The following is a 220,596-nucleotide window of genomic DNA, read 5'->3' on the forward strand; positions in this document are numbered from 1 at the left end:
TCATGAGTACATTGGAGCACATTTCAAATATACTTGCAAACCCTCTTGATTTAGGCAGAAGATTCACACTTTTGTACGCAACACATAAAACAATGTTACTTTTTGTCGGCGTTAAGCTTTCTACAGCCATAGTGCTTTAAAAGAAATAGTGATATTTAAATTATTACAACGCCTCCTCAAGGGTAATAAGCGTATATAAATGCAATTTATTTTGTGCAAATACTGGGAAAGATCAACACATCTGACGTTCTAACAGTGCATGCAAATCTCCTAAGAACCTGAACAAAGTGAAAAGCTGCCTCCTTTAAGTGTGTGCAGTGCTAACTTGGGGGCCGATTAGAATCACGGTTTTCCCGCATCCTCCGGGCCGGCAGAAGCCACCGCCGGCCCGGAGGATGCGGGAAAACCACTGGGGAGGCACAAAAGACCCACCGCCAAATTAGGATGGCGGTGGGTCTCAAAATCGGTCTGCAGCTTTTCCGCCGCGGTCGCCTTCCGACCGCGGCGGAAAAGCTCTAACATGGCTGGCGGTGTCTATCAGACACCGCCAGCCATATTAGGATGGGGGTCACCAGATGCCTCTCCGCGGCGGATTCTCCGCCGTGGAAAGGCATACGGTGATTTCTTTGGGGGCCCGTTGCGGGCCCCCAGGTTGAGTGGGGGGTGGTGGGTGCACATGGGGGGTACCTATGGTACCCCCCGGCATATGCGTGCACGAAGCGGCAGGCACCGCGCGGTGCCTGCCGCTTTGTGCATGCAAATGCACTGTTGTCATTTTTTACATTGCGGCGGGTGCTGCTTCAAGCAGCACCCACGGCAATGTAAACAATACAGGATGTGACCGCCAGGGTGGTGGTCACATCCTAATTGCCATGGAGGGACCGCCGCTGCCCATGCGGACGGTCCCTCATACTCAGTGGTGGCGGACGGACGCAAGTCTGTCCGCCATCAAAATCGACCCCAAGGTGCGAGCCTTTGTTTCCCCTCTGCTGCATTTGCATCAGGTGTGAGGCTCCTGACTGCTGCCAGCCGGGAAACTCCAACAAAAGGAGGGCTGATGAGGACCCCTGTGACTTGGCCTTTGTTATGGCCGAGTACCCCAGCAGGAGTTAGAAATAAGAGAGCCCCGTCCCCGCCTGCACATTGTTGTGATCCAAAGCAGACAACATGCAGGTGCTGCTGAATGACGGGACGGATTCAGCATCTTTTTTTAGTGGTGCCCACCTTCTTGGCAGGGTGGACGGCGTCCATCCTGTGAAAGAAGTGGGGGATGCCGTCCACCCGCGTGGACCCCGTCTCCTGCCCTGGCTTTGTACAGGGCAATGCACTCACATGTCTACCTAGAGTTAAGCCTGTCACCACCAGCTGCCATTAAACACTGTGTAGTGTAATGTATTATGAAGCGTCGAAGTGCATTAAAAAAAGTAACAGAACTGTGATGCTGTGCACAGTGGGAGCGGGGCAAATAAGTGTGGGGGCAGGGTCAAAGCTGTGGCTAAAAAACAAAATATTCTGTAACTTTTTTGCGTCTTTCAGCTTCAGGTATGTACATATAAAATAACACACAGCTTACATGTAAAATAAAAGCAAGTTAAGTTAATCAGTGGGAAATGTACTATTGTACTTTATGAACCATTTATTAGAGGTCTGTGTGTAACCAGAGAGCCACAGAATTGAATCCTGGTTGGAGCAGTGGAGAATAAATAGGAATGTAACACAAGCCTCTGCAGCACTGGGGCCTGTGTTATGCCCTTTTAAAAAGCACACACTTCACAGCTCAGCTTGTAACTCCTTTACAAAATAACTCAAAAATATTAGATCTGCGTCACCAGGAAGTGTCAAGTGATTCCATTAATTAAACCCAATACTGGTATCTGAGCTCCCTTTACATTTGCAGATCGACCCATTGTGAGCAGGCACCCTGCCAAAAAGGCTTGTTAATCTGTGTGCCCGCCTTCGCTTTCACAGCACAGAAGACTCCTTGCCTTACACTGCAGCTGAAGCATTTAATCTCTCAGAATTAACCGTCCAGGGACGGTTATCTTTTCACAGAAAGTAGAGGAAATGTTTCCCTTCAATTAAAAAAGTATGGGCACGTCGTGCCCCGCTGAACATGTCCACTGGACCACTGGTATTATGGTATTTATACAGTGCATCATAAGTGGCATACTGTAAAACAGTGCCCCTCTCCCCTGAAGAATGAGGAGAGGGGCCCTGAGTCTCCAACATCTCACAAATATTCATTGACCTTGGGTGGAATGGAGCCTCTCTGAAGGGATTGGGAGCCCCTGAATGTTTGCTCCCCAACTCTGAGCCGTATGGGCTTCAGGGGCCTGTGTTGTTTTCAGCACATCATACTCTATTGTGGGGCGTTGGTGCATGACTGGAAGAGTGTTGTCGCCCTCTGCTTTAAGCCCTAGTGTGTAGCCAACCCAAGGTCCTCTGAAATGACTGGGGTCCCTGTAAAGGTAAAGATCTCCTAGGCTAGAAGGTGGCAAATGTGTCCACCCATATTCACAGGTCACACAAAAGTGTATTTTACTGCTTCAGCAAAGCTCTTGTTGGAAATCGTCCACAAGACCTTTCGATGGCACATTCAGCCATGTACCCTTGTTTGAAGGGCACTGTTGGCCCTCAACATTTTGAACAGGTGCAGCTGCGAGGCTGGGATTTGCATAGCGGCTTGTTCGGTCTTATTCAAAACCTTTTAGAAGAGGTTGGCACCTATGGGCCTGAATAAAGCATAGTTGCTTAGGCTGAGGGTGGGTTACTCAAAGCAACAGCCATATACTAGCTAATGGCTACTTCTAAATATCTGGAAAACCAAAGAATCGAAGCAAACTCCAGTAATTTATACATGGCACCAAACTTTTATATTGCTCAAAGTTCTCAACTAAGCATCCATGTTTCATCTCAATATCATCACTGCGTTGAGTTAAGTCTACCACCCTTCATAGGATTTTCTCTTTAGACCTTTACAACAAGTCCTCCAAGACTGTATTGAAAACTATGAACATACAGATTTCTTTTCACCAATGTAATTTTCAAAAATGCTCATTCAGCATTCAAGCTGGTGATATGAACCACAACCAGAGCCACCCTTGAGTGCATACATCTGTGCTGGCCTTAATTGGTTCAGACGTAGATTGAAGTATTAGAGACAATTTACAAAGAGAGGGGATATGCGAGAGAAAGAGGGGCGAGAGAGTGAGCAAATTAAGACTAGTGTCACAGAAGTGTAAATAATAGATTAAGTTAGCATTGAAGAGGGCAAGAGGGGGCATGTGTATGAAGAGTGTGAGAGCGCTGAGAATAAGAGAAAAGTGCCCTGATTAAAAGTCAATGTGCCAATTGTCAGAAATAATAATGTTCATTAGACAGCTCACCCTGCAACTGCAAATTTTACAATGTGGCCTAATACTGCCACAACATTAAAAGCTGGCCACAAAAACAAGGTGCTCAATTTTCAACAACTTTTTTGTCCAGTCTTAAACTATATCTGGCCCTAATGTGCTATCTGAAAATCGTTGGTCACAGCATTCTTCAGTCTTTTCCCCCTTTCTTTGGTCTGTATCTTCTAACTTTATTTTCTAATTTGGTTATCTTCTTGTCAGCTACCTGCTTGTGCATCTCTTTCCTCAGGCAATTATATTTTGCTTGTCCCTAGTCCCATACCAGAGTTGTCCTTGTTTCTATTGTGCAACTTAACACAGTTTGTATTACTTCTATTAGGTGATGTGCTACAACTTTCCATGTCTTTAGTCTGCAACTTGTTTAATACCTTGTCCCCTATCTACACATTAGGGTTTACCTGATCTCAGGTATACTGCTAATTTTAACAATAATGCATTAATATGGCACTCCGTACGGACATTCTAACATTTCTAAGAGCAGTAGACTCCAGGTGGTACAATTGCTCAATTTAATGGTAGTCTGTGGTCCTACCTTGGAAGGCTGAGTTTGCTGAAATCCGAGCCTGTGACGTGCAGCTCATAGCATGACACGCATTTAACTCAATGAGCCCCCCACCTGCAATATATGCTGCCCCTACATTACAGGTGGCTACATTTTGCCTCGTATCTAGTCTACAGTTTGCTATGCTTTGTAATTTTTCTGTTCTATAGCATCAGGCGATTTCCTTGTCGCTGCACTGCAGCGTGCTTCAGTTTTCATTGTTTCTAGTCACTAGCGTGCTACAGTTCACTCAGTGTTTAGGTCTCACCTAGAGCGCAGAGCGCATGCGCTAGTCTAGGAGAGGGCCTCTTGGCATCGCTACAGCTTTTCTCAGCTTTTCTTGAAGCTTGTGCGTGTGGTGCTCAAAAGCTATTGGGCTTTGCGTGCGTCTTTATAAAAAGACAGCACACAATTGGACAAAGGCGGGTGCATGTCCCACCTTTGTATCTAGCCACGGCATACGGCTTGCGAGCAGCAGCACCATCAGTTTCCAACTATCATGCCCGCGTCTTGAGCCAGCATTAAATGTAAACAGATGGCGGTCGGACTGGCCCTCACCATTCACTGGACGCTGCCCGGCAAGCAGGCTCAAACCTACAACCTTCAGACTGCACATGTATGCATGTCATTCGTCTGGTGCGTTATTTTAAAGATCTGTCATTTGCGCCTTGTCGTGTCTCTGTTTTACCACCTCTCTCTCGCCGTTTCCATTCTGCTAAATTAATCGTGTCTGCTATGTTTCATATGCCCGCCGCATGCATCACAGTTCTCTCTATAAGTATTCCTGACAAGTCTTACTAGTGCCCCCTCCAATACCTGACCCCCTATTTGGCACCTCACCACACCCCACCACAAGCCCTTCCCACTCTCCATGGTGTGATGATTCCAGTCCAAACGCAAGCTTGGTTTCTGGAAACGACAAAGTCTCACGGGCTTGTTTGTGTTAGTTGCCACCCGCAGAAACATTTACAGCTACCTGACAGATGTATAATACGTTGGAACACGTCTATCATAGCTCTGTCTTTGGGTAGGAAAATACCACAGATAAACTGCAATGTTTTAATCCACAAGCATCCTGTTACCCTCTTCCCCAGATCATGCACTTAGCCCCAAAAATCTTATCTCTTCGCGAATGCCGCTTGTGTCCTGGCCAAAGGGGTTCCCCTCTCGAGCAGGGAGAGATTGCAATCATGGGGAGCTCTGGGAAATACCACAGCTCACGTCATCTCACCCAGCAGAAGCTGTTGTCCCACTTCCCCTCGAAGCCACCAAGCCGAAGAAAAAAGTAAACAGTCTGCATGTCTCATCAACCAAAATATAATTGTTTGCACTGGAGCAAACCAAATGCTGTGGAACTTTACCATTTTACCATTGACCTGATGCCAGATTACCTTGCACCAAAGGCATGCATTTGTTTATTGGTAATATCGCACCCACAACGTGATATTTTGGTTCAGTCCGCTCCCTTAACCTGGACTGGGCCTCAAATTGCTACCGGTCTGCATGGATTGAAAAATGTAAAACATTAATCAGTACTACTGGGTTGCACGCAGATTGCTTCAAGCAGATTCGGGTTTGAATTCGTTATACTTGTGTTCAGTATGCTCCCGCCCCCCTTCCCCCCGTGTTCACCATGCTCCCGTCCCCCTCCCGTTGTCTGCATTTCCTTTGCTCTATCAGCTGTCCCACACCGTGACTCTGATCACTATTTCTGCACAGCGCAGAGCACCCAGGATAATGTGCAGCATGACCAACCACTTATACGGTCCCAAAGGCGAGATATATTGGCTATGCCAATGCTTGTTTTCTAGAGCTTTGACTTATAGGTTGTTTTTTTATTCTGCATAGGCTACCAGATAAATACGCAGGTTGACCATTAACGTATATTTTGCATTGCACTAACACTCCAGCTTATTTTCTAATTGGTAATGGCGTCTCAACATGCACTTATTTTCATTCATGTGCAAAGCGACTGGGTCCAGGATTTCCAGTTTTGTATTTTTTCCACAGGGCCTTCTGTTTTGAGCAAGTACTGAATGCTGTTTTTATAGGAAAGATTCACAACCCATTTTTAGCTAGACCTATGGAGGTTTGTCTTGCTTTGCCTAATGGTCGAGCCCCAATCCACTCATCAGGGATACTTTCATTAGGGCTGGACTGGGAAACCAAAAGAAGCAGTGGCAAAAATGCTTAAATTAACCCTGCACCCTTTATCTCCTCATACCAAATCTCTCTTTCCATTTATCTTCTCTCCTCCTTCTTTCTCTATTCTCTCTCTCTGGTCACCTTCAGACTACCTTTCCCCATTCCCCTCTCTTTCTTTCTCTTGAAGCCTCCCAATGCCTGCTCTAGTTTACGTAGGGGGGAAAGTGACTGAGACACCAGGAGCAGCCCTCTGCTTTCAAACCCGACCTCCAGGGGCTCCTGCCCACGAGGAAATTGCCCAGTGGAATACAATCCCTTTTCGGCCTGACTTTCATGGGCTTGAAGTGTAGATATGTGTTAGAGGAACTAGCAAAGAAGTATCACACTCCCCTAGGGCCTTCCGAACCCATATCCTTTGTACAGCTCTAGTCAGAACACAAAATGTTATATTGAGAGCAAACTATTCATTTCTTCCTGGTTGTTTTCCAGTCACTGTGCTCATGTCCTGCCCTTCCTGGTAGCAGCTCATCGCTTCTTGTCCACCAACATAATATTTCCCCCTTGCTTGTCCTTCTGTTTCAGCTTCACAAAGTTAGATGTTGTGGTGTAACAGCGAGGCGGCTCAAGGGGGGGGGAGAGGGGAAGCAGGTGGAAGGGTAAATTTGAGATGTTAAAAATAAGTGAGAAAGGAATGACAGTCCACCTGAATCATACTGTGCTGTGCTGTCTTGTGTATATCAGCTACTGTGCAAAATGCTGCTACATTTTATTTTCTTCCATTTTTTCCAGAGTCATTTTTTTTGCAGTTAAAATAGAACAAACTCGGCACAAGACCACTGGAGTGCTTTAGAAGAGCTGTAGATTATATTACAAAAGGTCAGATTCATGTTTTGTTTTAGGCACGAGGCAATTACATTATTTTCCCAGAATCACAGGATCTTTAGCTGACGTTGGTACTCGAACCTGGTTACTCATTTCCAAAGTTGGCAGTTCTGGCCATTACGCCACATCCTCCCAATGCTGTAGACATGGATGTAGATATACTTCCATAACTCTGAATTAATTTCAGAGTTTTAGACATGGAATTATAGGACTTCCTCTCCAAAAAAGTGCTGAGTGGCAAATTCATCATTGCTCCTCCCAGGGTTTTGTTACATAACTATTTAAATGTGCCTGAATAGAACGGGAAACAGTCGGAACAAAGCGGGCAGAGCCACGCATTTTCCAACAATGCAAGTGCTACCATGCTTGTCTTAACGACGGATATGCCTTAACCACGCATGCGTGGTTAATGAATTGTGCTCCTGGATGCACGTATTGGCGGGGAGAGGAACAGGAAGTGTTGGGACAGAAGGCTCGATGCACACAGGTAAGAGAGGCAGGGGCTGGGTTTGGGGAGGTGAGTAGTTTTTATGGGGGGTGGTTTTAGGGCTCAGGGTGGGGGGTTGTCGGGGTTGGTGTTAAGAGTAAGGTTTGGTGTGGGCTAGGGTTGCCGGAGTCTAGGGCTCAGATCCCATTTTAGTTTAGTTAGAGGTTCCCCTGAACCCTTGGAACGCACATTTTTGGCCAAGTGGATTGGGTTCTCCCCTACCTCTTCAGGCAAGAGTCTAGGGGTGATCATCAATAGTGACCTCACTATGAAATCCCAGATAGAAGCAGTAACCTCCACCTGTTTCTTTCAGCTCAGAAAGATAAGAAAGATCAGAAGATTACTTACTCGGGAAGCTCTGATCCAGGTGGTGCTAGCCATGGTGATTTCACACCTGGACTCTTCCAACTCTTTATATTTCGGCATCCCTTTATATCTTACTAAAAGATTGCAGTTGGTGCAGAATCAAGCAGCCAGGCTGATATTTCAGCAACCCAGATGTGAACATGTTTCACCTATCATGGAAAAATTACATTGGCTTCCTATCCCACAAAGATGTGCATTTAAAGTTGGCAGACTCAAAAGTCCCTGCATGGTGCTAGCCCAAAATTCATATCCCGGCTTGTTCAAAAATACATACCTTCCTGGAGCTTGCGCTCCACTCCTAAGAACCTCCTAGTCATTCCTTTATACAAACGGAAATGACTAGGTGGTTGTTGGTTCGCAGTATTGGCACCCAGCTTCTGGAATACTCTTCCCTTGGACATCAGAGCCTGCAATGAATTCTCTAGATTCATTAGGCTTCTCCAGACTTGGTTATATATCCAAGCTTATACCTAAAACCCAGTAGATGATCAAACACATGGGGCTCCAGCAATAGCCTAGGTTAGCGCCAAGAAACCAATCGGTGTATGTGCGCTATATAAGAAATTAAAATAACAGAGTTTCATGCATATTGGAGTTGGCAAGGTTTGGCTGGGATTTATGGTGTTTTTGACTTGTTTTCACTGACTTTTTCTTGTTTTTCAATGGGTGGTGATGAGGGGGTCGTTGGGTCAAAAGTCCAGTGATTCGATCAAGATGCAGCTTAGTGAGGTACTTGGGAATAAGTAGGATTAGTGTCCCTCCAGGTTGATTGATGTAGTGGAAGGGGTCGAAACACAATTGTTTGTGAAGGTCCAGTTTGCAATGTTATCCAATGGGCCAGTTTTTGGGGTTGTCAAGAAATGCTTTTCGGGGGTTCCAGTTGCTCCAGATCAAAACAGCTTCTGTTACAGATGGCTAGGGATGTCTACTGTGCCTGTGATTTTTTGGAAGGAAATCGATCCATGGGAAAGGTGGTTTTGGGCTTAGTTTTTAAATGGGAAATCACCTACATTGGGGCCTATGGAAAGAAGCGGTTTTGCCATTTTCAGGGTGCAATTAGAGGGTGTTTCAGGTGCTCCCAAGCAGATCTGCTTGGCTGGGCAAGTAGCCGAGATCCTCTAGTTTTGATTTTGCCACACATATTCCTTTAGCGCGAAAGCCTTTACAATGAATATCATTGTAAATACATGCGTGGTAAAGATATGCATGATAAATGAATGCGTGGTTAAGACATATTCATGGTTGGGACCGCTTTGCAGAGGCACGCATGGTTCAGCCACATGTGCGTCTGTCATACAGCCAAGTAGTAAGAAATGAGACGTCATCCCGTCCCCAGTAAACGCACAGCGCGTTATGCCACTTTGGCAGTACGTCATTCTCTCAAAACCAACATTTTTAACCTTGTATCCTCGTAATCCAAATTCATTATTCCATATTTTTTCTCCTTATGAAACGAGACCACACGTTCCGTGTAACGCTATTTTCAAATTTCTACTGTTCAATGGTGTCTGTCTGACTTTTTCCAAGAACATGATTGAGGCATAAATTCATTCCAGGCAGTAATTTATTCAATAAAAACCCAATGCATTTCGGGCTGTTATGCCCTTCTTCGGGGGTCATGTTCTTGGAAAAAGTCAGACAGACACCATTGAACAGTAGAAATTTGAAAATAGCGTTACACGGAACGTGTGGTCTCGTTTCATAAGGAGAAAAAATATGGAATAATGAATTTGGATTACGAGGATACAAGGTTAAAAATGTTGGTTTTGAGAGAATGACGTACTGCCAAAGTGGCATAACGCGCTGTGCGTTTACTGGGGACGGGATGACGTCTCATTTCTTTTGACTTTAGTACCTTAGTGCGATTGGGCACGGCACTACAGCAAACTGCACGCAATCAAGGACAAATATTGGATAAACTTGTTAAAAATGGATAAAAGAGGAGTGCATCCTGTTACCATAATGATACAGCCAAGTAGAACACTTATAAGGCGTGTTTAAGATACCAGCATCTGGGCAGTGATCAATACAAGCACATGTTTGAATATTATTCTACCTTGCTGCCACCAAGTGTGATTCAAGCCTGGTCTTCGACAGTATTGAGAGGAGCCAGGCTACATCATCTCCAGTTGCCTTAAATGATGAATAGTGTGGCTACCACACTAGTAAAACAAGCTTTGGCAAAGCCAATGGGTCTTGCCTATGCAAGAGCTGTTGGATTTGGCAATGTGCTTTAGCCATGTTCAACACCAGCGCGGCTGCTGTTTAGCATGACTAAAAGTTAGTGGCGTAAAGCAGCATGGCATGGAGAGACACAGAGTACTGTGGAGTGGTGTAGAATGGAGGATTGTGGACTGACAGAGTGGAGAGGAGTGTTGTGGAGTAGAGTGTTAGGGAGTAGAGTATTGTGAAGTAGACTGAAGGGGTGTAGAGTGTAGTGGTGTAGAGTAGAGTGGAGGGATATAGAGTAGAGGACAGTGGAGCAGAGTGTCATGGAGTAGAGTGTCATGTAGAGTGTAGTTGTGTGGAGTGTAATGGTGTGGTATGGAGTAGAGTGGAGGGGTGTACAGTGGAGTTACAGTGAAGTAGTGTGTCGTAGAATGCTGTGGCGTAGATTGGAGTCAAGTGGCATGGAGTGGCATAGAGGGAGTTCTGTGGAAAGTCGTAGAATGGAGTGACATAGAGTGGAGTAGAGTGCTCTAGATTGGAGTAGAAGGGTGTAGAGTAAAGTGTTGTGGAGTGTCAGAGTGGAGTGAAGGGTCGTAGAGTGGATAGTCCTAGCGTGTCATGAAGTGGAGTGGAGTAGAGTGACATAGATTGGAGTGGTGTAGAGAGGAGTGGTGTGGCATAGAGTGGAGTGGGATAGAGTGGAATGGGATAGAGAGTAATAAAGGGTCATAGAGTGGAACTGAATGGAGTGGCATAGAGTGGAATTTTGTATACTGGATTAGAGAAGCTTAGAGTGGTGTAGAGTGAAGTGGTGTGGAGTGGCATAGAGTGGAGTGGTAGAGAGAGAAGATAGAGAGGAGCGGCATAGAGTGAAGTGGAGTAGATTAGTGTGGAGTGGAGTGGCATGGAGTGGAATACCATGGCGTAGAGTCAATTGATGTAGAGTGGCATGGAGTAGAATAGAGTTGCATAAAGTGGAATATCAAAGGGTGGGGGTGCGTAGAGTGGCATAGAATAGACTAGATAATGCAGTGGTAGTGCACTGCCATTACAGACAACACATTTTCAATTGAAATGACCATTACATTTGCACAGACATAGTTTTACTGATAAAAAATTAAGCGCACAAATGATCATCTGTGGAAATGGCATCACCTAGTGGATTGATTTGTTTGGAGTGCATTAAAATATTTGTTTACAACACACTTCAGAATTACTAAAACGTTTGCTTAGTGTGTGTATTCCAAATTCTGAAATATTTGCACAGTTCATTTACAGACATTAGAATTTTGTTGTGTGATAGAAAAAAGCCCTTCTTTCACACCCCAGATTGTCAAATACATCCTCTCACTTTGAAGTCAGAGAAAGAAATGTAAACACCATGCTTCCTTGGAAGGCAACGCCTGACATTTGACCTCGGTATTTGAATGCACAGCAAATGTGACAAGACAAGAATACTATTTAAAGGCCTGTTTACAGAAATTGAGCACTCATTGAAGAATGCAGTAAACTGGCTATCCTCCATGTGAGGGACTAACCAAAGCTGGACAGCCTAAAACAATTAAAGCCAGCAAATAAAAAGAAAACAACTGGGCACTAGAAAACACAAAGCTAATTATAAGCAGTTGTTGGAATGCATTCCTAAGGAAACTTTCAAAATATCCCCAAGATGTCTATACGAAACCAGACAGATGTACTGTCTAGTAGGCTTCAAACTGAAAAGGGCACCTTAGCAGCACCCCCACATCACATTTTCGAAGACATTAGCTATCTGTTTAAAAAACTGAAATGACTTTGTGTTTGGCCCCTGTCCTAAATATTTTGTGGAACAGTTCACATTTCTGGAATAATTTTCCATTTTCTGGTACTCAAAGGTTTCCACCAATTGAGCTAGCAGAGGCTCCGCTGTCAGAAACATGGAGGTTACATGACTTTGAAAATAGCATGGAAACCACAAGTTTGGCGAGTAGAGTTCTCTGCCAAGTGTGGCAGAGTATCCTCTACACCAAACTCTAAATACAGCACTTTGTTCCCATCTGTGGTGGCCATCCGATGCATTTATGTCTGGGATATACTGTGCTATGAGTATTTTTTCAATAATGATGCTCTCAAATAGGGCTTCATTTAAAAATAATAATACATGAATAAATAATAAGTGTTGGGCCCAAAGTTTTTCTTAGGAACTAGCTGCTGATGCTGCTTAATGCCAACAGTGCTAAATATCAAGGCTGCATATTCTTGATTTCACTGCATGCCTCTTTCTTCCACCTTCCTACACTTCCTGTCTTTTTTAGGTCTCGCCTAGCGTTGCAGCGCGCATGCGCTGCACGCTCCGCCAGACATATTTGTTAGAGAGGAGATTTCAGAAGCGGGCTTGAAGCCCTGCCCCTCATTTTCATTGGATGGCGTAATCGTTTATGGTAAATGGTGGCTTCTGATTGAAAATTAGGCTTCTTTGTTACTGCCCTTTCTCCTTTTGGGACGGCCCATCTGGACTGGATCGTTTGCTTCACGGTTGTTGTGAAGCAATTTCTTATCTAAAGGAGGCGTCTTATATAAACAAGCCGTGAAGCAAAGGATCCAGTCCAGATGGGCCGTCCCAAAAGAAGACAGGGCAGTAGCAAAGAATCACTGGCAGTGACCATAGGCATATTGCTCTGTGTTTCCCTCATATTAAACAGTCTTCCACGAAAGCGCTGATGAAAGATGATAACCAGAGTTTGGGTAGAACAGTCCTGTAAAGATGCTGGTTTGGACAGTGACGTCAGAGATCTTATTACAACATTACTGTATTTTGATGTGGAAATTATAAATTATCGCGTACGTCCCAATACAAAATACTCCATATTCTTAATCGCCCTCGGCATTCTAACAATATTCGGCCCTCTTCACTCAGCCCCGTGGCGTATTTCTTACCTCCTCCAATGCATCTCCGGACAGATTCAGTCTACCGTCGACTTGATGGACAGGTAGAGTCTACAAGCCTCTCATTACACACATTGTCCCCAGAATCAGGCATCGCTCTAAAACTCACTCCCACGCTCTATGGTTCCTGTTAACTTTCCATGTAGTCCATTCACTCGATTGCGCTACCGGAAGTGTCTTTCTGACAGTAGGTTGGAGTCTCATCGGAAATACAGAAGCTCTTCTTCTGGCTTTGCTTTCCCCTGTTCAGACTGCAGCCGGCTCCAGTGGTATAAAGGAGGTGCAAGCGCAAGACTGCAGCCGGCTCCAGTGGTATAAAGGAGGTGCAAGCGCAAGACTGCAGCCGGCTCCAATGGTCAAAAGGAGATGCAAGCGCAGATGAAATGACGGTGAAGAGAAAAGCAGAGGTGATGATCCCTGCCGAGGAGAGCGATTGGCTGCTCATCAGGCCGCTCTGAGTGAGGCACCAACAGGGGGATGTCAGCAGCTGAAGGGGCATTAAAAACAGTAGCTGATAAGAGGCTCATTAGCAGCTCATAATTGCATGCCTGTAACCAGAGGCTTTGTGCATAATTTGACGTATTGAAGCCTGTGTATGTACCATTTTCTTAAAACATAAACAACAAGGCTCTGCAGTCACTCTTCTATCAGTTGTGAGTACAGCTACACTTGTTTCATTAGGCAGTCATATTTGCTTTTAGTTTAGTGGCCACCATCTATCTAGGTCTGTAAATATCAGAATTCTAATTGTATTTAAACTGCATTTACTACCCCTGACGAGTTCCAACCGGTATTTTGGTGTCTCTTTGAGCTTTCTGTTATTGTATCCAGATATATAACACAACAATTGACATACACCGAAAACCAGCCCAGACTATTGGGTTTCTTAATGTTTACTAGCTGTTTAAGATAAGAATAACAACAATGATTTTGTTGTAAATATTGAATATATTCTGAAATTGTGAGGCAGTAAATTAAAAATTACAGAGGCCTGTCGAAGGGGTAGTGATCTTCAGAGTTTCTGTCACTCCTGTTAAGTTTACTCTAGCTCTTTCCTCTTCGGCACCCTCTTTTCACTTTCTCCTGAATGTAATTTCTCGTTTCATCACCCCCCCCCCCCAAGCACTGCAGTGCGCACAGGAAGACAGGCTGTGCCTTGACAGGACTTTTGTCCTAGAGGCGGGCTCTGATGTTGTAAGGTAATACGCAGGCACTGGGCTATCTGGCTCAAGCTGTCTCTCTGCCATTCCCTCAGGTGATATATGATGAGAGGCCCTCTGTTGGACTCTGTTTACCCTGCCTGGTGATATTTCAAACTCCTGCCGAGTTACCTGACATTGGACGCTGAGAGGCTGGGATTGCACTGGGAAGTTCCTGACTGCGAGGAGCTAAAGCGGGCGCCCGGGACTGCGAGGACCAGCATTCTCCCTTCCATCCACAGCTGGTGCCTCTTCCCGGGCGTGCTCCGCCTTCATCCACCGCTTCATTACTGCTCGCGGCCCCCGCTTCGCGGGAGCCGCTCGCAGCAGTTGCCTGATTCTTGGACTCTGTTTACCCTGCCTGGTGATATTTCAAACTCCTGCCGAGTTACCTAACATTGGACGCCGAGAGGCTGGGAGAGCGGGCGCCCGGGACTGCGAGGACCAGCATTCTCCCTTCCATCCACAGCTGGTGCCTCTTCCCGGGCGTGCTCCACCTTCTCCTCTTTTTGTACTTAATTGAATTCCCAACGCGCATCGCGGGACGCGCGCGGGACTCAGCCGGGGCTAAGCCCGGGCAAAGGGCGGGCCGTTTGTGGCCGTTAGAGGCCGGGAGATTCCGGACCGGTCCACCCCCCTAAGTGTTTGCTCAGCAGGACACCCTAATTCTACAATTTGCCTGGTTCCCGCGAAGTACGGTGTTGTTGAATATGGCAACCAGGGAAACAAAAAGCAAAGCGGCCAATCTGGTAACAGGTACCCTGGACAGTTTCCTTGTTAAGGCAAATACTGTGGTAAATAAGGGTCTTACAGCCCTAGAAAAACAATTAGCAGAAGGGCTGGAAAGCTCGCACCTAGTTTCCCCAGGGTCATCTATGAATGTTAGATCCCTAGAGTTGCTGGATGCTACCCATTTATCTCTTATGGATAGCATCGATCAAACAATAGAGTCAGTGCTGCAGCAGTTGAGGACACCATCTATCTCACAAAGGGATCGAGACTCAGTCCATACCATCCATGAGTCGACGTCTCCCCCAATATCCCTTATAGTCTCAACTCGGGAAGAGGGGGATGTCTCTACTGCAGCACATCATAGGGGTCTTCGGGAGGGTGCGGTTCCGAAAAGGAAAAGACCGAGGCTGTCCAAAGGTGCTAAGAGGGCCAAAGTAGATTACATTGCAGACACCGTTGGTAACAGCACGGATGTCTCAGGAACATCTTCTGCCGTGATCGCCACCGAAACGGCGAGCCCTTTACACCCTGTCCATAACCACATACCTCCGCATACTGGCCCGTTCATTTTTGGAGGGGGACTCTCTAACACCTCGGATCACATTATTTGCTCTTTTACTGACATCATTAAAAATCTGTTGGACCCCCTGTCGGTTAAACTCGACTGTATTGAGGCTAGACTTTTAGTCATAGAAAAATTAAGTGGGGGTAGGGTGGACCAGCAAGGGTTGCGATCAAGTACTAATGGAGTAAATGGGACAAATAGTGGGATTTCCCTTCCGCCTAGTGCTTCTACTGCTGTGATTCCAACTCTGCCCACTTCCTCCCTCATGGCGAACGTCCCCATAGCTACCCCATCCCAATCCGTCCCATTACCTCTCCCTAGGCAACTCCCTCCGGTGCCTCTTGTTAGGAAGTCGAGAATGCCCACTCCGGCTACCACAAAGAGGCAGGAGAGAGTGCCCAATGTAACGTCTGACCGCCCTAACCGGATTAGCAATAGCCATAACCGGCAAATAGCAGTTAACTTGCCTCCAGAGGCGGCGGCTTATACTGTAATCCTGATTGGGGTACCTGAGCTCTCTAGCAACGTGGTGGAATCTTTTGACTCCCTACGTAACAAAGTTATCAGCCGGTTAAATGTCCACAGGCCCCTACCACCTAATCTGAGAGGAGAAGTATTGATGGTTAGGAGGGTCCCATGGGTTGGGTACACTGTTAAGAAAAAGGGGGGAGACTGTATCCTTGTAAGCTTTAGGAATTCCCAGATTGTGCCCCACATATGCAATTGGCTCGGGAGTTCAGGGAACACATCTATAGAATTGGTCCCGCTGTCGTTTTTTTATCCTAGTGGCGGAGATTCGACCTTGGGGGAAGACGACGGCTGGACCAGGGTGGGATTTGCCATTGATGAGTCAAGGTATAGGCCCCCTCGTCATGATACTTCTGCCTATAGCAATTATGTTCACTCTAATAGATACAGCTGCCTTGACCAGGTTGACTGACTCCCGATGGATGCATGTGATGGGGATATTGAAGGGGTAGTTTCCGATACTGCTTCGCTGGGAACAGGGACAGTTGCTATTGTTAACACCAATTATGACCCTGTCGCACCACTATTGGAGAGTACAACTACCACTAGTACCCAGGGTTATCCTGCCAATCTATCCCCGAGATCACTCCATTGTAACTTAACACCTCAAGCTCCAACTGATCTGGGAGCCCCTGTGGGGCGAGTATTACCGGATAGGTCTGCATTACCATCTATAGATAACGCTGCTGAGAGGACGAGGGGAATGGCATTTAATACACCCTTAGGATCCTTGAAGGTCCTTTCCTGGAATGTTGCAAGCATTGCCAACAAATTAGATTCTAATGATTGGGATTCTCTAGTAGGCAGCAATGATATCTGTCTCTTTCAAGAGACTTGGGCTAGGGAACCCTTTCCCAGGGCAGGTTACGCAACCTTCTACATCCATGCCAAGTGGAATGGTAGAGGGAGGCCTTCGGGTGGACTCGCTATCTGGGTGGCCAGTCATATTGGCTGTAGAGCGGAGATAATACCAACTTTCTCGGAGGACATTCAATGTGTTCTTCTTAAATGGCCAAACGCCTTCAACTTGGCGATTGTCAATGTGTACTCGCGCCCAGTTAGTGCGTCCATGGAATCACCCACCTTGGATGATTTATCTTCATTTTTGGGGACACTTCAACTGCCACTTCGAACCACTGAATGGTTTGAAGGAGGGTGCCCTAACTGCTGAAGACGATTATTGGGGGATTCCTCCCTGCCATTCCCCTAATCCAAAATCATGGTCCCCTCTAGCGGTGCAGATTATGTCCTTAACCTTGAATTTCGCCCTGAGGGCATGTAATGGGCGTACTCCATCTGATACCCCTTCGTTGTGTACCTTTAATAGGAAGGACCACGAATCGCGCCTGGACTACATTTTTGTAGATACAGGCATGTGGTCCAAGGTCCAGGACTTCAGGGTAATAGAAAGATCAGATAGTGACCATAATGCCCTCTGTTTAGATATGGTTCACCCTGCCCCCGAAGCCGGGTCGCCACCTACAGACTCAAGTGAAGACTCAGGGAATCTGGTCTAATGCAACAACAGACGTAGGGTAAGATGGGGGAAATTGGTAAGCTCAACAGAGCGCATTACAAAAATCTACCAACTGGCACTCCCAAAGTTAGTCGAAATGGACGGTTTAATTAACAAACCTATACCCACTGATTTTAATGAGAAATTAGCCCAAATTCATACAGATTTAGTGGGAATTTTAGGAGAGGTTTTTTACCCGGTGGTGGTGACCAGGAAGAAGAGGACTCCAACCTCAGCTTGGTACAACTCCACTTGCAAAAAGATAAAAACCGAGCTGATCTTTATGATAAAGTCCGGCACCAACAAGGACAAGGTAGTTGAGCTGAGACGTAAATATAGGGAAGCCATCGCCCAGGCAAAGTCGGAATGGGATTGGGAAAGATGGCAGGACCTATCTCTGGCACTGGAAACCAGGGACTCTAGAAAATTCTGGTCTCTGGTCCATACAGGTACAGGCGAACCAAAATCAGCAGTGGAGCATAACATCGCTGCCTCCGTATGGGAATCCCATTTCAGCAAATTGTATCAAGACATTCCTGAAACTGCCAATGAGGTGGCCCTTGACACTACATCTGAGTCCGCAGACAAATTAGAATTCACACTGGGTGAGGTAGTAAACGCCATGGAGAGATTGGCGCTGGGGAAGGCCCCGGGACTTGACAGACTCCCTGGAGATTTGTTTAGATACCATCCAGAGATCTGGGGCCCGTATTTCTTAATTATATTTAATTCTATCTTGGGAGGGATGGAGATCCCCTGTACTTGGCTGGGGGCAGAGATAGTACCGATTTTCAAAAAGGGCTCTCCTCTGCTCCCAGCCAACTACAGGCCGATCAGCCTTATAGATGTACCCCAAAAACTTTTTGCTCGCATTCTCCTGGACCATCTTCTTGACTGGATGGAGGACAATGCGATCCTTAGTCCCCTCCAGGCGGGCTTCAGGAAAAACACGTCCACCATGGATCAGATTTTCCGTCTCGTCCTTCTTTACTGGAAAACAGTGAGGATTGAGGGGGGGAGTCTGTACATGGTGTTTGTGGACCTGAGGTCCGCATTTGATTTGGTTCCCCGCAAGAAATTATGGAAGGTCCTTAAGGACTTGGGCGTTCCACCACAACTGCTACAGGCTATAATTAGGCTCCACAAAGGTAATTTTGCCCAGGTTAGGTGTGGGAGGGATGGAGCGTTGTCTTCTAGGTTTCCAGTTCTCAGAGGGGTAAGACAGGGTTGCGTTCTCGCGCCGACCCTGTTTTGCCTCTTCGTTAAGTGTCATATTCCATCTTGACAATGTCAGGGAAAACGACGCTCCTTGGTTGGCAGGCAGGAGGGTTCCGGCTATTATGTTTGCCGATGATACCCTCCTGCTCTCCAAATCCCCGATGGGGATCCAACGGATACTGGATGGGTTTGGGGATTTCTGCAGGGCGCATGGCCTGGAGATCAAGGCAGAAAAAAACTAATTCATGGTATTCAACCCCTCCACTACAACTAGGCCCAATCCAACCCTGGAATCCGAAAGGCTGGAAAGGGTAAGAACGTTTGAGTATCTGGGGGTAACTTTACACGAAAACTTATCATGGGGTCCACAGATAGCTAGATCCTTTTAAAGTTATCCCAAATGGTTGGGGCAATTCTGAAGGTCGCGAATTCGTTGACCTTTAAACCCATCAGTCCAGCCCTGGAGATGTACAAAACCCAAGCCAAAGCAGCCTCATCCTATGGTAGTGAGCTGTGGGGCCATAAGGCCAGGACATAACTTGTCAAGGTAGAAAATAATTTCCTTAGACGCCTCTTGGCTCTTCCCCAAGGCACACCCTTGCTACCTTTGAGATTAGACCTGGGGCTCCCTTCCATAGGGGATGAATTGGCATTAAAACCACTGAGGTTTTGGCACAGGCTCTGGTCTACTGGTGAACTTGCCCACTACAGGGAAGATCTCAAGCATGTTTTGAACCTTAACCATCGTGACAGAATTCCGTGGCTGGCTTACATCAAACGAGAATTCTATCGCTTGGGACTTCCTGAGTTGTGGGAGGTTCCTGAAAGAGGTTGTCAAGGGGTGGCACGCAAAAGGCTTGTTGAGATCTTTAAGGACAAAAGCCTAGTTTCGCTTGTGTGTGCGTCCAAAGTTGGCACCCTAACTGAACAATTTTTGAACACCAAAAATTATTTTTACTTTGAAGGTTTTGTGGACATTATATTTCCTATTTTAGCAAGGAAACTGTTCATTCAATGGAGGCTAGGCACCCTGCCCCTTAAAACTTTTACTAGCAAATGGACAGCATTGGACGATAAAATCTGTCCTGGGTGCAGTGAGAATGAGGAGGACGAACCACATGTGTTGTTTTTTTGCCCTGCCTACACTAGACCGAGGAAATATTGGCTAGTGCCACTGTGTAGGAACTTGGGCATTAGAAACTACTTACATTCATACAGAATTCTGAAGACAAGTACCCTGCACTATATAGTTTTTGCAGTTGCCAAGTATTTAATGGCCATGTGGCAGATAAGGGGAAAAATATTAAAAAATTGATCTTCTGTTAAAACGTGCTATGAAATGTAATGAAATAGTTAATTGCCTCCTCATGCCTAGATCCTACAGGGAATTGAACTAGCCGTGTAATGTGCCCTGCCTTGTTTTTATTGTATGCTTGATGTGTTTTAAATGTTTTTAATGAATCTTTTATGGTCTCAAATGGCCGAAATAAAGAATTTTTGGATTGGAAATGTCCTTTCCAGACTTGCTGGAAGATGTGCGTTTCTCTTCTGCACATGTTACGAACGTGCACCATCATCCTCTCCCAACATGCCTGGGTGGATGCGTTCACCCTTAACCCCTGGGTATGCTCATGGTGATAGATCATCGGTTGTGTATCTGTTATGCTGATTGGTTTGTGGGTGGTTCTTCTGCACATGCGCAGGGTATTTGAGCTGTGCATTCCTCACCTTTCCGTGTTAAGCGGTTGTGCATAATTTTGTGGGTATACTCATTGTGATGCAGATGTGTGTTTCTCCTACGGACAAGCTCATAGTGATGGACATGTCTCCCACACACATGACATGCTCACAGGTGAGTGTTTTCACCGTTTGGTCTGCCGATTGTGATGTGAAGTGTGTGTGTGTATATATATATATATATATATATTAAACACACAACAGGTAAGCCACACGAAGAGAAGCCTCAAGAAGTTGGTAAATGTTCGCATTTATTGTTTCCACAGCTAGCCAGCAGACAGTCAAAACCCTTGCAGTCTTCAGTAAATTAAATCAGCCTGACGCGTTTCAGGAACTCTGTCCTTTCATCAGAGGCATGTTCAGAAAGATTACGAAGCAGTTTGTGGGCGCGCACATTCATTGATTAATAGTACCTGCCTCAGTGGGCGTGGTTTTCCGCTAGGCCTTCTGGTCCTAGTAGTGCGTGTACCATATTCCCCAGGTGGGGCACTTGTAATCCCTCAGTTTTGGAACAGTTTTCATCCAAGTGGAAAAAGAACTTGCACTGGAAGCCGTCTGCCCTGCTTTGTAGCTGTGAAATCATGCCCAAGACAGCACCACCTGAATTGGCGCCGCACAGCTACAAAGCAGGGCAGACGGCTTCCAGTGCAAGTTCTTTTTCCACTTGGATGAAAACTGTTCCAAAACTGAGGGATTACAAGTGCCCCACCTGGGGAATATGGTACACGCACTACTAGGACCAGAAGGCCTAGCGGAAAACCACGCCCACTGAGGCAGGTACTATTAATCAATGAATGTGCGCGCCCACAAACTGCTTCGTTATCTTTCTGAACATGCCTCTGATGAAAGGACAGAGTTCCTGAAACGCGTCAGGCTGATTTAATTTACTGAAGACTGCAAGGGTTTTGACTGTCTGCTGGCTAGCTGTGGAAACAATAAATGCGAACATTTACCAACTTCTTGAGGCTTCTCTTCGTGTGGCTTACCTGTTGTGTGTTTAATATATATATATATATATATATATTATATATATATATATATGCTCCAGTGATGGATAGGCACGCGAGTCTTTGTAAATCCACTATCTTCCCGTAAAGCTCGGGGGAATCTGGGTGTCAGTGTTGTGACAAAAGTAGGTGATTTGTGTGCACGTGTCACATTCCGGCCTTCTCATAGTTATGTATAGGTGTTGTCTTGTCTGGTCATTTTTATGGTTTTGGGGATATATGTCCACTTTCCTGCCAATTTCAGTCTGTCAGGCAATCATGTTCTTTGACCAATCATGTCTAGGTAGTGGGAATTACGTATTTAAACCAGTCGATCTATAAATGGGAACACGCTGTCCTTTCTTATACTTATATCTTCAAATGTGTTGCCAAAATTCCCTTTTTACATAGATTCCAAGTGTGTGTATTTCTGCAAATCTGCTGAGCACGTGCACCTGACATGGGAATTGTGCGCCGTTCAGGGAAATCTGTTTGCAATATACCCGACGAACGCATTCAGAGTACATCATAAACTGAGAATGTGATATGAGAGCGTTGCAGACACAGGTTCATTTTACCTCACCTCGAACTGGTCAATGATAAACATAAACTCGCCGCAGCAACGTAACTCAAACATTGATTGCTCCTTTGATTGATGAATTTTGCATTGATTGCATTAGGGGTCTCTGGAAAGAGAGGATTGATTTGCGCTGTTAGGGCACTGTAACCCCATTAAAGGAAATACAGTTCTGTATGTGTCTCAAAATTTAAGTGGGGAATCCATTTAGGTTATTGGTCAGAATGCCTAAGACACCTGTACAGAAGTGCATCCTGCTCTCACAGACACCTGTACAGAAGTGCATCTTGCTCCCTCTGACACCTGTAAGAGGTGCATCTTGATACCACAGACCCCTTGTCAGAGAAGTGCATCTTGATCCTACAGACCCCTGTACAGGAGTGCATCTTGCTCCCACTAACGCCTGTAAGAGGTGCATCTTGCTCCCTCAACAGGGGGTAAAATTCTGTCATTTACAGCGCCATTTACTACGCCAATACCTCTAAATTAAGCAAATGCAAGACCTATTGCATTTCCAATGCTTGTTTTCTAACAGGTACCTTTTCATCAATCCTGTATCCCTCTGTTACTGTTTTCGTAGCTTTCTCTCCCTCCTTTTTCCGTTTTCTCTCGTCTGCTGGGTCAGACTGTTGATGAAAAGTATGTTCTACTTCCCAAAATTCAAGTTTCTGTCCCGGGTCCTCGTCCTCTGCAAACACTTGTCTCCATTTATATACGTTTTCCCATTAATTTTGTGTGATTCCGTAACACGTTATATTTTGCAACGCTGTCTTATGTTTCAGAACGTTATGCAAAAGGTTATGTCATCATGTGGGTTATGCCTACGACTTGGACCCGCACAACTTTGTTCATAATGTCGAGAGATATTGTAACAGAACACTATATAATTATTCTGACTCCCAGTGTGACATCTAGCTGACAAGAATCCAGCCGAAAATCTATCAGGTGAGGTGGCACAGAGAAACCATGTTTTATCGTTCTGCACGGGATGTCTCGGTTAGGAAGGGAGGTTGTTGTGGAGATAACAGTGCAGAACATTGTCCCTGCCACCCCCACTCTCCCCCCTCCACGGGAGAGGGAGTTGAACCCCTGTCTAGGGAAACCACCCCTCGCACTGGTCTCTAGTCAAACGACGATAACCGGCTCACATGTTCGACCCACGCCCCATCCAACCGAAGTTCTTAGACGCAGCATGTTTGAAAATCCCAGGAGGTCCTGTTTTCCGCTACAATGTTCTGCTATTTCTGACCCCTTTCTGGCATTCCACACAGACCCTGTATAAATAAGTGCATCACCAGCTCAGCGCCTGGAGACCAGCCAACAACGCCGGGTAATCGGAGCACGCGTCCGAGTTACCAATCGGAGCCAGTGGAGTGGGAAGATTTTTTGGGGGAGAGAGAGGAAAACTGCAGTTTTACGAATTGCTGGCTCGGCTGAGGAGAATTTCCGCCCCTCGCTCTCAGTGCACAGCTGGCCCGCCGCATCCAGCGCCACGCCTGAGCTCGCGAGCCGCGGGCCTCACGAGCGCTTGTTCCCGGCGTCTCGAACGTTCGAACGCACGCGCTACCTGGGCTCTCGAGATGCACGTCACCGGCGCGCTGGCGGTGCTGCTCCTCCTGCTGGAAGAAGGGTGTTTGAGTGAGTACCCCTGCACCTAGGGCCACAGCCCCTACGCTTCCCTGGCCTGGGTTTAGAAGCTAATGAAGTTCAGCGTTTATTACCTCGCATTCTGGTACTTGGAGGCCTGATGCTATGATAATACTATGAACAGGAGAATAAGACCTGGAATGGGTGAGCTTCTCACACATGCACCTGGTGCATCTGTAAACTCTGAGGTACTCGGTGGACGTTACAAAAATAGACCAGATTAAAGCAGCAAAAGTGTGCGTTAGTGTTAAATGCAGAAGGCATTTGAAAGGTGTGCACCTAATGTATTTATTGGGTTACCTTGAGGTTTTCGTAGGTTCGTGTGTTTGTGGCTAAATGTTCGTGTGTTTGTGGCTGGGAAAGACGTTGTGAGGTAGAAACAAACTCGTGGCAGATATCCCAAACTGTTCCATATCAGGCGTAGCTCATCCAGTCGTGTTTTACTACCAAATTTTCTCACGCAGGTAGTCTTGAATTTATGTGGAAAGCAAAAATGCAAGTACCAAAATGACAGATGGGCAGGGGAAGTCTGCAATAAAAGAGACAAACTGAATTACCTATATTGTACTTTAAAAGGGGCTATAATTGCAGTAGTTCCCAAACCCTCAGACCTTGAAACGGGCCCCTAACGGGCATTGTATTCATGTCCTTAGCTTTACAAGAAAAAACTGTGATCGATTGTGTAATTTCTTTTTCTACAGCATATGGTGATCTCAAGGTGTCTGTGTAAGTGCAGGTTGAGGGCGGTTGTTTATAATGGACCAGGGTTAAGATCTCTGGGGTTGAGGCTGAAGGCAGTGCAAGTTACTCATAGTGTCTTTCAGTGGGTCATAAAGGTGTTTAGAACACATGGAATGATTCTCAAAGGGCCTCCAAACTCGTGGTGGAGGTCCCGCAGTTGTGGGGGAGTCCCCGCACTCGGGGTGGAATCTCAGCAAAGTGAATTCTCATTGCGGGGATTCTGCCCTGAGTGCTAAGACTCCCCACAACTGCGGGACCTCCCCCACAAGCGTGGATGCCCTTTGTGAATCAGGCCTATGCTCATTCAATCCTTGGCCTCCTTGTTTAGCACACAGAGCAATAGCCACGTGTGGTAAATCTAATTGTGATTCCATGTGAAGGTGTCTTATTGATTGCAGTTACAGAGTGAGGAACATTGCCTCTGAACAGTGTGCAAACTGTGCCACCTGAGACTTTCTGCTGCATCAGCCTGCATGTGGTTTAAACAGTTAAGTTATCAGCATTTGCTCAGCAAAGTTCTTCCAATTGTATTTGTTCCACTTTAGCCTGGCACTTCAAATCAAAATGTGAGTGTGCTCATGTCAAATAAACAAATTGCCTTATGGCTCCCACGTTAGTTTTTTACTGGTGCCCTTCATTCAACCTTGGTTTTTTTCTGTAGTTATTGGGGTATGGTTTCATCACGTGTGATCTGTGTAGTGGCGCATGTGTTCAGTGTCCTATGTACTGATGATTTCTGCTCGGAGTATTTGCGGTGTAAACTTGTCTTATAATGAGCGAACTGTAGATTCATCTCGTTTCATGATGGTGAATTGTTGTCTATTCCCTGCTTCGATGGGTTGTGTAGTCAGGAGGCCTTTTTTGACACATATCTGGCTACATTGCTGTGTTGTGTGTGTGTGGGTGAAACAAATACATTCTATTGGTGCTCTGGGAGAAGATTGTGTGGAATGGGATATGCTTGATGGAGCGGTATCATTTTGATGGCTATATTGCTTTAGTGTACAATTTGGCTGTTGTTACAGTGGTTGTGACTATGTGTGACTACTGTGTTATACTGAATCTTTGTGTTTTCAACAATATGGCTCTGGTACTGAGCTGTGCGCCTCAGGAGATGAAAAGCCTGTGTACATACACTCTTTTCGTTGTGATTTATTTTTGTGCATCCACACTGCTGGAGCATATGGGGTTTTACAAGGTTGTTGCACTACATATAACATTGTTATATGTTCTAGTACATTTTTGCATTGCAATTTGCAATATATTTAAGTGGTACATAAACAAACAAACAAACATTATAATGTTTTCTATTATGTTATTGTCCTACACCTCGTTCATTGACAGCATGAGGGCTTTCTAAACAGGACTGTCTAAGAAGCGAATAGATGAACAGACAGACTCACTCGGAATCAAAGGAGAGGCATAAAAAACATTACTCAGACTTCTATTGTAAGCGGGACAACAGATATCTGACCACGTTGGCCACATGTAAATTGAGGGGTGTCAAAGAGCCACTCTAATCACTAATCTATATAAGACTACTACTCCAGTCTCAGGCCCTCCCTGAAAAGGAGGGAGTTTTTGGTTAAACCCTAGATCCTTTGTCAAGTTCACCCAAATGTGAAGATATCTGAGGATTATTCCTACCTGCAGCCCTAGTTAGATCATCTAGGTGAGAGTTTTTCTGAAGAGACATTCCATGATCTAGTCCATCCAAGTATTAGATTCAAGACACTCAGAAGGAGTCTGTCTAAAGATAGCATATCCGTTGCACCCAGGTGACTTTTACCCAGATGAGAAATCCCATAAATAGGGCTGTGAAAATTGAGATACAAGTACAACAGAAAATTATTTAGTCCACAAACCCTATGTTTTCTTACCCAGATTATCAGGGTGACGGTCAGCTGACTCTTCCTCTGGCCTCAGATTCCCTGATAATGCCCACCCAGATGAGAGATGCAGAGTCAGCTGAGATGTATTCATCTGAAGCAAGTACCAAATACAGACAACTTAGCAAAGTCAGACTTTCACATTTGTCATAATGAAACAGATGAGCAAATCCATTGCACAGAAGCTAACTTTTGGGGTCTACTTACAGGCCACAAACCTAACGAAGGGGAAGATTTTCACCCGACGTATGGCCAATAGAAATTGATTTTGTGATATCTATAAGGATGCAGACACATTGTCAAAAATTACTAGTGGTATAAGTTACATGCCCTGGGGGGTGGTGTCCAGGGCACCCGACCAAAAAGTAGGAAAAACTGAGACATAACACAGGTCCTGGAGCCCAGCTGGAGGAGGACTGGTACTTGCACTCTTGTGAGGTCCACCCAAGTGCTACGTATGTTTGCAGAGATAAATTCAGAAACCCATAGTCTGCATTGAGGGTGCGTTACTCCTGTAAGATGTACCTTGACGGCACAGTGGGGAACAGCAAGTGATGACTGCAGATGAAATTGGGAAGGCCTGCAAGGTGCATTGCAGTAATGGATGAGCTTGAACTGGTATAATGGGACAACAGGGAAGTTAAAGAAGACATCACACAAGAAGGAGAAGTGCAGAGATAGAACACTGGGAAGAGGATAACAGCAGGTCGAGGGCACAGGGTCTATTTAGGGAGGTAGCCAGTTTTTTTTTATTGCATGACCTCTATCACTAAACATTTGAAAAACCCTAAAATAAGTAAATGCAAAATATTTTTTACTGGCTTAAATACAGTGTTTATTAAAAAAAAAACACAACATCGTCAACAGCGAAGTCTGGTGGCATAATGGTGGCTAGCAAGAGGAGCACAGGGGGCAGAAGTGCAACACAAGACTTGAAATGAAAATTTAAAATGAGCTGCACTTCACAACGGTCAGTCAGCAGTTGAAGGACAGCCTAATTAAGCCAGGCACCTAATAGACTTTCCAGGTGTGAACACCAGCTGGAGAAATGGATTGACCAGATGGAGCTGGGAATCTTTTTCTTCTGGAGAACCTCTCTCAGGGAATTGGTATTACTTAAGAGTGCATCAGAGCACACAGTGACACAGAGCAATTCTGCATATGCTTCTGAGTACAATGCTCACTCAGTCTGCGGCCACTGCCTTTATATTCTGAATTCCATATGTGTATTTGTACATCAGTCTTTCATTTCCCTATTCCCTTCAGCTGCTCTTCCTATGTTTACTTCAGTCCTCCCCAACAACTCTTTTGTTCCTTGCAGCTTTACTTTATACTCTTTTCTCAGTCTCTAATCAATTGACAAGGCGCCCAGAAGCTACCATAAGCAGATATGATGACGCCATCCAAAACACCCAAACTAAATACTTTGAATTTGGGGTTAGCGCCTTAGGGTTACCGCCTCTCTGCAAGTGGCTGGAATGTAAAGTTTTCTATCCTGTGCTTTTCCTTTACACGTTGTTGCTCTGGATGCTCTAGTGCTTTAGGATTAGTGGAAGCAGAACAAGGATACAACTCCCACAATGTACTTGGCTAGCAAATGAGAGTCAAGGACTGGAAACGTGTTGCCTTGACAACACAGAATGAAAGTGGCAACTTTATTTACAATTTTCCATCTGCACCCTCCAACCTGTGCCCAGCCACTCCTTTCCCTGTGTTTCACCTGCTCTCTATTGACGGGCTAGTGACTAGTGGGCCCACTCCAGGAATCTCTGCTTGATGCCCCGGTCACAGGTTCAAATCCTGATAGGTTCACTCATCCTTTCATCTTTCAAAGTTGATAAAATGAGCACCATTGAGTTGGGTAAAAATAATCATCTGAAATTCATCACCAAGATCCACAGGAGCGAATGTGGGCTTTACAAATGCACAATATGGGTCTATTTTCCACCCCTGTCTGGCGTGATCGGCATCTATACTACCACCCACCCCGTGAGGATCTCATCTTCCCTTCTCTTCTCTCTCTTTCGTAATAAAGCGCTTTGAAGAGGCTAAATAGTGATATATGAGAAAACACCATACTGTGAAAACAAATAAACGTGTGCCTTGGATCTGAAGAGGTGGAGTGGCTCTGCCCCAGAATATTTCAGAAATCTAATATGTTTATGCAATTGTGATATATCATATTGGAGCGTCGAACAGTTCTTTATTTTATGGTTTTTATATCTACGGTACGTGTTCTGCCTTTAGTATGAACGTGCAGCACTTTCAGGGTTCAGGTACGTTCACACCTTGGGGTTCAGGATTCTATCACAGACCGTGGGTACAGACAACATGCTGCTTTTGTAGGTAATATTAGTTAGTAGGACATGGTGTGTTTAGCCAGAGGTCTTTATCAATTTGAATATATACAACTATTTTTTTGTCACGTTAAGTGTGTTTTATTGTTATAGAGAGTAGGGGGAGGCAGGAGAGAAGGAAAGGTGGGGTCAGTGCGAGGAAAGGACAAGATGGCAGAAATGAGGAAAAACTGCTGTGCTTGGAGTGCTCTTCTTCAAGTCATAAGTATCACATTGAACAGAGCAATATTACATGTAGGGTGGATGGCCTGAGGTATTTTAGCAGCAAGTAGGAAGGGCTGGAGCAGTGGAGATGTTGGGGAGAGCAAGGTGTCAAGGTGTCATAAGAGGTAAAAGTTAGACGTGGGGGTGCCTGGTCTGACTTCTTTTGATGATGACAAATAAGCTCCGGTCCCCACAAATAAGTATTTGTGCCCACCACTGTGAACCACCAGGACAAATCAGCGAGTGGCAGTAGCCGAAAGCCCACCTCCTCTTTCACACAGAGCCTGCTCACTTGGTACCAGCACCCACCCCCTTTCTCACGTTGCCCTTTGTGGCCGCCAGCCTCTCTCCAGTGATTGCCATGAGTGACTTGTGGCGTGCCAGTTGGATGTACGACGTTACAACGCGTACTTTTACAACGCGTGCCGTTACTACGCAACTTTTACAACGCAAGTCGTTACAACGATTTGCGTTGGGGGGCGCTGGATAGTAAATATTTTAATTTACTATTCCAACTCCAGTCCCCGTGGATAGTAGGGAAGGAGTTGGATAGTAAATTAAACTATTTACTATCCTGGAGCGCCCCCCCAGCGCAAGTCGTTGTAACGACTTGCGTTGTAAAAGTTGCGTGGTAACAGTACCGCGTTGTAAAATCTTCGTTGTAAAGGTTGTTCCCTGTGTCAGTTGGTTGATCTGGTGGGAATGAGATGTATCCAGGGTTGAACATGTGAATAAATACTTGTTGAATTGTCATTGATTTCCAGAGACCACTGTCTTAGCACCAGCGCATTCCATGCACTTCACCAGAGTCATTCGTTACTGACAAGCATGCATCTCTCACAAGTTCTGCTTGGACAAATGTTTGGATGCCTTAAAAGTTAGTGACTTAGAGAAGAGAACATTAGGTAAACATGCACTGAGGGATTTCAATCCCAAAACATGGTGGCCTTCCATACATCAATGGTAGGAGTGGGTGAGCCATGAAGGCTTGACGCAGGCTCAAGCTAGAAACATACCTCATGGACCACCTGAACCTCGAGTCAAAAAACGAGCTGTACCTTCATGTGGCTTGTACTGCTCAGACGCTTTCCTCTGTCACAACGATTCAGAAAAGGGGGTGGTGATGAACAGAGTGTCTGAATTAAGCAGACCACTCTTACCCAGTCCAACGATCAGGGCTTGATCCATCACCGTTATTTAGCTCACTGCCCCATCCCAGCTCAGAACCTGGCTATATGCAAATTAGTCTGTCCCTGGCCCAGTGCATCATGGGAACAGGGCAGACCAAACTACCAAGCCAATTCTTCACCAGAAAGGATACAAGCTACCGGGGACCGGTTTCTGGCATTTCAGCCTCGTCGGCCCGGCTTGCTTGAATCCTGATGGAGCAGTGAGCAAGGGACTCATGTCTGAGTATACCCTGCCACACCTATAGTGGCCAAAAACGATTCAGAAAAGGGGGTGGTGATGAACAGAGTGTCTGAATTAAGCAGACCACTCTTACCCAGTCCAACGATCAGGGCTTGATCCATCACCGTTATTTAGCTCACTGCCCCATCCCAGCTCAGAACCTGGCTATATGCAAATTAGTCTGTCCCTGGCCCAGTGCATCATGGGAACAGGGCAGACCAAACTACCAAGCCAATTCTTCACCAGAAAGGATACAAGCTACCGGGGACCGGTTTCTGGCATTTCAGCCTCGTCGGCCCGGCTTGCTTGAATCCTGATGGAGCAGTGAGCAAGGGACTCATGTCTGAGTATACCCTGCCAAATGGCAGAAACCGGTCCCCGGAAGCTTGTTTCCTTCCCAGTGTAAGAATTGGCTTTTGTAGTCTGGTCTGCCCTGTTCCCATGATGCACTGGGCCAGGGACAGACTAATTTGCATACAGCCAGGTTCTGAAACTGGGATGGTGCAATGAGCTAAAAAACGGTGTTGGATCTAGCCCTGATCTCTTGACTGGGTGAGAGTACTCTGCTTAATTCAGAGACTCTGTCCATCACCACCCCTTGTTGTAAATTATTTTGTCCACCCTAAGCGTGGAAGGGTATACTCAGATGTGAGTCCCTTGCTCATTGCACCATCAGGATTCAAGCAAGCCGGGCCGAAGACGCCTGAAATGGCAGAAACCGGTCCCCGGAAGCTTGTTTCCTTCGCAGTGTAAGAATTGGCTTTTGTAGTCTGGTCTGCCCTGTTCCCATGATGCACTGGGCCAGGGACAGACTAATTTGCATACAGCCAGGTTCTGAAACTGGGATGGTGCAATGAGCTAAAAAACGGTGTTGGAACTAGCCCTGATCTCTTGACTGGGTGAGAGTACTCTGCTTAATTCAGAGACTCTGTCCCTCACCACCCCTTGTTGTAAATTATTTTGTCCACCCTAAGCGTGGAAGGGTATACTCAGATGTGAGTCCCTTGCTCATTGCACCATCAGGATTCAAGCAAGCCGGGCCGAAGACGCCTGAAATGGCAGAAACCGGTCCCCGGAAGCTTGTTTCCTTCCCAGTGTAAGAATTGGCTTTTGTAGTCTGGTCTGCCCTGTTCCCATGATGCACTGGGCCAGGGACAGACTAATTTGCATACAGCCAGGTTCTGAAACTGGGATGGTGCAATGAGCTAAAAAACGGTGTTGGATCTAGCCCTGATCTCTTGACTGGGTGAGAGTACTCTGCTTAATTCAGAGACTCTGTCCATCACCACCCCTTGTTGTAAATTATTTTGTCCACCCTAAGCGTGGAAGGGTATACTCAGATGTGAGTCCCTTGCTCATTGCACCATCAGGATTCAAGCAAGCCGGGCCGAAGACGCCTGAAATGGCAGAAACCGGTCCCCGGAAGCTTGTTTCCTTCCCAGTGTAAGAATTGGCTTTTGTAGTCTGGTCTGCCCTGTTCCCATGATGCACTGGGCCAGGGACAGACTAATTTGCATACAGCCAGGTTCTGAAACTGGGATGGTGCAATGAGCTAAAAAACGGTGTTGGATCTAGCCCTGATCTCTTGACTGGGTGAGAGTACTCTGCTTAATTCAGAGACTCTGTCCATCACCACCCCTTGTTGTAAATTATTTATTTATTTATTTTTTTCCTCTGTCACAAGGCGGCCATATTTCCCCGTCCTTCCTGCAGCGGAGGAGATGCTGCCCCGCGTTGTGATGTGCACGTTTGCCAAATCCGATGGTAGTGTAAACACTGCAGAGTGTTGTGAAAGTGCTGAAGGAGGGATGTAACCTTAATGATTTTTTAAGCACTTTCACAGCCCTCTGCTGGCAATTGATTGTCATCCCATCTGGTGGAGAAGTGTGGCTCAGGGGTTAGAGGCGGCAGACCCGGAAACTGAGATCGGTCCTGGACCAGGGTTCAATTCCCCGCCTCGGCGGGTCTTGGGCTAAAAATTCCACAGACTCGATAATTCTCGCCCCGGTGCCTCCTCGACTCATGGGTTCACACTCTGCGACTCTGGGCAATAGCTTGCTTAATCTCCACAACGGCCCCTCGCGGCGGGATGCCTGACTTTCACCTTGTGGACACCCTGCCGGGGTTTCTCACAGGGGAATACCAGGACGAGTTCCCTAAGCAAGCGCCAGGATGCCCTTTGGGTGACAGGTTTGCGCTATATAAGTACACCTACATTTACATTTACATCTGAAATGCTTGCCTACTCCAGAGGGTTATGAAAGGTCGACCCCACAAGGTGCCGGCTCTGTGTGGAAGTATCCCTGAAGCCTGGCTCTGCACTCCACTCGTGTCATGTGAACTCTGTGGGCTCTTACAGACCTTATTTTGTTAAAACATGTAATTGCCTTACTAAAGGTATTGAGCCTCTCCTGAAAGAATATCTTTATTCAAAGTCAGGAGTAGCAGGAAAAATCAATATTTCTATAAGAGATCCCTGACTTAACTTTGTAATTGTTTCCAGAAAGACTTCTTGTTTGAACTTGATTTAACAAGGAAGACTTACACTTAATCAACAGTGCACTGATGCAGCCTTTCAAAGCATTGAAGACAAAGCATTAACTATATGCACAATGGGAGAAAAAATGAGAGACACATCCAGGGCCTCACTGTGCAAAGTGAAACCATGAAACTTGTGATCAGTCCCAGGTTCGCTGCTTGACCTAACAATGTATTGTAATGTGTTGTAGTGTAATTGCCCCTAAGCGCTTTTTATTACTTTATTTTACTGTGTTTTTTGCATTTATCATTACATGAATAATGTTGCTCCTTCTAGAACAACAGCCTATGCCACATATAGGGTACACAGACATCTGAATTACCACTTGGTTCAATAATGGTATTGTAGTGAGGCCCGGGGAGGGAGGAAAAGGCATGTTTCTAAATTCATATTTAGAAACTATCACTAAGGTGAAATGCTTTTACAGCTTAAAAAAATACACTTTTTTAAACTTTGGAAGATTCTATATTATATTTTTATACAACGTGTGTTGAACTATTTACATTCCAAATATATTGATGGCTCGGCTTGTATTATGGCTCTTAGTGCCTAGCAAGAACCTTGGCTAGGCTTTCCCTTCCCTCTCCCTGTTAGTTTTTTAGGGCTCGCCTAGCGACGCAGCACATGCGTTGCTCGCCTTGGCGAGACCTATTGTTGTCAGTTTCTCTGCCGAAGGAGGACAGGAGATGTGCACGCATACGGACAGGAGATGTGCACTCCCTAAGCGTGCACATCTCCTGTCCCCACGTAGGGCTGGCTCACGATGCCTAATGGTGGGTGTGCTGTAAGCTGAGCCCTGCAACCTCTTGTGCCCGGAGTCTCACGTAGGTTGTGTCCGGTGTCTGGGACTAGTTTAAACAGGATATAGTAGTTTTATTTTTAAAAGTGCCCTGTTTCCAGTTGTAAACATGTGTTTCAACATATCGAGCCAATATAGGCATTTAATTTGAGGACTGCCTTGTTTCTAAGCAGACCCTATTTTTGTGAAAGAATTATGGAAAGGGAAGATAGTGGTTTGGCCAGGATCACATACCTTATTTGTGTAATAGTGAAGCTGGGATTAGAGCTGGAATCTTGTAGTGCAGTCCCGAAGTGAAACATTATGGGTTCGGTTCTTCAAGCCATTACCAAGGTGAACTCACCTGGCTCTTCTATGGAGGTTAATCCATGGTGTAGGAATCAGAGTGTAGATTTATAACACTAGTAAAGAGATTTGCTTCCATTTATTGTGCGACCAAGAGGCGGGGCGTGGACGTTACGTGGTGGGAATGCTCTGGGACTGGAAGTTTCTCCCCGCCAAGCTTGCGTGTTTGTGGGTGTTCTCGCAATCTGTTCCCTCCTGTGACACAGTCCAAAATTTAATATTGTCCGGGCAGGAGTACGTCTTTAAGGAGGGTGGAAACGGAGAACAGATTCACCCAAAATTGTTTGCGATGCAGGGGAATGGGTTTCTGTAATTGAGAAGGATTTGCGCATGCGTAAATGTAAGTTACGTATATTTGTTTCCAAAAATATCCTTATACGCATGTGAGAACGTTGAGATTTACAAAAAGATCCACAACTGGCCACACGAAAGTGTGATTGTCATCATGGTTTCCCGGCGGTACTCCTACAATCCTCTGCCAATTCCAAAATGTCGGAAATTTACTCCTGGGTGACTTTTCTTCAGAATCGACCCTATATCTGTTTCAACCAGGTCAGCAGAGCCGTTGTAGAGCCACAGAACCAGGTCAGCAGAGCTGCTTTAAAGCCAGAGAACCAGGTCAGCAGAGCTGCTCTAGAGCCAGAGAACCAGGTCAGCAAAGCTGCCCTAGAGCCAGAGAACCAGGTCAACGGAGCAGCTTCAACGCCAGAGAACCAGGTCAGCAGAGCTGCTTTAGAGGGAGAGAACCAGGTCAGCATAGCTGGTCTAGAGCCAGAGAACCAGGTCAGCAGAGCTGCTTCAAAGCCAGAGAACCAGGTCAGCAGATCTGCTCTAGAGCCAGATAACAAGGTCAGTAGAGCTGCTCCAGAGCCAGAGGTCCAGGTCAGCAGAGCTGCTTGAGAGCCAGAGAACCAGGTCAGCAGAGCTGCTTTAGGGGTAGAGAACCAGGTCAGCACAGCTGGTCTAGAGCCAGAGAACCAGGTCAGCAGAGCTGCTTTAGAGCCAGAGAACCAGGTCAGCAGAGCTGCTTTAGAGGGAGAGAACCAGGTCAGCAGAGCTGCTCTAGAGCCAGAGAGCCAGGTCAGCAGAGCTGTTTCAAAGCCAGAGAACCAGGTCAGCAGAGCCGTTGTAGAGCCAGAGAACCAGGTCAGCAGAGCTGCTTTAGAGCCAGAGAACCAGGTCAGCAGAGCTGCTCTAGAGTCAGAGAACCAGGTCAGCAGAGCTGCTTCAAAGACAGAGAATCAGGTCATCAGAGCCGCTATAGAGCCAGAGAACCAGGTCAGCAGAGCTGCTTTAGAGCCAGAGAACCAGGTCAGCAGAGCTGCTTTAGAGGGAGAGAACCAGGTCAGCAGAGCTGCTCTAGAGCCAGAGAGCCAGGTCAGCAGAGCTGTTTCAAAGCCAGAGAACCAGGTCAGCAGAGCCGTTGTAGAGCCAGAGAACCAGGTCAGCAGAGCTGCTTTAGAGCCAGAGAACCAGGTCAGCAGAGCTGCTCTAGAGTCAGAGAACCAGGTCAGCAGAGCTGCTTCAAAGACAGAGAATCAGGTCAGCAGAGCCGCTATAGAGCCAGAGAACCAGGTCAGCAGAGCTGCTCTAAAGCCAGAGAAACAGGACAGCAGAGCTGCTTTAGAGGGAGAGAACCAGGTCAGCATAGCTGCTCAGAGCCAGAGAACCGGGTCAGCGGAGCTGCTTCAAAGCCAGAGAACCAGGTCAGCAGAGCTGCTTTAGAGCCAGAGAACCAAGTCAGCAGAGCTGCTCTAGAGCCAGAGAACCAGGTCAGCAGAGCTGCTTCAAAACCAGAGAACCAGGTCAGCAGAGCTGCTCTAGAGTCTAGGAACCAGCTCAGCAGAACTGCTCTAGAGCCAGAGAACCAGGTCAGCAGAGCTGCTCTAAAGCCTAAGAACCAGCTCAGCAGAGCTGCTCTAGAGCCAGAGAACCAGGTCAGCAGAGCTGCTTTAGGGGGAGAGAACCAGGTCAGCACAGGTGGTCTAGAGCCAGAGAACCAGGTCAGCAGAGCTGCTTTAGAGCCAGAGAACCAGGTCAGCAGAGCTGCTATAGAGCCTAGGAACCAGCTCAGCAGAGCTGCTCTAGAGCCAGAGAACCAGGTCAGCAGAGCTGCTCTAAAGCCTAAGAACCAGCTCAGCAGAGCTGCTCTAGAGCCAGAGAACCAGATCAGCAGAGCTGCTTCAAAGCCAGAGAACCAGGTTAGCAGAGCTGCTCTAGAGCCAGAGAACCAGGTCAGCAGAGCTGCTCTAGAGCCAGAGAACCAGGTCAGCAGAGCTGCTTCAAACCCAGAGAACCAGGTCAGCAGAGCTGCTTTAGAGCCAGAGAACCAGGTCAGCAGAGCTGCTCTAGAGCCAGAGAACCAGGTCAGCAGAGCTGCTTCAAAGCCAGAGAATCGGGTCAGCAGAGCCGCTATAGAGCCAGAGAACCAGGCCAGCAGAGCTGCTCTAGAGCCAGAGAACCAGGCCAGCAGAGCTGCTCTAGAGCCAGAGAACCAGGTCAGCAGAGCTGCTTTAGAGCCAGAGAACCAAGTCAGCAGAGCTGCTCTAGAGCCAGAGAACCAGGTCAGCAGAGCTGCTTCAAAACCAGAGAACCAGGTCAGCAGAGCTGCTCTAGAGTCTAGGAACCAGCTCAGCAGAACTGCTCTAGAGCCAGAGAACCAGGTCAGCAGAGCTGCTCTAAAGCCTAAGAACCAGCTCAGCAGAGCTGCTCTAGAGCCAGAGAACCAGGTCAGCAGAGCTGCTTTAGGGGGAGAGAACCAGGTCAGCACAGGTGGTCTAGAGCCAGAGAACCAGGTCAGCAGAGCTGCTTTAGAGCCAGAGAACCAGGTCAGCAGAGCTGCTATAGAGCCTAGGAACCAGCTCAGCAGAGCTGCTCTAGAGCCAGAGAACCAGGTCAGCAGAGCTGCTCTAAAGCCTAAGAACCAGCTCAGCAGAGCTGCTCTAGAGCCAGAGAACCAGATCAGCAGAGCTGCTTCAAAGCCAGAGAACCAGGTTAGCAGAGCTGCTCTAGAGCCAGAGAACCAGGTCAGCAGAGCTGCTCTAGAGCCAGAGAACCAGGTCAGCAGAGCTGCTTCAAAGCCAGAGAACCAGGTCAGCAGAGCTGCTTTAGAGCCAGAGAACCAGGTCAGCAGAGCTGCTCTAGAGCCAGAGAACCAGGTCAGCAGAGCTGCTTCAAAGCCAGAGAATCGGGTCAGCAGAGCCGCTATAGAGCCAGAGAACCAGGTCAGCAGAGCTGCTCTAAAGCCAGAGAAACAGGTCAGCAGAGTTGCTTTAGAGGGAGAGAACCATGTCAGCAGAGCTGCTCTAGAGCCAGAGAACCAGGTCAGCGGAGCTGCTTCAAAGCCAGAGAACCAGGTCAGCAGAGCTGCTCTAGAGTCAGAGAACCAGGTCAGCAGAGCTGCTTTAGAGCCAGAGAACCAGATCAGCAGAGCTGCTCTAGAGCCAGAGAACCAGGTCAGCAGAGCTGCTTCAAAGCCAGAGAACCAGGTCAGCAGAGCTGCTTCAAAGCCAGAGAACCAGGTCAGCAGAGCTGCTATAGAGCCTAGGAACCAGCTCAGCAGAGCTGCTCTAGAGCCAGAGAACCAGGTCAGCAGAGCTGCTCTAAAGCCTAAGAACCAGCTCAGCAGAGCTGCTCTAGAGCCAGAGAACCAGGTCAGCAGAGCTGCTCTAGAGCCAGAGAACCAGGCCAGCAGAGCTGCTCTAGAGCCATAGAACCAGGTCAGCAAAGCTGCTGTAGAGCCAGAGAACCAGGTCAGCAGAGCTGCTATAGAGCCATAGAACCAGGTCAGCAACGTTGCTGTAGAGCCAGAGAACCAGGTCAGTTAAGCTGCCTTAGAACCAGAGAAACAGGACATAGGGGCTTATTTACAAACCCCTTATGCCGCTGCTGAAGCACTTATTCCCACACAAAAAGTGAAGCACCAGCGGTGCAAGGGACTTGTAAATAAGCTCCATTGAGCACATTCTAACGAAATAAAACAGTTATGTAACCTTCACACCACGAACAAGGTGAAATAAAGCACCCGTTTCTAACGTTATTGCTCTTTCTACAGTTACTGGTAACTCAAGTCTCCTGCCTGAGGTCTACTACATGTATTGTAATTTAAAACTTCAGGTATCAAAATGCAAAGTTGTGTGAGCTATTAGCCTTACACTGGCTGAACAACTGCCTCCTACAATAGGACTGTTACAAGTGTCTACAAATCTAAGTTTGTATTTTGGGAAGTAGATGATGCACCTCATGCCTGCAACATAGAACAAGCATTTACGAATGCAATAGGGCTGGCATTAGTAAACGTTTGAGCTATTGGCATTGCAAATGATAATGTTTGTTAGTTTTTGTATGTTTTTGTTAAAAAATATTCCAGCAGTAGCATAAGTATTGAAATAAAATCCACGTAGACCACCAGTACCACCAATACTAACACCACCAGTACCACCACAAACAGTACCAATACCACCACCACTACCACCACCGCTACAACCACCACAAGTACCATAACCACCACTACAATTATTACTATTACTAGTCTGTGGTGATAGTAATAATAGTGGTAGTTATGGTACTGGTGGAAAATGACTATTATAAATTAAAATACCTGTACATTTTTCAAAATGCATTGCCATTTACAATACCAATAGCTCTAAAACTCGCAGTTGCGAGACCTATTGCATTGTAAATACTTGTTCTGGCTTTTCCACCGCTTAATAGCAGGGTGTCTACAATGTTGGGATGGGAGAAGATTTCTGGTAGCCTGTAAATTGTCTGTCTGTCTGCCGGAAAAGGACGATTCCATGCTATCCTAACTTGTGTCAGTCACCATGCCTGCACATTCAAGATGTGATTTTTTTGCTTTCGAAACATCTATAGATTTAATTGCGCCGTGGCGTGTTCCAGGCGGTCTGTTTACAATAGAACAGTCATAAAGAGATGATTGCTCCGGTTCCGCCAACATCAACTGCAGGATATTACACACTGCAGATACTATGCAAGCAACAATTCTGCTATTACACAGTGTTACAGTCCCACACAGAGGCCCTTGTCAGAGCAGGAAATTACACACTACGTATGAGCTCATTCGGGCAGTGGTCCGAGCCAACCTTGACTATTGCCAGCCCCTTTACACTGGCCTCCCGAAGAGTCAAGAGACGTGGCTGGCTGCGAGGGTGCCAGCCCTTTTGGGTCAATTCCAGTTTCAGATGATCAAAGTATTCTCAGGCAAGTAAAGAGATATAATCGCACCAAAGGAATGAGTACATTTACTTTAAAATTCTTAACGCATTCACTTCATAGGTATGAGTGCCCTGGGAAATAGGTTGGTATTTCCCCCCACGTAGGGTTACTGTGGGAATGGGGAAAGTCCGGGCCATAAGGAGTGGGACCCTGAGTTTCCACTAAGGAAAGAGCGATTACTTGGGAAATTGGTGACTCCTCATTCCTCCCCAGACTTTCAGCAGCCGAAACTTCTGAGTGAAAGTAAACAGATGTGCGATCGCATAATGCCTATGGGGCCAGTAACCGCCGTTGCCAGCCCTTTCAGAATATTGTGGCCACGCGTAATAGAGGTAGGCAAGCTAGAAATTTCATGTGAAGAGCCGAGCCAGAGCTTAACCAGGCAGTGCTTAATTTGTAGGAAAAAAAGTGCCAGGGCTCATGTCAGGAGCCACTGCGGCTTGCGCCACATGCCCCTGCCAGCGCTGCCAATGATGGTAACAACACAACGACTAACCATCACACTCCAAGTGTGACAATTCAGACTATTACGGGCCCCCAAAGCTTTAAAAATGGCTTCGATGGAGGCTAATAGTGATTCATAATGTATATTCAAATTAATAATTGACTGTTGTTGTGGTCATCTCTAAATTAGCCAGACAGCGCCACCTTGTGACAGACTGTTACAAGCACCAGTGTTGACAATTAAGTGCAGGTACCGAGCACCGGAAACCACTGGCTCAAATTTAGCACTGAAACCAGAGGTTCTATGCCACTGGATTCAAGCAAGCCGGGCTGAAGACGGCTGTAATGCCAGAAACCGGTCCTCGGAAGCTTGTTTCCGGTCCAGGCAAGGCATGGCTTGGCAGTTCGGGCTGGACTGTTCCCATGAGGCACAGGGTCAGACCGATTTGCATATAGCCATGTCTGAACTGGGGTGGCAGAGTGGGCTAAAGAATGGTGATGGATCAAACCCAGATCTTTTGACTGGGTGTGAGTGTTTGATTGGCTCAGATGCTCCGTCCATCACCACCCCCTTTTGTACCGCTTTGGCCGCCATAAGTGTGGCAGGGTATGATCAGACGTGAGTCCCTTGCTCACTTTGCCACTGGATTCAAGCAAGCCGGGCTGAAGAAGGCTGAAATGCCGAAAACCGGTCCTCGGTAGCTTGTTTCCGGTCCAGGGAAGGCATGGCTTGGCAGTTCGGGCTGGTTACGCTTTCCTTGCCCCTGCTCACAAACTACCAACACTTAACTAAAAACTTCAGCCAATCTTGGCCAACTTTCAACAACCCCGCCACCCAGGAAAAGGCGGGAGGGTAGGCAGAAACGCCGCATCCCATCTTCCTGCCCCCCCTGCCTCCTAGGTCTGACCCATTAGCGTTGTTGAACATTCAGCAACCTGGCCAGGACTTCCCTGATTTCAAGTAAGTACAAATCCATACCCAACTTGGATAAATGAACTCCATCTCCCCTGAAAAAACCCGGTGTATCATACTTAATGTCCCTAAGAGCTATCCTAGAAAAAAAAAAACGAATGCCGACAAAAACGCACCATTTCCGTGTTGAGTTTTCTCCTGGCCTTGTCTACCACTCCCGGATTAACCGCTCCTTTCCAGACGCTGCGAGGAACAAATTCTGTCCAAATGACAGCACAACCGGACCACTGCTCCTTTATCACAGACAAATCCCGCTTCATGCTCCTCATTGAAGCCAAACAAGTTTCCTTTACCATGTCGTTCTCCCCAAGCTGGATCACCAGAACGTCGGGGCATCTACTAGCCACCAAGGCGCCATTCAAAACCTGCAGCAACTCCTTCCATCGCATGCCCCCCTCTGCCCCTCCAGGAAACTTTAAACAAATCTTTATTAAATCCAAGATTTTCCCCAAAATAACTGGCGCGGGCCTGGACCTGTGCCCACTTCACAAAAGAATGTCCTACAATCCAGATAGACATCTCCCTGGCGAGGGGGCGACCCATCACCGAACCTGAAACGAGAAAAATGATTGAGCAGGAGAAGACAACAGAACCGTGCTACATCCCCCTCGATGCGCTGCGCATGTAGCGGTGGTAGCAATCAGAAGACCATCTACCCAACTTCATGATGTCCCCTCGCCCCCAACCCCTGTTGCTCGCTTCCGATGCTGCCCCGTTCCTGAATGAATGTGTTCCAAAACCCCTGCCCTCAATCCCCAGCACCGCAAGTGCTTTCCTCAAAAACCGCTAAAAGATGGGAAGCTTTCACACTCCTCCCACTTGCATGTACGAAAACGAAAACCACCTCGCTTCCCACCTACACAGGCAAGTCAGCTGTGGTTCGGCCGCCTGCAAGGACACCCATTTACCCCCTCATCTCCGATCTGTCTTAGATTTCCGCTGCCAAATTCAGATCCCATCCTTGAAAGGGGACACCTCACTCCATAAAAGCCCTTCCCCAGATTTCATTCCTAACATTTCTGAGACCCGAAAGGCCCCAAAAAAATCGACACCATCAGGGTGGAGAAAAGACACGCTTCATATTTGTCTGAATAACCCTCCCCAACAAATCCCAAGACAGGGGTTCCTAGCCCTGCTTGTATGGCCACATTCCCGGGCCCAACCTTCCAGCATCCGCATCCCGATTTCTCCTGCGGATGGCGCATAACCCCACAATACTTTTCCCATGAATGCAATCCCTGCCAGTTTGGCCGCAATGGTAACCGTAGAAAGTCCTCTATCAATCAGATCTAAGATGAACTGAATCACGTCCTCCCCTCGGAGCGCTGGTGAGTCCCGCCGCTTAGCACCTGAGTACAAAAATACCTCCTATGCTGTCCAGTACGCTGTCTTTGTGGATTGCGCAAGAGACCCTAAAACCAGCGGCAACATTCTGTGTTGCCTACGTACCACAAATGCTGTGGCATGCTGGTAGGGTCCTGTCTGCATCCTTAGCTAGCCCACGGAATCTCCCCCACTGTGAACGAGACAAAGCATCCGCTATGTCATTGTCCACTCCTGGCACATGCACTGCTCTAAAGGCAATATCATGACGTAAGCAGCCCAACACAAACACCCTCCGCAATTTCAAAACTTGTTCATCCCTGGCCGACTGGCAGTTCACAACTTCCACCACCGCCATGTAGTCAATTCTGAAAGTTACCTTTCTGTGTGCCAGTTGCTCTCCCCATAGTGTGACCGCCACCACCAGAGGAAAAAAATCCAAAAAGGCTATGCTCCTACCCCCCACCCACTCTGGTGGCCACTGCTCCACACACAATTTCCCTTGACAGTAGAGTCCAAAGCCTTTGCTCCCTGCTGCATCAGAAAAATTTGGACATACCAAACCATGCCACCCTCCCGCATCAAGGGAATGCCATTAAATTCTGCAAGAAAAACTGCCACATTCGCATGTCCTCCCTCACACCCGCAGACAGTCGCACATGATGATGTCCTGCTAGTGCCCTGCCCAGTCGCCTACAAAACGTCTGCCCTACTCTCACCACTCTATAAGCAAAGTCAAGGTGGCCCAACAGCACCTGAATCTCTTTCACAGTGACCTTGCTTTTCGACAACATTGTCGCCAGCAGCCCCAACATTTGATGCTTTTTGTACTCTGGAAGGCGTGCCTCCATCAATTGAGAGTCCAACTCAATGCCCAAAAAGGACGGAGCCGTGCAGGGCCCCATAGTTTTTTCCTGTGCCCCAAGTTCCCTCATGATCTCATTGAAACTGTCCAGCACCTTCTGGCAGTCCATGGAGTCTGAGGTGCCCTCAAAGAAAAAGTCATCCAGGTAGTGTTTTACTCCTTGGTGACCCGTCCGTTCCGAAAACAACCATTGAAAGAATGTGCTGAAGCATGCAAAAAGTGCTTAAGACATAGAACAACCCATCGGTATTGCTTTGTTCATGTACCATTTTCCATTGAAATGGATACCCAGAAGATCCCAATCATCCGGATGGACTGGAAGCAACCGACAAGCTGACTTTATGTCGCACTTTGCCATCCTCGCCGTTGCGCCCGCGGTCACTACCAGTGACATGGCCACATCAACTGATGAATAGGACACAGTAGTTTCACTTTTGTCGATGAAATCATTCACCGAGCCCCCTTCTGGCTACGACAAATGCTGTATTAAGCTGAAATGCCCTTGTTCCTTCTTCGGCACCACTCCTATGGGTGACATAATAAAATTTTGAAGAGGCCAATCCTCAAAGGGTCCCCCCATGCGGCCCTCATGCACCTCTTTATCCAATTTTTCATGCGCTATGTCCGGATGCTGGTTCACTGGCTTTAAATTGTCTGCCCACCTTCTTGTCCTAGGTCCTGCATACCCCAGTCGAAACCCCTCTTGAAATCCCGCCTGCAAGCGTTCTGCAGCATCTACGTTACTATAACTCTGCAGGGCTGCAATCAATTTGTCTGTCTTAACCGGAGTACTAGCCTTTTGGCCCAGGCCCCTTAGCCCCTCGCCTGCCTGATAGAGGCTGCTGCTTTCTGTCCCCCCATCCTAAAACCCCCTGACTGCCACTGCTGGTTCCCCTGTTGCTGCCCCTGCCCACCCCCAAGCAATAGACCATCGCATGTCTGCCTCCGCAACTCAAGCAGTCATGCCTGAACCTGCAGTATTCCAGAGTGCACAGTCCCTTGTTGAAGTCCCAGCAGGCCCCTTTTGTTCCCACCTGTCCTCTTCCTGTGCCACCCACCCCTCCCCAGGTGGGGCACCCCTGAAAGGGCCGACAAACTAGCGGGAGGTCACTGGCCATAAAAATAGTTTTTCCAGCTCCGGACAGCCCCATCTTAGGCTGCCATAAGTCTGTATCCAATTCACCCCATTTGGCCTCTGTGTCCCATGCCATGCGTGCTCTAAATTCTTCATCATATTGGGCCCATGCATAAGCACCCCCTGTAATCTGGGCCTTATTTATTTATTTATTTTATTTTATAGCATTTATAAGGCGCACAGCTACCCACAAAGGGTTTCCCGGCGCCGAATTAGCAAAACACAGGACACAGCTAGAGAGAGAACAAATCAGAAGGCAATTATTTGTCGAACAGCCAAGTTTTTACGCTTTTCCTGAAGCTTCTGTAATTTTCTTCTTTGCGTAAATGAATGGGCATTGTGTTCCAAAGAGTTGGACCCAGGTATGAAAAGGATCTCCCGCCCATTCTAGCCCGTTTATACCTAGGTACCGCAAAATTCGCTGATGTAGCTGAACGAAGATTGCGATTGGGAAGGTAAGGCTTGGCAAGGTCTTGAAGATACTTGGGAGCAGTCCCAGCTTTGATTTTAAACAGGTAGCTCAGGGTTTTAAAGCGAATCCGATTTTCAACCCTGAGCCAGTGCAGGTCCCTAAGATATTTAGTGATCCTGGCGTATCTGGGGATTCTGCAAAGCAGTCTGGCCGCAGCGTTTTGTACCAGTTGCAAGCGTCTTATTACTGCTTTGTTTGCACCCAGGTACAAGATGTTACCGTAGTCAAGCCGAGATGTCACTAAGGCATTGACTACGGTCTTCTGGGTGGTAGGTGGCAACATCCAGACAATTTTACGAAGCCATCTGAGGACAGTGAAGCATATGCCTGCCACTTTGTTGGCTTGCTGTGTCATGGATAGACTGTCATCTATGATGACCCCCAGGTTTCTGACCTGAGTGGCTGGTGGCGGGAGCTTGCCCAATGACATCGGCCAGTGGGGGTCGCTCCAGAGATCTTTACTGTTCCCTAGGAGGAGGATCTCTGTTTTCTCCCCATTTAATTTAAGTTGGTTAGCCGACATCCAACAAAATATTTCGTGAAGGCCTATTTTTAATGCAGATGGAGCAGACGGGTCAGATTTGGAGAGTGAAAACAGAATTTGAGAATCGTCTGCATAGGTCATTAAGACGAGACCGAAATTTTCTGCAAGGTTGGCTAGTGGTCGAAGGTACAAATTAAACAATAGGGGACTCAGGATAGATCCTTGTGGTACACCGTGGGGAGAGTAGAAGACATCAGAACATGCCTCAGAAGAGGTGATCTGGAAGGTGCGTAGGGATAAGTATGATCTAATCCATTCTAACGCCCTGCCTTTGACACCACTCTCCTCCAACCTGACAAGCAGTCTGGAGTGAGTGATGGTGTCGAAGGCCGCACTTAGGTCCAGCAAGACCAGTGCCACCGTTTGGCCATCATCTCTGAGCTCTCTGATCTTTTCCGTGATCCCGAGCAGGGCAGTCTCGGTGGAGTATCCACTCCTGAAGCCAGACTGGGACGGGTGAAGTAGGTCATTGTTTTCCACATATGTTGAAAGAGCCGCATGAATGTGCCTTTCCAACATTTTGGAAAAAGCAGGGAGTAACGATATTGGTCGATAATTGGCCAATATCGTAGGATCGGCGGCCGGCTTTTTTAGCAGAGGGCTGACTATGGCATGTTTCCATAGGGTAGGAACTGAGGCCTGCTCCATGGAAGCATTAAGTATCTCTGTAATGGGAGTCAAGGTAGAGTCATCCAGTTGGCTGATGATACTGATGGGAATGGGGTCGCGGGGGGAACCCGATTTGATAGATTTTAGAAGTTTCTTCAGTTGATCCAATGTAATGGGAGGCCAAGCTTCGAGGTGACAATTTCCTTTAGAGATTTGGGAGGTGTTCTCTTGGTTATGAGTGGTAATGCTATTTTTGTTGATATTGGAGACTATCTTCTCGATCTTTTCCGTGAAAAAGGACGCCAAATCCTGACACTGCTGAGTATTGAGAGGAGTAGCCTCCGCTCTAGAGTTTTCTCCAGCCAATTCTTTCACAGTGTTAAAGAGAGTCTGGGATTTGTTTGCGGCCGTGTTTATGGTAGTAGTAACATAGTATGCTTTGGCTTTCATGCATGCCGAGTGGTAGCTGTTTCTGGTCTTACGGTAGATCTCTTTTTGGTGCAGTTCATAGTTCTTACGCCACTGTCTCTCCAAGTTCTTACAGGTAGATTTTTCTTTCTTGAGGGCCTCAGTATACCAGGGGGCGGGGGGACGATGTACTTTCCCTTTGCAGCGGGATAGGGGCAGACAGGCATTCACTGCGTCATTTATCCATGTCTGTGTGGCCTCAGATATGCTTTCCATGTCTCCATCAAGACATGGATGGTCTTTCTTCAATGCGTTGCTGAGATCGTCCAGATTTAGAGTCTTCCAATTTCTCCTAAAAGATTCAGAGGGGGTAGTGGAAAGGCATTTGGTAGGTTTAAGAGAGATAGAGAAAAGTGTGAGAAAATGATCTGACCAGCAAATAGGGGTGGTGTTCAGCCATAATAGTTCTTTCATGTTAGATATGATAGGGTCTAGCAAGTGTCCAGCTCTGTGGGTGGGACCCTTATTGCGCAATGTCATATCTAACGCCATGAAGTCGTCAATAAGATTTTTACAGTACCTTCCTAATCACATCCATGTACTTGAACATGGCCACACACCTTTCCGGGTATTTCTTGCAGTACACACACGCATATATTAAGAATGCCGCCGTCCAATTCTCGATTGTGAGTGGTACTTTCGGCCTTTTGGCCAACTCGTACTCCTCCTCCTTGGACCCTTCTTTTGCCCTAACTTCTCTGTGCAGAAGTTTAAGCATCTCCACATATTCGCCCCTCCATATCCGTTCTTTAGTGGTCAGCATTAGATGCGCGCCCACTGGCTTAGTGACGCCCATGTAAGGCAACCATTTTATTTTTAACTCTTTACTTTCTAATTTAGTCTCGGGCTCCACTGTTGGTATTTCCACCATCCCTTTCTTGTCAGTCGCGCTGTCTCCTGTGCTCCCGGACGCCTTACCTGAGTTCTCTGCTGACCCCTTACCTGAGTTATCTGTCCTACTATCACATCCAGCACATACGTACCCTTCCGCAACCTAGCCCCTTTTCCCCTCTCCTTGTCACCCCCTCCCACACCCACTGACACCATTAAGGGTCGCAATGCCGCAGCCTGTTTACCTGGCGCTAATGATTCCGCCCGTTGTTGTTCTGGCCGTCTTGCCAAGGGGGCCGACCTCTCCTCCCAACGCGATGTGCGGTCCGTGGGCTCAGCCTGGCGTCGTGACACCTGCAAAACACTATGCACAACATTACTCGGCCACCCCTCTCCCTCGCCCTCCATGTCCCTTAACTCATCCTCCCTCATGCTATTCTCATTGTAATCTAGTTTAACCTCCCTGAAACCACAGGCCTTCTCAGTCGGAGGTGCAGACTGCACCCTCCTAACACCACTCAAAAGTTTGTCCTTGGAGCTCCTCCGTCTGCGGTGTCCCCCGGTCCGTAGAGGCCCAGTGGGTGTTAGGGCAGGCGAGTCTGCCTTGGGCCTACTTATGCCAGCCACGATGGGATCCTCTGCCGTTACTGGGTACGCTGCGTGAGGCTCCAGCCTCCCTTCTCCTTGGCGCCATCGAGCCGCTCCCAGTCCTGCCAAGTCTGGCGCCCCTCGCTGCTCCACCTCCTGCAAGAAAAAGGAATGGTCTGGTGTGCTGGGCCTAACCCTCTTCTCTCTCCCCTCCCAAATCCTCTTCCTACCTAACCCCATAGTGCTAGTCGCCCACCCCCCTCCCAACCGCACTAAAATCCACTGCCTCCCCTCCCTCACTTTGATCCCCCTCCCCTTCACTCCACTCCCAAACCCCGGCACCCCCTTTTCCCTCCAGCTCATATCAGCCCAAATGCCCCCATCCTCCTCTCCCAAGCCCCCGCCCCTACCCGAAAATGTCCATCTAACAGGCTCACCCCCTTTATCCCCCAAACTTCCACTGCCCACGAAGGGAAAATATCCAAGCCACCCCAATCCCTTTTGCTCCCTTCCCACTCCAACTCGCTAGGGGAGACCTCACCCTCCTCCCTGCTTTCCACCACAAGCCAAGGGCCACTCCCTCCCGCTTCCCCCACCACCTCCCCCTTCCCTGAGTGCACTCACAACCCCCCCACCCCCTACCGCCCACCCCCACACCACCGGAATGGCCTGCCGCAGCGCTCCCTGGTCTGGCATAAAAGCCCTCCCACTGGGCGTCTGACTTCCCTCTACCCCCAGGCCCAAGCCCCCCTCATCGACCTGGGGGCCTTCCTCAGAACCCTCCATAAGTCTGCCACACCCGACCTGCCCCTAGGCCCACTTCCCAGCTGCCCCGCAGCCCGAGCAGGTGCCAAGGACTCCTCTACCCTTGTAAAGGGCAGCCCTGCGACATCCCCGACACTCACGTGTGCGTCCTCCTGCCGACAAACGCTTCTGCCAACACAAACCGGAGCCTCTTCACATACCAGAGGCTCCAGTTCCGCATTCCCTTGTGGGGCTGCTCTCCTCCCATATGACTATCCCCTTGCCCCTCTCTGCACTCCCCCGCCACCCTCGAGAGGCACGGTGACATGGCCCTCGCATGGCCCCCAGCACTCACCGTCCCTTTCTGTGCTTTACGGGGGGGTGAGCAGGCCACCATGGCGGCCGCTACTCACACCGATGCGCGCCTCGGCGGGCGCGCGCCTCCCGAGGCCTCCGGCATAAGGAGATCCATGTGGCTGCCTCGCTCAATAGGCGCACGCCTCAAGCACCCTGTAATCTTCATCGGCCATCTCAGGAATCTCAAACACGCCGAACAACACCTGCACAGAAAAAGCATGAACCACTCTGCACTACCAGTCACAGACCACAAGGCCCAAAAAAAAAGCTAAACCCTACAGCGCTCCCAGCCACCAGGTCACCAAAGCTAACATGGTGGCTGGGGAAGCGCGAAAACTGCTCTTACAAGTGAAATTTGGCTACAATTGGGCTATTTCCTATGTAGCTCAAAACCCACAAAATGGTCGCTACTCGGCCAGCCCCTCCCCCTCCCAATCTGCCCGGGGGCAGACCTCACAGTGTTCGGCTGCCCCCCCAAACCCCCTGTCCGCTCAGATCGCCCCAACTTGTTGTGATTCACCCCTTCATACGGACTCTCTCGCAGCTGGCCACCACTTGGTTTCAGCCCTAGCCCCCTGGGGCTTTCTACTTCAGTTCCTTAACCATTTAGGCGCCTCACAGCCATAATATTCAGCTTGCTCACATATTCTGTGTCTTAAAGATGATCTCACGTAACTGAGATCAAAACGCCGTCAAGGCCCTACAACAAGAACTCCTTATACTCTGTACAAAATTACTGAGGAGTTCTATTAGATGTTGTCAATGCGATGTTTATGTTTTAAAGTCACCTTCACTTTTTCACTTCACGCTCTTTGTCACTTATTTATTTGAGCATCTGGTTCTTGAATATTCCTTACCAAATAAATAAGACTAGTTTAATTGATGTCTTTGTCCCTGTATATAATACCCTTTGCTCCCTAAGATATCAGTTATCTCTCTATTAACTGTGGTACCTTGTCCCCCCCTTAACGGAAACTACTTACCTTGGAACCCTCTGGGCCATTTTCTGAACCAATGTTTGTCTAAACATTATCTACCCCATGTTCACATATCGGGGTCCCCTTATTTCTTTAGTACATCGCACCCTGGGTGTAGCATCCTGCCCACTCTCTGGCTCATCATTGCTGTTGGTGGAGTCTTCTTATATCAAAACAAAGAGAGGAGTATCCCCCTTGAAGATAAAGAGCAGACGTATCTGGAGGGCAGGTTTTTTGGCAAGAAGGAGAGTATTCATCCTTTTGTTTAAAACCCCTCACTCACCAACCTAGTGGTGACATGCTTCATCATCGGGGTCCACCCTGGCGGCCTAACGCCACCGGGGTGTGCTACGACACCTGTAATACAGTGGAGCGGGTTGTGACTGTGGGTGTGAAAAATTAAATGTTAAAAATTGTCCTGGTTGTACTCAAAAATATAGTTTTTATTATAGAGCAACTGAACAATGTTAAAATTAAGTGAGTGAGATCCTGGTAGGGGAGTTACGGCCAAAGGATCTCTATATGTGTTTATGTTGAATGGTCAACATGTTTCTACCAATAGGGCGTTTGCCCGGTATTCATCAGGACCAAAAAACAGGTGGACAGGAGGTGTGTGCTCCCTAAAAAGCACACCCTACCCTGATCCCCTGTGTACCTCCTGGCAAAATGGCCAGTGGTATGTACTGCTCAGTAAAATAAGTGAGCAAGTGAAGAAGTGAAAAAGAGACTCAGTTGTGAGCTCTATGAGGCTTCAACGGGCAGGGCGTAGGTTAATTGCCGTAAGAGCAACATATTAGTTACTTGGCGGGAAGGACAGAGTCTGACCTACTCCTAACGGCCTCTGCACGGCTAGTGGAGAGGAGTCTTCTTCCCTGTCGATATCCGATGGATCCATGCTACAAGGACTTCTGTCCATAGGTCTGCTATAGGTCTAATCCGTACTACCCTAGCCTCTTCTCTGACATTTTGTGACGTCTTCCCTCCAGTGTTGCAGTCTCGGGCCCCTGGCTGCCTTCCATGTCATAGCTATTCGCCTCTTTGCTAATCATAGCGCAAGTTCTATAAACCGCGTGCCTACTTTTCGTGACCCGGTCTTGGGAATAACCCCAGAATACATGCTTCTAGGGTGCAGGCAAGGCGTTGTCCAAGTGCTTCCCTTAGGCTTCAACAACACTGTTGGACCTGGCCCTTTTTGGCAGGTTCACCCCGAAACTTTTTTTGCTTTTTCCTAGCCTGTTTCTGGAGCCTGGTGTTGGTGATTTTAGGCCTCTGCGCACTGTTTCACTGTGGTACAGTGTAAAGTGCTTGAGCTCTCTGTGTATGTGTGGCGAGTGACCTGCCCTCCCATAGGAATGAATGCGGAATATGTGTGCCCATGGTAGTTCCTGATGTGTGGGGAGTGCAGGGTCGAGTTTGGTATGTACGAACTCGTGAGATTAAATGCTGCGTAATGATCTATGTGGCATGAGTGTGTCTAGTGTGGAAGAGCCACTTCTAGACATGTGTGTGCATGTGTAGTGAGTCTGCTGGTACGTGATTGGCTGGCGCCTGGCTCCAGGAGTGCCTGGGCCTGCTTGTGGCTTGACTGTCTGGTTTGTGGGTGACAGGGGCTGGGGAGCCCCAGGAGGTTGTCTGAGTCAGCCCGTGGATGAAAGGCTGCATCTGCTGCCAGGGAAGTGGGAGGAGATAGCACCTGGGAGTGAACAGGGCTGTGCCTGCCTGGCCACAATGCTGGCTCCACCTCCCCGCTGGGCGACTGTCACCTCTATCCCGGATACTGAAAGGAATTCCCTATAACCAGTTCTAGCTGGTTCTCACACTGCCTGCACCCTTTAGACAAAGGATTTCTCTGTATCAAAAAGGGCTGTGTCCCCTTCCAAAATGTTCTTGTTTCTGACTTGAATCCTGCCAGGGGCGTGCTGCTGCTTGGGCCCAGGGGAATCCCTGGGCCCTGCCCAGCCCCTGGATACCGGGAGGACTTCTGGGGGATCCCCTCTGCCTTGCCTGGGCTGATTGGGGGACTTTGCTTTGCCCTGGGATCCTGTGGACCTTCTTCCTATCCCCTGAAGGACTTTGCTGGCCATTAGCGCTTGGGAGCGCTTTATCCTGCCCTTTAGCGCTGGGAGCGCTTTATTTGCTTTGCAGGTGCCCACCCTGCTTATGGTTGGCCTAGCGAGTGCCCACCTCGCTGATTTGCGATTACTTTGTCCCATGGCAGGTGCCCACCCTGCCAGGGACCTGGCCGCTATTTTTATATTTTAACTCGAGGGAGCCCACTCCTCGGTTAATTCAGCCCCAGCCTACGAGTGCCTGAAGCGGGCGGCCGCGCTGCCCGCGACGACCCGGAAGTGGTTGGCCAGCCAGCCAATGGTGGCGCGGCTGGCCGGAAGTCCCGCCCCGCAGCCTCGGGGCGAGAGGGAGTCTTCAGCAGCGTCGGGAGCCTAGCGAGGCTCCCCTGGGGAAGGAGCCCCGCCCGGGCCGCTTAGAGGGAGGGGGACGTCGGGGCACATTGCCGGTGCCCGCCCCCCCCTCCAGTGTGAAGCGCCAGTGGTGGCTCAGGGGCATAGCTTCGTTTCAGAGCCTGAGAGGCTCCGGGGGCCTTGCGGTGTTTTGTGAGCCCAAGAGGCTCCGGGGGCCATGCTGGTTGTTTGAGGGCCACAAGAGGCCTTGGGGGTCACGATGATTTAAGGAGCCTGTGCGCTCCACGATGGTGGTGCAGTTAAGGGCGGCCCCGGTTGGCAGCGGGTCGCCCCAACGTTGTAGAGCCCTGAGAAGGCTCCCTGGGGGCATGTTGTAGAGCCCCGAGAGGCTCTATGGGGCATTTTCGTAATTTTGGAGCCCAGAGAGGCTGCAGGGCCCCATTGTTGTTTTCAGAGCCCCGTGGCTCCAACGTTGGACACCCTTGTTTAGAGAAAGGCCAGTGAGAACCCAGGCCGCATGTTTGTGGCCAGAGCCTGAGAGCTCCAACGTTCGGGGCACAGTTGTTTTCAGAGCCTGAGGGCTCCATGGGGCATATTTGTTTTAGAGCCTGTGTGGCTCCAACGTTTGACTATGTGTAGTGTCAGAGCCTGTGTGGCTCCAACGTTCTGCGCAGGGTTGCCCAGAGCCTGTGTGGCTCCTACATTTTGGTGCAGTTCTGTCCTAGGGCCAGTGAGGGCCCTGTCGCAGTTTTGATGATTCTCAGCTGCCCAGCAATTAGTGGGCAGCTGCACCGTTTAGGTCTTGTGATTGTTCCCAGGTGCCCAGCAAGTAGTGGGCACCTGCACCGTTTAGGTTTTGCGCCAGTGGCGCACCCCTGACTGGTGCTGCATTGGCAGCGCGCCCTGGCATTCTGGACACAGGGCTCTTTTAGTCCCCTTTATTAGATGGGGGCTGGTATGTGATTTTATTTATGCGCAATGTGGTTATCTATGTGATGGTAATTGCCTAATGTGAGTTTTGCGCAATGTGATGTGGTGCTAGGAAATGTAATGTATTTAATATGATTACGCACCTTGATCTTACACCTCTGAATGTTTTTAGGCATCATGTGTTTGGGCGCTATTGAGTTATGTTCTGGCACCTCTGAATGTTTTTATGCATCATGTGTCTTCCTTGATTTTACACCTCTGAATGTGTTGGTTTATGCATCATGTGTTTTTCCTTCCCTGCACCTCTGAATGTGTTGTTGATGCATCATGTGCCTTGTTATTACCCCGCTGAATGTATGTTTTATGCATCATGTGTTTTTCCTTCCCTGCACCTCTGAATGTGTTTTTGATGCATCATGTGTAATGTGTTCTTGCTGATACCCCTAGATGTATTTTATTCTTAGGTGGTTGTCCTTTCCAGTACAGGTGGTCCTAGTGAGGTCCTGGTCCCCTGCGTGACATTCTCCTAAGGTGGTTAGGGTTGCGTAGGTGGTACTTACCTGTTCCCAGTAGTTACTGGATGTGATTTATAACTGTTATTTTGTGCTATACTTACTCTAAGTTCTAGAAGTGCTATTTCTAAAAGTGTTGATTCTGACAGTGCTCCATGTGGCCCTGTCTTGTAAATAATCCCTTGTGAATATTGCCTGTGCCAGTTGGCACAATGTACATGTGTGACTTCTATCTGATGTGTTTTTACAATACAGAAGTTATTTTTATATAACCTTGTGTGGAGTTCCTTTTGTGGTGTGCCTTGGATGTTGTTGCTGTTGTGTGCTGGCGCAAATGCTTTACACATTGCCTCCGAGTTTAGCCTTACTGCTCGTGCCAAGCTACCAAGGGGGTGAGCAGGGGTTATCTTGGCGTGTGACTCCCTTGCCCTGACTAGAATGGTGGTTTCTGCCTAGCTTTGGCGTCAGCCTTAGCCAACCAGAAATAGCCAGTTCCCTTAGGCTTCAACAACACTTTACCAGTAGGGTCTTAAAGTTGGACAGTACCGTACCATCTGTGTGAAGTCGGCTTCCGGGTGGTCACATCTAGGACATATTCTAGGTGCACCTCCATATACTACCTGGAGTCTGTGTGGTATCATGTAAGTCATGTGTACATGGTTGAATTGTACATATTTGAGTCGTGTGTTTCTAGAGATCTTTCGTATAGAGGCCTAGATCCTCCTCCACTCAGGGTCTATTAATTCTCGTTCCATTGTCTTTTCCCATTTTTCGCGCAGGGTCAACAATGGAGGGCGAACCATTGCCGCTAGGGCTTTGTATATCCATCTTATCAGGTGTCAGGTCGACCCAAGCGTAACCAAGAGCAGTAGAACTTCATGCATTACAGGTTCCTCTTTGTCCCCCACCCACAATTATCCAAATGTCTGCACTAGTGCTTTATAAGTAAGGAACTACCCTGGTGGGAGGCCGTATTGTTCCACTAAGTCTTACAATGGTATCAGGGCACCCTGTTGTTAGCAGTTGCCCACTGTACAAAGTCCAGCGTCATTTCACGGCCTCATCTGTCCTGTTGTGAAGTGTACAGATGGTCACCATGGGATAGACCAACCAGCGGTAGTGCAGGTGCATATAAAAGTAATTTAGATTTTCTTACGATTATTCATTGCTCTAGCTAGCTTGTGTGTTGTGTGCACCAATTAAGTGTGTACTCTTTTATTGTTTTATGCCTATTTATCTATTATGATTTTTATTGCTAACCTAGGGATGGCTTTAGCTGACTTGACAGCCTTATGTTTAAAAAAAAGTAATGATATGAAAATAGACATGTATTAATCCATATCTGGGCTTTTGTTCAGCCTTTTTCATCAATTGGGTTGTTAAAGTGTCATTCACATTTACTCTGCCCACCATAGCATACAGCAAGGGACAATGGGTCAACCCACATCATCCGTTGGTTGTCTTTTTGCCACGGCCAGACTGGGAACCGAAACCGGCCTTGGCAAACAGCTCATTGGAAGCACCACTCTTGTCTCACCACTGCTGCTTTTGTTACATGCTATGCTGCAAAACAGGCCTCCGGTATCAAAAACAGCCCCCCAGGGGTCAAAAACCGCCCCCACCCTGGTGGCCCACTGGAGAAACATCCGGTGTCTGCTATGGCCAGTCCGGCCCTGCTTTTTGCTCTTTCACATGTGCATATCCTCTTGAAAAGGTGTTCACTTTAGTGTCCAGGCTAGTGTGCCTGGTTGCAGAGCCACAGTTTTAGTTTTATCATTTTTATATGTTTGCCAAACTTTGTTTGCATATTGCAGATGTCTGCAAAAAATATTTTATAACAGCATTACATGCTTCTATGGTCAGACTGGTTACTTTTCTCAGTGCTTGTTGTTATGGTATGTCAGCCAGCTGGGTCTTTGGCCGAAATTTGATGTAATCTGAAGCGTGGCAAGAGCATCATTGTTTCCTCTGGGCTCATCCCATCCCATCTGTTATAATGAATGTAGAAAATGAAGAAAGCCGACTCATGTCAATAAAAGCAGCAGCAGAACAACATGTATAGTTGTATGTGTCAAAGGAAAAATACAGGCCTAAACTGTCTTTGGCAGCAGAATAAACAACCATTGGAAAAGCAATAGGTCTCGCACTTGATTAATTTAGAGCTATTGGCGTAGTAAATGGCATTGTAAAAGACAATCAGCCTGATTCATCAAGCTTAATTGCGCTCGCAAAGGGCCAGATTCTGAGAATCTGGCCCTTTGCGAGTGCAATTTTTGCATTTGGGATTCATCATCCCAAATGCAAAAATCGGTAATAGCGATTACATTTAAGGAATCTCTATTTGAGATTCCTTAAATGCAATTCATGAACCATTTTTAAATTGCGAATTCGCAATTTCGGGCCGCTATTTATCGCGAGGTCAAACCTCGTGGTAAATAGCGAAATCTTAGAAAAATGCTGTTTGCATGTTGCATGTTGCACACACACATGTCCTTCGGACATGTGTGTGCGCAACACCAATGTAAATTACATTTCAGGGGTGCTACAGGGTGTCCTTTGGACACCCCTAGCACCCTTGAAATCGCATCCTTATTTGCGATTAGCAAATTGCTAATCGCAAATAAGGATTGTGTAGGAATCGCTATTTATTTAGCAATTCCTACATGAATCCCGTTTTGCAAGTTCTTAATAGCGATTCCTTATGAATCGCTATTAGGGGCTCGTAAAACGGGAGATTGATGAATCAGGCTGAATGTCTTTTACCCCCTGTTTACCCCCACAAAGCTCATCAGCATGTGCCCGTCATAAAGAGGAATATCAAAATTTAGAATAGCGCAAAACTAAAGCTCTTATGCAAAATACATCATCAGCATTTGTTTTAAACAATTACGCCTGTGACAGTTTTACAAAGCTATTTTCATTTTTACCCTCACTACTGATAAAGTTAGAAAAATTCATGAAATTGTGAAGTTTCTTGAAGAATTGAATATGTGACTTTTTGTAATTTTGCACACCCATTCACATACCCCTGCAAAATTCCAGAATTGGGTATGAAGATGCTGCTGTCAGCCTGTACACCACACACCTATGGGGCAGGTGTGGCAGGGTACCGCCCCGGACTCAGTGCTTTGAAGGTGGGGTAGGTGAAGGAAGCATTTACAAGATAGATACAGTTAACTCCATTTCAGGACATTGTTAACGCTGTGAAGCTTTCCTCCCACCCTTCTCTCTCACCTTAGAGGCCCTCGTAGGCTCCTGCTCTGAATGTGAGACAAGCAGGTATGCAAGGTAATGTGGCACTTTAGTGCGTGTATGGTTTCAGTTTATCTTCTCTGCTGTGATAATAATTAGCTAGAAATAAAACGATATTTATCGCACAGCTGGGGAGCTCTGTTTACAGCCTTCAATTTGCACAACACCCAGAGTCCATCAAGCATTTAAAATCACCCCCAAACTAATGCTCGTTATTTGCACTTTCGACCAACGGCGGCCCCAGCACTCACAGCAGACAAATCACCCCCAGCAGTCCTTGGCCTATACCGGACCCTATGAACTACCATCACAAGGTCTAGTTCAGATGCACTGGAGAACCGGAACAGCGTTCGAGAGAGCCGAGAGCACCACAAGGGCACACTGATGGCATAAACACTGAAAACAACATGAGCAGGGACAGGAAGACATTAACAGGGCTAGACAGCATGTACCGAGAGAAAAAGCAGCCATTCACTGCACGCACGTCACTGGAGACCACCAGAGCAACACAGAACATGTGTGTACTGCTCCTAGTCAGTCAAAACACTTTCTTCGATTATTTAAAATCATAAAAGACAAAATTTCAAACATTTCATATGTATATATAATAAATATTGACAGTTAGTAAACAATGTACAATGAATACCCATAAAAACATTTTTAAAATGCTAATAGGATCAGACAGGGTTATTACGGGTGGCTAATCTTTTAGATTTATTCCGAGCAGCAGCCACCAAAAAACTAGCCACACAGAAAATATCGCGAATACTACTTAACATCTGTAAACAAATGAGAGCGGGCCTAACTTGTAAAAAACCTGCCTCTCTTAAAATTGGTACTAAAAACTTTCTCCGACTGTCAGAGTAGAACTCGCAAAACATAGTAAAATGCAAAGTATCCTGTGTAGAGAAATTATCACATTCACATGGTTTAGAATTTTCAGGTTTATCCCACATAGGAAAATCACCTAGGGTTAAGTGAATTAAATTAAATCGGAATCTAATCAAAAGCTGGCGGTGAAAAGGTCTTGTTACTGTTATTAAATATGGCTCAAGTGAGGGAGTAGTTAAAAGCACATCATTGGCTTTTACACACGGTTTCTTTAACTCCTGCTCTTTGCGTTCCATCATTAACATATTTAAAAAACTAGTCCTTATCCAACTTACAACCTCCCTTTTAATGCATTCTGGAGATGTGTAAATCTCAGGGCGCCCTAATCTTGTGAACATTGATCTTACATACATAAGCCAGGGAACCCTGTTAGCTCTATCCATGGATGCACAATCACCTAAGATCTGATGGTTCAGAGTAATTTCTTGATTTAACCAAGTCTTAGCCCAACAGATCAAAGGGGCAACTTTCAACTGATCCGTAACATATCCTAACCCTAGTTCAGTGTGTAGAGAAATTTTGGAGTAGACTGAGGGACAGCAAGAAGAGCTCTTAAAAACGTATTCTCGGCAACTTGAATCCTATCATGCTGTGTATAGCCCCATAAAGAGGAGCCATATGTAGCTATAGCCAGACATTTAGATTTATAGATTTTCAGAAGGGCCTCCATTGGTCTCGCCCCCAGCCGTTTAACAAAACCCATAAGTGCTGAGGTGGACAGCATTACTTTTTAGCTTCTGTTGTGGACCCCAAGTCCCTCTATCATCGAAGAGGACCCCTAAATATGTAAAAACGGGCACCCTTGTTACCTCTACTCCATTACAAAAAAAAGATTTTAGCTTGAGTTTCCTATGATGTTTCCCTACCACCATGACATGTGATTTCTTAATGTTCACTTTCAGATCCAAAGATCCCATAAAATACCCAAAGGCATCCAACAGCCTCTGGGGGCCAAGGCCAGTCAGGGCCAATAAAACAGCGTCATCCACGTATAGGAGAACTGGAATCACTGATTCTCCTATAAGTGGAACGTCCAGAGAGGCCCCCTCTAAGGACTTCTCCAGGGCATTAATATATAAAGTGAACAGGAGGGGGGCCAGAATGCAACCTTGCCTGACCCCCCTCTTAGAACTAAAGTGACTCGTGCATCTACCATCCTGTGTAACCCTGACTGACGCTAAAAGATCCCGATGTAAAACAGCTAAAAAGTTGACCAACGGTGGGTCAATTCCAATTTGCAATAAAATTGACCAAAGTTTAGCCTGGTTAACCAAATCAAAGGCCGAGGAAAGGTCCATAAAACCCATATAGAGGGACCCTTCCTTGGCTACAGTATATTTACTAATCAGAAGCTGTAAATTCAGACACTGGTCTAGGGTACTTCTCTAACCAATCCCTGAGTTTGTACAAGATCACTCTACCCAAGATCTTAACTGCTGAGTCTATCAGGGAAATTGGTCTATAGCACGAAGGGTCCCCTCTCTGCCCCTTTTTAAAAACCGGGATGTTAACAGATGTAGCCCAAGAGGCAGGAAACCCATTTAAACTTGAGGCATTATAAACGTTAGTTAACCCCTTCCATGCTCATGACAAGGTCCGCTCGTCATGAGGCACACTGGAGCTGTGCTAATGACGAGCTGACCTTGTCATGAACAATGGGAATTGGAAAATATCAGCACCCAGCGGGAATTGCCTTAGCACCAATGTGGTTAAAATCTTAGCCCAGAATTTAGGGAAAATTCCATAAAGGTCCGCAGGGACCCCGTCCGGGCCTGGGGCTTTATTTTTTGACATTTCCAGAATTGCTCTTTCTACTTCAGCCTCTTCAATGGTTATAGAGGCGGAGGGCTGATTAAGAATATTATCATCTTCCGGAGAAGCAAGGCTCTCATTTTCATAAATCCCCCTGAAATGTGCGAGCCATTGGTCATCTGGAATGACGCAATCCAGTGTTGTGTTCTCTTGCCCCGAAAAAAATGGATGATTAATAATTGCCCAAAATTTACTGCTATCATGCAGGACTTCAGTTGATAAGAGATTGTTCCATGCCTCATCTTTTATCTCTTGTTTGCGTTTATCAATGGCCATTTTATATGTCCTCCTCAAGATAGCAACAGACTCCCTATTTCTCGGTCTTTCTTTCAATGCTTTTAAGAGGGCACCATGAGGTTTAGAACAGTGACTATCAAACCATCTTTCTTGCTGAATAGATCTTATTTTAGTTTTAACTTTTAGGTCATTAGCAATCTGGCTGCAGATGGAAACATAAGCACCAATTATCTCCATACTCGGGGCAGAACTATCCAAAAATATGGCCAGATTCACCTCGGCCTTATCAAAGAAATCATCAAAAAAGGCTTCAGGGACCACCTTGGACCAATTAAGCCTCCTGCCTTGATCTTTTACAGACAGGTGGCTAACACCCAAGATCAAATTGTCCCTCACTCCAGTGGCTTCCCCTAAATCTACCTACAAAATAACCGGGTTATGCTCACTAAACACAGAGGTTACAGCTTTATATGATACGACCCTAGTTAGAACACAAGAAGACAAAAAAATATAATCAATTACCGTTCCTGACTCTATTCCTTTAAATGTAGGAACCCTCTCCTCCCCATCGCTAATACCAGACTCAAAGAGATTCTGGTTAGCTAGGAGGTCCTCCAGGGCTTCTCCCTGCCTAATATGTTCAAAGTGCGGCACCACGGACCCAGGGGGCCCCAGGTGATCCTCAATATGACAATCCCGGCTACACAGATGGATATTAAAATCGCCCATAAGGACGATACCGAATGCAGTGTTATGTTTTGATTTTATATTCCGACACAAAACAATCCAGGGAGGCCAAATGTTGGTTGATAAACTCACTCTCCCAACACACGTGGAGGTTTACTAAAAATGAGCTTTTGAAAACAGTCATTAATCAGTAGTTGTGCTATTCACAAGCACTGTGCACCAGAGGTCTTGGCTTTGCCAGTTTCGGAGTGCTCATGCTGCCTGGGAGCCGGGTTCGCCTTGCTGAATTCACACTTGTGACACACAAGACTCCGTCCGCAATGCACAATTAACTCAGTGCGCCACCATGCAGCTCCCGCAATTTAAGATGTCCGAATCAAGTTACTCTGACTTTTCGCCAACAAGAAGAAAAAGCAAAAAAAGGGTCTAGGAGACACAACCTAACCACAGACACAACAGGTGCACACAAACTAGCAAGACGTTTGCCAGGATTACCAGATACCGGGGGTATCAGAGTGCGGAGGAGACGGAGGGCTGGACGGGACTGACTGAAAAAACATAGTGCCTAATGACTAATGAAGTCCACTGTGTAATGCCGTAAGTGAAAGATCCAGTCCGGGTGGACGGGGCCAAAAGTGGACAGAGCGGTACAAAGGAGGGACTAAAAAGCCTCCTTTACAATAGAAAGATATCATTTACTCTGAACTATGGTTCAAGCCAATGAGAAGAAGGTTGTGGCTTAAAGTCCCCTTCGGAAAGTGTATTGATGACAATAAGCCCTCACAGAGCGAGGAGCGCATGCGCGCTCCACGCTAGGTCTGCGAGACCTAAAATTGAGCACAGATGGCATCAGCCCCTGGGAGGAGGAAAGTAGATAAGAGCTTTAGTAGAATAGAGGAATATAATTAGGCACATTAGAAAAGGAAGTTCACAGGCCCGCATTGCAAGAATATGTACCTGAGAGAATATGTAGATAAGGCAGCACAGAGGCGCAGAATAGGTGGGAGGTTAGGCTTTGCGAAGCAGCAGATGTGTAGGGAGTAAAGCATTGCTAGGCTTCAAGCATGAGGTGTGGAACCATAACTAATGATAACATGTGCACATGAGTCGCATTTAATAAACACATGACAAGCTGTTTGTGCAGAAGTATAAGCTTTTGATAATAATGTTGTGCTTTAGCAAATGTTCCTTTAATATTCAAATGTATGACGTATTCATGGTTACAAGAATATAAAATAAACTGTCCATCGTATTGTAAGTCAAAGCTCAGATTCCAGTTCCACGGAGCAGAATGACCTTCCGCACTTGTGCTTCCTTTTTAAATAAACGTTGCACTATATTGCCAACAGAAGTCATGTTGTCTTTTTCCTGTTGTCGGGCAACACCCCCAAAACTTTTGCCATGGTGTTCCTCCTCACTTCTGATACCTACAAATTACTGCACCAACACGGAGTGCCTAATGGTGTTGTCTTAGGATCAAGCTGTACACCAATCCAATTAGAGGAAAATCACTGTATATACTATTACTGGTATGGGCAAACCAAATATAATTTCCAGTATTCAAGAGGTTTGTTGGGTGATCGCCTAAAGAGTTGAGACGCCGTCTGTCATATCCACACAGAACAATGGAGATGAGGAAGCACTGACAACGCAGCACTTAAAGTTGAACTGACCAATCGAAACTGCCGTACGATTTGCTGCTGGAAGGATGCAAGCTCTGAGGGAGCGTTGAGTCTGGTTATGAGCTCACTCTCCCTGAATGTGGACCAACTGCCAAGGGGCCGCTAGCCGACCCCGTTTCATTATCACCCCAGGACAATATATGACCAATGCAGCAGAGATTGTAGGGCGGGACCTTTAGAACCTGGAAAAACAAGCCACATGAGAAATGGTGCCGCTACCACATATGTGGAAAGACGAATCCTTGCCAGATTTTCAGTTTAATCACCAAATATTCAATGTCGTGCTATTTAAATTAATTTTATTATGATAGGCTGAAAACCTGGTGTGGATCCTGACCACTTCAGCCTTCTGTCTAGCCTTGCAGTAGATATGCAGCACTGTTTCCTCCGGCCGTTGTCTCTTTTTTCTGTTCACAGGTCCGGCAGGAAACCTTGGTATCGCATCATGGCTCATGGGTCTAGATGGATCTGCCCCTGGTGTTTTGTGCACGGGCAGGCCCAATCTCTCACCTTGCATCCTAAGGGGTAGAAATTATTCTGACTGCCAACAGCACCATCACTACCTGCTAAGCAGTTTGCGCATGGGGTGGAGGTGGAAAGAGTGGGCCTGCCTCAATGTGTGCATCAGTGGTTGAGTGCATCAGTGTTGCTGTGGTGTATGGATTGTGTGTGTGCATGCCCCTGGACGTGTCTGTGTTTGAAAATTACTGTGTGTGTCTGTGTTGGTGTTTAGCTGTGCTTCACTCACTAAGACCATAAAGAAACCAGCCTAACAGAGTGTGCCTCCTATAATGGGGAAAAGTTATTATTGGCAGGGAAAGGATGCTTTACATAGTGGAGATATGCGGAAATCGGCATCATGCCAGTACCTAACCCCATTCATAGTTCTGTTTGTTGAGCTGTGGGCCTATAAAATGAGTAGGTAGAGCAGCATCAGCAACCTACACAAGCTCTGACATGCTAACGCAGGGTACTGGTACTAGGAGAAACTCCTGGCACCAACAGAATGCCTGGTCTATTTGAGCTCTGTCGATCTAAGTATATATTGGAAGTAGCCTGCAGTATAATTGCAGACAGTGGCATAAAACAGCTGCAATGCACGTGACATTAGATACACTATTAACTTGTGCAGGAAAATCCTGAGCATTACATCTTTGACTCCCTACTCGTTGTATAGTATTTACAACTGGAATCAGAAAATTACAAGCGATAGGCAAGATAAAGGGTGAAGAAACAGCCAATCAAATATATAAACTAAGGCAAAATTACAAAAAAGAAGTGTGGCTAGAAAAATCAAAATACCAAACTGGCATCTGGCAATCACTATTAGCATCCAGCAAATCCAACAATAATGGTAAATTTTGGGCAGAAATAAACAAAGTCGCAAATGGAGCTGCTCAGTTCCCCAATGCCAACATACTTGAGGGTGATTGGATACAGTATTTAGAACACACACAAAGTAACAATATGCTTGCATGGAGTTTAGTCCAGCACAACCCACATCAAACAAAAAACCGAGATGTAGACCGAACGCCCTGTTCAAACAAGATCACCAGTTCTGGGCGGCATATCTTGCCCCTCTATATAACATCGCCTTTCAGTCCGGAAGTATTCCCCAATCATGGAGAGGCAGCATTCTACATCCCATCTTCAAGGCAGGCTCAAGATCTGATCCAGCCAATTACCGCTTCATAGCGCTCATAGATGTCGAGGCCAAAATCTACGCCTCGAACCTGTTGACGGCCCTAGAAGATTGGGTCTGCGCGAAAAAAATTCTCCCGATCACGCAGACAGGTTTCAGGCCTGGAACGAACACCCTATGCAACCTGCTGGCGTTAAACCTCCTGGTCGACAAAGCAAGGGAGAAAAAAAACCAAGCTGTATATGTGTTTCGTTGACTTAAAAGCGGCGTTCGACACAGTCCCGAGGGAGGCACTATGGCAAAAAATGGCCACTTGGGAAATACCATCAAAGCTGTTGCAGGCCATTATCAACCTATACTCATCCACTTGGGTAAGAATAAAACTAGGTAATGGCGAAAGAATAACCAGAAAAATACCTACCCACGTCGGCCTTAAGCAGGGTTGCGTTTTGGCACCAACGCTTTTCAACATCCTCACTGCGGATCTGGACAAGAGCATCGCGGAGATAGAAAGCGACCCACCAAAGCTTGCCCAGCACAAAATCAGGAGCATACAATACGCAGACGACATTGTACTGTGCAGCCAGACCCCGATGGGCCTACAACGCTCCATCACGAAGCTCCATGACTACATTAGTGCACAGGGCTTGCAAATCAATTATAAAAAAACAAAGATCGTATGTTTTGCCTCGCAGCCAGGGAAGATATCCTTTAAATGGCACATTGCAGGCAACAAAATAGAGCAGACTGCCTCGTATAAATATCTGGGCATAATGGTCGACGCCAGATGGACTCTGAAAGCCCATCAATTGCTCAGAAAGGCTCAGGCAAACAAACTACGTTTTGCCTTAAATCTACTAAAAACAAAACTGAACTGCCCATCCAATTCGCACCTGCTGAAGGTAATAGCTGCCAAATTTTTACCATCTCTAACATACGGGTCGGAATTGTACAGGGGCAAGGACGCAAATTTCTTGAATATGCAACAGTCAGAGCTGTTCAAACATATTTTCCAAATCCCTAGGTGTGTATCCCAATCGCAGATCCGTCTGGAATTTGGCTTAATCAATCAGCACCAAGTCAGACAAGCGGCCATTCTAAAAACATGCTGGAAACTAAGAGCAGCTCAAGAGGACACGCTTATCGGACTCTGTTGGAAGGAGATGAAAAACCAGACAAAATCAAAAAACGACTGGAAAACAGTATGTGATAATGCCCTGTCAGACCTCAATCTGGAAAAGGCATGGAATACAAACCAAACCTTCGCGGCTTTCAAAAAAGTGACCAACGGGGCTGCAAAGCAAAGATCATGGTTATTAGATAAAGCTGCAACAGCAAAGAAAAAACACGGTTGGACGGTGTTGGCTACGTATGGGATAATGGAGCCGCAACCCTACTTAGTCAACCACATATCCATGGCCGCCCAAAAAACTCTTTTAAATCTACGGCTGGGCACTTCCATCTTAAAAGACCATACACCAGCATGGAAGCAAACATGGTCAACCCCCGACTGCATACTATGTGGACAAAAGGAAGAATCAATGATGCACATATTGTGCATCTGTCCCTCTTTGAAAAACTTGAGATGTTACTTTCTCCTTCACGCATTCCGTCTTTTCCAAATTAGAAAATGCCGCCCGGCTGTCATGCTTGCTCTGAACAGTCAACAATTGCAGACAGCTTGTAGAGCCGCAAGATTCTGTCAAAAGGCATTGCACCTAATACAAAACATTGAGAAACAGGAAACCAAAGGCCTGAAACCGGATGCGTGAAGCGTAACGAACAGATCTACCCAAATACCTCACAATCCCCACAATCATATCAAATACATGGACGTTTAGAAAGCTTCCCTTTTAACCACTTGAGAATTTGTACTTTTTAAAATATGTGTTTTATGTTACAATATTGTAAAGGTTTTAATTAACTATATACAATAAAAATTTCTATTCCCTATTCTACAACTGAAATTGTTCCTGAGGGGCACATTATGCCACATTGCGCTACCTACAGATGAGAATGGAAGTTGGTGCAGGTGTAACACACTGGAAGGTGCAAATGAAAATGAAAAAGCGAAAAGGGCCAGCAGCAATTTTCTGTTTGGTCCTCCCAAAATAAATTAAAAATAAATATGAGAGCCGGGGCAATAGAGGAGTGGTTCTGGATAGCAGGTGGCAGGGTAGTAAGGGATCAGAAGGGCACAAGTTATGTTATGTTATGTTAATATATTTGTAAAGCACATGGCTGCCCCAGCTACGGGGAGTCCCAGCGCTAGATCCAGAACAAACTTCGGTTTGAGAATAGAGGAGGTTGAGGGTTAGGCCGAAAATAGCCAGTTTTTCACAACTCTTGTAAATGACCAGTGAATCTGGATGCTCCTCATGGGCACCGGAAAGAGCGTTCCAGAGGGCTGGGGCTTTAGCGCGATAAGAGCGCCCTCCCGCTCTTGCTCTTCTGACACGCAGGACACATGCCAGACAAAGGTTAGCTGAGCGCAGCTTGCGTCGGAGGACATATGGATGAAGCAAGTTGGATAAGGTAGGTGGGGCCTGGGAGGCGAGGATTCTATGTTCAATGCATAGTGCCTTGAAATTAATTCTCGTATCCACCGGGAGCCAAAGCAACCTGTGGATTAAGCTGGAAACCGAGCGGGACTTAGGGAGTGTGAATAGTAATCTCACCGCGGTATTTTGGGTCATCTGAAGTCTTCTAATTACAGTCTTATTATCGCCCAGATACATTGTGTTGCAAAAGTCCAACCTGGAGAGTATAGTGGACTGGATAATAAGCTGGCATGTCTGTGAATAAAAAAACTCAAGCATGGGGTTGAGCCCTCGTAGAAGTCCAAAACAGACACCCACCACTGGGGGGGAGCCACAAGATGGGGGGAGGGGAGACACACATAAGGAAGAGAACAACCATGGGGGCAAAGCCAGAAACATATGGGTGAAGGCAATACAGAGAATGGGGGAGGAAAGAAACACACAGGTGAGAGGGATTCACGTAGATTGCAGGGTGGAGAGAAGCACACAAAGGACACAACTGGAAAACACCTACACTCTCATGGAGTGCTTAAGCAAAAAGAAAAAAATATTTTCCTAAAAGTGAGCAACAGAAAGACACTAGTAAAGGAGCAGCACTCCAGGGGAGGTACAAACGCAAGATGGAGAATTAAGTCATCAAACAAGAAGCAAGCAAATGAGAGAGACAATAAAGCGAACCAATGGGTGAGCATTACGCCCAATGTGAGAGGAACCAAAGAAACCCCAGACATTATTAACTGCAGTAACGCAAGTAATGCCCAGATGTCATCAAGAGCCCACTGTGCCATTAGGCTCAAGCGGCACAGAAGTGATGAGGCAAAAGTAGGCCGTCCTGTTTTAGGTTTAAACCTATAATAAGTGACAAAACCCCACTGAAAGAGAAATAACCCTCACCAATGAAAACATGTAAACACTGAAAAAACTCCTGCACAACCACAAACTAAATGCCATTCAAAGAAAGGAAAAAGAGAGTAAAAGAGTCATTTGTTTTATTCCTGAAGGGGCCAATACAATGTAGCTTTGTTATACAAGCTAGCAGTAAGAAAGTCTGTGCTAACATTATTCTGCTTGAGTTTTGTTGTTTAGGAATGCCACTAAAATATTGTTTCTTCTTCCTTTCGTTTTTTTCAGTTTTGTGGTCTTTGGTCTAAAGATGCAGGGATTATAAGCATGTTTTAGGTGCTGTTTGATTATTTTATAAACTGTAGAGAATCAGGAAATATCAAAATCATTTTTGATATTTTGGCAGCTTTTGATTCTTTCACTGATAAGTAAAATGGCTGGTTTCATAAGAATCTTTCCTAATATATGTCATCACATTTACCCACAGAGAGTGGGCAAACACCCTTAATACATCAGCCCCCAGTTTCTAGTGAGTCAGTATTGATAGTAGGCAAATTGCCAACTCCTCAGGCTTTAAACATTCAATGCAAGGTATAGTGACAAGTATATGTGAAAAGAGCGCTATCACCAAACATCTGGGATGGTAGTTGTTAGGCCTGGCATCTCTGGCGTGGGTTCCCCTGTCTTTTTGCCTCTACCTCCTGTATTTCTGATGCTGTGCTGGATTTTGTTTTTGCTGGTTTAGATGCTTTGGAAAACCCTGCCATTGCTGATCAGTGTCAAAGTGCAAGTGCTCCCTGTGTAAATTGTTATTGTAATTGGTTATCCATGATTGGCATATTTGTATCACCAAGAAGTCCCTAGTAAAGTGCACTGAGTGTGCCAGGGCTGGTGATTCAAATGCTACTAGTGGGCCTGCAACACTGATTGTGCCACCCACATAAGTAGCCCTAAAATGGTGTCTCAGGCCTGCCACCGCAGTGCCTGTGTGCAGTCTGTGAACTGCCATGTCCTCCTGGTCAGTGTCCCCACTGACCAGGCCTAACCCTTCCCTTTCTGTGCACATTGGTCACCCCTATGGAAGGCCCAAGGTACCCCTCGTGGGCAGGATGCAGTGTATGTGAAAGGTAGAGCATGTACTAGTGCAGGTGACATGCTCTGGTAGTGAATTACAGCCATTTCGTTTATCACTATTGTAAGGCTATCTTACCCCATAAGCTATCATAGGGAATGCTGGCTACAGTGGCTACAAGCATATCTTCCCATAGGAGCAAGATAGGGCATAACAGCCTGGGATCCCTGAACTTAGAATTTAATAACACATCAATAACACATCTTTTAGGAAAGGTTGTTTTTATATCCTGTGTTTGAGAACAGCACTTTTAGAAAGTTGCTGTTCTCTTGTCTGACCTTTCTGTGTGCCTTGGCCTGTTTGTTAATTGACTGTCTGGTTTGTGAGTGACAGGGGTTGGGTGGCTCCCAGAGGCTGAGTGGGCCATCGCTGGGCGGAAAAGCTCCATCTGCATCTAGAGTGGTGGGAGGGGGTAGCACCTTGGCCTGAATAGGGCTGTGCCTGCCTTCCACAATGCTGGCTCCACCTCCTGCTGGGCGGCTGACGACCCTGTCCCTCTCTCTGAAAGGAAAGGAAAGGCCAGGAAAACAAAGTGCTCAAGGAACACCCAGAACTGGTTCAGACCGGGCTCAGAGCCCTCCTGCACAAAGGGAACAAAGACTTTTAGGGGTATAAGTACAGGACCCCTGACTACAGAAATTTAGATCATCCTGGAATCAAGAAGGAACCTCTGCCAAGGAGAAAGCTGGAAGACTGAAGAAGGAAGACTGTCCTGCTGTTGCTTTGCTGGACTGACCTGCAGTTGCTTTGCTGCCAAGGAGAGGGGAAGGACTTTGCTTTGTGTTGTGTCCCCTTGCTTTAAGGAATCTCCAAGGGCCTGAGAAGAGCAGGCTCCCTGTTAAGAAGTCCCAGGAACAAAAGGACTTCACCCCCAGCTTCCCTGAACTCTGCTGGGATAGTTCTGTCCTTCCTAGAGTGCTTGGGCCAGTTGTGGTGCCTCTGGAAGTTGTACCTGTGTTGGGAACCTGGGAACCAAGATTTTAAAGACTTTCTGCAAGTTTTATCGCATCGCTCACTTGCGGAGCGCATCCCCGTCAGTGCGAGGAAATTCCCGCCGCTATGAAGGCAGCGATCATAACAGTGCCTGTTGCCGCTGCCAGAGTCATCGCATCCTTCGTTTGCGGGACTCACCAGTCCGGTGCGGGAAGATTACCATCACTGCGAGTATCGTCGCAGTGTCTGTCGTCACTGGGTGAGATCGTTGCACTGCTTGCTTGCGGACCGCATTACGTCGCTGCGAACATTGTCGCAGAGCCATCTCATCGAGGGGCCGCGAGAGTAGAAGATCGTCGCTGAGCCGCGCATCGCCACCGCACCGGAGATCGTCGCTGCCCCAAAGATTGTCGCATCGTCCCTTTTGCGAGCCGCCTCCACAAAACCTGTGCAACGGTATCCACGCAAAGTATCGCATCCCTCCCCATACAGACTGGAGTCATCGCAACACGCCCGCTACATCCAGCGGGGTTGTTGCATCGCCTCCCCAGGGTCTCAGGAGTGACGCATCGCTTGCTTTTCACCGCTACAGCTTTCACTTGGAACCTTTGTAGGATCTAGAGGTACTGTTGGCTAAAACGTGACGCAACTGTGGATTATTTTAACACAACCGTAAGAACTCATTTGAAACCACATTCTTGAACTGTGTATGTTGGATTTTTGTCGTTTTGGTCTTGTGTAGTTTAGATTAAAATACCTTTATTTTTCTAAACTGTTGTGGAGTCAGTTTGTGGTGTTTTCACTGTGTTACTGTGAGTGTTGGTACAAATACTTTACACATTGCCTGCGATAAGTCTTGACTGCTCGTGCCAAACTACCCAGGGGGTGAGCAGAGGTTATCTAAGAGTGTTTCCTCCTTACCCTGAATAGAAGCAAGGGTCCCTATTTGGACAGTGGTACCTACCTCTGCCAACTAGAGACCCCCAGTTCTAATAGTAGTTAAAACATGACACCAGACTTTTGGAAAACATGGAAATCAATGTTACTTGGAATGCACTGCAAAATAGGTTCTTTCCAAATTCAACAAAGATTGGAGTGATATTGTTTGTATTTGAAGTGATTCAGCTACGTATATGAAAAAGTTGTGTGATGACATGTCAAAATTGATAACTGAGCTGAAGTGCTTCCCTGTAAGAGATCCTTGTCACTTGCTAGATGGTATGCTGAAAGCATCTTTACAATCTTCAGAGTTAATGAAGAATGCCATTGACTTTGTAGTCCATTCTGGTGCACTGTTTCAGTATGCCTAGGAACTAAAATGCAAATATTTCTCATTTTGTGTGGCATCAAAGGAAGAGTGATCCTAACTGTCATTTAGCCGGTGGTTCTCAGTCCTAGAGGCTGTGAATGCTATATTTTCCAGGTGGCAACCGTTTACAGGATTTCTGGTTAGTAATGATGCCAAAGGCAAGAAATGTGATGATCTTTGGTCACATATTGATAGTGATGTGAAAAAAGTACAGTCTACTGCATGCTTAGGTTTTTACAGAAATTCATCACTGATTTAGTGGACATAATCAAAATACCAGAGTCTGAAAACACCCTTGTCTACCAAGTGTTCAGTGTAATTGGTGTAGATCTGAAACATCTCCTTGAAAGTAGGCTGGGCAACACTTTTAGTGAATTTGGCACTGCAACATGCTGCATGTTAGAATTCTTGGTAAGCAAAGAAATGCTGAGGAGCAATTAAGATGATTCAGAAAAGGGGGTGGTGATGAACAGAGTGCCTGAATTAAGCAGACCACTCTTACCCAGTCCAAAGATCAGGGCTTGATCCATCACCGTTTTTTAGCTCACTGCACCATCCCAGCTCAGAACTTGGCTATATGCAAATTAGTCTGTTCCTGTCCCAGTGCATGATGGGAACAGGGCAAACCAAACTACCAAGCCAATTCTTGTACTGGGAAGGAAACAAGCTTCCGGGGACCGGTTTCTGCCATTTCAGGCGTCTTCGGCCCGGCTTGCTTGAATCCTGATGGTGCAATGAGCAAGGGACTCACATCTGAGTATACCCTTCCACGCTTATGGTGGACAAAATGATTCAGAAAAGGGGGTGGTGATGAACAGAGTGCCTGAATTAAGCAGACCACTCTTACCCAGTCCAAAGATCAGGGCTTGATCCATCACCGTTTTTTAGCTCACTGCACCATCCCAGCTCAGAACTTGGCTATATGCAAATTAGTCTGTTCCTGTCCCAGTGCATGATGGGAACAGGGCAAACCAAACTACCAAGCCAATTCTTGTACTGGGAAGGAAACAAGCTTCCGGGGACCGGTTTCTGCCATTTCAGGCGTCTTCGGCCCGGCTTGCTTGAATCCTGATGGTGCAATGAGCAAGGGACTCACATCTGAGTATACCCTTCCACGCTTATGGTGGACAAAATGATTCAGAAAAGGGGGTGGTGATGAACAGAGTGCCTGAATTAAGCAGACCACTCTTACCCAGTCCAAAGATCAGGGCTTGATCCATCACCGTTTTTTAGCTCACTGCACCATCCCAGCTCAGAACTTGGCTATATGCAAATTAGTCTGTTCCTGTCCCAGTGCATGATGGGAACAGGGCAAACCAAACTACCAAGCCAATTCTTGTACTGGGAAGGAAACAAGCTTCCGGGGACCGGTTTCTGCCATTTCAGGCGTCTTCGGCCCGGCTTGCTTGAATCCTGATGGTGCAATGAGCAAGGGACTCACATCTGAGTATACCCTTCCACGCTTATGGTGGACAAAATGATTCAGAAAAGGGGGTGGTGATGAACAGAGTGCCTGAATTAAGCAGACCACTCTTACCCAGTCCAAAGATCAGGGCTTGATCCATCACCGTTTTTTAGCTCACTGCACCATCCCAGCTCAGAACTTGGCTATATGCAAATTAGTCTGTTCCTGTCCCAGTGCATGATGGGAACAGGGCAAACCAAACTACCAAGCCAATTCTTGTACTGGGAAGGAAACAAGCTTCCGGGGACCGGTTTCTGCCATTTCAGGCGTCTTCGGCCCGGCTTGCTTGAATCCTGATGGTGCAATGAGAAAGGGACTCACATCTGAGTATACCCTTCCACGCTTATGGTGGACAAAATGATTCAGAAAAGGGGGTGGTGATGAACAGAGTGCCTGAATTAAGCAGACCACTCTTACCCAGTCCAAAGATCAGGGCTTGATCCATCACCGTTTTTTAGCTCACTGCACCATCCCGCTCAGAACTTGGCTATATGCAAATTAGTCTGTTCCTGTCCCAGTGCATGATGGGAACAGGGCAAACCAAACTACCAAGCCAATTCTTGTACTGGGAAGGAAACAAGCTTCCGGGGACCGGTTTCTGCCATTTCAGGCGTCTTCGGCCCGGCTTGCTTGAATCCTGATGGTGCAATGAGCAAGGGACTCACATCTGAGTATACCCTTCCACGCTTATGGTGGACAAAATGATTCAGAAAAGGGGGTGGTGATGAACAGAGTGCCTGAATTAAGCAGACCACTCTTACCCAGTCCAAAGATCAGGGCTTGATCCATCACCGTTTTTTAGCTCACTGCACCATCCCAGCTCAGAACTTGGCTATATGCAAATTAGTCTGTTCCTGTCCCAGTGCATGATGGGAACAGGGCAAACCAAACTACCAAGCCAATTCTTGTACTGGGAAGGAAACAAGCTTCCGGGGACCGGTTTCTGCCATTTCAGGCGTCTTCGGCCCGGCTTGCTTGAATCCTGATGGTGCAATGAGCAAGGGACTCACATCTGAGTATACCCTTCCACGCTTATGGTGGACAAAATGATTCAGAAAAGGGGGTGGTGATGAACAGAGTGCCTGAATTAAGCAGACCACTCTTACCCAGTCCAAAGATCAGGGCTTGATCCATCACCGTTTTTTAGCTCACTGCACCATCCCAGCTCAGAACTTGGCTATATGCAAATTAGTCTGTTCCTGTCCCAGTGCATGATGGGAACAGGGCAAACCAAACTACCAAGCCAATTCTTGTACTGGGAAGGAAACAAGCTTCCGGGGACCGGTTTCTGCCATTTCAGGCGTCTTCGGCCCGGCTTGCTTGAATCCTGATGGTGCAATGAGCAAGGGACTCACATCTGAGTATACCCTTCCACGCTTATGGTGGACAAAATGATTCAGAAAAGGGGGTGGTGATGAACAGAGTGCCTGAATTAAGCAGACCACTCTTACCCAGTCCAAAGATCAGGGCTTGATCCATCACCGTTTTTTAGCTCACTGCACCATCCCAGCTCAGAACTTGGCTATATGCAAATTAGTCTGTTCCTGTCCCAGTGCATGATGGGAACAGGGCAAACCAAACTACCAAGCCAATTCTTGTACTGGGAAGGAAACAAGCTTCCGGGGACCGGTTTCTGCCATTTCAGGCGTCTTCGGCCCGGCTTGCTTGAATCCTGATGGTGCAATGAGCAAGGGACTCACATCTGAGTATACCCTTCCACGCTTATGGTGGACAAAATGATTCAGAAAAGGGGGTGGTGATGAACAGAGTGCCTGAATTAAGCAGACCACTCTTACCCAGTCCAAAGATCAGGGCTTGATCCATCACCGTTTTTTAGCTCACTGCACCATCCCAGCTCAGAACTTGGCTATATGCAAATTAGTCTGTTCCTGTCCCAGTGCATGATGGGAACAGGGCAAACCAAACTACCAAGCCAATTCTTGTACTGGGAAGGAAACAAGCTTCCGGGGACCGGTTTCTGCCATTTCAGGCGTCTTCGGCCCGGCTTGCTTGAATCCTGATGGTGCAATGAGCAAGGGACTCACATCTGAGTATACCCTTCCACGCTTATGGTGGACAAAATGATTCAGAAAAGGGGGTGGTGATGAACAGAGTGCCTGAATTAAGCAGACCACTCTTACCCAGTCCAAAGATCAGGGCTTGATCCATCACCGTTTTTTAGCTCACCACCCCCTTTTCTGAATCGTTTTTGGCCACTATAGGTGTGGCAGGGTATACTCAGACATGAGTCCCTTGCTCACTGCTCCATCCGGATTCAAGCAAGCCGGGCCGACGACGGCTGAAATGCCAGAAACCGGTCCCCGGAAGCTTGTCTCCTTTCTGGTGAAGAATTGGTTTGGTAGTTTGGTCTGCCCTGTTCCCATGATGCACTGGGCCAGGGACAGACTAATTTGCATATAGCCAGGTTCTGAGCTGGGATGGGGCAGTGAGCTAAATAACGGTGATGGATCAAGCCCTGATCTTTGGACTGGGTAAGAGTGGTCTGCTTAATTCAGACACTCTGTTCATCACCACCCCCTTTTCTGAATCGAGGAGCAATTAAGGACATTTTATTTTACAGTCTATGGGAAATGGCTTGCGATGATGCATATAAATGCCTCTTCCCCAAACATGGCATTTGAGGTTAATGAAGCCTGACTGAGATACTAGATCCCTTCAGAATTTTCTCCAGACTTTGAAAAGTACTGCTTCATTTTTGACTGCTTCAATAATTGAGGGCATATGCGCCCAATTCCACGCATATGTTGCAGAACATGTCCTAGAGAATCACAATCTTCAGGTGCACCAGTACTGGCATGGAAAGCTATGTCATTGGCCAGAGTTAGCAAATTGTTTACTGGCTGTTTGGTGTTGCCTGTCTCCAGTGCCAATGTTGAGCGAGCCTTTTCACAAATAAACATTTACATAGGAAGGAAAGAGCGAGCATGCATGACCACAGACTCAATAAAAAAGTATTGTATGGTGTACTACAATAAGTTTGATTAGTAAAAATGTATTTGGACCTCATATACCCTGTACACACGGGTCTATACACATGCACTATCAGTGCAGAAAGCAAGCAATACTTAAAAGCAAAACATTCCATAAACACAGGAAAAATACTTTCTATTGTTTTAATGGCACGAAAATGTGTAAACACTGATAACCTCTTTTTTTTAAGGTATTGAAAACACTGGAAAAAAAAACTCCAGAATTTACCAAAATTAGAAACTGAAAACAGGAAAGCCTGTGTATGGTGTACTTCAATAAGTTTAATTTGCAAACATCTATTTGGACCTCGTATACACTAAACTTACACCGTCTATATATAATGCACTATCAGTGCAGAAAGCAAGCAATAATAAAAGCAAAACTTACCATAAACACCTGAAAAACCCTGTTTCTGTAGTTTTTAATGGTGTGAAACCATGTAACCACTGATAACCACTGCTTTTTTAAGATATTGAAATCACTTAAAAACACAGAAAACCCCCCACCAGAATTTACCAAAAATAGAAACTGAAAACAGGAAAGCCTAGGCATATGTATGTCAAAACCAGTATGGGTCTGCTTGTGCTTCCATCTGGTGGGGACCTGACCTGGCAGTTCGTGACTGACTCTTCCCACAGCAGTAGTTCAAAAGACTGATTGGTATATGGCTGGTCTCCGTTAAAGTAGTAAAGTGGATGAAAAAAACAAACTGGAATACCGCCCAAAGTGAACACCAGTGACTGAGATTAATCTAATCGTTCATTCCATCACCTTGTTGATTGTTGCCCTGGATGGAACAATCACAATTTTTTGTGCTTTATTGGCCATCCTGATGGCTCAAAATGTTTTGCATTCTGCTAGTGAGATTGGCGGAAACATCCCGCTCCAGTGTCCTGCATCAAGGCAAACTGGAGTCCAACTACTCTTAGTGCAGCAGTTGCAGTGGCACCGGGGTGCACGATTGTGGGTTCCTATTGCCATGCAAATATAAACATTCAGCTGAGCCCATTTTCTTTGTTTGCTGTAGGGCTTATAGCATGGACGTCATTTAGGGATAGCCAGGGGGCCGCTATTGCGACCCCTGGCACGCCTCTTGTGACCCCTGGTACTGCCTTTGTGACCCCCAGTGTCAGCAATGGAAAAATCAGTGGCAGGAACACAGCAGCTTATGGACGTCAGTGGGGGCTTCACTCACCTCGTTCTTTTGCTATTTTTATTCTACTAATAGTGAATAATATTACATTATTCGCTATTAGTTCAATACAAAATGGAGTACAAATAGGTGGAATAGGACTTTCCCTGGCAGTTGTGGCAAGTAAAAAAAAATGTTTTTAAATGTATGTATATTATGTGCGTGCTTGCAGTCTTTAGTGTGTTTATGTTAGAGTGTGTGTGCATGTGTAGGCAGTGTGTGTGCGTTTGTGTGGGTGGGTGTGTGTGTGTGTGTGTGTGTGTATATATAAGCATATGTATGTGTGAATAAAAGTGAAGGTTGAGGGGCATGTGAAATCACTTCCGCTACCCCAGGCCTTTTGGAGAAATGACGTCTATGGCTTCCAGCAGCCACGTTAGTCGCAGAGATCAAACTTCAGAACTGGCACAGAGTCAGGTCTTACCTCTGAATATATGACGTTACTCCGCTAAAAATCACTCCGCATACCATCACCACGAAATTTTTACCACGCAAATACAATCACTCCGCAATTTATGACAATGCAAACTTTTACCACGACTATACTTTTGCAACGCAAAGGCATGTGTGGTAAAGGTATACTCCTAGTAAAAGTTTTAAAGGTAAGTGAGAGTACCCTGCAGAAAACACTAACCTACACTACACAAACCCTACCCAACACTACACCAACACGACAACACTATCCACTACCCTACACTACCTTACACTACACTAACACTACCCTAAACCCTAAAACACTACCTACACTACACAAACACAACCCTACACTACACTAACACTGCCCTAAACCCCTAAAACCACTACCCTACACTACACAAACACTACCCTACACTACAGCACTACCCTAAAACTCTACCCTACACTACACAAACACTACCCTACACTACACAAACACTACCCTAAACCCTAAAACACTTCCCTACACTACACAAACACCACCCTACACTACACCCATACCACAACCCGGCCCTAAACCCTAAAACACTACCCTACACTACACATACACTACCCTACACTACACAAACACTACCCTAAACCCTAAAACACTACCCTACACTACACAAACACTACCCTACACTACACCAATGTCGTATTCTGGTTAGGCCTACTGGACATACAATACAGAGACCACACGGTGTTGCATTTGGTGGTCAGTACAATGCCTGCCACGCCCAGGTCCCTGGGCTTTTTATTACTTCCAGAACGTGCCCTCCGTATCCACGTCGGGCGGAACCATTTCACTTACGCCTGGGGGGAAAACCCATTATTGCAACACTAACGGTGGGCCCTGGTGGTTGCGCCCACTTAGTACAACACTACATTCCTGCTTTACCTTAAAGTAAAGGCCAAACAAACATAACATTACATATCAACTTTTTCGCTCATAGTCTCTGAGGATTTCAAATGCAAAAAGGAACAGTCTTACTTGTGCGCCAGCAGGGGTGCAGCTCGTACTCCTTCAACGTCTGCAACAGGCCACAAAGTCTTGGTACTTCTGGGATGGCTTTGGGCAGGGGCGCAGATTGTACCTGCTCTGGCTGCGCTCGCCTGATTGGGTTGGAGCCAGCTCTTCGGAGTCATTAGCCACAGCAGTTCCGGGGTGGCTTTGGGCCACCTGCGATTCTTGTTCGCTCCTGGGTGGTGTGGATGAGTCTGCTTGCGGGACTCCCTCTTCACTGGGAGTGTCCTCCTCCTCTGTTTCTCGTGGGCCTTGGGTTGGTCGTGTGTATTGCTCTGCCGAGTCGGGAAACCCGTCGTCTTCTCTATTCGAGATCCTTTTAAAAAATGACACATTTCTGGTGACTGTCTCTCTCCCTCTCATTGCAGTGATCATGGTGCCGTTGACATTGGTGACAATCCACGGGTGCAACTCGAACGGGAGGCGGAACTTCCCTCCTGGGTGGCGATCTCTAACCAGCACCCGGTCGCTGACTTGGATGGGGCTGTCAGCAGCTCTCCTTCGCTTTGACGCGTCTTTGTTGGACTTTGTTCGCTGTTCCATGGACCGGTTGTTCGGAGGTGGAGCTGAGGCCCACATGGGGTGATGTGGGAGAGTGTCGACAACTGCTCTGTTGAAACATAGGCGGCTTTGAGGGATCCCGGTGGTGCAGTGAGGTGTCAGTCTGTATTCTCTCAAGAACTGGAAGAGGGCTAGCTCTAGGTTTTGGCCATCTGCCATGGCAATCTGGATAGTCTTGTTTAGAGTTCTCATCAGTCTCTCGACCTCGCCATTGGCTTGAGGCCACCTTGGGGTTATCTTCCGGTGCTTGATGCAATGTGATTGTAGATATTCCGACAGTTCACTGCCGTTGAAGGGGGGTCCGTTATCAGTGCGTAGTTCTCCTATGAGGCCATGGGTCGCTATGATTTTTTCCAGCTTTGGGATCACTTCGGAGGCTGCAGTGGAGGGCAGGATTTCAATTTCGGGGTACCTTGATAAGTCGTCAATCACAACAAACATGTACTTCCCCCCCGGGAGGCTGCCAAAGTCTGCGCTGGCCCGGGCCGACGGGGTGGTCGGTCCTTCCTCTGTGATTACAGGTGCCGGAGGGTTGGGCAGGCTGGTCGCTAAACACACTGGACATCGTTGGATGACTTCTTCGACTTTCTTGTCAAGCGCTGGGAACCAGAGTTTGGTTCGGATGCGATTCTTCGATTTCACTATTCCCTGGTGAGCGCCATGGGCCTGGAGGACCGCTTGCTGGGTGAGGCTGTCCGGTAGTACTAGGCGGGGGCCTCTCAGGAGGCATCCTTCCGGCGAGATGGATAGCTCACTCTGGACTTGGTAGAGTGCTCTTAGTGTGGCCTGGGCTTCTGGGGTGCGGAATGACGCCGGGCACTGTAGTGGTTTCCAATTTCCTGACCGGATGGCAATTTGCAGGCAGTCGTCGTCTTTGGTGGCTTGCGTCACGTCTTCAAGGGAGATTGGCAACGGCCTCGAACGCTCTACAATCATTCTGACATACTCTTCAGTGGCGTCAGCTTCCGCTGCTTCTGCTTCGGTGGCCGGGCGGGCATGTCGCGACAGGTAGTCAGCGGGGTTTCTGGAGTCTGGCTGATACACCACTGTGAACTGGTATTCTTGGAGCTGGAGCACCCATTTCTCGATGCAAGGGGGAGGTCTTGAGGAGGACCCTTGGAACAGAGGGAGAAGTGGCTTGTGGTCAGTGATCACTACGAATGGGTGTCCGTATAGGTAGATATGGAAGTGACGGCACCCCCACAGGATAGCGATGGCCTCCCTTTCAATTTGTGAATATCTTTGTTCTTTCGCAGTGAGAGTCCTACTTGCATACGCTACGGGTGCTAACTCTCCGAGGGCTGTTGTTGGGTCAGGACAGCGCCGAGGCCGGTCGGGCTGGCATCCACCACGAGTTGTGACTCATGTCGAGGGTTGAAATAGGCCAGGGTCGTGTCTGCTGAGAGTGCTGCTTTGGTCTTCTGGAAGGCTTCTTGCTGTTCCCGACCCCACTCCCAGGTAGTTGTTGACTTTGTGAGGTCACGAAGAGGGCCGGTGATGTCGGACAAGTCTTTAATGAAACACCCACAGTATGTCACCATCCCGAGAAAACTGCGGACAGCGATCACCGATGTCGGGGCGGGGGCATCATGGATGTCTTTGACTTTGTCCGGGTCCGGCCGCACGCCCTGGTCGGAGAATCTGTATCCGAAAAAGCTGATATCTTTTCGGAGGAACTCACACTTCTCCCTGTGATGGGTCAGACCTCTCTCTTGCAACCTGGCAAAGACAGCTTGGAGGCATCGGATGTGTTCGTCCAGCGTCGCCGCGTGGACCAGGATGTCGTCGCTCACGTTTAGTACGCCGTCTAGACCTTGCAGGACGTTTTGAATGATGTTCTGAAACACTTCGGCTGCACTGGAGATCCCGAAGTTGAGTCTGGTGTATCTCCACAGGCCTGTGTGGGTGGAGAAGGTCGTTATCGGGCGTGAGTCTGGGTGCAGAGGGATCTGGTGGTATCCGGACCTCAGGTCCATTTTCGAGAACCACTTTGAACCTGACAGCTCGCCAATGATGTCGTCTATGGTTGGTGTCAGATGGCGTTCTCTTTTGATCGCGAGGTTGGGAATGCGCATGTCCACGCAGATCCGCACGGCGTCTGGTTGCTTCGGTTTCTTGGCTACCACGATAGGCGACACCCATGGAGTGGGCCCGCTGACTCTTTCTATGATTCCGGCTCTCTCGAGCAGACGTAGTTCCGCTTCCACTTTGGGGCGCAGGTGGAACGCTATGCGCCGGTGTCTGAGGGCCACAGGAGCGACTGAGTGGTCTATGTGAAGGCGAACGGTGGGTCCTCTCAGGCAGCCGATCCCGTCGAACAGTGAAGTGTGTTTCAACACGAGATGGTCGAGGCTGTGGGCTTGGACTGTGAGGGCGAAGTGGATCAATCCTAGGTCTTGGGCGGTCCGGCAGCCGAGCAAGAATCCGGACCCTTCTTGTGACACGTAGATTTTGGTGTGTACGTGATGGGAGTCGTGTGATACTGTGGTCCGGAATACTCCACATAGGCGGAGGGGTCGACTGGTGCCGTAAGCATACACTTGTACCCTCGTGGGATGGAGCGCTGGTGGTGTGTCTAAAGTCCGGTATACGCTGACAGCCATTAGGTTGATCGTTGCCCCGGTGTCTATGAGGGCTGCCACGGCTTGATCCTGTACATTCACTGTGCACATAGGTTCTGCGGAGGGCGTTGCGGCTAGCGTGTTGAGCATTCGCACTACGTGGACGGACGCTCCGTCATCGTCCATGTCACTGTTGTCGGCGGTATCTGGCAGCGGTTCTATTTGTCTCACTCTTCGGGGCGGGCCGTTGGATTTCTTCCTCTGTGAAGACAAACACACACTCGCGAAGTGGTTGGCCTTTCCACAGGCGCTGCAGATTTTGCCATGTGCGGGGCATGCTCCGTTGTGGGGGGTCGCTCCTCCGCACCACATGCAGGGGCGGTCGTGAGATGAATGAGCTGGGCTTGGCCGAGGTCTTCGGGGTGGTTTCGTGCGCGTGTCTGCGGTGTTCGTCTTGATGGCGCACACAGGTTCAACCTTGACTGTGGCCGTTGGTTTGGGCTCCAAGTGTGCTGCTCGAGCTTTCGATAGTTCTTTAGATCGTCCGAGCGCTAGGATGTCGCGCATGGGCATGTTGTCTGTTTCTAGGACTCTTTCTCGCAGTTTCGAGGAGACGCAGCCTTGGATAAATTGAGCGCGAATCTCGTCGTCCACATCCGGAAGGGTGCATGTGCTGGCTAGCTTCTTGAGTCGTGCATAGAAAACGTCTACAGATTCTTCTGGGAGCTGGCGGGCTTGGCGGAGTAGGAACCGTTCGTAATCCGCGCTGGCGAAAGGTTCGAAGTATTCCGTTATGGCGTCGCGTAGCGTGGCGTAGTTTCAGAGCGGGCCTCCTTCCACCACGTCCTTTGAGATGTCGTGTATAGCTTCCCCTCCTAGGTGCAAAAGCATTGCCCGCCGCCGCTCGACCGCAATGTCTGCAGCTACAAAATAGTTCTCCAGGCGTTCTACCCATTTCCTCCACCGGGCAGCCTGAGATGGAGGCGTGCCTGTGACCGCAAAGGGCTCCAGCGGCGGAACGGCGGCCATTGCCATGAGGGAGGGCGGGAAATCCGAGAAGCGCTGGGTGCCCTGTCACCAGAGGGCCAGGAGTCTAGGAGCACGCTGGGGGCGCTTTCTGGCAAGTTCAGGCAGCTGCTGAGGGGTCTGGCAACGTTGCACGCGAGATGCGTGAGGGATGGTGGGGGCGTCTCACGCGAGATGTGCGGCAGATGGCACGGTTGTCGCGGTGCACGCGTGATGCGTGAAGAAAGGCCTGCCGGTGGTGCGCGGCAGGCACGCCGGGCTGGCGCGAAGGTGGGGGCCGGGCGCAGGCGAGTGCAGGAGCGCGGCTGGGCGCTGGGGCGGAGAGCACGCACCTGAGGCCGCGTGGCCGGATCTGCTGGATGTGGGCAGCAGGGCCGCACGTAGGCAGGCTCGAGTGACGGGGTCCACTCGCCCAGAGCGCCAGGAGGCAGCGGTGAGTTGCTGAGGCAAGGTGGTGGGCGGCGCGGCGCACAGGGCCGCCGCACGACGAGGCAGGCGTAGCTGGGCGGCCTGGGACACTCCGCCGGCGGGTCGAAGATCTGCTGATCGGGGCACACCGCAGGGGGGGGCACAGGAGCAGGCTTGCAGGAGCAGAGGCCGGAGCGCCGCACGCGATGGGGTGGCGAGACCACCTCGTCGCCAGTGTCGTATTCTGGTTAGGCCTACCGGACATACAATACAGAGACCACACGGTGTTGCATTTGGTGGTCAGTACAATGCCTTCCACGCCCAGGTCCCTGGGCTTTTTATTACTTCCAGAACGTGCCCTCCGTATCCACGTCGGGCGGAACCATTTCACTTACGCCTGGGGGGAAACCCATTATTGCAACACTAACGGTGGGCCCTGGTGGTTGCGCCCACTTAGTACAACACTACAACCAACACCACAACACTACCCTAAAACACTACTCTACACTACACAAACACTACTCTACACTACAAAAACACTACCCTACACTACACAAACATTACCCTAAACCCTTAAAAATTAACGCCCACCCCAGGCCCATTCCCCCTTACCCCTCTCTCTTCATGGTTTCTCTCTCCTTCTGCTTCCTCCATCACGTCCTCTTTCTGTCAGGGGCGGTGCATGTCGATGTGAGGAAGCGGAAAAGCCTGATTCCTCACAACGACGTGGATCGCCCAAATTCTTATTTTTTTACATCGTATGTGCATTTACCATACATACCTTTACAACGATTTTCGTTGTAAAGGCATGCGTGATAAATGTACATGCTGTGTAAAAAATGCGGAGTATTGGTATGCGGGGTAGGAGGACAATGCGGAAAAAAGGTATGCGGAGTCAAAGTCCACGTTATAAAAAATTCGTTAAAAACGATCTTTACCCTCACCTGGAGTGAGTGGCATTAGCTGGCAATGGCTTAACCTCAATTACGACTGCTTCACATTTTCACCCTTTGATTTGTGAGGAGTGTTTCACACTCGGCTTCTAATTGTTAGGTTTTACAACTGGAAATTTGTATATACATTTTCATGTTGATACCTTTACACTAAGGCGAAAATCCTAGCTGCAGTGATCTCTCATTGTATGTAAGAATTCAGAGAGATGAAATACCTATATTTTGACCTTTGAGCTAGAACACACAAAGTTATTCTTTCACTTCCTCCTTTGGCCATGAGTTAAACCAGACGGAGCAATAAAAACACAGACGCTCCAAAGACCGCTTTATCTTTATCAAGATTGTAAACGTATTCTTTGTAGTTGCAAAATGAAAACTTGAAAAGGAACCATGGCAAAGCCCCTTTAATCTGAGGCCAGGGAAATATGTGAACAAATCTCACATCTAGAAATAGTCCTGAGATGCAGTCCCTTAGGTTTCCCCCCCTTTGGACCTCTGCGTTTGGTTCACCCTTCAGCCTGGACGGTTAACTACACACTGCTTTCAAAAGTCACTTCCTTTTATTGTCACACGTAGATCTTGAATATCCCCCAGCTTACCATGGGGTTTTTAATCTTTGCTTCTATGGAATTCTAATGGGGCGCTCTAATTCATGAAGGACCGGACTCACAAAGCAGCTTTTTTTAATTGAAATACAATTGTATCTGGGCAATAGTAGGGTGCAATGGGAGTAACACTGTGCCTACAGGCTAACACTGTGCCCTAGAGTGGCATTTTCAAGACGTGGGACACCCTGGAAGAGTGACAATGGCTTTAGAGTGGCACTCTCCAGGAGGAGTGACAATGTGAACCAATAACACTATGCCTTAGAGTGGCATTCTTCATGGTGAGTTACACATGAGAGAGGGACACTGGCCTTTAGAGTGGCACTCTTGTTCAAGAGTGGTGCCATGGAGGAATGACACTGGGCCTTAGAGTGGCATTGTAGTGTAGTTCCTATATTCCCAATAGGCTCTGCGCATTGGAATAATAAATCCTGTAGTTTAGACGTAGGACTGAGGTCGACTAGGTCTCTACCGAATCTATTAGACTTAATTGTGAGTGCCAGCTAACTCAGAGGTCACTAGAAACTTTCTCGAATTCACAAGAAGGGATTTGTTTCTGACAACCGCATAAACATGACAACTTTGTTTCCCAAGAATAAGAAATCAATCTCTAGAGTCGCGGAAACAATAGATAGCTATTTTACTCAGTCATTCGTGCATGCTTCGTTCCACCAGAGGTGCTGAGAAAATAGAGAGACGGGCGTTTTCAATAAAAAGTATTTATTGAACAGACTTCTTTCTCAAGCATAAGAGATGTACTGCTACAATCATAATACTGGTAATAAAGTACAGAGTATATAATGCGAACAGTATTATAAAGTAGTACTGTAAAAGCATGATATGGTTTCTAAGCCATAAATTGCCTTAAAACGGATAAAATACATACAGTGTTAAAATGATGGCTAAAAGTACGCAACTGGTGCTTCTAAAATACGCCTAGCACAAGGGAAGAAGTAAGTGAGGAGTAGTTTAAGCTTAGTATTTTCTGCCAAGAATCTAATCAAGAATTCTCTAAGGGTCTAACCAGCTCCGTACCTTGGTTTAGAATGAAGGAGGTCTTGTATCTCTCTCTCAGGACTCGATTTCCCAGCAACCCGCAAGGGTAGCCTGGAATCACTGGAGCTGGATTTCTCGGCAGGAGAAAAGACAGAGTCTCTCAGTGCGTCAGCTGGAGGGTCGGCTTCCTTCGGGACTTGCTGCTGCAGGGCGTCGGGCAAGTAGTTAGTCGATCTGCTCCAAACCACCGTGTGTCTGCTTGGGCAAATCTAGGCATATTTATACTATGAAGGTGCCGAGTTTGACGTGTGATTGGACTTAATAACGTCATAGAAGACTTAGTTCTTCGAAAACTCCATTATTTCCTAGATAAACTAGTATTCAGGCAAGGGGATGTCCCTAGCTGCTGAAGGCGGGTTTCTCTAAGAAATCGTTGTTGATTCTTGGAACATAGTGGAAGTAGCCATGCCGTATTTGGGCTACATAGGCTCAGTCTAAATATGGTAATGATTTCTATGCCTATATAAGGATAGGATAATCCGTATCTATATAAGGGCATGAATCGGGCAAATTTACACTAGGGTCCTAGATTCATTTACAACAGCATGCTTCAGTAAGAGCGACACTCTGGAGGAGTACCACAGGGTCTTACAGTGGAATTCTGAGGATTGACACCACCATGGATAAATAACACTATGCCTTAGAGTAGCTCTATCAAGGATGAGCGATGCTGTGCTTTAGAGGGGCACTCACCAGGAGGAGTGACGATGTGGATGAATAACACTGTGCCTTAGAGTGGACTTTTCCAGGAGGAGTGACAGTGAGGTGGAATACCACTATGCCCTAGAGTGGCACTCTTTAAGATGAGTGGCCCGTGGAGGAGTGACATTGGGTCTTTGAGTGGCACTCTCCAGAATGAGCAACACCATGGAGCACTGACACTGGGCCTTAGAGTGGAATTCTTTTGGATTTATAACACTCTGCCATAGAGTGACAATCTCCATAGAAGCACACTTTGCAATCGGAATGACACTTTAACTGATGGTGACATGGTCCACTAGGAGCTGCTTGGTGCCTTGTATGACACAGTGTCTGAGTAGTGACACGATCTCCATTTCCTCATTACCCTACACACTGCATTGACGGAAAGAAAGAATGGGAAAAGACCACACAAAGAAAAGCCTTCAAGTTGCTAGCAGTAATTGTTAACACATCTGCTCCAAAATTCTGGTTTATAATGGGAAACCGCGCCTTGAATTTAGTTGAAACATACGGTTTCAAATTGGACTTTTCCTCATGTCTAAATCCAAATTTAAGTGAGTTGGCAACTCTTGGTTTTGATCAGTTGAGATTGCTTTCAAAGGATTTGCTCTTTCTTCCATCGATCAATAAAATTACCATAAGTATGGTCACTGAATCTTCTACACAGCAAAGTGCTAATTCTCTTTACAAGGAGATACCACCGCCTTTAGAGTCATACGCAGAGCCCCAGCTGCTTCTCATAATCAGTCACCCAAACGTTCATGCATTATTCTAATAATTCTTTTCGGCCTTGTAGACACGAAAGAAAACCATTATATAAAATAAATGCACAAATTGAAACTAAATTTGCTGGTATAGTAAATGTAAATGTAAATGTATGTATACTTGTAAAGCGCACTATCACCTTTCAGGCATCCTGGCGCTGTATACCGCTGTGGAACCCTTGCTGGCTTTCCCTGTGAGATGCCCCTTACTGGGCACCCCCAAGGTGAGGCCAGGCATCCTAGCGCTTTCGGGGCCATTGTGGAGATTAAGCAAGCTATTGCCCAGAGGTGCAGAGTGGGACCCATGATTAGAGTAGGCACCTAGGCGAGAATTATCGAGTCCGTGGACATTGAGCCCAAGACCCTGCCACGTCGGGAATTGAACCCTGGTCCCGGGCCAAACCTCTGCCTCAGGGTCTGCCGCTCTTATCGGTGAGCAACACTTCTCCTGTGATTTTATTGATTTTATTGATTTTCAGTATCAGCACTGTAAAGGAAAACAGACACTCGGGACAGTGCATAGAAGTCTAACACATTTATAATGAAACCATGGCTAGCAAGCATCAAATTAAGGAAAGGCAATAATTCAGATAAATGGACCACAGCTTCGCCACTTCATAAGTTGGAGCATGCTAAAATATATTCATTTTAGTGTTAGATTTAGAAACTTTTTTTCAATGCAGGTGAATGAAAGCTAGAACACTTGACAGACAGAAACATACAGATAAACGGTGCAGGTGTCAAACCTTTCTCTTGGAAAAAATGCAAGAAGAACCTGGGACTCTGATAGAGTTTTCACAAATAATAGGCTCACTTTGCAAATTTCTGCAACCCCCACCTTGTTGTTTAATCTTCAGAACAAGGCTAAGCAGGGTGAGCTCAAATGTGCAATGTACAACACGGGACAGCAAAACATGGGGGCATATTATCAAGCAGGGCGTTAAAAATTATCGCCGTTTTTGCGTCAGACAACTGCCGCTAAAGCGGCGATAATGGGCTTGACAATATGGACTTGTGAATTCCAATAGAAACCCATGTTCTGGTGTGAACATGGGCTTCTATTGGAATTCTCCAGGGCATATTATAAAGCCCATTAAACGGCGATAATTTTAACGCCCTGCTTGATAATATGCCTCATAGTGAATTTAAAATAAGTGCTAGAGACCAAGAATACTAACACTTTAGTATACTTTAAGCAGGCGTGCAAACGAATTAGCAATTGATTAATATAAAAAGTGTGACAGAACTTATTAAGGTATATTTGTGAATTTATGTCCTCAGGCATATTTCCTGCCCATCTCGAATTCAGGGCCTCAGAGCCAATCCTATTGGAGAGCAGCCATTAAAATGCCCTCCTGTCAAAACTAAACACAATGCAGAAAAACAAGCATCAGCAAAGCCAGAAGGCCTGGCTTTGGTAAACTGATGCAATAGCTATTTTTTAAAATGTTTTTTTATCGTAAACATATCCTACAGATTTAAAAAAGGAAGCCAAGAATATATACTGTCCCTTAAACTTGGCCATCATAGGTTTACAATAAAACTGTCTAATGAAAAATCATTCACCAATGCAACTCTTTAAATAGTGATGTTTTTAAACCACAAGCCTTTCAGTATTGCTATTTTTTATATATATGAAAGACACGAGAATACATTGCTGCTTAACACAACCCTCTAATTGCAAGAACATACAATAGTACAATGTAACCTAAACACTTCATAACATAAACTTTGTAAAGCAGTGCAGTTAAAATATGTAACTGGTATTTAAAGTCAATTTAAAAATATGAAAAATAGAAAAGCTCCCTTTTAGTTTGTCCCCGCTTTGCAGCTGAAGGGAAAGGAGCGGTTTTAGGCAGATGTGAATAATCTCCACAAGCTTAGTACAGTCACTTCAATTTAAGAAAACCAAGGGGTAAAGTGAGGGAAACCATTGCCCCTTGCTGCATGCAGTGGTGGGTGGAACCAACATGTGAATGAAATTTTAACAGACCAATCGATGAAGCCTGCTAAGAAAAGCCTGTAGAACTATGCAACTTATCTTAACAAGTTCTAAACTACTCCAATCTGCAAATGTGGGCCACCTTTGAGCGATCTGATTCGTTTATGGGGTGGGGGCACTTTTATTTTGGTTCCCGGGCCAATTTAATGTTCCAGTGTGTCTCTGAGTGGTGCACAGTAGAAACTCACCCCCGGTCCGTATTTCATTTACCCGCTCTTTCCACACACGCTCCTCACGTGCATGCCCCTGTGAGCAGTGTTGTCAGATTTTTTTAAGCTTTCTATAGCCCAAACCCAACTAAAAAGTAGCCCAAACTAGGCCAATATTGCTACTTTAGGGAAGGAGGGGCGGGGACAGCGTTAAGAAGGCGGTGAATGCATTGGAATTGATGTTGCATCAGTATGCCAATTAAATATTTGTCTAATAAAGCGCTTAAACATACTACTTTTGCTGGAGTGTTGTATATATATTTATAATCTGGCAACCAGCACAAACCAAAATTTTACCACACAACGGGAAAAATATAGCCCAATTGTGCGTGATCTAGCCCAATCTGGAAACACTGCCCATGAGCTTCTTAGTGAGATAAAAAAAAGACACGAATTACACATTTCTAAAAGATGACTCATAAGTGAAAACAGCCCCTCGTTATCTCTCTCTGCTAAATCTAATCTACTGGGTGGGTTCCTGGGCTCCGAGGGAGCAGCCTGTTCATTTTTTCATTTTTTGGAGCACAAAACAGCAACTTTTCAAAACTAAGGGGTTTTCTTGGCTGTTCGAAACCACTATAACGTAAAACTTCAACAATCAATTGTGTTTGTGTACATCGAGATACAAGGAAAGCAACAACCCCCGAAATATGTTTCCTGGAGAGGAAAGAGAATTTCTTGGTAATCAACACCTTTTGATTTAGTTTAACAGTTTTATTGCTCAATTTAAAAAAAGGGTGCTCCTAATATATGCAGATGTAGTGTACATATACGCTATATGCAGGGGCAGCTCCGTAATGGGGGAGGAACGTCGTCCCACTGCGCAGAGCCAGACAGTGATGAATAAAATTATAATAAAACCATGTTACTATCATTTTATTTATCACTGTTCGAGTGGTTCGCCAAGCCGATGTCGAGAGAAGCCAATGGAGTAGGGAGGGGCGGGCCGGACCATAGCAGGGAGGAGGAGTGGTGGGAACTTATAAGTGCACATAACACTTTGGCTGGCCGGCTTACGCCGGCCAAACAGACATTCGCACTTAGGTTCCTCCAAACCAGCTGTGTTGCACAGTCAAGTTTGAGAAACTCCACAGGCTCCCAAGCACTGTCTGAGTGTCAAAACAGGCCGCTCAGACTAATCTGGGTACTGCTCTCGTGCTAGGTATAGCATGAGAGCAGCTTCTGGATTGGGTGGGGGGCCTGTGCTTTGAGTCCCATCTGCTTCCAGGACGAGAGGAGTGACGAGGCAGCTGGCAGTGGGAACGGAGCGGCAGGTAGGTGATTTTACTTGTATTCAACCGCCGCCCTACCACTTTAAATTGGTGGCAGCCGCCTCTGTTACGTCACTGCCAGGTGTACATATGATAAGGAGCGTGCAGCTAAGTTTGCCCAAGAAATCCAACATAGGACTATGCAAATACTAAGGTAGGGAAGGGGTTAATCTTACTGTATTTATATACTGCTTCCACACAATTCTTTTTTTTTTCTCTTTTTTTAAGGATTTATATGAAACACTCTCCCAACTCACCCCAAAATTCCTTTCCCCCCTGAACAATGCCCAGACAGTTGTCACCATACCATGTACAGATGTACCAGACCCAGGTATCTAACTACATCACCCTCTGCCTCCATGGATATTCAAAATACAGGTTTCTGCGAAAATTCTTAGTGTCATTTTTTTCTGTGAAGAACCAGCTGATTGATAACCAAAAAACACGAGTATAGAGAGCCAATCAGAAAACTCGTGAGCACCCTGCACTAAAGTGGTAACTTCGTGTGTTGTGGGTCCCTTTCCCATATCTATGAGTCGCTTCTGCGATCTAAAGCGAATTCCAGACGGTCACATAGATGTCTCTTTCACCATAGGAGGAACCCTTCATTGGACGTAGAGTAAGAAGCCGCTGAGTTATCTGGGTGGCTGGTGGTGCTGGAACAGTCTTCTATGAGGGTGATTTACGCGTTGCTTTACGCACTAGACAAAGAGTTTGAAAGCTGGAGGGGTAGTGCTAGAGAGCAATGCAGACCTTCCAGTGTGGTAAATAAATAAATAATACCCTATTTTTGGATGTATAAATGAATAACAGATAGCTCAATAAATAAGAGTCAAGATTCGAGGTAGTAGGAGTTTCTGCAGGTTTATTACAGCATAAGGACAGGATCAGGACAACCTGCATAGGGTGACCCAGCAGCTGCTGGGGCTAGGTCTGGGATGAGCGCGCTAACATTTAATAACATAACATTGATTTATATACATAGCGCAAACACATAGCATTACATTGCAGTAGGCGTAACAGTGGGTGGAGCAGAAGGCGTGACGTGTAGCAGTCGCGAGAGATAACAGAAAAAAGAGGTGTAACTGGGAGTATACATAGACATGTGATGTAAAACGTAACAGAATATGTCATGGATGGGCGGACACATAGGAGGGGGCTACCTAAGGAGCCGGGACCTCTAACCTAATGGTGCGTAAAAACTGGCAATGACGTGTTACTAGGAGAAGCTGGGGCTACGAACTCTGTGCTAGGAGCAGAGACTAGAGTCTGGAAGGTCGGAGCGACATGTACCTAAACCCTATCTGGTATCTAATGTTTAGGGAACATGTTGATATAAACTAGAAGTTATGAGGGGAGAGGCTAACTTGACTCTAAGACTGGACCATGCATTATTCTACATGTAGTGCGTGAAGAAGAATATTAAATGACCATTAAATACAGTATTTCTCTAACGTGGAGCCGAGAAGGCTAGACAATGACGGAAACTATTGATGCAGTTCAGTAGCTTAGGAATGCAGAGGAGGAGGACTGAACTGATAGCTGGAACTATAACATACTGTTGGCAGACTCAGAGGCAGAGCCGGGGTGCACCGGGCACTGCAAGGCAGGAAGTAAGTGAAGGGTCGAGGATACAGGTGGGGGCTGTATCGCTCCTTAGCGAGGCTTTCGGGAGACAGGAGCTGAATCTGTGGTCCGGGCCCTTTTGAGGCCTAGAAACGGGGACTTTATAATGGAATAACGTGCACACTGAGAAACGTGGCAACATTACCTACATAGGCCTGATATTCGTAGTATTCACGAGGACTGGAAATTTAACATATTAGAGGTGGACACAACTGTAATTGCGTCTTTAATCAGAAATGGGGAATAACATATGCATATTGGTCATGCATACATAACATATGATGGATGGGGCGTAGGGACACAGAACATGGCAAAATTTACTTTTCCACATTCCCTCCTTGTCACTACGTTTCCATCAGGAAACATCAATATTCATGATACCATCTATCATTTCATACAGTACCATTTGCTCGTCTCGAATTGTCTTGGAACGGGATTTAGAACGGGGCTTGGGATTGGGAATACAAGAGGTAGCACACATGCTGCAAATCGCAGGGCCACATTGTATACAGAGGCAGCAACTAAATATGATCGCTACTGCAATACCTAGAAAGGACAGGACTTTCCATCCCCATGCGGAAATTATATTCCAGAACCAACCGGACCATGTCCAGGTGCCTGGATCTTGATGTAACAGATGGGCAATTTTATGGAGTCTGGTTATAGCTGAATAAACAGACGGCGCGTTATTTGGAATGAAAATGCAACAACTGGATCCGAGAATTCTACAGGCCCCGCCCCTATCGGCCAGTATGACGTCAAGGACGAGACGATTCTGTAAAACGACAATTCTCATAAAGGATTGCTCTTCAGTTAAGTTACCTAGAGCAGAGGCAGTCTCATCTACTACTGCTTCAAGGGTTCTTGTTAACCTACGGATTAGCTTACTATTTACAACTGTACCCAAATAAGGGAAAACACCTTTATCTATATCAATGAATTGCTCTGCAGCGGTTTCAGTATAATCGACAATCGGGAGATTTCTCTTGTGTCTAGTGTGTACTAAGAAAGAATTCCTATGATAATCAGGTGGGGCTAGAAAAACAGGTGGCAGTAGGAAGGCAATGTAACAGGTTCCCTCCCAATCGAGGGGCAGACGGACATATGCAGTTTGACCGCAAATAAAATAAGAATGACGTGAAGCTATAAAAATAGATTTCCCACTGTCACTATACTGGATAACAGTAGTACATTCACTATGACCTATATGTACAGAACCATAACTACGGACACATAATTCGCCTTTGACTGGTAATACTAAAATAGCGGGTGAGTCTGGAGTAGTATCAGACTGAACATTCAGGACCATGAAATTCGACGAATAATTTCCTAAATTATATACTTCATTTTCTAGATCTAAACCTGTTCTGTGGGGGAAACCTTGCTTGTCTGGGAAACATGTACTGTTAAGAAAAGACATATCTGTTGAGGATGACGTTAGCGTGGACCATGCTCCACACGAACCATTGTGTGAGAATGGATAAGGAAAGAGTGGCAGAACTCCCTTCGATGTCTGGAAAGGGGGGAGTCGACCACACACCCAACAATTAGTGGCATTGCTGGTCTGGTGTGAGTAATGTAACATACGGATGAATGTGTTATTACGCATGGCGAGGCGGTATGAATATTCGTGAGGAGGCAGATCACTAAACGTGTGCTCTACTGTAGCATGAGCAGACATATTTACATGAGGAACTGAAAAACTCAGATAGAAAGCATAACTGGTGCAAGAAATCATTATGCTGATGAATAATATGAAACTCAGAAAAACGATGCATTGAAGTGAACTTCGACTGACTCTCTCACTATGGGGGTCTATTTTATACATGTCAGAAACAATCTAACCGTTTCACCTAGGGGAGGACTTATACAATCAAACTGGCTGACTTATTAGACCTGAGCTTTAACTTATACTCCTGTTGCGGAGTTTTCTCTAACAAGGGAGGGGTTGTAATAAAGTCTGGTGCGGGACAGTCCTTTAAAACAATGTTCTGGCAATCCTTCGAATCCTGGGAAATGTTCTTGGCAATGTCTTTGAAGTCTGGCTTTGGTCCTTTGAAAAGTTTTACATGAGAAAGGTGGACCCACCCCTTCCTGCCTTCCAACTTGACGGCAGTTCGGGTGGTCAAGAGGACCTGACGTGGCTCCTTCCAACGTGGTTCCAGCGGACTTGATCTGTCAAAGTTGCGGACGAGGACCATCGATCCTGGAACGATCTCGTGCGGTGCCACCTCGGTATTATCTGGAAATGCGGCGGCAACCTGTGAACGACATGAGTTGAGGGCAGACATCAAGGAAGCTAGGTAATCTGTCAGCATATTACATGAAACATCGGTAATACTTCGGGGTCTAGGAGTACCCCACATGTTAGGGGGGCGGCCGAAAACGACCTCATACGGGGACAGACCTGATCTGGAATGTGCGACCATACGCATGTAGAACAGAGCGACTGGCAAAGCTACTAACCAGTCCACACCTTTGTCTTTACAGACTTTTGCTATACGGATTTTCAGAGTCTGATTATGCCTCTCGACTAGTCCAGCTGCTTCTGGATGGCGTACACAATGGAACTTCCACTGGTACCCTAACAACAGGGAAACATGTCTCATAAGTTCGGATGAGAATGGCTGGCCGTTGTCAGAATATACGACTCTAGGGAGTCCATATCTAGGGAAGAATTCACGAACCAACTGTTTGGCAGTGGTCGCGGCTGTGTAATCTGGGACTGGATATGCTTCTGTCCATCTGGACAAAGCGCATACTACTACAAGGACATACTTGAAACCTCGACATCGCTCCATTTGAATATAATCCATCTGGAGGACCTCAAAAGGGTGGTCAGGGGGCTGGAAACCACCTTGTTCCACCGGGACACTTTTACCTGGATTAAACTGACAACATATCATACAAGTACGGACTTTCTGCTTGGCTGCAGCTCGTAAATGTTTGTTGAACCAAATGTTCTGGATACTGTCTAACATAGCCTTTTCTCCTAAATGTGCTGGACTATGTGCGGTATTGATAATGACTTGAACCATAGAATCGGGGAGAAACCATGTGGCTCTACCCTTCGTTAACCATCCTTGATCTGTCTGGACCCCTCCTTGTACAGACCATTTCTTGATCTCATCGGGAGTAGCATGTAACTGGATATCTATGACATCTTGAGTAGGGTCCTTAACTGTCATGCATGTAATCGGATCTGGAATATGTGTCTGTGTCTGATTAACTGGAATGTCTGGAGTCTGTGCTGTAAGCTTGGCTGTGCGGTCTGCTAAATCATTACCTTGGGAAATAATGTCAGTAACTTTCGTATGTGCTTTGCACTTCATGATAGCAATAGATGTCGGTAAATGTATGGCATCTAACAGGGCTTGAATAAGGAGACCATGCTGAATCTTGGTTCCATGAGAAGTCATGAAACCTCTCTCCTGCCAGAGCACTCCGAAGTCGTGTACAACTCCGAATGCGTAACGTGAATCTGTGTAAACATTAACTTTCAGGTTCTTGGCGTGTACACAGGCTTGTGTCAGAGCAACTAGCTCTGCTGCTTGAGCGGACAGAGTATCAATACGGTGTGTTTCAATAACTTCAGTGTCAGTAGTCACTGCATACGCGGCGACTAGTTCTCCTGTACTAGTTCTCATACATGAACCGTCCACATAAAGTGTCAGGTCAGGATCTGATAACGGAATATCTGTCAGGTCTTGTCTTGGCTTAGTCGTAATATTAACTAATTCCACACAATCATGTGGGTCTGGATTTGAACTAACTGATGGTAACAGTGTAGCAGGATTCAGGACGTTGCAGCGTCTAATTTCTATGTGTGGCTGGAACAGTGTCAATTCATAACCTGTTAAACGTGCAATTGTCAAGTGCTGAGTTTGTGTTCGGTTTAAAAGAACTTCTACTGAATGTGGAACTTGTACTGTCAGGGAATGTCCTAAAACTATGGAATCACTTTGTCTGATAGCTAGTGCTGTGGCTGCGACTGACTTGAGGCACGCAGGCAACGCCTGGGCGACTGGATCTAACGTGCTCGAAAAATAAGCACAGGGCTTGTATTGACCTGCTTGATCTTGTGTGAGAACAGATAATGCTGTACCTTCGCGTTCTGTAACGAAAAGTATAAAAGGCTTACTGTAGTTCGGTGTAGCTAGAACTGGAGCTTGACATAGGGCTTTCTTTAACTCGTTGAAACTAAGTGTATGTTCAGATGTCCAAGGGAGGACAGTCGATACGGCTGCCTCCTGTGTCGTTAACTGTATCAGTGGCTTGGCTAGAAATGCATACTGGGGAATCCATTGTCTACAATAAGAAGTAAGGCCGATAAAAGCACGTACCTCCTTCTGGGTTCTGGGCTGGGGAAGACTCGCTATTAACTGGATACGGTCGGGTGTCAACTGCCTACCCCTCTTGGACAGCAAGTGTCCTAAGTATACCACTTGCTGGACACAGAATTGAAGCTTTGAAGGTGACACCTTGTGCCCCATCTCGGCTAGAAAATACAGAACTGTAAGTGATGCTCGCTCGCAGTCACGTTCAGAACGGGCTGTGATCAGTAGATCATCGACATACTGGAGCAGGGCAGTGTCAGTTGGCATGTGAATGTTGTCTAGTTGTCTCTTGAGTGCTTGACTGTAAATACTAGGGCTTTCTGTGAAACCTTGAGGAGCGCGTGTAAACATATAGCTCCTTCCATTTAAACAAAATCCGAAAAGAAACTGGCTGTCTGGATGAATTGGAACACTAAAAAATGCATTTTTAAGGTCAATAACAGTGAAAAACATGGCTTCGGAATCAATGGCTGTTAACAGGGAAGAAATGTCTGGGACAACTGGGTACTGAGGAATAATACATTTATTAAGCTCTCGTAAATCAATCACTAATCGATATACTGGGGGTGCATTTGGATCAGTACGTTTCATGACTGGAATGATTGGAGAATTGCATACATTGGAGTCAGTTTCTACAATTACTCCCTGAGCCATGAGCTCGTCAATAATTTTGGATAAGGCTGCTACAGCCTCAGGTGGCAATCTGTACTGTCTGATTCGTGGTAACACTACACCTGGCTTGAGAGTCACACGATAGGGTGTGATTTGCATGTAACCTACATCAGTTGGACCTTGCGCCCATAACTGTTGCGGAACATTAGACAATCTTGAATCAAAATCTCGTAATACATAGTGACCCTTAAAGTCACGTAGGAACAGACGTATTCCCTCTGGGGAACAGCAAATAACTGCACCTAACTCTTTCAATGTCTTAATGCCTAACAGATTTTCTGGACATGACTTAGTAAGTAACAGATCAGTAGTACGGGACAATGGACCTACTTCTAGAGTAACTGGCTTTGAAATCTCATTAACTATGGGTTTTCCTGAAAATCCAAGGGAAACATTTCTTGAGCCTGAGAGCGGAGCCCCTGGAACTTCGGCGTGACTAATTGTAGTCCTACTTGCCCCTGTATCGATCAAAAATTTTCTGTCTTTCCCTAATACTTGGCTGTGAACATAGGGACCTTCTTGGTCTACAGGTATCTCGATGAGAGGCAAGCCTACCTCCCTCTCTAGGCTGTTTCATGAATATGACTGATACTCTGGATACTCGGACTGTGCATACTGGTACATCTGCGATGTAACATGCTGTGTTGCAGCAATAGGCTGCGGTACTGTAACTGTCTGTTGTGCATTCTGTGACTGAGGAATCTGTGAAACTAGTTCTTGTCTCGGCGGACGTGGTCTTTCTTTAGTCTTACCAGTAGCTATATTGTGTTTCAGGACTGCACACTCGTTTATAAAATGACCTGGCTGTTTACAATAATTGCAGTTCCCTTTAACGGGAGCCGCAGGATGACTAGCTTGATTCGGACCCCTCTTCTGACTATCTTGAGGAATAGATTGTGCAACTAGCACTTTCATTTTCGTGTCTTTCATACGTTTTCTTTCGTGTTCTTGCTCTTCTCTGATTCTATTCTGGTGATACTGGAGCATCTGGAGCATCTGGGACGGAGTATTTGCTTGCCAGGTGCTTTCGACTTTCAAAACTCGATTTTTAATTTGTGGGCTTGAATTCTCGACTAATTTGGTAACGAAAAGATGAGGGTATGACTCACTACTTGTCCTGAGACCACTGTTAATACTGAAACATTTCTCGAATCTAGAATAAAAATCACTAATGTCTTCATCTTGTTTCTGTTTACAGGCTGAGATTGCATCCCAGTCTTCTTTCCTAGTTGTCAATAATCTGGGTAAAACTTGAATCAATAATTCTGGTAATTCTTTACATTTATCTCCAAGACCGGTACCTGGTACTCGTGCCTTGTCTTCAGCTTCTAGAGCTGCCCAATCGATCTTTTTCTCTCCCACCTCCCATTCTTTTTCCTTTAACTTTTCATACACCCCTGCGGGTAGCAGGACCTTTAACATTTTAATGATGTCTGGATAAGTGTATTCTCCCATACGGAGTATGTCTTTTAATTCTCTATGGAACCCTGCTGGATCTTTGTCATGACAGGGAATTAACTTTTTCATTTCGAGGAGTTCCATCTTTGTGATTGGAGTGTATACAAACACTCGTTGCATTTCGCCACCCGTTCCTCTGACTGGGTGGACTTCTCGTAACGGATTCTGTCTGTCTATGTAGAATGGTTTATTTTCTGGGGGTGAGACATGAACAAAATGCGGGTTCAGGAACGTTCTATACTTGTGGCGCTGTTCTAGAATGACACTAATTAAATCGGTACCTAGACCTCTCCATCTGTACTGGAGTAACTCGTTCAGAATATCGTGTAACGGGCCTGGATCAGAATGTTGACCCTCATACAGGGTAATGAGGTGCTGGATCATATACATACCCACCAGTCGTTGCTCGGCTGGGGGCAGTTTCAGAAACATTTGTGCCACTATTTCGTCTGGAAAAGTGGTAGAATCAGTAATCCATCGGACTGCTGATCGGGCTAGTTCTTGTTCATGCATGGTGCTTAACTCGTTATAACCGACTCGTGATTTCAGAAAGTGATCGGTAGCTTGAAATACTTGTTCTAGGGAACAAGGCTCCCGTTCTGGTGCTGGATGATGAAAAATAGACTTAGGTTCTGGACGTAAATGGCGATCTGGAAATCTGGATTTTCCTACATATGCTATTCTGGCCGGATTCTCGTCTTCCTCTTCAGGATCAGAGATACTTTCTTTCTCGCTTACTTGTGCTGCTTTACGCTGTTTGGTAACCTTACTATTTCTTTACGAATTTTCTTGTACATACTTTCCATGGCACTAATGGTCTTGTGCTTACCCTCGGCTATATTATCACTCCACCTTGTCAGGATTCTCATTTCGGCGGGATCTTTAGACGGGTAATCTTGTTCTCTTATTAGACAATTGATCAGGAACTTTAATATCATCAGCTGAATCTCGGCTTTCCTTTGAGACATAATCTCACCAATACTTTCTGGATCATCCCCTGTACGGATGAAACGATATATTCTGTCTAGATCTTCTTTCATATTTGGTAAGGTGACTAGATACTCGGTCACCCTTCTTACGCGTACGGAATATAAAACCATATTATATTCGCCTGGAACTGGATCATAAACACATTCGGCAAGGGCTTGTCTGATTTCTGTAACAGACTTATTACTTTTAGGAGTACGCTGTGATGCTTGAGCATGTAATTCGAGTGCTGATAAACGCTTGTGTGGCGGCGGGGTTTGAGGAGGACCTCCTCCTGCGGCCCCTAGACTAGAATCGTCGACTGACATTCTTCGTGCTTGCAGGGTCGGTAATTGTAACGTGGGCTGAACTTGTATGGCAGGCTGACCCGGGGGTACCGCAACAGGTACTCCGGTGTCTGGAGGAACGGGAAGTGCCTGATTTACAGGGACAGGTGGAGCGCGAACTGGATTTGCATATTCTGGAACTGTGTCGTCCAAATAGGACGAAATAAAAATATCAGCTGCGGTCGGTTTGTGACGTAGCTTGATCGGAACTAATGGTGGCGGGAAATTACTGGGTGCCTCTGGGGTCGCTTTTGGCAAGCCTTCGGCAAGGAGAGGATACATACCCTTAATAAGGGCATGCCTCTGTCTATCTGACTGTTCGACTTTGACTTGTTCACCTATCTCGATTAATTCTCTTTCTTGGGCTCGTTCTTGGGATTCTCTACTTAATTCTGACTTTCTGACTTCCTTTTCCGTTCTTCTATGCGCTTCCTTACGCCATAACTCGATGGCATCTTTCTGTGACTGTCTGGCTTTCTTTTTCCATAATGCTTCTTCTACTCGCATGATACATTCGGCATCCCATGTACCCGATACGGGCCATCTATACTTTTCTTCTAACTGTTTGGTATATTCTACCCATAAATCTAGATACAATATGGCGCTTATGCCATGTTTCTGATACATAAAGTGACCTGGACTGTCCCTCGGCGGAACAGGAACTGCTGCTTCCAGCAGACCCTTTCTAGTTCTTAACTGACGTAACTTGGAAAAGAGCGGCATTTTAAACTTGAATCGGAACACAATACAATACACGAAAAACAATAACAATTGGAAAACAATTCAGGCATACCACGACATTGAAAATACATTAAACAACATCATAAATAACAGTTCGAACAGAATACTACCCGAAAATACTGAAAACAGAAACAGAACAGAATTCTCGAGAACGGAACAGACTAGAATTACTGGATGCACTGCTATAACAGTACGGAACATACCGGTCCCATAAAGGAACACGTCAAGACCCGTATCCACCTAGGTGAATACTTCGTTTGTGAGCTTGGGTACCACCAACCCACGGACCAGGAGTCAATTTAGACTGACCCTGTCTAGACACTACCCCAGCAATGGTACTCACCGGGCAGCACGGAACGGAAGGCCTCGGACGGGACTGGACTACGACGACGAACTTCGGACTTCAGTTACGGGTGGACCTCCGGATACCTCGGACCTTGGACTCTCGGCTTGGGCTCTGGTCGGGACTCGCCGCGTTCCTCCACCGTCTCGTTCGGATGCTGGACCGCCTCCTCCGTCTCCTCCGTGGGCCTGAGGGATACTTGAAGCAGAAATATCTGCACTTGGCCAATATGGTTCCGTCACGACTGCAGAGGGTCAGGGGGTCGGCGTGGCTTCACCGACGCGTGGGGAAAGGGCAAGTCCCTATTCGGGCGCCATTATGTGGTAAATAAATAAATAATACCCTATTTTTGGATGTATAAATGAATAACAGATAGCTCAATAAATAAGAGTCAAGATTCGAGGTAGTAGGAGTTTCTGCAGGTTTATTACAGCATAAGGACAGGATCAGGACAACCTGCATAGGGTGACCCAGCAGCTGCTGGGGCTAGGTCTGGGATGAGCGCGCTAACATTTAATAACATAACATTGATTTATATACATAGCGCAAACACATAGCATTACATTGCAGTAGGCGTAACAGTGGGTGGAGCAGAAGGCGTGACGTGTAGCAGTCGCGAGAGATAACAGAAAAAAGAGGTGTAACTGGGAGTATACATAGACATGTGATGTAAAACGTAACAGAATATGTCATGGATGGGCGGACACATAGGAGGGGGCTACCTAAGGAGCCGGGACCTCTAACCTAATGGTGCGTAAAAACTGGCAATGACGTGTTACTAGGAGAAGCTGGGGCTACGAACTCTGTGCTAGGAGCAGAGACTAGAGTCTGGAAGGTCGGAGCGACATGTACCTAAACCCTATCTGGTATCTAATGTTTAGGGAACATGTTGATATAAACTAGAAGTTATGAGGGGAGAGGCTAACTTGACTCTAAGACTGGACCATGCATTATTCTACATGTAGTGCGTGAAGAAGAATATTAAATGACCATTAAATACAGTATTTCTCTAACGTGGAGCCGAGAAGGCTAGACAATGACGGAAACTATTGATGCAGTTCAGTAGCTTAGGAATGCAGAGGAGGAGGACTGAACTGATAGCTGGAACTATAACATACTGTTGGCAGACTCAGAGGCAGAGCCGGGGTGCACCGGGCACTGCAAGGCAGGAAGTAAGTGAAGGGTCGAGGATACAGGTGGGGGCTGTATCGCTCCTTAGCGAGGCTTTCGGGAGACAGGAGCTGAATCTGTGGTCCGGGCCCTTTTGAGGCCTAGAAACGGGGACTTTATAATGGAATAACGTGCACACTGAGAAACGTGGCAACATTACCTACATAGGCCTGATATTCGTAGTATTCACGAGGACTGGAAATTTAACATATTAGAGGTGGACACAACTGTAATTGCGTCTTTAATCAGAAATGGGGAATAACATATGCATATTGGTCATGCATACATAACATATGATGGATGGGGCGTAGGGACACAGAACATGGCAAAATTTACTTTTCCACACCAGGACAAGGTTAAGTCTGCATTATGGTATGCTATAGATTGTGAGAGGTAACGCCAAAACTTCTATTTTTTTCGAAAGTGGGTCTAAGTGCTTGGGATGGAGATGTCCAAGTAACTTATTTCACAACCTTACGACAGTGACCGGAAAATATTTCTATCCAGACCACGCCTTATTCGTAGTGTGACTTTGCACTAGAGATGCATTTAAGGATCTTATTTATTTTTTATTTATTTGTTTGATATTTCTATATAGCACATACATGGCCACGAGGGTCACACCTCTTTAGACAAAAAGGCATTGCATAAACCAAGAGTCATGTAAAACAAAAACAAAGCAATACAAGAGTTACTACAAACCTAAAACATTGAATAGCCAGCAATAAAAAATAATACTGTGAATAGCTAAAAACTGCACTGATGATGGGAGTACTTCCACACCCGGGGCCCAGACAGAATGGTAGTTCGAATCCAAGAAAGTCCTTTCGTTGTGAGTTGCTTAAGTGAGCAGAGATTTGCCATGATTTAAATCTTCTAGTGCTTAATTTGTAAAGGAATGAGTGTCAGGGCCCAAAGCCCTACTGAGAAGCAGGCAGAGGTGCAATTAAACGTGGCACGCTATATACCTGGATTGGTAATCTTAAATACACCTTGTGCCTCTTTAATTCACTACCAGACCCTTCCTACTCTTTTCCTTGTTCTTGCAAGTTCCTGCTTTCTCCCTTTGTGACGGTTTTGCCATTTTTCTCTTCATCTGTTTCTTTGAACTTTGTGTTCTTCCCCTCTTTTGCACTCGCTAAATAGCTGACAAGGAAAAAAATAAGTGCTCGTACCCAAATTATAAGTGGCGGTGGTACCCCCACCGGCAACCACGGGCTCAAATTAAGCACTGGTCATATATATTAGTTCCAAGCAGCCCCAGTCCATGCTTGGACAGTGCCTAGGGCGTAAAGATACCTGGTGTTCTCGCTGCTGCTGGTAAATAAAATGAGGTCGCAGGGAGGCCCTTTTGTGCTCACAGCTCATTTCCAGGCTAAATACAGCTGCAATTGGCCTCTGAACCCAAAAACTTTCACTCCCCTGCCCCCCCCCCCCCCAGTTTACCTGAATTTTCCACAGATTAATTTGGTCTTATTGATGCCAAGTTGTTTGATGTGGAGGGCTGTTGTGCACTGCCTAATTTGTTAAACCGCCAGGGCTCTTCTTACGACGCCACTAAAGCCTGTACTACATATTGCCTCTGCCAGTGATGCCAATAAAGGTACCAATACAACTACTAACCAACACACTCATACAGTGATAACTCAGTCTATTACAGGCCTCCAAAGCTATAAGAGTGGTGTTGAATAATCTGAATTGTCATTTTTAATGTACATTGAATTAATAAATACAGTTGTACTTATCTCAAAATTAGACAGTGTACTGGAAACCACTGGCTCAAATTAAGCACTGGTTGGGTTGTTGCTGTGTGAGGGCAGGGTTGAGAGGGAGATGGGAGGGCAATGAAGGGGACCGATGAAGTGTTAAAGCAGTGCAGGCACTATGTTAAAAATTATTGGAACTACTTTACACTGAAGTTAGCTCTTCCCCACATAACTACTATACTCAAATATAAATGTACAACATATCCCTACGTATATATAACCATTTATTTGGATTATATGTATGTATCTAGATATGGTTATATCCTTTGTATAAATGTGTATATTAATTATGTTTATAAATATATAGATATTTGTTAGGTTTGCTTAACAAATGTACATATTACATATGGTTATATTATTCTATGTTTAACTTGTATATAGGTCACTGCAAGAATAAGTATATTTTTATCATAAATATATATGTACAATTGCTTCACTATTGAATTATTTAAAAAATATTTTTTAAACAAATACATTAGATTGATGTACAGCAACACTTGAAATCCTGAGTTTATTATATACAACCTAAATCTACATATATTCCTTATTTATATATACCTTTCATGTACTTATGTATCTTTATATTTATTACTTTACTCCCAATTCAGCATCTCCAATGCACTACCCTATTTCTATCCCTATACCTCTCTCAATATATCCTCTCCCTCCACAGTCCTACTCATTTCAAACCCCATTCTACTACTATGAACACCAAAATAACACGTTCTAGGCTCTTCCCTCCTCTACCCCTCCTTGCATCATCTCATACCTCTTTTACTTTTCAGATCTCCCAAAAAAAACTTTCTAAAACCTTCGCTCCTGTATCCCTCGTTGACTCATCTGATGTCTCATCTCTCTCCCTAATTCACTTCTAGAGACTTTTCCCTCCTCCATCTCTCATTTACTCATCCCAGACCGCCTCCTACTGCTGTGATCTCCAAATAAACACTTTGTAGACCCTTCCTTCATCTATCTCTCCATTATCCTTTTCAATCCAACTAACAGACTCACATGTCCACTGCTCACATTTATTTCATATTTCCCTATACTAATTCACCACAAATCCTTTTTGGGTTCCGCAGTAGGGTGCTACTCACTGAAAAGAGCTTTGATGCCTTGTCAGTGGTATTAAGTGCTATATAAATGCAATTACAATTGCAGTCACTGGAGCCAAATAAGAGGGACGCTGCTGTTTACATGACCTTAATGCAGACTTCTCTGTCAACCCATCTGACAATTGGCTGTCTGGGCCCAGCATACCCATGTCAAAAGCTGGGCCTAGTTTTCAGGCAGGTGACCTTGCTGACAAGTGCTGACAAGTTTAATGTGATGTAAGTGAATAGAGCGAGAGAGTTACAGATGTTGTGCACATCCACCATTATAGTGAGCACCGGATGCAGAGGGCCAATGCCAGAAAACATAGCTAGTGTAAATAAGGCATTTAGCAGTTTGTTTCCAGATGAGCCTGGTGTCTGGGAGGAGTATCTTAAATAGTGATTGAGTTGAGAATGTTTAAGATCTTTTAGAAAGTAGACAATTAGCTAGTGGATCGAACAGCAGGGGGTTAAATTCCAGATTTTTGAGGAACGTCTGAAGAAAAGATGGGTAGATATAGGTTTTTGGGTGAAAACAGTTTCTAGAAGTAAGCAGTGGGATCTAGAGCGGCGTAGATGGGGTAGGCTTCCAGATGTTGTCAGATTCGTTGCCAGATAGAGCGAGTGATCTGAGAGAATCAGTTTATAAACCGTGCTAGCAATAATGTGAACTCTTCTCTGTACTTATCATTTCCTCCACAAATGAGCGAATTTTCCATTACACTGCCCCATATGCCATCATCTTAAACACGTACCTTCTACCAAGTGTGACAATGTAGAATTTAAGCATGTCTCACGTTTATTTTCTAATCTGTAGTATCAGAGTACGTTTTATACCCACATCTGTTCCCTATTGCATTTTCTAACCATAACATGAAATCTGTTTGGTATGATAGACTGCTATGGAATGTGTTTGAAATGCTGCAACCCTTGGCGTGAAGTATTGCCTGGTGGTGTGGAAAGTACCTCAGTAAACGTTTACCAGAAACTCGGCTCTGATCTCACTTTTTTGTTTGCTACATTTTATCGGATAGCGCTTTGCCTTTATAAAGGATTTGGGGTCAGTGGTCACCACTACATGTGGTCTTGGTTTGGTTTTGGGCATGTTGATTCTCCCTGCCCAAAGCTATTGGACCCTAATTTGAACAAGGCCACAAAACATGAAGTTTCAAAGCTTAGGGTGCCATGCAGGGATCCAGGAATGGATGCGAAGCGGGCAAAGAGCATTCCCTAAAAACACTGGGTGTAGCTTTGCTGCTAAAAAATTCAGTGCCCACAGCGGTCTGTGGTCTGTAGAAATATATACTGACCCAGGCATATGCGGTAATGTACACAGGATACAAACCACAGTGGGTGCACGAAAATTAACTGTTAAATTTAATATGATTTAAATGTGGTCAGTATGTTCGGAACCACAGTGACGTCTTCCTGGCTCCACACTCTGATTTTGCGGTGTTAGTGCTAGGAGTGGGCGAGCCAACAAATTAACTGCGGGCGCCGAGCCAAGGGTCTGTGTCCGATCTTAGAGCCCATGTATGAGCAGAGCCCTGAAAATATGAGTGAGGTAAATCATACAACAAACTACATCAAATATGATAAAGTGTCTTTATAGTTGAGGAAAAAAATGTATTTTTAACCCGTGGAAGCTTTGAGATTAATAGGGCACGTTACAGCACTGCACTGAGAAGTACTTATTAAAAGTGGTAGTTTTGTAGAACTGGTAGTCTGAACTCACATATCTGAAAGAGCTTTCATACGCGATAATGAAAAAAAAAAAGCATTTTGGTGAAATGCAATATTTGAGTAGGATCTCACAGTTTTAGCAGGGAAGCCACGATTTATCCAGGTGTTCTGCTTTCACTCTGTACAAACCAGCCAGAAAATGGGTATTTATTTGTCTTTCCCATTGAGGTTTTTTTAAATCTCTTAGGGGCATATTATCAAGGGATTTATCTCCGCTTTTTTGGCTTTAAAAGCCAAGAAAGCGGAGATAAAATTATAATCAGCAACAGGGTGCTAACACGCAAATTCGCATGTTAGCACCCTTTTTCTCTACGCTTCCCCTAGCATCTCTAATGAGATGCAAAGGGGGCGTTCCAGAGAAAAATAATAGGAGGAATGTTGTTAAGCGACATTTCTCCTATTATCAAGGATTTCGCTAACCCTGTTAGTGATAAAAAAAAGCAGCGCTAACCGCGGTTAGCGGTGCTTTTTTTACACCTGGTATTTTCCTGACTTAAAGAGTGAGAGTTGAGGAGCACTCAAAAATATAACCACAATGTAATCTGAATTTAATCCAAAGGTGCTACTCTACAGATTTGTGTTTGGCTGACACAACCTGGGGCTATACTCATAAGGGAAAGCAGGAAAACCTGCTTGTAGAGTGCACTGTTCCTAAAGGGGAAAGAAACCCTTTCCCAATGCTACAACAACATATTACTAGTAATCAGTACTATACACAAATGTTCACATACACATTTAGTGTTTTATTCTAGCATATCTGTATGACATATCTATATTCTTTCAAAATATCTTTTTGTACAAACAATAAATGAAAATTGGTCTTTTCACAGTTCATAAGTTGAAGACCATATGTTTTGCTGACTCGTCTCTTGGTCGGATGTGGAAACAGGATTATTAATCACTCATAAAACTGTTGATGCAATTTTCACACGACATGGTGCCCAATGCATTTCGGGACCAGGAGGTACCCTTCATCAGGGGAAAATCCTAAAATATATACAAACAGTCGATCAATGTCAGGTTAAGGTGCAGAATAATATCACAGAAGTTAACAATCAAATGGTAGTTCACTGACACTACAGGGGGAACAGAGAGGTAACCCAGTTCATAAATTCATGCAATAATGCATCTATATGTAGTGGTACATAGGATGGAACACGAGGTAAATGCGGAAAACATATCATTCATCAGTACATGTGATGATACCATGTTATTTAAACATACCAACATAGTGAATAAATGTGTCTCCCAAGTTTTTATCAATGTGCGCCTACTTATGATACATTGCTATAGAAACATAAACATCTTAAACGTACGGAAAAGTACCATACAATCAGAAGTAACTTTGGAAATAAATGAATAAATGACCCTGTACATAATACACAACTGAGCACTATTAATCTACCTCTAATATCAACCCATTACGATCATCATGACGTCACATACCTATGTGGTGATATATCGCTGAGGGACGATGTCCTATACTCTCAAGTGAAACCCTAGGTTAATCTAGGAGCCTGTAAGCTGTAAATCTATGGATTAAAAATGGACATAAGAGGTGCTGTTGTCATAGGAATATTACTAAAAGTTGTACACAATAACGTGTTGATAATTTTTAAATCACCTGAATAGTGATGATCCTCCTAATACTGGTAGGTTACTGGAAGGTGCCAACAATAATCCAATACAAGAAGGGAGGAAAATCTTTCAGGAACCAGCTACGTAAACGAAAACAGTGACGGGATTTAGATGAAAAATCGTGATTATAAGAAGGACCCTGTGCCCTACCATGTGCTAAAAGTTAACGAGAAATTGCATACCTTCGTAAGTTTCAAGGAGTCACCGATGACAATCTGAGGATACCAGTTAGCTTTAAGGAATAACTCGTCCAGACTACTAGTCTGTAAAAATAAATGCCAATATGTAACTTAAGTCCTGAGCATGAACGCCCAAACACGACTAGTGTAAATAGTAAAGAATGTACCTTAATGGTTGCTAGCTGGTAACGTGCAGAGAGTTTGCACGTAAATAGACAGTTGCAGTATGGGGTTATGTAATCGTGCCGTTGCCAAATCTATTGGGGACATAAAAGTAGACTTGACTTAGAGTTTACCAAACTACCGAAAAAAACTTGAAAAATAATCTAGTCATAACTAGAATAAAGTCAACAGGAGAATCTTTCTATTTATTCTCAAAATAATGTACCTGTATGCTTGGAGCGTAGCCCTGTCTGGAAATCTGCTTGTCTGGTGAAACCGTGTTACCGCGCAAGGTTACCATACAACTATTTAAAGAGTTCCTTAGAACCCGCCCTAGGGGAATGAACTCTGGGAAATGTAGTCACTACACCAGATGTAGTTTGAGGCATTGACTCAAATGTATGACTACAAGAGTATCATTTACAGATGTAACTTGTCTCTAAAACAGAACATATCGATTCAAATTTCGAAGCTGGTGCACAGGGAGATGAACTACGAATTGATAATATTATTAGGATACATCCTAATTTTTCAGAAGTTTGCCACGATATTTCTGAAAGGGGGCTCCTAACATTAAATAGTCTAATATTTTTACTAGACGGGGCAATCCATAGTTTAGTGACTCGCCTGGAAACATTTTGTAAAAAGAATTGTACAGTAGTGAAAACATCCTTAAAAAGAATTGAAACAGAAAAAATACAGTATATAGCAATGCATCATCCGAATGTCAAAGGGTAAGGCTAGCTGTGCATCAATAGGACATTAATACAATACAATGTTACTACGTATTCATAAAAAGCACCCTAGATCTAGCCTATCATTCAGACCAATAGGAATTCCTGTACATAAAAAATCTATCCAATATGTTTCTCGTTGTAATAGTTTGGCAGAGTTGTCTTGACCTTCTTTCTTGGGTACTAATTCTAAAATTTGTCCTCGTAATTGCGATATATTGTGATGGTTTTCATCCCAATGCGTGGCTAAACGTAAAAACATGACTTCTAGCAAAGTAAGTATCGCGACTGACCAGGATGTCTCAGCATCACGACAACCATTGTCAAAAACTAGTATACCGTCCACATCAGCACCTAGTTTTGCACAAGCAGGATCTTCCATGATGGCACAGCAGCTTGACAAAACTACACCAATTCCTTTTTTAGCACAGGCCATGACGCAAGGGCAACCACCTCCACCGAACATAGGAGTCTCGTCAGGACCAGCAAGCGTCCCACCAGGAGAGGCAGAGGGAAAAACATTACGCAGTGGGGAAAATCTTCCCTCATCATAAATATCTCTTCCTGTGAACTATCCAAAAAACAAATGATGACTCTGAACAAAGGTATGTCCTTTGTGCCAACCACCAACACTACATCTTTGGAAACCAATATTGCGTTTTTCAAATTTATGCGCAAACTTAGATTATGTCATTACCTCAAGAATGTCATGGAATGTCAATCCCAAACAGATCAATCACTGGAAGAGTCCAAATTTAAACCTAAAAGCAAATACATGGCTCCTACATCCCATAAGATTCTTGATTATTTTGAGGACACAGTCAAGAAAGACTTGTCTAAGATTCGGTATAAATCCATGAGACAAAAAAACTTCACGGTTCATGATTACCATACGGTTCAATCTATCACGCAACAGTCTCAACTTACCCTTAAACCAGCTGACAAGGGAGGCACTTTGGTGATTATGGACACCGAATATTACCACAAAAAAGTCAACGAGCATGTACAAGATCTGCAAACCTATCTACCACTGGCAAGTGACCCCACCATTTTGCTTCAAAATGTTTTATCTGAACTACTAAATTAAGCATGTCAAGAAGGGATCATTACTGAGACACAAAAAATGTTCCTCACTACACTTAATCCACGAAGACCATCTTTGTACATGACACCTAAGATACATAAACACCCCACAGATCCTCCATTTCGTCCAATTGTATCTGGGTGTAGCTCCAATTTCGATCCCATCGGGAAATATTTGGATTATTTCTTGCAACAATTTGTGCAATCGTGGTGCTCGTACATTAAGGATACGACACATTTTCTAACCAAACTAGAATCCATCCAAGAATACTGGCACAAGGATTGGATATTGTGCACGATCGACGTGATAGCGTTATACACATCCATCAATCATCATCAAGGGATGGAAGCAGCTGAATCGGCTTTACTGCAGATGAATCTTCCCCAAACCAAAAGTGTATTCATTCTAAAACTGTTATCCTTTTGTTTGCATAACAGCTACTTTCGGTGGCAAGATACATTTTTTGGACAGATGACAGGGACAAGCATGGGATTCTCAGGGGCTCCATCGTATGCTAATATTTTCATGTCCCATTTTGAGCACGAATATATTTTGATGAAACAACAATGGAATGAAGGACTAGTCATCTATGGGCGATACATTGATGACATCTTCCTGGTATGGTCCAAGAGTCAGTCAGAACTTGTAGATCTCATTGCTGATCTTAACACTAAAAACCCAAGAATTCAGTTTATCCAGTATTGGGGTATCTTTCATAGATTCACATGCCTGAATCATTCCCCGTCGACGAGGCGGGAGTCCCACGGTAAATAAAAAAGCAGTGCAAAAAGCACTTTATAGTAGTAGTAGGCCCTAGGAATAGGCCTGAGGCCTAAATTATAGTAGCCTATCTACCTCATTATGTAAAAAAAACCAAAGTCTTTGCTCCAACCAATCAGCTCACAGCACCCTCTAGAACCCTCTCTGCAGAGCCAGCTCTCCTCAGATTTTCACCGCACGTCGTGGGTGAAGGGAGTCTCCCTGAGCTCTGCTCAGTTTTTTCTTCAGTTTTACTTCTTTTTGGATTACATACTTCATTTCTCTGACCCAATTAAGGCGGTACTATGGCAGAATGGCAGTAACCAAGGTAATAGACTATGATTTATGTCTAACCTTTTCTTCAATCACTCTCACGTTCTGAGAGTTGAGGCCGTTTTGGGTCAGAGACTTTTACCTGCCACTTCTGAGGAGGATGAGGAAAGGTCGCAGGGAGAAGTCGCGCCAGGAGCCTACTGAGGGCGCGCATAAAAACCTGCCACTTCTGAGGAGGATGAGGTGAGGTCGAAGGGAGAAGTCGCGCCAGGAGCCTACTGAGGGCGCGCATTAAAGCCATAAGATTCACCTTGAGTCTTTATAGGCATTTCTAACTGAGGATACAACTCCCTTTTTCAACCCTGACACTACATCAGGGACGACCTTTTGACCGGACATTAGGAGTATATAACAAATATCTCCATGTTCTAATATTACTGCCTCACCAAACTGATCCTCATCTACGATGATCGTCGACGACGGCCTCTTCCTCGATGGTCGTCGATGATGGCCTCTTCTACGGGGGTTGTTGACGACCGCCTCATCTACGGTGGTCGTCGACGACAGCTTCGTCTACGACGGTCGTCGTCGACGGTCCTCGTCTACGACGGGCCTCGTCTACGACGGGCCTCGTCTACGACGGTAGTCGACGACGGGCCTCGTCTACGACGGTCGTCGACGACGGGCCTCGTCTACGACGGGCCTCGTCTACGACGGTCCTCGTCTACGACGGGCCTCGTCTACGACGGTAGTCGACGACGGGCCTCGTCTACGACGGTAGTCGACGACGGGCCTCGTCTACGACGGTAGTCGACGACGGGCCTCGTCTACGACGGTCGTCGACGACGGGCCTCATCTACGACGGGCCTCGTCTACGACGGTCGTCGACGACGGGCCTCGTCTACGATGGTCGTCGACGACGGCCGCACATTGATGACGGCCTCATCTCTATGACTGCTGATCTTTGATAGTGTCATCTACAATGGCAATGCCTAGCTTCGACGGACATCTATGACAGCCTTATCAAGGTAGCTTCATATACATATGGCCTCATTTGTGCATGGTCTACAATACACATGGCACCATCTATGCATGGTATCATCTATGGCTGACCATCATTCAATTGCCTCATCTATGAGTGCCTCATCTACGGAGGATATCACCTATTTTAACCTCATCTATGATGGTATTGCTATGACTGTCTTCTATGACAGCATCATTCTCTAACAATGGCCTCGTCTACCAATGGCCTCGTCTGCCAATGGCTTCCTCTGTAAAGGGCTTGCTTGAATGATGGCCTTGTATGCCAATGGCCGTGTCTAATAATGGCCTCGTCTACCTATGACCTAGTCTATCAATGGCTCTGTCTCAGTGGTTTTATCTACCACTGGCCTCATCTCCTGATGTTCTCATCTACCGATGGCCGCATCTACCGATGGCCGCATCTACCGATGGCCGCATCTACCGATGGCCGCATCTACCGATGGCCTCATCTACGAAGGGCAAATGGCCCCATTTGTTACCCTCATCTACGGATGCCCTCACTTATGAATGCTTAATCTTCAATGGCATTGTATATGGCTGTCGTCTGACAGCCTCGTTTAGAAGGGTTGCTCATGACGGTCATCTATGACGTCGTGCTAGTCTGCAATTACCCCGCTTACATAACCATGTCTACGACAAAGTCTATGATGAGATTGGCTGAGATGGCTTCAGCGGTAAGAGCATCATATATATTCTTAATGTAGTGGGCAGCAGCTAGATTATGACTGCCAGCTACAGGCAAACAGAATATATCCTTCATGGTTTCGAGGAGGTATGCGTCACGAGAGTGGTACGTGTAATAGACTAAGTCTATTCCAGCAGTGTTTCTGCGCATAGAATAGAAATTATGTATACCTACTAGCAGCCCCTCCGATCTGATAGGCCATCGTTCGACCAGATTAAGTAACTTCACAGACTGTTCATTAGCAATCTAAAATCCTGCAATACCTATCTCCACACCGCCTTACAAAGAAGGATGTCGTCTGAACCTTATTAAAAAAAAAAAAAAAAAAAAAAACTAATTTCTCTACTTTGGCAGTGGCCTCTAGTAGAGCTGACAATCTTTTATCCTTCATCGGTTTTTATGATCGTCCAATGTGGTTGGACATAGCGAATTTCAATGACCTAATTCCTGAGAACCGAAGGCGGGATGCAGGAAAGATTCTGTTGGAAGGTGCACGCCAGGAATGGCTTAAAGCCGCTACCTTCAGCCCTGAGCGAAGTTTCTAGGCATGGCCTATGATGAAGAGTTGTCGGTTTGCTAAACATTTGAATGAAGCCCCCTTAGTTATAAAACCGGGCACTGATAATGCACGATCATTAAGCACCCTTCAATATGGGCGCGGATCTTTCAGAGAAGCGGAATAAAGGGGTTTTCATCAAGAGAAACATACCAAACCCAATCGGATGAACAGTATCAATCTCAGTATAGTCTTGCAGCCAGGCATCTTTCCGTAGATAGTCTGTCTACTTTCTCCCGAAGGTTTCAGGTTTTTGTTTCCAAGCAACAAGGAACTATATCGGACCAATGTGTTCTAAACCTAGTAACCAATGGCCACTCCCTGGAATTCATCAATCAGCCATATCCTACTCCGCCCAGGGGTCCCCCTCCCCCTCGTTTTTCATAACACTTGTTATTTAAACAAAGGATATTTTATGGCTTCTCTGGATGGAGAGGGTGCGAATTTCCACATACTTGTCCATCCCAAACAGCACGAATATCTTCGCTTTCACGCGGCTGCCGCCCATTATAGGTGCGTAGTGCTCCCGTTTGGGCTGAGATCGTCACCAGGAGCCTTTCACGAAGTACTTGGTACTAGTGGCAGCAACATTGAGATCTTGAGGAATGCAAGTGTTCCCCTGTCTAGGCGATTGGCTGCTTACAGGTCCTTCTGAACATGAAATCAGGATTGTCACAGTAGATGTACCCATCTCATTTTTTCTCTGGGGCTGATTCTCAACGACAGCAAATTGCAGTTAGGTCCTCTCCAAGTAAATGTATTTTCTCGGAGCAGGTTTAGACACAATCCACAACAAAGCATTCTTGTCACACGACCAACAGTTGTGTTTTCAAAAATTGGCAAGGTTAACTTCATAAGGTCAGTTTCAGTTCAAATGTTTGTTTCGTTCCTGAAGATGTGCTCTTCAGCGATACATCTCATTTCATTAGCATGGTTCAAAATGACACCTTTTCAGATAGAACTACAGTTTCAAGATCAATAACCTATGGGTTCGTTCGACGATACCATCAAGGTTACGCCGTGCATGATCAATCCTGTACATTGCTGGTCGCAGACAGAGAATATAGCCCAGGGTCGCACGTTCCTGCAAACCATTCCAGGGTTAATTTTAACGATTGATGCCTCCATGGAAGGATGGGAAGGTCATCAGCAGGATTTGCAGAATTCGAGGAACATAGTCTCAAAGACGACAACAGCAGATCAACAGGCTTGAGCTCCACAACGCTGTTCTGTCCCCCCTAGCATTCCTCTTGAGGATTGAGGGTTCGTCTGTGCCAGGACAGACCGCAAACACCATCCGCATGTATTATATCAATACACAAGGAGAAACAAAATCTGCTATGCTCTCGCACGAGGTTCAGGATTTGTGCGAAGGAGTTGCATTGCACAAGATGTCTTGAGAGCCGCACATGTCAGGGCTCTCTACAATGCTCTGAGCATGTCTCAGTCGGACTGTCACGAGTGGACGCCGGGAAAGGGACAGGTGAACCCAGTTTTTCCAAGTTTTGGTTAATCTGGCACGGGATCCCTTTGCATTCAGAGAGAACAAGGACGGCCGATATTATGCCAGCAGGTTTCCTTAACAGGAATCAAGAGGGAATGCCCTGTCCATGCTAGGGTCAGGGGTTTGTGCGTATGAGTTTTCCCCCAATACCATTGGTTCCGAAGGTGTTCTGCAAGATGAAGCTGCAAGGTTACCATCTGATTCAGATTGCACCCCGTTGGCCAATTTTGGTTCTCGGAACGTCTGCTATTGTTTATATATAGACAAGCCCATTCGGCTGCGGCTTGGGCCTACGATATTGGCAGGGGACGGAGATCAAGTGGTTCGTCCGGATCCACAGTCATTACTATTGCACGCACAGCTTATCATTTATTAGAGTTCAAGGGCATCAACGTTTCAAAGAACTGTTGTGAAATGTTGGCAAATTCTCGTGCCCGGGGCACAATCAAGGCTTCTCGCCTCAAATGGAAGCGATTTTGCGGTTAGTGTGAGGTGATAGCCATTCACTCAATTACAGTTACTGCAGAACAAGTTCTCCATTATCTGCTCTTCTAGCCAAGTCTGGGCTTAGTTTTTCTTCAACAAACAAAATGCGTCTTGCTGCTCTTTCCAGAATTAGGAAAAGTTAAAAATTTTCTTTTTTCTGCTCTTCGGCGCTTGTCAGACAGTTTATGAAAGGGCTTTTCCCAGCCTTTCTCTCCAGTGCGAGCGCCCTCCCAGGGTGAGCACTCTGCATTGCTAGTGCAGCTGATGCAGTGTACATTTGAGCTGATCCATAAACCAGCTCTCAGATTCCTCACCTGGAAGGTTGCTCTTTTAGTGGCTCTTACTTTGGAAAAAAGGGTTCGTGAAATCTAAGCTTTCACTAGAAGGAACACCTCACTTTTACATTTTCCTCGGAACTATGTCACCCTTTGGTCGAATCCTGGGTTCATTTCTAGGGTACCGACACAATTTCACTCTAACGAACCGGTAAGATTAAGGACATGCATGTTTTCTTTCCAAATCCTTCAACCCCAGCGGACAGAACATTGCATTCTTTACACATCAAAAGATGCTTAAACTTCTACTCCAGAGAACCAAGACTTTTAGAAAATCAGATCATCTGTTTGCGACTTATGGCCGGATTACATTGGTTATAGTGGTCACTTAAGCTACGTTTTCTAGCTGGATAGCCTCTGCCATCCAGTTCTGTCACATTAAGGCTAACCGACCATTGACAAGGTCTGTTCGATCTCATTCCACAAGAGCTGTGGCAGCGTCTGCAGCTTTGTTTGCAGGTGTGACGCTTGAAAACATTTGCCGTGCTGCGACATGGAAGAATGTCCACACGTTTACAAAACATTACTGCCTACAATCAGCAAAGCAGAATGATGCGGCAATGGGCCAAACCGTTTTTTACGCCACATGTTTCCATAGGAGTACATTCAGGTTCTAATGTTGGCTTATTTCTGAAAAAGTACATACAATTCAAGTTGTTGTTTATGATATACAGACATATGTTATCATATACTGAGTTTCTATGATACTAAGGTTCCTTTCCTGTAGGAAATTGCATGATTTCTATGTTGGTTCGGAAGATGACTTGTTAATAGGTCAATCTCTAGGCGATTGTTGGTTGTTAACGGTACATTCATGGGGGTGCACTACAATAAGTCTCCCACCATCCGCAACCGACTTTGCCAGGTTTACTGCTTGCTATTCTGATTCAGGCATGTGAATCTATGAAAGATACCCCAATACTGGATAAGAAAACAAGTTACTTACCTGTAACTACGGTTATCCAGTATTGGTATCTTTCATAGATTCACATGCACCCACCCTCCTCCCCGGAGAGTCAGTTCTCTAAGATTGGGATACTTGTTCCCACTTGTGCTACGAAAATCTGAGGAGAGCTGGCTCTGCAGAGAGGGTTCTAGAGGGTGCTGTGAGCTGATTGGTTGGAGCAAAGACTTTGGTTTTTTTTACATAATGAGGTAGATAGGCTACTATAATTTAGGCCTCAGGCCTATTCCTAGGGCCTACTACTACTACAAAGTGCTTTTTGCACTGCTTTTTTATTTACCGTGGGACTCCCGCCTCGTCGACGGGGAATGATTCAGGCATGTGAATCTATGAAAGATACCAATACTGGATAACCGTAGTTACAGGTAAGTAACTTGTTTTCTTACTCATTCTATTAGTTCAACATCAGTACATTACTTAGATGTCCTTGTCACTAATGATCAAATCAACAAAAAACTCACAACAGACATCTATTCTAAACCCACTGATAGGAACAATACTTTGATGTTTACAAGCTTTCATCCTAGAAGTTTAATCATGAATTTGCCATACTCTCATCTCCTGAGAATCAAAAGAATTTGTACTACACAGTCTTTATTTGAGAATCAGATCCATAAGCAATGTCAGAAATTTGAAGAACGAGGATATCCCAAAGATATCCTAAACCAAAGCCTAGACAGACTTGCAATAATTGACCGTCAAACATTGTTGAACCCCAAAACTAGATCCAGTAAAAATACTTTTACATTTGTGTCTAAATTCTCAACAGCTACTAGGCAGATCAAACAGAGTATCTTAAGGAGATGGGAACTTCTTCAAAATGAGAGTGAATTCAATGGTATATTTCAAGAGAAACCTATATTTGCCCACACGAGGGGTCGCACTTTGATGGATTTATTGCGCTCACCTCAAAGTTCGCAAATTTCTCCTGAATATAAATGTACCATGAAATGCAAAAACTGTGTACATTGTAATAACATTATTGTTGGCAATAGTATTACCCACCCCATGACAGGTAAAAAGATCAGTCTTAAGCACACATCAGATTGCAATAGCACCAATCTAGTTTACTGTTTGAAATGCCCTTGTGGCAAACTTTATGCGGGAAAAACAGAACGTAAATTTAAAATCAGACTCACAGACCACAAGAGTAACATTAGGACTAAACAAAAGAGTTCCCCTTTAGCCACGCATTGGGATGAAAACCATCACAATATATCGCAATTACGAGGACAAATTTTAGAATTAGTACCCAAGAAAGAAGGTCAAGACAACTCTGCCAAACTATTACAACGAGAAACATATTGGATAGATTTTTTATGTACAGGAATTCCTATTGGTCTGAATGATAGGCTAGATCTAGGGTGCTTTTTATGAATACGTAGTAACATTGTATTGTATTAATGTCCTTATTGATGCACAGCTAGCCTTACCCTTTGACATTCGGATGATGCATTGCTATATACTGTATTTTTTCTGTTTCAATTCTTTTTAAGGATGTTTTCACTACTGTACAATTCTTTTTACAAAATGTTTCCAGGCGAGTCACTAAACTATGGATTGCCCCGTCTAGTAAAAATATTAGACTATTTAATGTTAGGAGCCCCCTTTCAGAAATATCGTGGCAAACTTCTGAAAAATTAGGATGTATCCTAATAATATTATCATTTCGTAGTTCATCTCCCTGTGCACCAGCTTCGAAATTTGAATCGATATGTTCTGTTTTAGATACAGCTTACAACTGTAAATGATACTCTTGTAGTCATACATTTGAGTCAATGCCTCAAACTACATCTGGTGTAGTGACTACATTGCCCAGAGTTCATTCCCCTAGGGCGGGTTCTAAGGAACTCTTTAAATAGTTGTATGGTAACCTTGCACGGTAACACGGTTTCACCAGACAAGCAGATTTCCAGACAGGGCTACGCTCCAAGCATACAGGTACATTATTTTGAGAATAAATAGTAAGATTCTCCTGTTGACTTTATTCTAGTTATGACTAGATTATTTTTCACGTTTTTTTCAGTATTTTGGTAAACTCTAAGTCAAGTCTACTTTTATGTCCCCAATAGATTTGGCAACGGCACGATTACATAACCCCATAATGCAACTGTCTATTTACGTGCAAACTCTCTGCACGTTACCAGCTAGCAACCATTAAGGTACATTCTTTACTATTTACACTAGTCGTGTTTGGGCGTTCATGCTCAGGACTTAAGTTACATATTGGCATTTATTTTTACAGACTAGTAGTCTGGACGAGTTATTCCTTAAAGCTAACTGGTATCCTCAGATTGTCATCGGTGACTCCTTGAAACTTACGAAGGTATGCAATTTCTCGTTAACTTTTAGCACATGGTAGGGCACAGGGTCCTTCTTATAATCACGATTTTTCATCTAAATCCCGTCACTGTTTTCGTTTACGTAGCTGGTTCCTGAAAGATTTTCCTCCCTTCTTGTATTGGATTATTGTGGGCACCTTCCAGTAACCTACCAGTATTAGGAGGATCATCACTATTCAGGTGATTTAAAAATTATCAACACGTTATTGTGTACAACTTTTAGTAATATTCCTATGACAACAGCACCTCTTATGTCCATTTTTAATCCATAGATTTACAGCTTACAGGCTCCTAGATTAACCTAGGGTTTCACTTGAGAGTATAGGACATCGTCCCTCAGCGATATATCACCACATAGGTATGTGACGTCATGATAATCGTAATGGGTTGATATTAGAGGTAGATTAATAGTGCTCAGTTGTGTATTATGTACAGGGTCATTTATTCATTTATTTCCAAAGTTACTTCAGATTGTATGGTACTTTTTCGTACGTTTAAGATGTTTATGTTTCTATAGCAATGTATCATAAGTAGGCGCACATTGATAAAAACTTGGGAGACACATTTATTCACTATGTTGGTATGTTTAAATAACATGGTATCATCACATGTACTGATGAATGATATGTTTTCCGCATTTACCTCGTGTTCCATCCTATGTACCACTACATATAGATGCATTATTGCATGAATTTATGAACTGGATTACCTCTCTGTTCCCCCTGTAGTGTCAGTGAACTACCATTTGATTGTTAACTTCTGTGATATTATTCTGCACCTTAACCTGACATTGATCGACTGTTTGTATATATTTTAGGATTTTCCCCTGATGAAGGGTACCTCCTGGTCCCGAAATGCATTGGGCACCATGTTGTGTGAAAATTGCATCAACAGTTTTATGAGTGATTAATAATCCTGTTTCCACATCCGACCAAGAGACGAGTCAGCAAAACATATGGTCTTCAACTTATGAACTGTGAAAAGACCAATTTTCATTTATTGTTTGTACAAAAAGATATTTTGAAAGAATATAGATATGTCATACAGATATGCTAGAATAAAACACTAAATGTGTATGTGAACATTTGTGTATAGTACTGATTACTAGTAATATGTTGTTGTAGCATTGGGAAAGGGTTTCTTTCCCCTTTAGGAACAGTGCACTCTACAAGCAGGTTTTCCTGCTTTCCCTTATGAGTATTTTCCTGACTTAGCCATGATATCCTATGGAAGGTGGATATCATGGCTAAGTTTGTGAGCCCCTATCATCAAGCTAACGCCAAACTTCAAGAGATTATCGTTGGTTTTCCAGCGATAATCTCTCATTTGGCAGTTAGCGCGAGGATTTTTATCACTTCTGAGATAAACCTTGCTAATAGCAAGTTATCTCTGCGATAATTTCCGGCAATGCTTAGCGTTAAAAAATTTGTTGCTAAGCCTCGTTAGCGATAAATATCACTAATCGTTGGTAATATGCCCCTTAGTTCTTTCTTATGCCATTTTTTAAATATAGTGTGAACGCACCTGAACTGGGCAGCTCTTCCTTGAGAGCAGAAGAGCATCACCCCGCCTGCTGCGAGTCAGCAGGCACATACAAATAGTTGAAATGGCACGTCAATGCCATTTTACTTACGTGCGCAATGTGAGTGCAGGGGGTGGGGCTGAATCTTGCAATTGCAGGATTACATCTGCCCCTTCATTGCGCATGTCCAGTTGGCCGGCAGTTTTACTATGGCCAGACCGACATGCGCAGTGAGCCCCCAGCAATCCCAGCATTTGTTATACTTATGTACACCACTGCACCTGACGGTCATGGAGCACTTTAAATGAGAACAAGTTATTTTACACAAGGTCACATGCATTGCTTGTAGGTACTGGTGAAATTAAGTGATTTGCCCAGAATCACAAGATGTATAGCCGACGTCGAGAATTGAACCTGGTTCCTGAGTTTCTAAGTCGGAATTCATGGCCGTAACGCCTCATGGTGTTCAGAGAGAGAGTGGCAGGCAGAAACCACATGAAAGCTTGGCTCGTTATGGGCTGTAGGTTCCAACAGGACCTCGAGCTGATCCAGAGCCAGGCTTCAGGCTTGAGTTTTTAGTGGCTCACAGACGCCTAGTTGGAGCGTTTGTTTGGCATAGCCCTATACTAAAAACCTTTTCAGTGTAAGTAACACCAGTTTGAGAGTTGAATACCTGGGGGCAGATTTACAAGGACTGGCGCATCCCTGCATATCAGCAGGGATGCGCCAGGTAAGATGTGTCACGCAGGTTTACCCTTGCGTCACCACAGATGCACCGCATTTACAATACGGCGCATTGTGGCGCAAGGATAAACAGATGCGTGTCGCATCTGATGGCGTAAGGGCAGCACATTGCTGTAGTCGTGTCGCAGGCGTGGCACAACTCCAGCAATGCTCAGGGGTGCCCATACCTAACATGCTGCGTCACGCCTTACGCCTGCTTCAAGCAGGCGCAGGGTTTTAACGCAGCGGCGTCGGAAAAGTGACTCAGTGGAATCTTGTAGATTTCACTGCGTCGCTTTTCCGAGGCTTTTTCCAACACGACACCCACCCTGCATACATTAAACCTGACACAGGTTTAATATGGCGCAGAGCTTTACAACGTGATACATCTCCCTAGATGCGTCATGTAAATAAGGTGCAACATGGCGCATGGTTTACGCCGCCGCTGCGTCACAGAAGTGAATGTGTTGCAAGGGGCTTTTAAATCTGCCCTATGGTCTCTAATTGTTGAGTGACTTACCGCTCACCTATGACAAGCTCATGTTTAAAAAAAAATACACTCAAACAGAGCAAACCTTTCATACGGAGAAATTTCGCCAGCTGAATGCAGGCAACTGTGTTGAAGCATCAACTAATGCTGTGTGAGCTCACGTCAGTCCAACCCTGGGACAAAAAAATAAACGCTGATCAGACATCTGTCAATCAAAGAAACTGAATCCTGCCCTCTTGACCCCTATCACATCTCTTTACAACCGGCCCATTGTCTCACCGTTTACTGAACTGGGAGGCAGGATCACTTCAAACAAGCAATAGTCTTGCCAGTCCTAAAATTAGATGCAAGGCAGATGTTTTGCAAACAATACTAACCATCTAACTGTCCATACATCTGGAGACCCAGTATCACTAATTCGTGCTCCAACCTGTACTGCTTATTCGATACACACAGTGCGTAAATAGCAGTGCAGCTGGTCAAAACAAAAGCTCTTGAAATTCTAGTGACACGGTCATTTTTCCAAATGGCCACCAGGTGGCAGCAGTGCATTTGTGTTGTAGGTAGTGAAAGTAAAGAATGCCTGAAGCGGCACATGATGGGAAGAGAAAAGAACTTTAGAAACGATGCATTTGAAAAGTTTACATTAAACTCACTTATAGTTGTCACATTTCTTTTAAAAAAGTGTTTTGATGGAACGCGGCTAAAGCGTCAGAATGGGTTCCTCTGTCACAAGTTCATATATTTTATTGTGGGTTCGCCGCAACTTGTTTAGATCCACAGAGACATGTCCAGGTCCAACTAGTCCCCCGGATTGCAGCAGCACAAGCATTTTTTTGCCATGGAATTTTCTGAAATGCCCCGGCATAGGGGAGACGTTTCACAAGGCAGGCAGTAGAAAAGTCAGGTTTTCTTTCAATACAGACTCGACATTTTTCTGTTTCCAGGCCCTTCTGCACTCTCAAACCACATACCTTTAACGTGGCAAGGCGAGTTCACTGACAGCGCCTGGCCACTATGGGCCTCATTTATGAGAAATGAAGCATCGCTGCGTGAAAGCAGCGATGCGTCACTTCTCAGTGCGCCCTCCTTGCGACATACCTGATGCGTCATATTTAATGTATGATGCATCATGTCGCAAGGAGTTACAGATACGTCAGTATTTCTGACGCATCTGTAAGCGCAAAAGTGAAGCATTGCTGGAGTGTGTGACAAAAGTGACGCACTCCAGCAATGCTTCCTTTCACATGGGGCAAGCCCCATGTGAAAGGGCTGGCGTCAGTCTTACGCCTGCTGTGAGGCAGGCGCAAGATTTTGACGCAACAGCGTCCTAAAAGTGACGCAGTGAAATCTCATAGATTTCACTGCGTCACTATTACAAGGCTTTTTGCGGGGGAACGCCCCCTCTGCATACATTATACCTGACGCAGGTATAATGTAGCGCAGGGGTTTACAAAGTGACGCATCTGCTTAGATGCGTCACTTTGTAAATAGTGCGCAACAGGAGGCATGTTTTACGCCACCGATGCGTCACAAAAAGTGATGCACCGGCGGCGTAAAAGTGACGCACGGCCTCATAAATGAGGCCCTATGTCCCTAGGAGTCAACAAGAAGTAGGTGCCAGCCACGCTTCGAGCAGTGTGATAGTGCCAGCAGTTCAAGCGAGAGCTGGAGAAAGATCTCTTCACAGGCCTCACAGGTATTCACAGATGTTGTTTAATGCATCAGCAGGAATATTATTTTGTCTTCTTGGGTTCCAGTCAGATCTCTGTTGGGACTTGGTTAAGCAGGGCATTATAAAGGGTGAAGGCTGTCTACGATTGGTGAGGAGTCAGGACCCCTAAATTAATCAAAATACAATTCACATGCGTTCTCCACCTCTCCTACTCAACAAAGTGACTCAATTTCTGTTCCAGGGATACATGTTAGGACAAAAGCTATCCCAGTATTCCTTACAGCACAAAAAATGACGGCCCTTTTATCCCTTTGGCTCATCTGCTTCTCTATACAAATCCCTGTCTAAGCTAGACCAGTTATTCCCACCAAAATCCCAAGAAAATCTCTGTCTTCAAGCCCCAATCTGTGCTTGGTGCTTTTGGCATCAGTGGTCTTAGGAATGTCCTGTTCTCAGAGGAATGCGATGTTGAATGTGCCATTGTCAAAGAAGCATGGATAAGAGCCATGCTTGCTACGCCACCGGTTTCAAGCTAGCTTGGCTGATGAGGGTAATGTCCCAAAACCCATCCCAGGATGCTTGTTTTCCGGTCCAGAGAGGACCTGGCCTAGCAATTCGGGCTGGACTGTTCCCATGGGGAGCAGGGTCAAGACTGATATGCATATGGCTGGGTCTAAACTGGAATGGCGTGGCAAGCAAAATAACGATGGATTAAACCCAGATCTGTGACTGGGGTTGAATGTTTTACTATGTTCAGCATTCCGACCATCATCTTATTATCTTTTTGTGCTGTATTTTCACCCTAAGTGGGAAGGGTATGCCCAGACGTGGGTCTTATGCTCACTCTGCCTTCAGTTTCAAGCTAGCCTGGCTGATGAGGGGTAATACCCTGAAACCCGTCCCAGGATGCTTGTTTTCCGGTCCAGGGAGGACCTGGCTTGGCAGATCAGGCTAGGTCTAAACTAGAATGGCTTGGTGAGCAAAATAACGATGGGTTAAACCCAAATCTGTGACTGGGGTGAATGTTTGACAGTGTTCAGCATTCTGTCCATCATCGTTTTGTGTGCCATTGTCAATGAAGCATTGATAAGATGCCATGAAGCCTTGTTTCCTTTATCTAGCAGTCTGTTGTGTGGGATTCCTTTGAAGTGCTACATTTGTGTCCTTTCTCCACAGGGGAGATTAGATGTGAACCGAGTACATTAGATTCTAGCAATAGGAGGTGGACCAGACATGTGATGACCTATTGCTTAATACCGCAGCTACGCTTCAGGCAGGCTACATTGAATAACGGTAAAACAAGGATACGCAGTATAGTTACCAAATTAAAGTTATGCCATTGATTTTTTAGTGCATTATCTACATGGTGTGTTTTTAATTTTCCCAACTGAAATTAGTGAACCTATGTTTTTAAAACCTAGTTTTACACTTAAAAACTGGTTATGTACTAAACTACTGGAAACACAAGCTATTTAAAAGCATGTTATCTTTTTAGGAACAAGTGAGAATATATGCCCTCCTCTCTTAAACCTCGGGCATGAACTTTGTGCGGGTGGGCAACGCATCTGTGCACAATTACAGTTGATTTACCAACTTTGCAGTTGTGAATTTCTTTGGGTGAGAACAATTCTCTTCTCAAAGCAGATGTGCACCTGGGGTTACTAAGCATTGTCTTTATCGATTTGCAGCAATTATCATATACTTTGGAATCCCACATCAGACATCCCATTTACTTATTGTCAAATTTCAGGAGGGTCACAATGATCTTTTCACTACACAACATTACAACTTTCTAGAGATAAGAGATAGACACAGATACAACGAGGTCAGACGGGCAGAGGCAGGCAGGGAAACCAGCAATTTGTTGAAGGTTGTGGGAGGAAGAAGCAGGCAGGCCCAGCTCCCAAGAATCACTCACAAATGTAAAATATTCTGACATGGCAGTAGAAGATAAGGCATGTTTGAATAAGGTACGTCAGTGTACTGGGGATAAGGTAAGAGGGGGTACTGGTCCATTGTCCTTGAACATCTCAGGATAGTCAGGGTGCAGCCACATTCTAGGTAAAATAATTTTTTAGGTCGAGCTGGCGTTGGAGCGCGAAGCGCTCCCGCCAGCGAGACTATAGTCACCTTCCTCCCTGTCAAGGGAGTAACAGCTGTGAACGAGCCCGATACAGACCTGGGCACGAGCCGACCCAGGTCTGTGAACGCGCTTCAAGGTTGAGCAGCTTGTGCACGTTTGTTGGACGTCAGGCGCTGCAAGCCCGCCAGACCAATTATCCCAGCATGAAACTCTACTTCCTGAGGCGCCACAAGACCAATTATCCCAGCAGGAGTCTCCACTTCCTTAGGCGCAGCAACAATTATCACAGCATGAGACCCACTTATCACAGCATGTCAACAGGCCCCCAGGCTGCTGGAGCACTCAACTATAATTAATGTGCAGTTGAGTGCTCCAGCAGCGTGGGGCGGCTCTCTGCATGCTGTGATAATTATATCTTTGGGGCCTCATGCTGTGATAATTAGGGCGGCATGCTCTATTTGCAGCACTGAACATTTTCAAAGAAGGCCAAGCAGTGACATTCATTGGAGACACTCACCCTCACGCCCTCACCCCCTCACCCCTCACACACCTCCTCACCCTCACACCCTCACCTTCACACCCCCTCACACACACCCTCACATACCCTTACCAGCACAGCAAAACACAACACAACACAGCAAAACACAACACAGCACAGCACAGCACAGCAAAACACAGCACAGCACAGCAAAACACAGCACAGCACAGCAAAACACAACACAGCACAGCAAAACACAGCACAGCACAGCAAAACACACCACAGCACAGCAAAACACAGCACAGCAAAACACAGCACAGCACAACACAGCACAGCACATCAAAACACAGCACAGCACAGCAAAACACAGCACAACACAGCACAGTTAAACACAACACAGCACAGCAAAGCACAGGACAGCACAGCACAGCAAAATACAGCAAAACACAGCAAAACACAGCACAGCAAAGCACAGCTCAGCAAAGCACAGCTCAGCAAAACACAGCAAAGCACAGCACAGCACAACACAACACAGCACAGCACAGCACAGCAAAACACAGCAAAACACAGCAAAACACAGCACAGCAAAGCACAGCACAGCAAAACACAGCACAGCATAGCAAAACACAGCACAGCAAAACACAGCACAGCAAAACACAGCACAGCAAAGCACAGCACAGCAAAACACAGCACAGCACAGCAAAACACAGCACAGCAAAACACAGCACAGCAAAACACAGCACAGCAAAACACAGCACAGCAAAACACAGCACAGCAAAACACAGCACAGCAAAACACAGCGCAGCAAAACACAGCACAGCAAAACACAGCGCAGCAAAACACAGCACAGCACAGCAAAACACAGCACAGCAAAACACAGCACAGCAAAACACAGCACAGCACAGCAAAACACAGCACAGCACAGCAAAACACAGCACAGCAAAACACAGCACAGCACAGCAAAACACAGCACAGCACAACCAAGCACAGCACAACCAAGCACAGCACAACCAAGCACAGCATAACCAAGCACAGCATAACCAAGCACAGCATAACCAAGCACAGCATAACCAAGTATAGCGTAATAAAGCACAACAAAACATAGCATAACAAAAAATAGCATAACAAAAAATAGCATAACAAAACACAACAAAACATAGCATAGCATAACAAAACATAGCATAGCATAACAAAAAATAGCATAACAAAAAATAGCATAACAAAACACAACAAAACATAGCATAGCATAACAAAACACAGCGTAGCATAACAAAACACAGCATAGCATAGCATAACAAAACACAACATAGCATAGCATAACAAAACACAACATAGCATAGCATAACAAAACACAACATAGCATAGGATAGCAAAACTAAACAGAGCACAGCATAACAAAACAAAGCATAGGATAGCAAAACAAAACATAGCAAAACAAAACATAGCCTAATAAAACATGGCATAACAAAACATGGCATAACAAAACATGGCATAACAAAACATGGCATAACAAAACATGGCATAACAAAACATAGCATAGCAAAACATATAATAGCATAGCAAAACATAGCATATCAAACACAACAAAACAGCATAGCAAAACAAAGCATAGCATAGCAAAACATAGCATAGCATAACAAAGCATAGCATAGCATAACAAAACATAGTATAGCATAACAAAACATAGCATAACAAAACATAGCATAACAAAACATAGCATAGCATAGCATAACAAAACACAACATAGCATAGCATAACAAAACACAACATAGCATAGGATAGCAAAACTAAACAGAGCATAGCATAACAAAACAAAGCATAGGATAGCAAAACAAAACATGGCCTAACAAAACATGGCATAACAAAACATGTCATAACAAAACATGGCATAACAAAACATAGCATAGCAAAACATATAATAGCATATCAAACACAACAAAACATAGCATAGCAAAACAAAGCATAGCATAGCAAAACATAGCATAGCATAACAAAGCATAGCATAGCATAACAAAACATAGCATAGCATAACAAAACATAGCATAACAAAACATAGCATAACAAAACATAGCATAACAAACCATAGCATAGCAAAACAAAGCATAGCATAGCAAAACACAACACAACACAGCATAGCATAGCATAACAAAGCATAGCATAACAAACACAACAAAGCATTGCATAGCATAACAAAACAAAGCATAGGATAGCAAAAAAACATAGCATAACAAAACAAAGCATAGAATAGCAAAACAATACATTGCATAGCATAACAAAACATAGCATAACATAACAAAACACAGCATAGCATAACAAAACAAAACATATCATAGCCTAGCAAAACATAACATACCAAACACAACAAAACATAGCATAACATAAAATAGAAAAACAAAGCATAACACACACAACCACACACACACAACCACGCACACATAACCACAACCACACACACAACCACACACAACCACACACACAACTATCTATCGATCTATCGCCCTCACTCTATCTGTCTATCGATCTATCGCCCTCACTCTGTCTATCTTTCGCCCTCACTCTATCTATCGGCCTCAGTCTATCTATCTAATCGCCCTCACTCTATCTATCTAATCGCCCTCACTCTATCTAATCGCCCTCACTCTATCTATCTATCGCCTTCACTCTATCTTATCGCCCTCACTCTATCTATCGCCCTCACTCTATCGCCCTCACTCTATCTATCGCCCTCACTCTATCTATCGCCCTCACTCTATCGCCCTCACTCTATCTATCGCCCTCACTCTATCTATCGCCCTCACTCTATCTATCTATCTATCGCCCTCACTCTATCTATCTATCAATCTATCTATCGCCCTCACTCTATCTATCGCCCTCACTCTATCTATCGCCCTCACTCTATCTATCGCCCTCACTCTATCTATCGCCCTCACTCTATCGCCCTCACTCTATCTATCGCCCTCACTCTATCTATCGCCCTCACTCTATCTATCGCCCTCACTCTATCTATCGCCCTCACTCTATCTATCGCCCTCACTCTATCTATCTATCTATCGCCCTCACTCTATCTATCTATCTATCGCCCTCACTCTATCTATCTAATCGCCCTCACTCTATCTATCTATCAATCTATCTATCGCCCTCACTCTATCTATCAATCTATCGCCCTCACTCTATCTATCTATCTATCGCCCTCACTCTATCTATCTATCTATCTATCGCCCTCACTCTATCTATCTATCGCCCTCACTCTATCTATCTAATCGCCCTCACTCTATCTATCTATCAATCTATCTAATCGCCCTCACTCTATCTATCTATCAATCTATCTATCGCCCTCACTCTATCTATCAATCTATCTATCGCCCTCACTCTATCTATCTATCTATCTATCGCCCTCACGCTATCTATCTATTGCCCTCACTCTATCTATCTATCAATCTATCTATCGCCCTCACTCTATCTATCAATCTATCTATCGCCCTCACTCCTATCTATCTATCTATCTATCTATCTATCTATCTATCTATCTATCTATCTATCTATCTATCTATCTATCTATCTCGCTCACTCAATCTCTCTATCGCCCTCTATCTATCGCCTTACCTCTATCTATCTATCGCCCTCACTCTATCTATCTATCCCACTCACCCTATCTATCGCATCACCACAGCATCACTCAGCACCACCACAGCATCACTAAGGGGCACAACAACATCACTATGCGCTACCACAGGATCATTGAAAGCCACAGCATCACTAGTCGCCACCACAACATCTCTCAGCCCCACCACAGCATCAATCTGTGCAACCATTTACCAACAACTGGGTCAAATATGATCTCTCAATGTTTCAAGCTTTATTACAAATGTCACAAAAAGAGGTTAGTATTTCACTTCTGTTCTTGGATTTTCGTCACAATAAAATACACTGAACATATTCTTCACAAAAGTTATTTACAAAAGTTTAAGCTATTGCCATTATAAATTACAATAACTTTTATTTAAGTATTAATTATTAAAAAAATTCAAAGCCATTGTTATTTGTAATATCAATACATCTAAGTCACGTGAATACAACACATATTGCATTACAAATGCTATAGGTGTGACAAGTTATAACTATTGGCATTGTAAATGACAAAGCTATTATTTTTGCTATTTTCAAAACCAACACATATATAAAAAAATTTGTCATTTACAATACCAATAGCTCAAACTTACCTAATGCGAGACCTTATGCATTGCAAATGCTTGTTTTAATAGGGATGCTACAAAATGCAGCTATACTGTTTAAAGAATAACCTCTTTTTGAGAAGGGTGGTATCAGAGCATCTGCTAAATAATAGCAGACTCCCCATCCCACTTCCAGCTGTTTTGGCTTTCTTACCCCTCTCTTTACTGTAGCCCAGGTGGTGCACATGCTACCGGCAGAGACGTCTCTGGCTCAGCCTTCGACTCTTCCAGGGTTGGGAGTTGGCATGTCGAGAGATGGTGGTGGAACAGCGACCCAATTAAAGGAAAATGGTCCACTGTGTCCGGCGTATTTACCTTCATGAAAGACCACCATGGAGGTGGTCAATAAAGGGTAGACAAATTTCCCTGGCATGCGAAAGTATACCCCCACCCATCATGTTCGGAAGACTACAACTATGTGGGCGTTGACAGTGTACCCCTACTTTGGTTAGACATTCCAAGTCCTGAGAGGTACTGGAGTATTGCAAAATGTACTGTCTCCTCCTGTGGGGGACACGGACACTTAGGTTGAGACATATCTGCCATGTTGGCAGGCCATCCTAAATGTTGCAGAGTTGACTGAGTTTATCCTTTGCCAAGGCAAGAGGAGTTGATAGGTTTGGGTGTACACATGCATTAGCAGAGCAAGTGAATGCATGCATTTATTTTACAGCACAAGGGACAGCAATAATACACCATCAATCAATCAAACAGGACTTGTAGAGAGCATCTAATTACCCGTAAGGGTATCTAAGCGCTGACACCATCTCCAACTCTCCTACCTTTTGTATGAAGGTGATATTGTCCACGGGAGACAGCCTTGACAACGCGGGCGTTACACCGCCCTGCCATCACAACGCAAGTCGTTACAACGACTTGCGCTGGAGGGCACTCTTGGTAAAGGAATAGTTTTATTTTCTATTCCAACACCTTCCCTACTGTTACGTGGGCTGGAGTTGGAATAGAAAATTAAACTATTCCATAATCCAGCGTCTACAGCGCAAGTCGTTGTAACGACTTGCGTTGTAATGGATGCCTCGTAATGACAGCGCAGGGTAACGCCCGCGTTGTCATGACATACATCCATTGTCCACTGTCATACTAATCAAACGCTTTTGGAAGGCGAGGTAAAGCAGCAGCCTTAGAATACCACCACTAAATAGTGCCAACTTACAACAAAGAGGCCTGAAAATTGCCTTTTTATTAGCACATAGGTAGCATTCATGAGAGAAAGTGCAATTTGTCTGGAAACCCAGAGATTTTTACACTGTAGCTGGAGCGATATTCTGCTGAGAAGCTAAGGTCCTGATCCAGAAATTTAGACCCCTCTTCAGTAGTGTTATTTCTCTCACTCTTGGGCATCTGAAGAACAATTGTCAGTTGTGTAGTAGTCACCATTTTTCTTTTGAAGGTTTGGTTGTTTTGTTACCACTTTTTATCATCGTCATAACTTTTTTCTGTTGAAATATTCAAAGTACACGGAACAAAATTGCACAGATTATAAAACTAAACCACGGACTCATGCACATACATTTTTGCAATCTAAATAAGCGTGGTAATTAGCAATATGCACCAATTGTGAACATTTAATTAGTACATTTTGTGGTTGTATGACAGAGGCACGCATGGCTAAACCTCCCTCCCCAAATACCGCACAGTCCGCTCCACAAATGTATCTAACCATGCATTCCTTTACTACACATGCTTTTACCATGCAATTTTGTTTTAAATGCATTATTGGTAAGGGGGTATGTGTGGTTAAGATCGCCCTACCCTGACCCCCTTCCCCACCCTAAGCCCTAAAATTCTATCCCCCTACCTGAGGCCTAAAAACTGATCTGCCTTAAAAATACCCCTTCCCCTCCCCCTGCCCTGAGGCCTAAAAACCTGCACCCTACCATAAACTATCCCGGCCCCCGCCCTGAGCCCTAAAGCATACCCCGTGCGGTCCATAAAACTACCTCAACCACTTCCATTGTGCTGAGACCTAAATTCCTGCCCCTAATAAAAAAGAACTACCTGGCCTCCCCCACCCTGAGCCCTAAAACTGCCCCACTCCTAAAAACTCCCCCCAAACCCTGCCTCAGCTCTTAAAACAACTCAACTCCCTCCCCCGCCCTGAGTCCTAAAACTCTGCCCCATCCCATAAGTACTCCAATCCCTGCTCTGAACCCTAAAAGTGACCCCCAGCCATAAAAACTACCCTCCCCAACCGTGCCCCACTTATCTGTCGGCGTCCGGAGCTTCCTGTTCCAATCCTTCCTCTTCTTCTCCTCGCCCATCCTGACACTAGAGAGCTAACTGCCTTAATCACACATATGCGTGGTTCAGGCAAGCGTGGTTGCGCTTTCTTTGGAACACTACGCCGCGTGACTCTGTCTGCGTCGTTCCAGCCGTTTCACAAATTTTGTGCCATATAAAAGATAAGAGAGAACAATCACGGTTAAAAAATCAAGACTATAACATTTTAAATCCACTAGAAGTAGTAACATTTAAGACTTGCTCCAAAAATTAAGTTTAGACACCTACATATTGATGGGGAAAACATTTGCCTTGATCTGAAATAATGCATAATTGTTTACAAATAAAACTAATATCATGACCTATGAAGTCAAGTTTTTTTTCATTGATGAAGGTTGCTCCATCCTCCTTCTTACTATCTCTATTTTAATCTAGGATGTTCTAACCTGAAAGGAAGTAACTCATCATGTAGTGTGACATAGTTGTCAATAAATCACGTTTTAAGGCTTACCAGTATTCCATTTATTTAATTTATTGTTAAACACCTTTGTTAGGTTTTAATGCAGAGTATCAATATATTTCCTATAATAAGCAGAAGCACCAAAAAGTGTGCTTGGCCATTGACCATAAGTTTACATGACACTCACGCTGAGAGAGTTGAGGGTGGCAATTCGAAGGATATTTCCATTTTTTAGGAGTTTTCTGGGTTCCATAGTTCAGTAGAGACTTCCGAAATGTCTTGATTATTGTTTTTTTTAATTCTGTGATTGAGGTTGATAAGATGGATGTTCACGTTGTCAATGGTCTTCCACTTTTTGCCCACATTGCGGAGGACATTTATAAAATGCAAGTCTTAATCTGAAAATGAGGCTTGGGGAGATCACTGAGAGGGTTTTCCTGAATATTCAGCAACGGTGCCTCTCTCTGGTAACGCTGCGCCACAAGTCTGATCACGTACACCATGCAGTGGTTATGTTATGATATATGATTTGTTATATATCAGGCTTCCATCAACTATTAAATCTCTATATTATTTTACATGCAGATGTATGTGTTTGTTCTTGGGTTTTCCCATGGAGGATCCTTCTGCATTCCAATCATGTGCAAGGGTTAAGAGTCTATGTGTTGTCTTTGCGGGGTGCATCATGGTGAGGGTGTTCATCTTTTTTTAACCCTGCGCCTAACCACTGTTAGGAGGGTGAAAAAAATCTATGTTATGGGTCACGCGGGACCTTGTGTTGTATGAGGAATTTCTGCCATTTCCAGTGCCTTTTGGGAGTGTTTAAAAGAGGGAGCGGACGAATCATATCTAGATGCTTGCCTTGGTAGACACGTTTCAGCTAATTCTAGAAAAAAGTTCATTAGTTGATTGTCTGTTCTCTGTTTGAAGAATGATTTAAGTGTAATGACTAGGTTGGTAGGGGTTGGATTGAGTTGATGCTGTTGTTGATCACAGCAGAACTATCTACCTTATCTTGTGTCCACGGGTCCCTTGTCTCCCTGATCCTGGGCTTCCATTTTGTTCTCTGCAATCAGTGTTACCAAGCATGTGTGGTTTTCATAACTCTCTTGATATTTTCTCGTGTAGTCCTCTTCTGCTAATGGTTCCTGTTGTGACTTCATCAGTTTGTCCCAGGTATGGGTTTGCCTTCTTTACCTCCTGATGCCTGTTAACTTGAACAACTCCCCTGAACTTATGTTTGCACTTTGACCTTCGGTTGGCAGAACCGGAAGGAGTTTAATTCCTAGTATGGTGTGGTGAAAGCAATACGAACAAGAGTAGAGGTGGTTAAGCCAGAGAGTTTAATGCAAGAGCTGAGCCGGACCGAGCCAGGGGTCCAACTTGGCTCTAAGAGCATGAATACGAGCCAGCAAAGAAAAAGATTACATTGGTGAACAACCTAAGCATCCACGTTAATAATTTATTCTGGCTGGTTTCCCTGCCTACTTTCTCCCCCATGCCTCGAAGCCCCTCACTGCAGAACATACTTCACTGACAAATCAACATACCCTTCTTCCTGAAGTGTGGCTCAATGGTTAGAGCGGCAGACCCTGATGCAGAGGTCTAGCCCGGGACCAGGGTTCAATTCCCCGCCTCGGCGGGTCTTGGGCTCAAAATTCCACGGACCTGATAATTCACGCCTCGGTGCCTATTCCAATCATGGAGTCCCACTCTGCAACTCTGGGCAATAGCTTGCTTAATCTCCACAACGGCCCCCACAACGCTAAGGATGCCTGGCCTCCACCTTGGGGGTGCCTAGGAGTGGACACCTCACAGGGAAAGCCAGGATGGGTTCCACAGCGGTATTCGTACAAGCGCCTTGAGACCCTTGCGGGTGAGTAGTGCGCTATACAAGTATCAATTTACAATTTACAACTTTTCCTTCTCAGCACCCAGAATGACCCAACATTGAAGTTTTTGGTGTTGATTCAAAGGCCTACGTGTTTTGAAGTACATTGGACACACAACTCCTGCATAATGCAGGGCATCTCAATGGGTTAATGCATCTGCCACAGAGGTCTAAGTTTGAGCTGCAGGTCACTGGTTTCAGTTCCAGCTGGACTGACTGGCTTTGCATTTCAAAGGTCTCTGTGTGCACCAATGGACTGGGTATCCGTTTTTAGTGGGTGGCGCAGTGGGTTAACACACCTTCCACAGAAGTCTGTGTTTCAGCTTCAGGGTCCTTGGTGCAATTACAGTTGGGCCAACTCAGCCTTTTATACTTCCAATGTCGTAAGCACCACGAAGCTTGTAAACATTAAAAGCAGGAATCAGTAAATATGTGAGGCTTTGGTGTGCTAAATGCAAGAATTAAGGGTCATGTTGTGTTTGACCACCACGGAGGAGTCAAGCCTGGCTGGGTTCGGATTCGACGGTCAAGAAGACCTAAAACTGAGCCAGAGCCCAACTTCTGGCTCTAGCCAGGCTCGAGCCTTCAAGGACTCCTAGACCTTTGACTTCGAGTAAACAGATCTGAAAGAAGTGGCCCTTGTCTACTGAGTGGAGCTGTGCTCCTCGGTGTGAGAATCACACCAAATGTGTGATGCTTTGCTACCCGGTTTATGCACAAACAAGCAAGCCATTCCACCCCACTCACAGCTGCCATGTATCCAATATGAAGCCCATCAACAGAAAATCCCTTTGTGGAAAACGCAAGCAGCTCTGACACTGTCTAGGTGACACATTTCCCATGGCTACTGGAATTGTGTGGCAGCGGCTGTTTTAGCATAATTACAGAGTTGCCATGTAATTCATAATCTACAGATTTTTTTTAAAGTGTTTCTAACTCGAACGGTTTAAAAGTTACTAAAAACTTAGCGACACACCTTGCTGTGCAGTGGAAGACACTTTGCAAAGGGCACCTTTCTGTAGCTCATTGCTGTGTTTGGATGTTAAACTGACACTAATGAGTTGCAACCAATGCCCAGACAGTGCTAACAAGTTTAAAAATGACAAAATAAAGTAATACTATCCCAAAATGTGCCGTATAATTTGCCTTTTCTTGCTGCATAATTTACCTAGCTCTGCCACATAATTTGGCCCTCTCCAGCCGCATAATTCTAGTGGCCCTGCATGTTACTCTACATTTTCGATGATGCATTCTACGCGGGAGCGCGATGACCCAGAGGACCACACAGAGCACTTTCTTGTTCACGAAGAAGGAATATGCCCAGGATACAACCCCTGCATTCTCTGCGGCCAGTAGTCCCCTGCCTGCCCGCTGTAGGCTTGTTGGTGCGGATGGATGGCAGGATGGATCAGGGAGCTGTTGTATGCACTCTTCCCGGTGTCATAAGAAATACCAGCAGGACAGACTCAGCCATCCATCCTTGTGCAGGTCGGTAAACTGACTAGAGTAAATTAGGTACTGTGCTTAGAAAAGGCAGTAGTGTGGTATTAATAGCTATGTTAAACACAGTATTATTATTCCCTGGAAGCCTTAATCCGATTGCCTATTCCCTAGAATCCATCGGATTTACTTGGCATTGAGTACGTTTACAATAATCTTTCACTTTCTCAGGCGTATGGGCACCCTGGACGCCTTTGGTACAGAGACAACAATAATTACTGACTGGTTTCCATTCCAAATGGTTACACCAAGTATTAGAGCATCAGTAGTTTTCTCGTATGACAGTGTGGGAGTCGCTACTTTCATATTTGTTATGATCGCTCTGAGAAATCCCCTCCTGATGTAATATGGCGAACGTGCTCAACCCCTACCTAAACTCGTGGGATATCCAGTTTCAGTCCTTAAATGGTGATTTTCCCAGTTAACATACATTTTTCCTACAGTTCACGAGAAGGGGAAAGATACAGGAGACAGATTACAACCTTTTAAATTCTTTTATTGCACATTTCTCCTCCGTTTCTTTAAGCTCTTGCTATATGTTTTGTTTAGATTCCCCTGACAATGCTCTGTAATGGACACATTCACTGCAGTGCTTCTTAAAATAGTGCGACAGACTCTAGTCTAGTGGCATTGCTTTACAATAATGTAGCGTTTCAGCTTGCAGCAGGTCGTGAGGTAATGTATTTTTGAAAATACTTCTGAAATGGTGAACTACTTACCCACTCTTTTCTTATCATTATGAGAAATTTAGCCTCTCTTTAAATTTATTTGTGTAGCGCAAGGTTTACTTCATGGACCTTCCACATAAGTAGAAGACAGCATTAAACAGCAAGCCCTTCCGTGGCATCTTTAGGTCTCGCCTGTCGATGCGCATGCGCATCGAGCTTGCGAGCCTATTGCGGCTTAAACAACCTTTAACTAGCAAGCAAGGAATCGTGGCGATTCCTTGCAGTGCCCGTGACTTTTAAGCTCAATGCGCATGTGCATTGAGCTTAAAAGCGCGTGCACAGCCGCCCGCATTCCTCCGACACCTTTGAAGTGAAGCTTAGCTTCACTTCAAAGGCCCGGCTTCTTCACACCCACATGCCGCTCTCGCTCTCCCCGCTCCGCCCCCTCCCCTGCCCGCCGTGTGACCTCGGCCACAATAGCCGTCTTAGCTTGAGATTGCTCTTCCACAGAATTCACTCGCACTTTCACCTGTGCAGATTTCTAAAAAGTCGGCGTAGATTGCAATGAGTGTGCCTGCCATGGTGTTCTTCCTATTACAGAACTAGCGTTGACTGCCTAGGTACACGGAGGCTGCATTCTCAAAAAAAGCCAAGGAAATATCACTGCGACTCTTTGGTACAGCGGGAGAGAAGCTACAATAAAATTCACTGCTTGCTGCAAACTCTCCCCATAATGCTTTGCAGGGCCTCGCCTTTAAAATATATTTTCAACCATATCTCTGCCGAGGCTGTTCTTACAGCGTACCTGTTCTTCTCAGTTAAACATTGCCACAATAGCCGTCTTAGCTTGAGATTGCTCTTCCACAGAATTCACTCGCACTTTCACCTGTGCAGAGAATTCCTGTGCTTGTGAAGGGTGGCATGATGGGACAGAACCTGCCTCCTCCTTCAAAGACAGTTTGAAAGGATGCAGCAGTCTGCCAAGTCTTTTCACTCTGTAACTTAGTAGTGCAAATGGTGCTGTGTTTCGGCCCTTCCGTTAGTTTTTGCCCTGCCCCTGCCCCCGCCTCAACCCCCCCCCCCACTGGGAGCCCATCACTTCATCTGCATCAGGGTGCGCTTCCTGATGTAAGTACTGTTTACCGAGCATGGAGCTTGTAAACCTTTAATTCACGTGCTTTTCCTGGATTGCTCTTTAAGCCTGAAAACAATATGTTTCCCGTGAAGGGCGGAACTAGCTGTGTTTATGAGCGGAGCTGCATTCTGAAAAGGGAGTGTTATTTTATTTTATTTAATTTTTTTTACGGAGTGCGTAATTGGGCTTATTCCACGCATTTGTGTGATTTACCGCTTTAAAGACTGAAAGACTCTTTTCCTTTGATAATTGATTTTTGCCAACTTCATTCTTGTGTGCTGGAATCTTCTGGCTCTTGCAGCTTGATGTGTCATCAGCCGGGTTGGGTCCTTCCCCACCCAAAACAGAGCCAGCAAATCTGTGCCTCGCCAAGTATGCAACGTCAGCACGAGTGCTGGGATATGGCCCTTTGCTGCCAAACAGCTCTCCGATGAGGCCTGGCCGCAACTTATCCTGCTCTGAAGGCATGGATCTTTTCAGAGCCCAGCACATCAAAGGGCTTCTCCTCCCCTAATTATTCATGGACGGCCACAGGCCGGCCGTACTTTCAGTTTCCCGAAACGGCTTCTCCTCACCTAATTAGGGGAGGAGAAGCCCTTTGATGTGCTTCACACCAATGCGCCTCACAGTCATTCCTAAGTCAGTACTCTGCCTCTGCCCAAGACCTGCCTTCTAACACTTTGAGCCTCGCAGGCAGGCCTGGCCAATTGCTGCTTGTTTGTATTTGCTTCGGCTGCCATTCTCAGACTCCACGATCTGCTCATGTGACATGGTTGCTCCACAAGACGCTTTACACATTACACTCATCTGCCTGAAGTGGGAGAGCATATGTCATAAGTACATATGTCCTCTTCTTTTGCCTCTGAGTTTTAAACAAGCAAAGCTGGTCCTTCTGTACTTGCAGTTTCACTTCTAATGTGTGTTGTTATTTATCATGATGTTTAGCTGAGGTGTATCACGCTCGTTCATGAGTTTGATCTTTTCATACTGTGAAATGTTTTCTAAGTTGTTTTTGATTGTCTTACCGCTGGAGGTCTCCCTGTGCTACATTTAGCCACTCACACATGCAACGCCACTCACACATGCAACGCCACTCACACATGCAACGCCACTCACACATGCAACGCCACTCACACATGCAACGCCACTCACACATGCAACGCCACTCACACATGCAACGCCACTCACACATGCAACGCCACTCACACATGCAACGCCAGTCACACACGCAACGCCACTCACACACGCTACGCCTCTCACACACGCTACGCCACTCACACACGCTACGCCACTCACACACGCAACGCCACTCACACACGCAACGCCACTCACACACGCCACTCATCCACGCAACGCCACTCATCCACGCAACGCCACTCATCCATGCAACGCCACTCATCCACGCAACGCCACTCATCCACGCAACGCCACTCTTCCATTTGCAAAAAGAAAAAAGTCTAACTATTCTATTGCGAGACCTATTGCATTTCCAATGCTTGTTTTATTATGCGGCTACAGGCTTCCTTGTTATTGTCCTTCGGGTCATCAGGTATTTTATTCAGTTTTGACTCTTGTTTTGTCTGGTCCTCGAATGTCTGTCGGGCACCCAGAGGACTCATGCGGCCACCTCAATGGAGCGACTCGTCAAGAAAGGCACCTGTGCAGATGTTCCGTGGTCTGGAAGTAGAGGAAAGATGGTAAAAGAAGACACAAGTTCCAAGCAGTAGTTGGTTCGACAAACTACTGCTCCTAGATGAGTTTCTTGGAAGCAATGAGAAGCCAGCCAATGGGGGCAGGGGAGAGCGAGATGGCTGATCTCCAACAATGCCCACATCCAGCGCTTTATAGATGGCTGTAAGTCAAAAGATCCTCAACTGCATCTGGGTTTCTTTTATGGGCACCCAGAATAAGACGAAAGGGATAACACCACCAGAGATGTGGGGAGAGGCAGGCATCAGAAACCATCCATCGCATAAAGTGATAAGCTACAGTACTGGGGTAAAAGGATTAAGGGGCATATTACCAACGATTACCGATATTTATCGCTAACTAGGCTTGGCAACAAATTTTTTATCGCTAAGCATCGCCGGAAATGATCGCTGAGATAACGTGCTATTAGCAACATTTATCTCCAACGCGATAAATTGTCCGGCGATAGCGTGAATATCGCTGAGAATACAGTGATATTCACGCATTAGCGACAAAATGCTCTTAGCTATGTTATCCACCTCCCATTGGATAACATGGCTAAGAACTGGTCTGAGCAGGCGTTAGTTTTTGGAGATAGTCGCGCTGAGCTCGAATATTTCCAACGCTACGCCTGCCTTGTTAATAGGCGATAGCGACGTTATCGACTGCTTTCAGTCGCTAACGGGTTGGGTACGCCCACTTTGCATGTCATTAGCGATAAACATCGCTGACATGCAAAGCGGGCCCCACACCACTCGCTATCGCCTACAAGCTGTCGTTAACATCAGTTAGCGACAGCTTGCTAATAGGGCGATAGAATTATCGCCGCTTAGCGGCTGAAAACGGCCGCTAAATCAGCGATAATTGTCTTTTGCCCCCCTTGGTAATATGCCCCCTAATCCCTTGATTGAGAGTCTGCACTCTCCTTAACAAAGTGTGTGCGCAGATCCTATAGAAACATGTGAGTGTCACTTCACTTCCCCTGTAGGTTGTGTCTTGTGCTCATGATCTGTGTATACATGGTATTCAGATCCACCATGTGGCTTCCGAACAGCTGCTGCTGGTTGAAATTTCCCAATTAGGAGGACAGATCGCCCATCACTATGCCATTCTAGGTTTGCGGTAGTTCTGCACCTAGCTGGTTGATGTACAGAGGTCTGTAATAATGCACAATCGGAGGGTGTAAGGAATCCTGCTTTGCATGACTTGTAGAGATCAAGGCAGTTTTACATCTGGGCAGTGATTTAAGGTGAGAATTGATGCCATGTCTTTTAAGTAAGGGTTAGGTGTTGCTTTTGGGAATTCGTTTATTTTTTTACTTGGCCTTCCAGAAGGTGAGGCATGTTGAAGCGGTGAAGTCTTCTGCTCCAGTGAAAGACATGCCTGGGTCAGGATGTGTGGATGTCTGTCTTCAAGTATGTGCATTAGTGGAATGCATTTGCTCCTTTCAGACCATAGTGGGGACTTGTGCTTAGCCAACACCACCATGTGGTACATTGACAGCTGTTTGTAGCATCACCACGACCACTTTGCTTTGGATCTGTTGCAGTTGAAGCTTTTGCACAGTGCGCATTATTTCTGGATTGTTTCCTGCTGCTTCCGATGAAAAGGTCACTTCAGCTGCTGTAGGGTAAAAATGACACTTGACAAAAAGCCAGGTTTTCAGCAGGTTAGTGAAGTTGTGGTGATTAGAAGGCAAGCAGTTGCATGGAAAATGAACAATATAAGGAAAGTTGCCAGAGCAAAAAACAGGCCTCACTGCTATTGTGAGGCCTGCGGTATCACATCATGGGCGAAAATATGCCACAACTGTGACATTTTTGAAACTACAACCTGTGAAGCAACAGTGGAGATAATCTGGAGGACAATCCACTATTTCTTAAAATCAGTCTGTAGTGAAATTGGAAGTCGGGAGCGTTCTGTCGAATGTGTGAATGAGTCAGATTTCCCCATTAATGAGCTGAGATGGTATATTCTTATGAACGTCTGAAGGTGATTGGTTCAATGAGTATGTCTGGGTGACGTTGACAGAGTTGCAGGAACCATGCCACACACCAAACAATCAGATAACTGTAAACATACAGCGAGAGGGAGTGAGGCATATAAGGAACTGTTGGAACTGGCCCTTCTTGCAGGGTCATCCTCAAACATTTTGCTTCTTCCTCCCTTATTTTTCCTGACTCGTGGCTGTTGGCAATAGGACTCTGCTCACTTTACCACTGCTGATCAGTGCTAAAGTGCATATGCTCTCTATGTAAATTGTTATTCTGATTGAATATACATGTTTGGCATATTTGTATCACCATGAGGTCCCTAGTAAAGTGCACTGGGTGTGCCAGGGCTGGTGATGACAAATGCTACTAGTGGGCCTGCAGCACTGATTGTGCCACCCACAGGAGTAGCCCTAAAATGATGTCTCAGGCCTGACACTGCAGTGCCTGTGTGCAGTTTAGAACTGCCATGTCCTCCTGGTCAGTGTCCCCACTGACCAGGTCTAACCCTTCTCTTTTTGTGCACATCAGTCACCCCTTTGGAAGGCCCAAGGTACCCCCCTGGGCAGGGTGCAGTGTATGTGAAAGGTAGAGCATGTACTAGTGCAGCTGACATGCTCTGGTAGTGAATGGCAGCCATTTAAAGCAATGTAACCATGGACCTACACATCAGGCGGGACACACCCTGGACCTGATAATATCTAACTTCCCTGGTATTAAATGTTGTGCACCCAAACAATATCCTTGGACAGACCACTATGTACTTGAGTTCTCCATGCCGATAAATGACTATCGATCTATTTCCCACACACAAATTCCTTCTAAACGCAGACAGTGGCACAAAATAACCAACACTGATTTTGCGCAGAAATATCTCTCTCCCCCTATTCTCTGTACAGATGATATTAATACTGCTCTCTCTACTTGGGATTCTGCAGTCACTGCCGTGGTACAACAAATTGCCCCGATGAAGACTTTCAAAATTAGTCTAGCCAGGAAGCAAGAGGTCTGGTACTCAGAGGAACTGCGTAATTTCAAACGCTTAGCTAGAAAGGCGGAGAAAATTTGGAGAAAAACCTCCTTGGAGGAAGACAAAATCAAATACAAAACAAATCTTAGTACCTATCATAAAGCCATAAGATCTGCACGGAAAAACCATGTCACTGCCCAGTTAGAAGCAGCCGGCAACGACTCAAAAACTCTTTATCAGATTGTTACAACATTTCTGAAACCTAAAGCATGTGAAAGTGCAGACATGGCCTCACAACATCTTTGTGACAGTATCTCCTGCTTCTTCACGGAAAAAATCGATGCCATCTACAATAAAATAGAGGCATATAGTTCTGGCATAAGTAGCCAAGATAACCCTACTCTGGTACAGACTGCATCCACTAACATCTATTCTTTCAATAATTTCCCTGAGATATCGTTAGCAGAGGTTCAGAGACTGTTTACGGATATTAAAAGTGGAAGTCCTGCGGACTTGCTTCCAGCCAGGCTTATGGGCCCACTAGGGAGTACACTAGGCCCTGATGTTCAGAAACTGGTAAACCTCTCACTTACATCTGGAGTTGTCCCACAGTGCTGGAAAAAAGCCCTAGTTAGACCCATTAGGAAGAATTCATCTGTTCCTTGGACCAACATGTCTAACCTGAGGCCTATTTCCCTCCTACCATTCTTAGGGAAAATTATTGAAAAGCACACCAATAAGCACCTATCCACCTACCTGGAACAGTCTGGTAGCCTTGATCGATCTCAGTCAGGCTTTAGGCCAAAATTCAGCACGGAAACGGCCTTGCTGTCGATAACGGACGATCTGCGGCTGTACCAGGACAGGGGCTACTCTGTTGTCCTGGTGCTGCTAGATTTATCGGCAGCGTTCGATACGATTTCCCACACCATTCTGATCGAACGACTGTCCAGGAGTGGAATCGGCGGCAGGGCACTGGACTGGATCAAGAGCTTCCTCTCCAACCGCACCCAATCTGTCAGCATGGGTGAGTTTAGGTCGGAAGAGGTCAACATCACCAAGGGAGTACCACAGGGCTCTTGTTTGAGCCCGACTTTATTTAATACCTACGTGGCTCCCTTGGCAGATGTTACTAGAGCTTTTGGATTCTATCCAGTGTCCTACGCTGACGACACGCAGCTGCTCTTCCCTTTTAAACATCTTTCCCCGGAAATAATACAATCTTTTTCCGATGGGATGAAGGCAGTTGCTAGATGGATGTCCTCCAACCTCCTTCAATGTAACGTTGGAAAGACGGAGGTGATGCTCTTCGGGGAAGCCAGGATTCAATGGTCCCCCGATTGGTGGCCTTCAGACTTGGGCCCAGTTCCTGAGCCCAAAACAGTAATCAAGAATCTGGGAGTCAGACTGGAGCCGGAGCTGACCATGAAGCATAATGTTAATATCACTGTGGGATCTTGTTTCCATGCGATTGGTCTGCTCCGTAGGATTTTTCCTTTTCTCCCTGACTCTCATAGGAAAACCTTAGTTCAAGCTCTGGTCATAAGCAGACTTGATTATTGCAACGGTCTTTTGGCAGGTGCAAATGAGGAGGTTCTAGACCGTTTGCAGGTGGTGCAAAATACCGCAGCTAGGCTGGTGTTAAATGTACCCCCTAGATCCCCCTCAAAACCATTACTTCAAAAATTACACTGGCTACCAATACGCCAACGTGTGAAGTTTAAGACCTGCTGCGTTATCCATAAGGGACTTAATCAATTGGGACCAGAGTACCTAGCCAGCAAGTTTGTTCCTTATGCCCCTATTCGATCCCTTAGATCCAGTGACCAGTTGTTACTGAATGTTCCTAGGATAACCAAATCCAGACTAGGTGGTAGGGCCTTGTCTGTAGTAGGTCCCAATCTTTGGAACTCCCTCCCACTCTCACTAAGACAGTGTCATAACCACCTTCAATTCAGAAAATGTCTGAAAACCTTTCTGTTTAGCTCAGTTTAGTTGTTCATTTGCTGGACTCTGAACCCCACAGCACTCTCTTTTAATTAAAATGCTCTTTGTCAGTTGCGTTACTGGTTGCCAACAGCGCGGAGATACTCCTTCGGGAGTCTATTCATAGCGCTATAAAAACTCGCAAATAAATAAATAAATTTTCGTTTTTCACTACTGTAAGGCTATCTTGCTCCATAGGTTAACATGGGGGATGCTGGCTACAGTGGTTAACAGCATTTCTTCCCATAGGAACAAGATAGGACATAAGTATCTAGTATCCTTGAACTCAGAATTTAATAACACATCTTTTAGGAAAGGTTGTTTTTAAATCCTGTGTTTGAGAACAGCACTTTTAGAAAGTTGCTGTTCTCTTTTCTGACCCTTCTGTGTGCCTGGGCCTGTTTGTGTATTGACTGTCTGGTTTGAGAGTGACAGGGGCTGGGGGATTCCCCAGGAGGCTGGATGAGTCAGCACTAGGCTGAATGACAGCAATTGCAACTGGAGTGGTGGGAGGAGTTAGCACCTGGGCCTGAATAGGGCTGTGCCTGCCTTCCACAATGCTGGCTCCACCTCCTGCTGGGCGGCTGAGGACCCTTCCCCGCACTCTGAAAGGAAAGATGCAGCCAGCAAAACAAGGTACTCCGGAACCACCCAGAACTGGTTCAGACCGGGCTCAGGGCCCACATGCACCAAGAGAACAAAGACTTTAGGGGTATACGTACAGGACCCCTGACAACAGAAAATTAGATCATCCTGGAAATCAAGAAGGAACCTCTGCCAAGGAGAAAGCTAAAACTGAAGAAGGAAGACTGTCCTGCTGTTGCTCTGCTGGACTGACCTGTTGCTTTGCTGCCAAGGAGAGGGGAAGGACTTTGCTTTGTGCTGTGTCCCCTTGCTTGAAGGAATCTCCAAGGCCCTGAGAAGAGCTGGCTCCCTGTTTTGAAGTCCCAGGAACAAAAGGACTTCACCCCCAGCTTCCCTGAACTCTGCTGAGAGAGTTCTGTCCTTCCTAGAGTGCTTGATCCAGTTGTGGGGCCTCTGGAAGTTGTACCTGAGCTGGTAAGCTCGAAACTAAGCTTGAGTGACTTTTGAACTTGAAAAGTGTCGCATCGCTCGCTTGTGGAGCGCATCCCCGATAGTGCGAGAAGTTTCCCGCCGCTACGGAGGTCGAGATCGTCGCAGCGCCTGACGCCGCTGCCAGAGACGTCGCATCCTTCGTTTGCGGGACGCACCAGACCGGTGCGGGAGAATCGAACATCACTGCGAGTATCGTCGCAGAGCCTGTCGTCGCTGGGTGAGAACGCCGCACCGCTTGCTTGCGGACCGCATCACGTCGCTGCGAGCATCGTCGCAGAACCATCGCATCGAGGAGCTGCGAGAGAGAGGATCACCGCTGGACCGCGCATCGTCGCCCCGGAGATCGTCGCAGCCCCTACGGGATCGTCGCATCGTGCCTTTGCGAGAACAGACTTCCTACGGAACCTACGCACCGGAATCCATACAAGTGGCCTTCCTCCCCATACAGACCGGATTCGTTGCATCACGCCCGCTACTGCAGCGGGACTGTCGTATCGCCTCCCCAGGGTCTCAGGAGCAACGCATCGCTTGTTTTCCACCGCACCAGCTTCTGCTTTTTGGAACTTTGTTGCAACTAAAAGGTACTGTGAGTAAACGTGACGCAACTGTGAACTTTTCACGCAACGTAGAGAATTCTAACGCAACCTTAAGAACTCTTTTGAAACCATATTCTTGAACTGTGTATGTTGGATTTTTATCGTTTTGGTCTTGTGTAGTTTAGATTAAAATACCTTTATTTTTCTAAACTGTTGTGGAGTCTGTTTGTGGTGTTTTCACTGTGTTACTGTGAGTGTTGGTACAAATACTTTACGCATTGCCTCTGGTTAGCCTAGACTGCTCGTGCCAAGCTACCTAGAGGGTGAGCAGGGGTTATCTCAGAGGGTTATCTCTTTGCCCTGACTAGAAGCAAGGGTCCCTATTTGGACAGTGGTACCTACCTCTGCCAACTAGAGACCCCCAGTTCTAACAGGAACCTTCTCGGAAGCCTGGCAACAGGCCGAAGTCACAGCTGCTTTTGGGGAGGACCAATAGAAGATCAGAGTCCACCCTGACAGTTGGGTTGGTCACCAAGTTTATAACTTCTTTAGTTCAACTATATATTTTAACTAAACCATTTGAAAGAACAAACCGTACAATAACACCAGGTGCATGTCATTTAAATCCACCCACAAGGCCATCATCCTTTAGGTCACCAAGTTTAAAATAAAATTGCATTTAAGCACTTTAATTGAATTGTGTACTTTTACTACTTGTGTTATCCAGATGCGCATAACAGTCTTGCAACAATAGCATGTCCAGAGGTTTAAAGGAAGAAGCAAGCCTTAATGCTTCCTTTAAGCGCCCCGTTAAACACAGGATCTTAGCAGGCTGGATTCAAAAGGCTTTTCTGCATCCAGCAGTTACAGGGGAAACAGAAAACAAATGCAATCAAGTTAAAAGAAGAAAGTAGAAGTGTCCTAAATAAAAACAGTGAAAAAAGGAGATGAGGAAAAATATAAAAATAAATAGCATTTACCGTTCATTAGTAAGTGTAGCTCTTCGCTGTCGTACGAATCTATTAGGAGTCTATTAGGGGAGTGCAAAACTTCAAAAACCTTGTATAGTCCACCTCTTGGACTTCAATTAGAAACCGAACGATAAGGCAGACACACCAACGAGAGGTCCTCTGAGACTTTCAGCAAGGGATTTGCCCGTTCTACATTTGCATTATATTTACAATACATTTGCACATTGCACTGCAGTTCGGTCTAGATGAGGTTATTTCACAGCCACCTCAGAGAGAGCCCAATGAAGCTCGAGACACAGTGAGCTTTATTAGGAGTAGCGAATGTTGGGTGCAATAATTACCAGGTCCAATAAACATCACACCACTTATAAACGCGTGCATGGATTGAAATTAAAAGCCTGCCGGTCACCAGTCCCTGAGTGGGGCTTCTGCAGTGCTATATAGAGATTGTAACCGGGTGAAGCAGGGAATTAGGCTGCAATGGCCACATCTGGATCAGTGTTGAAGTTTTGGACCAGTTCATCTGATTGAGCCTGGCACTAGTTCCAAGTCCTTCTATAGAATTGTTTCACCACAATTCGTGCCCTTTAATAGAAGAAGCCCCAAAATTGCAGGTGTTTCCAGATAATCAAAACTAGCTGCGAAATGACCAGGTTCTCGGCAACCACACCTGTCTAGCACACGCAAGTTGCTGGATTAAGAACAGAATTAGATCACCCATTCCGACTTGTACAAATACAATGTGAATGTGTAGGCAGTGATTATGTTATTGATCAAACAGTCAGTCAGCAGGTACTAGAGCAACAGAATCTTGTGTCACCAGATTCTAGAATACGCTGCGGCCTGTCAGTTTGACTCTGTGGTGACAGTTGGAGCTAACTGTGGCTGAGGTGTACCCAAGAAAGCTTCTTCTCAATCTTATACTTGCCTCTATCTTATGTTGGATGCGCCTTGCTGATTGTAGAGTGGCCTAATCTGTGTCACTGATGGATGGAAAGGAGGCTCATATGGCTCGAGCAAGCTCTGAAGGAAAGTGGAATAAAGTGGGGAAATATCTCACCATAAGTATGTTTGGAGAAAGCACCTCCACAGGAAAACCCCTGAGGAGTGCTGTGGCGATGGTGGGAAGGGAATGTGATCGTGCCAGACGAGAAGTCTTTTGACAATTGATGGATGGAGGAAGGTTTTTTGGGCGGAAGAAAACACTACGGTGTCTGGAGGTAAATTGAAGAAAGAAGCTGTCAAAATATGTGCCATAGAAGGAGTGGGGAAGGTGTCGGGAAAAGACGTGAAAGAGTACAGCGAGGGGCCGGAGATGGAAACTTCGCAGAATAGGAACTGGGAAAAGTAGGAGATGGACAAATGTGGTTGTGTCACACTCTGTAGAAGAAACTCCGGGGGCATATTATCAAGGGATTTATCTCCGCTTTTTTGGCTTTAAAAGCCAAGAAAGCGGAGATAAAATTATCTCCCTATCAGCAACAGGGTGCTAACACGCAAATTCGCATGTTAGCACCCTTTTTCTCTACGCTTCTCCTTGCATCTCTAATGAGATGCAAAGGGGGCGTTCCAGAGAAAAATAATAGGAGAAATGTTGTTAAGCGACATTTCTCCTATTATCAAGGATTTCGCTAACCCTGTTAGTGATAAAAAAAGCAGCGCTAACTGCGGTTAGCACTGCTTTTTTTACACCTGGTATTTTCCTGACTTAGCCATGATATCCTATGGAAGGTGGATATCATGGCTAAGTTTGTGAGCCCCTATCATCAAGCTAACTCCTAACTTCGAGAGATTATCGTTGGTTTTCCAGCGATAATCTCTCATTTGGCAGTTAGCGCGAGGATTTTTATCACTTCTGAGATAAACCTTGCTAATAGCAAGTTATCTCTGCGATAATTCCCGGCGATGCTTAGCGTTAAAAAATGTGTTGCTAAGCCTCGTTAGCGATAAATAACACTAATCGTTGGTAATATGCCACTCCATATTTAAAATCAGAGGGAGGCATGAAAGAAGGCATGACTGCAGTCAGCTCCGAAGAGAGTACAAGTAAGGTATGGGAGGCTGGGCAGAGTTTCACTCTGCGGAATACGGAGGAGTTACCCACAGGGGCGGCCTTGGGCATGTGCAAGCTGTGCACCTGCACAGGGCCACCAAACCCCAGGGGCCACCACGCCAATATATATCCTTGATATAATAATCCTCTGAGGATGGATACATATTTGCAAGGCGGCCCCTGGCAGGGATTTGGTGGCCTCTGGCTCTGTTCCACTTCCAAACACCCTGCCCCCCCCCTCTCTTCACTGGCCTCCGCGCCCCGCCCCGCCCCGCCCAGACCCCCTCTTCCGGGGCCCCCTACCTACGCTCCCTGCCCAGGGCCGCCATGAGCCTAGAGCCGCCCCTGTTACCCAAAAACTCCACCAAATTCAGCAGAGTTCCACAAGCAGGCAGAGTGATTGGAGCAATAGTAGCACTGCACACCGCATTCACTACAATGCTCACTGTGATCTTAGGTCCTGCCTCCTGGCAGACAATCCAAGCACACAAACACACCCTCCAGTACCCACGTCCTGCAAGTTTCCCACATGAATGTCTATGCAGTATGCACTTCTATTCCCACAGTCCAGCACCTGCCAAAGTGTCTCCGAGTCCTCATCGCTCTTGGGTTCTTTAGTTTCCCCCGCTGGCCCGGTCGAGCTGGCCCTGGGCTGGGTTTGCTGCTGGTGCTGCTGTCCATGTTGGCGGCGCGGTGCCGGCTGTACTCAGCAACATGGACGGGGCACCAGAGGGGGAGTGGAACAAGGGAGATGCTGGAGCAGGACACCGATGCTCCTGGCACTCGGACACTGCGGGGTTCGAGGCATTGTGGAGACTTCCAAAAGAAAAGGATCCAAGCCAGCACTCTGTAGAGAAAAGAGCTGAAGTGGTGAGCTTCCACGTGTGAGGTCGGTTAGCCAGGGGACCGACGCAGGGACTAGAGGGGAGCACTGAGGTGTGTGATGGTGAGTGACAGGTGAGGCCAAGGGGCACAGCTAGGGATACTAGGCTGGTACCACGCTCCGAGCGGTACTGGAAGTCACTGATGGATGGCACAGTCTGGGATCAGGCGCTTGTGGCAGACCTAGAAGGCCGCTCGCTACAGCACCAAGGAAAGACCTGGATGATAGATAGCAAACTGAAGCCATATCATAATCTCCCATGCAGTCAGAAAACGTATACACAGCACACTCTCATGTTCAAATACCTAGGCCACCCTCATTTCTTTTCCATTGATTCACCGCTGTTGATAAGAATGGGCAGCAGACCTCTCACCTATTCGCTGTTTCCTACTGCGGTCGGTGATGTCAGTGGAACTATCTCACTATTTCCCTGTACCACATAAAGCTGCAGGCACCATTACTGAGTTTATGCTGGTGGTTGCAGGTGGTTGGCACCAGCACTCATTTTTAAGTCTTGCAAACCAGATAGGGCAAGCTGTCTAGTGTGATAACCCTATTGTGAACTTGCAGTGGGCTTACCCATTGCTTACAACTGGTTGGCTTTATTGTCACTCAAATGTGCTTGTCCTTTCTGTGGACCATAGCATATTTTAAGATCTTTTTGATTGGCTAACTTGTATCCTTCCACTGCATCTAGTAAATTAGGCCTTATTAAACATTTCCCTTTACATTCTAACACTTCCTTGGTCTTTTTAAAATATGTTCAGTTTCCTAAGTGAAAAGTATTTAAAAAATAAAAAATACCATTGATAAAGATACGAAACATTCAATTCAACGTACAGTTTTGCGATGCCATAAAAGTGTGCTTTCCCTCCAGTATTTTGAACATTTTTTAAACTTTTTTTTAAACAATACTTTACTGTCAAATATTAGCAAATTCAACATCTGGGCACTCCTTTATGAAGGCAAGACCTATTGGCTTGCCCAAAGCTTGTTAGGGACAGGTACATATTTTTCATCAGACGTTGACCGAAAGCAAGAGAGAGGAAGAAATGGGAGGGAGAAGGAGAAAGAGAATGATAGAAAACAGTGACAAATAAGGAGGGCATGGATGAAAAAAATGTGGAAGAGTGTTATCTGCAGGTTTCTTGCCATTTCATGATAATTCAAACATTTTACTATCAGATTACACACAGATCTTTGTTGTGTATCCATAAGCTCCTGGGGAACCCTCTCTTACTGGTGTTACTCCCTGAGATACTAGGCATGCCTCCCACTCTGTACATTTTGAAGGTGCACACCAGTGTAACTGTGTTCTAAGGTGTGAGAGTAGCCACGGTCTGTAACCCAAGGGTAGTTGGTAATCTAGTGGTTATTGATTATCGGTATTCATTGAGAGTGGATTTAGGCTATCAAGGAAACAATTCCATGCAATTACAATTACAAGATTGTGTCACCAGTATGAGGAATCCATGGCCCACATGGTCTGTATATGTCACCGTTTGAATTATGCACGTCGCACTTTACTGAAACCCTTGTTTTTAAAATATAGGATAGGCACCTGTTTAGGTACCATGAAACTTCTCTTTAAGCTGGAGATCCCAATGGAACTAGCAAGATTAGCGAAATTTGCCCATAAGGTGAAAGAACTATTACATAATGACTCAGTCAAAGACTAGAGACAAACTGTAGTTTTAAACTTGCGGTTCCCTTTTCTTTTCTTTTTTCTTAAATTAGTAACTACCAGAATGTTTTAAAGAAATGATTACGTCTTATATATTACTAACAGCTCCGTTAAATGAAATGATCATGTTTTATTTATGCTCAAAAAGTGTCTGGATGGAGTGTTCTCCAACCAGCCTTTTTTCTTTTGTTAACAATTTTAATTAATTGAAACAATAAACAAAAATACACAAATACACAAGTACTCCAATTTCTTTGTTGTAGATCAAATAATTAGTTGCAATCATTAGTAGGGTCTATTTGAGTTCCTGCAGATGATTGATGTCTCCCACCGGGCATTCTCTGATCCCGAAAGTTGCCTTATTATATTAAAAAGTATTTTAGGTTGCAAAATTGTTACGATATGTAGGTTCCTTTATAGTGTCTGTGTTGTCAAATGGTGCATTTTGAATAAGATAGCCATAGAGCCACAGTGCCCTCTTGTGGCCTTATTACTGTGTGAGATGAAAACTATGAGCCTCATTTATGGGGATTTGGCGTAGGACAGCACAGCAAGTCACCTTGCTGTGCTGTCCTACGTCAAAGTAAAAGGGTAGGAAGGCACTGCATTTATCTAATACGATGCATTCCTGTCCTTTCCCCAGCACTGGCACTGTTTCGACAGTCTAGCGCCAGTGCAGGCACCTAACCATGTTGTTAGAGGGTTTTTCCTTTCTATGTGTGCTTCAGAATGCAGCACACATGGAAAGAGGACAAACCAAGGAGAAATACAGTTATTTCTCCTTGTTTCGCCTACCTGGGGAGATGTAAGGTTTTGGCACATCCCCAGGTTTACAAGGTTTTGTATATCTGAGGAAGTGTCAAAATCCACGGGTGTTGCGTGGGAACACCTTCCGCAGCACCGTTGGAACACCTCTCTACTGCAGAGTAAGGCAACACAGTGATTTGCGCTGCCTTGCGTCTCTCCATATCTATGAGGCCATTCAAAGCTAAGCAAAGTGGCTTTGCGTGACGACATAAATATGATTTTGTGATTTGCACAAGAGGCTCATAAATATCCCTCTATGTTCCGTAAATTCTCAAAATTGAAAAGCAGGTTTATTTCAGGGAAACTTCAACAGTTGCAGAGTTTCTCAAGTACTCAGACCCATAAATATTCCCGCATACGGAAATATACATGTGTTTATTTTTGCATTCAGAAATGTTATGTTGAAATACAGTTGTACTCTTTTGTTTTGAACCAGGGAAAATATTTTTTCCTGTGGGGAAACCCATTCCTCTAATCTATCATCAGTTTTGATTTTATTTTTCCTCAGTTCCAAACTAAGAACACATTTATTCCTGTAGGAATACAACTACTATCCTTTTCAGGGTGTGAAGTCTGCTGTAAGCTGTTTGTAAATTCTCACCTACAAAGATGTACATTTATGGATGTTCATTACCTTTTTCCAGTGCTTCCCACCTTGAAACACCCAATACCCAAAACTGTGAGCAAATTTCCTCAAGTGGAAATGTTACCAGGCTTGCAGAATTTTCCATGTGAGCAAATTCATTTATGAGAACTCCCTATTTTAGGGGGGTGCACTGTGCACCTACATGTTTACACACAAATGATTTTGAGAATCAGGACCCTGGTGACTGCAAATGGTAATCATTGGGCCTGATTATGCGGGTGGCGATTGGGGTGATATTTACTGCAGTGAGTAATACCAAGACAATTGGGCCTGGGGTGAGTTATTTATAAGCTACACTTGCAATCACCTATTAAACCTTGCAAATAAGGCATAGCATGAGATTCTCTATTTATAGTAAAAGAATCTCTATGTTTTGCCTTTTTATTGGGCTTTTTACATTAATAAATGTCATTATTTTTTAGTTTGCGTAATCTGTCACAGTAAAACGGGGTGGTGCAATATTTATTGCAGAACAGTCCTTTTTGTGGCAGATACTACCAGCGATGGACCCTTAGCACTGCGGTTATTGCTGCCTTCTGACCAATGAACAACTTTTACCAGACTCATTCTCAAAGATGTGCCTGCTTTACCTATTGCAAAGCTGATCCCATGGTACGTGCACACACATAATCCTTTAAACACACCCCAGCTCTGCAGCAATGTATAGCTATTATCGAGACTTTTTAGTCAAGTCTAGTAATTGACTTAATTTTTTTTTTAACTTATGAGAGGGCAACAAATGAAATGATGAAATGTTATGTTATGCGATTTATAGAGCGCAAGGCTGTCCCAGCAAAGGGACAAATCTACAGTGAGGACTATCATTCCCATAACTAATGCTTTGGAATTAAAAGAGTATTTGGGGTGGGCGTATTCTCGACCAAAGTGAGTACTTTTGAAGAGATTTAAACTCTGTTTCCTAATGGTTTTTATGAACTTTCCTACATGTTTCTCTCCTGAGGTCTCTCCATCAGGTAGCCCTTGTCACCAAGTATCTAGATAGTCAATAATGCTTTATTGGTTTTTTGGGCAAGTTTTACTAGGCTCAGAGAAAGAAATATTTGTGCCTGATTTTGATGAAATCATAGTTGAGAAATTGTCGACCAGCATTTTTATCTCTACTGATGTTAGATTGTCTCTGTAATATTTTTTGGATTTCATGTTTTCTCACAGCCGTCGTGAATTTTGCGACAAGTTTGTATTTTAACTTTTTAATTGAATGTATCCCCTCAACTGTGTTTGTTTTTTAAAACAAGACTTTGTCTATGACTTAGATTTTAAAGGTTTTGTGAAATCTATATTGTTTTTATAACCACAATATGATCAAAATAAACTAGTGATTTATTAATATTGCACAATTCTAATGTGTGGTCCTTTTGTAAATGTCTGTTTGTGCAGGGATTTGAATGTGACCCTCTAGTCATAATCCGGGTGTGTGTGTGTTTTTTAAGATGATGGTTGGGAAAATCAAAGCGAAGAAAAGGTTGGATTACATCGTTCTTATGTGCTTTCAGAGGCTAGGGTCTGAGTCAGGTTGCTAATAGAAGGCTTGTACTATCACCATATTAAGGGGCTTATTTACAAGCCCCTGTGCCACTGGTGCGTCCCTTTTAACATGGGAAAAAGTGATGTACAGGCGGCGCAAGGGCCTTGTAAATAAACCCCTAAGGGCCTCATTTATGAGGCCCTACCAGCACTATTGCGCCACCGAAACATCACTTTAGGACGTTCCAGTGGTTATTTATAAGGTTATGTAAAGCCACATTACGTGGCTTTTCATGGCCTTATAAACATGTGCCCCTTTCACGCAGAAAACTGTGTGAAATGGGCATTCAATGGTGTCCCTAGGGGCATTCCCAGCAACATCCACGACTTTTTGACACTGACCCAGATTTATGAGAAATCGTAAGTTTGAGACAGCGCCAAAAACGTACTCCTCCCCAGGGGAGGCGTAAGGGAGGCACAATGATTAGAAATATCATTGTCTCCTCGTTTTTCTTCTTTCTATGTGTACTGCATTCTGCTGCCCACATAAAAAGAGGAAAACGCCTCTTGTCATTTTTTTGTGAAGGAAGGCTCCCTTCCTGCCCAAAAATATTCGTCCCCACAATGCAGGCAGGCACACTTGCACCATGGTGCTAAGGTGTCTGCATTGGCGCACAGCAGCCCATTGTGCTCTGGGGAAAAGGACAGGAATGAGCCCTATCTGATAGATATGGTGCATTCCTGCCCTTTTCTTTTCCATAGGGAAGCCCAGCAGTAAGGCCTGCTGCTCTGCCCTATGGCAGAAACCTCATAAATGAGGCCCTAAGTATTTTAGATGAGCTATGCCACAGAGCAGTACTAAAGACTTTGATGGGGGAGGGTGAAGAGGGTAGTGAGAGAGTGCGTTTGTGTTAGAGAGACTCTCTCAACATAAGCAGCCATATTTATTTGTTCATTATGAAGAACAATTAAATGTTACTTAATCTGATTTTCAGTAGGAGTGAAAACCACCTTGTTGTCCAAGTTTAGAAAAGGCACAGCCAGCTAGCAATTAAACTCTGTGTTAGGGACATGACAATGTGCTCTCTGTAGTAATCTATTGTTTGCTTTCGGCAGATGCAGAGCCTGTCGTTGGTCGGCCTGAGAACATGGCGAGAAGCAACTGGTGCAATGAACACAGGACTCTTCACCGTCGCATAGATTCTGTTGAGGAGGTAATAGTTCATAGTTAAGTAATATTATCCACAGGTGGAGCACAAAGATGCCTTTACCTGCTCCCATATGCTACTGCTACTACACATGTTTGGAACCTCATGCCATTCAGATTGAAGCCCAACAGCGAGATTTATTTATTTATTTATGTGGCTTATTATTCTTAGTTTTTTTACAAGCAATGCTAACTTTCAAAACGATGGTCTGACCATGCTCAAAAAATGGAAACATATGAGTGGACTGAGAGTAGTTCAGTGTGTTCGAGCAATCCAACTGGCCTTATGCTCCAAATTTAGGGGCATATTATCAAGAACAGCGTTACAATTATCGCCGGTTTAGCGGCAGAAAACTGCTGCTAAAGCGGCGATAATGGGCTTGATAATATGCCCTGGATAATTGCAATAGAAGCCCATGTTCACAGCAGAACATGGGCTTCTATGGGAATTCACAAGGGCATATTATCAAGCCCATTATCGCCGCTTTAGCAGCAGTTTTCTGCCACTAAACAGGCAATAATTGTTAACGCAGTTCTTGATAATATGCTCCTTAGTTAGTTCCTCTGAAGAAATCGCAGTGAGGTCAAATCCGTGGGTGTGCAGTTGTCTAGAACGGCCAATCTTAGGCATGTGACCTGTGGACTAGGATGGTGCTGGATATGCTGTTTCTGTGACAGAGGTAGTATTCGAATGCCACAGTAGAAAGGTGCTACTTGCTTATTTAAGCCCCTCGGCTCTAGATTTTCTTTCCTTTCCTTCCACTGCAATTCATGTTTTTATACACAGCTGCAGGAACAGAGGTGGTGTGTACTAAGTGCCCTTCTCATTGTGATCCGCAAGAAGCACTCATACAGAATCTATGTAGTTGGAAAATGATAATCTTAGGCAACAACTTTTTAACTAAGGATACAAATTTGAATGTGTCTTGATTTAGGGCTTGGTTTAGAGTTTGGCAATGGGTTACTCACAAACGTTCCGGATATCTCGTCCACCTTATTACAAGTGCTGCAGGACATAATGCATTATTAGAACATTGAAATGTGGAGCACTCCATTGGATACAATAGAGTGCTCCATTCTTCTAAGGACCAGTAAAAGCCAGCTAAGCAACATTTCAATGTTGTTTGAACCAAAGGCCTCTCAGAGCCCGAGGGGATTTCAATCCCCTCAGGCTCCGACAGGCCTTTGTTTTATTTGTTAGAACATTCTTCGTGGCAGAATGTTCTAATAGGCTTATAGCCCTCCATAGCTGGGCTATACCGGCCATTAAAGTCCTGCTCCCTTGTTCAAGGCCCTCGTTTTCGGCTCGGGACTTTAACACTGGAGCGGGCCTTTAATGGCCGATATAGCCCGCTACGGCGTGCTATAAGGCTATAGTAATAAGGTAGATGGGATATCCCTCATGTTTGTCATGGAGTTGTTTCATTACATTTAAACTGTTCTGATTATCAAAAAGGGGAACAGAGTAACCCTTTGGCTAGACTCTAAACCAGGCAAGACTTTGTAGCGGCAGATGCTGTTGCAGTCCTTCATTACGCTTTTACATATCATCATCATCATTGACAACTTTATTTCGACCACTGTGGGCCATAAAAGTACATGTTAAAACAAACGAGAGAACATTAAAATCCATTTTTGAATAATACATAAAATGGCATAAAAAACACATTTCATATATATACACCTATTTACAACAAAAACAATCATGGGTTAAAAATAGAATTAAACCATCCAAAAAGTTATCAAAGCGATTCAAGACTTCTGTGGAAACCTTTAGTCTAGTTCAGGTCATTATAAATGTTCTACGTTTAATCCAAATACCATGTAAGAAACGGGAAACGGCAAATACAACAGGGGGGTGGGTATCATACTTTAGTACTCTGAGCGCATATTCGCAATTGCGAATTCCCAGATTCGTGCAAATAGGTTTTACCCATCGAGTGCGTGACAGCACATATGCCGGACAAAAAAAGAATACATGACTTTCGTTTTCCAGCGGGTGTCCACACGCCGGGCACTCGGTGCTTTTGTTGCATCCCATTTACTGGTCAATGACCTTAATGGTAGACTGCCCATTCTTAACCCCTTCCACGCTCATGACGAGCTGGGCTCGTCATGCAGTAGCCTCCTGCTACACTGATGACGAGCCCAGCTCGTCATGAATAATGGTGTTCCTGTATTTACAGCACAGGGGAAAAATCCCCATAGCGTTCAAGTGGTTAATTGAAGATACAACTTTCTCGCTTGGGCAGGGTAAATCATATCAAGGAATTCCTCTTTCTTGTACTCTGCTTTTATATCGAGGAATTGAGTTGTCAATCTGCCAGCTGTCGTGCTGGCATGAAGGATCATCAAATTATGGGACCTGTACCTTTTACCAGGTCAGCCCTGGCATAGGCCGGGCAGGCTGACTCCGGAAATTCCCATAGCTCAGGGACACCGATCCTAGCACATATCCATTTGTCTAAACATTCAGCCATCTCTCATTTAATGATCAATTCTTTTAAAGGCAACAGCCATCTCTCATTCATTTAACCACCATCCATTTCTCTTCCAATTATCCATGAATCAAAACATTAATTTAGCATCCATCTTTCATGTGCGCATCTATCCGCCCTGCATCAATCTCTCATTAGGTTTTCATTCATTAAAACATTCGCCCAACATCAGTTTCTCGTTTAGAGAGCCATTCGTCATTCATTCAATATCAGTCTCCCGTTCATGTCAGAAATTAGGTTGTCAAGCATTTGCCATCTCTCTAAAATAACATGGTAGGATGACGGCAGTGCACAACAATTCTTTATTGATTGTTTTAAAAAGAACAATAGAAATATCTTTCTTGTTGCCTTTTGTATATTTATGCATTAATGAGGTGAGCCTCAGGAATACCTAGGTGGGTATTTTCTTTGTCATCTGGTAAGAGCCCTGGATCATTTAGCCGATTAACCAACAGAGAAGTCCCCATGTCATTCTTTCCGGATGCAGCTGCACCACTCAACATTTGGCCTCATGTTCCACAAAATGAATACCGGTAGTTCAGGAGGTTGATCTAGTTGGGATTGCATCTTTTCTTGCTAATAGACTTCAGCCTGTTTCCTGTTTCCTTTTTATTCTTCATCAAATCGGTTAATTGGGGTGTGCCCTAGGCTTCGACCATCTACCACTGCCCAGCTTAATTTCTATCTAAGACCTCTGGTGGAACTAGTATTGTTATCCGATTAAAAAAAAAGAGGCGTGAGATTCCCAGTTCTAGCACTTTCTGCCATTAGGTGTTGATCCTACAGCTGCTTAAAGCTCAACTGTGCAAAATCTGAAATCCTGATTGCAAAAAAGTAGTCCACACCAATTGCACATCAACCTATGGCCAGGTCGCCTGCAGGCATTTGATTGAACTCAAGATTAATCTGACTTCTGAGATTTCTGCAGTCACCAGGACCTGCTTCGTATACCTTGGACAATTAAGACCCTGAGTAGGAGTAGGTTGGTGTTTTCCAACCACCTGCGCAAAATGTATGGCATATAACCTCATATGTTTGTATAACTTTATTTGAAATACAATATAACATGCCTTGCAGATTTTGGTTCACTAAGCACCAAAATAGACATGTTCTTTCCCAGAAAACTCAGCATGCATGGGCACCACTTTGGACTACACATGGGAGGTGAGTATTCTGGGTCTCAGTCATCGAGCTAAGGAAGACAAAGCTGTGGCATGATTTGTGGACTTGTCCCTTTTCTTGGCGGAACGACTGATCACGGTTGTCTCAGCATGGGTGTTATCCATAAAGGCATAGGCGCAGGTGGAGAGGTGAAATGTCTCCGTAAATACCCAATTGCTGATACCGGGGATGCACTTTTGAAGTCGCTCTGTGAAAGTGGAAAGGATGAGGACCACGCCTCTTGGGGATTCCTGCTGATCCCCCCTCTGCCCCTTCCCCATGCTATGGCAGGGAAGACCTGGCTTGGCGGTTCGGGATGGACTGTTCCCATGAGGCACAGGGTCAAGACTGATTTGCATATAGCTGGGTCTTAACTGAGTTGGCGATGGGAGCTAAAGAACAATAATGGATTAAACCGAGACCTGGGGGTGAGTGTCTGAAAAGTTTAAGCACTCCGTCCATCCTCTCCTTGTGTTTGCTTTGTTCGCCCTAAGTTGGCAGGCTAAGCCAAGATGTGGGTCCCTTGTTCCTTTTGCCACTTGAATCAAGCTAGCCTGGCTGATGAGGTGTGTTCCCCCGAAACTAGTCGCAGAAGGCTTGTTTCTGGTTCAGGGAAGACCTGGCTTGGCAGTTCAGGCTGGACTGTTCCCATGAGGCACAAGGTCAAGACTGATTTGCATATAACTGGGTCTAAACTGAGGTGGCGAAATGAGCTAAAGAACGATGATGGATTCAACCCAGATTTGTGACTGGGGTGAGTGTCTGAAAAGTTTCAGCACTCCGTCCATCATCTCCTTGTGTTTGCTTTTTCCTTCCCCATGCTATGGCACAGGTACTACTGGTGGCTGATGCCCTACCAGTGTATACAGACAACCTATGGGACCCCGGCAATGCCCTTTGGGGCTGCAACTCTCACAACACTCCCCCAGTCATATTGAGCAAGTGCAGGATTCCTCCTTTCCTGGTTCTGTTCACTGCAGTTGTTAGCAGTCAAAACATACAGCACTTCTTAATTGCAAAGGACTTTCATTGCCTGCACCCAGACTTGCTCTCTGTTGTATTCACATCTGTTGTCAGAATAATTCTGATTAGTACCATTATACAACAGCCAGGTCTTTAGATTTCAAATTTTTGTATAGTACTGTGATATGTAATTACAGTGTCCTAGATATGCAAATTGTGATAAAACATGTTCAGTTTTGCAAATGGAAAATAAAATAATTGCCAATAAAACTATATAAAAAAAATAATCAAGGAGCCAGCAAGCTCCATGTTTCTCATTAGGAATGAGGTCGGGCGTCAACATTTTGAATCTGGTTTCTTTTGTGTCCTTAACCTTGTACACACTGGTTTCAGCGCTCCGTCCATCATCTCTTTGTGTTTTGTCTGTATTATCTTGCATTTCATATGTTGAAGAGTGTGGTTAGGTCTGTGTTTATTTTTCCTGTTCTGGTAAAGTTGTTTTAATTAAAAAAGCTAGAGAATATGAGGTCCTCTAGAGTTCTGTTTATTTTCCAATTTCTTTCCTGTTTGCAGCTGGATTATTTATTGCCATCAAGGTCTTTAGAGTACCAGGTTGCTGTCGGCTTTGGATGCACTTGCATATCTTAATTGGGGTGTGGATGTTCACAATGTTGAAGTTATTTCTCAGTGTTGTGTTGCTATGGTGAGAGATGAAGTCGAGCATTGAGTTGTCTATTTGGAAGAGTTTGAAGGATCTGGAGGTTTGGTCTTTTCTTTTAGGTTAACCTTGGTTTCTGGTTAGATGCTGAGTATGGAGCTAGAGATGGCAAAGTGGTCAGTTGAGCCCAGGGGTATTGGTGGCTTGCATTGGATTGTTGGTGATTTTGAAAAGACAAGGTTAAAGAATTGGCCTTTGGAGCGTGTTGCTTGTATGTCATGCTGTATCACACTGACTGCACTGATGAGGTAAAGGATGGTGGCTTTTGTGTTTTTTGAGCTTGCCTTATTTGGGAGGTTGAAGTCACCTAACAGAGCAGCGTGGCATGTTGGATGGACGAGGTGGTGGAAAGATCTGATAATTCATCAGTAAAGTGCTTGTTATGACCAGGAGGCCTTTAGATGAGATGGAAGTTGGCAGTCTCAGTTGTTGAAGGTGGGAAATGACATGTCTGCAGTTCCTTGAAGTTGAGTGTTACTTGCATGCATAGGATGCAGCCTCAAAAGAACTTATTGATGACAGCGGGCCTCCTCCCATTTTATGTGTGCTGACCACAGGATGAATGCATGAATGCTGTAACCGGGGGGGGGGGGGGGGGATGCGAGGGAGTGGGGGTGAACCAAGTTTCTGTGATGAAGAAAACAGCAAGCTTGTGAAAGGTAATAAGGATTGCAATGTCTGGTGCATGGAGCACCGTAGAGCTAGTGTTAATGAGCATGTGTGTTCTGTAGTTTAAGAGGGTGTGGTAGTTAGTGGGATATGTAGGAGGTTGAGTCTGTGTGCTAAGAGATTATTTGGGTCGCCTATGTCTGGGTGTTATTTTGGAAATTGACAGTATGGGGTGCTGGGTGAAACAAATGATTATATCTTACCTTGTAGGTTTCAGTGGGACAGAGGTTCCGGCCCAGGGCCCTTCCCGGGCCTACCAAACCCAAAGAGGCAGTGCCCTTGGCTGTGTCCTCCTTTTGCTAGGAACGCCCTGGCGATGAGATGCCCTAGCAAGTTGATTGAAGTAGTGAGAAGGCAGGAAGTGATGTCCCTTCCTGTACAGATGGATGATGGGAAACCCATCTGCACAGTTTATACTGTTAATATACTGTTTCTTTTTTCTCTACAGCACAATGGGCCCACGTGAGTGGAACTTTCTGCTTAATAAATTCTCTATAACCGTTGCTTAATTTATGAAGGTGGTTCCAGATGACGGGCACCAACACTCATTTTGGGACCAGTTTTTATTTTTTATGATCGGTCTTTGACCCAGAGCAAGACAAAGAAATTCAGAAAAGAAAGAACGAAATGGGAAATGAATGATATGAAAATAGTGACATAGGTAGAAAGAGGATATGAAAAAAGAAACTGCAAGAGTAGGATGAAGAGGCAGAAAGTTTAGGATAGTGGGGAAAATGGCATGAGGCGGAATCAAGACTAAGCAGCTGTAGCAATGCTGGTGGTACTCTTTTTTTAACACACATTGTGTGCTCTCTATACTATACCACAGGTGAAATGGGGATAAGATCATCGAAATTAATGGAATCCTTCAATTTCATCATTCCACAGTTAGCAGAGAAATCATAGTCAATTAGAATTAGGTACTGGATGAGTCTCGCCCTAAATCAGCAAGGCTAGTACTCCAACAAACACTCTGTCCCCTTTCCATCACTTTGTATTTCAGGGAGGCATAGGGTGCAATGGCAGTCCAATGCCCCATAGATTGCTCCCCTAGTTTTCTAAATCTGCATAGGTCAGTTGAAGAAAGTGTACATCCCCTGACCTCAAGTGTGTAAAAGGCAAAGCCCAGGTGGACTTTACACTCTATTTAGAAAACGAAAGGATATTTTTGGGTTAAAGCGTGGTTTATAGTCGGCATACTAGTTAACCAAAACAGATGAACTTTCAGAATGTAGCCAATTATCTCAGTCAATCAAGCCAGACATCATTGGTAACACCTCACATGCTATTAGACCTACCTCACTTGGAACATATCTAGTACTGAACTGGAGCCTTTGTTGTTGATCATGAAAAGGTTCCTCTAAGGAATGTCATAAGAACAAACCCGGTATGATACTCAATATCACGAGAATCAAACTATCTATGCCAAGATAGCCGAAGCCAACAAAGCAGGTGACAAAACGTTGCACAGTTGATTGAGGCCTTAAAGCAATTCATAAAAATTAGTTGCAGTGAGATTTTTTTTAAACTGAGGGGCATATATTCAAGCCCCTTGCACCACTTTTGCGTCACTTTTCCATGTTAAAAATGACGCAAAAGTGGCGCAAGGGGCTTGTAAATCTGCCCCTACGCATCTAAGCATCTTTACACAAGGCTTTCACTAAAATTGACACAGTGGTGTCCTGTTAGATAATCTTAAATGTTTCCAACACCAATAAGGCAGCTGTGGTGTGTGGAGCCAGGAAGTAAATGGTGAGACAATTTCACCACTATTAATGGTCCTGGTCCATGTCCATCCTTGGCTAAATTAGTCCCCCCTACTCTATTGAGCAGGAAACTGTGACTGTAAGGGGTAGGACCACATCCATAGCAGAAGGCCTGCTAGATAAAGCTAAATCCCTTACCATAATGGAAAGAGATATGGCCCTTGGCTATCAGCAATAAGGTTGAGTCAGGTGTTTGAAACTTTGGGGCATATTTAAAAGAGAATGGCGGAGCGTGGCATTAAGCTAAGACTGCTAACACCGCGCTCCGCAATTCTGAAAACGCAAGGATGCGCCATATTCACAAGAATGCAGGGCATCTCTGTGTTTCTCCTATCACTGGGCCTAAATTTAGCTGCCTAGCACCAACACAAGCCCCCTTGTTCCATAGTACAAGGGTGCCTGCGTAGAGGGTAATGATTGTTTATGTGTAGGAAGGTGCCCCTTCCTGCACATAAACAATCCATTATGGCGATTTGTTACTCCTATGTGTGCTGCATTGTGCAGTACACATAGAAGTTGAAACTCGTCATTTTTGTAATGATTGTTTATGTGCAGGAAGGGACACCTTCCTGCACATTAACAAACTGTAAAGGCGATTTTCTGTTTCTATATGTGCTGCACAATGCATCACACATAGAAACTGCAAACATAAGGAGAAATTAATTATTTCTCCTCGCTTCGCCATGTTAAGATGAGGATTTTGTTGATCTTAATGTTGCCGCTGCCCCATATTTGCGCCGCCCTGGTAACTAGGGGGCAGCATCAAAAAGCAATGGGTATTGCGGCGGAACACCAACTGCAACACCCATTGCCAGCCGCTTTCATGCTAAGTGCTGCATGATAGGGGGCCTTATTCACAAAGCGGCGTTAAAGTGGCTTTACACCGCCTTGTAAAAAAGGCAAAGGGTTTATCAGAACACAAATACTGTCCCATTCAGTGCACCAATACAACCAATATAGAAAATCCACAAAAAAAATCAATGAAAGAGAGAGGGTCTGTTCCAATGAATAATCTGGCACATTGGTAATATGCACTATGACAAAGAAGTTTCACAGAGTGACCTAACGAGCTTACAGAATTAATGGAGTAAAGGTTGCCTCCTTCACAGCACAGGCAAGCTTGTGTGATCCTGGAGGGGTTGAGTGAACAGCACACCTGGTAGATAATTCACCCCTTGTTGTGGCTTACACAGACCTCAAGAATTTATTCAATTGTATTGGCACATCAAAGTGAATGTCCAGGGGCTCCACTAACACTACATCACACGCCTGGGCCCTCTGTTAGATTCGGAAAGCGGACAAAAACACAGTGATCTTTTTCTTGTAACACATGAGGTACACGTGTCGCTTCACACAAAGAAAGGCAACTCAAACGTATGTCCCTTGGTTGTCGAAAGGGCTGTGGTTCTTTGGCCGGCTGATGATAGAGTTCTTCTTCTACATGCCCAAGAAATACCTCCAAAAAAACATACCATAAAGGTATGTCATGGGGAGGAGCTTCGCGCGCACCCAAGATGGTCGCGTGAGCACAGGGCTCCCGGACCCTCGCCACCTCCACCGATTATCCTGTATTTTATCCTGGTTTGGACGACGGGCTGTTCATGGCGAAGCCCGGCTGATCACTTATCCGTCTTCGAAAATTGTTTTGGACTTTGGGGACCGGTGCTACGGACCTTCGAATTTCTCAGGCCTGCTCCACGGTGATGCCCCGGGCTATGTTATCTCTGCCAGCTGGCCAGTAATTGAACAACAACGGCTCACAGGATTCATCTGGGCTCGGCAGTCACTTTCGGTTTCGATTCTTGCCCGGAGACCTGATTGACTTTGCCTGCTGTGCGGCAGGGCCTGATTGCCCTTCCTTGATGGCCACTTAACGTTCGACGCCAGACTATTGTCGCCTCCAGTTTTGAGACAGGCATCTATTCTATCCTCCTTGGTGTTGCCGATGCCTCTACAGTAACCATTTTTACCCGACATCAAGCGACCCTCCGGGGTCTGGGATCTAAGATGGCCACCAAGCCAGAGGTTGAGAAACGCAAGTCCAAGCCGGGTGTTCGAGGAAGTGCTGTACAATCGAATGTTATGGACAGGTATACCCTTACTAAAGGATCACTGGGTGCAGTGTCTAAACCTTCGACCATGGTTCCGGATGGACCCTCGATTGAAGAGGAGCTCTCGTACGGGATGTTATGGGCGCCATTTCTGGAATGAAGGCTACACTGGGGCAACAATATGAGGCCTTGACCCTCAAATTGGACACTGTCTCCATAGATGTCAACTTGATTAGGGCAGACCTGGCGAAGACGAATGAAAAGGTCAAATCCCTTGATCTTACGACTTCTAGCCTTGTTACCGACGTCTCTGACTTACAAGCTGAGGTCGGGAACCTGCGGAAAGCTAATGACTATTTCTCCGGGCGTCTGGAGGATTTTGAAAGCCGTGCCAGACGAAATAATATCCACTTGATTGGTGTTCCGGAAACATCGCATGCTACCTCGACGGACCTATTGGTGGAAGACATGGTACTGAACCACTTGGCACCCAAGGGTCTTAGCAAGTTTTTTGCTGTCGAGCGTGCACACAGGATCCCTGGGGGCCCGCCTAAAACAGGTGCTAATCCACTTCCCATCATTGCAAGGATTTTTAATTTCCGCGACAGAGACGCTATCCTGCAGGCATCGAGACAATCTGGTCCCATCGCCTTCGAGAACTCTACAGTCAGCTTTTATCCGGACTTTACTCAACAGGTCCAGAAACAGAGACTGGGGCTTCAAGGGGTTAAGAAGAGGCTGAGAGACAGATCCATGAAGTATGCTATGCTCTTCCCGGCCCGCCTGCGTGTGGTACATAATGATCGAACTTTCTTCTTCGACCATCCTGGGATGGTGAGTGACTGGCTGGATTCGATACATACGGAACGAGAACATTCTGAGGGCCCTGGACAATCGGATCGAGCGGAGGGAGGCCTGATGGAACAGGAATAGAGAACGGTATCGGCCCCCGCTCCTTTATAGTTGACTTTGAGCTGTGGCTACTGCCGTGACACTATCGTTTGCAAGTATTTGGTCCTTTGGGGGTGGGTGGGGGGGTGAGTGGGTCCTTCTCCTCCTGGGTTTCTTTTCGTAGACTAGTTGGGTGGTAGGGCGACAGGCACACTGCAAGTTTATGGGGCTTTTTAGTCTTCCGCAGGGGTGGGGGGTGACACGGTTAGGGCATGTTTGGGGAAAGGGGGGTTTCGGTTTGAGTTTTATTGTTACTTGCAAGGCGAAGACAAGACAAACTCCTGTTTTTGGATGTTGCTTAGAGTGTGGAGCGGGGGTGGGGCTGACTACAGGGATGGGGGGTAGAGGACTCCGAATACTGTGTTGGAATGTAAACGGGTTGGGGGATAGGATCAAGAGGGGTGTAGTGTTGCAGTTACTGAAACGTTTGTCTCCTGATGTTGTCTTACTACAGGAGACGCATTTGCTCGGCAACAAGTGCTATGCTCTAAATAGGCGTGGCTATCGTCTTGTGGCGCACTCAGGTTTCACCTCGGGATCCAGAGGGGCGGGCATTTTGGTTCGGACTTCCCTCCCCTTGGCCATTGATGATGTCATGATTGACGATAAGGGAAGATATGCCGCCATTGTTGGGCGTTGGGAGGGGAAGGTTGTGGTTTTGCTTTCTGTATACGTGCCCCCGGGCCTCCAAGCCACCACATTCGCCGATCTGAGTGGAGTTATCCTGGGATTCCCCGAGGGTTTGCTTGTGGTTGGTGGTGACTTTAATTCCATGGTTTCTGGGATGCGTGATCGTCACCCTCCCCGGGAACTACCGAGGGCCCAGTCCTGGTTGAGTGACTTTCTGGAAACTCTGGGGCTAACTGATTGCTGGCGCTTGCTTCACCCGGGGCAGTCGCAATATACTTTCCATTCTGGTGCCCATGGTAGTCTCTCGAGATTGGACCATATTCTTATTCCATCATCCCAAGCCTCCGCCATACGGGAAGTAAAACACCTTGCGAGGGGTATCTCAGACCACTCTCCGCTTTGGTTGGTGGTGGATGCACAACGAGGTTCGGCGGGCCGCGTGGCTCCGATCAACCCCTGGTATCTCCGGGATCCTAAGGTTAGGGCCGAGCTGGTTAAAACACACGATCATTATTTTGTGGAGAATGTAGGTTCTGTTTCCTCCCCAATTTTGCTATGGGAGGCTTACAAAACTGTAATTCGTGGCCAGGCCCTTTCTTTGATCGGCAGCGTTAAGTGGGCTACCCGTGCTGAGGTGGTTCGTATTGAGGGTGAGGTCGCTGCTCTGGAGAAGGACTTGGAATCTGGGGTCACCACGGAGGGGCTACATTTGCTGGAGTTGAAACAATATGAATATAGGGCTCTAGTCACGGATGCCGCTAAGGAAATGGGCAGGCAGCAGCAGGGATGCCTGTATGATATAGGTGACAAAGCTGGTAAGCTGCTTGCTTGGCTGGATAAAAGGGAGAATGCAAGTCGGGTTGTGCCTGTGATTGTTGCTGAGAATGGGGAGAGATACACTGACCCTGTTGATATTGTTACATGCTTTGCCGAGTACTTCCGGGAAGTATACTCCCCAGTGTCTGACAGATCTGAACAGGACTCCCATTTGCTATTACGGGATATTGCGCTTCCCCGTTTGTCTGATATTGATAGAGGCGCTCTGGATGCGCCGCCTACTGTGGAGGAGATTGCTGCTGCCATTCGCTCGGTCCGATCTGGCAAGGCGTCGGGCCCAAATGGACTTCCTATTGAGCTCTACAAACTTCGCCCAGATACGCTGGCCCCACACTTGCGCTTGATGTTTCTCGAATCTTTGAAGGTGGGTTCCCTCCCCCCTGACCAAAGACTGGCCTCTATAGTCGTCATCCACAAGGATGGAAAACCTCGAGATTGTTGTGCCTCCTTTAGACCTATCTCGCTGATCAACGCCGAACCTAAGATCCTGGCCAAACTACTAGCTACGCGATTGGCCACTGTCATAGGAGACTTGGTTCACCCGGATCAATCCGGCTTTATACCGCACCGCAACACGGCGCTTAACCTTCGACGTTTGCATGGCGTCCTAGCGCGAGCTGGGACGCTACATGAGCCCGCCATTTTGGCGTCTCTGGACTCCACTATGGCGTTTGATACAATAGAATGGCCGTATTTGTGGGCAGTTCTTGCCAAATTTGGTTTCGGTCCGGAGTTCATTAAGTGGGTCAAGTTGCTTTACACTGATCCCTTGGCTCAAGTGGTTGTTAATGGTCATGTCTCTGCTCCCTTTGCACTTGGCAGGGGTACGCGACAGGGCTGCACTTTGTCCCCTCTCCTGTTTGCTCTCGCCTTGGAACCACTGGCAGCCTGATTGAGGTGGGAACCGTCCCTGAGGGGCATTAGATGGAATTCGGAGCTTGAGGACCGCGTGTCTCTCTATGCGGATGATATTCTGCTGTATCTAACGTCTCCTCGAAAGTCCCTCATTGTACTGTTTGATGTCTTGACGTCTTTTCGTAAGAACTCGGGTCTTGTCATTAACTGGTCGAATTCCTGTATATATGTCCTATCGGTAGACACTCCTCTTCTGCCTCGTGGCTGTCCCATCGCGGTCGCGCAAGATGGATTTAAATATCTAGGCATTTTTATCACTCTGAAGCCTGAGCTGCGTTTTGACCAAAACCTGCTGCCCCCTCTTCAACGCCTCCGGACAGATGTTATTGCTTGGGGTAAACTGCCTCTCTCCCCCCTGGGAAGAGCGGCATTGTTCAAAATGATGTCGCTGCCCCGTTTCCTCTACGCATTACAGAATACACTTGACATAGTACGAACTAAATATTTTCGTGAGATTGAGAGCTTGCAGAGGCAATTGGTGTGGGGGGGAAGATCTCGTATTGCTATTGCTAAAATGACCCTCCCGTGGTATGATGGTGGTATTGCTCTACCTGATATCCGTCGTTATTATTGGGCGTCTCAATTAGGGGCGATAAATCACTGTATGTACGGCTCTTCGCCAAATCCAGCCTTCGAAATGGACAAGTGGCTATTGCCTGGTGGTGACTACTACAGAACTCTTTACTCCAGACTCACTCCTCAAAATGTAACGGGTCCCACCAGGACGGTCATCCAGGTATGGCGCCATGCTTCAATGGCGCTAGGCTGGACTGATAAATTGACTCGCGCCACTCCACTGTATGCTTCCGACAGACTTGGGTCTCTTTGGCAGTCGAAGGGATTTGATAGATGGGACTTGATAGGTATTTGTAAGGTGAATGATGTATGGGCCAGGGGGAGACTGAAGACGTTTGACGAACTGAAAACTGAATACGATCTGGGCGATCGCGAATTTTTTCGCTATTGCCAGATCCGCCACGCGGTCCTCTCTGTCTTCCCCTCGGGCACAGACATACCGGAAGCATCCCCGCTCGAGGATAGAATACTAGACGGACACGTCCCGGACAGTACGATTTCGCTCATTTATAAAAAATTGATAAACTCCAGGTCCGATCTCTTGTGTCACCTTAGAGAGACTTGGACTAGCGATGGATTAGAGCTCGACGACGAGGATTGGCAGGCGGCGATCTCCTCCCCCAAAGAGGTGGCCATCCCGGCACGCCTCAGATTTGTGCAGCTCAAAATCCTTCATAGAGTGTATGTGACTGGACCTCGCTTGGTACACATGGGCTTTTCTGTGGATGGGCTGTGCCGGCGTGGCTGCGGTCTCGTGGGCACATTCCTGCATATAATTTGGGAGTGTCCTGAGATAGTGCGATTTTGGACTCGTGTACATGAAGTGATGAGTGAGGTCACGGGTGTGCGGCTGATGCCGGAGGCTAGGAGATGCTTGCTGAATGTGTGGGAGCCAAATGACTACAATGTATTGCAGCTTCGATGGGTGACCCTGGGCACCATGATCGCCAAGAGGGATATTGCCCAACTATGGGGTGCTCAGAGACCGCCTGGGATTCGGCAATGGAAACAAAACATGGATTGGTGCATGTTCAGGGAAAAAACTGTGTATATTTCTCGAGGTACGCCCCGTAAATGGGGGAAGATATGGACTCAATGGAACTCTTACCGTGGTGATATATGTTCCCCCCCTCTCCCAGAATTGGATATTGCATCCGCATCCCCATGACCCACTGATTCCTCCACTTGATGTTATGTATTGGACTGCTGTTGATCCCACTGCCCCCCCCCCCTTCGAGATTTCTAGCCACAGATATTGTATGAATAATTGTAGACTTTTCCCACTCCCCCCCCACATGATGCAACTCTGTATTGTAATGACGCCGCCTTGTTTCTCTTTGTTCCTTGCAAAGTTATTTGTGTGTTTTGAAATTAATAAAAATGTTTTAAAATAAAAAAATAAAAAAATAAAAAGGTATGTCATAACTTGTGGCCATCAGGGAGCTGTTGCTCATAAATTTGTAGACTAGGATACTGTTCACCATGAAGTGTTTGCCACTTTTCAGAGAGTCCCAGCGATTGCACAAGTCATTAGCCATAACAACTTTGGTGCCCAAAAAAAGGAAAGAACATGTGGTTGCAACTTTAAAGGTGTACAAAGCTAGAGAAATAGCACAACCTAGAGACAATATATGCTGTACTAGAGACATGTCATTGCCCATCTCTGGCAGAATGGGATTCTTGAACATTAATTTGACTCCCTAGAACTGTAAGCGGATAACGAGTCCTAAAATGTGTAGATGACATAGTGGAAAAGAAACATGTTCTCGTCGGATCAAGAGTTAGATTTAATTTATTGGTAGGTGTTTAGCAGGAAGTGGTCTAGAGTGTCCTTGCTCAGAAGGAGGCTAAGCCATCAAATGGTAATGCTATGTACTATCTGCTGCATAGGAATTGTATGCTAATCACTATGGCAATGAACCAGTTAGAATTTGGAATCAGGGCAAAAGGAAAAGGAGAAACAGTTTACTGAGAAAGGGTCCAGGATAACTTAGATGATCAAGTCAGTTACAGCCTGCAGTTGCTGAAATATTTCAGTATTCAAGAGGTGTTCACAGAAGATTATATTTTTACTTCTATTCGCCAAATCGGATTCATAATCTCTATCCAAAATTCAAGTTGGGTGTTCTTGCCCTGGCTTCACAAACTAGCTCTTGGTCACAGAGAGACCAGATTTTGTCTAATCTAGATCAGCATCCATTTCTGCACAAGCGTGGGGGAGTGTTATCACCTCGCCCGCTGGACCAGTGGAGAAAAACATAAAATGGCAATGAAAAGCTTTCATTGCCATTTCATTTATTACTGTTGTGCGAGCTGCAGCAACCAGCCTGCACTGAGCCCCGAGACATGCAGGGCATGTGCTCTGTTGCCGATTGGCTGAAGAGGACAGGAGCAGTGGCTGGCTCGATGCTCCAAAGTGACATTGTCAGGCTGTAGGCAGGCTGTATTGAGCCGGCCAAAGTGACATGCACACGTTTAAGCTCTCCAATCAGCTGTATTAGACAGCTGGATAGAGAACAAGCACAGGCCTACAGGCCTGAAGGAGCGTCCAGCCAGCCCGATCCATCCAATCCTGGCACTGCTCTCATGCTGGTTACCAGCATGAGAGCAGTGCCAGTATTGGTCAGGGGAATTGAGGAGACAGAGCAGAACGCAGCACGAGGAGGTAGTCCGAGTTGTGCAGCGAGCAAAGTAATTTGTTATTTTTAGGTCTCGCATGAGCCAGTGCATGCGCTGCTCTGGCGAGACTTTTAGTAAGTGAGCTTCAGAAAATGCCCCCATGGCCTGGCCTTGAGCTTGCGATTACGCGCGCCAGCGCGTGCTTACGAGCAAGGGCGCCATCTGACTTTCCTCTCTCGTCAGCAGAGCGTACTCTCTGCTCTCACTACCCCCTCTTTTCTCCCCCTCCCTCCTCGTTAGTTACCGGGCTACAGCTTGTTCTCCAGTCCACAAATCACTTACATTTGCATGCTCCTCCACCCCCTGCTCCCTGCTCTCACTACCCCCTCCCTTCGCCCCCTCCCTGCATGCGCGCACACACACACGCGCGTGGCCAATGCTTGTTATCCCCTTGGAGCGGTGTTCCTTTACTTTTGGAAGCAATGTGAGTACTTTAGTGAGGAGTTTCTATTTGTGTCACTCTTGCCTTATCCATCCCACATTTACTTTCAACTCTGTATGACAAACTCTGTTCTTTAATTGCGTTCTAACTTTATCAGAACGTCGCCTTTTCACGCTCCTTCAATTGAATAACCATTTTGAGAACCTTCTTACTCTTTCCTCACCAGCATTTCAGTTTTCTATAGCACAAACTCGACCCGAAGGTACTGGAGCGCTTTACATGACCCCCAATTACATTACACGAGGACAGATTCATGTTTTTGTAGGCACGGGGAGATTTCTTGATGATTGAGCGATTTACCCAGAATCACAACATAATGAGTTGACACAGAGATTCTAACCGGGTTCCCCAGCTCCAAAACCGGCAACTCAAGCTGTTACGCCACATCCGTGTTGGAATGTAAGTTAACTGCGCGCTGGTAAACATTATGAGAGGCATTTCCCTCATCCTTAGAATGGGAATGTGGGTGAACCGGCATTTCCCAGGTGTTTCGCGCATTAAGTGCAGTATTAAAGTTTTTCAGACCTAACAAACATATAATATAAAGAACATTATACCTTACAGACACCTTTAAGCCATCAGCCTCGAGACCGCTCTCCAACAAATGCTTCCCCTGCGGCCGTGTTTGAATAGATATCAAAGTTTCAGTTTCTTTCATCATTCACTCCTCACCAAATCACATGGTTAAGGCACTCCATAAGCGAGATAGAAACTGATGCCTGCTTGTTGGCAAGCGTAATAACCACTAGTACCCTGTTCAACATCGATCTCACGGGTCCTGACAAAAACAACTAATCTTCCTGAAAGTGATCTATTGGGTCAGCGCGGAAAACACATGAAAAGTGAAGTATTCTACATGGCAAACTAATTTAAGGAGACATGTACACAGCATCTAGGGCGACCACCTGTTCGTATTTTTCACAGACTATCCAGAATTTGTGTACCTTGCCCATGAGCACATGAGTGGTCCGTTATGTATGCCCAGGGCCACTGGCATTATGCGGCAGGAGAGGGTGAAATTATGCAGCAGATTGAGTAAATCACGCTGCAATAAAAGGCAAATTATGCAGCATAATGCTGCACATTTCATAACAGTATTCATTATTTCCACATTTTTTTAACTTGGTAACTGTCTGGGCATTGGTTGCACCTCATTAGTACCAGTTTAACAACCAAATATATCAATAAGCAATCGACAAATAACTGTTCAGCTTTACAAAGAGCCTTCTTCTGAGCAGCAACACTTGTCTTTGTTTTTTCAAGGTAAATTCAAATTCGAGGAACAGATTTTTGTATAATTATTGATTTGCCGCATTTGCCACATAATCCATCATCTGCCACATAATCTTCAGATTTTAACAAAAAAGACATTTTATTTTTGGCTCAAACGGTCCAAAGGTTACTAAAAATGTAGCAAGAAACATTGGCATAGCCAATAGGTCTCGCCTTTGGGACTTTATAAGTGTTTAGCCATGCAACAATTGATGTTGTTGCACCAAGGATATTGTGCTGCATAACTAAATACTTATAAGGTCACAAAAGCGAGACCTATTGGCTTTGCCAATGCTTGTTTCTTTTTATTTACACTCACCTTGCTTGCATGTACCCACCCACCACCCAATTGCCTGCATCCCCACTCTTCCTAGATGCTAGCCGCCGCTGATCTAGATAGCAAAAAATATGTTTAATTTCTTGTTTGTACACTAGTTAGATCATAAAGCATTTTGACCATGTTTGAGGAAGTCCAACATTTGTACAACATTTGCTCAAAAATACACCTACTTTCCCACTCAACTTGATCAAGAGCAATGAGTGGTTGTTGGGTTGTTCAACAAAGTCTGGGCGATGAAAAAGGTGGAGCATCAGGAAAGAACCTTGGGCTATTAATCAACAGTATTGAAATATCAAATCTTCAGGCTAGTTATTCCTAGAGGTTAAGTTCCTTGCTTGGAGTGCACTGTATATTTATGCCCCACTCTTTAAGAGATCCTGTTATCGAGACCTAATTAGTTTTTTGGGAGAGAACGACAAATTGCAAAAATGATCAAGATCAGATTTAATGAGAGCATAGATTGTTTTTAGGTCCCGTCCTATTAATCGCGCAAGCGATAATAGGACGAGAGTATTGAGGGCAAAAACAAGCTCTGAAACCACCAGGCGGATTGAAAATGTGCTGCACCCGAGGGGACACGGTTTTGGTGCACTTTTTTATTGATATTTTTTTAACCCGCAACCGCGTAAAGCACTATTCAGTGTAAACTTCCGCATCACACCGCAACCGCACTACCCGAGATATCTTTATCATTAACACTGCCCGTGAACAGGTATTAATCTTAATCCAGGGTATATCTAAGCCCTTGTCTAGTGTGATGCAGTCTTGAATTATCAGCTGATTTAAATCCAAGGCTCCCAACTATGTACAACAGCTTGCCACCCCTTATGTCCCTCACCGCACACTCAGATCCTCTATTCAAGCGAAATTCCAAGTCCCGAGAATTAAATTGTCTCGTATGGGAGGGCGTTCTTTTTCTTATCTCGGCCCTACTCTCTGGAATTCGCTTCCATTGCCTCTTCGTTTACAATCTGATCTTTTATCTTTCCGCAGATCTATAAAAACTTGGCTTTTCAACCAATAGTCTCTTTCTTTTCTTTTTTCTCATCCTGCTTCCTCTGTCAGCGCCGGGAAACCCCTTGGGGTAGCTTCACGCTGTTATATAAATTTAAATAAATAAATAAATAAATTAGGTGGCGATTGGGCCCAGGTTCTTAGCTATCACATTATGGGAGCAACCGCAATCTGGTCTGAGATATACCCAGCACCGAGATCCTCATGAATATTAAAAACAGGGGTAGAGACAGCTAGTGACAGTAGTTTACGAAAAAAAACATTTTCTACCGCCTGAATATCACCCGTCTCCAGGTAACCCCATATCTCACACCCATAAGTCGCCATTGGGACGCACTTTGCGTTATATATTTTTAATAGAGCAGGAAGGGGTTTTGAACCAATTCTTTTTGCAAACTCCATGATGGCTCCCGAGGCTCGGGCTAAAATATTTCTTTTATGTGTACGTTGGATAACCCACGAGCATCGGTCATCAAAGAGCACCCCCAAATAAGGGAAGGCGGGCACCTTTGTTAATTCAATTTTTTTACAATAGAACTTAGCCTTCCTTGCTCTAACAGAGCCGATGGACATAGAATGGGACTTCTTAAAATTCGTAACCAGATCTAGAGAGTCCATAAAATTAATAAAACAATTTAAAAGAATTTGAAGCCCTCTTGAAGTCCTTGCTAACAAAACCGCATCGTCTGCGTAAAGCAGAGCAGGGATTAATTTTGAGCCGGCCCTTGGGATGTCTTTACAACTGGAAATTAAGGCCACCCCAATATTGTTAATATAAAAGGGTGAACAACAGGGGTGCCAAAATGCACCCCTGTCTTACCCCTCTTTTGATTGGCCAAGAATCTGTGAGGCTACCATCTTTATTAGAACGCACAGAAGTTATAGTGTTCTCATGCATTGTCGCCAAGAAGGAGACCAAAACTGCATCTAAACCAATTCCATGGAGCATCGCCCATAGCTTTGATCGATTTACAAGATCAAAGGCAGAGGATAAATCCATAAATGCCAGATGCATGTCCCCTCGCTTAGCGACTGTGTACTTTCCAATTATAAGATTGAGATTAAGACATTGACCCACGGTGCCTTTACCCTGCCTGAACCCATATTAGAGATCTGAAATGATGTTATTTTGATCCCGCCAATCCGTTAATCGGGCAAGGACGACTTTCCCCATAATTTTGGCTGCGGAGTCCAAAAGAGATATTGGCCTATAACACGTCGGGTCATCTATGGCTCCTTTTTTAAAGATCGGGATAATAACCGCTTTAGCCCAAGACAGGGGAAAGCCAACCTGAGCTGCTGCATTAAAAACCTGTGTTAAGATTTTAGACCACAAAATAGGATCCGCTCTATAGAGATCTGCGGGGACGCCGTCAGGGTCCGTGCTTTTCCACCTGCTGTTGACCTAATTGCCTTGATGACTTAATCTTATGTTGAATGTAAAGGAGATGCGGCAGGCCCACTGTCCGGTAACCAACCTGGGGAGCCTTACCTGACGTCGTCATAAACACTCCCAAAATGTTGTACCCATTTTTCTGGAGCAATGTGACAGAGACGAGATTAGAAGACTCGTCAAAGATAGGGCTGTTCACCATGCTCCAGAACCTAGAGCTATTTGAAAGGAAACTAGCTTGACTAAGCTCCTCCCAGGCCATCTCTTAGTTGTTTCTTCGTATTCCCTACAACAACTTTGTATGCCCTTCTTGCCTCCTTAATCCTAACATTGCCCCTTGGTATCCCCATAGGCACATCCATGAGGGCTTTATGAGCTCTTGTACAGTTGTCATCAAACCATTTTTTAAGTTTTGAGGGCCTAGTTTTATAGGGAATAGTCAGAGTGGCCGACACTTGTTTGGTAATACGGTCAAAAGCATCCAAAACAGTTACGGGGTCGGTCTCGAGGTCTATACAGGTGCCAAACTCCACTGAGCAGACACCAGTTAGGGTTTCCATAAAAATGTCTGGGGTGATTGAGTCCCATCTTAATCGGCGTGCTTGATCTTTTGGCACAATATCACTATTACTTAAGTGAGCCAAGACGCTAACTTTACCCTTAGCATGAATATTAAGATTCAGTGACAATGGGTAATGGTCACTTAGGCAATTATCTGTTACCTCAAGTATACCTAAAAGGTCCCTCATAGAACCAGAGACTAAAATATAGTCAATGGTGCTATGATGGCCGTGGCCAGTATATGTGGGTATTGGTGATGACGCATACCCCTGGGTTGGGCAGATCAAATTATGGTCAGATAAAAGACTCTCTAGAAAAATCCCCGAAGCGGAATGTTCAAAGTGCGTTAACCCTTGCAGGGATTGTTCCTCATCTAATTTTAAAAGACAACCAATTGGACAGGTATGAATATTAAAATCACCTAGTACTAGTGTGTGTTAGCCGTGGACTCATAATCAGTCAAACACGTTGAGAGAGACCTTAGGTGCTCTAGATCGTCATCCCTCGTGAAAGAATTATAAAAATGAATCACTAACAGAGTTGGTAAATTCTTGGCTGTTAGTTCGACAGCTAAAATATTTAAGGAGTGTGAATCCATTAACTTGACTTTATATGTTAACTTGAAGTTTACTAAAAGCAAGAGCCCCACTCTCGCTCGCCCCATACTGGACGGTATAGCATGTTTACAAAATGTTGAAAAACCATCCAGAAAATAAGAATCTTGCGCGTCCCATGTTTCCTGAAGGGCTACTATATCCGCGCCGGCGAGAAGTTGCTCCCAATTGCGGTCTCCCCTTTTGGACTTGAGACCCGCTATATTCCAAGATATAATTTTTAAAATATCCTTCCTGGGCACACAGCCATGGAGTTGGAATCTGGTTGTGGATAGGAGCTAAAAGTGCCCAACGGGGGGGTGTGGGGGCATAGTTGGAATGCCAAACGCAACAGAAAGGGGTTGAGCCTCAACCACCACCCTATCATTTAGTGCATTCACCGGAGCTACATTAATGACACTCAGTCAATCCTGATCGTCAAACCCGGATAACGCCTCAAACCTATTTATATTTGATATGAAACGAGGTGTCACGTTTAGGTTTAGGTTTAGGTTTCTCTTAGGAGGTTTGTAAAAATAGCCCAGTGGCAATGCCCAGATAGAGGTAGAAGATAGTGGGCGGTGATCCTCAGCCTTTAAAATCATTTGGGCAACCAATGGAGTCTGAAAATGAACAACCACACAGTCCGCTATACTCTCAGGAGACTGGCCCACCCATGCTACTCTACGAACCATGATAATATCATTAAACATAGCTCCCCTAAACCCTTTGTGTCTGGTCAGCCATTCAGCTGTTTTATTCCTCAGCTGTCCCCAAGATTCAGTTTGGTCCGGTCTTAGCGCTGGTACATCGGCCAAGATCACGACCAGGGGACGAGCCGCCGGGGGGAGATCTAGAGTGTCCCAAGCAGACTTGGTTGCCACATGGGATCAAACTGAGGCCGTCCCTGTATGGTGCTTCTCTAACCCTAGCTTCACTGTGAGTGGGCTCCTGTGGACAAAGAGTTTGGGAACCTAATTGCACACCTTTCGCCAACCCATTCATCCCCTGGGAGCTTGTTCTCAATTGCAGAGGATGGCCCGCGGTGCCAAATGAACGCTGCTGGACCTGTGCGCAATCAATGCGCACATGAGAAGCATTGTTCTCCAGCACCTCGAGGTCCCGCCCCCTACTTCGACCCCCAGGCCTTGATATAGAGGATACTACAGGGCTCCCCTCCCCCTCTACGTGGTTATTTGTCCTGACCACCTCTGAATTCACAGTCGGGTTAGTACCTTGCGTTAGGAGGCTTAATTTTTCCTCTATTGCCCCCAATCTATTAAAAAATGGCGCTAAAAGCCCCTAATCAAAACCTCAATATGGTTCCAGTAGTCTGGATTCCTTTCTCCTTACCCTGCCATAAAATGATCTACGTTTTGGATGGCGGGGACACCATTCCAGGTCTCAATGACGACTTTCCACTAGCCCCCAGGGTTGTAATTTAGGTTTGGTTTTAACACTTGCTCTGGGCCTCTAAGCAATCCCACCCCTTGCACGTTTAGCATGCGGTTCCCCCATCCCCTCCTCTTGGATCCCATCTGTCCCTGTTTTAAAGACACCTCCTGTAGCTTCATTATCAACAGTCAATCTTTTGGATCTAGTAACTCGCTCAAACCTGTCTACCCTAGGAGATTTTAACTGGGATGGTAGCTGGCTAGTCAAAGCGACAGGTGAATCTGATACAGGAACCTGGGATGGCCCCAACGAGGCCCTCTGGGTGGTTACTCCAGAGGAAAGAGCTACTACCAGGTCACTAGAATCCCTCAGGGTTGATGTTACTACTTCGCCCACGTCAGGGTTTAAATCCATCAAAACAGACACCGCTGAAAACCTGTGTCAGTAGTATATGCACTGAGACCAGTTTTGGGTTGGGAGACTTCCACTGGGGATTTTGCTTTACTAATGGCCCCCAAAGAAGACCTTTTTTGCCCCGTAAGCGGGCCCAGGGAAAGCCTTCTCTCTGTTAAAAGTATCTCATGTTGTAAAACAGATTCTGCCCTGTTTAAAAAAGCATCTAAGGTGCCTGCCACACCACCCCCAGCCCTCTGCCCGGTGATTTTATGTTTAGTAGCCATTTAGAAATATAAATGGGGCGCAAAAAAAATACAAAAAAAATAAGAAGTAAAAATAATTATTAAATAAAATCAATAAATGTCACTGACCAAGTCCAAGTCATTTACGATGCGCGCAGTGCAGATGAAAGGGGGGTGGCCCAGCCCAGCCTACTCCTGGCTACGATGGGCCGGAACGGGCCCGCCCTTGGCCCGGGCAGCGCCCACACGCGGCCCGCGCCGAGCTGATTTAAACGCCTCCGGGCGCTTAAGGTGACGTCAATGGTGCGCCCTCCCTCAGGGAAGCCTGGGATGTGTAGTCCCGGGAACCGGCACAAACGGAAAGAATTGCGGGAAGAATTCCGGGTAAGTGCCCCCTCCTGGAGTTAGCAGCGTGCAGGTCCATGTCCCTAAACAAAAACTCCAGCCAGCAGCAGCAAGTGACAAAGAGGAAGAGTTAAATCCGGGTACTACTGGTCAAATGGATTTTGCACTTACTGACATTGATATATCCTAAATTAAAGCACCAGTAGATCAAGTCCCACAAAAACATCCTTGGATTTTTTCAATAGAACGCCAAGTACGCCAATTGATAGCCCTCCTACGGGGTCAAATCTATCTACAACCCTAATTCTTAACATAGAGAATTATGTTAATGCATCAGGGGAATATGTTCAATTGTCTATTGCATTTTTTGGATGTAACTAGAATACTCTGCTCCATATTGTCTTTACTGGAGAAATCAATTCTATGATTGGACCATACTCTAGAGATGCTGACAATTAAGTATTCTCATTAGCTTATCAAATAATGCCAAGAGGACCGATAAAAACCAGGACAAATGAACTTTTTTATTTTATTCGGGAGGTACAGTACAGAAACCAACATCATCACAAAGTCCATCAGTAATTCAAAATAGAAAATGTAAAGGTTATGGTGCACATACAGTATCTACTAACGCATATTCCAAAATCTATATATAAATACGTCTAATCCAGTCCACAATTCTCAATACACCCCATAAACAATTAACATAGCTCTTTCTGCCTCCTTAATTAACTTAAGAAGAATGCATAACTCATCGAATTTTTTCTAATTTCCCGATCGGGCAGAGAACACACTGTCTCTCTCCTCCCACCACCCCCACCCCCCGACCCAGTGCATTGTATTAGGCAAATCAAGAAAACAGGGAACAAGCTTGGATGTCCGCTTTTGTAGGAGCAATGATCATGCCTCATACAATGAGATGAAGATAAACTTCTAATGTCTTGCCGCAATGACTGGAATAGGGCAATAGCCCAAAAGCTAGAGCAAGGGGTTTGGAAAATTTCAATCTGCAGCTGATTTTTCAAAAATCTAAAGATACTATACCTGAACTTGTCCAATTTACTACAGTGCCAGATAATTTGCAGCCAGTCTCCAGTGCCCAAGATAACGCACCTGAAACACTGATTGGGGCATCCCACATTCATTTTATTTAGAAGTTGAGGGGTACTATACATGAGCCATTTTGGGAAAATGTGCTTTTTTTTAAAAAATTCGCTCCTCGTGCTGTTGTAAAATTACCTCATTATTTTTCACCAGATGTCCTTGGTCTGTACTACATCAACCTCTCAATCATTTTGTAGAAATCCAACCATAGACATCGACTTTATCCACTGAAAGCAGATCTCTATTCCAAAACCCCAATTTCTTAATGTAGGAAGGATTTTTTGCCAACTCGTCTCTGTCTGATATAGTCTTGGGGTCAATGTACTGTAGGGTGCCATTAAAAGCACTTCAGGACCATTGCAATCACATTTTACTACTGCTGATTAGAGGTTGTATCGCTTTCCAGGTTGTCCATTTATCATTAACCAAGAAATCAGCTAGCTTCACAAAGCCACTGGCCTTCCATCTGCTAACAATCGCAGTGCCCATAGCGGCCTTACTATCCCATTCAACCTGATTGACATAGGTTTCTAAATTTACATAGGGGATACCATACATTCTTTTTAAAAAAAAGTGCATTTCTTTAAAAAGAAATGTAGTATCGGATTGATTTTCGTTTGTCATTCATGGACAAATTGCATTACACTTAAAACTCCACCTAATTTGATAAAAGCACACAAGCTTTTTTGCCAGTGGAAAAGATGATAAAATGTCATTTACAACATTACTATTAAGTCCAAATTAGCTGGCATAGATTTTTTCTTTCAGGATTACTTTCTGTTGCTAATATTCGGGGAAGGTTTATGAATGATGCTTCTCCCTTAGAGGAAACTTCACAAATCGTCCTCTCTTTCCGATTTTCCTCAACAAGAAAAATAAAACGCCACCTTCTGAGAAGAAAGAGTGGCTGCCCGAGAACAACTCTGCTGAAAATAAATCACCAAAAAACCAGAAGAAGTAGTACAGGGGCCTCATAAGTCATCCTTAATTCAACAAATTGGCCATATGTAAAGACAAATAAATACCAGGGTAAGAAGAACGGTACAATTCGCAGACACAAGATAGAAATGGCCAAGTTAAGACACTTGAGTTACCAGCAGCCATGGAGAGGTGCCTCAGCTGTTAGATGGAAACTTTCTCTATAATCATTGCCCGAGAATCATATTTAATATCCTCGCAGATGTGTATGAAATAGAGCCAAAAATCCAGAGAGAATCCGATTCTGGACTTCCCATATCAGAAGTAACATATCACTCGAATTTTATCCCCCAATGATCTTGCGAACAAGTGACTATTCCATTGCAGAGACATTGACATTCATCTGAAGCAAATGCCACCCAAGGTTCAACAAAAATCAATCCTCAACACCCTGTTGAGCTCTTAGAACAAAACTAAGGCTGTATCTGGAACTCCACATTCCATTGGATCATTATCTTCGTCAAACGAATCAGTGATACCTCTTACAACCACCTGTAGTCAGAATAAATATAAGGTTTTCACACAATGTAAACCCCCACACTCAATTCACAGGGGAGGAGGAAATTTACTGGATATGGGTGGCAAGGGCAATACATTGTAGTAATAATTTAACAACTGCCCAAAAGCAATTATAGCCCTTATCTATTTGGTCCTGGAAGGTGGCAGGTCTTCTGACTAATTTTGAAAAACAGCAGTTATTGTGCAGCTCCAGCGTGGACATAATCTGCCTCCAAGAAATGTGGATCGTAGAGGAACGTGTCATAGTCGAGAATTATTATGTGATTTCCAACCCTGCCTCAGTTAATACCAAGGGTGATGCAAGTGGTGGACACTTAATTTTGCTCTCACCAAAATACACGGAGATCTTTCAAACCATTTCACTTTTTGACAAAAATATCCAAGGTTTAAGGCCATTCCCTACAAATCCTCCCGGCATAGAAATGATGGGAAGTTTTTTATCTATCTTATCTCTTTTACTCAACCACCCATTCTCCCCCCCCCCCCCCCCCCCCCGAGAGTGAATATTAACAGATTAATAGTGGGAGACTCTAATGCGAAAAGTTCAATCTTCAATATTGATTTATTTCTGGAAAAGGAAATAGAGAAACCTTGGGCAATTCTGCTGAACATTTGGCTAAGAGAAGGGAAGGCAGACGAGAGAGGATCCATCTTTCTGTCTAAACTAAGGGAATTAGGTTGCATAATTATTCATGGCTTTTTTGATGCAGGATTTACAGTGAAACCAACCAGATTTGGTCCAACTTGTTCTTCTGTAACTGATTATATGATCTGTAACAATGCCCTATTCAATTTACTTTTTGCAGTGAGGGTTACCAGAATACATTAAATGACCATGCTATACTCACAGAGTGGTTACATTGACCTTTATTAAAGGATAACATCTGGAATCCTCATGGCAGCTTGGAGGAAGTGGAAAAAAATGGAAGGCTATTTTGGAATGTCAATTCCATTACTCAAGTTATGGTCTGACTTCCCTGCTTTTGTAGAGAGATGGCATAGTCAACGAACAACACCATGATTAAAACTTTTGAGTGCTGGATGCCAGCAATGACCATGAGTACCTCCAGCTCAGAAACATTTAACTATTTGGCAGTCCAAAGTGAGTCCAAGATACTTCAGAGTGGGGAACACCAGAGACTCACCTGCGAGGTCGCCATCGGGCGGAGCCGTGAGGGGAACGGCGGTAGCAGGCGGACGCTAACCGCGACCAGGGACTACACTTCCCAGCGGTCCCTGAGGCAGGCAGCGCGCTCGTGACGCGCCGAGAGCGCCCGGAGGCGCCAGTAAAAGGCTGACCCCCCGGGAGCCAGCGGGGGAACACCAGAGACTCACCTGCGAGGTCGCCATCGGGCGGAGCCGTGAGGGGAACGGCGGTAGACCCTTCATACTGTTTTGATATCCCTACTTTTAAGGGACATGGCAGGGGTACCTTTATTGACCATATACTTGTCTCGAGGACTATGCAAACTTTTTTAGATTCTTTCTGTATCCTCCCTAGTGAATTTAGTGACCATAACCCTGTCACAATTTGTCTGAACTGTCCATGGGGGAAGAATTGTCCTAAAAGTACTGTCCAAGGAAGTCTTGGCACAACAGATGGGAGGAGGCGGTTAAAATGGTCAATTGACTCCGCGGATGCACTCTATAAAAACATCTCTGAAGGGTGTGCAGAGGACATTGACGTTTGTATTAACGGGGGAGGTGAACCTAAATTGGTTCTAGAGGCTTATCAAAATATAGCGGAGAAGGTGTCAGCGTTCCTATCTGTTCCTAATAAAACCCACGCAAAAGTAGGACCGAGATGGTTTAGTCATGATTGCACTGTAGCTGCTCGCAAGTTGAGGCTTGCTTTGTCAGCTTCCCCGAGGGATCGGGAGGTTGTAAAACTCTGTAGAAAGGAATATAAGGCTATTACTATCTCTCGTAAGGAGCTACTGAAGAAAGAGGCGTGGGAGGAATTGCTTGACCCCTCTACCCTGAATAGCAGCACCAAATTCTGGGCTTTGGTTAAGAAACCTTTCTTGACCGAGGACCCTGGTGACGGAATTGTTTGCTGTATAACCAAAGAGGAATGGGAAGGCCACTTTAAAAATTTATATTATTCTGAAAATCCTGGATCCATGGCTGATGCCACCTATGACAGGGTTAGCCCTATTATTTTTTATAAGAGTGAGGTCTTGGCAGCCATAATGGGCCTCACTGCTAATAAAGCGCCAGGGCCTGACGGAATACCCCCCGATCTTTACAAGTCTGATCCAGCTTTTTGGGCTCCCATTCTGGTCGCCGTATTTAATGCTGCGGCCACAGTGGGTTGTCCAGAATCTTGGGGACTATCAACTATAGTCCCTGTATTCAAGAAGGGAGATAGGGGAAGTGCATTCTGCTATCGACCCATATCCCTAATTGATTCAATGGTTAAGATCATGGGGAGGGTTATACTTCAACGCCTAATAAGTTGGTCGAATGAGAACCACATTTTATCAATCTCTCAATATGGCTTTTGCGAGGGGCGCTGAATCATAACTCAGTGTCTCAACCTGTTCCTTATTCTGAATAAATATACTGTCGTTCAGAAGGGAGCAATTCATCTTGCCTTCATGGATCTGTCCTCAGCCTTTGACTGCGTCAACAGGGGGAGGCTGTGGAGGACCATGAAGGACAAGGGAATAGACGGGGGTATTGTGGAGTTCCTTGCGGATCTGCACAATGAAACAAGAGCCAACGTGAGGTATTCTTCGACCGGGGAAACCACGGGTTGTTTTCCAATTAATAAAGGTGTACGTCAGGGGTGCATTATGGCCCCTTACCTTTTTAATTTTTATATAAATGACCTGGAGGCTGAATTACAGGAGATAAAATCTGATTGTCCTAGGGCGGGTGCGAGGGGTATTCCTTTGCTTTTATATGCCGACGATGCGGTCTTAATTTCACGAACAGAATTAGGTCTTCAGGCACTTTTGAATGGATTTAATAAATTTATGTCTGATGGGGACCTTACGGTCAACAATTCAAAATCCTTCATAATGCATGTTGGCCGTCAACCTAAGAAGAAGTTCAATTTTAAACTGAATGATGTTCCGATACCCATCACCCAGTCGTTTTCCTACCTGGGTGTTTTATTTGATACGAAGATGAGTTGGGCCCCACATTTGGCCAAGAAGAAGGGGGAAATGTCCAGGGTAAATGCTTCTATCTTCAATTTTGCCTCTAAATTGGGGAAAAAGCCAATCGTGGCTATGATGAAACTATATAACGCTAAATCCATAGCCACTGCAGTATACGGAAGCGAGATTTGGGGCTACACAAACGATGATCAACTTCAAATAGTTGAAAATAAATTTTTAAAGCGTCTGTTGTGTGTCCCTGGGAGCACACCGAATTTAGCTGCTCATGAAGAACTTGGCTGTTTGCATTTATCAGACATTGTTGGACTGAAACCGTTGTTGTGCTGGGTAAAACTATGGTTAAGTGATGCAATCCCTCTGACCCACTTGATAATGGAGGATCTCTTATCGCTTGACCACGCAATGCGTGTACCCTGGCTTAAATATTTGAAGTCCCAATTTTTGAAGCTTGGCCGCCTGAACCTGTTTGATAACCCGGGGGATATAGTTAAGGGTGATGCTGCTGCAATTAAGAGAGCTTTCTTCCTGAACCGTAATGCTGTAAGAGATGAAGTAGAGCTCCTGAAACCTAATGTTAGAATGTATATCATGTTGAGAACTTGTAATTCAATGGAATTGTATCTAACATGCTCCTTCACCACCCATGAGAAATTTTTGCTGACCCGTTTCAGGTTTAACATCTTTCATCAGCTTTTAATTAGACCCAAGTCGGACATTTTTAAGAAACCAGCAGCTCCCTGTGGCTGCGACGGGAAGTCTCCACAGGATATGCTGCATTTTATATTTTTATGTACATTTTATGAATATCCCCGAAAGCGGTATCTGGTTACTCTTTTAAAGAAATTAAATTTTAACCAAATTAGACCCGCCCTTATGTACTTACAGTTGCTGCATTCTGACAGTGTCCTCCAGGTGTTAGAATTTTTAAAAATGACTATGAGATTAAGAAACTGTTTGGATGAGTAAATATGCATTAACTATAGTTTATGGCACTATTGCACTTTATTTCGTATATTCTGTATATGGACCTTACTTGCATTTTTTTACTTTGATTCTGTCAATGCACTCTTTTTTTATGATACATCTGAGTTGTATGTAATTTAAGATTGACTTTGTGATTACTGTGATGTTTTTATTATGAATGGTCTATTGTGTGTACTTTTATGGATTGCAATATATCCGAAATAAAGTCAATTTGAATTGAATTGGATTGGACTTCAGAGTGTGGCATCCCGGGGGGGGGGTTACATTCTTTGATACATAAACAATTTTTTCATCACTGCCCTATAAGGGCTATCAAGATTAACCATCTAAAAAAAACAACAAAGAAAAGTAAGATTAAAACTAGAGGAAGCACAGGCGGATTTGCTAGGACATGATTTATCCAAGACTACAGAGGATATTATTCAAGGAAATGTTGGCAAATTTTTGCAACTCTATGCCAAACGCGATCCAAACCCTCTTCTATTGCCATCTCTCAAGAGGACTGGATGTAGAACTGCGTCAAATTATATAAGGGCTATTCGTCAGACTGGACTTTTTTATTTAATTCCTAGTCAACTGAGGATTTATCCCCATTAATTTTATTAGAATTTGCTCCGCCTACATCCCAGTTTAAAAAGTAGATTTCTTCTGCGCAGTACTCTGAAGCAATAGACCCAGATAAAATTCCCCTATCTGTTATGACATCTAATGCAAGAGATTGGGGAAACATTCTAGAACCCTTATTTTCCTGTTGTTATTGCTCAGGTATCATACTCACATCATGGACTTGGAGTATAATCCCTCCATTGTAGAAGAAAGGGCTCAAAATTAATCCCCAAATAAACAGGCAGATAGCTTTACTGGGCACTGCTGGCAAGATTTTCGCCAAAAGCAGACATGAATGCCTTGATGATTGGGCCAAAAAGGAGAGGTGTCTGCCCTGGGGACAATCTAGCTTTAGAAAAAAAACACTCTATGCTAGACAACATAGTGATCCTACAAACAAGTTAAGATAAGTTCATAAAGTTGAAAAAACAACCAATCTGTGCTGCTTTGATTGAATTCTCCTTGGCCTTTGACTGGGTTGATTGTCCGGTTCTTTTGGGAAAAACATGCGCATATTGATTTATCTGCTGCATTGTTAACCCCTTAAGTGCTGCCGTCGGCCAACGGTCGTCACGGGCACTACCTCCCCAGTGCTGCGTGCGACCGCTGGACGTCCAGTTCAGCACCGGATAATGGACAGCGCAGCACTGGGGAGGTTTGTTTACTAGCTCCCAAGTGGTTAAGATGAACAGGTGCCTTACACTTAATAACCTGGTGTAAAGTGCTGTTGGGCATGACAGGGGCTTTCAGAGCCATTTTCGACTAAAAATGGCCTAAGAGAGGGTTGTATGTTAGCTCCTTTACTTATTTCTTTGTACTTAAGTGATTTACTAAACCTTTTTTGCTCCATTAATAATGTTCTTTGAAGTAAAGAAATTTGCCATTCACTTTTTTATACTAATGATTTAATTGTATTGGCCTTAACACCACCCCCCACCACTGGCTTACAAAGAAATGTAAATACTCTCCACAAATAGTCTGAGAAACACTATTTAAATTAATGTGCAAAAAAGTAAATTCCTTGTTTTCTCTGCTAGCGTTTCATTGTAAATTTGGAGCAAACTGCTTGTGAGAAAATGTATTCTTACCTTGGAAGAATTTTCTCACAGAATCTAGATTTGAAACCACATATTGTGCAAAATGGCTCGAAAACCCTTGCACAAAGCAGACCCATCAATTTATTTCATAAATCAGTTGGTAAAAGACACTTAAAACATCTGATAAAAATGTACATGGCCAAAATACCACCAAGTCTTTCCAATGGGGCAGAATACGTTCCTTATAACTATTTCCCTCTAGTACAAAAAACGTTGGTAAAAATGCTTCATTTTAAATTGGACAAATTACATTACACTTCTTTGAAAAGTTATACCACTATTTTAACAACGGTCATATTGGGGAAGATGTAACCATATTTCTTTTTGGCCTAAGAACCAGGATTTTATTGTGAGCAGCAGACAGACGACCAATTATGGAAGTAGTAGGAGGGGAATTCCCAATTATCAATGTGTACGTACGCTTTGTAATAATGGAGTACAGGATTTGAATCTCATTCTTTTAATATGTTCTTACCTTGGCCCGTTTTGTGCAAAATAGTTAGGTCCTTGCTTTCGGCATTTTAATTTGTATAAAGTCACTGGCATCCTAACCTTAGGTTTATTTCCCACATATTAAATATTGTGCTACAGTATACTTAAATTTCTAAATGAAATAAAGATATGTTAAGCTAGGCCGTTATTGCACCGTTGCACTTCCTCACATTTGAGCAATAAGTTGTTTTATTTGATGTATGTCATTCATATATTATTGTCGATGGAATGGGATTAAATCAATAAAACTGACTTGACTGTGCACAACACTACAAGATAATCACGTACAGATTAACCACCCTGAAGAACATGAAAAGAGCATATCTTTAAAGGCTACAAAAGGACACACTGTACTAGCTAAAGTGCAGTTCCAGCCTTTAGCAATAATTCGTTACATGTTAAGTGTATAATGCTGCTTCCTCTTCTTCCCAGTTTGAATCACTCTTCCCTTATTTCTGTCAGAAGGTGGAGAAAACGATTGAACACCTGTACTCTGAGGTTAGGACGCTCATGGATACCATGGCAAACCCTGCATGGCACCCCCCTGTTGGAACCAGCAATCCAGTCATCGACATCTTTGAGGAAGGTGAGTATGATTTTGGATTTATCTGAGAAGCTTTCTTTTACTTTTTCAATTAATACAGTGTCCATGGACATTGAGACAAAACGCAACATATTTGATGAATGAATAAGGACCATGGCCTCATCCAGCTCAGTGTATTGTCAAACAGTTCAGCATCTTCTTTTCCAGGCTTGTGCAGGAGACGTTGGCTAAAGCTCTGATGGTGGCGGAATATTGCATAGTAGAGCAGGAAGCACTTCCATGTCAAAGACAGAGCTCCCTTGCATTATGCGTGCCTGCGAGTTTGTAGTGAATCAGTTCTCTCCTACAATTAGATGTAATGTGAAGAGTCTAACTGAGCTTCTGAGACCCAGCAGTCACACATTATCTTCCTCCCTAATATCCGATTGATTTTATAATACAATATAAGAGCCTTCAACGAGGTTCACAAGTACACATCATTAAACTTACATGAAACACAATTATACAGACCCTCCAGCTTATCGCAATTTCGCGATTTGCAAAAAAAACCGCGAAATTTGCATCTTTGTGCAAATGCCGCGATTTTTGGCAAACCGGCCGCGAAATCCGCCGATTGGACGGGAGACGTGAGCCAATACGTCTCTCCTCTCCTCTCCTCTCATCCCTCCCAGTTATATTGCGACGGCGGCGGACACCACAGAGAAGCAGCAAGGGAGCAGGGCAGCAGAGACGACACCCACCCGAACCAGGAGGCAGAGGAGGGGAACAACTACCCGACCCGACCGGACACGAGGCGAGACCCGATCAGTGATCAGGTACGCTGGCTGCTACTGTGCTGTGGGGGCCCGCCGCAGAGCAGACGTGGCACGCGCCGGGCCCCGGGTGGCCAAAATCCCATATTTGTTTATTTATTTTGCTGCTGTGCGGGCCTGCCGCACATGGGGCACGCGGCGGGCCCCGGGGGGCAAAATTCCATCTGTTGCCTTCCCTGTGGGGGCCCGCCGCACAGGGGGCACGCGGCGGGCCCCGGGCGGCAAAAATTCTCTTTTTTTACTTTGTTGTGGGCACACTGGGCATGCAGCGGGCCCCGGGGGGGCCAGGGGGCCAAAATTCCATATCTTTTATTTATTTTGCTGCTGTGGGTGCCCGCCACACACGGGGCACGCGGCGGGCCCCGGGGGGGGGGCAAAATTCCATATTTTTTATTTATTTTGCTGCTGTGGGGGCCCGCCGCACACTGGGCACGCGGCGGGCCCGGGGGGGCCAAAATTCCATTTGTTGCCTTTCCGGTGGGGCCCGCACACAGGGCACGCGGCGGGCCCAGGGGGCCCACGTTGCATTCCTTGGGGACCAAAGTCCATTTTTCTTTCCGGTGCTTTTTGTCACAGGGTTGCCCACAGATTAATTCATGTTGTAGCTGTGTGTAGCTGTGCATTCGTTTCTACCGACTACAAACTTAAATTGTTTTGATATATATATTTCAATTGCTGTCCAAAATATCTGGGGCATGCTGTGAAAGGCTCAAACAATAAGATATCTGTGTTTGTTGTCGAAAAAAACCCAAAATAAAATGCCGCTAAATTTCTATATTTGTGCCGCTAAATTTTCATTTTTGTGCCGCTAAATTTGCCAATCCATGCCGCTATAACCTGGGGGGTCTGATTATACAAATACACAAGTCTCAATATACAGATAAAAAGCTTCAAAAGAATAAAAAAATTCTATAACATACCATTTCATTTTATGGGGAAATTCAAAATGAGTGTGGCTTCTCCATAGTGAACATTCCATATCCTTTAAAAGTGGATTCAAGTAAATCCCCCGTAAACATGTAGCGATGCGTATATAAATAAAACATGATCCAAATCTTGAACATCTTCTTTACACAGATCACATATATGATCTTCCCTCTTTTACTTTTTCCAATGCTCCCATTATGCCTCAAAGGCAGCAAATTCAGTCTCATGCGAATTACTCTTCAAACACCATGACCCAGATTCTACTTTGAGTATATTTGTGGAGTTTTTACCCTACAGAAAGAGCTGATGAAAGAGAACGTATTTCTGTTAATACCGGAGTCCCAATCTATCTGCATGCTAAGAGCTGTGCAGGAGTTTCTAAGAAATAGCTTTAAAGTGCACATAGATATCCCAATAAAGAATTATTTTTCTAACTTAACAAATCTAAAGCAAGTAATACATTTTTGCAGAAAATAGTAAAAACTATTCATTTAAAACTTTCAATAGCTAATTGTCTTAATGATGTCTGTTCTGAATGAACCCAGTGTAATCCCCAGAGCAAAACCACTGACATTTCCATTAATTATGCAATGGGTTAGACTTAATTCGAACCATATCGTACCTACTGATGCGGATAAATTCCAGGAACATAGCGTACGGAGGATTTTCTCCTCAACTGTATCCATTTAAGCCAAACTCTTTAGGTCAGTTGTCTCTACCGCATATAGAATACATAAATCATAGCTCTATAAGGAAAATAATAATGTGGCTAAAAGACATTATTTGTTTTTATTTTTGAAGGGACACCCTGGGACCCCCTTCCACCCCCCGCCCCTCAACTGAGAACTTGGCACCTGTTAGAGCTATATAAGGCTATTATTAAATGTAATATGGCAGATATCATTTTCAATGTAACAAGTTTCTTCCATAATGTAGGACAAATCTGCCTCTGAACCCTGCATATTTTTCTAGAATTACTTGCAAAATGGCAGTGTTTTCGATGGTGGAACAATTATTCCTAGAACTGCCTTGTAGCAAGGGTAGGATATCCCTTTCTGTTGCCCAACCTTGTAGACGCTCTAATATGCTTTTAGCACAGATTTTCTCTACTGCACCAAGCAGTGCAATCTGTCTATATTTCTTGGGTAAGGTGCTATCTCCATTTTTATACAGCGGAACTACTATACTGCCCTTCCAAGATATTGTAATAACCCCTTTACAGTAATAAAAGTTAAAAGCTAAAATGAAAAGACCATCAAGAAACATCCCTCTTTATGAAGGAAATTGAGCTTTTATCAGGGTCTATGGTCCCTGAATATCTTGCTTTAGAGATCAAATTGTTAATCAGAGTCACAGACGGAGGGCCATACTCATCAATCGACTCCCTACAGACGGACACTTCAACCAGTGGAATGAAAGCATCTCTTCTTTTGCTGTGTATAACTCTGAAAAATATTTCACCCATATTAGTGCAGCCACTAGATTTATTCCTGGACAGCGGGACTCCATTTTGATTCCGAACATCAGTTTTAGTTATGGATACATCAACAGAACATAATAAAATGTTATGGTCACATAGTATCAATGACATCCAGTTTGTAAAAACCATTAAATGTGTTGTAAGAAGAAATTACATAATCAAGTGCAGGACCACCAGAGATACAACTATATGTGTACTGGGACAGGGACATCATTACCTATTCTTCAATGTACTATTATACAGTCTACTTCTCTTAAATAATACAATAATAGTTTTCCAGGGACATTAACTTTAGATTTACATGTAAAAGTAGTTCCTGGGATATTACATGCGTCTTCTATTTCTAGATCAGAAAACCTCTTCCACGTGGTTTAGACCATCGCATTTAAATCTCCTATTGTTACTAAGGGGCATTCCTCTGCTGCAGCAATCTGGACCATAAAGCAGAACAATGATCTTGACAAAGTATTATTCTTTATGCCTGGAGAGATCTATAGATTAGCTATCAGAAGGGTCTAACTGGACAAATCAGATGGCCCATTCCTGCACAACTGGATTCATTGTGCTAAATTAGAGGCACAACTGAAACAGTGAAAAGATCCAATTAAATTAGTATTCTGCAATGTAGAAATCCCCCACTTGCATGACCCCTCTTGGAAGATTTCAGTTATTAAGGGAAATTATTAAGGGAAATTTGTAGAGCGCATGGTTACGCTAAAAGCGTGTCCCCGCGCTAACTGAAGCACTCAGGAGAAGCAGAAGGGGAAGGATCCCAGCTATTTTGAAAAGAGATGTGTTTTCAATTTCCTCCGAAAACTAGATTCAGAGGGATCCAGACGTAGATTAAGAGGTAGAGCATTCCAGCTCTTAGCCCCCAGGTAGCGAAAGGATCTTCCTCCCATGCGAGCTCTTTTCACCCTCGGGACCTTAAGTAGGCCTCCCTGCGAGGAGCGCAGAGCGCGAGATGGAACATACCTGGTGACTAGGTTCTGGAGTGGTGCTGGTGCCTTATTAGCAAGGATACGGTGGCAGGTGCAGAGGGCTATGAATTCAACTCTGCTCCTTATTGGTAACCAATGGAGGGACTGAAGGGCAGCTTTTGAGTCCGATCGTTTAGGTAGTTTTAGTATGAGGCGAGCTGCAGCATTCTGTAGCACCTGTAGTCGATTTATTGCCTTACAGGTAGCTCCCAGATAGAGTAGGTTGCCAAAGTCCAGGCGTGAAGTGACCAGGGCGTGCACCAGCGTTCTGCGGGCGGCCGTAGGAAGGAGAGCTAGGACCTTCCGCAGGTTTTTTAAAACGCTGAAGCAAATGCCCGTCACCCTATCTATCTGGGGTCCGAAAGACAGGTCAACGTCAAGCCAGACCCCAAGATTTCTGACTTCTTGCCGAGGTGTTGGGGCCTCACCTAGGCATGATGGCCACCATGCCGACGACCAGACAGAAGGATTCCCTCCCACCACGAGCACCTCGGTCTTGTTGCCATTTAATTTCAGGCAATTTGTGGACATCCAGGTTGCAAGATCTTGCATGCAGGCCCTGAAGCTGTCCATGGCAAGGCCGGGTGCACGCGAGAGGGAGACAACCAGCTGCGTGTCGTCGGCATAGGATACAATTTGAAATCCATGTCCCGCAGCAATCGGAGCCACTGGGGAGACATACAGATTGAAAAGGGTTGGGCTCAGGGACGATCCCTGAGGAACGCCCTGACCCAATCCCATGTCTCTAGAATAGTGGTCACCTTGACGGATCTGGAAACTTCTCCCAGTCAGGAAGGATTGGATCCATTGGAGTGCGGCTCCAGATATACCTCCATTATTCAGACACTGTAGCAAGGTGGAGTGCACTATAGTGTCGAATGCCGCACTCAGGTCCAATAGGATAAGGCCCATAGTATGTCCCTCATCCACCCCCTGCCGTAGGGACTCCACAGCCATCAGAAGTGCCGATTCCGTTGAGTGGCGGGGGCAATTAAAATTATAATAGTTATAAAAAAAGATATCTTTTAAACACCAAGTCTCCTGAATGCAGATATCAGCTCCCAATTGCTAGAGACAGACCAGTTCTTGTTTATCCATATTCCAGGAAACAAAGTTTATTCTTGTGTTAAAGATGCTTGCTGGTTTGTATAAGTAGAAAAATAGTTCGAATTTAAGGTGTGTCAACCAGGACCACTTGCTAGGGTCCTCTTCCTTTAAAGAAACTGAGGACCAGGGATCCTGTGGAAGCTCTGAAACCACTCTGCTAGATAAGCCTAAGGTAACTATGGTTGATAGAGCATTATATAATACATCCTGTTGATTCAAATATACATCGGAGGTCAAATTAATTTGGGTAATGTTCATTTCTGGCTCTTTTCACATGTGATGGCCTATCTTAGGAGGATTAAAAGGAATTACGCCAATGTCTCTGCAAAGAAAAGAGGTACAAAAGGGGGTGGTGATGTGTGGAAAAGTAAATTTTGCCATGTTCTGTGTCCCTACGTGTTCCCCATCTTATGTTGTATGTGCATGATTAATATGCATATGTATTCCCCATGATCGATTAAAGACGCAATTACAGTTGTGTCCATCTCTAGTATGCCAGTTTCCAGTTCTCGTGAAAGCTACGAGTATTAGGCCTATGTAAAGCTACGTTGCCACGTTTCTCAGTGTGCACGTTATTTTATTGTAAAGTCCCTGTTTTCTAGGCCTCAAAAGGGCCCGGACTCAGATTCGTCTCCTGAACCCTCGCTGAGGAGCGATACAGCCCCCACCTGTATCCCTGACCCTTCACTTACTTCCTGCCTCACAGTGCCCGGCTCGGCCTGGCTCTGCCTGCCAGTCTGCCAAGAGTATGTTATGATTCTAGTTATCAGTCCAGCCCTCCTTCTCTGCATTCCTAAGCTACTGAATCGCATCAATAGTTTCCATCATGGTCTAGCCTTTACATCTCCATGTAAAAGAAATACTGTATTTATGGTCATTTAATATTCCTCAACACACACTACATGTAGAATAATGCATGCACCAGTCTTAGTGTCTGTTAGCCTTTACCCTGATAACTTTTGGATTCTATCAACATGTTCTCTAAACATCAGATACTAGATAGTGTTTAGGTACATGTCGCTCTGACTCTCCAGACTTTCGTCTCTCCTTCTAGCGCAGAAGTCATAGCCCCCAGCTTCTCCTAGTAACACGTCATTGTCGGTTTGCGCGCACCACTAGGTTAGAGGTCCCGGCTCCTTAGGTAGCCCCCTCCATGTTTCCGCCCCATTTATGACATATTCTGTTACGTCTACATCACATGTCTATGTTCACGCCTCTTGTTACACCTACTTTCACCCTTATCTTTCGCGACTGTTACAGGCCCCACCCACTGTTACGCCTACTGTATGTACTGTAATGCAATTGTTTTAACTATATATACTTGTGCACTGTTATTAAAAAAAAGTTATCCCTTTAGCGCGCTCATTCCAGCTCCTGCCCGACAGCTGTCGGGGTCCCCCTGTTGGCTAGCCATCCCAGATCTTGCCCGTGCAGGTTGTCCTGTTCCTGTCCTTTATGCTGTATTAAACCTGCAAACTCCTACTACCTCGAATCTTGACTCTTATTTATTGAGCTATCTGTTATTGTTATATCCAGTCAAAAATAGAGGTATTATTTATTTATTTACCACATAATGGCGCCCGAATAGGGACTTGCCCTTTCCCCACGCGCCGGTGAAGCCACGCAAGCCCCCTGATCCTCTGCAGCCGTGACGGAACCATACCGTGCACGTGCAGATATTTCTGCTTCAAGTATCCCTCAGGCCCACGGAGGAGACGGAGGTTGCGGTCCAGCATCCAGACGAGGCGGTGGAGGAACGCGGCGAGTCCCGACCAGAGCCCAAGCCGAGAGTCCAAGGTCCGAGGTATCCGGAGGCCCACCCGTAACAGAAGTCCGAAGTTAGTCTGTCCGGCGTCGTAGCAGTCCAGTCCAGTCCGAGGCCTTCCGTTCTTGCTGCCCGGTGAGTACCGTTGCTGGGGTAGTATCTAGACAGGGTCAATTGCATTGTCTCTGGTCCGTGGGTTTGGGTACACAGATCCAACACGAAGTGTCCACTTAGGTGGATGCGGGTCCTGACGTGTCTCTTTATGAGACCGGTAAGTTTCGTACTGTTTTAGCAGTGCATCTAGTTTCTGTTCTAGTCCGTTCTGTTCTCGAGAAATTCATGTATTCTGTTTTCAGTATTCCAGGTAGTGTTTTGTCCGAACTGTTATTCTAAATGTCATTCATGTATTTCAATGTCGTGGTATGAAAGTGGTGTAATTATCGTGTTCATTGTGTATTGTATTGTGTCTAGACTACAGTTCAGTCATGCCTTTGTTTTCCAAGTTACGTCAGTTAAAAACTAGAAAAGGTCTGTTAGAAGAAGCAGTTCCTGTCCCGCCTAGGGACAGTCCAGGTCATTTTATGTATCAAAAGCATGGCATAAGTGCCATATTATATCTAGATTTATGGGTGGAGTACACCAAACAGTTAGAAGAAAAGTACAGATGGCCCGTATCGGGTACATGGGATGCCGAGTGCATCATGCGAGTAGAAGAAGTATTATGGAAAAAGAAAGCCAGACAGTCACAGAAAGATGCCATCGAGTTATGGCGCAAAGAATCTCATAAAAGAACCGAAAAAGAAATCAGAAAGTCAGAATTAAGTAGAGAATCCTCAGAAAGAGCCCAAGAAAGGGAACTAATCGAAATAGGTGAACGAGTTAAAACCGAACAGTCAGACAGACAGAGGAATGCCCTCATTAAGGGTATGTATCCTCTTCTTGCCAAGGGCTTGCCAAAAGCAACCCCGGAAGCATCCAGTAATTTTCCGCCACCTTTAGTTCCGACCAATCTGCGTCACAAACCGACCGCAGCTGATATTTTTATCTCGTCCTATTTGGACGACACAGTCCCAGAATATGCAAATCCTGTTCTGCCAGCTCCTGTAAATAATGTAATTCATGATCCTCCAGTCACCGGGGCACCTGTTACAACACCTGTTACGGTACCCCCGGTCCAGCCCGTAGTACAAATTCCCGCCACATCAGTCACTCTGCCAGCACGAAGAGTATCAGTCGACGATTCCAGTATAGGGGCCGCGGGAGGAGGTCCTCCTGGTACCCCGCCGTCAAGTAGACGTTTAGGAGCAGTCGAGTTACATGAACGTGCGTTACAGCGTACGCCCAAATATAAGACTATTGCAGAAATCAGGCGACTTCTTACTGAATGCTGTTATGATCCAGTCCCAGGCGAGGATAGTATGGTTATATATTCCGTACGTATAAGGCAGGTGTCCGAGTATTTGGTCACCCTACCGAATATGAAAGAAGATCTAGACAGAATGTATCGTTTCATTCGTACAGGACAAGATCCAGAAAGTATTGCTGAAGTCATGTCTCTCAGGAAATCTGAGATCCAGTTTATGTTATTAAAGTTTCTGATCAATTGTTTAATTAGGGAACAAGATTCCCCGACTAAAGATCCGACCCAAATGAAAATTCTGACAAAGTGGAGTGATAATATAGCCGAGGGTAAGCACAAGACACTCAATAGTATAGAGAATATGTACAAGAAAATACGTAAAGAAATAATAAGGTTACACGAACAACGCAAAGAAGCACAAGTAAGCGAGAAAGAAAATGACTCTTCTACTGAAGAGGTAGACGACGAGAATCCCGCCAGAATAGCGTATGTGGGTAAATCTAGAATTCCAGACCGACATTTACGCCTAGAACACAAGAAAGTCTTTCATCTTCCAGCACCGGAACAAGGTTCTCTAGAACAAGTATTTCAAGCTACCGATCAAATTCTGAAATCACGAATCGGTTATAGTGAATTAGGTACTATGCATGAACAAGAACTAGCCCGATCAGCAGTCCGATGGATTACTGATTCTACCACTTTTCCAGACGAAATAGTGGCACAAATGTTTCTGAAACTGCCCCCAGCCGAGCAGCGACTGGTGGGTATGTATATGATCCAGCACCTCATTACGCTGTATGAGGGTCAACATTCTGATCCAGGTCCGTTACATGATATCCTGAACGAGCTACTCCAGTATAGATGGAAAGGTTTAGGTACCGATTTAATTAGTGTCATTCTAGAACAGCGCCACAAATATAGAACGTTCCTAAATCCGCATTTTGTTCATGTCTCACCTCCAGAAAGTAAACCGTTTTACATAGATAGACAGCATCCGTTACGAGAAGTACACCCAGTTAGGACACCAGATGGTGAAATGCAACGAGTATTTGTTTACACCCCAGTTACCAAGATGGAACTCTTAGAGATGAAGAAATTAATTCCCTGTCACGACAAAGATCCAGCAGGGTTCCACCGAGAATTAAAAGACATGCTCCGTATGGGAGAATACACGTATCCAGATATTATTAAAATGCTAAAAGTCCTGTTGCCCGCAGGGGTATACGAAAAACTCAAGGAAAAAGATTGGGAGGTGGGAGAGAAAAAGATCGATTGGACAGCTCTAGAAGCTGAAGATAAGATACGAGTACCAGGTACCGGTCTTGGAGACAAATGTAAAGAATTACCAGAACTATTAATACAAGTTTTGCCTAGATTATTAGCCACTAAAAAGGAAGACTGGGATGCAATCTCAGCCTGTAAACAGAAACAAGACGAAGACACTAGTGATTTTTATTCCAGATTTGAGAAGTGTTTTATAATAAACAGTGGTTTGAAGACGAGTAGCGAGTCATACCCTCATCTTTTTGTTACTAAATTAGTCGAGAATTCAAGTCCACAAGTTAAGAATCGAGTTTTGAAAGTCGAAAGTACCTGGCAAGCTAGTACCCCGTCCCAAATGCTCCAGATGCTCCAGTATCACCAGAATAGAATCAGAGAAGAGCAAGAACACGAGAGAAGACGTATGAAAGACACGAAAATGAAAGTACTAGTTGCACAATCTGTTCCTCAAGACAGTCAGAAGAGGGGTCCGAATCAAGCCAGTCATCCTGCAGCTCCCGTTAAAGGGACATGCAATTATTGTAAACAGCCAGGTCATTTTATAAACGAGTGTGCAGTTCTGAAACACAATATAGCTACTGGTAAAACTAAAGAAAGACCACGTCCGCCTAGACAAGAACAAGTTTCACAGACTTCTCAGCCACAGAATGCACAACAGACAGTTCCAGCACCGCAGCCTATTGCTGCAACACAGCATGTTACACAGCAGATGTACCAGTATGCACAGTCCGAGTATCCAGAGTATCAAGCGTATTCATGAAACAGCCTAGAGAGGGAGGTAGGCTTGCCTCTCATCGAGATTCCTGTAGATCAAGAAGGTCCCTATGTTCATAGTCAAGTATTAGGGAAAGACAGAAAGTTTCTGATTGATACAGGGGCAAGTAGGACTACCATTAGTCACGACGAGGTTCCAGGGGCTCCGCTCTCAGGCTCTAGAAATGTTTCCCTTGGATTTTCAGGAAAGCCTATTGTAAACGAGATATCAAAGCCAGTTACTCTAGAAGTAGGTCCATTGTCCCGAACTACTGATCTACTGCTTACGAAGTCATGTCCAGAAAATTTGTTAGGTATTAAAACATTGAAAGAATTAGGTGCAGTTATTTGCTGTTCCCCAGAGGGGATACGTTTGTTTTTACGTGACTTCAAGGGTCACTATGTTTTACGAGATTTTGATCCGAGATTGTCTAATGTTCCGCAGCATCTATGGGCGCAAGGTCCAACTGATGTTGGCTTCATGCAAATCACACCCCATCGTGTGACTCTCAAGCAAGGTATAGTCTTGCCACGAATCAGACAGTACAGATTGCCACCTGAGGCTGTAGCAGCCTTATCCAAAATTATTGACGAGCTCATTGCTCAAGGAGTGGTTGTAGAAACTGACTCCAATGTATGTAATTCTCCTATCATTCCAGTCATGAAACGTACTGATCCAAATGCACCCCCAGTATATCGATTAGTGATTGATCTTCGAGAACTTAATAAATGTATCATTCCCCAGTACCCAGTTGTTCCAGATATCTCATCTCTATTGACAGCCATTGATTCTGAGGCTACATTTTTCACAGTCATAGACCTCAAAAACGCATTTTTCAGTGTTCCAATTCATCCAGACAGCCAGTACCTTTTCGGTTTTTGTTTAAATGGAAGGAGCTATAAATTCACACGAGCTCCTCAAGGTTTCACAGAAAGTCCTAGCATTTACAGTCAAGCACTTAAGAGACAACTAGACAACATTCACATGCCAACTGACACTGCCCTGCTCCAGTATGTCGATGATCTACTGATCACAGCCCGTTCTGAACGTGCTTGCGAGCGAGCATCACTTACAGTCCTGTATTTCCTAGCCGAGATGGGGCACAAGGTGTCCCCTTCGAAGCTTCAATTCTGTGTCCAGCAAGTGATCTACTTAGGCCACTTACTGTCCAAGTGGGGTAGGCAGTTGACACCCGATCGTATCCAGTTAATAGCGAGTCTTCCTCAGCCCAAGACACAGAAGGAGGTACGTGCTTTTATCGGCCTCACTTCTTACTGCAGACAATGGATTCCTCAGTATGCATTTCTAGCCAAACCACTGATACAGTTAACGACACAGGAGGCAGCCGTATCGACTGTCCTCCCTTGGACATCTGAACATACACTTAGTTTCAATGAATTAAAGAAAGCCTTATGCCAAGCACCCGTTCTAGCTACACCGAACTACAATAAGCCTTTTACACTTTTTGTCACAGAACGTGATGGTACTGCATTATCTGTTCTCACACAAGATCAAGCCGGACAATACAAGCCCTGTGCTTATTTTTCGAGCACACTAGATCCAGTAGCCCAGGCTCTGCCTGCGTGCCTTAAGTCAGTTGCAGCCACAGCACTAGCTATCAGACAAAGTGATTCCATAGTATTAGGACACTCCCTGACAGTACAAGTTCCACACTCCGTGGAAGTTCTTTTAAATCGAACACAGACCCAGCACTTGACAATTGCACGTTTGACAGGTTATGAACTGACACTGTTCCAGCCACACATAGAAATCAGACGCTGCAACGTTCTAAATCCTGCTACACTGTTACCGTCAGTTACTTCAAATCCTGCCACACATGACTGTGTGGAAGTTGTTAACACTATGACTAAACCAAGACAAGATCTGACAGATATTCCATTACCAGACCCCGACCTGACACTTTATGTGGATGGTTCATGTATGAGAACAAGTACAGGAGACCTAGTAGCCGCGTATGCAGTGACTACTGACACTGAAGTCATTGAAACACACCGTATTGACACCCTGTCTGCTCAAGCAGCAGAGCTAGTTGCTCTGACTCAAGCCTGCATACACGCCAAGAACCTGAAAGTTAATATTTACACAGATTCACGCTACGCATTCGGAGTTGTACACGACTTCGGAGTGCTCTGGCAGGAGAGAGGTTTCATGACTTCTCATGGAACCAAGATTCAGCATGGTTTCCTTATTCAAGCTCTGTTAGATGCAATACATTTACCGACATCTATCGCTATCATGAAATGCAAAGCACATACGAAAGTTACTGATATTATTTCTCAAGGTAATGATCTAGCAGATCGAACAGCCAAGCTTACAGCACAGACACCAGACATACCAGTTAGCAAGACACCGACATCCACTCTAGAACAGACTACTTGTATGACAGTTAAGGACCCTACTCAAGATGTCATAGATATCCAGTTACATGCTACTCCCGAAGAAATCAAGAAATGGTCCGAACAAGGAGGGGTCCAGACAGATCAGGGATGGGTGACGAAGGGAAAAGCCACATGGTTTCTCCCCGACTCAATGGTTCAAGTCATTATCAATACCGCACATAGTCCAGCACACTTAGGAGAAAAAGCCATGTTAGACAGTATCCAGAACATTTGGTTTAACAAGCATTTACGAACTGCAGCCAAGCAGAAAGTCCGTACTTGTATGATATGTTGTCAATTCAATCCAGGTAAAAGTGTCCCGGTGGAACAAGGTGGATTCCAGCCCCCTGACCACCCTTTTGAAGTCCTCCAGATGGATTATATTCAGATGGAGCGATGTCGAGGTTTCAAGTATGTCCTTGTAGTTGTATGCGCTTTGTCCAGGTGGACAGAAGCATATCCAGTCCCAGATTACACAGCCGCGACCACTGCCAAGCAGCTGGTTCGTGAATTCTTCCCCCGTTATGGACTCCCTAGGGTCGTGTATTCTGATAACGGCCAGCCATTCTCATCTGAACTCATGAAGCACGTTTCCCTTTTACTAGGGTACCAGTGGAAGTTCCATTGTGTACGCCATCCAGAAGCAGCCGGTCTCGTAGAGAGACATAATTAAACCTTGAAAATCCGCATTGCCAAAATCTGTCAAGAAAAAGGTGTAGACTGGTTAGTTGCCTTGCCAGTCGCTCTGTTCTATATGCGCATGGTCGCACATTCCAGATCAGGTCTGTCTCCTTATGAGGTCGTATTCGGCCGCCCCCCGAACGTGTGGGGTACACCCAGACCCCGAAGTATTACAGATGTTTCCAGTAATATGCTGACAGATTACCTAGCTTCCTTGATGTCTGCCCTACACTCTTGTCGTTCACAGGTTGCCGCCGCATTTCCAGACAACACCGAGGTGAAACCGCATGAAATTGTTCCAGGAAGCTTGGTTCTCGTCCGGAATTTTGATCGTTCGAGTCCGCTGGAGCCTCGCTGGAAGGAGCCGAAGTTAGTCCTCCTGACCACCCGTACTGCCGTCAAGTTGGAAGGCAGGAAGGGGTGGGTGCACCTGTCACACGTCAAGAAATTTCACGGACTAAAAATTGTTTCCAAGAACTTTTCCAAGGATTGTCAAGATTTTAAAGACTGCCAAGAAACTATTCTTAAGGACTGTCCCGCAAATGACATTGATATCAAGCCCTCCCTGTTAGAGAAAACTCCGCAGCAGGAGTATAAAAGTAAGCTCCGGTCTAGTAAAATAAGTCAGCCAGTTTAATTGTCTAAGTCCTCCCCTAGGTGAAACGGTTAGACAGGTATCTGACATGTATGAAATAGACCCCCATAGTGAGAGAGTTAGTCAAAACTCAATCCGATGTATCGTTTTTCTAAGTTTTATATTGTTTTTAAGCTTAATGGTTACCTGCACGGGCTATGCATTTCATTTATGTTTTCCAATTTCTCATGTAAATAAGTATTCTAATGCTACAGTAGAGCACACGTTTAGTGATCTGCCTCCTCACGAACTATCCTATCGTCTTGCTATGCGCAACAATTCATTCATCCGTATGTTACATTATTCACACCAGACCAGCAATGCCACTAATTGTTGGGTGTGTGGTCGACTCCCCCCTTTTCAGACACCGAAGGGAGTTCTGCCACTCTTTCCTTATCCATTTTCACATAACGGTTCATGTGGAGCCTGGTCCATGTTAACGTCATCTTCAAATGATATGTCCCTTCTGAACAGTACATGTTTTCCAGACAAGCAAGGTCTTCCCCACAGAACAGGGTTAGATCTAGAAAATGAAGTTTATAATTTGGGTAATTATTCTTCGAATTTCATGGTCCTGAATGTTCAGTCTGATCCTACTCCAGACCTACCTGCTATTTCAGTATTACCAGTCAAAGGCGAATTATGTGTCAGAAATAATGGTTCCGTACATGTAGGACATAGTGATTGTACTACTATTATCAAGTATAGTGACAGTGGGAAATCTATTTTCAAAGCTTCACGTCATTCTTATTTTGTTTGTGGTCAGACCGCATATGTTCGTCTGCCCCTCGATTGGGAGGGAACCTGTTACATTGCCTTCCTACTGCCACCAGTTTTTCTAGCCCCATCTGATTATCATAGAAACACACATCTAGTACACATTAGACATAGAAGGGAGATCGAGTCCCCGATTGTCGATCAAACTGAAACTGCTCTAGAACAGTATACAGATTTCAATAGAGGTTTCTTCTTCTTTATAGGACCTATCCAGAATAGTAAGTTAATACGTAGATTGACCAGAACCCTTGAAGCAGTAGTGAATGAGACTGCCTCTGCTCTAGGTAACTTAACCGAAGAGCAATCTGCTATGAGATTTGTCGTGCTCCAAAACCGTCTCGTTCTTGACGTCATACTGGCCGATAGAGGAGGAGCATGTAGAGTCATCGGATCTAGTTGCTGCATTTTCATTCCAAATAACGCGCCGTCTGTTTATTCAGCTATAACCAGACTTCATAAAATTGCCCATCAGTTACACCAGAATCCAGGCACCTGGACATGGTCCGGTTGGTTTTGGAGTATAATTTCTGCCTGGGGATGGAAAGTATTGTCATTTCTAGGTATTGCAGTAGCGATCATATTCAGTTGCTGCCTCTGTATACAATGTGGCCCTGCGATTTGCGGCATTTGTGCTACCTCTTGTATTCCTAGTCCCAAGTCCCGTCCTAGATCCCGTTCCAAGAAAATTCGAGACGAGCAAATGATACTGTATGAAATGATAGATGGTATCATGAATATTGATGTTTCCTGATGGAAACGTAGTGACAAGGAGGGAATGTGGAAAAGTAAATTTTGCCATGTTCTGTGTCCCTACGTGTTCCCCATCTTATGTTGTATGTGCATGATTAATATGCATATGTATTCCCCATGATCGATTAAAGATGCAATTACAGTTGTGTCCATCTCTAGTATGCCAGTTTCCAGTTCTCGTGAAAGCTACGAGTATTAGGCCTATGTAAAGCTACGTTGCCACGTTTCTCAGTGTGCACGTTATTTTATTGTAAAGTCCCTGTTTTCTAGGCCTCAAAAGGGCCCGGACTCAGATTCAGCTCCTGTCTCCTGAACCCTCGCTGAGGAGCGATACAGCCCCCACCTGTATCCCTGACCCTTCACTTACTTCCTGCCTCACAGTGCCCGGCTCGGCCTGGCTCTGCCTGCCAGTCTGCCAAGAGTATGTTATGATTCTAGTTATCAGTCCAGCCCTCCTTCTCTGCATTCCTAAGCTACTGAATCGCATCAATAGTTTCCGTCATGGTCTAGCCTTTACATCTCCATGTAAAAGAAATACTGTATTTATGGTCATTTAATATTCCTCAACACACACTACATGTAGAATAATGCATGCACCAGTCTTAGTGTCTGTTAGAATCCAAAAGTTATCAGGGTAAAGGCTATCAACATGTTCTCTAAACATCAGATACTAGATAGTGTTTAGGTACATGTCGCTCTGACTCTCCAGACTTTCGTCTCTCCTTCTAGCGCAGAAGTCATAGCCCCCAGCTTCTCCTAGTAACACGTCATTGTCGGTTTGCGCGCACCACTAGGTTAGAGGTCCCGGCTCCTTAGGTAGCCCCCTCCATGTTTCCGCCCCATTTATGACATATTCTGTTACGTCTACATCACATGTCTATGTTCACGCCTCTTGTTACACCTACTTTCACCCTTATCTTTCGCGACTGTTACAGGCCCCACCCACTGTTACGCCTACTGTATGTACTGTAATGCAATTGTTTTAACTATATATACTTGTTCACTGTTATTAAAAAAAGTTATCCCTTTAGCGCGCTCATTCCAGCTCCTGCCCGACAGCTGTCGGGGCCCCCCTGTTGGCTAGCCATCCCAGATCTTGCCCGTGCAGGTTGTCCTGTTCCTGTCCTTTATGCTGTATTAAACCTGCAAACTCCTACTACCTCGAATCTTGACTCTTATTTATTGAGCTATCTGTTATTGTTATATCCAGTCAAAAATAGAGGTATTATTTATTTATTTACCACAGATGGACGGAGCATCTGAACCAATCAAACACTCACACCCAGTCAAAAGATTAGGGTTTAATCCATCACCGTTCTTTAGCCCACTTTGCCACCCCAGTTCAGACATGGCTATATGCAAATCAGTCTGACCCTGTGCCTCATGCGAACAGTCCAGCCCGAACTGCCAAGCCATGTCTTCCCTGGACCGGAAACAAGCTTCCGAGGACCGGTTTCTGGCATTACAGCCGTCTTCAGCCCGGCTTGCTTGAATCCAGTGGCAAAGTGAGCAAAGGACTCACGTCTGAGCATACCCTGCCACACTTATGGCGGCCAAAAGCGGTACAAAAGGGGGTGGTGATGGACGGAGCATCTGAACCAATCAAACACTCACACCCAGTCAAAAGATCAGGGTTTAATCCATCACCATTCTTTAGCCCACTCTGCCACCCCAGTTCAGACATGGCTATATGCAAATCAGTCTGACCCTGTGCCTCATGGGAACAGTCCAGTCCGAACTGCCAAGCCATGTCTTCCCCCGACGGGAAACAAGCTTCCGAGGACCGGGTTCTGGCATTACAGCCATCTTCAGCCCGGCTTGATTGAATCCAGAGGCAAAGTGAGCAAGGGACTCATGTCTGAGCATACCATGCCAACTTATGGCGAACAAAGTGGTACAAAAAGGGGTGGCGATGGACGGAGCTTCTGAACCAATCAAACACTCACACCCAGTCAACAGATCTGGGTTTAATCCATCACCGTTATGTAGCCCACTCTGGCACCCCAGTTCAGACATGGCCATATGCAAATCAGTCCGACCCAGTGCCTCATGGGAACAGTCCAGTCCGAACTGCCAAGCCATGCCTTCCCTGGACCAGAAACAAGCTTCCGAGGACCGGTTTCTGGCATTTCGGCCGTCTTCAGCCCGGCTTGCTTGAATCCAGTGGCAAAGTGAGCAAGGGACTCACGTCTGAGCATAACCCGCCAACTTATGGCAAACAAAGTGGTACAAAAGGGGGTGGCGATGGACGGAGCATCTGAACCAATCAAACACTCACACCCAGTCAACAGATCTGGGTTTAATCAATCACCGTTCTTTAGCCCACTCTGCCACCCCAGTCCCTTGCTCACTGGATTCAAGCAAGCCGGGCTGATTTGCATATGTCCATGTCTCAACTGGGGTGGCAGAGTAGGCTAAAGAATGGTGATGGATTAAACCCAGATCAGTTGACTGGAGGTGAGTGCTTGTATTGTCAACACTCCATCCATCATTTCCTTTGGTTTTTCTTTGTTCGCCATAAGTTGGCAGGGTATGCTCAGACGTGAGTCCCTTGCTCACTTTGCCACTGGATTCAAGCAAGCCGGGCTGAAGAAGGCTGAAATGCCAGAAAACGGTCCTCGGTAGCTTGTTTCTGGTCCAGGGAAGGCATGGCTTGGCAGTTCGGGCTGGACTGTTCCCATGAGGCACAGGGTCAGACTGATTTGCATATGGCCGTGTCTGAACTGGGGTGGCAGAGTGGGCTAAAGAATGGTGATGGATTAAACCCAGATCAGTTGACTGGGGGTGAGTGTTTGTATTGTCAACACTCCGTCCATCATTTCCTTTAGTTTTTCTTTGTTCGCCATAAGTTGGCAGGGTATGCTCAGACGCGAGTCCCTTGCTCACTTTGCCACTGGATTCAAGCAAGCCGGGCTGAAGAAGGCTGAAATGCCAGAAACCGGTCTCGGTAGCTTGTTTCCGGTCCAGGGAAGGCATGGATTGGCAGTTCGGGCTGGACTGTTCCCATGAGGCACAGGGTCAGACTGATTTGCATATGGCCATGTCTGAACTGGGGTGTCAGAGTGGGCTAAAGAATGGTGATGGATTAAACCCAGATCAGTTGACTGGGGGTGAGTGCTTGTATTGTCAACGCTCCGTCCATCATTTCCTTTGGTTTATATTTTGATTAATGGCATGACAGTGGGGCAGGTTGTTTTGGTAAAGAGATTAATAAGAATTATAAGGATTTTAATACTGCCACTTTCTAGGTAGAATTTAGTTTTAGATGTTACTAAAGTACTGAATTATCTAGAGGGATTACGTGGTAATGATGGTCTGAGTTTGGAAGGGATATCACAGATGTTAACAATATTATTAAGTCTACTTTCGTTTAGGCGGGTATACGATGTTCAGGCCCTTGATGTTTCAAACAGCATTTATCATCAGAGGGATTGTGCTTTAATTTCAATAAAAGGGCAAAAACGAATTCAGTGTCAATATTTTATCTATGGTTTGATGAACATGAGAATCAGTGTGTGGTATGTTGTCAGTGTATGAAAGGAGAACAGTACAGTTAAGCTCTGTAGCTGTGAATCAGATGATTTTTTTTCATTTAGGCAACCACATAAAGCTGTATCATCTCTAACTAGGTGGGTGAATGGGTTGATGAGAAGTTCAGGTGTGGATGTTAACTAGCATTGAGCTCTGTCTGCTTCAAAAGCTTTTATACTGAGGGTGCTTAAAGAACCTTTAAACTTGCAAAAATATTAGCCTCCGGTCTGTCCATAAAATGTAGATTTTACCCAGCTTTGATGGACAAAATATTTGGATTTTATTAAAGACAGAGGCTAATTTTGTTGTATTTACCTTGTAGGTCGTGGGCAGCAATAAAGAAAACAGATGGAGACATCAGCATCAATGAATGATGTTGGTTTTATTTGGAATATTCGTAATATTGAATTTTTCTCTAGGATCTGAAATATTGACTTGGTTATTCACAGACTTTGATATATGCTCATGACATCTGAGAATGTATATATTATATGTTTTATGATATGCTGCAGTAAGCTAGAAGGAAGATGGCTGGAGGTTTTAGCCTTTTATAGTATTAGAACTCTTTTGTTAGTTTTCTAAGTTTTTTAAAGGGGCTGCTAAGAGTTGCGGCAATAAAGGAGATTGCACTATTATTAGTATGTGTGTCTTTAATTAAATCCAGATATTCTGTCCATCAGAGCTGGGGAACATCTACTGTTTCCCCAGTCCTAAAACTTGACTTCCAAGAAAGTTTGTAAGATAAAGGAATCTACAGGGTAACTGCAACCTTCATTATGAGAAATGCATGTTAACAATACCTCCATGTTTACATGGGTATACAACATATTACTATCTTTAACTGCTTCACAGACAATAGAAATAATACCAGGGCGGCCTATGGGAAGAGATGGAAGGGCGGGTACATTGTTTACTGTCTGGAGACTCCCAAGTTTCAGCCAGATTCATCATACTAAAATCGGCTCGCAAAGCGCCACCCAAATGCAAAAATCGCAATTCTAGAAATCTCTATATTGCGAATAATTGCATTTAAGGAATCTCTAATTGAGATTCCTTAAATGGAATTCATGAACCATTTTAAAATTGCGAATTCGCAATCTGGGGCCGCTATTTACCGCGAAGTCCAACTACGTGGTAAATAGCGAAAACTTAGAAAAATACACTTTAGTGCATTTTTCTAAGTTGTATGTACCACACACGTCCTTTGGACATGTGTGTGCCCAGCACCAGTGTACATTACCATTTATGGGGTGCTACAGGGTGTCCTTTGGACACCCTGGCACACTTGAAATCGCTTCCTTATTTGCGATTCGCTAATTGCTAATAAGGAATGACTCCCCATTCAAGGCCCATAGGAATGAATGGGAAAGCTATTCCTTATTTGCGATTAGCAATTAGCGAATCGCAAATAAGGAAGCAGTAGAAATCGCTAAAAATATTGCGATTTTTACATGAATCCCGTTTTGTGAGTCGTTCAAGTTCAGGCATTTATAAAGCGCACTACTCACCCAGAGGGTCTCAAGGCGTTAGAGGGAGGGGTTCATTGTTTGTCGAATAGCCATGTTTTCAGTTCTTTTCTGAAGGAGATGTGATTCTGATTAAGGCGGAGGTGGGTGGGGAGTGAGTTCCAGGTCTTGGCTGCCAGGAAGGAGAAGGATCTGCCACCCATGGTGGTTTTTCGGATGCGCGGGACTGCGGCGAGGGCTTGATTGGATGATCTTAGTTGGCAGGTGGGATAGTAGAAGGACAGTCGGGTGTTGAGGCACTCGGGTCCTAGATTATAAAGGGCCTTGTGTGTGTGGGTAAGAAGGCGGAAAGTAATTCTTTTGTTGAGGGGAAGCCAGTGGAGGTTTTTTAAGTGACCGGTGATGTGCTCTTGGCGCGGGATGTCTAATATGAGTCTCGCTGATGCGTTTTGGATGCGCTGGAGCTTTTTCTGTAATTTTGTTGTAATTCCGGCGTAGAGTGTGTTGCCATAGTCCAGTCGACTCGTGACCAGCGCATGGGTGACAGTTTTTCTTGTTTCGAGGGGGATCCAGCGGAAGATCTTTTTGAGAATGCGAAGGACGTTGAAGCAGGACGACGATACGGCGTTGACTTGTCTGGACATTGTGAGAGAGGAGTCTAGAATGAAGCCAAGGTTACGTGCATGGTCTGTGGGTGTGGGCGCTGATCCCAAAGCGGAAGGCCACCAGGAGTCGTCCCAAGCTGAGGGGGAGGATCCCAGGATGAGCACCTCCGTTTTGTCTGAGTTGAGTTTTAAGCGGCTCTGTTTCATCCATTCGGCTACTTCTTTCATACCTTCGTGAAGGTTGTTTTTGGCGGTGTTGGGGTCTTTGGTGAGGGAAAGGATTAGCTGGGTGTCGTCGGCGTAGGAGATGATGTTGAGGTTGTGTTGACGTGCGATGGAGGCGAGGGGACTCATGTAGACGTTGAAGAGGGTGGGACTGAGTGAGGAGCCTTGAGGTACGCCGCAGATGACTTCGGTGGGCTCTGAGTAGAAAGGGGGGAGTCGGACTCTCTGGGTTCTCCCGGCTAGGAACGAGATGATCCAGTCCAAGGCTTTACCTTGAATTCCGATGTTGTTGAGGCGTTGTATGAGGGTGTTATGACAGACAGTGTCGAAGGCGGCGGAGAGGTCGAGTAGAATGAGGGCCACTGTTTCACCGTTGTCCAGGAGTGCTCGGATGTCGTCGGTCGCCGCAATGAGGGCGGTTTCGGTGCTGTGTTTGGCTCAAAAGCCGTTCTGTGAGGGATCCAGGGAGTTGTTGGATTCAAGGAAGGCTGCGAGTTGGCTATTGACGGCTTTCTCGATGACTTTGGCCGGGAAAGGGAGGAGGGAAATGGGTCGGTAGTTTTTCAGTTCTGAGGGGTCTGCTGTTGGTTTTTTCAGAAGGGCGCTGAGTTCGGCGTGTTTCCATATTTCTGGAAAGGTGGCGGAGTTGAAGGAGCAGTTGATGACGTCGCGGAGTTGGGGGGCGATGATGGAGTCAGCTTTGTTGAAGATGTAGTGGGGACAGGGGTCAGAAGGTGAGCCAGAGTGGATAGAGTTCATGAGGCAAATGGTGTCTTCAATGGTGACTGGGTTCCAGGAGTTAAGGTAGTTAGTTGGAAGGGTGGGATCTGAAGGGGTGGGGTGAGTTGTTCATTGGGAGTATTCTTGAAGCTGTTGTGGATGTCGGCAATTTTGTTGTAGAAGAAGGAGGATAATGCATCGCAGAGGTCTTGGGAGTTAGTGATGTCGTTGGATGCTGCGGGAGGGTTGGTGAATTCTTTGACGATATTGAAGAGTTCCTTGCTGTTATGAGAATTGTTGTCGAGACGGTCCTTAAATGCTGATTTCTTGGCGGATCGAATCAGTTGGTGGTGTTTGCGGGTGGCTGTCTTGAGGGAGGTCATGTTGTCTGAGGTTGGTTCTTTTCTCCAATTCTTCTCCAGGGTGCGGCATGTCTTCTTGGATTTTTTAAGGTCATCGTTGAACCAGGGAGCATTTTTGCTGGATGATTTCAACTGGTGCTTTTTCAGGGGTGCTAGTTCGTCTGCACTGTGGGTAATCCATTGCCCGAGGTTGGTGGCCGCTTGGTCTGGGTCCGTTGTTAGGGTGGGAGAATTTTGGCTGAGTGATGTGAGGAGTTGGTCAGTGGTGATTTTGTTCCATTTTCTTCGGGGAATGGGTTGTGGACGGTTGTGGGTCAGGGTTGTTTTGTAACTGAAGTGAACACAGCTGTGATCCGTCCAGTGGAGAGCTGTAGTGTGATCGAAGGAGATGTGCTTGCTGGAGGTGAAGATGGGGTCGAGCGTGTGTCCGGCTGTGTGAGTGGGGGTGTCAACAAGTTGTTTGAGTCCGAGATTGGACAGGTTGTCCAGAAGGGTGGTGGTGTTGTTGTCGAGAATGTTGTCAAGGTGGTAGTTGAGGTCTCCTAGAAGAATGTAGTTCTCTGAGGCGAGGGCGTGCGGGCTGACGAAGTCAGTGATGTCGTCGCTGAATTGAGATCGGGTGCCTGGGGGCCTGTAAATGAGGGTTCCTCTAAGTGTGGTCCTGGGGTCGGTGTGGATCTGAAAGTGGAGGTGTTCGGCGGTTGCAAGATTGTCGTCAGAGCTGGTTGTAATTTTGATGGTGTTTCTATGGACGATGGCGATGCCTCCTCCAGTTTTTTTATTGGTGCGGTCTTTTCGAATGATCTTGTAATTGTCCGGTATGGCTATGGCGATGTCGGGGGCAGAAGATGCATTCATCCATGTTTCAGTAAGGAAGGCGATGTCAGGTGACGCAGTGTCGATTAGGTCCCAGAGTTCGGTTGCATGTCTGTGGACCGAGCGGGTGTTTAGTAGGATGCATTTCAAGTCGTTGGGTTCGGAGCTGAGTGTGGAGGAAGTGTGTTTGGTGAGGGTCCTGAAGCAGTTGAACTTACAGGAGAGGCAGGAGAATGGGCCGTGGGTACGTCCTGGGGTTGCTGCGCCGCAAAGTGGGGTGCGTCCGGAGTTGAGGGCGAGGAGAGTGGCGGCATCATAAGTTACTCTGGGGGGTTGGGAGCGGCATAGAGCAGGGGGACGGGCGCTGGGCGCGGTCCAGGTGCAGACGGGCTTACCTTTGGCGCACCTTCGGCACGGCCGCAGCGCGTGGACGCAGCGCGTTGGGACATCTGTCCTAAATGGAGAGTGGAGGGGGTGGAGCGTGGGAGGGGCAGCAGGGAGGCGGGAGCGGGTCGGGGAGGAAGGGCTCTGGGACACAACAACAAATAAATTAAAATGGAGGCGGTGGAAAGTCGAGTGAGGCAGGGGCCACCGAGAATATGATCAGAGCGCTTTACACAGGCGGCGCTAGTGGGCAGAGATAGGGCGCAGTGCCGCTTTCGTCGCGCTGTATAAATGGCACACCAATGCAGATATTTAAATGACCAGCAGCGCTATGAGCGCAGTGCCGTCTTGCAAATGCACAGTTTAAAAAGGCTGACGATTAATTCAATAACGATACCACCAGCAGCGCTATGAGCGCAGTGCCGTCTTACAAATGCACAATTTTAAAAGGCTGACGAATAATTGAATAACGATACCACCCGGAGTCAGGAGCCAGGGAGCGTGGGAGCGACCGCGTCTGACGAAGTCAGGACGGTCACTTAATCGTTAATGGCGATTCCTTAATAATCGCTATTAAGGCCTCACAAAACATGACCATGATGAATCTGGGGGTAGGATCCTGATGGATCTTTCAAACTGCCAGATAGTATGACAGCTGATTGTTAATGTATAAACCCCAATAAAATCTGTTTAAACTGGCTAATACTCGCATCTATCATTTTCTGATTATATCCAGATCTCCAGATTTCACTACCAGCAAATTTAATACTAAATTTGGATATATTCAAATTAAAAGGGTTTAAAAAAAAAAAATTCAAAACCATTTGCAAACCATCCCTGTTAGAACAGAGAAAAGTATTCAAGACTCTGCCCAAGATTGGATTTTCGCTCTGTGCAGGATTTGATTAAAAAAAAAAAAAGAATTGCCAGGTCTAAAATTTGGAAAGTGCAAGTAAATAGCTGCTCTAATTTTAATTAAAAGAAACTTTTGTGCAATGATCCAATGCCCACGTGGACCAAGTATGGTTTTTATAAATCCTAGAAATAGCAATATTTAGTCATTATTGTATTAGAATTTTAAAAAGAAACTTTTGTGCAATGATCCAATGCCCACGTGGACCAAGTATGGTTTTTATAAAACCTAGAAATAGCAATATTTAGTCATTATTGTATGTAGAATTTTAAAAAGAAACTTTTGTGCAATGATCCAATGCCCACGTGGACCAAGTATGGTTTTTATAAAACCTAGAAATAGCAATATTTAGTCATTATTGTATGTAGAATTTTAAAAAGAAACTTTTGTGCAATGATCCAATGCCCACGTGGACCAAGTATGGTTTTTATAAAACCTAGAAATAGCAATATTTAGTCATTATTGTATGTAGAATTTTAAAAAGCTTGTGTTTCTTTCACAGATTCCAGATGAACCAAATGGTGACTGTGGTTAGCCAGAAGAGACAGCGCAATGCAGACTCGTCATTTTATAAAGTTGTATTGTGGACCATTATATTACTGCACCTTTTATTTTTCATACAAATAATCTTTAGTATTGAAAACTTTTCGGAATCTGCCGGCTTTTAACGAAATAAAAGAAAAACATACAGCAGATGTTGGCATTTTGACATTAATAGTTTTCCTAAATCAGAGAAGCGCCAGTTTGGTCTCCAGTACTGTTGCAGTATCGCTTTCACATGGATAGCTCTTCTTGTACCCAGCTGATTGCCAGTATTTTCCATTCCAAATGTGTGTCTTCATGGCGCTCCTGCTTGCAGCAATCCACGTAAATCAGGACAGAATTATCAGAACCAGAGGCTTTGTTCTGAGATTGGCCGATTTGTTTCTCAACCATCAGCAAGAAGAACAACTGTCTACGTTGGTGGAGCGACTCAACATTTGCCCTAATGGTTGACACTCACTCACTCCAAAGTTCAGATTTACAAACTGTTACAGCGCACATTTTATAGAAAATAGTCAGTAAAGGGTTTATTGTGAATGTTGTTGGGGGTGTTATTCCATGTGTTCAGTATATCATAAATGTTCCCATTCATTTATCTATGGTTTTGAGAATATTATTCTAATCTTACTGTGTGCACTCAGTGACACTATCACCCTGCCTACACTTCAAATGAGGAACCCATTAGGGTAAGACAACCTTCAAACACTGCTTGCAGACCGAATAGATTGGTCTTGAGATGCTCACTGCACTACCTGGGTGAAGCGTAAGAGGGGTATCTGAACTGCTTTACAGAGTAATATCAGAAGCAACACCACATGTCTGGCTCAGTGGTGTGCGATACAGGCAGGAGCCATGCAATACGGTGTGCAATCAAACAATCTACTCTATAAACATGAATACAATCCATAAACAGGAATGATTTGCAGAGGCTACCGAGAGATCTGTAGCGTCTCAGACTTCTTGTGTCGAATCTCAGCAAACTTAGCAGGAGCCCTGTGCCTCACCAACATTCGTTCATTCAATCTGGTGCACTGCAAGAGCTTGTAGGATGTCTTCAGAATGCCTCTGCTACCTCCAGAAGTTAATTACGGTGGAGATCATATGACAAGACCAAAACAAAGAGGATACACAAGCCCAGGATCTGCAATCATGGGATAGCGTGCAAACGAACTCAAGACCGATGACAGAAATGTAAACTTTCAGTGCTGAGCAAACTATTAAATAACTTCTTGCTTACAAATGCCAGCCGTGGAAGGGAGGTTTTGGAGACAGGCACAACTTGATAGCATTTAACAGAAAGACCACTGCAGCCATTAATAGTAACGCAAAGGCAATTTATTTAATCCCACAAAATAAAGAGTATTACCTTCAGTGACTTTTTTTTTCAAGAAATAGCCCACTCATTTTCCTAAAACATACACCAAATGACGTTGATCAGAATTTATATACCTGTGTTGCTTGACCAAGGGAGTTTTGTGAACACCTGTCATGGCTGATGCAGCCAATCAAGGGCAGAAACAATAACCTTTTTCTAGGTACCCTATGCAGCAAAAACTGCCCTCTCTATTGTTCAAGCAACACTCGGGGAGATATATATATATATATATATATATTTTTTTTTTATTAAATCGCACAGCAAGTCACCTGGATGGGCTGCCTGATAGGGAAAGGGCAGGAATGCACAATACTTAACTTTGTATTGCGCATTCCTGTCTTTTCCCTGCCATGGCACACAATGTACTGCCTAGCACCAACGCAAGCACACTTGGGACCTGGTGCAAGGGTGCCTGTGTTGCAAGCAGTGTTGGTTTTTGTGCTGGAAGGGACACCTTCTAGCACAAAAACAACCCTCTGAGGCATTTTCATCATTCTATGTGTGCTGCAAAAGACAGCACACATAGAAAAAGGAAGTAACGGGGAGAAAAACATTTCTTCTAGTTCACCTGGTGAGGCGTGGCATTTTGAGGCAATCCCAGGTCTACCAGTAATGGTAAATCTGGGAAGGCACCAAAACGCATGGGTTAATTAGTGGGAACAAACGCTCCACCCATGAAACACCTTCCCAAGGCAGAGTAATGCAACACACTGCAATTTGCGCTGCATTCCATAATTGATCAAGCCATGCAAGGCTGTCTCGCATGGCTTGATAAGGAGTAGTTTCTGTCCTGTAACTCCAGTTCTGTAGTAGGGGTATCTCTGTTATAGTCATAATCTAGTGAATAGTCCCGCCCATGTGCGTGGACCCCGGAGCAATCAAAAATAATCTCTTAAGGTGTCAAAAAATGCAGAACTGCACAGACACTAAGAGAGAATTAAAGACAGATAACGCAGCCTATATCCACAGGCTACACTGTCCAGAACTTCAACTAGAAATTCCACCAAAAATCCACAAACAGCAAAGCCTGTCCAGATTTCCCTTGCTTTTACAGCAAAATCCCTCTGGAATGATAGAGAGGAGGACAGGGACAGACAAGCCCCATAGGCTGCCATTATGTGGCTCAGAACAGGATACTGTGCCTTTAAGAGAACTTTCCAGAACTTCACAGTATCCCAGAATGCATTGCAGGTCCCTTTTACTTTCAGTTCTTTTTGAAGGCGTAACACGCCAGACCTGTAGCATTCCTTACATGAATATCTCTCCACCGGGGAGGCGGGCGGGCGCTTATGACTATAACAGAGATACCCTTACTACAGAACTGGAGTTACAGGACAGAAACTACTCCTTCTGTAGTGGGGGATCTCTGTGTATAGTCATAATCTAGTGAATAGAATGGCAAGCCCATCCCCACACCAAAACGGCGGTGGAGAAAAGAGAAATAACACCACTACTGTGCGAACAGATTTCGCCGCGAAGCCTGCCCAACCTGAGCGTCTGCCCTGGCATCAGTGTCCAGGCTGTAATGCTTAGCAAAGGTATGGACCGACTTCCAAGTGGCCGCCTTGCAGATTTCTGCAATTGGAACATTACGGAGCAAAGCAGTCGTAGCAGCTTTGCCCCTGGTGGAATGAGCCTTAGGTTTACCCCCTAAGGTCTTACCAGCTTGTAGGTAACACAACGGTATACAGGACACAATCCACCTAGAAATGGACTGTTTAGAGGTAGCAAGACCTGTCCTGACTGATCCATAATTGATAAACAATTGGTCTGACCTACGAATATCCTTGGTTTTATCCAGATAAAATTTCAACACCCTCCTGACATCCAGGGAATGCAGGAACCTTTCCGCTGGAGAGGAAGGATTCTGAAAAAAAATGTAGGTAAAGTTATGGTCTGGTTAAGATGAAAGTCAGATATAACTTTAGGAAGAAATTTAGGGTGAGTACGCATAACAACCTTAGCAGCATGAAATACAGTATAAGGTTCATGGCAACACAACGCCTGAATTTTACTCACCCTGCGGGCCGATGTAATGGCCACAAGGAACGCCGCCTTGCAGGACAGGTGCTGCAACGAAGCCTTATGGATAGGTTCAAAAGGCTCCTTCTTCAATCTGGACAGCACCACATTCAATTCCCATGAAGGCGAAGGAAGCCTGACAGGAGGGAACACTTTCTTCAAGCCTTCCAAAAAATCTTTGATCACAGGGATCTAAAAGAAGGAAGTCTGTGAAGGGCATTTCCTGTAGGCAGTCAATGCAGCCAAATGCACCTTATTGGAATGGACATTAAGGCCAGACTGCGCCAGATGTAGAAGATATGGAAGGATGACATCTACATGTCGAAGGGTCATAGTTCTTGGACTTGCACCAGATGCAAAACCCCTTCCACTTGTAAGCATAAGAAGTCCTAGTGGAAGGTCGCTTAGCCTCCTTCAGTATGTCCATGCAACCTTCTGGAAAATTCAGATGGCCATATTGCATTCTCTCAGGAGCCATGCCGCCAAACTCAAAGACGAGAGGTTGGGGTGCAACATCTGCCCCCCGAACTTCGTGAGAAGGTCCGGCCTGCACAGCAGCCGCGTGTGAGGAAGGAGAGACCGGTGAAGCAGGTCCGTGAACCACCACTGCCTGGGCCATTCCGGGGCTATCATTATCTTCCGCGCCCTGGACTGGGACAGTTTGATGAGCACCGCCGGAATCAGGGGAATGGGTGGAAAAGCGTACAGAAAGCTGTTCGACCAGTTGATCCATAGCGCATTCCCCAGCGTCCCTGGCTGGTAGTACCTGGAGGCGAAGTCTCGGCATTTGCTGTTTTCGGCAGATCTACGTCTGGAGTCCCCCACCTTGCGAAGACTTCTCCTAGCACTTCGTCGTTTATGACCAATTCGTGGTGTTCCTGAATCAGCCTGCTCAGTGAGTCTGCCTGAACATTCTGCACACCTGGCAGATGGGTAGCCGTTATCGTCTGTCCTCTGGCCAGAAGCCAGTGCCAGATTGCCTGCGCCTCCTGCGACAGAGTGCGCGATCTCGACCCCCCCTGCTTGTTGAGGTAATACATCGTGGTCGTATTGTCCGTCTGAACAAGCAGAGAGTTGGTCCGGAAGGACGGATGAAAGGCCTTCAGTGCCAAGTGAAGAGCTCTGAGTTCCAGGAAATTGATGTGGTACGTGGACTCCGTCGGGGACCATGTACCTTGAATCTGTAAGTCTCCGGAGTGCGCCCCCCCCCAGCCGTGGAGGGACGCATCCGTCACGATAGTCTTCGTAGGAATGTCCTTGTGGAAGGGAACCCCTCTGAGGAGATTCTCCGCTGAACACCACCACTTCAGAGACTGAAGAGCATGCAGAGACAGTCGTATCTTGTCGTCCCAAGATCCTTTCCTCTGATCCCACTGATCCTCCAAGCACTCCTGCAATGGTCTCATGTGCAGTCGTGCGTGAGGAAGATACAAGAGGCTATCGACCCCAGTAGAGAAGACACCGTCCTCACTGTTGTAGATGGAGCAGTCATAAGAGCATGAGCCTTCCGAAGGAGTGATAATCGTCTCTCCCTCTGAAGGAGACACGCTTGCTGACAGCGTATTGATGGAGGCCCCCCAAGTACTGTATGCACTGGACCGGAGTCGGGACAGACTTGGACATGTTGATGTGCAACCCCAGCTTGTTCAAGAGAACGCACATCTTCAGGAAGTGCGCTTGAGCTTCCGAGAAGGAGGAGGCCTTGATCAACCAATCGTCCAGGTACGGGTAGACAAACACCTTGTTCTTCCTTAAGTGTGCGGCTACCACCGCCATGCACTTGGAGAACGTCCTGGGCGCAGACTTCAATCCGAATGGCAGTACTGTGTACTGATAATGATTGGCGCCGACTTGGAATCGCAGGAACTTCCTGTGTTTGTGTGCAATGGGCACATGGAAGTACGCATCCTGTAGGTCTATGGCACACAGCCAGTCTCCCTGTTGCAGCTGAGGATAAATCTGATGCAACGACAGCATGCGAAACTGCTCTCTGCGAATCCACTTGTTTGCTTGTCACAAATCCAGAATGGGCCTGAAATCGTGCTTGTCCTCGCGAACCAGGAAGAACCGCGAGTACAGACCTCTTCCTCTTTGAGACAGAGGTACGTCTTCTATCACCCTTTTCCTTAAGAGGATATCGGCCTCTGCCTGGAGCTCACGCAGCTGAAACTGCGAGCTGACCGGAGGAATTGATGGAGGCGGGCTGGTGAACCGAAGACTGTATCCATTGCAAACAATATTCAGCACCCACTTGTCCTGAGTATTTTTCTCCACTCTGCCAGAAAAAAAAAAAATACCGCTTCCCCCCACCGGAGCGGGTAACGGATGTAGGGGAAGTAACCGCTCAGGGTAGAGACCCGGCCGCGCCCTTGTTGGCTGTAGAGGACTGCTGACCTCCTCTACCCTTCTGGCACTTCTGGAAGGGCCTCCGGAACTGCTGCTGTTGCT

General features: G+C 45.4%; 1 protein-coding gene across 2 annotated transcripts; it reads left to right on the forward strand.

The window, feature by feature from the left end:
• The first annotated feature begins 23,274 nt into the window (after positions 1–23,274).
• PLAC9 (placenta associated 9) lies at positions 23,275–215,288 on the forward strand. 2 transcript variants are annotated; one of them, XM_078641020.1, is made up of 4 exons: positions 23,275–23,624; positions 155,530–155,627; positions 189,398–189,521; positions 214,711–215,288. In XM_078641020.1, exons 1-4 carry the CDS (start codon positions 23,567–23,569, stop codon positions 214,719–214,721), a joined length of 291 nt encoding a protein of 96 aa, XP_078497146.1. In that variant the 5' UTR covers positions 23,275–23,566; the 3' UTR covers positions 214,722–215,288. The 2 variants fall into 2 exon arrangements, with proteins under 2 accessions (XP_078497146.1, XP_078497147.1); XM_078641021.1 differs by lacking the exon at positions 23,275–23,624 and adding an exon at positions 23,663–23,777.
• Positions 215,289–220,596: the final 5,308 nt, after the last annotated feature.

The sequence above is a fragment of the Lissotriton helveticus genome, chromosome 5_1 (assembly GCF_964261635.1).
Source record: "Lissotriton helveticus chromosome 5_1, aLisHel1.1, whole genome shotgun sequence".
In the NCBI taxonomy this organism is placed as follows: Eukaryota; Metazoa; Chordata; class Amphibia; order Caudata; family Salamandridae; genus Lissotriton; species Lissotriton helveticus.

What these genes read in the sequence shown, in the direction of transcription:
- PLAC9 (XM_078641020.1), top strand. Translation starts at nt 23,567, where the DNA reads ATGCACGTCACCGGCGCGCTGGCGGTGCTGCTCCTCCTGCTGGAAGAA. An exon ending in GCTGGAAGAAGGGTGTTTGA is followed by an intron (nt 23,625 to 155,529) that starts GTGAGTACCCCT and finishes TGCTTTCGGCAG; the next exon opens with ATGCAGAGCCTGTCGTTGGT. An exon ending in GCATAGATTCTGTTGAGGAG is followed by an intron (nt 155,628 to 189,397) that starts GTAATAGTTCAT and finishes TATTTCTGTCAG; the next exon opens with AAGGTGGAGAAAACGATTGA.